Below are 261,747 nucleotides of genomic sequence, written 5' to 3'. Positions count from 1 at the left end.
AGTGGACTAGATTGGTAGAGCTAGAAGCATTTTTGCACACTACTTAATTAAATTATGAATTATGAGAGATAATATTCTGTTGGATTTCTTTCTGTTGAGTATTATAGTATAGATATATAAGATATATAGTTTGACGTCTATTATTTCCGCAATAAAAAGGTTCGCCATCAACTCTCTCAGGCACTTTAACAATCTCCCGTGCTGTATCTCGGCGGTCAATCATCCAGAAAATTATACGTGAGTTGGCCATTTAAAATCAATTAACACAACAATTTGGGTGAACACACCCCTAACACGAGAAATGGTAGTTATGCTGCAACGGTTATCAAGTGACTGGCTCACACACACACACACACACAAACACTACTGAGATGTAGAATAAACTTGTAGATTGCAATCTGAAGATGAAAGTGTGGCACTCGCTTAGGGCTGGGATGATAATGGAGCTGTAATTATGTGTCAATTATAAATGTATTAATCAAGTAGGGAACACCATCCAGAGAAGACACTAAAGATGGGGAAAGGAGAGCTGGCAGTGAGACATTGGACGCTTATCTAGTGGAAATCACTCATGGGGAGGCATTCCTCCGAATCCTGAGATTCACTTTAAGCGAGGCTTCGAGGCTGGCTTATCTGCTGAAAATCACTCAACATCTACCGAATTAATTGACGATCCTGCCACTTTGTCTTCCTTGTCCGCATATCAAGTGGCTGTCGCCGCAGATTCAGCGCTTTCGAATGCCAGGCAAGGCTTCCCAGATGCTTCTTCATAGATAACTGATCGGAGTCGGAGTCAGGGCACAGACAGAGGCAGAGGCCATGACCATGGCCATCCCAACCAGGTGGGCTTCCAATCGATGCCAAATCAGGAAGCCAACGCGCCAAGACAACAACGGAAATCACTCGGGAGACTCGTCAGAGGAGACTCGCAAGAGGAGACTCGCAAGAGGAGACTCGATCAGATCATTATGCAAGGCCTGCCCAGAAGAATCCCACTCCGGTCCGGTCTTCTGGCACTTGTTGTTGGTGTCTTCTCTCACTGGATACGTAATCGCGCACAGAGTCTGCTGTCTGCTGTCTGCTGTAGACCGTTTTAATTGCTGCAAATTAAACTATCATTAAAATATGTAGAAAATCTGAGGAAAGCTCTCCCCCTGCTGCCCCAGCTGAACATGCGAGTACCAGCAGCAACAGCAACATCAGCAGCAATATCAATTTCATATTACACATTACATCACAGCCCAGCGAGCTCGACATGGAAAAGAGTGAAAAACTATATAGGAAAATGGAAAATGGCAAATTGATTAAAAGCCATTAACATGTTCTTTATCACTCAACACACATGGCCGACTGGGAGACTGGCCGAGTGAGGAGATGGTGGCAGAAGGGTGCTGTGCTGGCAGAAGTGGTGTTCCCGCTCTTCCTCTGGAGTGGCTCTGAGTGGGATTGGGTGTAGGCTGAAGTTGGTGCAGAGCTGCCGACTCCAGAGCTGGACAGCCATGGTTAAATGGCAGCCATGGGCTGAAGGAGGAGTCGTTCAGTGGGGTGCTCAAATTTTATGGGCATGCGTTGATGGATGGTTTCAATGAGCAGGATGTTGACATTCAGAAGGGGGCCCAGAAGGGGATTCATAAGGGGAGCACTCCTCATACGAGATTTAAACAAATATATCTTTAATTTTCTAGGTCCCATTGGCTATTCAAGGTGATCCACTTTTCTATATGCTTGCACAAATAATCGAGAATTCCCCTTAGGGCCAGCTGCTGTCAGCTCTCTTCTCGCATCCCAATCTAATCCAATTTCATCGGCCACCGATAGCCAAATGCTATTCCTCATCCGGAAAACTTTACCGAACTCCAGCAAAGTTCACCGCAAACTCCCCACTGCACCCACCCTTGGTGGCGCCCCTCAACAGCCACCACCTATTCTCTGTATTCTCTGTTCTCTATATTATGCGATTCATCAATTTTATTGTTTCCCCTTTCTCTGATTCGATCCGTGTGCGTACAGCTATTGTTGGTTTTTGTGCCATAAAACTATTGCAATTCCAATTTAGCAATTTCCATTTGGAACCGCAACTAATTTCAACTTTATTATTTGAATTCGAATCGGGCAATGGCCAAATAGCCAGTGGCCAGTGGCCAGTGGCCAATGTCCAATGTCCAGTGGCTAGTGGCCAGTGACCAGGAGAGGGAGTCAAAGGCGATAAATCACTCATACGGCAAGTGTGCCGGGCCAGAGGAGAAAACTGATTGGAGTTGGGCTTAGCGAAGGGGAAATGTCTCCAAGTGATGTAGAAATGTTCATGGTTCGTTGCTTGTGAGAGGGTTTGGGTCCTGTCCTGTCCTGTCCTGGCCTGGCTTTCTCTTTCTTCCCTGCCTTTTGGCCAATTTCCCGGTTATTTACGCAGTTGACATGTGCAACACGTGCGCCGACAAATCATCGAAGGAGTGTATGGAGTGTGGTGGGGTGATGGTGATGGTGATGGCATTAACCCCTTGCCGGTAAGACAATTTAACACCTGAGCGAGAGCAAAGCTGAAATAATTTATTGAAACATTTAGCCTGCCACACACTTGGCCACTCTGCTTTGATTTCCTCGAGCCACACGGCCACCCCACATCCACCCATTAGCCCTCTCGCATACCCCCAACAATTTCATGCCCAAGCGAGCAGAAGAGCCTCCCCGTCTGCAGGGGCTGGGGGTCAATAGCCGACAGATATTCCCCATTTTCCCCTGCCAAAAGGGAAACTCAAACTCCACTACGAGTGCTCGTGTCTCTCCTGATTTGATTCTGCTTTTCGTCTTTTCCCTGCCTTAACACTTGACTGGGCTTAAATGGTGGTGCTGCTTTTGTCGCTTGTACTACACTCACTTAGGGCCAATTATGGTTAATGTCTCAATTAAGCGGCAGTTATGAAAATTATTGACTTGCGCACATCGCCAACCTGAGCCTCAGCCTCGGCCTCGGCCTCGCCAGTTTCCACCTTTTTGCAGTTGCAACTTTTCATTGCTTTTGTTGCACCTATTCTCTGCGGCAATTGCAGCTAATGGGGTAAGTGCAAGTCTCCCAGCTTCACCTGATTAGATGATGTTGCCTCTGGGCGCTGTCGTGCTGCTCAGCCACAGTTGACGGTCACTGGCGGCTCCATGGACTTTGGCTCTTTGGTCTTAGCTGAGGTTGAATGCACCCAAGTCGAGCTAACAGACGGATTGAACGAAACACAAAAGTTGGGCTAATTCCCGGCTTGCATGCCTTCCATATGATGGAAATATATTGTCCCTGTATACATAAGTCTTGCTCCCCAATGATCCTGCAGTGGAAGGTACTCTCTTGAATATGTACTGTACTCTACCTATTAGGTAATTATCACACACATACAGATACCTACCTTTGAGGGTTTCATGCATTCTTCGCCTTGCATTTAATTATTTCGATCTCCTTACCAAACAATTTCTAATTACAAAACAATTTTCTACTTTCTTTAAATTCTTCAATCTATTCCATCTCTTTCTCACCCCACTGCTCCCCAGCGAAACAACTTTATTTAACTGGCACTCAGCTCGTGTAAGCGCATTGTACAGATGTTCTTTTTGGGAAACTCACGAGATCCAGCTGGTAACTTTCGTAGCGAAATTCACATAAGTTGTACAATTTACAGGTTTTTTTTGCTACATCATGAGGTGTATGTAGATAGTGTAGCTACCAATCTGTAACCCCTCACTCCAGCTCTCTCGGTGATCTATTCAAGTTTCATAACATGTGTCAAAGTCAAAGCGAGAGGCAGTTAAATGGTAATGGTTCAAGTCCCCTCCACTCTTCTCCTCTGCTGAGGTAATAAGATATGCTCAGCGAGCTCCTCTCCTGCTCCCTGCTCTCCTGCTCTCTGATTAAGATTGGGATGCCTGCAGTGCAGGCCCCAGCTACCGTTGGGGCCGCGCTGGTGCTGTGACGGGGCTGTGTCTGGGGTCTGGGGTCTGGTTCTTATTCTTTTTCTTCCACTGAAAAATTTGCCTTAAATTTATTTTTTTTTTATTCGTTTTTTGGCTGGCTCATTCATGCTGCCAGGCTGTCTCAAAGCTCCGTTATAGCCAGGCTCTGTCCAGAAACCAGTTGGCCCATTCCCCGTCCCGCGTCCAGTCCCAGAGTGTCCAACTCTCCCAGTTGGCAGCTTAAGGTGAGCACTGCATAGTCGGGGGGATTACTTAATTATGAAGTAACTTGGACCATCTGCGGGATGGGAGGGGAGTTGTAAGCGACACTAGAAACGAGAAGGAAGGCTCCTTCTGCTTGAACTTCCTCTTTATCCTCGTGTTGCCAGTTAAACTTTATCATTTGCAATTTTTGCAGGCTCCTTCTCTCATATTTTTTTGTCAGGGTGCAACTTTTGCTTTGCAGCGGGGAGATGTGCAATCTGAGTATAGTTTTTTTTATAAGAGTAAGAAAAGCGTGGCATGTTTTTCCTAACAAGTGAAATGGTATGGAATCATCTAATAAGTTCAGCTATTATATAAATATGAAGATAGCTTAATTTCCGAATGAGTTATTACCCACAGATTAGTCCTTGGATTGTTCCTATCTCTATCTATAGATTCGACTGGGATCTGGATAAATAAATATCTTTTTAAGCTCCACACGATCTATCTGTTTCTGAAATAATAATAATATTAATTAAACTTAAATGAAACATAATTTTTATAGATGTTTTGTTAGAGCATTCGAAATGCATCCATTCCAATTACTTGCTCTTTCTCCTCCCCGTTATTTTTTGTGTGTTTTTAGCCGTCTGCATTTGTTTTAAGCTTATCAGCTAGTACAAGTCTGAAGCACCAAAAATTGCTGTAAGCTTCGCAAAAAATATGACATTGACAGACACTTAAAGCTGCTTAGTGGCGTTTGCAGATAGCTGGCAAAAAAGTTGGTCCTTTGCATAATTTTTCCGCCGCCACCCGCCACTCACCACTCGGCTCCCTGGCCATCTATCTATGTCTCTGGTGCAGAATTTTTAACTTTTCCTTTGTGGATTATTTGCATAGAATGCTTAAAGCCTCGCGTAAGCTGCTTCTCAGCTGCTGACAGTGGCAGGGACTTCCATTTTGCTTTAATTAGATAATTTGCCAGGGTCCACACCTGAGGCACCCGCCCAGCGCGCATTTGCATTGCTAAGCACTCGCAAACATTTCATTATACAGCTTAGCGAAATATCCAATGCAGCCCAAGGACAAAATGAATAAAAAGTGCTAGCCCTGCCATGCAATAAAAAAACGAAACAGAAAACCTAAAAAAGGGAAAGAGGGAACGAAAAAGGCTAAGAAGAGAAAGCATAAAGCAGGAGCCACTTGACGCAATTTAAGCTAGGTTATGATTTATTTATGATTTGTGAACTGATTCAAGACCTTAGAATTTGACTTAATGCTGCTTAAATTAAATGTAAAATGTAACAATTCAGAGAGCTAAAAATCAAAAGTATTATTATACCATCTAAAAATACTCCAACTACATTTACCAACTACATACATATCTGTTCTTTGAAATTAAAAAAATTACATAAATCCAAAAAAATAAAAAAAATCTTCATTAATTTCTGCCATACACGACTCCGGCGAAGAGACCTCCCCACCCAGCAATAATACTTAGCTAGGGACGTACTCTAAGTAATTAAGTGTAATTAATTAAGTAAATATATAAGGTGAAGAGTTGCATACTTGTCGTCAGTCTCTAATAGGGAAGATTCGATAAATAAAATCCTGTAGTACTACAAAAAAAAAAAGATTTCTGCAAAATCTGTGTTAGTGTTTTGAATGAACCTTTTTATACAGTCAGTATTTCTTTCCGTTTTCCAATCCTCTCTTGAAGGTTCTTTTCACACAATCCCATTAACGTTTTCATTTGTTTCCTGTCCATCCTCCTGAGGCGCTTGCCTTGAAAAATTATAACGCAAAGTATTTTCAATTTAGAAAATAAGCAGAAAATGGCATGCCATGCATTTGTGCTGCGCATTTTCTTCAGCTCCTTCGCCGCTTAACTGCTTTTCCCCCAGTGACCATTTGATTTGGCCCCTCTTCTGGTACGCGCCATTTTTTGCGCCACTTGCATCGCTTCAGTCTTACTGTCTTTCCAGATATTTTGCTGTGCTTTCAGCATTCTGTGCACTGGGCTCTGTGTTCTGTATTTTTTATTTAAGTTGGCCTTAAAACAATTTTATGACACCATAAGTACAAAACAAATAAATTCCCTGGTCACTGCCGCGGACCGCACGCTTTTTCCTCTAATGCGCACTGCATTCATCATGCGACCCGTTGGCCCGTTGCGGCCCTGCCCATTCCTCGCGCTCCTTGGTTAGCCGTGGGGAGCGCCCGAAACAAAAGAAAGAATATGATAAATAAATGCAACCCGAACTGGGGAAAAGGGAGAATATTTCGCTACAATGCGAAGGATTCAAGGCAGCATGCAACAGCAACAGCAACAGCTGCCCCCGCTGTTATCTCTGTCTCTCCTGCTACCAGTAAAAGCAGAAAAAAGCCGTTAAACAAAGGGAAAAACGATGCTGAAGATGGAATGCCCTCAAGACTGCAGAGCATTGTGAACAGAAAAGAACAGAGGCAATTATTTCAAGGAAAACTTCTTATCCAAAGGAAATGAATTAATAGCAGAGCAAAGAAATAAAAGATGATTCCTAGATCGGCTTCTCATTAAAGATCGACGGTGTTCTACTTACTCCAATACAGTTGCCACACGAGCCCCAATCTAACGTGAAAGGGATCTCACTAGCTTCTGCACAAGTTTCAAAAATGGTTACAAATTACCAACTTTACTGTAAAGTGGACTTCATGGACCTTCCTGCAAATGCCATAACAAACCGATCCGTAATACCCCAAGCCAAGGACTCGGAGGCAGGAAAAAGCGCAGCTCGGGACTTCATAGCGCCGCAGCGTGGCAAATAAGTGTGTGCGCTTTTGGGTTGATTTATACGGTCTGCCCCGAACCCACTGAGTAAACACACCCCGAACGAGCCGAGGGATATACGGAGGGATATACTCGTGTGCACATATATCGTCCTGCATCTGTAGCGTGCACTCGCTCAGTTGCAGATTTTGGTCGCTGTTCTGCGGTGGCCTGCCTCATCCCAGTGGATGGACGGACAGTGGGTGGGAAAAACTTTTATTATTACAACGCTCTGCGAAAATGCGTCCAACGATTACAGTCCCCCCTGTCTGGGCTTCTTCTTCTGTTTTCATTTTCGTTTTCCTTTTTGGTTTTTAATAAAACACGCAGCAATAAAATTCCAGCTGTGTTTACGTGATTGGAAAACGATTTTCCATAGCGGCGAGCATGAAAAATTGTTTGGCTTCAGCTATCCAAAAATCAAAAAAAAACCCAGCGAAAAGGGAAGAATTCTCTTTTATTTTCTTTGCAAAATGGTGTGAAAAATGCAGCAGAAATGTATAAAACGTTTTCATATTTTTATTGCGCAGATTAAAAAGATATTTCGTCTGGCCGGAGAGGTAATTGTCAGCAAGGTCGTGCCCAGCCCTCCCCCGATCCATGCATTTTTAATGACCTTGTAAATTTTATGGGCGCGTCGAGAGGGGAGTCAATAAATTTTCATTACCTTAATTCATGTTTTATGCACGCCGAAGTTGAAGTCGCAGTCGAAGTCGAAGTAGCTTTGAGCTGCAGCCCTCAATCTACAGTTTTCCCCTACATTCATATGTATATATGTATATATATCTATGTATATAATATGTATGTATGCTGTGCTGGTCAGTCGCCTTGGCTCTCGACATGGAACTGCTGCCGCTTCACATGTTAAATCCCAGAATTTATGATGCTGTGGTCAATTTGGAGCATATGGCTGCCGTTTCTATGGGTTCCCGTTCCCGTCCCCTCCTCTCTGGCTCCTTTTCTTCTAGCTTGTTGTCGTAAATTGGTTTTCTCGGAAAAAAGGGTTCCCTTTTGGGGTTATATTTGAGGGATTTTTATGGATAAAGTTGCTGATGAGTGGCGAGCGTGGGATGGGGCTTGTGAGGTTGGAACAACAGCTGGGTGCCAAAATATTGAATTCAAATCAAATTTACAATCTTAAATAAACATTTCCAATGCCAACCGCAGTATGGAGAACTTTCAGCGACTAAAGAAGTCTTTTTTAGCTGGCGTCCTATGAAACCTATCCAGAATGTATTAAAAATTCTATTATTTAAAAACACTTACATATTCCGAGCATCATATGTCAGCTTCCGAACAAAATTTATGACATGAGAGAGGGTTAAGCCTAAGAGCTCTCCTTTCCCCAGGATGTGTGTGTGTGTGCGAGTGCCATTTATCATGTTTAATGCCTTTGAGTGATTATGGGGAAGCTGCTCGTACCTGGAAATGCTCCACTAATATTTTAGCATCAGTCTCAAGCTGTGGGCTATAACTTTGTCTAGATGAATTATTTATATACGGCCAGGAATGCTCGCACTCGCATTCACAGGGGCGGAGGTAAAACCAAATGAATTGCAAATTTAAAGTGCTGACAAAAAACAGCAACTACTCACTCGTACCCGTACCTGCACCCGTACCCGCACCAGTATCCGTTCCCGTGCTCGCATTAAAGTGAAATGTGATCTAAGCTGTCAGACGAATGTAACTGTATCGGAAACTGTGGCTCCGTAGATGTACCTCTGGACAGGCTGCCAAAGAGCTTTGTGCTTATTGAATTATCCGATTTGTGCATCAATTGGCAGTCTTCTCGTGATGCGCAAGAAGATTGAGACCAGCAACTGGAAGTGCAACTGCAAAGGCAAATGCAAATGCAATCGAATGATTTAACTAAGAACTTACCTGACGCCGCCCAAAGTTTGTGGGGCAACTTGGGCCGTGTCTCCCAAATCAATCGATAAATGAAATGTAATCCCCGTGCAGATACCTCGTCGAGGCGCTGCAGTTGCATTCGTGTTTTGTATACGTTTAATGCACCCTCGCCCCTCTGCCGCTACTCGTACGGATGCACCCCCGATTGCTGAAAACTTTGCGCCATCCATTCTAAGGGAGAAAATATTGCCTTACGGCAAAAGTTTGCTTACATGAAAAAAAACACACGGATGTGCACCCGTACAAGGGATTGAAGACTGTGCCATTGCCCTGTAAAGGAAGTTGGAAGCGAGGTAATGATAAAATCAAAACGAAAATAGACTAAAGACTAAATAGACTAAGACAAATGCTCAAAGGAATAGCGTTTCTTTTTTTCATAATTATTGGGAGTAATGGGAATGACAGCAATATAATTCGATAATATAACTAAATCTATAATTAAGCAGAGGAAATCACCCTAAAATCATATGGATAGCCGTACCAATTCAATCCCCTAAGCATATTCCTCCCAAAAAGAGCCTCCATAATACTTCCCCCCGTTCCCTTTCTCCATTTGAAAGGCCAGAGAAATACATAGGAAAATGGCAGTGGGAAAAAGAGAAATACAAATCGAGTAGAGTAAAAATGTTTAGGTAGCAAATGCGGCACGTGACAACTGCAACTGTGAAAGTTTTCCTCCTACCTGCCGCCTCCTGATCCCTCGGCGTCCATCGCATCGCTTATACGACGTGTGGCACATTGGCAACTGCCATCTGGAACCCCAGCCACACTCTACTTTCCCTGCCAAGGCCCTTCTTAGCCTTCTCCTGGCTGTTGTCTATCGAGCAATATGTTTTATTTTTATCGCAAATTGGTTGAGTTGCGGGCTGAAAGGGAGGGGGGAGCAGCCCAGGGAGAAAGTCTCCTTTTTTATGTGCATTTAGTGTGTATTTTTTGGGAACTGCGGCTGAGTTCTCTGACAAAGTAGTCAGGCCTAAAAAGCGTCAAATGCCCAACTTGAGGCGATGTCTTTTATTTAGCTCGAGGCCATTGACACGCACGGTGTAAAAAGAATTTGTCACTTGGGTGGTTGGGTCGTTCGGTTTGTTGGGGGTGGAAGTATTCCTTAGAGAAACGCATGGGGCGTTTGCACACTTAAAGTAGATTACCAGAGGGGTGTCTGTATATTTAGGCAGAAGTTTCAGATAGTTTAAGTCTCGTATATATTGACATTTGAGTGTAGCTTTAAGAAATTTATTTATAAGGTTAAGTTAAGTTAAGATCGATCTTCAGTGTTTTCTTCAGGTTTATAACTCTTCACTTTTTATTTATTAAATCCATTAATCCTTTCAATTTTATTTTAAGCACATTGACTTAACCCATAATGATTTAACTTCATAAATACTTAGCCGGTGGATAAGTGACATTAAATCCCTTTTCAGCAGACTCTTTGTGATGCATTTGTGTAGTTAAAGGTTTCAATGGAAGCCCAGAGACTTTAAAAGATTTTTTGCTTGAACTACATACAAAATTCATAAGTATATCCCTGCATACATATCTTCAGCATTTCCCTGTGCAGCCTCGTTCCCCGTTCCCTATCCATTTCTTTCCTTATTTCATTATTTGCCATAAGCAATTGTGCTCGAGGCATTCGAATCCTTGGCTAAACATTCCTTAACTTCTCATCTAACCTGGCTAGGTCCTGGCACACGCACACTCAGATGCGGGGATACGGAGATACAGAGATGCAGAGATACAGCCTCAATAGCCTCATTTCAAACTGCCAGCTTCTGGATGTAACTACTCTCGGGCCCCCTCTGAGAGCCGCTCACGTCCCATTGAAGGAAATCCTTGAGGGGGGGGCGAGATGTCAGTGCTAGTTATAGCCATTTCTCCGCTGGAATTGGTAGAGGAATCGCAATCACAATCGGAGTCATAGCCATAGTGGAGACCTAGCCATATATAGTACATACCTACAATATTATATGTATGGGGAATTTTTCCAATTTTGCTGATGGCATTTTAGGTGACGCGGAGAGGAGCCTTTCTCTGGTGTATTGTAAGGAGCAGTCATCTCTTTAGCCCTGCTCCTTTTTTTACAACTTGTGTCCTGGTGTCCTTGCTCTGATAGGCATCAGACAGCAGCAGCCAGAGGAGCGGGGTAAATATTGATGGCACATTAAATTGGGCCACCAGAACATGACAGCCTCGGAGTCTATCAATGCAACATGGCAGCAGACACGCTGCCAGCTGCCGGCTGCCGGCTGCCAATGGCTCAATATGGAATGGGCTTTTTATTGTCCTTGAAGGAGCCGAGCCGGCGGGTGAAGTGTCAAGTAGTAGCAGTAGCAGTATCAGACCGTATCCCTCTCAAAATCGTTGGGGAAAACTCAATTTTCTGGCTCATAAATATTTGTTTACGCTCGAGCTTTGATTCAGTCTTGTTTTCTTTGCACTACCCCCATCAAAATTTGTTTACGAATTTCTCGTTTTTACTCCTGGAACATCCTGCATCCCATACACCGGTATGTATGGCTGACTCCTTTTTACATGTGGATATTTTCTCTTTTTACGTTTGTGTTTATTGATTTATAATGTTTGCAAAATATAAAAATATTATCCGCATAAAAATATGCATACACTCGTATATGTGTGTATATTGCCCCCCACCCAACCCCCGCAGCGATATTTGTTCTTCCCGTGAGATGGAATTGAATTCGTTTGATTGATGGGTAGCGTATTAACATATGCACTCGTACACCGTTATTCCATTTTATTCATGCTGTTTCGCTGCTTTGCTTATTATTAAATATTGTTGTTTATTTATATTTGTGTTTTTTGCATTAATTTCCTTGGATTTGGTTTCTGTTTTTCTGTTTTTCTTCTTTACTGTTTTTATTGCGACAAGTCAATTTGGCGCATGGGGAATATTCGAGTACAATTAAATGTACAATAATTCATTTCCAATGACTGATTTATGGCTGATTAATAGGCGAGTGGTTTCCGCTGGCTTACCTTTAATGATGGGAAATTATCAATTGTCAAATGGCTATCAATTCAGATTATAGATGCTTTACAATGACCTCAAACTGAAGAGATTTATTTGCGGGACATTGGATTACATTTAATTTTGCACTGTTTGGACATTTTTTAATGTTTTTCTCCTTTTGATTATCAAAAATGATTTGTTGACTTTGCTTTAATTTAATTAATTATTTACGTGTGGTTGGTTAGCTTCCACATCTCCACTATGGTAAAGTATTACCACTCCCGTAAAGGGAACAGTGCCAGCTTGTTCTTTAGAACTGCTCGGTGTACAAATAAATTTGTGCCAGAGTTAAGCCGATTTGTTGCATTTGTTGCTTACAGTTGGCCATTTATCATTGAATTCTTTGCAGCCCCTGCCTGTTGTCTGGCACTTGTAACTAACCATTTGCTCGGAAAAGGAAAACTTAGTCCCTCTGTCATCAGAGTTTTCCCCATTCCCCATTCCCCATTTCCTCCATCTTCGACGTGGCCAATTAATGCTCACTTTTGGACAAATTTCCCAGTAGTTCGGCCGCAATTTCCTTACACTTTAACAGCCCTTCCCCAGCCTGTGGCAAACAACTAATTTGAGGGTTGAGGGGAATTTGCATTGTTTACTTTGAATGTGGCTAAGAGTGGTGCGTCGGCTAGAGGGGGGGGACGGGGAAGCCGCAGTGCAAAGCAGTCCCCAACCGGATTAAAATTTCTTTACTGTGTTTTTGTTTTTCAGCTTCATTTTGGTTTTGTTTTTGGTTTGCTATATTTTTTTTGCTGGCTCTTGGATGCTGGCTGAAAAACTGAAAATCCCCAAACAAGCCAAAATCATTAGCAACAAAATTGCACCCCCTTCTGTGGCACCTCCCCTGACTCGCCCATGCAGACTTAACATTTTAATTTAATTTGCGCACAACACAAAAAACGGGAATACATTTTTTCAGCTCTGTCTCTGTTGACATTCGTTTGTTGTTTTTGGTGGTTTCCCTGGAGATTTGGGGGCGGCGAGGAGGACACATCTCTGGTTTTGCATATTCCGTTGGTATCTCCGCCATACTACCGTACATACTCTCTCTCTCTCTATGTTTGAGCTCCCTTTTATAAATATACGCTGGAAACGGGTGTGCGTCTATAATCCAATTTATTTGCTAGTTCCGACTGTACGAGTTCCTATCCGGGAACGAATTTGCAGGAAAATACCTTTTTAAATATATAAATAAACAAACCACCTGCAAGGGTATAACAAGTTTCGAGCTCGAAACTTACCTGGCTTCTTGTTTTGTGGATTCTTTGTTGGCTTGCATGTCTCGTCCTGTGGCAAATCCTTTTTCGCCTGTTGTCACAATCAGGAACCAGATGGGGTAGGAGGGGATGGCAGAGAGAGGCATCGCTAAAAGAGAGTGGGGGGGAGAGAGAGACAAAAAATTGCGCCGTTCTTGTTCGCTTTTAATGTGCATTTGACATGCAAATTTATTTAATTTTCTGCTCCAAATGTTACGGCTTCCTACCCGCCTGTCATCCTCCCACCTTCAGCCATAATTTCCCTGTTGCGCTTTTAATTACGCAACAAATTCCTAGATACCCCTCACTCCCTCCTTGGCTCTTAAAGCTCACACGCGATGGAGCTTTAAGCCAAAATCAATAGAATTTCGAAGCGCCTGCTCCATCAAAAGGCAGCATGGAAAATGCTGCACCATCCCCTCTTAATGTTACACCCCCGCCCACTCCGCTGTTCACCCTCCCGATTATGTTTCGGTATTTTCCTCATGTGAAAAAACTTTCCAGCGGATGCGGAAGTGTGCGGATCGTCAGCGTCAGCGTCGGCGGCGGCAGTTCTACCATCGTCACTTTAACTCACCTCAGCCCCTACCTCTGCATCTACCTCCACCTGCTTCGACTTCCTGCATCCATGCCCGCTCCACTCGGCAAAAGTTACCAGACGCCAATGCCAGACGGGGAAACAAACCCAAAAGCGCGTCTCATTTTGCAGGGCAACCCCAGCCATATTTGAGCTTGTTATGATTATGCCCTATCTTGGGCACGGGACTCAGGCCGGTCCTGTGGGAATACCCAAAGGACTTGTCCAACCCCACGAGAGAAGAGGAAACCAAACCAAACCAAACCAGTTGTGTCTGGGTCTTTGCTGCTAAAACATAATATAACAGAGTTTCGGGTACCCGAAATAGATGTGTAGATAGGGTTGCAGCTATCTACCTAGGAGTATGTGGGTCTAGTAGGTAAGACAAGTTTAATTATGAAATAAATGACATGATGTGCTTAATTCAATCTAACAATCCACGTTTACAGTATGGAAATAATTGTACCATTTTTGCTCTGCTCCCTAAATTAGGTAAATTAATTCGTCTCCGAGGAGAGCATTCCCTCGCCTGCTTTGTGGCTGTGTGGCGCCCCGTTTGTGTTTACACTCTTCATGTGGCTGGCTGCTTCCGTTTAGGTAGGCACACACGCCCACCCCGGGCTTGAAGAGGTAGAGGCAGAGGCAGCGGCCCAGGTCTCTTACCACATTCCTCGAGTCGCCGTTTGATGTTTGGGGGCACGTGGCAGCGTGGCGTATGAGCAGCGCAACCCTTAGCCAAGGTCCAACCCTTTGCTGGACTCCGACTCCTACCACACGTTTCGGCCATCAGGTGGCGTTAATTTTAGAGTCAGCACACGTTCTGACCCTCGCCCAAAAGTTGGCTAAGTCGGCTTCATTTCTGGGTGTTCTCTTTTCCTTTTCTTTTTTTTTTTGTTGTTTGACTTTGCCGTTGCCTTTTTCTGTTTCTGTTTTTGTTGCTAGTTTGTGTTTTGGTCTGCCATTTTTCCAGACGATATGTTACCGCCGCCGCCGCCATATTTAATTTGTAGCAAGTTGGCTGGGTGGCTGGGTGGCTGGTTGGCTGGGTGCCTGGGCCTGATAAGCCTGAAATGAGGGAATAGCTGGCGGCCAGGCTTCCGCTTCCGTTTCTATTTTCGGGCTGGTAACAGCTGTGGAGTCTGCCCCTTTCGGAGGTGGCAAATGCATCACAACGGAAAATCTCTGGACCATAAATTAGTTGTGTGGCAAATTCTCAACCGAGGGCCATAAAAAAGAAAGCCGGGCAGATTCTGTTTACGAGGCAAAATAGTTTAATATAATTGAAGTGGCTCCAGCTCGGCCACAGGCCCTTCCCAGGTTCGGGGCTGGGGTCGGCTTTGGGCTCAGGTTCAGGCTCAGATTTTGTTTTGGGATCAGCTTGGGTCAGTTGTGTTAATTGGCTGAGGGACTGCTAATCAAATTTTGTTGAGTAGGGTGGGTCCTTAGCCGCCTCTGGAGAGGGTGTGCGATTAGTTAATGCAGAGAAAGAGGCAATGGAAACCCCCTAACCCAAGTAACAGCAACACTTGTCCTATGACTGATGACCTATGAAAGCCTCTTCAAACCCTTAAACTATTACAGGAAAATTCCTTTCACACTGTTTTCGATTAAAACCCCCAAACCCAACCGAAACCCAACCGAAACCCAACACCAGAACTCTGTAACGTCCAATTAACCGGCATGTCGGCAACTCCGCACAACTCCCAGTCCCCAGCTCCATCCACCAGCCCCAACGCCTGCTCCATTTGCCACTCCACTCCATTCTGCCTGTTGGCCAACTACAACCCGTCGACGCTTCCTCTCGTCTCGTCTTACTGCATGTAAATCAAATGCAGTTCAAAGTTGAAAATGGGCCGAACAACAAGCGAAAAATCTTTGAGGCCCCGCAGCCAAAGTTGATCAAATCTTCACCCATGGATACATTGCCACTTCCCCTGGTGCCGCAACCACCCCAAACACCCGCCTCCTCTCGCCACAGACAAGCCAGGAAGAGTCGTAAGCCAAATCGCATAAATAACGCCCTGGGGCCTAGGCCAAAGCCTCGTCCCTCTCCCCGGCCGTGGTCCGCTACCCGCTGCCCGTTGGAGCAGGAGAGGAAGAGAGAGAGAGCGAGGCACGCGTAGGTGGGCACCGCACACACATTTCCTCTACTCTTTCTGCCCCCTTCCACCTCACGCCACGCCACGCCCACGCGAGGGCACATTTATCACGCATACGCAGCGTATGCTGGTTAGCCAGGGGCACCGGTGCCCCCGCTCCGAGGGCCTATTGCATTGCCAGCGCCCAGGCGAATTGCAAATTTCCGTAGCCCCAAAAGTGAGTGCCGACCACCGAACGCAGTCAAGGGGCAGCCTTAACCAAATATCGTATAACCGCACGAAACTACAGTATTTCTGACCCTGTGCCGCAGTGGGGGCGGATTCAGGGGCGGGGAATGCAATTAATTATGCGAGTGCCTCTTAAAGTACAGAAGGGGCAGGAGTCATAAAGATGCAGCAGCGAGATTGAAAGAACTTTAGGGCTATGAGGAGAGTCCGCTTTTACGACTAGTTGAGCTGAGAAAACCAAATGTGGCAGGCTTCAGGCTTCGGGGATGGGATCCGTAAGGCTTAATAGCTTAAAAGGTGATTTTATTGGGATGAAGATGAAACTACTTCCACAGAACTCTGTTTCGTGTGGCTCTAGTCCGATAATGGGCATATCTAAGAGCAGCTCAAAATGGGTTCAATGCATGAGATATCCTTAATTATTCGACTGTATCACACTGCACCACATTAAATTGTTGCTATTAAATTATTATTACCGCCGTATTGGCTAGCATCTTAAATGGTGAAAAAATTATACATTTTTCACGCATGGCATTGATTGGCTCACTTTATCAGTAATTCACCTGGGGGGAATGACCCGTGGATGTTACAAATATTTAAAAATCCCATGGCCATCCGTATTTCCCGCTTTCCCACTCTCACCCTCTTCTATCCCATTCCTCCCACCGCCCTCAGAAATGCAACGTCATGCAACAGTTTGAGGGGAATGGAACGCAAATGGGAGAGACTTAATGAGATTCCGTTTCGCCCTTTGATTGATTGCACCAAAACGATGCGATGCTGACCAGTTCCAGGTCCAGGTCCAGGTCCATTCCATCCTCCACCCATCGCCAAGTCCTCTCTGCTCTTCGAACACCACCCCCAGCCGCAGGACTTTGGCAATTTTTCAAAAAATTTAATTGAGCTTTTTGCCGTTGGCTGTTTTTGAGTAAATAAATGTTTTATTTATGAGAAATGTCTGGATGGGCCTATAGCCAATAGGGCGGTGGTTGGGGAGCTCTGCTTGGGGCATTTCTGATTGCACAAATGGCAACAAATGATCTGTAAAAATCTCCAACCAAACCCAACCAAAAATTGTAAACTTTTAATCAAGAGATACACTTGAGGGGCTTTTTCCCCAATCCCCAAATAGCCGGCAGCCACCCACCCTCTGGAAGAGCTTTTACATCTAATTAGAGGGAAGTAGTATACTTGGTTAGTGGCTTTTCGAGAGTGAGAGGAGGGAGGGAAGAGCGGCGACCCTGCTAAAAGTTGACATTTTACTTTGGTTTCTCTGTGGGTGGACCCTGGACGAAAGTTTTGCCTGCCACGTGACCTTTTCGTGGGTTAAGAGAGGGGTGTGTTGGGGGTCAACTAATGTGACTTGAGACGCTCGTCCAGACAGGGAAGCGGCAGCTCATCTTGGGGGAGGGAGTGCGAGTTGGTGGGTCAGACGCAAAGTAAAGTAAATACTTGTATTTTTCTATGTAAGTAACTGAAAACCCTTTTTATGGCTTAGGGCCAAGTCCCTTTTGCATTAGGACTCCCACACATGTGCGTCCTTAAGGGGGTTTTGAGCGGGGCCTGTTTATTTTTTGGCTTTGGCTTTGGCTTTCGCTCTCCATGCGAGACACGAGACATGACTGAACTTGTGCGGATTGATTTGTTTATCCCATGTATTTTGTAAGCTACAAATGATTGGGGTTCTTTTGTTGGGAAGCAGTCGGAACTCTTTTGTGCACTAATCAGACTAATTGAAGAGGGAATCAGAAGGGAAATCAGAAGGGAAAACCCTTTTAAAGTCTAGAAGATCCCTTCTAATATGCGTTGAATAACTTGAACACAGTTCTTATGTTCGCCGCTTCCCTAACCGTAAATTAGCCACATTAACCATGCCGAATGCGACACAACCTACGAAAATCTCTTCCATGGTGCGTATGCTTTATTTGCTGCTTCGCTTTAACAGTTCTTAACTGCATTTAGAGCATGTTCTGAAACCCCTTCATTAACTATCATTATACTATGTACTCACATATATAATTATTCTTAATATAAACTACCTCCAAAAAGGGAAGTGGCAGAGCGGGCGACGAGGAATTTTCAATTTTACTTTCGCTTATCTCAAGCAGTTCATCTGAGTCTTCATTCCGTCGCTCAGAGTATTTTTTCTCAAAGCAATTCCATTTTAATTACATTAAATTACATATTCCAAAAACAGACGCGCGAAGAGAAGAGAACAGCAGCAAAAACACTTTCTAACAAGGGAAGAGTGGCAGAGAGGCGAAACGGTGACGGAGAGAGCGAAACGTCAAAGTTCGTTCACTTGTAAACAGCAAAACAGAGGGACAGAAGGTAAGCTTCGAGAGCCGAGGCTTTAGATACCCTCGAAGTGACAGTATTTAAAAATTATTAACTTAGAACTGCATACATACCTCTTGTATGAAGTATCGGATTTTGATGGTTATGTTTACTCGGCTTTCGATTCGTGTAAAACTTTTATACCCTTACTTTCGTAGGGTACAACAAACAGCAACGGAAACCGTCGTCAACGAGCAACAACAATGAAGCCAAAGCAAAAGGCAGAGAGAAGAAGTAAAAGACAGAGACTGCGACTGCGACAGCGACAGCGACGGAGACGGAGATTGAGACAGAGAGGAAAGAGCCTTTTTATGCGGCGCAACTTTGGCGCTTTTTATTAAACAAGCCGACGAAGTGTGGAGCGGGGGGCCTGGTGGAGAAGATGCTACGGGGGAATTGGGGGAGCAGCATAAGGTGAAGGAGCATAGAACGAACATTGCCGGCTAAACCGGTAACACTTGTTTATCAGCGGCAGCCAACCCACACGACCGACAAAAGAGAGTGAGTGAGTGAGAGAGAGAGAGAGCAAAAACCCGTATGTCAGTGGATTGAGCATGGAAATATGTTTAGCAATGAATGAGAGAGAGGGAGAGACATGCAGAGGATGATGATCGGTCAAAAGGGTTTCTTCTTTCGCATTGCAGGTGACAAAGACAAAAGACAGAGAGTGAGTGAGAGAGAGAGGGGAATAGGGAAAGACTCCCCTCTAATGTCATCATTATTGTCAATATAACAAGTTTATTGACTGCCATCTCCCCCGGCCCCATACACCATACACCCCTTGGGGTCATTAGAGAAATGCTTGGCATCGGCGACGTTGGTTCTCCTTCTTCGCGACCACACTCTCCGCGCTGCTAAGCTTAGATTAAACGCAAGTTAATGACTTAATTAAGTGCATGGCAAAAAAACAAACAAATGAGAGCCGAAAGAAGAGATGGAGCAGATAGATAAAGATAAATGATAGATATTGTCGCAGCAAATTGTGGATATTAACGCGTGCAAATATGCTCCGGCAGAAGAGAGTAGGAGATTAATGGGTGTGGGAGGGGGGGACGAGAGCAGGGCTAATATGTTTTAACGGTACCAGTGCAAGAAGAAATTAGCTGCATAGTGGAGAGGGAGAGGGCAATAAGAAACGTAACGGCATCGACTAATAGATAAAGGTTGAACGACATTTCCCTAGGAAGAACGGAAACATACATATGTACATATGTAACCTCCAACCTCTGAGAATCTCCACCAAGCCCAATTATAGCTTAATTTAAATTCAAATTAATTCCTTCAGCCCACATTTAACCATTTGTTGATACTTCTTCAGCCTAATCAACAGGAGGGAGAGAGAGCGAAAGCAGCATCAACATGAAGAGAAAGATGAAGAGAGCTACCAAACAAACGTCTCTCTGACTAATGCACTGAGAGCGGTTCAAATTCAAGGTCGCTGTTAAATATAGCCAATGTTATGTTCCAAGTGGAAGTCTTACGGCTGAATAACAGAGCGCAGGCATATTCAGCACATCATTTAACGAAAGAGAGGCTCTGTTGCAATGCTAACAGGTTGAGAGCTAGCACTGTTGACGACCAACTGAAGAGAGCAGGTTAAGAGAGCCCGACCGGTTTTGAGAAGACTAACGCTCAAAAAAGTGACGCAAATATGAACATAAGGCTCTCATTTTCACCCATCCAAAGTATATTGAGTATTGGGGGTGGATTTTAGCTCGCACGCGTTGTATTTTCTGAGCCGTTTTGCCTCTTGTCCATACCCCATAGTTTATCTTACCTTGCCCTCTGACAAATTTCGCGGGCCAGTCGAATTCAAACGTTCAAGTTTTCCACTACTCTTTCCGAGGGCATGTTGTGCTTTTCCGTGTTTTTCCGTGTCCAAGTCGCGCGCGCTTTTTGACGTAAAGTGCTCGAGAAATTCCGGATTCGCGGCGCGTCGCGTCCCCTAGGAGGGAATCAAGTGATACGAGAAACAAATATTAAAATCAAATATTTACAGCAAGTAAAGAAAGACGGGAAAATAAATTTAAAATTAAGGGAAATATTTGTCGCGGGCAAATGATGGAAGAGTGCTAAGTGTTTATATCCCAGATAAATATTACCCCTCCTCACTACAACGGTTAACGGTGAATGTGTGCGAGTGTCGCGAGTGTCAATATGTGCGAGATCTGAAGATAAGATAAAGGCAGATAAAGGAGAAAGAGAATAACGAAAGGAGAAAGAATTAACCCCAGAAAGTAATTGCAACCGCGAGAAACCCCAAAATGTGGCCACAACTCCTCCTCTTAGTGCTCCCCACAATCATCCAAGGCGTCCAGCGGTACGATCAGACCCCCCTGGACGCCAGTCCCTACTACCGCAGTGGCGGCGGCCTGATGGGCCCCGATCTGGGCGGCACCTCCGCCACCTCCTTGGACGGCTTCCCGCACCACAACCGCTGCGAGGCGATCACCATTTCGATCTGCAAGAATATACCCTACAACATGACCATTATGCCCAATCTGATCGGGCACACCAAGCAGGAGGAGGCCGGCCTGGAGGTGCACCAGTTCGCGCCGCTCGTCAAGATCGGCTGCAGCGACGACCTGCAGCTCTTCCTCTGCTCCCTGTACGTGCCCGTCTGCACCATCCTGGAGCGCCCCATCCCGCCCTGCCGTTCCCTCTGCGAGTCCGCGCGCGTCTGCGAGAAGCTGATGAAGACCTACAACTTCAACTGGCCGGAGAACCTCGAGTGCTCCAAGTTCCCCGTCCACGGGGGCGAGGACTTGTGCGTCGCCGAGAACACCACCTCCTCCACCCCGGCGCCCACCAGGAGCGCCCCCAAGGTGACCACCAGGAAGCACCAGCTGGGAGTCGAGATTCCCCATCGCAATATTGGATTCGTCTGCCCCGTCCAGCTGAAGACGCCGCTGGGCATGGGCTACGAGCTGAAAGTCGGTGGAAAGGTGCGTTTGCTCAAAGATCATTTCTATACTAATTAAATACAAATTGAATTGGGAGAGTGTGAGTGTGAGTTCACAGGAAAAATCATTGTCAAGAGTCAATTTTATATACTCGTATTGGTACGAGCATTTTGCATTTTTTTAAATAAATGTAGAAACTTTTCATTTTCATTCAGTGCCCATTTTATTTCTGCCTGTTGCTGCCATTGAAACAACTCGAAATAAAATTGTGAATGTCCGACGGGATTCTGAAATGTCTTAAGCCAAGGGAAAAGCCTTCTCGTCTGCCTTCAGTTCTGTACTACATAGTTTTTTCCACTAATTAAAGTCCCAACTGATATCCAAGGCATGTGCATTATTCCTGGAAGTTGATCGGTTACAGATATCGCCTCATCATATAGGTCAAATGTGTTGGTTCTTTTATGTCTTCATCTGGGGTCTGGAGCAATTTGCTTGCGCTACGAACGAGCAGGTCGGTGGAGAGCAGAATGCATATCCTGTTGCGTTGAGCAGTAAACAATTTCCAACCACCACCAGGAAAAGCAGCAGGAGGTCCTGCCAACACAGAGACAGGGGACAGGCAACGAGAGATATAGAGAGAGAGAGAGAAAGAGAAATAAGTATGGTATTGAGGAGCCCGCATTCCAATTCCTACCTGCCCGTACCGTACATCATCGAAGAGGAGCATTAACCAACGTCAGGTAGATCGCTTCGCTTCTTTGGCTTCCCTCGAGGAAAGGTAAACCAGTTTTCATCTCAGTTTTCATCTTTTTTCTTGCGGGAGAGAGGCCGAGAGAGAAAAGAATAATTCTGTAATTTGTAATGCCTGGTTATGTAACCCACAAAAAACAAAACCGAAAAAAAAACAGAAACCTAACAAGAAGTGGAGAATATTTAATAACCTGAACTGCACGATGGGGTCAGGCATGTTGCATTTTCACGTTCTTTAATTAATTTTCCAGCCATTTTCGGCTGATCGTCTTTGGGCGACTTTCCACAGTTCATTCCATCCAGCAGCGAGCATTTTCGAGTTGAGTTTGTGTGAGTAATGATTAAATGTTTTTCCAATGTTTTTCTTTGGGATTTTCTCTGCTTTTCCTTGGCTATTATTAGCCTTCAGTCCTTCCCGTTTCCCGCTTGCCGCTCTTTCTGTTGGCTGGCATGTGTAAAGCGCATTAAATACTTTGAGGCAGGATAATTCACACTTCGCTCCGAGTCTGGTATCTGGTATATGGTATCTGGCGGATACATGTGTATCTCTTAGCTACTTTAGCTATGCGATTCTGTTGCTTTTTTCTCCATCTCAGTCTTGAATGGTCTCGTTTTTCTTTTATTCTGCTCAGTGTGTGTCATCAGCAGCACTCTGCTCTCCATCCAGCCCCTCTCCATCTCCATCCTTGTCAGCATCTTTGGTTTATTCAGGGACTACTCGTCGTAGTCCCTGTCTGACTGCCTTTCGAGGGAGCTGCGTGCGAAATTTAGCAGCTTGTTTTCCTCGCCCCGCCTCGCTTTCGATTGCATTTGGATTGCCCCCATATCATGATTGTCTGGGTCTCTCTGCGTCTGTGTCTGTGCCTGTCTCTGCTAATGATAATGGCACGGCGTGAGAGCGTGAATTAATGCTTATTGGATAGATAATGATCCCGAAATACGGGAGAGTGTTTTCATATTAGATTCGAGATTTCTGCTTCCCTGCCAACCTGCCAGCCTGCCAGCCTGTCACATTTCCATTCTCATCTATGGATAATATTGTGAAGAAGTTGCGTGTATTTTTGCTTTGTAAGTTTTCCCTGTCGAGTCTGCAGAAACACACTCGTAACTAAACAAAAACAAGCTAATTCACTTCCTCGAATCATTAGCCATAACCCTTCAAGCTCCTGCCGGAACCAACAGATTAGGCCGGGCCCAATGCCCGATGCCCGATTGATGGCTACATGTGTAGACAACTGGGAAAGAGCCAGACACCAGCCACCAGACACCAACCCCATGAACCACCAACCACCCGTTCGAAAGCCCAACCTCATCGTGATCCGTGGCAGCCAAAAATAAATTAATCACAGAGCGCGAAAGGACACCAGCTAGGGGGAGGCGTGCAGACGCGTGAGGAGGGATTGTGTTCGGCTGTTTGGTAAATCGTAAAACCATTAAAAGCCTCATTTGGGACGCTTTTGACGCATTTAGAGGGCGATAGAGGACAGCTGCCCCTTTTAGGGATTAGTTGTAGGCCCCCCAAATTGATTCATTTGAGAGCGAGAGCACGAGAAGATCCCCGGCTTCCACTCTTAATTGTGAACCGATTCTGTAATTGATTGCGCCTCCCTGCCAAACAGATTTCCCATGCCCTTGGAGCAGCAAAAGGATTGGGGTTTTCTGCCTTTTAGGCATCTTTGGGACTTTGCCTATGATTATTTCGGCAAAGAACACTGCAAACATTTCCAACTAATTCAATTCAGCATTTCCCTTCAGGCCTTCTGGCTCTCCCACTCGCTTTCCGAGGGGTTGGGTAATTGATTTCCGAAATTACATATTTTGTATGCGGCATTTTTGGTTGTTTGTGCAAATTTCAATGAGTGACTGCTTAATTTAGTCAAAAAGGTTGATTCTGGTAATGGTGATGTAGGGGGAGCTAGGGATTAGACCAAGTTGAATAGAGTTAATATTTAATAGATTCGGATCGGGTGCTTGATTCGTTTGTTTTGTAGCCAAAAGCTATTGGCTGCTATTGGGATAATTTCAATGGTTTAAATCATTAAAATGGCGCCTAAATCAGTGCTTATTTTTCGGATTATAATTAGAAAGTGTCTGCAAAGCATTCAAATTAAAGGAATCAATGCGAATCCACGCTTTATGTAGCCCTGACAGATGCTTGAGTTAACATTTTATCTGTCTTGAGCACAAAAGATACATTTATCACTGTCCGTGGGTGCTTCCATGAAGTAATCCCTGAACTACTGGACTTTCAGTCACTGCTCCTCGACATCCACATCATCATCATCAGGACTCATTCGCAGCAACGGTTCACGAGCAAAGCCCGGGGATAATCTCTCTGGCTAACGTTCTCCTGTCCTGCCTGTGAAATGTATCTCATGGAGTGGCCTTTAATATCCGTTATCGAAACTATATGGTGGTGTGCTGTGCTGCATTAAAACCATAATCCACTTTATATTTTACGCTCGAACTGTTCAATTTATAACCAATAAATGTTAAGCCGATGTCGATTATTTATTTATTTTTACACACGGCTCGGATCTTATGCTCCCCGCCGGAGAGCACGAGAACAGCATCGAAAGCGTTTTCAACTCAATTAATTCTCCGGCCAGCGAGAACTGGGAAAAAATCCAGCACACTTCCGGCTACTTAAGCACAGAGACAAACAAAGACAGGGCCCACTCTTCCCCCAAGTGAAAGTGCCCCACCCCCCTGTAAATCCATAAAAGTGACCAGAGAATGGGAAAGCAATTTTTCCTATACGTGCTGGCCGCTCTCTCTGGCTCTGGCTCTGAGCGATAAGAGCGCTTTGTCCTACATGGAAGGGAGTGTCCTGCCGGACAACAAACCTTGTAGCTGACAAGCGATGACCATTTTGCGGGGTTGCGGAGGAGAGTGTAAGTTTGCAAGCAAAGTGTAGAAGGACAGCCACAGCCATCAGATTTCAGGGAGTACTATGAAGATTATGGATAAATTAGGACTAAATTGTGTCGTGTAGGGAAGGTGTCTGCTACACTTGCCCTCAAGTATATGTCCGCTCGATTATCCAGATACTGCTGCAGCTAAAAATTTTACTTAAATGGGGACTGAGAAACTCACAATATTTACGTAGATAAATAGAGAGAGAAATACGATTTCTGAAATATCTCTTTGCTGTTGTTCGCCTTGGACCCACACAGCAAAATCTGTTGATGGATAGATTGGTAAACCCCAAAACAAAACCCCTTCCCCTTATGCGGCCGCCCACAGTAAATGTTCATGCTCCATCGCTTCGGAGCCGAACAGGAACTGGAATTGGAATGGAAATGAAAATGGAAATGAAAATGGATTTGAAATTGGAATTGTTAACGAAATGAAATGCTAATGCCTGGCTTTGACTTTTGCCTGACAGTTTGGGCAGTTAAGTATGCCTAAATATTTAATTACTGGCAACCATTTAATGGCAGTGCTGTGCAGTCCACTCCCGTCCAGTCCACATGGCAATTTACAAATTTACAATTTTTGGCTTAATAACTCTGGCTAACCGCACCCCCAAACACAACGCAAAAAACATTCTGAAAATTCACAATTCGGTTGACACCTTTTATGCATTTCAGTCTGCTCTCATTGTGAATTTACTAAACGGCATGTTGCCTGTTTCCAGTTGCCTGTTGCCTGGCACTGTTGGCCTGCCATTTGCGGGGTGTTAAATCCATTTAACAAAATGTAACAAGTTTTTTCCTTTGGGCTCAGTTTACACTGGCATCAAAAGTGTTGAGGTTGATGGATCTGTACAAAGAGGTTTTGTCTGGTTTGTTAGCAAAAAGTGTGTCAAACGAATACGAGAAATTCTCGGAATTTTCAGCAGGAATAATCATCACTTTATTACAGATACAGACATGTACGGGGGCCCGCCCCTCCCCTCTTGCATGCACCACCAACTGTCGGATTGTATTTCTCCCATGCCTCTGTTTCCCTGACTTGAAGTTGGTTTAGATAAATTTCAATATATTGAATTAAACTGCTATAAATGATATATCCATAATATAAGATTTACAACTGGGCTGTAATGCTACCAGAATAATATACGAAATATCCTTAGAATATTTACTTTGGGTTATTTTTGGTGCCAGTGCCTTGGGGAAAAAGCTTTTGCTGTCCAAATGTTGGCCCACAACCTTTTCAAGATGTTTCCTGCAGAGTAATTCCCGCTTTTGTTGTGCAAACTGGAGCATAAAACTAAGCACACATACATATGTACATACAGATATATGTATGTATGTATGTATGTATGTATTTCCTTTTAATCAGAAAACTAACACCCCTTGCCGAGCCACTTGCCGCAGCAGTACTCAAAGCCCATCTGCTCTATGCAGATGTTCGTTGTTTTTGTTAGGCTCATGCCACAGAATTCTTTCAATGAAGTGGCTTTCATTTGCACCCACGTGCCCCACTTTGCACTCTACACTTGCCACACTCACAGCCCATGCAATATTTGACACAATTAAAAACAAAAGCAAAAGCAAACCAAGACCAAACAAATGTCAACCTCAGACAGAAGCAGGATTCTTCTCGGGGGTAAAAACCCAATCTCAGACAGAGGAATCCTCTTTTTCCCTCCTCGGGATTCGGCCTGCTCTGCTCTCTTTTTGGTTGTTTGCTGTCTGTTTTGCTGTTTTGCATTGTTCTGTGAAGCGCTGCGCCATTTTGCGATGGCAAAAGGCATCTTACAGATACTTGAGATACACTCGGATACATTATGCAGGCCATCCTTTGAGGCACCTTCTCCACTCCACTCCACTCCACTCCACTCCACTCCCCAGCCTATCCATCCTTTCATTCATATGTAAGCCAGAGAGTAAGTCGGTCTGATGAATTTATAATGCCCATTGTCTGCCAGTGCCCAGACAATGGCAAACAAAAGCAATACTCTCCATTCACTCTCCACACTGCACCCCCATCTCCCCATAACTTCTCCTTCGCCATTCTACACTCCACCCTGGCCAAATAAACAAAATATTTGGGTCTCCAAGATGGTCGCCTGACTGACACACTAAGTGGGTTCAGTTCGGCTCGGTTCGGCGGATTATGGGGCAATAAACTACGATATTTTATATGAACATAACTGAAATCCTTGGGGCCACAAATTGTTGCAGTGCCCGCGCCTGTGCCTGTGCCTGCGCCTGTGCCTGTGCCACTTGGGTCAGTTAACACCTCGCCGTCGCGGATGGCCAAGACTTAATTAAATAATTCTGCCGATGTGCGAAGAAGTTGACTTTGGTCGGCCACGCAGGCGCAGGCGCAAAGTCCACAAATGGCAGGCTGGAAACAAGTTTCGCAATGTGGCTCCGCTTGGGGACAAACAGAAAACCAAAAAGGCAAATCATAAATTGTGTGCTCCTCCACCTGGGAGGGAGGGGCCAAGGAGAGTCCGGCTCGTCTGCGTGTGTGGGTTCGGATCTGGTTTATATGCCAGTATAAAAATAGTGGAAGAAATTAAAGGTTTATGGAGCATCCCATTCGGTTGGCCAATTGATAATAAGCCAGAAGAGCTATGGCGAAATCAAAATGAGATTCATTAGGGATCAGTTGGCATCCAGGCCATAAAGATAATGTCCCGCCGTAAGCCTTTCAGAAATTGGTGGAATAATTATATTTGCAGCAATGTGGCACTAAAACGAAGGCAGGAAATGCCCAATCAAGAAAATTGCAATTAAAATTAAGAGCTGTGCTGGCTGTGCCTATGGAGGGACTTTCTGTAAGCGAATTCTAATGAGAATCATTTGTATTTGTATTTGTATAGATTACAGATTCCATAGAATTAAACATTTAGCACTATAATATAAAATATTACAGGATCTGTTCTGCTCTACAGGTTTTCTGAACATCCAATGCTCGTAGCATCGGGAATTCTTTGCTTGCCACATTCCAATATGAAATATCGCCGCAGCCTAATAGAGAAAGTTCTGTGCAGTCAGGCATGCAGGAAGAAAGAATCTCATCCGAGCAAAAAATCATTCAATTAACGTTGGCACCGCCGCCGCCCCCTCCCCCGCCACGGCCACAGCCACAGCCACCGCCTCCAACTCGCATGCAAGCCCCAGGCCTCCACGCACGGGTTGCCTTGTGAAGGGGGGCGAGGAGGGGTTAGAGAGATACGTAAACAGCCATTAGTTGGATATAATTTAGCGCTTTAGTTATGGCCATAATGCAGCTACTTAAACGCAACTCCGAACAGCAGGGAAGCAGTGCGGCAGGGGGGTGGGTGCGAGGCAGCGGAGCTGGCGGATGCTTTACTCAAAAATGCTGACAGTGGCTATTAATTAAAGTGCAGGCACACACCACCATAACCACCACAGGCGAGAGAGAGAGAGAGAGGCGCTCTGTGAGTGGAGTGATGTGGAGTGGAGTGGAGCGTAGTATTGTGGGGGGATCCAGATGAGCAGAAGACCAGACTCCAAATGGATAACGATCGGAGTCACGATGGGGGAGAGGAGAATAGTTGTATGCAGTCCATAACAAGACGTTTGTAATCATCTTCAATCATAACACAGACAGACAGAGAGACAGACATACAGACACATTCAGGCACGCACACAGCACGAAAGAGTTACGAGTGTCTCTGTATCTGTATCTGCATCTGTGTGTGTGTGTGTGTGTGTGTGTGTGTGTGTGTGTGCATCTCTCTAATGAACCAACTTAAAATTGTCATAACTGTAAATCATCTCAGACTCATGGAGGGAACGGGCGCATATGTGGAGCAATCTATCGTATGTGTCCGCAGACGTGGGCAGGGGCAGTCCCATAAACAATTGGGGGGAATCGGATCGGAAATAGGTGGAACTTTGTATACCCTTCAGCGACTTTGGATGCAGAGTTCTCCGTTGCCTCCAAGGTTTTCATAGAGCCCAAGCAACAAACGTCTTCCCATTGCTAACATGCCCCAAGGCAAAAACATCTTCAGACTCTGAAGATAAGCAAATCGTTGATAAAGTCAAATTCAAAGCCAGAAATATTCAAGATGGATCGCTCTGACGATGACGATGATGCTGCATGATGGCCTGGCATTGGACTGGACTGACAGAAGGCCACAGAAATCTGTGGGCAGTTGTGGCCCGTTGGGCCATCCGTGGGTCAGCCTCATTGCGGGCTTTGACGTGGCCGAATGCTCGGATCAATCATGTGACAACATTCGGCGGCTACAATTTGATTGTCGCGTTAATTAGAATGAAGCAATCCCAGTGGGAAAGGACCATGGCTGATGGACCATTATCCCGATTGGGTCCCTCTCGGGCCGTGCCATGACGAGTCCCAATTACGGACATGATTTGTGATTTGTCTGGATTTATGTTAACTGCAAAGTCAAATTGCGTTTGGCGGATAATGTCCCCCATCTCAGCGGAGCTGCTCCCCAAATCACATTTTCCTTTCTGACAAGTGGAAATTGTTTTCCCTGTTTTCGTGTGTGCCTGCCCTGCCACTGTTGCTATCGAGATTTGCGTGACGCGTCACAAAACTTCGATTGTTCCCCCCATGCAGGAGCAGGGAAGGGCAGGGCAGCTCTCTTTTGATTTATGTCGGGAGCTATAAAAACTAGTTCCACATTTGGAAGCATGGCCTGGGGGCCCCATCGGGGCAGGGGAGAGTCTCTCTACTCACATTACAGTGAGAAATTTGATGTAATTTGGCGCATGTTTTTGGCTAAACGCTTCTTATCAGGCAAATTGGATGATTGGATGGATGGCTGTGAGAGCCCCCAGCCCCAACCCCAACCCCAGCCCCAGTCCCCAGTCCTAGTCCGAAGAGAGCTTTGCATGTTGATGAATTTTTGGCGTGTTCGTCCCCCAAATCGTGACCAAATTGTGTTAAGTTTATGTTGCTTTCGCACAGGGCGCAAAACTCTGTTTCCGTGTGCATGTTTCAGCTGGCCTGGATGGGGGGATGGGGGCTAAAGGACACACAGACACGGCACAGACAAGATCCAATGACAGAGTGGGTGAACAAGTCAAATGTTTTGTGCCACGAAATATGCAAAAGGTTATTTATGGGCCGAACGAAACTTTCCCCGCTTGATGTGGGTCAAATTAGCTGGAACAAGTCAAAGTCAAATGTTTGGCTTAGTTTGGGAAATCTATTTTGGGAAACGAATCGCATGTGTAGCTCGAGAAAGAACTACTAAAGCCACAAAGCACTAGAAACAATTAGATCGATTTTCTACAGTGATGTACGGATGTGAGGAATTACCTTGGAAAGCGAACCACTATTACCAGTATAATATTACAGGTTCACAGATCAATTGAAGGCGCCCCACTGTACCCAGTACCTGTCCACTCCCTGCCATGGGCATTCTTTATCCATATCCTCAGGTTCTGCATGCAATTAAAAACGAAGAACGGGCCCAACTTTAATTGAATAACACAAACCACATGAGATGGTCACAGAAATTGTCGTAAAATTTGTACGGCCCCTTCGGGCCTATGATGGGAGGTGAGAGATGTCGATAGATGGGAGAGAGAGTTATCGTGCAGCGGAGGGACTCTGTCTGTCCACCTGTCCATGCGGCCATCCATGTCCCCCTGACACGTGACTCAAAGTAAAGTTTAATTTAATTAAAATTTCTGCATTCACTTCGAGGGGCAAAGGCGATGGGCAGGGGACGGAGATGGCGACGTAGACGGAGACTGCAGATCATCTTCGGCACGCATGTCGGACAAGGCAAACACAATCAGAGCACCTGCACCTGCAGACACCAATGCAGATGCAGATGGCGATGCCGAGGCCGATGCCGAGGCCGGGGCTTGGGGGCTGAGATTGAGGTTGCTGGTTGAGACTCTCTGGGGGAAGCTTTTGCGCTGCGCTGCGCGCTGCGTTGCGTTGGAATAAAAGTAAAACTAGTCCACACTTGGACGTGGTCTATAAGAGAAGAATCTATAAAGAATCTGTAGTTTATTTTGTCTACACCAAGCCAGTAAACAGCTGAAAGATATATTTATATACCATCTCCTGGAACCCGATTTGGGAGACAGCAGTCTCAATATACCCCAGCTACGAGTGCCATACCCTCTGGAAAATCCTTCAGTATTCTAGGGGCCAGCTCCCAGTCCATCTTCGCACTCTTTCTCCCTTGCAGGTGAGCAAACAATCGAGCAGATTCTCGTTTTTCTTTGCCCTCATCCGCTCGAGTGTGTGCTGCCACATTCTGGACACACATATGCACATATATATACTTTTGTGGTCAGTGGGCCCCTGTGCAGATCTGAGCTGTCAATGCATCAAGTGAAAATTGCTGGCCATGTCAGGGAGCCGAAGTCCCTATATGGCAGGCTGGCATAACGCCTATGGCCATCGAACTATTACCAGAGCATTATTTTAATGCCGAGCCGCCGCACCAAACGGAGCCGTTAATAGCCCCCGACTCTGGGCTATGTGCTGTGCTGTGCTCTGCTGTGCCACTTTTTGTGGCAAAGATTTACAATTAAAGTTGGCGATTAAATTGTTGCGATAGCCTTGCTTTGATTTGCAATATGCGTTGCATTGATTATATTATTTATAGAGTGAAAGACCCAGCCCCAGTTCGAGTGCCAGTCCTCTTATCGATGGATATCTTGAGTCCATCGGCCGGTCGATCCGATCCGATGACCACATTTATCTAAGGCATTGGCTTGTAAGTGTAACTCTTAGCCAGCGAGTGCTTCGAGTGCGTAATTTATGGCCATTTCTGCGACTATGACTTTATCTTGAAAGGAAATTTGTTCGGCACAGGGGCCATAGAGGCGATAAAACGATAAACGATAAATGTTTCTTTCGGCTCTCTGGCGTTTACGGTGTTGGCGTGTCAGAAATGGGCGGGCGCGGACTGGGCGTAGTCTCAAAATGGCCACCAAATCAATTTGCCATGGCTAATACGGGTTAAATGCCATGATTTTGGCTTGTACAACTTCAACCGTTACTTAGCGCATTTATGTGCCGTTATAATGGCAAAACGGTACAAAATATGGTCGCTACCCGAATCAAATTGGAGGTAAATTAAATTCAAATTGCCGCTCTAATGCTTCTGAATGATTCGAAGTTGTCTGCCCTTTTTTACGTGGTTCTGCACTCCTTTTGGGAGTTTTATTGCTTATACCAATAAAGGGGCTGTACTAAAATTGAAATGAATTCTACAACTTAATAAAGAAAACATTTTCGACTACTATATCATATCCACAGGATCGATCGTTTAAGAATAGTTCACTTAGTTCACTTAGTTGGACAGCATTTCTTTAGTCAATAGATGGAACTACTATATCGCATCAGTAGTCTCCATTGATCCGAGCGTTTAGGATCTTGTCTAAATCAGTTCCCATGATAATATATATATATATGGATATGAATATATATGGAAAATATGGTAAATTTGTTTGACCATCATAAATCCTTTATTTTTTATTTCTTGATTTTTCCTTGGTTTATTTTCACAGCTAATGAATGAAACTGAACTTTATTGTGATTAAGGATTCTTTTTTTTTTGGTACATGTTTTACTCAGATCGTAATCTATATACCCATAGAAATACGTCCATAGCCCCAAACCATTACATTTGCCCCAAGAGTCGTTTTCAATAAAACTTCCACATTAATATAAGAAATATTTGATCTGTTTAAATTGAATATTTTCATATTTAAATTATATGTATACATATGTATATTTCCCAGCAAGATTTAAATTCGATTTCAAAACAGTTCTATTTAAATCAAAGTGAATTAAATTTAATTTCACTATGTTAATATTTAAAAATTGAATATTTAATTTAAATTTTGCTCTGCTATTTTTCTCTCAGTGTATCTAATTTATAAAAAGCGAAGAGGTAAAAATGGTGCATGGATTATTTCACTGATGAAAGTATTGCTTGGAAAATGATTTTTAATAACTTTTAAAAATTCTTGTCCCTTAGATAAAATTTTAATTTCAATTTGGATGCTTTATGTGCAGTTTGTGTACATGTTATAGTTGTAGAACAGATATAGATGGGCAGAGACTCTGTTCGTTACTGTTTATCTCATTGGGTAAATTTAAAAGGAAACCGTTTGGGGAAAGCTTGTCAACAATTAACCTTTCAGTGCATTAAATTCGTATTTAAAGCTACACTTTTGCCTCTCCGGCAACGAGAAGAGAAGACTTGGCACCCAGATTATGTACACTTAAGCACTCACTTGGGACGACGCTAGTCCACTCCCCTGTTGGCCACTTCCTCGGCGAAGAGAGGCAGTAGCTACACGAGCAGTCCCACCGAAAAACCAACCCCATCATTTATAACTGTCATCAGTTTTTGTGGCCCCAAACACACAGCACAACAAAATACGGTAACGGGGAGCAGCAACAACTAATGTTTAAGCCATCAGCAGCGGAGTGGCTGAGAGGAGGAGAAGGAGGGCCGGCTGGCCTCTGAGGCAATTGCCACTCGACTGCCACTTGGGCACTTTTACGCGGTCCGATCCCCTCGCTCCTTCCACTCCTTCCCCTGATGCCACTGCCACTGCCACGCTAGACAAACAAATTATGGCTACTGTCAATAGACGTGCATTTTGAAGCCAGACAACAGGAAAACAAGTCAAACAAGAAAGAGACAGGGCTAAGAGATGCACCCACAGTGGCGGCAGTTGGACGTTTGACTGATGCCACAGCATGAGGCAAGCAGAACTGCAAGAAACGAATTTAGCTGCAGTTTTTCTTGGCCATTTTCCTCTCTCGCTCTCGCCGTCGGGCAGTTGAAGCCGAAGCCGAAGCCAAAGCTAAAGCCAAGAAAGCAACAGGCAACAGACAACAGACAACAGCAGCCCCCAATCCCGATCCGATCCCCAGCCAATCCGCACCAAAACCTGCAGCTAATCACAGTCTGCCACATGTTGAACGCCTCGCCAATTGCAAATTCTAAGCCAACTAAATAATTGAACCTAAAAAAAACGTTGAAATTTTTTGTTTTCAATTTATTTAAAATTTTGTTGCTGGTTTTTGTTTGTTTTTACAGACAATTTTTTGCTGTTGCTTCGTTTCGTGCCCCAGGACTTTTGTGCGAGATATTCAGGCCAGGCCAGGCCAGGCCAACGAGTTTGTCAGGAATTCAGTTTCCATATCCTGCAGCAGTTTTTGTGCTTTTCTAAATTATTTCTGCTCTGCTTTTGTAGTTTTCCTTTTGTTCGGCTGGAAAATATTTTCTGATTGTTTAAGTTTAGTTCGGAAAGCTGTTGAAAGCGAATTTCCATGGACTTTGCACTACACCATGGGGGGATATTGAGAAAGTTTTGCAGAAAAATAATGAATAATCATTTGATGTGTTCGAAGTTCAGCTTAGAATGGCTGAGGCTGAGGGATGATTGATTAAGTAAAAGTCTAAAAAAACAGTCTTTAAATATCCCAAAGATAGCGAAAATATTGAACCAAAACATTAAATCTATAAAACATAAGCGATGCCTTCCTTCCTTCTTCCCATCTATCTTCCTTCCTCATACCTTCCACACATACTTTACGCCCCTCGCCAGCTCATTTTCCGTAACTTAAATATACAGTTTCAGTGGCTTTCCTTCAGCATAACTGCAATTTGCATTTGAAAAATGACCAGAGAATGGAGTCAGCGCTGAGTTAAGTGGAAATCGCAGTCTGCCACTTGAAGCGTATCCCCGAAAATGAAGGGCGCCAGGGCCTAGAGCCCAGAGCCCAGGGGCATCCTCTGTGGCACTGGTCCGTCTCCGTGCCGCTCGGCTCCATTCCGTGGCATAATTAAAAACGTGCTAAGCGTTTTAACGATGCCTGGACACTGTCGGACAGCTGCGATGATGATGACGATGATGATGATTCCTCTGGCTCCTGCCCTTCTCCGACCACTATTCTCTCTCTCTCGTTTGACTCTCGACACTCGACACTCGGCACTCGGACTCTTGGCCATGGCCCATGCTCAACGCCAACGATGATATGCCAGTTTCAAGAGCTTCATACACACGATGAGACCAGCAGAGCAGCAGGCCAGCGGAGAATAGAATAAACTTCAATCTTGGTCTGCCGTCTGCCGTATGCCTTTCCCTTCTTTTTTATTGTTGTTTATTTATTTAGCATTCTTCGCTTTTTTCCATTCAATGATTTGAAAACTGAATTTCCAGTCTCAGATTTGTTCCTTCTGCATTTATATTTCTTTCTGCTGTGGAGTGCTTATGCCACCGTCGCCGGCGAAGGGAGGAAGACACTAAGGGAAGTGCTCTAATGAGATGAGACTCGGACTTGGACTCGGCACTCGGCAGTCGGCACTTGGACTCGGTACCCGGGACTCGGGGAGTGGTCATGGAGCTCCTCTGTGTGCTCTAATGCGGCCCCAAGGCAGTGGCTTCCCTCTTGGTGCATTGCATGGCTTTTATTTTTTTTAATTACGAAAATTGGATTTTTATGTACCACAGAGGTGGGGCAGCCAGAGACACTTGACATGCATGGTGGCGATGAGTGGCCCTGGCTCTGGATGGGGTCCAAATGAGAGTGCGAAGATCCATAGATTGGAGGCAACAGTAGCCGGAGACTGTGACGGGGCTGGCGCTGGAGCTCGAGCTGGATGCTGTCCCCATTCGAGTTTTTATCTCCGCTGTGTGTCTTAATTGAGTTGGTGGTGAGTGGTACAGTCACCGCTCACCGCTCACCCCTCTGGGTAATAAAATTAGGTTAAAGCGGTTGTAAATAGGTAAGAAACAGAAAAAGAACAGATGCCGGCTAACCGACTCGGACTCGGACTCTGCTCTCTGCCTCCCATTCCGAATCCAATCCAACGAGAATTTGTATCTCTGCCCGCATGCATGTGCAACATTGCACCGAATGGCTGCTTCCCCCGACAGGTGGCAGTGGGCTAAGGATTGGGGTTTGAGTGAAAGCCTCAGAAGTCGAGGCCTGCAATTGGAGTACTTCACCGCAATTGCCGTTGGTCAGCTGATTGGGGTAGTGAGGTTCTGTGGCGAAATGCTAATCATGGTAATAGGATGGGGGATTACAGGAGCCGGACGAGGATGGGGATAGGTGAGTGCGTAAAGCCTGCCTATAAGGAAAGGAAAAATATATCTACATATCAGATTTGATCCAAGAAATGTTTAAAGATCCATTCAAGATCAGATAACAAGATGAAAAGAATATTCTCTGTATATTCCAAAATCAACTTCAAAGCTCATCCGGGTCAATCGGTCTCCTCTTAACCCTTCTTCCAAGGTCACCCGAATGCAAATGCAAATGCGAGTGGGAATCGAATGCTTCCCTGTTTGGAAACTCGAAACTTTGCCTGCTGGGCTGCTTCCTGTTTGGAAGTGTGGAAGTGTGGAAGGGCCAGACACTTGCCAATTGTTGCACTCTGTTGCCCCGATCCACTCCTCGCTGCCTGCACTCTGTACGCTGTTCTCTGCCTTCTCCACCAGAAGGTAACAGACACCCCACCCTTGGTGGCTCGGTAGTTTATTTACCACACATCATATCGTGTTTCCCAGCCAGCAAGCTCGCCCTCGACCACAATGTGTGCCATGGTGATACAGCCAATACCTGCAACACTCTCTGGGCCCTCGGAGAGCTGCTGCGGAGTTGTCACCTCGTTCGGGCTTGGCACGCAACTCCCTGGAGATGCAGCAACCTCCCTCTGTGGATGGATGGATGGATGGATATGGATGCCTCAGATCCATCTTCATAATGAAACGTGTCAATTTACATGAAAATGATTTTCCCCTCTCCCTCTCTCCCACTGTCTCTCTGTCTAACGCAAAGGCAAAGTGGCAACGTGTTCTTAAGCAACCCATTAGAGGCTTATTCCTCGGCTCTTTTCCTCTTTCCCACCTCACCAGCACACCAGCAGACCATCTCTCTACTTCCATCTCACTCGTCGCTTAAGTGTTTTTTATGGCACGCTCAAACTTTTTATGGGTGCCTGCATCCTGCCACAGAGACACACACAGAGGAGGACAGAGAGATACAGAGGGAGGGTAGGACAGAGAGAGCTCTCCTCTTGTTTATTATTTAAAGCAAATTATCAAAATGCGTTTGCATATCGTAAAAAAAGGATTTTTTATGTTGTACATCATTAAGCATAATAATCTTGCCACCGGTGGAAGATGCAAGATGGAAGCTGAAAGCTGGAAGTCGGATGGGAACCCGAGCCCCAGGAGAGCGAGATTCACATTTTATGGCCACTAATTTTTAAGCTGATTAAAAGCCATCAAAATGAAATCCGGAATTCTGCTTACTTTTTTATTTTTTGAGTGATTGTATCCCTTGCCAAAGGTGCACAGAATACTGATGCGACCAGAGCTCTGGAGATGCATCATAAAGTGTTCAAGTCTTGAGTCAATCTCCATTCGATGGCTGGGAGAAAACTTTCACGAGTATTCAAATATTTAATGCAGGATTCATGAATCAGGAACATTTTAAGATCGAATAGTAGATGTCCAGGACTAGCTTTAAGCTTCCTCAATAAATATCTGTACGAATTAAAACTAAGTCTAACAATCTTCCTTCTTTCTCTTCCAGGTACGTTGCCCATTCGAGTCCTCCCAACTTTGAGAATCTCCCATTCCTAAATCCTTTCATTCTGTCCGAGGATGAGTGTGAGTAACCAAAACCCGTTCTAAACCTCCAGAAGGAGGACTCTCTCCTGCATGCCCCGAGCCTCGAGCATTAAAACTGTCAAAACTTTTGCCCGAGGCCAATTGGGAAATAAGTTTCGCCGATGTTGCGGGGGCGGTGGAGTGGGGTCCCAAAAGGGTCAACCATAAATACTCAATTATTTGGAGGGGCGGCTGGTGTGGCTCTCTCCGGATTAAAGTCCTAATAAACGAGTTTCCCGGACTCCTACCTGTAAGTCCTCTCAGCTTAGTGTTCTTCCGTCTCCATTATCTGAAAGAGCCAGGCCCACACCCACAAACATTATTAATATTCTTATTATTTGGCAATTACCAAAATACAAAAAAAATTCTTAAGCTGGCAGAACTTCGGCGGCCTCAAATGCCAGGGGTCTCAGATCTGTTGGGGACAATCGTCTTCGCTTGAACAACCTTCCAACAAACATTTTTCTGATTCTTTGCCGAGACTTTCGTTTCGTTTCATTTCGTTTCCTTTTTTGGTCCTACGCATTGTTGCAGGTGCGGCGGAATTCTAGTTTCAAAAATGTTTTGCAGAATACGCAAAACAGAACAAAAATAAAAATAGTCAACTTTTCTCTTCTCATTTTGCCCGGGTTCTTTTTTCGGGCGACGGCTTAATTTGCTTTTCATGGAATGAAATATCCACAAAACAAACAGCATTCCATTTTTTGCTCTTTCTGTGTTTTGTTTTGCGAGCCATTGACTTTTATATCCAGATACGGAACAGAACAGAACGGAACGGAACGGAACATGGCAGAGCCCGAACCTCATCGACTCTCACACGGAGCCGAACTGAAGCTCCACTCACTCTGCTCACCCCCGCTCTCTGACTGTTCTGTTTGTCGTACTTTTGGCTGGCACTGTTCACGCTCAAGTGAAGCGATGTTGTTTTTAGCTATTGCCTATAAATTTTCCTGTGGTCGTCGCTCTACGGGGAATGAATGGGGGATTTCGGGCTGAGTTAGTGTTCGGTTTGTGGGAGGGCGGGGGATGGAGTGGGATGGAGACTAGAACGAACGGGTTGGGGTAGATCGGTATTTTGGTATTTTTGGTGCCATTTTTGGGCTAACCATCCAGGCATCCGTTCAACCATTCATCCATTCTTCGCCTCCTTTTTGTAGGTGCGTTGGGGAGCGCATTTTTGCATGCCCCACACCCCCATCTCCCGCTGGCTGCCGCCAAGCCTCTGTGTTGACAAATGGCCTAAAGTTTTCGGCCACGGGTCGGTCGTATCTATGCTGAAATGGCTTTAATTTGAGGCCATTCGGAGGTGACTTCGGATAGCGATTAGCAGGCGCAGAGGACTGTACGGGAGAGTGATGCTCTAGACTCTAGAGTCTAGAGGGAAAGGTTGTTGCTCCCATGCACCATCAGGTCGGGACGTGCCGCGTTGAGCTCCATTCAATCACAATCAATTCGAATGCCAAATACGAATGATGCACAATATTTTCAGCGAATTTCCAATTGTGTTAAAATACTTTTCAGTTATCGGACATTAAAGCTTTGCCCAAGAGGGCCTCCCAGCTCCATTCCCCGCTCCTCTATCGGCACTCTGTCTTATTGAAAAGCAAAAACCTTTAAGCCGCGCACACAGATGACTGATGACTGATAAATGGGGCCTGAAAGCAGCGCTCACAAATAATTCAATGCCAAATGCTGAATCACTTCCCATCCCCAGCCACAGCCACAGCCCTAGCCAGAGGGCCAGAGCCACGGGGCCACGGATAGGGCTGGACAGAGCGCCTCCTGTGCCGTCCTGGCCTGTCCTCTACTGATCCCTCGACCAGAACAGCACAACAGCAGGTTGGGCCTTCATTATCAGATAGTTTTCCATGGGAGCAAAGCATTTTCCAGCAATTGAATATCCAGCCATGCCGGACAAAGCATTTGAATGTCGGTCGGTCTTCCCTCTTTTACGCTCTTTTGCGCTCTTTTATTTCCCTTTTCCCTCTTGTTGTTGTTGTTGTTGTTGTTGTGATGCGAAAATTAATGAGACTGACAGGCTTTTGACGCAATTTGATGCCCCGCAGTTTCTGTTTCTGTTCTTTTTTTTTTTGCATGTATTTTTTTTTGTATAAATATTGAAATCATTTATCAGCAGCAGCCACAAAAGAAAGACCGACGATGGGCAGGCAGTGCGGTGGGGTGCGGTGCGGTGTGGGTCACTGAGGAATGCGCGAAATCAATGAGCGATTGTGTTTCGTGTTTTTTTTCAGTCTTTTTTTTTGGCTGGATCCGAGTAAAAACAGCTCCTCTTGGCTCCGAACCTTGCACCGCATGAGCGATAGCAAAAAAACCTTCCCAGAAAAAAAACAAAAAATAATCCGTTAAAAATTGGAGGCTTTATCTTATGCAAAAGTTCCATTGGCAGCCCATTCAAATTCGCTGATGATGTTGGTTCCACTCTGTTTGTTGATCTGCTGATCTGTTGTCGTAGATCAAATCCAGGGAGGTTCCATTTCCCAGAATTCTCAAGTGTCTGTCTATACCTATATCTTCATGCGAGTATTGTAGAAGCCATTTTGGGATGCTGAATCAAAGCTGAAGGTAAATACTATCGATAGTGTTTTCTTTTCTTTTCGTATACTATAAGCTGACATCGAGTACTTTTTCCTGTACGATTCAAATTGGAAAATTCCAATCAATATGCATGGAAACATTTTTGGGGTCCGTTGCGTCTGTCGTCTGAATCACTGAACGTCCTTTCCTCTGTGAGTCGGTAGTGTCTGTTCGCTTTTTGGAAATCGGTACATCGAATCATTCGGCTGCAATATGTGCTCTGAAAATGCAGCAAACCAACCAGAAAAGGAGGAACATAAATGGGCTCCTAATTGTAGTCATGCATTAATTAGTACCGAAGTCCGCATGTGCAACAATTCGGCCTGTTCTGGCCATGCGGACGATGGATGAACCCGCATGGATAATTAGTGTAACCTCACTTGAAATTTGCACTGGCAGAGGGATCCGGCAGATCCCGGCCCTCTTGATCCAGAGAATGTTGTTGGGCTTTTGGCCTGTTGGGCTGTCATCATCGTGGGTACACGGCCGAAATAAATACGAAATCTTTTGTATACGAGTATTTGCCGGAGTTTCGAAGCGGAGCTTGTGTTTGCTGAATGCTGAAACATTTATCGCTGTCGTGGCCCCACAGAGGAGGACGCGGCGGAGGACAATGCGGATGCGGACATGGCAAATGGCCTGGCAGGAGACGAGTCCGATGAGTCCGATGAGCCTGTCGCTGAGCAGCTAAAAACTTGCAGAGGGCCAGCCAGCAGTCGGTTTTGTTTAGACTGCAAACTGTGAGATAAATTGTGGTGTATCTGTATCTGAGCATGGCATCTGCAGCAAATGCAGGCCCACTACCACTACCAGTACCAGTACCAGTCGCAGTCTCTGTACCCAACCATCCCTGTCTCCCTCTGTCCATGGTTGATTACAAAGCGTTGGCCAGTGTACCGAGAAATGGAAATGGAAATGCAGTCGGGGGAATCGCGAACAGTCGCTCTATCCCCAGTCCTCGACCTCCTCCTCCTCCTTCTGCTGCTGCTGCTGCTGCTGCTGCTGCTCCCCATCTAAACGTCATCGTTTAAAGTGTTAAAATAAAAGCAAAAGATTCTCATCCGACTCTACTCCGGCACTGGACTGGACCCCATGTTCATCTGCGGGGTTTGGTTTTGTGTGAAAAATTATGGCAGCTGACTGTGAAAAATTGTTGCAAATAGTTTTCAGTGAATGTTTTTTATTTCTCCTCCATTTGTTTTTGTTTTTGCTGGCCGCCGCACCGTCGATATGCACTCGCTCCGCTCAGAGCTCCACTGGAGTGGAGGCTTTTAGTTAATGCGCACTCGACTTGGCCCAACCAACGTCAAGTGGTTTCGGTTTATCGGCAATGGAATGAGGATGGAGATGGCTATAGGTATGGCAATGGGCAGGGGCAGGGGCAGGGGTTAGGAGGAAAGATTATGCAGCAGAAGCACCATCGATGGGATCGATGTCAGTGGCTTTGGATGGTGGAAATGTGGATGATGTGCACAAGTGCTTCTCATGTGCTGCTCGCTGTGTTGCTGTGTTGCTGTGCTGTAAGCATTTCAAGTGTCAGAGGGGTTCGATGTTGCGCCAACTCTGACATTTGCCAGCATCAGGGAATACTCGCGCAATTTTTGCAATTTGTACGTGATATGATAACTGAAACTTATCTATCCCATCCCATCCCATACCCAAAATGGCGCCCAAGAGGGGAGCCAAAGCACATTGATTGATTGTTTTTTGCCAATCAACAATCACAGAGCAATACCAAATAAGAGATAAACGCATCGAAATTGAATAGATTCAAGCGAAATGGCAAAAAGGGGGAAGAGAAGATTGTACCAGTCCATAAGGATCCACCATTACCAATTGAGAGCTGAACCAGTGAAGATTCCCCAAACTAAAAGACACAGCTTTAGCACTGCTTTAGCACTGCTTAAACACTGCTTACACACTGCTGTATCAATGGTAGCAATTCCACCAAATTGCTCACCATTCAGCGCCACTTTGAGCAACGACAACTCTTCGATTCTCTCTCCCTTTTCCAATGAATCAAAGCAAGTGATGATTTAGGCATCGATCCTCCTCCTCCCCCTCCTCCACTGGAGACATCAATCACCGCCTGCCTGGTCTTTCATTGGCGCACATTTCGTTGATGCGTAATTTGATGCGTTATTATTCAAATAATATATAATTTCCAGCATTATATCTATCGCCCGGCTGACAGCCAGACCTGAGCTTTTGTTCACTTTTCCTTCTGGCTGGCTGGCTGGCTGGCTGCCACTCAGTCCCCATGGTACATGGTACATGGTCCCTGCCACCTGCCACCTGCCATAACTTCTTGTTCTTGTAATTATTATGGTACAGTGTCCAGGAGCGAGGGAAACCGGCTTGGCTGTTGGTTTGTTGGTTGCTTTTGCGTCGGCTATCGGCTGAACGCCTTCGTCTAACTGTACGTAAGCGCAGCAGGCAGGCAGCAGCAGCAGGCAGGCAGCAGCGGCAGCCTCATCCCGATCCCGATACCAATGCCGATCCCGATCTGTGGCATCCCGAACATCTCCGATGTACGTACTCGATGTATCTACTGGAAGAGTTGCAGGCGCACACTTTTTGCCGTTAGCCGCGTGGTCTTGTGGTCTTGCGGCGTATCTGTATCTCGAATGTTGCATGCCACAGACGCCATCGCTGTTGGAATCGCCGCCGCCACCGCCGCCGCTGCCGTCGTCTTCAAATCGTAACAGTAACAGACTTTATGCAAATTGTTGTAATATTTTGTGTGCTGTTCTGTTGCTTCTTCCTACTCTCTTTCTCTTTCCATGATTTCGTTCTTATTGCGTGTAGTGTATCCATTGGACAGGGGGCAGTGGCAGGGGCAGGGGCAGTGCCAGTCGGTGCTGGTTAGGAGAAGGATAGGACGGGAAGGGGATGGCACATCAAATGGACCGTTGCTTGTTACGGTCCGCATAGGCGACACTCCATGAAACGGAATTACCGTTTTGGTAGTTTGATTCTGACAAAGCTCGTTGGGCATTTATTTGGCTTTATTATGCGACTTTTGGGTGGGACTGCGACTCCGACTGCGACTGCGACTCCTCTCTCCAGTCAAGTCATCTTTGATATATGGTTAATGGTCGCAGTTAAGCCGGGGATTTGTCACAGATGGAACTCTATTACGGGGCAGCGGATGACTGGTTAACCATAACCAAAGAATAGGAAATCACCAATGAAACCCATTCACCTTCTCGCTTGACACCTTCTGAGACGAAAGCCCGTCTGTCCTTGGCTATCGGTTCGCAACGGCTATAAAGAGTCTGTCCCAAATGGTAGGGTATAGAATTTGAACAGGTTGAACTTCCTTAGCGGTCACAGAAGCTCCCAGCCCGAATTAGATGCCGTCGAACACTTTGAATAAATAATCACAAAACTCTCGTATTCTTCGCAATTTCATGGACAAATTGTCTGAAATCCTCCATGGACATGACATAAGTAATGGCAGCCCTCCCCTGTAGGCAGACACGCCTACTTTAACACAGTTCCCCTACACCCCACAGTCCCCCCCCTAAAGTGCTCGCACCCAGGAAAAACACTCGATGGGATATACATTTCAGTTACAGTGAACGGAGAGTGGAGAGCGGAGAGCGGAGAGAGCCACCGCAAAATTGTGGCCACGCAAACACGTTCCTCTCTATTAAATTTCATAAATTTATTAAATTATGCCCCACCAAAGCCAGAAAAACGAAGACAAGAGAGAATCCCCAATGAAGTCGCTTAAATATAGAAAATAACACAGGGGCAGGCGGAGACGATGACGAAGTGGAGGAGGAGGAGAACAAGTTGGAAAACTGGGACCAAGAGAACTCCAACTAGAGGGAAAAAAATGCCACCAACTGAGAGACGAGTGCAATTGGGTGGAGATACAAAGAGGCATCACAACATGGGGCAAAATGTTTAGGAGGGCGATGGTGAAGGCGGTGGAGAGGAGGAAAGACGGTAGACGGGTATCTGAACTGGGCCCCCTTTTTGCCCTATCCTATCGCCTAGACCGTGCTCATTAGCCGTTGTCAGGCAGGAGACACGCCAGACAGCCTACTAAAAATTAATATGTCAAATTATGCAGCATTCAGGGGAGCATTAAGAGAGACTGAAGCGTGTCCAGGCAACATGCAAAGACGTTCCACCGCGACCCCAGAACTCTTTTGCCCCGCCACACGTCCCTGCTGCAATTAGAAAGAAGCGACTGAGGCTCCTGCCAAAATGTCAAACCGAAAATTTGCTGCGTTTGCTGCTGATGCTGCTGATGCTGCTGCTGTCTCCATGTCAGTGTCACAAGAGAAAGAGTGGGAAGGGAAGAACGAGGAGCGAGGAAGAGCGAGAAAAGTGGTCCAGGTACAGGTTCGGTTGAAAAGTGGAAATTGGGAAATGGGAAATGCGAAGTGGGATATGGGAAGTGCACCTGCTTGTTCCACTTGACATGTTTCTGTGGCAGCATCTGAGAATGTTGTTGATACTGTAAAAATAATTGCCATAAGTCAAGTAATTCTTTAAAGTATTTGAATTCTCCCCGGGAACGGGGGAAAGCATCTTGGGGCAACGTGTCCCAAGATGTTGTCCAGCGAATTATTTAATTTGCATCCGAGCTAATGCCTCCTGATGCCGAATGATGTTGTGGCTGAGTATCCGTTACGCCCCCGCCCCCGCCCTCCTGCTCCCATGTACACGAGTAGGTTAGCATGTTTAACGTGTCTCCGAGGCCGTCAGTTGGTCAATGAGTGTTAGCGTCACGTTGGCGTCCGTCCCCCTGCTTTACTCCACTTGGGAGTACGTGCCATGCATGACCGATAAATATTTGTTATACTGGGGTATTATGTGTACATATGTATGTGTGTGTGTATATAGTGAGATATCTCTATATATTTATGCGCAGAAGTTTTTCTGGGAGATGCCGAAGCGAAGCGAAGCTCGGGCTTAAGTTGGTTTTAAGTTGTAAGCATTTAGTTGACATTAACTGGGATTTGGCGCCCCGAGGGGAAGGAACTTGACTAGGATTGTTAATCGGAGATGATTTCACGGGGGAGCGGGGAGACGCATCAAATGTGTGTCAGCATTCCAGAAATATCCATGAGGGAATATAAAGAATTTTACAAGAAATTCAGATGTTAGAGAATATAACCAGAATGGTTTATATTTGTATTCAGATAATATAATATAATATATATTTTATATGCTACAATTGGTCTGTTTAATTTTAGTTTGTATTGAAGTGTTCTCTTTCTCTTCCCTTTTTCCTTTGATAATATTAAATGCCATAAATTTGAATATTTAAATGAGAAATAATGAAGGGAAGAGGAGAGCCCTAATTCATATGCACAGCCACAACCCTTTTGCTAGCCTCAATTTTCAATGACTAATTACCAGGCTTCAAAGAGTGGAAGAGGGAACAGAGAGGGAACCACCTGTGGTCCTTTATAAATACAATATTCATACGAGCGACGACCCACGGAAAAAAAATTCCCCCAGCTTAACACCTTGCATGTATAATGTATAATGTATAATGGGTTATTGGTCGGTGCTCTCCCGCTGCCATCACTCCGCCCCCAGACCCAACAATGACCCGACAACAATTCGCATAGCTTCGGGGCGCGGACCTTGTGCGCTGTGTCACCTTTCGAGGCTGAATGGAACGGAGAGCCAAATATAAGAGTAAAAATATAAAACAGATGCTCATTATAAATATCCATTAAAATTACATGGGCTGCAATCAAGGGGTGGACCTGGACCTGGACTTGGACAGGGTAGCCAGAGGGTTAAGGCGGATGCGCAGAGTCTTCCCTTCTCTCCCTTCTCTCCTTTCTATCCTTCTTTTGGTCTCTTTTTGTGCCCTCGCTGGAGGCATAATTTGCATGTAGTCAAGTGTAGACCTTAACAGCATTTTTTTTTTCTGTTTCTTGTTGGCTCTGAAAGGGTTAAACGCGCAGACCCAGCCCCAGCCCCAGCATGGACATGGGCAAAAAGGAAATCGCGCTAAAAGTTGTTGGGCCTCGGGTTCCCAGTCCCCCTCCTCTTTTGCTCCTCTTCCTTTTGAACCTCGTCCCCCATTCCACTGCCCAAAACCCAACCAACATATGGACGGGTCGACATTTTATGGCCCCGGGATCAGTTTCGTTTTTGGCAGACCGCAAAAAATGCTCACAAAAAAATAAAGGGAATACGAGGAGGAGGAGGAATACGAGGAGAAATCCTCCAATATCGAATCAGAATCCTTAAAACCCTTTTTTGTCTGCCCTTGGTTGGCTTTTAATAAAGTGTCGACATGTGTAATTTGCGGGGGGCCTTTGTATGTACAAGGAAGAGGCTGGGGTGGCTAGGGGCGGCTAGGGAGGCTGGGGAGGCCGGTGACCCCGGCCAATAATATTAATAAATTATGGGCAGGAATTTTGAGCATTGTGCTGCGGTCAGCAAGGAAATGTGTGAAAAGTGCTTTTTGGCTCTTTGACTCCTTTTTATTATTATTATTTTGTGTGTGTCCATTTGAACGTCTGACCCGCCTTGGGGCCCGAACAACACTTCCTGGTATTCTGCTCCCTCTCTTTCGTCGCATCCTTATTGAATTCAAATTGTTGTTTTTTTTTCTGTGTCTGTCTGTCTGTCTGGGGTTTTTCTTCTTCTGCTTTGTTTGTGTTGCAAGAGGAGCGCAAGCAGAGGAATAACAGCAAAGAGAGAAGAGAGAAACAACAACAACAGTTGGCAGCTTGTCCTTTGGGCCTTTCAATCGGCCGGCTATGCCTGTTCCTTCCTGCTTAAATCAACCCTTAGGACAATCGAATTCTCTCTCTCTCTCTCTATCTCTATGGCTGTGTCTGTGTGGTGCTGTCTGTTGCTCTGTCTATTTTGACTTTAACAACGTCAGCAACACCCCCAAAAATACACACAAACATGCAACTGAACGAGTACGGGGCGGGGGAGTCATCATTAACGCTGTCCGAGGGTTGTCTGAGCAGTCAATAGACAGAGGAGAGGGAGGAATGTGGGGGATTGGCCTGAAACTGAAGGCTAAAATTGAAGTGTCTTCGAATAAGGTTTTTGGCTCTCGGCGGACAGTGGAATACGCGCAGCATATACCATATGTAGATGCTGTGTCAGCGGAGAGGAGCGAAGGGCAAGATTACTCTGAACACTGTCTTCATAGAGGAAGCTGGGTCCAAGTCCAGGTACCAGGTCCAGTACCTTATTTTGTAAAGATTCTCTCCAATTCGCCCCACTGTATCCCACAGGATGACTGGCTCTTCCGTTGCTTTAACGTTTCGGCTCTTAATAATTTTCAGCATCTCCACCATCATCATCAACACGCCCCCAACTCAAGCATGGAATGGAGGGCCGGCCAGCTGGAAGAGTTCTCTTCCCCTTTGCCTCTCTACCTACCCCTGCACCACTCTTGCCCTTTGGCCTTTCATAACTCGCGCTGGGCATAAAATGTATCTGCAATAAATTAAAAACTCCTTAAATGTTGGCATAACTTCGTTTCGGTCTCCTCTCCTCTCCACGCCACTATCTCTCCCCCCTCTGGTTCTACGGCTCCACCCACTTCCCTTCGGCCCATTGTCAATGTCTGCCATCTTTTTTGTTGCATTATATTTGTGGCCTCCAGCCAAAAATACAAAAACTGAAACATTATTTTTTTTATGTGTTGTTTTGTTCTTGTAGAATCGCGCCCCTTTGGTCTGGGCCGGGGGGAGTGGATCCAGAGTGTAGAAAGATGAGGGGCGGGGGAGGGGAGGGCTTCCAGGGCATTTTAGTCGGCTGTCCGGCCTTTGTTGCTGCTCCTGGTCGGATGCTCACGCGGCCGGCATGAAAACTTATGTCGGCGGCCTTTGGGCGCAATTATTTATACATGCCTCATAAAAATCGCAAGACAATGGGACCCCAGACTGGGACTCGAGTGCCAGACCCTAGACCCCGAGCCAGACCAGATCAGGCCGAAAAGGGACGGCACCAAGCCACTCGGAGTCCAACTCCTCCAACTCCGACTTGGGCCTAACAATGCAGTCTCTGGACTCCTTTTGTTGTGCTCAATGTTGCAACTAGTTGTTGCTGTTGGGGCATTCTCTTGTAAGCAGTGGTGAGTGGCTGAGGTGGAGTGGGTGAGGGGCAGGAGTCCACTGCAATTACCCATAGAAGAGGCCAGGCCAGGCCGTCTGTTTGATTTTGTTTGGTAATAAAGATAGATCGATGGAGCAGTGGAACAGGAAGCGATCGCTTGATCGGCAACTGCGATAGCATCCGTCAATGGAATCGAGCATGATGAATATGATGATATGGCTGAGATTTCCATTTAGCAACAGTAATTTCATTATTTTTTTTTCGGGGTAGGAGGCAGAAGGTAGAAGCTATTCAAATAAATAAAGTACTTGGAAGGAAAACTCCACTAGTGAGAGAAACAGGTTTACCGAGATGTGTTTAGGTGTTTAAAAGAAAGTACTAAATAAGATATTTTATATAGAAATTTGTTGAGTTTTCAGAGGAACTCTTGCAGTACGTTGTCCGCTGAGAGACTTTAATTTCGTTTAGTTGAAAATGTCTTTTTGATAACGAAATAATATCCCTTAAAGCTTCTTGGATTCACCCAATTGTCTCTTCAGCTTCCTTATCCGCCTCATTCTCTTCCTCCGGCCCCCACCAATCCCTCAAAATGAGTTCATTAAAATTTAAATTTTCAACGCTGACTTGGCTGCAGGAAGCTTAAGCCTGAAGGATAATTTCAGATAAATGTGGCTACTTCTCCATGGACTACGCAAAAAAAGAACTGCGGGCAATTTAGAGGAGTATCCAGCCCCAGTCCCAGCCCCGGTCCCCACCCCTCTTCGGGCGTCGCTTTCTTCGCCAGCTTTGTGTTATTGTTGCGGATCTGTTGCTTTATGCGTCTCAAATATGCGTAAATATTGTTCCCCCAGCGTTCAGCTGGTGCCGTCTCTTTCCGACCGCCCTTGCTTAGCATTAGCATTGGCTCCTGCCATCCCTTTGGCTCTCTCTCCCTCGGAGGAAGAAACGCAATTTGCGCCGCTAACCTAACGATGATTGCCAAAAACGATGAGCGGGATAGCCGTGGGGGGAGGAGGATTTTAAATTTTTAATGGGAATGTGAAATAAGGCCCAGTACCCAGACAGGGACGAGGGCGAGGACGAGGACGAGGACGAGTACGACAGACAGGGGCAGACAACACTTTTGGTGGAGTTTGCTCTTTGACAGAGAGACTGACGACGGCTTCTGTTGCTCTGTTTCCTCTCAGTCTCAGCCGGATGGTTGGTTCGGTCTGTGGCAGTGGCAGTGGCAGTGGGTAGAGGGAGGGGGAGGACCTGCAGTCACTGTCAGTCTGAGTCGGAACGACTCTTCCCCGCTCTCCGACAGCCAGCCACGAAATTGTGATACCTAGCAGATAAAGTTAATGAATATTTGTACCTGATGAAGAAACTTTTAAATGTCAAATACTTTTTTCGGTTCAGATTTGATACCTTTTTGGGCGTCTTTATCTATATTTATCTATTTTGCAGATAAACAATTCCAATCCATGCTGCAGGGTATCCCAAGCTTCGACTACTTCTTCATTGGCCTCTCTTCCTCTTTCCAATTGTTTTCGATTGCCAGCCGCCAGCCTGCCAGCCAGCCTGCCTGCCTGCCTGCCTGCCTGTGTGTGCGTGCGTGTCGTGCTATCTAAAATTCAAATCTCCTGCGGTTTACAATGCGCCAGAACAGAACTCCACTCATCTCGGCCTCTCTCGCGCTCTCTCTCTCGCTCTCTCTCCGCTCTCTCTCTCGCTCTCTCTCGCTCTCTCTCTCACTTCCACAGAACGAGGCTTGGGGCGTCTGTCTGCCAGTTTCGTTGTTTTTCGTCCGTTTGCATTGTTGCCACACTTCGTACCCAGCAATGCAATTTTGTGGGGGTTGATTTCTCCTTCAGTTTTTGGAGTTCAAGGTTGAGTCGGGTCGGTGCCGTCCCTGTTTCGGGCAAATCTCATTAAACTGCAGTTATTGTGATGAGATTTACCCCGAGGGTTGCAGAAGTATTCCCTGTTGACATTTCTGTGTGTTGATTCCACCCTGAAGCTGGAAAATGTATTTTAATAATTTTCAAAATCTTTGTTAATATTTCGTTACTTTTCGAGTAATACTATATTTTTGGCGCTAAGATGATTATACTTGAGGAGTGGAATTAGGCTTGGAATCTGCAGGAAAGAGTAGTTTAATTCAAATTAAAATTATTTGAGAGAAAAGCTCCCTTTCCCGATAAATCTTTTAGCTCAAAATAATGTATTTTTTTTTAAAGAAAAATGGAACAATTGAGGCTTGATAAAGTTGTTTGTAGGTTCTGTAATCCACATATACATTAATGCATGTATGTACATATGTACGTAAATCTTTCCATATAAAAATGAAATATATATGTATCTCTCCATCCGTTAAGCTGTCTGCGTACATATCCTCTGTGCTCATTACATAAGCCCACTCCACGGCACTCATTCATATTCCTTTCCCATAAGTCTCCTCCTTTAATCCCCTTTAATTACAACCCACAATCCCATTTTTCCCACAATTAATTTAAGCCTTATTAATTAATCGCTGCCAGCAAATGAATTTCCCTCTTTGTAGGCTTCCCTTTGCGTCCATAGCAATACATATACTCATTTGTATCTCCTTTATTTCTCTGCAGGATCTCCATGACTGCGGGGCCCCATGCCACGCCATGTTCTTCCCGGAGCGAGAGCGGACCGTTCTCCGCTACTGGGTGGGATCCTGGGCGGCGGTCTGCGTGGCGAGCTGCCTTTTCACAGTAAGTTTTTGAACCAATATTTTCGTTGAAAATCATAAGGAACTGTACGTAGCATAGCCCCTATGCTACCTTGGGCGCCCCTCCATTTCCATCTTTCTGCTACCAGGCAGCCGCCCACCTTTGTTATCCTTCGCTGAGTGCTGCCATATTTTCTTTAAGTAGAGCTGAAAGCAAACATCTTTCCCAGGCGAAACGACTGAATCCTGCTGCTCCTCCACCAAGTCTATTATCAAGGGGGTCGGGGGACAGCGAGGGTCGGAGTGGCAGGAGGAGGTCGTTTGGCACTTTGGCAAATCCCACGCTTTGACATATTACCTGTCAGTGCATATTTTTCAATAAACTTGGCAAAACATATGCACAAGCCACCCCACCCTCGCACATCCCCATCCAGCACCCTGCGGCGCTCTTGGCAAGGAGGATGCTACCTTGATGGCGGAGCAGGAGGAGATGAGCACTCGGGCAGATGGGCAGACGGGGTGGAGCTGTAAGCTGTAAGCCTTGGAATCTGAATGTATCCATAGATGGTAGGACATACATACATATACCAGAGACCAAATGAAATTTTCAAATATTATTAGAATTGCCCTTTGATATTCCGGAATGTCCTGACATGCCTCGATGTGTCTCATTCCTTTGACTCGGTGGAATAAATGAATGCCTCCAGCATGGATGAGCTCTAAACTAATATTGGAAATAGTTCTCGCATTGTAGTACATACTTTACTTGGTGTCAGAAGTCGCTAGAGGAATGCGAATGTGGGAAGGAATATGCTTAAAGCCTTACAGAAGTTTGGGCAAGGGTCAAAAGATTTTTTAGGGATTGAAACTGTGAGGATATTTGAGTACAAACTTGCAATTTCTATAGTGTTTCGCTTCGATTGATAGTGTAGTTACAGTCGAGGGCGAATGGCATAATTCATTGTTAATATTCTAGGGAAAGTTCGATTTTATACGACTTCTTCAGTGTTCTGGCAACTCAATTCCAGTGGCAAACATTTACCATAAAATATCAATTTATTTCGAACAGTTTAAGCAATATTTGAGCTTCCCTCCGTTTCGTTCCGCCTTAGCGTATCCAATAACCATAAATCAATCAATTTCGTTGTCTAATTATCTCGTCTCGTCTCGTTGGAACTATTCATCATGTGAAAGGTCCTGTGAGGACGCTCTCTTCCTTCCTTCCCACTCGATCCCTCTCTCTATTGTCTGTCACTTAGGTTGCGCATATGGAAATCAACTTGTTAGCCAAGGATTTTCCCGTTTCCCCCTCATGCCACAAGCCATGCTAATATTTGTTACCTTTTTTGCGTGTATCCATCGTGATAAAAAAACGGAACATAAGTTGGAATAAAAAATCAATTTAGCTGTGGGGGAAAGACATAATGACAGTCTCTCGAATCAAAAGCAACGAAAAAGGAATCAAAGTGTTGGCCGAACCTGGTGCACTGCTTATAATTCCCAAGCAATCATTCGGAAGGATGATGGTATGAGTGGGGGGTACTCATACTCATAGAGTGGGAGACCCAAAAAAGAACATCTATCAAAGCGAGAGAGGTCCCAGGTCCCACCAGGGCCCAGCTCCCGGGGACTCTGACTGACACACACACGTCATAAAGTTGTGCTACATCCATCAAGCCCTGCAGAGTCTGGGGGTGAGCCACCCCCTGGGGGACAGTGTCACTCACATGGCGACATGTTTTTGCATGCTGTCCCTGGGTTTTTTCTCGCCCTCTTCCGTCCCTTCCTCTGTCCCTCACGGGTCTGTGATACATTTTTGTCATTGCATATAATTTGTCGCCCATTGTCAGCGCCAGATCCTGCCCACGCCATTCGAGGGCGTGGCATATCAGTGCAATCCAGAAGAAGAACAACAACATCAACAACAAATTCTATGCAAATTTCAAAATTGTTTTTCCAAAAAGGGCAAAGAGAGACAGCTAGAGAGCGGGAGAGAGCGGGAGAGAGGTTTTTCATTTGCCTGCTCATTCTACTTACTTTTTACGATTATGATTATGTTCTCTCCGAGTGTTCATTCCCATTTTCATTCTCATTCGTCGTATATTTATTTTTTTCAGGGTGAACGTTTTGCATTTTCCACGCATTCATCAGTCGGAGCTGAGTTCATGCAAATTTTCTTTATGCTTTCCCCTTCCGTTTCCCTTTTACTCGCTGTTATTTAGTCAACTGCAGCATTTTCGCTGATTTGATTATTTTTTTGGTTTATTTTTTTGGATTTACAGATTGATTAAAATTCATAAAAATCATTGCATCTGAAATAATTTCTGGACTGTTTTTATGAGACTGGATCAGAGACTCAAAGACCAGCGGACAAGATTTAATTTGGCGTTTCGTTCACTACTGAGAAATTATATCTTCGGTGTCAGTGCAGAAAGAGTTCCCCGTTCCGTATTCTGTTTACCGCAAATATTCCACCCCAGCTCCCACATGCTACATGTGTGAATGGTTTTCATTTTGCATCCTCCGCCGTTTGCCATTTTCCAGCTTATATTTTCGTATGCTTATAGTTTTGATGCCCCTGCGAATTTCAGTCAATACATCTCAATAAATTCCCCATGAATGTGGTTTTGTTTGTTGTCTGTTTGTTGATTTTAATAAACTTTCTCTCTCGCCACGAGTCTGTATGTGGTAAGAGTGTGTGTGTCTTGTGTGTAGATAAAAACTGCAATGCCACAAAAATATGTCAATGCAAATGGCAATGGTAAAAAATATATGGCACACGAGAGCATTAGAAAATTGCAGTTGAAGCTTATGAGGATATATGTATGTACGTACGGATATGTACATATGTCAGTGTATGTACGCGGTAGATGGAGGAAAAATATACGAGGATGCAGATGATTGTTTGCCTTTCTACTTTGAAATAGTTCACATTTATTTAGATTTAGTTGTGACATTTCTGGGCATTTGCTATTCAATAAATAAACTGCTCAACTAATTGAATGGAACGAGGCGAATGGGAATGGGAATATTTGTTTAGGAATACAAGTTATGGCATTTAAAAGAAAACCTAAAATAATTGATTAACATATCAGAAAAAATATTTGAAACAATAATATGAAAAATATGTAGGAGAAAACATTTGAAAATAAAATGGTAAAAGAGGAAAAATACATATTGAAATTTAGATGAAATGAATGAATAGTTTTTCTACCAAGTGAAAGAATTTTAAAGACAAATATTCACAATTTGGGCTTTAATAAAAGTTGTATCTCCAATTTGAAATGAAAGAATTTTGATGCCTTGATTTGATTAAATTGTTTGTTAGAGCATGGATTTTCTTGAGACAACTTTAAGCCAAGCAGGAAACATCATTCGCCTCCCAGCATTCAACTTATTCCCCAACAAATTTTCCCTGACAGCTCCAACTTTTGCCCAACTTACAGATAGTAACCCGGGGAAAACCTTTGGGGCTTTTCATTTCCACTATCAACTGAAATTATAAGCAAACAAATTTTATTTCAATTTTCGCGAAACTGAAACTAGAACAAATATTTTTGCACCAGAAACTTTTGTCTCAAGTTGAGGGCTCCGAATGTCAGACAGGTAAAAGTGACGGCAAATTTCTGAAGGGAAAACTTACTGTCATGCGGTGATGGGTGAGGATGGGTCTAGAGGGGAGGGTGCAGGTGATAGAGAGGACGTGGGAGTGTGTCACATCAACTGTCAACAATCAACACCTTTTTCATTAAACGCATTAGATGAGATGAGACAATGACTCTGTCTGTCGGGCAGAGTGTGTCTCTCCCTCTCGCTCTCTCTCTCTCTCTCTGACTTGACATTTGTTTTCCAATGAAAAGCGAAAAGAGGAAATGACAATGTGTGTGTGTTTGGGTGGAGGAGGAAAATGGCTTGATAGCTGAAAGGGGAAAACAGGCAAGCCTGAGCGGAGACAGGGACAGGGGCAGGGGCAGGGGCGGAATAGCAAATAAACATGGAGGATGTTCGTTTGTCGTTTCGTTGTTGCTGACTCGGATGACTTTTCCTTAATTACTAAACCTGAGCAGGGGAACTAAAATTGAAAACCAGAAAACTAAAAGTAATACTCGTACTGAGAGCGCGACACGTGGAACTGAATGTTCAGTGAGGCAAATATTTCCAAAGGTAAAGGTGCAGATGTTAGTTGAAAGCTAAATAGAAGGAATCCTTTTGGGGATCCACAGGCTTTAAATGTTGATAAATGGCCCAGTCTAGATATCCATTTAAATATTAATAATATCTAACTATCCAACCGTACAGATGGGTTATGTCTATAATTTAATATAAATATAATATCCCAAGCCGAATAATTATTTCTCCCTATCGAACCCAATTAACGCTCTCTTTTTGTGATGTGTGATTTTAGGTTTCAACATTTGATTTTATGTGTTTTTTTTTGTCGTGTGCTCCCAAAACGATTAATAATTATAATTATTAAATGGGCTATCTGCCTCGCAATTTTTAATCATTGAAATGAATATTCCATAAACGTCGAAACTGTCAGAGACAGCGAGCAGAAAACCTCAAACAGTTACCACAAATTTATGCCGCATTCGCTGCCCAACCTGACTGAAATGTTTATGTTAATAGTTAGTTGTTATAATAGACGATCCGCTCCACCCTCCAGACCTACTAAAAACAATAAAAACTATCTCATTGCTGTTATTTCCCTATGCAAATTTATGCAATTTTTGTTCAAAGTATTTTTTTGTCAGTTGAGTTAAATCTAATTTATGCAAAATTCAAAAACTGCCAACCAACCGCTGGCAAAGCTCTCCAAGCTCTTCTGTGGCTTTTAGTTTTCAACACTCCAACAGTAGGTGGGAGAGGGGAGCTGCGGCTGGCGGGAGGTGGGAGGTCTGTGGGTGTAACCATTTTAGTTTTTGGGCTGATTTTAATGACCCAAGCCAAGGAAATTTATGAGCGCTAAAATTGAAATTATATTTGTTTTTTTTTCCCTGTTGACCGTGAAAGGCGCGGTGTGAGTTAAATAATTTATTTCGAGGCGAAAGAAGCCTAAACGAAGGCGGTGGAAATGTGGAAAGTGGCTACGAAAGAGGTTAATTTTTTGTGGGTGGAATTACGTTGGAATGGCAACAGCCAGGGGTCTAAGCGATCGGATTTGATTGGTTTGGTTGGTGCTTAAAGTTATATATGAGAAGTTTGTACAGCGAATAAACATAATTTGCAACAGTGAAACATAAATAAAAATAAAATCGAGGCTCCTGCTCATAGGGGTCCTGAGAGTTGACACTTCTTTACAGCCTTAAAGCAATTTAAGTCTGAGCACACGCAGCAAAGACAAATGGCGGAGGTTCTCTCTAGATGTTTTTTTCTTTTTCCCCCCATTCCCTGGGCCACTCCTTTGCTTCTACATTCATTATCATTCCCGCCCCACTAAGCCAGGCCAAGGCGGTCCTTTGTCTACGAGCAGACCCTCACAACCCCGAAAGTCCCGAAACTGAAAGCGGCACAAACAAGCCCCAGCAAAGTCATTTCATTTGATCATTATTCTACTCGAACAAAACTATCAGCTAGAAACAGTTGGGTTTTTGGGGTGATATGGATGGAGCTCAGCATACGCACTCGCATGTGTGTGTGTGTGTATCTGAGTGTGCGTGTGTGTTTGTGTTGTTAGCCTTGCATTAATGCGGCGAGTATTATTGTTACCACGACTAGACCTTTGAATTATTCATAGATGCAGAAACGCACTCCTCAGACTGCGACTCTCCATCGCCCTCTCGTTCCCTGTCTCCCACAGAACCGAAAATTTATTCATTTGGAAATCGTTTTTCTCCTCTGAAATTATAGTTCTCTTAGCCAGCTTACATCTAATTTCCACCTACGCATGGTGCTCTTTCCCCTTCCCTCTCAGCCCATGCCACTCTCATCATTTACATATATGTACGCAGTACATATATACACATGTATGTACATATATGCTAAGTGTGCGGTTATTTGTAGAGGATCGGAAGGGGCTGGGCTGGGTTGGGCTGGGGATAGGGTGCCAGTGAGTCACTTCACTTTGTAACTCGTTTTGTCGACAGACAGAGAAAAGCTGAGCAATTGAATTGAATTGTTTATTTATGCCATGCTGCAAATACAAGCAACCAACGGGGAGTTCCTGCAGCATCTACCCATCCCTGCCTCTTGCTGTCTAGCAATTTGTTGTGCCACGCATGAGAGGCGTGTGGAAGAGGGGTTTTGTAGGTGTGACCAGCTACAAATGAAACGAAATAAGCTGAAAATGTTTCGAAAACATTTGGAAGCAGCAGCAGCAGAGACACAAGCGAAGACTTGTCTCCCAAACGCCCCGGAAACGCCCACAAATTATGCGTCAGTGGGCGGGCATAGAGAGAGAGAGAGAAGAGACATCTGTGGGTGAAGTTTCCTCAAGTCGGGGAAAAATATTCGGAGACTTTTGTTTGTGCCACACCCACACACGAAATTCGAGAGGAAATTCGCAAGGCAGAAGAGTTTCACTGGAAGATGGAAATGTAGAAAAGGGTTTCCGAGAAACCTTTGGTTTGGCATCGGATGTACCAAAGAGATCATGCGAAATGAGACAAAACAAATTAAAGCAGTTTTTGTTGCCATCATCATCATTGCCTCAGGTACACCTCAGACCCATTCCAGCTAAGGACATTTTTGGCCATATTCATTAAGGCCAACCCCGAACGAGAGGGAAGCGAAACCTTGCGAAACAAATGGGACCCCTCTTGAGAGTAAATGCCACAACAATCACAATCAGCTAATGTGTAGTGCCTAATGACCAGCAGGCAGTGGTCCAGGGACAAGGCCCCCACCCAGAGCCTAATGCGATTTTAAGAGAATCCCAAAGAAGCTCGGCTTAATTAAGGCAAACACACAATAATTAAATCCAAATTCATATTTAATATGTTGCATTCTTTTCCTCCTTCCAGGTGCTCACCTTCCTGATCGACTCGTCCCGCTTTCGCTACCCCGAGCGGGCCATCGTCTTCCTGGCAGTCTGCTATCTGGTCGTCGGCTGCGCCTACGTGGCCGGTCTGGGAGCGGGCGACTCCGTGTCGTGCCGCGAACCATTTCCGCCGCCAGTCAAGCTCGGCCGTCTGCAGATGATGTCCACCATAACACAGGTAAAAGGCGACAAGACCCATTTGATATACCCCCGCAGAGGACTTGCACGCACGGATTTTATTCATTATTAATCATTATTGAGATATGTATTCATACATACATATGTATGTCCGTATATCGTACGCAACCTATTGGAATATTCACAATTAAGATTCCACTGTCGATTCTCGTTAAACCTCCAAAGAGAGGTATACATCAATAGTCAGACAGTTCCTCATGTGTTCACATTTTTGTTTTCCAATATATTAATATCGATCTTTATTCTATGCATAAGGAAACCTTTTGTATGAACAACTATCATTATCTACCGATATAATCCAACGAAACTTCAATAAATGATATTCCATAAAAATCTTGAATATTCTGAGCAAGATCGAATCGTGTAATATTCGGACCTCCATGACAAGTCTGCTTCTGTTTCTGTCGTTTCCTATTTTTTATTGACCAACTTCTCTGTTTGCCTTTGGTTTGTTGCAGGGCCATCGTCAGACGACCGCCTGCACCGTATTATTCATGGCATTGTATTTCTGCTGCATGGCCGCCTTCGCGTGGTGGTCGTGCCTCGCGTTCGCCTGGTTCCTGGCCGCCGGCCTCAAATGGGGCCACGAAGCAATTGAAAATAAATCGCATTTATTCCATTTGGTTGCTTGGGCGGTGCCCGCCCTGCAGACCATCTCTGTCCTGGCCCTGGCCAAAGTTGAAGGTAAGTCCACCCACAAAAAATATTATTATTGATTTACTAACACAGCGACCTTGAACCTGTGGGGCATCCATCCATTATACACATAAATCTCTATCGGTAACACACTCTCAGCCCAAAAAGCCCTCAACCATTTCGTCAGCCTGGAGGCAATTTCATCGTGTAAGGCGAAACCGTCATTAGACATCATTTGTGGCATTAACTGTATCTGTATCTATTTCTCGTGGCTGAGGTTCAGCCTACCATCTCGGACCGGACGAGGGAGAAAACTTGAAGAAAACCCTAAAAAATAAGCGATGAAACAGGCCGAACGGTGGGCTTTGTGGGCAAGCAACGCGACATAAATGTAAATTGTATTTGAAAAAATTTGTCGAGTGATTTCGGAGTGATTTTGTATATGGAATATAACTATTGAACTTTGTATATTATTTTTGGTCATAATTCCGAGCGATCTAAATATTATTAGACTACACTTTTCTGTGTCTTTTGAAATTTCATAGGAATCGAAAACATCCACAAATATCCAAAAATCTTCAAAAAACTTTTACGAAACTTTAAATTTTGCCGAAAGAACTGCTAATCACCAACCCGTTTTAATTTGTAAGCTAATGGAAAAGAATATTAAAAGACCATTCAGTTGATGAAATAATTTGCCTGTTGGCAGCAGTGCCTGTCCCACTGTACAGTGCACAGTGCGTGTGCCGTCCGTTTCATAGTCATTTTGTGGTTCATTTGAAAATGTGGCCTCAGCATGGGTTGGGTTATTTGGGTCTGCCTGGATACGGAGATACTTTCGGGAGGAGCTGAGGCGAGCTGGGTTTACGTCCGCGATTTCTAAACAATTTAATGACCTACGTGGTCGAAAGCAGACACGAAATAAATCTTGCCGGCCACCAAAAATGCCAGGCTAAAATGGTCACGTTAAAGTGCCGTAAAAATTTGTGGACTTTAGATGAGTTGGAGTTCAGGTTCGGTTCGTTCTTGGGTGGAGTCAAAGAACAAGACCCAAACTAATTCGCCCAACGCGCTCTCTCTAAGCCTCTCTCCTTGCCAACACGAGGCCCAGAAGAGCCAGAAGAGAACTAGAGGCTTTTTGGCCATTCTTTTGGCTCATTTCACATTTTCGGGCTTAATTAGATTGCGGCTTAATGACTCAATTGTGTTTGGCATAATGGAGCTTTCGAAATTCGGGGCCAAAACTCCTAAAGCCAATTCCTTGTGGGGTGCTCACCCCATCCCCACTCCCACGCTTCTCTTGCTCCCCGTCTTGCTCTGTCTTTCCCCCATTCCCGACAATTTCCAATATGACCAGACGGCAGTAATTAAATACAGCAGCACATGATTATGGCTTGTTAGGCAAATCGAATGAAAGTCATAGACAATTGGGATGTGGATGTGGGTTGCGGAAGGCAGGGGGTGGCCACTTATATAGCCCAACATTAGCTGGGCCTCCTTAATGGACAGTTAGGTAATTTACGGGTGGAGAAACAGGGAAGGGAAGGAGTGAGAGTTCGAGTGCGAGGTTTGGTTTGTGCTTAACACTGGATTATTGCTGCATTTGGGGGCCAATCTTCGGGGAAATTATCTGGCTTAGGCAAAGCTTTGGGAAATGTGGATTTCGTATGATAAGTCAATCAATGTGAACGGGAAATCCCATCAGAGAATTTGATGGATTAAATCGAGGATTCAGCCACGAAATGTCCGAACTAGGGGGAGCGCCTCTATAAATGGATAGTTTAAGGGAAGACTAAAGACTAAAGTTATAAAGAGTGTGGTGAGTGGTTTACATTTTCCAATACATTAATAACGAATTGTCAGTCTGCAGCTCCAGTCACATTTGTTCGCTTATGAGATATTTATGCATATAAATATAATAAATATAAATATATTTTATTCTCCCTCTTCCCTTGGATCCTGCGGACCGTTCACCTCTCTTTTTCCGTCACTTTGAGACGCAATTTCCATATCGGAATTCCCTTCTCTCCGCCTAATTGCTTTGCGATGCAAAATTTTTCAATTGCTTAACAAATATAATCAAAAATGTTCACTCTGGCAACAGGCAGACCCAGCCAGCGACCCGCTAATGCATGCAAAATGCCAAAAGCCATAAAAAGCATATTTCCAGCCATCGCATCTTATATAAAAACATTAACATCCCAGAGTCAAAGGCAAAGACGATTTATGGGGAAAATCTACCGAAAAAAATGACGACTTAATGCACTGCAAAAGACTAACGAACGGGAGAGGGGATCTGGGTGCTTGGGGGTTTGGGGGTCTGGCTGGCACTCCTTGTGATGGTTCGCCGCGAAAACGGTAAATGGAAAGGAGTCCGGGGTCGGGCCCGGGCCCGATGAGGAACGGCTACGTGGCAGCCCATTCAGGAACCATTCAGCGACAATTAATGTTAAATTTAAAAATACATTATTTTAATGTGTCGTCGGTGCGAGAGGGAGATGGCAGCAGAGACAGTTGTTGCTGCCTTGGGCATTGGCGATGATGGAGGAAGGGAAGAGCAGCAACAACAGAGCTTTAGGCAAACAGAGACAGGGACAGAGACAGAGGCTTCAGGCTGGAAGCTTTTGCCGTCGGCTACGTGCATTGAATTTGTAATTTGCTCACGTTCGTTGCAAACATTGAATAATGCTCACAGATATACCCTGCCCTACCTTCGCATCTCGCCCCGGCGCCCGACACTTCTAGAAAAGTAAATAACTGTACGAGCAGAGTGGGGTAGAGAGCGAGCGAGAGAGTACCGAAAGGGAAGCTAACAATTTGTATTGACTGCAAAACGCGTTGGCAGCTCATTTGATGGATTTCCCTTTTAAGAGAGTGGTGAGTGAGCAGAAGAGGGGGTGGGGTGCCAAGGCCTATGAATCACCTGCATAAATGTCCAGCTGAGGACATTTTCTCCATTCTGACACTTGCTCTGTGTGTGGCATACTAAACGAACTCAATTGGTTAACCGTTTGATTCCGAACAAACATACACACACACACACACACACGTACATAAGCACTTCCTTAGGGAGAAGTCCAGCCAGACGCAACAATTTCCTTTACTTGTCTACAATTTATTACGATTTCTTTTTTGCTGCTGCTCAACAATTATTTTACATTTATAAGAGGAAGAAGAAATATGCAAATTAACGGAGACAGAAACAGAAAGGCGACGAAGGCAGAAGGCAGAGCAAAGGAAAATTAGCAATTTGTTGCGCCTTAGCAAAATTATATGCCTTGGCAGGCAGTCAAAGAGAGAGTTCTCTTCTTTATTTGTCAAGTTATTAAAGAGCAAGCCGAAAGAGGGAGTGGGAGGGCTGCTATGAAATTAGCATAATTTATCCAGGGCGGAGCAGAGCAAAGCAGTGGAGGACAACTAACAGCCAAAAGAAGAGCGAGAGCAATTGAGAGCAACGCATCTTATTGAATGGCATAAAAATACTTACCGTATGAATGATTTATGAAATGCAATGCTTGGGGACAGGAAGCAGAGAGTGGCAGTAGAGTCTGCTGAAAGCTTTTGGTCAGCCAAAAGGGGAAGTCCGCTTAAAATGTTATGCAAGTGCCGGAGGAAACTCGGTTCAAGGATCGCATCACACAAACCTCCACTCTGGGATGCTCTTGGAATTGGCTCTCTTGAGCTCTTTCTCTCTCGCTATAGCTGCATAATCAAATAATGCGCTTTGCCATTGCCATGGCAAACTTTTGACAAACATACCCCACCAACACACATACACACATACACACAAAGCAAAGCAAAACGAAACGAAATGAAATGAAAGAGAGTTAGAATGATGATGATGAGCAGAAGAGAGAGCGCAGAGCCAGTTCGGGGAATGGCAATCGCATGCGAGTCACATACAGCGACTGACTATGCGACAGTTGGACAGAAGTCTTCTCTGCTTCTCTGCAAGGAATTCATAAGCAAGCCGTGGATAACGGATGAGTCGACAGGAGCAACACCCTGCACTTTAGGCATCTCCTGCACATAGATCTTATTCTTAGCCAATAAGTGATTGCAAGTGATATACTGCAAATCCATGCTGCAACTGAACATCCATTTTGTATGTATTAATTGCGCATTTCTTTGAACTTTTAATGCGCCGCACATAACCGCTGGTGGCGGAGTGAATATACCCCTCCAACTGATTGAATGTTCAATCCTTAAGAAGAAGCCACAATGCAGTTGGACAAGCTATCAGCAGCAGCAGCAGCAGCAGCAGCAACAACATAGCAGCACGAACAATGTGCGTTGAATGGCATGTGGCAAAAGTTATGGAGACTTTGGCGCGTAAAACCGGTAGCTAAAATGGCTGCCAATGACGTTGGAACAGGGGAATATGGTTGGGGGAAACAACAGCAAAAAGCGTGAAACGTGTGCGTGAGCAGCAGCAGCAGGGGCAGTGGCAGGGGCAGCAGTGGCAGAAACAGCGAGGCGACAACAGCAGCAACTGATACGCAGTTTGAGATACCGCGACGTTGTTGCTACATTGGGGCTACATGACTACAAGCTGCTATTCACTTGGCGCTGCCTGTTGGCATGGCTAGTCCGGAATGAGTGCGACTGTCGAGTGCGAGTGTCAAGAGGGGAGTCAATGAAAAAATATGTAGCTTTTTACAGTCGCATCTTTGATTTCGTTTACCACTTGAGAGCACATCCTCGGATACCCTGTAGCGAAACGTGTACTCGTCTAACGTACATACAAAATACAAAATAAAATTAGTTCCATCTGCCCAGTAGGGTATTTTCATGGCGACTCTCAGCCCATGCCACGCACCAAGACAGCCTCCAGTTCGCTTACAAGTATGTGTACTCGTGTACGCGCTTCATTTGTGGGGCTTCTGTTGTGATGTTGTTTTGCTCGCAGATTATTTGTTTGATTTCATTTTGATATTTTGTTTATATCCCAGCCCTGATCCGCTGTCGAGTCATCTCTGACGGCGGCTGGGGCACTACGTGCTCCATTTGCCTAATGTCGTTTTTATGAGTTTTTACTCCCCTCGTCGCCGTAATTTGATTGTCATGACTGAGGCTTCTCTTTTATGGATTTTTCTATTAGATACTCGTAATTGTTCGGCAAGTCTTTGCCGGACTTAACCTATGATAAAACATAAATTCGCTGATATTTAGCGTAACCCTTGATTACCTGCCGGCTAGAGTGGTCGGTCTAAATTAATATCCATAATTATGTAGAACTTGTAACGGCTTGGGATCATTATAACTCCATAAAGCTTTTGTCGGCTCTGGTGGTGGCCCGTTCCCACTAATTTGTGGCAATTAAATTCATTAATTCAAATTAATATGATTCGAAAAACATTAAAATTAGGCAAAATATGCGCCGGCTCCAAGAAAAAGCTCTGAAGAAAAAAGACTGCGTTCCGCTTCTGACATGCCCAAGGGCGAAAAGAAAGAGAACTGTAAAAGAACAAGAACAAGAAAAAAAATGTAGGGCCAATGACCAGAAGAGGGAACAATGGAACGGAGAAACTGTGCAAAGTGAGGCGGCTAAGTGTGAAGAGAGCCATGTTAATGATGCGGGATCCGAACTGTCCAGAGTCCACACTAATGAACAGCGTCGTGGCGGAGGTTGAGTGACATCTGGGAAAGCTTACGCTGGCGAGTGTCCTTGGGAGACTTACGACCTCATGGGACACAACATATGCTGGGTGAAATAAAGCATTCGAGATTCTTGAGCTACTGATTGATAGTCTTCGAGCAAAGACCTTCCAATGGGCTACTTCGAAACTGTACTAAATATTAGCCCAATTATCCATTTCCATTATCGTAGCTTATAGTTCAAAGTCCCATTTGAACGTATTAAAGTTCGATTGGGTTGTTTATAATCCAACCGAACTCCCACTTCGTTCCAATGAATCTCAAAGTAAACCCCAAGAAAGAAACAAGAATTTGTTGAGATTTCATCGATCTGTTACAGTTAGGGAAAAAGTAGGCTTATGTCGAAAAAAAGTGATTCCCCTCTGGCAAATTGATTCCAGGCCTACAACCGCTCCGTTCCTCCTCGTGTCCCAGCCAGCAGCCAGCCTCCCCTTGGCGGCATCCTGCTGTTCTGTTTATTTCTAATATCCTGCCATCGTTTTTCGGGGCGACAATAAACACGCCCCCACATGAAAATTCGGTTCGAAAATTGTCTTTTGCGGCGGCCATAAAGCGCAGCCGACACGGCGATGTCATTAAAATCTCTTTTCGACAGAAAGTTTCCTCGCCGCCATATCGATGGGATATCCTCGGGTGCCAGAGGCAATTCAAACGCTTCCTGCGGCGCTTCTCAACACCTTTGACCTGCTCACCAGCCACCACCCGCCAGGAAAAGCCTCTCCCCCGCCCCCTCGACAACCTCATTGAGAGGCATTCGAAAAGGCTTTTCCACGAAATTTCTCCCTTTTGTCTAATTTGATAAGCGAGAGAAAAAAATCCTTCGGCGTGTAAATTGCTTTTCGGGATCTTCTGCTTATTCTTTAGAAATACATTTAGCGTGGCATGGGTTAAAGCGCTCAAATCGCTGTCGGAGATTTCCTTCCTCCTGCCGCTTTGATTTCACTCGATTTCCATTGTGCCGGGGAAAAACTTTTCTTAATTACGCTCGGTCATAATTTTTTTCAGGATTTCATTTTACTTATTTTTTTGTTTGCTTTTGTTTTTGGTTCCTCTCCTTGTCGAGTGCAGAGAGAACTTTCGCTTAACCCCACTGTGGCTCGCAAAATTTATTGGCACAACTTCAAAAAAGTTTCACAGTTTTTTGCGTTTTCGTATTCGTTTTTTTCTTTTGTTTTTTGCTTTCGTTTCCAGCCAACACCTTTAGCATGTTTTTGGCAGCCTTGGCAGGCAAATAAAAAATGTGCAGGAGTGGCCTCTCCCTCCTCCTTTGCATGACGCGTTGAATAGTTTGCAGTTTTTTGTTTGTTCATGTGCCAGGTGCCAGGTAATGGGTTAATTACCGCTACGCCTGGGCCACCAAGGGATAATTAAGTGGCATGAAATTTCAGCGAAAATCCAAGCTCAAATAGATTATAAAAAGAAAACTTGTTGGCGAAATGAACAAATTGAAAATGGGTCAGCCAAGGAAAGTGTTATGTTGCGTGCACCTGAAAGGTAGGCCAAAGATTTCCATCAAAAGCAATTGTGATTTGGGTTCGGGCTTGGGGATGGATGAGCTTTGGGGTGGGGTCGGGTCTTGGTTAGAGATAGGACCCCAATAGCTTGATGTGCGATTAGTTTCTTGGGTAGATTACTTTGTTTTTAGGTTCAAAGTAGAGTCGCTTATGCGGCTATGCGATAAGTATTAAATGCTGGAACTGATGTAGGATCAGCCTTCAAAGAGGGTTTAAACTTTAAGGGATAATCTGGCTTGAAAATATGTCTTTGATGTAGCCGTTCAGGCTTTGTGCTGTGGAAAAAGGATGAGAAAAGCTTAGCTAACAGGTTTTGTTAAAGATGGTAAGGGAACTGTTCAAATCGTAAGTTAATTATGATTGAAGGAATTCGATTTCTGGATGGATTCGGTATTCTTTGAAGATTTAAGATATTGGATTTATTTACTGCACAAGTGTCTCTCCCCTGGATGTTGTGTTTGACTTGAGGGTGACTTTCGATCGGTCAATTTATCCGGCAAATGGACTTTTCTCCCCCAAATTTCAATTACTTGGCCCGACAATAACTCAATCAAAGATGCGTGCCCAGAGATGATTTAAGCTCACACATGAGGAGATTTCCCCTCCTCAAAAATCATGAAATATTCGAGGGTAATATCATCCCTTAAAAGTCTTGTGGCTGCCCCTGCTCGCCCCCAGAGCTGAATATTTATTTTATAAAGCTTACAAATTTTTGCAAACATTTTTTGGGCAGACCCCAAGAATGCATTAGATCTGTTCGAATGGTAGGAAGGGAAAGAAAACGGAAGGAAGAGCATAAAACCCAAGCACAAAGGAACTAACAAGCGATTCCCTCCTCGTCTCTTTCGTCTCCGTCGGCGTCGTCTTTGTCCCGGCAAACTCTTTTAAGTGATTTCAACCCGGAAATGCCCATAAATCGATTCTGGTGCGGGTGGTTATGTGCACGGGGAGGGAGGGTTGGGGGGGACTCTCTAAGAGTTCCCCTTGTCGGATGCATCAGACGACGTCGTGGCTTTATGGGCTAAATGAATGAATTGAAATGGGTGTGTGTATGCGGTTGTATCGACTTGTGGCCCACTTGTCTGCACCCTGTACAATGTACATGGGTGTATCTTCCACCCGCCTCTTTTGTAGCCGCTACAATGCAAATAAAAGTTCATTACAAGCTCAGGGCAAGGCGCTTAAAAAAGCTCTGACTGAGGCTTTTGTTGTATGCTCTTGTCTGTGTGTGTCCGTCCGTCCGTCTTTCTCTCTGTCCCACATTGTATTGTGTATTCTGGGGCTCTTCCTCTTTTATGGTCAATGTCCCCTTTCTCTGCTTAGGATTGCGGGGGTACAGCGGGGGTACAGCGGGCGACTCCTTACCGGAAATGCCACATCCGTGTACGAGTCCATAAAGTCAATAAAAGCGAGAGAGAGAGAGTGAGAAAAACATGGTGAAAAATGTGAAAAAGCAAAGGAAATTTCAACAGCCAAAAGGGAAATAAATTAACAATAAGCAATGATTTTTCAACTGCTTTTTCATCACATTCATGATATGATATGGGATGGCGTGGGATGGGGTGATATGGGATCTAGGATATCCGGCAGGGAATCTACAAATACTACAACACAAAATTAGCCCTAAAGTCTGTTTCAATTTATGGGAATTTTATCAGTGGCAAGTGTTGATACAGTGAAGCACCGAATTAATTGAAAATGTCACAACTTCGGGGCAATTATCGTAAATTATACACACGCTCCACATCGGAGGAGGGTTGGGGCAGGGTCGGGGGACCCAGGAGCAAAATATTATTATTATTTTTATTACGTGTGTAGGCAAAACAAAAATCAGGAAATTGCAACCCCCGAAATCCGAGAAACCCATACCATCTCGAGGGTGGGTTATGAATAATGAAATGTCAACAAATGCTGATGGGATGGATTGGGGACTAGGACTGGAGTTACTCCAGGACTCCAGTACTCCTTCGCATGGCTAGGCCATGTCCATGCCTGTGGCTTTGTTTCTGCAGGGGTTGTGTACTGGCTCAAGTCTTTGAAGTTGACTTGCGGAAATTGAAAACTTAATTGGCACAGCCGTCATATGGTGTGTCCTATGGCTGTACATATGGTGCAGCGGAGAAAATATATTTGAGGACTGGGAAAGAGAGAGCTCAACTGAGCATGAATTAACTTTAAAACTCAAGCAATTCTACAAGCAAGTAATGCCGCAGCTAAGTCTTGGATTAATGGATGTTTTAAGAACTCGCAAAATGTTTATCCATCAGTAGAAATCTCCTTGCACCATTAAGATAACTTCATAAAATGACATACAAATAGTTCTAAAAAACTCCCGATTTCGACTAATAAAATATATTCAACAAAAATCCATTAAAACGGCCGTAACCCACAATCCGTTCACTATCCCATTTGGGGGCCCCCGCTGGTTGTGTTTACACTTTCAATACAAATTCCACTTTCCACTTTCGGTTGGCCAGGCTTATAGGTGGAACTCCTCTTCCCCGTTCTTCCCCCACAATTATGGCCTTTAACCCTTTGTCAACATCTCGAGTTTATTTGAGCTTTACGAGAATATTGTATGTGCACATGCTGAGTCTGATTTTTGGCCGAGTCCAGAAATGCCTCCGAGCAGTGTCCCTGCCCCTGCCCCTGTCCCTGTCCCAGTCACAGTCCCAGTCTCTGTCCACGTACTTCCCTCACGTTCCTCGTCACATAATAATTTTATATGCTTTTTGGCTGCTGCATTTTTGCATAGTCAGACCCTGAATCCTCGATGGGGATGGAGCGAGCGGTTAAGCTGGAGCTGGAGCTGGAAAGGGAACGCTGAGCGAAGCTACGACAAAAGCAGAAAATGCTCAAAAAAACGTTGAAATTATTATGGTCTGTTGCATTTTTTATGGTTTCTTTTTATATATATGAACACACATATAAGGGAATGTGCATACATATATTTGCTTGTCTGGGTTCGCCTCGTCGTTGGAGCGGGGGAAAATGCATAGAAAATTTGCGATTTACTGAATCTGGTTGGCTCTGATTTTCTGTGGGTTTATGTGTTGTTTTGCTTGCTCATGAGTCAGACAGTGATATCTTTGAGGGAGAGATACATTTTTCGGCTGCCAGATGAATATAGCCAAAGGGAAAACATATTTCAGGAAGCGGAGGAATTTCCATAAAGTAAGAAAAAGGATGATATAACTCTAATGAAATGGGGGGGAGGATTACTAACTGTTTCTAAATGGCAATAGTCTATAAAGATAATTTTAAGAGCTCTTCAAAGATTCTTTTCATTGCTCCTCATGCTTTTCTCTCTCAAATCACAACTCTCTGCCCGAATTATCCAGTTGCAAACTCCACTCCCCCTTGCCTTGCCTTCTGTGTGCTCTGCGGCAATCCATGCAATTTCCACGTTTTTCTCTGCAGAGGTAATAAAATGTATTATCAAACTTTTTGCAGAATTTCTTTCAAACGCAAGTACATAAAATCAAATTTATGTATTACCTGCACTCCGACCGTGGCACCGCCACTCCTCCCGGTACCATTCAGAGCCACCGCACCGCCACCCCGCCGATGTTTCGTGCTCTGCTCGCACTTTAAATAAGCATTAAATTGATACAGCAGCAAAGTTTTTCCTCCTCTCTTTTGTCTCCATCTCCGTCTCCATTTCTGTTTCTATCTCTGTCTCTGTCTCTGACAACCCCCCAAGAAACGCTCCAGCCAGACACATTCTAATCGCTTTATAACTTCTAACGCAGTTTATCAGAGCCCTACCGCAGCTCACCCCCGCATGAGCCATGCCCACCACCACACAACATTAAAAAGGCTCAAAGGCAAAACTTATTGTCACGCACTAAAGTCGCTTTCGCATGAGAGAAGGCAGACAGAGAGAGAGAGAGAGAGTGAGAGAAAGGGAGCTACTGAGCGAACCTCAAGCGAACCATCAAACCAATCTCCATATAAAGCTGGGAGACTCCTTCCGTAGCCATCCCCATCTCTCTGCAGCTGTCTCCCTCTTGGGTTTTGTTTGGGGTCTCTAGTGTGTTCTGGCTTTCTTTTCCTCTTTTTTCTGGTTCTCCTTTTCGCACTTTATTTCCATACCCTTACTGACAGAAGGAAGCATAGGTACTCGTACCTTTGTGTATTGCATTGGCATTGATTGGCAGATCATTCGAAAAGGGTATATAAAAGTCGGTGCTTCTACGCTTTTATTTATCCTGTCTGGTAAACACGGCGGAAATTCATTTCGGCAGCATCTTTCTTCAGCAGCAGCAGCCTTCTTCCCTTTCTCTCTCCCTTTGACTCACGGATGTACATATGTACATATGTATGTGCTTCGCAGTCCAAAAAATAAATGGCAGAGGAATGTTATGTGTATTCTAAACATCCGTTTGTTTTCAATAAATTTGATTACTTGTATTTTTCTTTCTCAATGGAAATATGGAAAGTACCCCCAGAAGTAGAGTGGGAGTATTACTCATGGATTTGAACAATAATAAAACACTTTTTATGATCCAATTGGACTGTTCGAGTGATAGAGTACAGTGAATCCCCACTGAGTCACCTGTAACACACCTCTCCCGATAAGATACAGCAATCGAAGTAATCTTATCTGAACATATGGAACAAAACAAGCGATATACTCATCTGCTGTATATAAGCGGGCATTCGTCAAGCAGAAAGCACAGTTCGCATTCAATAACCACGGAGAGGAGGTCTTACGGACACGTAACACATAAAGAAAGGAATTTATTACTTGAACCAAGGGATCTAACCACAAAATGCCGCCACCACATCACGAGGATCGAGGCTTGTTCGGAATCTCCTTGGGGCTGCACCTGGGCGGACATGGACACCACCACCACCACCACGGACCACCGCCACACCACTTCGATCATCATCACCACCACCACGGACCACCGCCACACCACTTCGATCATCATCACCACCACCACGGACCACCGCCACATCACTACGATCATCACCACCACCACGGACCACCGCCACATCACTTCGATCATCATCATCACGGACACCATGGACACCATGGACCTCCAGCGCATCATCATCATCATCACTGCTAGAGGAGTGATAAAAGGACGCAGCAGTGATCCGATACATTGCTGGACAAGTGAGGGAAACACTCATGCAGATGATTCATGATTGACTATAGGTCATAATACAAGCAGATTTCTTGTGATGCCTTCTCTATTCCGGCGGAGTGACAAGTGACTGCCTATTTATTTATATTTACGAATTTAATTTGTACGGAATTATAAAACAAAATATTAAAGGAAACAATTAAGAACCAACATTTCTAAACATCTTTCATTGTAAAATGTAAAAAAAAACGAGAAGGAACGTGTGAGTCGTTTCTGGGGACACGACTCTACTTATACCCGTACTCAGTCAGTATATACATACACTTTTGAGCTTATGATTTTTTAGAATTTTAGAAAAAAAAAAATTTTACATTTTACATTTTTTTGCTACATATGTATCTACATCTACATATAAAAGTCTATTATACATCTAACATGTAGATTGTACATGTTCCATTCATATTCTACATCTCCACCGCTAGGGGTTGCCGCGCACTGAACGCGGCAGAGGGGCGAGAAGGAAAATGAGTTGTGTTGTCGTGGGCGGGGGGGCACGGGGCAACAGAATTAATTTCTCATTCTGGCTATAATTATGTCCGACTGATTCAGATTCGGCAGTCTGGTAGATATGGTCATCTCTACGATACTGCGTTTAGTTTTATCGTATCTTTAAAAGTGCCTGCCACAGATTTTCGTCCTTTGTGGGGGGGAAGGAGGCGGGGCGTTTGAATACACTGTAGCAGGTGATCACATGGCTGGAAACCAAATTTGGTTGCCCTAGCCTTTAGCTCTGAGATCAGGCGCTCATCGGACAGCAGACAGACGACGGACAGACGGACAGACAGACATGGCTATATCGACTCGGCTATGATGCTGATCAGAATATTATACTTTATGGGGTCGGAAACGTTTCCTTCTCTGCGTTACACACATCCACTTTTACCACAAATCTAATATACCCCTTAACTCTTTTTTGAGTACGGGTATAACAATACGAAAAGTTGTATAACTACAAAAATAGTAATTAATAGGCGGTAATAAATGGGAGTGCGCCTACCACCACACTTAAATATTTCCTATATAATTACCCTCATCGATATCTTGTAAAAGTGTACATAAAGACAAGCAAAAGTAGTTTCGTTACCTTTGCAAAGTTGGTTCCAATCGATCAAGACAAAAAAAGAATATCTTATCTTATCATCGAATTCTTGACACGTCAAAGTAAAATAAAAGAAATCACCCTAATCGAATTCTTAGACTTGTCAGAATCTATATTTTGCAGCTCCGAGACGTAACTAAGCCGCTTACTAAGCCCAACAATATTTTTAAAGAATTCTCAATTAATAAAATTGGAAAAATAAGAGGCTTATATAGAACCCGAGATCCGTAAGCAGACCCAGGCCCACCCACCACCAACCAGACGGCAGCGACGACAATTCAATTTGCTAAGCCTACAGCCGATAAATACAAATGAAATTAAATATAATTTCCGTTGGGGTCAGACAAAATGTTTGCCAATTACAAAACTATTTCAAAGTGTTTTTTCTCTGGTTGTCACAAAACGCTAATTAGACAGCAGCTACCATATAGAGTGGGTTTCTCCCGGTATATATTTATGGTATACGAGTCTGTGTGTTTTTGTCTGTGGGTTATGGCCTGTCATAAAATGCAAAATGCTGCCTCTGGCGTGGGTCGAGTGGGTATCGACACCTGGAAAATATTGGTAATTAAAATTTGCCAGTTGTTGGTCCCAAACCGAAAAACCAACCAAAAAAACTGGCTTCCATTTCTGCCTGTCTAATAATGTTGTAAAACATGTTGCCATTAAGTAAAGCGACAGACACCAAAACGCCCCAAAGCCAGGCGGCGGGAAGAGAGCTGAAACACTCGTAAATATAGAAAATATGTGGCGCCTGGACTAAGGGATACCATATAAAAGATTCACATAATTGAATATGTTTTGCATTACATTGACATGTCCATCATATGTCCAATATATCCAATACCGATGCAGATTTAGTCCCCAAGTCAGTGAGAATCTGCAAAACCAATAGATCCCTTCTCTGATCAAAGGGTATTTGCATACTGCTATCGCCGCTGCTCCGCTGACAAGTCGCGCTAATGGAATTGGTAGCACGGACAGGCACTGGCACTGGCACTCTCTTTGAGTCCAGTCCCAAACTGTCAATTAAATATGAAAATTATTTTTGGTCTGCCTATCACAGATATATTTCGATAGATATTTTTTGACAATTTCATGGGACAGGCCTGTCCCGCCAATTGACGGGCATGAGCCACCGACGATCCCCTAACCCACCGAATCTAATAGAGCTGATGACAATTAACGTCTCAATTCATAAATGTCGTGGCTGGAAAACCATTTCTCAGAGCAAGTCGGCTGCTTTTAATTAAAAACTTAAATTATGTTTTTGGCCCGACTTGATCCATGCTCGCAGCCACAAATGGAACTGCCTGCCAGCCTGCCAGCCTCCACTTCAACTTCAACTTGCGGCTGAGCTCTTCGTATATCTTAATTGTTATTTGTATTTAATTATATGGCAAGTCAGGCACAACATCGGCCGTATATAGAGACAGAGAGAGAGAGAGGAGAGTTGTGCCCCCAGTTTACCTGAAAAGTTGCAGAAGAAACAAGTGGAAAAAGTAAAGTCAAAGTTGCTTTGGCTTTTTTCGTAATTAAAATGTTTACTTTACATAGATGGCCCAGTGCTGGCTCCCCGTGGGATCTGCTAAGCGACGGGGGTGAAAGGGGAGAGATGGGTGCACTCCCGATAGGTAGGGTGGAAGACAATGCCATGGGAAGAGATGCCGAGGTGGCAGGGCATCCATCAGATACAGTCTCTGATTATGCAACAGCATGAAAACGCCAACAATAAAAGTGAAAAATTGTTGAGTCACTGCAGAGTCTCTCTCGGCAGTCACGCTATAATTTCCCCACGAGTTCCCCACTCCTGTAGGAAATCAGTCCATTGTACTTGTGATATTGTGTGAGTAGTAGAAGAACTTCTAACTCATTTCTTGTATTTATTCCCAATGGAAAGTGCTTCATAGAAGACAAACTAGTTTGCAGTTCCATTCTTTTTATACTCCAATCTTCAATCAATAAAGAAAACTAAACCAAATGTATTTACCCAACTAATTTCATACTCTTTGCTATCTTCCAGGTATGTTATCCAGTCCGAGACAATTAAGCAGAATTATGCGTAGAGTAAGTAATGGAATGTTCATGCACAGATCATCAATCAGGTCTGATTAGTCGGATGTGAGTTTACTCCACTGGGACACAGGGCAATGAAAAACAAGATACTCGCACAGACCGCAATCAAATCGGGAGAATAAACCCATTAGCTGCGTAATCATCTGTGGGGGGCACCAATCGCAAGCCCATTCACATAACAATCAAAGCCAGTTTCTGGAATTCGCTCAGCATTTGAGCAACTCGTACGATTACATCGAATAATATAATAAACCCATGAAAAATCAAAAATACGATAAGTACGGGCGGGACGCCCCCAATACGCGAGGACAGAGTGGCGGGCTGTCCTCCACATGGGGCAATAAAAATTCCACAAAAGTTCTCATTAAATAAACATACCCAGAGGAGAGACAAAGGCTAAGACTGGGGCTCAGGCTCAGGCTCTGCTCAGCTCGGCTCAGCGCACAGGCCAAGACCATATCAAATACGCATTCCGAAAACTAGCCCCAAACTAAAGCCGCGTAATGTCGCTTGTTAGTACTAATGATGGGCCAGCCAGCCTGCCGGCCGGCCTGACTCCTTGCCTGCACACCACTCCATTCTGCTCTATCCAAACGCAAAAATAAATTTGTACATCTGCGATAGAAGCCGCGATATGAGAGCCCGGGTCCACGGCCATGACCACGCCATGGCCAAGGAGGAAGAAGCGTTGCCTGCTTGTCATAAATTGCCATGGAGCGCCAACAAGATTCCCTTGACTAGGAGCGTTCTACGCGGAGCTAGGGATGGGAGCGTCTGCGTGAGTGGATCGTGCAGGACAGACGATCAATGCGATAGTTAATAAACGATGTCTAAACGAGCCACTAATTCAGGCTGTTCCAATTATCGATAGCTTCCACCACAATGGTTTGGTTTACACAAGAGCCGATTGATCCCTTACCAATTATTGACCGACGATACCCATTTTTAATGTGTGCGCCGTTAATGGCTCAAAGCTCAAAGAATCATACCCATTATCAGACACCCCATCCAGCCCAGCCTTGGCCATCTCTAGTCTTTCCACAGAGACCCCCAGCCCAGGCGATCCCAGAACCGCACCAACCACAGACTTGGGGGCATTGGGTCCCCACAGTCGCGTCCAGGCTGTAAAAATTAATAGCCAACATAATAAGCGGCATTTTATGACAAGCGTGCACCTCAACACACACACACACACACACACACACACACACACACACACACACACACACACACCCGCAGAGAGCACCAAACCACACCGCCACGCCACGCCCCTCGCTGGGAGATGGTCGAACTCCTATTGGGCTTTCGGGCATCCATTTCTCATAGCATCACACGGCAGAAGTCATTAGGTGAGGGATCAGTTGGCCACGCTCCATCCTCGCAGTCACTTTGAAAATTACGCAAATTGAAAGTTACATCGTTATGAACCCCGCCAAATGGGGAGGACTTCAGCTACAGCCACAGCTACAGCTCCGGCCTCAGACCCCGTCTCACGGACAGTCACCTCCAACTCTGGTCCAAGCATGGAGCCTGGGTCTTGGACAAGTTATGAGCTTCATATTGGCGCTACGAGATTTCGCTTTATGATAATTACACGCAGCGTTTCGGATTTGTTTTTGTGTACGGGACGAGTGTTTGGGTCTTTGGAAAATTGAAAAACTTTTCCTCCAAGTGTCTGTGTGTGTGTCTATGTGTGGGTAATATATTGTCGATTATGCAAGAGAGCTTGTGGAGTTGATATAGGAAGTTTTTTTTATATAAACAAGCTAATGGATACTGCGGCCATTAAGTGGTTGAGCGGAGAGAGCCGCTGACGAGGCTGAAAGGCAAGGAATTTAGTACTAGTGTTTTAGGAGTTGTTAAGTTCAGGCGAACCAAAACTGGTTAAGGTTCAATCGGGATCCTGAAATGATCGAAAGAACATCTGAACTGAACCCTTGGGAATCGGGCAACCGAAATGCATGACTCTGCCTGAAACCATAAACAGAAACCTGCTTTAGGTTTCGAGCTCCATCCTATCCCTATAGACGACCCACTCGGATCGTAAAACCATAAAAGTTAAAAGAACTCAGCGCCCGAAATCGTTAGCGTAACTTTTATGCCCCACTTCTGACCGAACAAAACAAAATAGAAACAAAAACTGGACACAAAGTTGCCGTTTTGAATCGAATTCTAAATTTAATTTTATAGAGATTTTTATTTACAATCACAGTGATTGAGTGATAACTTCGTATGGTAATGACCCAAACACAAAACGTTGGCCGAATACAACTCGGCAAATTGATGATGCTAATTAGCTTCGAATGGAAAAGAAACCCATTGAGGAACACCATCTGGCAGCCAAGCAAATAAATTCCCTTGATAAATCTTTCAACGAACACGAAGACCAGAGACCGAAGACGAATCACCAGAAATGGCATTTGTCAACGTCTTTATTCTGCCTCAGCGAACACTTTTGGGTACATAAAATGCAAATTAGCTACAAAATGGGTTCTCTTCCCCTTCCCCTTCTCCTACTTCCAATACACATTTTCTTATTTCCCTCAAAATGCATTTTCTTGCATTTTCATTTGCATTTTATTTTATTTTTGATATTTTTTTTCTTTTGGTCTGTGGCCTGCATTTTTATTACTTGTCAAAATACAATAAAATTTATGGCAAGTTGGCAATATTTTTAACGCCAAATGCAGAGCATTTGCTGGCGAGGGGGCCACAAACTGCAGAGGGAGGTCGAAAAAAATTCAAAGAAATCTCCCCATAAATCATCCAAGTGGAGTCTGGCCAAAAAGACAAAAGAAAATCTGCCACAAAAATAAGAAAAAAGTGGAAAAATACATTAAAACGCAAATGTGGCGCATAAAAGTCGTAAAAATGAAATTAGCCAATGGAGGCAGCGGTTTCGATGAGGGCAATGCAAGGGGTCTCCAGGGGAAGTACGTACACACATACATGCACAAAAAATCGAAAAAAAAATGTGTTATACATTTATTAATGGGAATTAATAACATATTCATACATTTGCGAAAAGTTCTGAGTGACTTTAGCCATACTTCAATTTCCTGATAAGTCATTTCTATATTTAAAAGCTCAGACAGAGGCCTCAGCATGCGACTATGAATATCTTTATACAGTGCTAATGATTATCCACTCTTGAACGCTAATAAAAACAATCGTTAGGTTTAGGTATCTTGGCGGAATGTTCAGAGAATTCCAAACAAATTTTAATTAATTCTCATATTAAGGGGAAAAGCATTTCTCTCACATGCATACATGCCTGTAAATTATAGGAAATGGCAAATCCCCAAGCCATTATTCAGAGATCCTGGCTCATTTCCCTGGGAGATTCGATCCAGATAATTAATGCCTAAACACTTTTCTTTTTGTTCGCTGCTGTTCATGTTTTTCGCATATTTCTCAAGAGGTTCAAAGACACCTCTACACGGCCTCCTCCCCACGATTTGCTTCCCACTGAGCTCCGCTAATAATGTGAAAAACGAGAAAATGAAAGGCACTTTTCTCTAATGAATTTCCACGTGTCTTAAGCTCTCTCTCTTTCCCACCCCATTCCTGGCGATGCCGTTCTGTTTGTGGTACGTGCCTGTGTGAAAAGCGCATTTAAATGCGGTTGAGGCAAATTAGTTAATAAATCACACGTGGAAAATTGATGAGTTGCCACTTTCCTCTTTCAGTTAAGTGCGTGAATAAGATAACTGGGAGGCTGTTTGGCTGTTTGGCTGTGTGGCTGAGCTGCTGAGCGGCGGAGCATTTCATTTGATTGTCTTCCATTTGTTTGGAAAATTATTTCCCTCTTTATGTGTTTGCTGCGCGAGCAAGAGGAAATCTCAAGGGACTCCTCCGCCCACAGTCTGTCTATAATTAAGCGTATTTGCTCAATTGAATACCAAAATTTGCTTTATGATTTTCATCACGAACCAAACAATTGAGAGACTGAAACTGAGGCAGCCAGGAAATCCATCGTGGCGAGCCTGTAAAGTTCACGAGCCGAAACCCTAGTAGTAAGTGCCTTCGAAGCCTCCGAAAACGAGACCCAAATGAACCCATTGTGGGAGCAGTGTTCCCAATATCCCATTGTCATGTTTCCCAAATCGCTCCAACAGTCAACAAACTACAACAAGAACAGCTACAACCTGGAATACAGCAAATACAACAAATACAACACTTTGCATGTGTAGCCAAAGCTCAACAAACAAGCAAAAAATAAAAAAAAAGAATAAGATACAAACACACACACATCGTACCCATTCGGAGAGCACCACCAGCAGCAGCAACAAGAACAACTAACGAACAAACAACCTAAAAAAAAAAAGAGTGTAACAGAAGAAAACAAAACAAACCATACCATACCAAACAAAACAAGTAGAACTTGTCCAGGCCTAAGCACAAGGGCGTAGATCGAAAGGGGTACTTCCCTTTCGGTAAGAAAAGAATGGATAATATAGCGATTATTTACTACCAGTTCCAGTTAAGTAGATCTGTAGAGTGACTTTTCAGTAATCAGTAAATACTCGCATGAATGCCAAGAGAAAACGAGATTTATTAGCTCCCTCGGACATTGCTCGTTGACCAACATCAGAAATTAAACAGAGATGCGTGGAAGGCTTTCACTGTAGCTCTCCGCAAACAAGAATCTTTTTGTCAGAGCTTGCTGTATCCTTACAGTTAAACCATTTTGATCGCTATCCGATGAATAGTGATCAAAGATCAGTGATCGTTTTGTAACTCGATTATCATTTGACATACTCCTCCGCCGCCTCTGCCTACTTCTTGCTCAGGCAACAAAAAATTTTTCCCTTGGGATTTTATTATATGTATGTACTTGCAAGTATATATGTATCTATGTGTGCATATAGAATACAAGAAAGACTCCAACTTTGGGCACCTCCAGCCATTTAAATGGCTTTTCTTTGGCTATATTTGCCCGGTTCGGTCTCGCTTGGGGCTGTTTTATTTGTTCTGTGCTCTTTTCTGGCCGAGCTGGGCTGAGGCTCAGCTCAGCTCAGCTCTGGTCGGGCTGATGTCTAAAGTCAAGATCACAAACGTGATTTGTTGTTGCGCCTGCTTGGGGTTTTTGCTCATTTTGGCAAATGTTCCAAAGACTGTGGAAGATCGTGATCTTTAAACTGAGCAACTCCGTTGTAGTCTTTGTTTTGTTTTCTTTTATATTTTTTCCACCTATTTTCGGTGCTGTTGCTGACTCGATCAGTCGTCACTTTGTAGTGGAGTGAGGAGTGAGGAGGGAGGAGAAGATTTCCTTTGACTAAAACTTTGTGGTTTCTTGTGGTTTGTTTGTTGGTTTGTTGGTTTGTTGTTTGGTGTTACCCGATTTATGTTTGTTCATTTATTTTGACAAAGCCTTTGGCTGTGGCTCGTTTCGAACCGAACAGCAATTGTGTGGGTGTCCCTATGGTTGTCTCTTTCCAGCACTCGCTCGAATCGTTTGTGCGGCGCCGCCCCGCTAAAGATTTGTGTGTTTATGCTGCGAGAGACCAGATAGAGACCCGACCGCCGACCAGCGACCCCGCCAGCCCCGTGCCATAGCACACTCTGATTGATGTGGGGCACATTAATCAAGCCATTGAAGCGGCCGTCTGTTTGATGTTGTTGATGTTGTTGTTGTTGTTGCAGATCTGATCAAGCGATCTTGTACCACTCATAACGATCCCCTCCCGACCCTCACTGTTGTACTGTCTGTTTGTCTATCTGCTCGCTCCCTCGCTATACTCAGCAATGGACTTTAATCGAAGCGATCGCCCAGCCAAGTGAATTTGGTTTCGTTTACCGATCGCACGCTCTGCCTCTCTTGCTCGTCTCAGTCTCTCCTGACGATCGCTTTATAGGTCTTTGTTATTTGGCCAAGTTAATGGGCAATTTGTTTTCAATTAATTGGCTTGTTGTGTTAACTGCTTACTGATTACACATACATGGCTCTGGGGCTTCCGTGGATCGTCTGTGCATATCTGAATCTGAATCTGTATCAGAGGATCGTTTCGGTCGTTTTCGTTTTCGTTTTCACTTGCACTCTTTCCCTGCTGCTGATCATAAATTCTGCTTGAATGAGACGCAAGCGTTGCTGTCCATTAGAAAGATCAAAGGGAGCTGCGCTACGGTGGAGTTTTTGGGGGAACAGAAGAGTGGAGAGGGATCACATGACCTTTGGCAACGATTACGAAATGTGGCAAAGCATCCCCAAAGGGTGGGTGTGTTGCTAATCAACGAGGAGTTGACTAATTCAAATACTTAGTTTTCTTTGACATATAAAAAGCATCCAAAAAACTGCATAGCGTTCCCACTGTATCTACCTAAAACCCAGACGCGATGACACAACATTCATCCATCCATCCATCCCACTATATGCTGTCTCTCCATTCCCCACAGACCATGCAAAATACGTTTAATGCCTCATTTTCAAATGAGAGCAAAAATCTTTTGCTGTGTCTGTGTCTGCGGGGGAACGGGGGAGGCCCTTTTAGGAAATGCCGCCACCGCGTCGTCTGATTTCTGTTTTTCTGAGAATTAGCTTGGAGGCAAATGAGGAAATGCCGGGCTACAGAACTCATCCATAGAACTCAACCATTCGAAATGGAAATGATCGCCGACAGCTCTGGATTTGGTGGTTCGCTGAAGAAGATGAATGGCAGATGGTCGTCTATGATGGGTCTTTGAAGTTGAAGTTGAAGTGGAAGTGTTTTGTGTTCATTAGCTCATTGCCACTAATTTGTTTCGGTGCTGTTTGGGGCATATCTACACATACAGCTCGAAGAAATCTTAATTATGTCCATCGCACTGGGAGGAAACATCGTTTGGGGCAGAGTCTTTTGAAGTTGCTGACTGATGTAGATTAAAAGGGGATAGATCTTGTTGTTAAGACAAGAGGCAGGCATACGATGCACTCCAAAGAACTCGGACTCCGACTATAGCTATTAGATGTGTTATGGGTATGCACGTAGTCGTATTCTCCTCTGTTCCCAATTCATTCACCTACATTTCCCAATCGCAACTTAACCTTTTGACCACATTTTGCCCGCTCTTAGGCTGGGCCCATAGATAATATCATATTTCCATGCCGAAGCCCCACACACACACTTGCCCACCTGTGGGCTCGCAGGCATCTTAGAAATTTACTTCTACCTGGCCCCACCTAGGCCCGAGCCGCACCGCCCAGCCCCGCCCTGCCCGTAACTGGAGGAAGGTGGCTAAGTAACTCATACAGTTAACCACTTTAAGGTGTCCGCTTACATGTTCTTTTTCATTCTTTCTACTCGGCATTCTGCTCTGTAAGTGCTCTCCCCGCCCTGGCTGTGTCCCCCCCCTCTCGATGCCTTTGGGCTGGGAAAGTGTGAAGAGACATAAGAAAGGCCGCGCGCCAGAGCAAAATCTCAACATAAAAGCGAACTTTCTGCACTATAAAAAAGCACAGCAACAACAAAACTTTTTTTTACATGACATGACACAATTTGCAGGCACTGTCGCCGCTCTCCCAGCCACTGCCGCTGCTGCTGCCGCTGCTGCTGCCGCTGCTGCTGCCGCTGCTGCTGCTGTTGTTGGTTTGCCACTTCGACATGTTTGTCTGTGGCTTGGCTGAGGTTCACTTCAGGTAGACCAAAAGCCCTCGCCAAAGTACTGGCTAAACGGAGCAGCAGCAGCTTGGCAGTGCTGATTTGAGGGACGTGTTCTACCAGAGGGAAATCTGGTACATCCGAACATTATTATAGCGAACATTTTTCGATTGCGCGACCATTCACAGGCAGCACTGCGAGTGTTGCTCCTCGTTTGCATCAATGTCTCGTTTATCCAGTACTCAAATATGTACATATGTATGTCTGCTGCTGCTCTCGAGTCTGTGCTGCTGTGTTGATTCTTCTGTTGCTCCTCCACTTACTCTTTGCTGCATCTTCTCTGCTGCTTGCCGACCTGTGCTGCTGCTCCACTCCTACCGTTTTGACTGCTTCGCCCCTCGGCCTTACTGCTTTGTTGGATCTGCGGCTCCTCCGCTGCCACCCCCTAACACCCCCGCCTAACCAACAACATCTATGGGGGTCGCTTTGTTTATCGCGTGTGAGCATTTTTTTTGCGCATTTAGTGGCCGAAAACTTTTCAGCACACATAAAATTGTTTAAGTTTTCGGCATAAACAAGAGGAGCAATGGTAGAGGAGCGGCAGCGGGCGGCTGAGGAAGTTGCATTCCAAATTGTTGTTTATATTGTGCACACGTGTGTGCGAGTCATATATTTTGCCTTTCAATTTGAGAACATTTTTACTCTCTGAGAGAATTCTGTGTCTTAATTTTGAATTTGGCGAACCAGATAAATGATGTTCAGAAGATTTTCGAATTTTGTTTGAAATTATAGGGAACATAAATCATGGGAAAATATATTTTTAGAAATGTTTATTCGATCCTTAAATTGAGGGAGGAAACTCAACCTAAGAGAATTTACAAAAATAAAATATTTAGATATTTTTTTATCAATATTAAAAAATATATATATTAAGTATACGCGATATAGACTTTGATTAGCATTTTAATTTAAAGGAATGAACATTTTTAAATTGAATTATTCACTCCAAAAAAGAGCAAACAGAAGTAAATCGAAATCGAACAAATATGCTGTGTTGTACTTTATGCGGTAAATAAGTTGCTGCATTGTGCGGTAAATGAATGAATGTTTATTAATAAATTATGCACGAAAATGGAACAATACTGTGGTGAAAAGAAGGCGCAAAAGAATGTGGAAAGGGGACAGTGGACAGGGGAGGAGCTGAATGAATTCGATTGCCTGTTAATTAACATATCGGCAGAGTTCAATTAATTGGCAATCAATCATTTTTAATGAAACAGCAACAACAGCGACGACGACGACGACGGCGACAGTTGTTAGAGAAGAGACTGAAGACCACGAAGAATCGGGCGACACTATCGGCTTGCTGCGATCTTGAACTCGGCGGAAGAGTTGGAAAATGGCAAAACAGCAAACGGAAAAAAGAAAATGGCCAATGGCCGATGGCAAATGGCGAAACGTGCCACAGAGGAAGAGCGCCAGGAGATGCGATGAAGAAATAATGCTGCAATTCTATTGGGGGGGCAGCAACGAAACGTGCCACACGATTGACAAGCGGTTTGGCCTGGGTCCCGGTACTCTGAGCTCCAGCTTCCCTCCAGCCGGGTCCCTCTACCCCGCTTTGACTGCCCCAGGCAGTTTTCCGTGAGTGGCGAGGCAGAGTCGCCTGCAGCTGCATCCAGCCAGACCTGGGCTGTCAGAGAGGCCGGGGCTTGTGGCAATGTTGCCATCCAGCCAGCCATTGGCGGCGGAGGTGGAGGAGCGGCGGGCCGACCAGCGAGTTGCGGGTGCCACTGCATTTGGCATTACCCCGTCCAGCCAGGGATGCCTCTGGAAACTGCGACTTTTGCAGTAAAAAGTGATTGGTGGGGCAGGGCAGCGGAACTTGTGGGAAACTTGTAAAGTTTCGGATGGGAAGCACTGGGAAAACGAAGAAGTTGTTTAGAGTGAGTGGCAACAGGGATTGTACGCAGATATTTTTGTGAAGGCTGATCAGAAGAGAGCTCGAAAAAGAACAATAAATATGCGAAATTATCACAACTTTTCAGTCACTGCGTAAGTCGCTGTTCCCACCCAGTAGCGACAGTCACAGTTGCCCCAGAGGAACAGCCAAGTGCAACTGTAATCTTGCACACCTCCTGGTACAAGCTATTACGCTTCTCATTTGGCTAAGGAAGCCGGACCCGCGCGCTTCTCGAACATATTTCAAACAAATTTATTTGCGCCTACAATTTACAAGAGACTTCTTCCTTGCAACAACAAGGGGAGAAAGAGAACAGCGACAGGAGCATGCACCACTTCAGACAACACGGTTCTCTGTGTTCTCTCTGGCAGCTATGTTCCGACCATGAGATACCCCCTGAATAACATTTCTTCGAGGTGCACAACAGGTGCGAACCAGTGCGAGCATAGAGGTGGAAATACTTGCAAAACTTCTTGTGACTTATTAAATTCAGCCCGAAATTTAATATGGAATCCTTTTTAGCTGTTGCATGCAGCTCCTCCAATACAACATATTCTTGAAGCCTTTCTGTTGCTATGGGGTATCGAAACTAACGGCGAAGCATAATTAAAATGTTACAGCAGCAGCAGCAGGCAAATGAGGAAGCTGCTGCAGGAGGAGGAGGATGGATGGATGGTTTAAAAAGATTCGAGTGGGGAGGGGAGCAGAACATGTTGCAATAGAACTCAGCATTCAACTTACTGGACAAGTCGCGCATGCGCCTGACGCAAATTAATTTTCCACATTTTTTCCCAGCTGCTTGCTCCTCCTCTCCTTCGTTAACATGCCTCGAAAATTATGCTAATCAACTCTGCCGGGAAGAGGGATAGAACCGGGAACAGGGAACAGGGAATCAACTTAATTTAGTTCCATTTTTTGCCTCACGAGTTTTTGACGAAATGAAAATCTGTTCCGTGCTGCCTCTGCATTTGCCTCTGCCTTTGTTGCAAGCAACAAAGTTGCTTAGCAACAATCTCGCTCGGCCCCATTGGCTCCATGGGCTCCGTTGCTACCTCTGCTGGCAATCAGCCGCAGCTTGTTAAACTTTTGCTCTCTCTTAAAATTGGCCATGTGTGAAATGAAATGCACGACTGCAGCAGGGCGCAAGAAGAGGAGGAGTGGAGGGACGACACTTGTACGAAGGTAGCGGAAGGTTGTGCAGAGCAGCGAGCAGGGGGGGGTAAGCAAGACAGTTTTGAGGGCACGCACGCGCTTTCAAGCAAGTGTGCGTTTGCGTCTGCCTTTGGTGTGTGCTTGTGCGTGTGTGCGGGTGTGTGGGAAATTTGTTGATTAAACTTTTGCAGGAACTTTTTAATTGCCTCGGTGTAGTCGTTGTTGCTGTCGCAGCCGCAGCCGCTGCCGCAGTCACCCTCCTCTGCATTCGGCAGTGAACAGTACGAGTAATATGCAAAGCGAGAGAGAGAGTGGGAGCAGTAGAGTTATGCACAGAGGGAGAGCAGAGGAAAGTTCACTCAGAGGCTTACATGGCTTTTGGTGGGCCATCGTCTTTCGTTCTTAAGTGCTTGTGGAAGTGTATCTGGGTGGATTCACCCCGATCCTGTTTATAAAGAGCATTCAAAGCTATAAATTCGCTCTTAATAAATGCTCCATTAAGAAAGACGAACAAAGACCATAAATGTGGAGAAAACAATTCTTTTTGATTAAAAAACTAAAATAAAAGTAAAGAAAAGCATTTCATTCTGAATTTGAAATGGAATTCAACATCCAATTACCATTTGCCGTCAGCTCTAAGCCACTTTTGACCAATTCCTGTCAGCTGTAAGCTGTATTTGAACTTTCAGCCAAGTGTGCCGGCCGAAAATGCCACTCAAATAAAGTTTAATATTTAATAATCCGCTCCAGCGCCCAGAGGATACGTACTCGTATCATCTGGCCCCGCTTCGCCTCCCCTGTTATGTCGGACGATTTAGTTGTAGCCCCTAGTAATGATCTATGGCGCCTTTAGTCAAGATTTATGCCCTCAACCTCGACGATTGGTATAATATGCAAAGGGAAGAAGCAGCTGCCGAAGAATAAGCCGGAGGAACGGAGTGGGGAGTGGGGCCCGGGAGCAGCCTCCAAGAAGCCATAAAGCCAAAGAAGCAGAAACTTGTATGCAGAAGTCGAGCGTCTTTTTGTTGTACAATAAAAGTAAATAAAAGAGCGGGAGGGAGAGCTAGAGGTAGGCAGAGCAGGAGGAGGCATAAAATTGTATAAATTTATGAGGGGACCCAGTTTGGTAGCCCTCTAACTGCCTTCCGATGTTTGTTTCTGGTTTTGGTTTCGGATTTGGCTTGGGGTTGGGCTGGGGTTTTTTTTTAGAATTTAATTGGACATTATATCGCATATTCTTATATAGGCAAAATCAATGCCTGACCATATATCAAAAAGCGAAACCAACGAGACGTACGGGTGAGAGGCAGCTGGAAGAGAGGCGGAGGCATAGTGGGAAGAGGAGGACATCGAACGGTAATGGCCGAAAAAGCTTTACCATTGTCTGGGCCAGTTTCAGCTGCTTCTTCGATTGTTGCTCTTGGTGTTATTTATGGCTGCACAGGATGGCTCCGCACCCCAAGCCCTCCTCCTGCCTTCGTTCGCAATGTGTGAATGAAAGATTCCATCTTTCCCTGGGAACGCCAACATCTGGGAATGGAATGGGATGTCGCGCCTAAGTGCCACCGGCTTCCTGAGCGCTCTCTCTCTCTGTCTAATCACGTTTCATTCTGTCTGCTCCCCGACTTTTCCCCACAATAGATTTCCCCGCCGACAACTCATTCAAATGTAATAATCGGATAAAGTTCCCCGACTTCTTTGCCATATCTTCATCTGTCCAGTGGGGCCAAAAAGCTGTCGCATCCAAAGAGCTTTATCTGTCCTCTATTGTGCTGAGGCTCTGATGCAAGTCGGATGCCACGCCCACTCACAGTCCCGCAGAGGCCACCAGCCCACGGTCGCCTCGACTGGCGCCAGCTTTTAAATCGGCTTAAATTATGAGGCTCAGAGCGAAGAAGAATGAGCAAAAATTGTCTTTCCATTATTATCATTAAGATGTTTGCTTTAGGGACAGGGCGGGCACTGGCCCCGGCACAGGGAGAGGCTCAAATTTGCCTAAGACGTTGACAAAGTTTCCATGTGGCTGATTTTATTGCTCAAGCTGAGAAAATATATTAAGACAACATCCGAAAGTGTTTCATTATTATGTTACGATTTCGATTTTTGGGATGTGATTTAAATGTAAAAGTTTGCAAAATTATACAACAAATTGCTGCCCTTTAGGGAGCCATTAAATCTATAAGCCTATCCCTCCCTCTGACACTTTTATCGTATTTATATTAAAACTCCTGGTAAACTACATTCCCAAATTAGAAACTCCCCATCGTGTCTCACTTCCCAAATACATATTTGGAATACCTGATATCCCAACTCAATTTCGCTCCTCTGCAGTCATATGTTTATCTGGGACAGACCAGACCCTCGACAATAATGCCTGGCACTAGAGGGGAATTATGCCGGACCCTAATTAAAGTTGACATGGGATATATTTTTGTCCGCCTCCATTATTATTCCCGCACCATTCCCGCAACGCAACTGAGCTTTGTCCCCAGCTGGAAATATGAAATGAAAAAATGGAATAAAAATCTGTTAGATTAGTGCGTTAACAAGGGGTCATCGGATGGGACCCTTCGGGTCCGAGTGTACGGACACGTCTACCCTTGTCTTTATTCGCAGATTATCAGGCCATTTAATGGAGATATTTAATTTCAAGAATATTCCTTCTGGCCACGGGAATGTGGCAAACTTTAACCCCAAGAACATATTTTTCTGCTTCGCTTTTTTCGGTTGTAATTAATTTTTACTGTCAAATTACGGCAGCACTCTGACAGGATGACAAGTGAAACTTTATACACATAATTAAATAATTTCCTTCTTATTTTTTGTCACTTTTTGCCACTTCTCTCCGTGTGGAAATAAAAGTTGAGCACCCGAGTCTGGGACGGGTATGGGGATAGGGATGGGGATGGGGACGTGGACGTGGACCCCATCTCCACCTGGCGCGCAACTTTACTTGCATAATTTACAATTCTTTTATGTCACGCTGCTGCTGCTCTTTTGGCCTCTCATAAATTAAGATGAATCATGAAATAATAAAAAGTGAAAATGCGTAAACTAATTAAAATGGTTGGGGTATAGGACAGGCGCGGGGTCCGGACACAATGACATCGAATTAAAAGTGTTTAATGAAGGGAAAACCTGCACAGACAGCAGCATGACTGTACCAACAGGAGGGCAGGAAAGAGCTCGAGGAATTCATGAAGATAAAATAAGGTTTAACAGAGAGTTTCTCTAGATTTGTCCCACACTAGGCATAGTACATGTATGTTCAGATCGGATTTCAGTGTACATACAACAGTCCAGTCCCTATTAACGATATTTCATTGTGTGGTTTAATTGAAATATAGCAGCCGGAGCGATGAACCGCCTACCACCACTGCTCCGGAGTGTGTGGTGGAGAGACACGATTGAAAGGGAAAATTTGTTGCGGCAACGCGAGAGCATTGTAATCTGCAGAACAAAGGACACATAAATCTCCCCGTCCGGGGAATTCTCCGTATTCTTTTCATTTTGGTTTTGGTCATTTAAATTGCCCCCGACTTGCGGGGAACTTTGGCTTCAACTATGCCGCCTGCTTGTTCCTTGTTGCGCCTTGTTAACCCACGAAGAGCCAAAGCAAATACCAGCCAAAAATACACAAACAGCAACAGCAACAGCAACAACAACAACAACTAAAAGCAGCAAGAAACGAACAAAAAGCGAACTGAAATTCAAGCGAAAAGAGTGAGGAATCGCATTTTGAGCATTTTGCATACAAGTCTCGTACGGTTCTTGGCGCTGTTCTACGAGCCAGCGAGCGAGTGCCAGTAGCTGGCAGCTACTGCTGCTGTTCCCAGTGCTGCTGCTGCTGCTGCTGTTGCACACTCCACTTAAAAAATCGTTAAGCATAAGAAACAATAAAAACAAATACCTATAAACACTTAAAATGGCACAGGTAGAGGTAAACCCCCACCCCCTCGACCCCGCCAGCTGAGTACCGAGTACCGAGTACCGAGTACAGAGTTCCGAGCCTGAGTACATCAGGCAGTAAATGCCTGTTGCCGAGTCAGGTTAGCCAAGCTTTTCCGAGTTGGCCGACTCTGCGGCCTTTTTGGCCAGTTGTAAATGTCAAGCAAATTTGGTTGGCTGCATTTCTCGTTTGTGTTCTGCAGCTCTGCACTCCTCTCCACTCCACTCCACTCCTGTCCATGCCCCCCTCTGGCCAAACTCCCCTCCAGTGGCTTTCGTGTCGATGTTGTGACGACCATGGAATTGTCGGTGGGTCTTCGCCATGTCAAAGAATGAGTTATGGGAACATACTTGAATTGAAGTTGGTAAGCAACTAAATGGAAATCGAATAGAAACTGAAACGGGACACTGGCTCTGCATGCTCCAGAATATTGTAAGCCTCACAGATACAACTAATTATTTACGAGAGTAGCCTTCCACCTCTAACCCACATTCGCCCGCCTCTTGTCGTTCCAGGTATGTTAATTCCCTCCATCATCCGTCACTGATTGACCCCTGCCCCAGCGGAGGGAGTTGAACGACCCCCCCAGAGACTCTGCCGAATGTGGAGCGTTGGAGCGTTGATTTATGGCACAACTCTGGCTAATTTGCCATAATTAGATACGATAAACGCGGGCACAGAGGGCACTTAATATTTATGTGTGCTCGTATTTAGTGGTTAAATTGCCATTTCATTGGCCACGACGAACATCGATATGCACTCGAGCTTCTTGGCCGGCACTCACTTGACATCACATCACACAACACAAACATCGAACCGCAAATGAAGGCAATTAAGCGCCTGCACTTGAGCCCCAGCCATAATGGGACTCGACTCTGGCCGGAATTATGAATTAGTTTAAAATGCAATCTGGACAAGGGTCGGGTGTAGTCGGGGAGCGAGCTGGTTAGCCAGTGGCAGTGGCAGTGGCCTCCCTATAATTAGGCCATAAATACGCTTTACTGTGGTTCTGGGCCACAACAGCCGCTGGCCCTCCGACTATTACTATATAAATTTAATTATAGATATTTCAAGTCCTCTCGGGATACACCTTTTATAAATGGAACCGGTTTTAGTTTGGCTAGGACTGGGACTGGGACTTGGACTCCATCAGCCTCATCTTCCTGAGCAGCCTCAATCTCAGCTCGAGTCTCAATTCCATTTCCAGTCTGGTCTGTGGTCTTTGGTCTCTGGTCTCGTCTTCCTCGGTTGGTGGCATGTGAAGTACGGCGCTAGGAAATGGTAACCAGGGCTGGCTGCCCAGTCCACGCACCCAACGAGAGCCCGTCCTGTGGCTGTTCCCTGGCCTCTCCCCTGCGTCGTATCGTTGCCCACTACCCACTTCAGTTGGTATTCTAACACACTTGAGACTGGTTTCTCAAAAAGCCACTCGAGCTGCCCGTCAAGTGTCTCTGTGTGGCTGGGTTTTTGTGGCTCGGCTGTCAATAGACATCTTGCCATGACTTGTGTAAAATACATACTATATACACATCCATCCATCCATCCATCCATCCAAAAAAAAGAAAACTCCGCATATATAGATATGGAAATATATACATGCACATATTGTAGTTGTGTGCACACACTTGAAGAAATCATAATTATTGCCAGTCAAGTTTTGAGTGGCCCCAAACAAACGCAGACGCAGACGCAGACTGGTTCATAAATTTACATACAAGATAAAATTGTGCCTAAAATATGGCCTCTCTCTCTCCCCTCTCCATCTATCTCCGTATGGGAGTTGCATACGGACATCTATAACGATCCGAAACGATCGTGAAACGATCTCTGTCCACCATTAGTCATATTGGAATGGCCTGGACATGGGGACACACTCCCGTAACTTGTCCGATGGCGATCGCTTACCGAATTCGAATGTTATTTATTGGCAGATGTCAGGGGTTTATATTTTGGACACTCTTTTACCATAATGTTAGATTGGAATTAGAATGGCAAGAAGATGTGGGGTAGAGTCAGATAAAAGAAGAGCTTCGCTGCAGTTGTGGGGGCTACGATTCAATTGGGCCACGATAAGTGGAATCTAATGCTTAAAATTACAATGGAAATGGGCAAGTTATTCATACAACTTTATCAATAGGCCATTAATGGCCCACTCGGAGCTGTCCAATGCAAAATAAATCATATTTTTTGCTGCTGGTGCTGTGTGTGTTTTTGAAAGTGCGTTTCGCATTACCAGAGAAACTGAAGCCCAAATCGAAACTCACTCGCACACACATGGCGCAGTATGTGGCGCGGTGGAGACCAATTAAGCGACTACCCACCTAGCCCCTAGACTAACCAAGACCAAGTCCCAGCCCAGCCCAGCCCAGCCCAGCTCAGCACAGCCCCGCATCGGAGTCGGACTCCGATGGCGACTGCAGCTGTAAATCAACTTTGCAGCTTTGCAGACAGGGGGAGACAGGGTGCGACATGCGTGGCAAGAAAGCCAAGTGAAACATGCATAAATTAACATCAATACGGCAGCGTCACACAATGCCCCACTAAATTCAACTTATGAATACCATTTTTATTCGATACCCTTCGAGAGGGTAATCCACATTTCACAGCATCCGTCTCACGATCTGGCACAGGTGCCACACAGATACAGATCCTCCAGATCTGATCTTAAGAGATGAACCATTAAATTTTTATTCAATTTCAACGATCATAGAGGCAACGATCGCTCCTCCAGGGTATTCTCAGCTTCGATCTCACAGCCCTGCCTTTCCTTCCTGCCAGTTGCCACTCGGCATAAATCATTTTTAATGGGCCCTTGATTTCTTCTCGCTTTCCCGAGTGCATGCTGAACACGTAAATGCCTGCGTAGGGCCCGAGACTGGTGCAAGGATTCGGATCTGGTTCACTCACCAAACTGGAACGGGAAGTCGTCTGTCGTCTGTCCTCTGTCCTCTGTCGGATACATTTGGCTTGTAGCTGCTGATTTGCAAATTTAGATACGATTTCCATGCCGAGAGCGAAATCTGTGTGTGTGACATCGTTTTTCTTTTTGGCAAAGTGCTGTGCCCCACCAATATGTTTTGGCAACACTTGCATAACAGCAACAACAACAACGGGACTACGACAACTACAACTACAACTACTACGACACTTGTAGCCGGTGCGTGCGTGCCCCAGACTGTGGCGGAGCCTGTGTCTGAGTACCGTTAAATGCAACGTTTAGATCCAAATGCCGTGATAACAAATTGTTGTACAACGCACTGCGAACTATGCTCAGAAATCCCATCCCCTCATTTTCCCATCCCATTTTCTTTGTGTGGTGTGAAAAATTGGCCAATCCCAGGCTTCGCTTCCCCTGGCTCCTTGGCCCATTTGTCTCTCCTCTTCTCTCTGTTCTGCTCAGCCATCTATCTACAGAACTTTGTCCAGAATTCGTATCTGCATCTGCATCCGCATCTGCATCTGTATCTGCAGTTGTCTATCAGCTGTCTCTCGCAGTCTCCTCTTTTCGGGTCTCGAGCCTTGCCATATCATTTTTACCCCCGCCCCCCTCCACGTTTTGAGCGACATTTTGACGCGGCCATTTCAAGTGCAATTCGGTGTTGGGCTCCCTCCGAGTTTCTGAGCTGTCGTTCGGTTCTGGCTCCGGCTCTGGCTTTGGCTTCTGACGTGGCCGAGTGATTGGAAGTGGTCCGGGAGCTGTAACTGTTACTGTTACTGTTGTGCGCTTACTTTGGCCACTGAAGGCCTGTCAGCCTGTCAAAGGTATCGCAGCTGACCGCGGCAGTGTAACGCTGATCCCTGATCGCTGACTAGCAGTAACTGGCAGTGCAGTCGCTGAAAGGCTAACTCTGCTCTTATAGTTACTAGATCATTCTGATCAGTTGTATGTATCTATATCCCAGTTGGTTCGTGCCTCAGATCGAACTATATATAAAGCAACACAAAACACTTGACTTTACTTATTATACCTTTAATATTTGTGCTGTGTGCTGGGTAACTAGGGCACACATCTGCATTACCCCTTACTGCCGCTAAAAATTAAATTTAAAATAATTTTCAATTAATGATACCTGTGGCTCCTTCTTTGACCCGCATCGTTAATGGACTCACAAGTGTCCCAGAACTCTGCCACTTGGTCAACATCTTAGGTTCTCAGCCACCTGCCCCCTTGCCACATTGCCCCCTTGTTCCCCTGGGATGACACCAAACGCCCCTTCGCTTTCGAGTAACTCGCTCAACTTGCTGCTCTTTGTGCTGGAAGCTTCCGCAGCGCTTCATTAATTTTGCAGGCACATTAACAGTTTCATTCTTGCTTTTGTCAGAATTTACAGAAGAGCAAAGCCCCCAGAAGTTGCTCCCCCTGCGACGCTCCATTCTCCACCATTCGCCCCTCCTGCCGCGCCCCTCAGGGACTGGCCTGAACATCAATCTGGCCAAAACTAATCATTTTTAATAACCAATAATTTATTTTTAATCAAATTTTAATGAAAACTTTGCCGCCCCCAGAAGCGAGGGGAACGCAAAAAAAGTTCAACAAAAGTTGGACTTGGGGAATGGAACGGGAATGGAACGGGGATGGGGATGGAGATGGCTAAGGATATGAGGCTGGTGGGCCGTACATTTGGGCCAAAAGACTTTGTAGGCCTTGTCATGCATAAAAATTAGAGTAGAACAGAAGCAGCCGGAGGAGGAGCCTGCGGAGGCTGAGGCGTGGCAGAGATTGAGCCGAAGATTTATTATGGCCGAGATTGAGGGAATGGGAGAAGCGAGATGCGAGATGCGAGGCGGCGATAGCCTCGGAGGAAGGTCGTGCAGAAATCAAACAACCCACCCGACAACGCCATCCACATCGGTATAGACGTGGACCTGGACTGGAGCTAGGACTGGGACTTGGCAACGACATCCACATCCACATCGACTGCGACTGCGACGCCTCAATCGCTCGGCCCCTTGCCTTAATTAATTTCCTTTGCCGCCGTTCGGCTGCCAGTCTGTCTCCTTCCCCCAGTTCCTCAGTGCCGCATCGCTCTGGACCAAAGGGTTACACAGCTCATTATTTTTACCGGCTCCTCGGCGTCCGCATCTCCATCACTATTCGCAGGCCCAGCTCCATCTTCCCCGTCATCTCATCGTGCCATTCGCTCCATTCTGCTGCTCGGCCAGCGACACTTGCAATTGGATTGGGCCAGGGCCAGGGCCAGGGACTGTGCTGTGGTGTGCTGTGGTGTGCTGTGCTGGGAGTGGGGCTTTGATTGCCGACAGCACACCGCCGAGAGCTGGACACTGCAGCCGCAAAACAGTGGGCGCTGTCCAGTGTGGAACTGTGGCAGTGTCAGTGGCAGTGGCAGTGGCAGGGGCTTAGCCAAGATTTCCCATAGGATGGCTCAGCTATTTCTTGTGAAAGTACGATATAAATATTTTTATTAGCATTTCTTACACTAAAACAAAAGCCCCAATTTGTTGGTGTTTATATATATATTATTGGTGATTTATTAGCCATGTCCATGAGGGTATTAAAACATTCGGTCCTCGAAGCAAGCCACCCATCCTGCTTATAGACTCCTTCCTCTCAAGCCAACTCGTACTTAACGAAACCCCTCTTGGCCTTGACACTCACCACTTCCACTTCCACTCACTGCCACAGCAAGCAGGCTCTGCTCTGGCAGGCACTTTTACCCATGTTTGGTCATTCTTTTTGCGCCTCTTCTCGGTCGACGCTCGGGATTTGCCATTTAGTTGCTTGTTCAGGCCTTTTTCTGTCGTCGTGGCATCTCAAAAATGTCGCCGGTTAACTTGCTTTCAGTTCGCTTTTGTCTCGCTTTTCCTTGGCTTTGGCTTTGGCTTTGGCTTTGCCTTGGACTTTGATTGTCCTCGGTTCGGAGTGGGAGCTTGGAGCTTGCAGCTTGTTGGGACTGCAGCCGCCGCCCACTTGCCACTGGCCAGAAGATGAAAAGGAAGAAGCAGACGATGATGATGACAATTATTGCCACTGCAGAGGCTTCCTTGTGGCCATCGAGTCTCCAGCTATTGTTATCAAGCCGTGTCTGGGATGTAGGATGGGATGGGGATGTCTCTCCATCCTTTAGTCAGAAGTGTCGTCTGGCTGGGGCACTTTTTCTGTACTCTCAGTGGAGCCCAGAGAGGGGGAGAGGCAGCCGCAGACTAGCCGCCACTTATAACTATTATTTTAAGCAACGTGCAGCGATGAGCCAACAATTATTTTTCCTCTGTTTTTCGCTGGCAGAGACTGGCCCCACGCCAGTTCGCGTTCCATTTCGTTTGCTCTCTCTCTCTCTCTCTGGACAAACGTGACAAGCAATTAATTAAAAAATTAAAGACTGATGCAGAGGGAGGGGCTCGGCCGCCACAGAAAGAAAGCTAAGCGATCAAGTGGTCCGTTTCCGTTCCATCAAAGCACAGCAGTGGATGTCACCGTCAGGCCACAAAAAGTCCTCCTCCTGTGTGTGCGGGCAAGATAATAATTTGCCAGTGAGGCACATGGGAAAAGGCCGAAACATGGTCGGGTTTGGGCCTGTTATTGGCTAGGCCATTAGGCCACAGCCATATACGTGGGGAGCATGGCATCGATAGTACCAGGGGGCTGGTGGCTGGTGACTGGTGGCTGGGGGACACATGACAGCTGTTTGAAGATGATAGACAACATTTCAAGTGGACATTGTCGTTGTCGTCTGTAACTAATTTTGTGGAAAGATAAAACAAACAAGCAGCTGCTATTCCCCGTTAATATTTCATGAACTTTGGCTGGGAACAGAGAGGCAGCGAGGCAGTGAGGCAGTGAGGCAGCGTGGCAGAGAAGGACAGGGAGAAAGAGGGAGAGCCATTTCAATGGAAGTCACTGAATTATGAGCAAAGGCAGCTCATTACAAGCAACTAAGTGAGCCAGGCATATGCTAAATTGTGGCTAAAAAGAAGTGGTAACAACAGAGGGAGCATCAGCAGAGACAAAGCCATAGCGAGGCCTTGGCCAGACCAAGACTCCCAGCCAACTTCCAATGAAATGAAACGAAACGAGACAAAACTGGCAAAATGCGAACAAGCTGAAGGGGGTAGTGTAGTGGGGTTGGTGGTGGGGGTGAGGCTCCCCAGCACGGGTGTAGCAAACAGCCATTATGGATGCATGCAGCAACAGCAAACAACTTCGGCTACAACAACCATCCAGCGACAAGCAACAACGAACCGACGTTGACAACATGGCTCAAATGTCAGGCAATGGTCAACGGCTGTTCACTGAGTTATACTGCTCTCCCTTCACCACCCCCTGCATCCACAGCATCCACAGCATCTATTGTTGCTGATGGTTTTTGTTTTTTTGCTTGAGCTGCTGTTGCCATATGTGTGTCTCCCTCTCTTCGCCGACTCTGATGGGAATGTTTAGTCAGAGGCTGCCGATTTTACATGTGTGCTCTGTCCGGAGATCGGACCGAGACCGAGGCCGAACCGGGTACGGGTACGAGTATGGGTACGGGTGTGGGTCCTGCTCCCAGCTTCCGCCTGACAAACGTAACACAACATTTTTCGGTGAGTTCGAGTCATTGATGAGGGGGCGGCCTCGAAGGCAGAGATGTCTCTTCTCTCTTTCTCTGTGTGTGTGCAGAGTCAGGTAGGGTCATAACTTGTCCCATAGAAGGGCATTAAGACATGCGAACATAACGCAGGAGGAGGAGAAAGCGGAAGAGGTAGTCCAACAAATTTGCATGCAAGGCGAATGCAGGGACAGAGTCGGACAGACGTCAGCTAGTTGGAGACTCAAGTGGCATCTGCACTGGACGCTGATGTGCGATGTATAACAGTGTGTATAACAGCACAGCATGGGAAAATATCTGTTGCCTGGGTGGCCGAACAGGACAGTAGCTACCGGTCTTGGCCTGCCCAAGACCTGCCAATGACAGTTGATTTAAAACAGTGTTTCAGAAATACCACTCACCAGATTACTACAGAAAAACAGCAAATACTCGAATTTAAGTTTGGGTTTCGCACAAGAAAAAATGTAATAAACGATTAATGAGCTCTTGAAAAACTTTCGCCCCAGTAGGGATACTCGTAGCGTAAACGGTTGTTGCCACAGCAGACATTCACAGGTTGGAAGTGATAACTTTGGCAAAATACAAAATGCAATTCGTGGCCATTGTAGCCACTTGCGTTCCACCTTCCCCTGACAGCACTAAGTCCTCATATTTATGTCTTTAAAGCTCAGATCCCCTCTGCTGCCTGCCACTCTTCTGACCAGGTTACTGGCAAGTTGGCTTTGTGTCTTGGAATTTTTATGCCTAATGCATGCAGAGGGCTGACTCCCACCACGCCGACTAAGGCCTGTTTATTAGCAGTTTTCCACCCACTCCTTTTCCCTGAGAGCGCCCACACATGGCTCCGGATTTTGCACAGCGGCTTGCAATATTTCTTGAGTATTTTCATGTTATTTTTCTTTCTTTCCTTGGATTGTCATAATTTTTGTTTATTTTCCTTGCCACCCGCCGTCTGTTTGTTGAGAAAATAAAGCCAACTGAAGGGCGCATAGGTGGGGGGTGTGGGGCTGGGGCTGGGCTTATACATATGCGATATTTCTTTTGCCTAAGCACAGCTGTTTCTTCTTTCTGGGACAGTTCTCGTACGATTTGCTCATCCCATCCCATGCCATCCCGAACAATGGCTGACAATTTCTGTTTGCCGAGGGGAAAAGCAAAGTTTTGAAAACTGTTTACTCGGTCAACATTTTAGAGAAATTTTGTATTTATCCAGCTTTTTAAGCCACCTCCCCCGGCCCGCATGCCGATGTCCAAGGGGGAAAGTGGAACGCACACAAATTGATTAAACTGTCGAGTGACTTTATGGTTGAAGGACAGACAGCGTTGACATTTCGATTATTAATCATTTGCCTATCGGGGAACATATGGAGTGAGAGGGGGAAAACAGAGACATCGTATCACTCGATGCGGGTCGTGGAGCTGGCTTTTGGCTGGAGATAAATTGCATAATCAAGTTGGTTCCCCCACACCACCCAAAGACCCAGCCAGCCAGCACCAGCATCAGCATCAGAACAACCAATCATCTCATCATAATTGAGTGTCTTCCCCCCCTCCGACACAACTAAATTCTTGCCATTTGTGGCTGCTTTCCACCATTTCCCCTCTACCGACTCCCCACGCCACTTATTAACTTTTACGCAAATGAGCCAAAAACTTTTGTGTCAAAACTATCGACAGAATGGGGCAGAGATAGCACCTGTTGGAAATGTTTGATAGTAATGGCAGGGGCGGTGTGGGGAGGGTTGTGTAGGGGCCTGCTGGCGAGGCAGGGGATCCAATTTACTCAGTTAGTTTTACAGCTTTGAACTTTTGTGTCTGGCAATTGTGTTAAGTGCGTTTTGATAGCCGCCCATGGAGAGGTCGAATGAAATGAATTCAGTTCTTTGCACAAGGGTTAAAGTTACAGTTGCAGTGTCAAGAGGCAACGGGAGTTTCCCCCGTAAGCGGGGGATGCACGAGTGACTTTGTGAAATAACTTTGGGGTCCTTTCAGCCGGGAAGTTTGTTAAATAATTTCCATTTATATTCTTGTATGTTCCTTTAATCTGTAAATGGATTATTATTTCAGGACTTGTATTTAGGATTGCGTTCCAGGGTTATATTTTTATAGGGATAGTATTTCTTGCTGTTCATGTGCTTCCTCCATTCTCCACTCTCTGCAGCAGTAACAGCGAAATACTCGCTCTCTTCCAACTCTGCGAACTTCTACGAAAGGCTAACATTTTCTCGAAACGCTTTGTCCCTTTTCCACTCTACATTGCCCCGCTTCAGCACCCACCCGCGCCCGCGCCCCTAGACAAAGCAAAACAGCAAGCACTTCAGATGTTAATTACACGTTACAGGAACAACTCAAAATAGGGTGAAGGCGAGAAGGAAATCCTCAGCCGTTTGAAGGGCTCCACAGAGAGGTGCAGATGGGAAGATAAAGGGCAAGGGAGGTCTCCTCTTGCCGGGAATGAGGCGGTGGGGGGCTAGCTCCTCTTAAGCCGAGCTCCTCTTGAACTAATGAGCTGACTACTTATAATCGTCTTCTCCTTCTTTTTGTTCCCCATTTCTGTTGTCCATTTTTGCCGAGTGCTACCCTCTACTACATAGTATAATGAGAGACAGCGGGGTCCATGTGCAACAGAAACGGAAAACCCCAAAAAAGATGCCCAAAGAGCAAAGAAAAGGAATACATACCCAAAAACAACAACAACACAATTTCTGGGTGAAACTTTTGCTCCGAGGCGTCCGTTTACACAAGTTTACACTAGACAAAAGCAGCTTAGTTTGCGGAGGGGCAGGGGCTGATCAGAGGGGATCGCCTCTCCACAAGAACTTGGTTTACCTTTTGTGAAAGTTCCAGTATGGGTGTGCACTGTACACTGTACATGTGTGTGTGTGTGTGTTTCGGTTTCTCGTTAGTTGCACATTTTGCATTTTGCTGCCTTTTTTGGCGAGGCTTCTGTTGTTGTGCCTTTCTCCATACTGCTCTGCTCTCCCACCCGCGCTCCCGTCCCCACCACAATCGCCTTGCCATTGTCTTGACGGCAGCGCCCTCTGGGGGGTGTTGGAGTCATCAATATTGCTTATTTGCAGTAGTTCTTTTTGCAACAGTTTTTTTGTCGCTGCGTGTCGTAGGAAGCTTTTTGTTGGTTCTCTATTCCTTTGAGCGGTCGTACTCTGTACTCGAGATAGCTTCCCAGGTATTTCAAATATCGAATCAGTGCCGTTCCTACCTCATATTCAACGCACCTTGCTCACTTTCAATTCTTTCATCCCTTCCTCTCCCCTTGCATATTATGGCTTACTCTCCGTTATTTCCTTCAATGCTGGTGACTCTTCTTCGGCTGCTCTCTCCCCCCTCCCCGAATGCATTCACGCAGAGGCGTGGGATGGGAGGAAGCCCCTCCCTCTGCCTCTCCGCACAAATTGCGTTCTGCTGTTGTTGTAGCGGTTTTTGTGTCTGTCGGTCGGTCGGTCCGTCGGTCGGTTCTTCTTCTTGAAGGTTCCCTTCTCTGCCTTTTGCTTTTGTTCCTTTTGTGCGTTGATTTATGTGCGCTGGCATGTGTGTGTGTGTGTGTGTGCGTGCGAGTAGCTGTGGCTGTGGCTGTGGGAGTGGGAGGCAGGCCATGAATTGCAGTTGTCTCTCTTCGCCGTTGTTGTTTCTCCCCCCAGCAGGAGCCATTGAGTGCACCGCTCCACCGCTCTCTCGCCCTCGCCAGCGCCCTCGCCCTCGCCATCTCTCTTGTTGCGCATACAAATTGGTTTTAGTTATTAATGGTGTGTATAATTAAGCGGGGTGCCTTTTGTTGCCAACTTTGTCTGCAGTTTGTTAGAATGTTTCTTAATAATTTGTGGGCGCATAGCTCAAGACAGGGACAGTGGGAAAGGGGGAGCAACGGAATGGGAGCGGGTAAGCCAAACTTGTAAATGGGAAATGAAGTGGCAAAGTCTCCTTCCGTATAATTGAAATTGGAAGCATCGGAGTGAAAGAGATGCAAGTTTTGTATGGGCAATCCAATTCACAAAAGAGGAGAGTATTTATTACTTTCTTTGTGCGACTTCTAACTGTGATAAAAAAGAAACGACTGTGTAGGTTGGAGGGGCTCAAGGCACAAGAGCCAAATAAAAATCGAATTAAAGAGATGAGCCAGGGCCCTGGCTACATGCTGCTATAAGTGATTAAATCAGTCGAATACATATCTATGAAGATCCAATATTTACTGAACCGCAGCTATTGTCTGCTTCATTAGAGAAATCCTTTGCTTTGCAGGACGCGTCGCTGCACTTGGCCAATATGGCAAACCACAGAAGGGAATTTCCCTCCGCTGACCCTTTCAATTAAAAAAGTGCCAAACACAGGAGGAGAGAGCATAGAAAGGGGGAGAATGGGGGAGAGCAAACAATGGGAAACCCCGAAGCTTGTTTGTTTGTCTATCAATCAGACTTTCGGCCTTCCGGCTTAACAAATTTCTCTCTTGCAATTGAAACCCGAAACGAAACCCTTCTTTCGGTTTTGGGGGGGAAAAACTCAGCGGGAAAATCTCATTACAAATGCAGGATCCACAAAAAATTGGAAGAACCCAAAAAGGGTGGAGGAAGGAAGTGGGGAACAAATTGGCTGTGTGGGTTTTGACCTTTCTTCGATGTTTGCTTTCATTTGAATTTATTTCTGTTTTTGTGTGTTTCACATCCGACGCCTTCATAAACTTTGATTTCCCTGTCTGTCTACCCTCTTGCCCCTGTTCCCCTACCGCTCCCCCCTCGGACACTAAATGGTAAACAAATGTGGCCCAAAGAACTTTTAATTGAATGTACGCCAGACTTTGGCCTCGCTTCTGATAAAATATTAATAAATTTTGTATAGAGCGAAACTTTGAGAGGCCTACCAGAGAGAGAGAGAGAGAGTGGGCAGAGAGTGTAAGAGAGAGAGCGAGAGAGAGAGAGACGAAAGTAAACTTGAACTTTTCTAATTTATTTTCCATATGCGTCTCTTGCCAGTGTTAATACATATTATATAATACTTGATATTTTTCTTTGAGCTGCGCTTTTCCCGTACTTCAAGCATTTTCGGCGCCTTTTGTTCTCAGTCCTGGCCTTGCCTTTCCTGGCCTGGCCCCATCTCTGGTTGTGGCGGCAAATGTAAGCAAAACTCTTGGGGGAAAACTCCGGGAAAAGTTTCGCAGCCAGCACACACTGCTCGGCGAAAGGGGGGTTAGATGGATGGTGAGCCGGACCTGGAGCGGGAGCGGGAGCGGGAGCGGAAGCGGGCTCTGCTTACCTAGATGAGTTCCTCGTGGGTCTCGACACCGCTGGTGTTGACTGCTGTGGCTGAAAGAAAGCTCCAAGCAGCGAAGCTGTGGGCGGACTCCGGGGGAACGTTCTCTTCTCTTGGGAATCGGTTCCGTTGCATATTTCTTGGGGCTTCTTGGGGTTGCATGAAGTGATAAACAGATTAGGATTAGAGCGAGGATAGGTACCGAAGGAATGGGAAGATTTTCATGCCCTTCCCGTTTCCCGCTTAAGTTCAAGTTGAATCTTATAGCATCCTATTTCTCTTGCCCCAAATCATCGTATACGGTTACGGATATTCCATTACAAAGTACATGTCCCCGTAGCACATATTCCCCGAACCAGACTCCTTTCCATCATCCAAACCATCCTCATTACGAGTAACAATCCACAACCATTTGCAAGGATTCTCCTAAGATTCATCCCATTTACCATTTTCAGCACACACTCCGCAAAGGAACCTTAACCGTTTCTGCCCGTTTGGCTACCTCGGTGGGGAAAGCCCGAGCCCCAAAACAATTTCATTAAATGGAATTTCCCCTAATGAACATTTCTCTGCTGCCTTTTGGCTCTGCCTGATTTTTTATGCGTGGTCGTGTCGCTGGATAATTGAGCTTAAGCTCAGCAGCAGCAGCGGCAGCAGCAGCAGCAGCAGCAGAAGAGGCAGAAACAGCACGCGACCAGCGGCACGGGTTAAGGGTTAAGGATGTGGAAAAAGGGTTTTATGGGTCGTCCGCAGAAACCGCACGCGAACGTGGGCCGAGAAGGAGCAGTAGGAAAACGAGAGAAGAGATTTATTCCGTGCTCTGTCTTGGACGGGGAATGTGAAGCTAAAAAATTAAAGCGGATCTCTTGCGGCGGGAGCATTAAATGGATATTTTGCAATTATTCGAGGCAACAGTCACAGAATCCCAGGAAGCATCTCCTTGTCCCCCAAGAGTACAAGAGGAAGATTTGTTTGGGATATCTCAGATGTATCTGGCAGCGGATGGAAAGGGGGCCATTTCCATTAATTCCGCCCTTCTGGTACTTCCTACCTTCTTCAAATTGGACACTCCCCCGCGGAGGAGGGCAAAAAAATAGCCCATATCCCTATAATGATTTATGTCGAGTGGTCTCATCCCTGGGGAGAGCTGGAATCCATTCGCTTACTTATGGATCACACATCTTGAGCTTAACCGAAGGTTAGCCCACGAGCACGTTCCACTTCCAATTCCATTTCCATTTCCTCCCCGTCCTCCCCGTCTTCACCGTCCTACCAAGAATCCAAAAGTACCTGAACCCAAAGCAATTTCATAAATTTTAATCCTTTTTTATTGCTCAGCTAGGAGAGCGGTGGAAAAGGTGAGAGGGATAATGGAAAGTGAAATATACAAAACTCATTTCCGGGGCACGTTGCGGTGAGTGCCGTCTGGCAGAAGAGACACCAGCTGCTGGAGAGGGCTGGGGAGGGAATGAAAAGCTGTGCTTAACCTCTCAGCCAACAACAAGGACACGGCAACGCGACAGGAACTAACATGAAACTAACTGCATGACCACGACAACAATTGCACAGGCACGGGCACGGGCAAAGCAGAAGGCGGGTTGGAGTAAGAGGGGGATGGTGCTGCTGGTCTGCTCTCTCTCCCCTGGTGCTGCTCACTAATTACTTTGCCACCTTTAGCATATTACGAGAATGGGCCGACAGAGGGCGCCGCACTTAATGTCAAGCATATGCTCCCCCCGGCGGACCATGGCTGTGGTTATCTATGTCTAAGCCAGCTCTGCCTCTGCCTCCCCCCATGGCATCGCTCTTTCCGTTTGAATATGTCGAAAAGAGAGAGGAGAACAGAAATGAAAGCGACATGTGATATGTGTGAGTGTGGCGTTGAAAAGAGCGCTGTCACAGGGGATGGAGGAAGTGAGATCTCCTCGTCTCCTGTCGGCCACAATTTATGCACGTCTCAGCTGGCTTTTTGGCATTGCCCCCCGCATTCAGATGAGCCAAGGGGTAAAGGTAAAGGTAGCCGCTCTGTGCGTGCAGACGAGCCAGAGGGGAGACTCCCAAAAGAGACTCTTCTCCAGAGTGCAATTTGATGAATTTCAAAAGCAAGGACAAGTAAGCCACAGGAGAGAGCACACAAAATTGAATTCGTAAGCCGAACCTAAGCCGACTGCGCCCGCAATTATAGGGTACCCTCCCCCTCCAGCCCATAACATCTTGAACAAAACATGTTCATTCAACAATCAACAGCATTCCAGGTGTTGCATGCAACACAAACTAGCACACAGCTAAGCTTCACACCTCGCACTTGCCCACCACTTGGAACTTTCGACATCCACCCCCATCCACTGGAGTGTGGGGCCTCCTTCCCCTGCCCCGACATGCAAATTGAAATTGTTTGCCTTGTCGGGGAGTGTGTGAACTGGATTGAACCTTGGCAGTGCCGCCAGCTGTTGTTGCTCCTAACAGTCGTGGCTGTTGCTGTTGCTGTTGACACGTAATATAAATTCTCAACAAATTTTGGGGACAACCCTCCAACTTTGACTCTCTTTTTGTTTGATTTTCTAATATTTGCCTCTTCTATTAATGAAAACACACAAAATGCGCTGAAAACTAAAACGACCCCTCCCCTCTCCTCACCGCACCAGTGACCCAACTACACAAGTCAACTCTGCGGCCGCCTCATGAACTTTTACTAAATAAAATGTCCCACAAAATGCCATTTAATTGTTGCCAAAAAAATATGTGTATATGTATATTCGCATGTACATACATACATATGTGTGTATATAGTGGTTGTTATTTTGTATATTTTTTCAGTGTAGCCACAGGAGCCGTGGCTCCCGGTCCAGGGGTGTAGGCATGCGGGGCGTTAGCTAATGACACTTGTCGCGTGTGCAGGTTTCATGTTGTTGGGGTAGCCTGCATTTTGCGTTTTGTGTGTTTGTCTCCTACTCTCTTCCCTACTCTTCCCATCCGCTCCTCCCCGCTGCACATTTCCATATTTAATTGCACATCTTGATAAGAGTCCTATGCCCCTTGTCCACTCTCCCTTCCTTCCTTCTACAGCACTCTGCTGTTGACATTTTCAATGCGAAATTATGCGACACGGCAGCTCTGGTTTTTTTTTATTCGCTTTTTGTTGTTGTTGCTTTGTGCTCTGTTATTCATTAGCCTCTGTTGCTGTTGACCTCAATTTTTATTGCCTGCCACGTTTTTAATGTCGCGTGTCGCAGTTTTCTTCGTTTTCCCTGCCTCCATGCCCCATTTCGGTGGCTCCCCTCTGCCGTCGCTTGCAGCTGTGCAACAGGTTGTTGAACCTGGGACTTGCCAAAGGTTTGTTCCCCGCTTAAAAGTGGGCAAAGAACATAATTGAGATATGTATTTAAATGTGCGGAAAGTGTAGACTGGCAACGCGAACATTAATGGAATTTACGTGACCCGGGAGGGGGAGGAGCAGTGCACAAAAACAAGCGGATTCTGCAGAATTAATTTCTCAATTTTCCTTTGATTTTTTCTGTAGTGTTCTCTCTGTATATTCTCAAATAGTGAAACCTACAAATTGCATGATAGGCACAATCCAACCTCCTCCTTTGCCGCCTGCAGCTAATCCCCTCTCTACCCGCCTGCCCACGGGCAGTCTTTACCAATGGAAACTTTATGGCTCTGTTGTCAAAATGTTTAACTAACACTTGAGAAGCGTTGCTCATAAAATGATAGAAAAAGAAACGCATTAAGAGCGCAAATAAACTTTTATTGGGATAGAATTCTCGTTACTACTCGTAAAACAGACGGCCCCCCCGCCGGTAGCCGACCACCTCTCCCTGGCACAAGGCTCCTCTCCATCATGGATGGATGGATGGATGGATGGGTCAACGGACACATTGAACAAATAGCAGATGAACGCTCATACCTATGGGGCAGGAGTAGTGCAGGGAGAGGAGAGGGGAGCCAGCTGCTCGACAATTGTTTTATAACTATTTTAGCGATTAAGCGAAAAGTGCAGAAGAAGTTCAATAGTAGATAATAAAAATACCCTATAGAACCTCCATTCGTGACCCTTTACTCAAGGCTCTGCTGCTACAAGGGGTATCAATATACCTTGAGACGGCAACAAAGCCTGGATGAGTATTCGCTTTCCATCAAATGTTGCAAGCTCAGTGGGCAGCCCAGCACACCCCTCCAGCGTTCGCGGAGTAGCGGGTAGCATAAAAGGAAAATTGCTTAATTTATGTGTCATTTATCTAAATGGAGCAACCGAGCAAGAGCAGAGCGGAGCAGGGCAGAGCAAACGAAACAGACAGACGAACCCAATGACTGTCTCACTCTACTATATATGTATGTATATATATTCTTTTTATAAAGCTCGCGATAAGCGACCAGCGACTGACAGGCAGGATGGCAATGGTGCGAAGAGTGCAGAGTGGAGTGGTGCTGGGGCTGGGGCTGGGGGGAGTTGGAACTTTTGTGCCAGTGTTGTCGTGGTGCCAGAGTAATTAAAAATCTTCAGACATGTTGTTGTTGCTGGCGACAAATAATCGTCGTCGGCAGCTGAGCCGAAAGAGAGAGTGAGAGAGAGAGAGAGAGAGAGACACAAAGCGAGAGGGCAAAAGCGAAGAGTAGCGCAGGGCAGAGAACATGGAGCAGAGCAGGAGGAGGAGGAGGAGGAGGAACATGCGATTAAAATTTTAAATGACAGTTGACAGTTTCATCATCAGCATGTGTACAAGAAATTTACATACATACATATGTACATAGATATGGAGGGAGATAGCCGCAGGAGGGGTCCGCTGGACAGGGGGAAATGCTGTGCAACATGAACAGGAACTGCAGAGCAGGTGAAATGTCATATGGGATTGAGTTTAGAGCAGACTGAAAAGCTGTGCTGTGGCTGTGGCTGGGTCTGGGCTCGATAGGGACAGGAATAGGGCAGACGGGAGGCAGAGTGTGCCAACAGGCTGCTATCGACTCCAGCAATTGAAGGGAATGGAATGCGTAAAAGTGTCACAGCCACAGCCAGTCGCAACAAAGAGAGACCACTCTCCTTGGAGAGTTCATTACCTTATCCACACCCCTGGCCACTGCTCGCCGCTTGGCTAAGCACAAAGCTCAGGCTTTGTTGTGCCGGTAAGCTCCGTCTGAGGCGGATACACATCCACACGCCGCAAGTATTTGCCCAGCAGATTAACACCTCGAGGAGTGGACAACGAGCAGCATCAAGAAACACCAATCGCCCTGTCTCTCTCTTCGCTGCCGTGGAGCCAGACTCATAATCAAATGCAATGTGGCATTGGCTAAAAATGGAATTCTGCTGTCTGCACTTCATCAGAGACCCAGGGAGAGGGCTGGGGAGCTGGAATCTGAAGCTGGAAGGCTGCAGCAGGACTGTCTGTCTGACTGACTGACTGACTGACAGACAGATGAAAAAGTCAGCTCGCTCTCTCTGTGCCTCTGTTGCGGCAGGAACCCGTTTGCCCGCTCAGTGCAACATGCATTCCTCATGCCACACGAAACAATTGACATGCATTGTTGGTGTTTCAGTTGCTCCTCTTCTTGCTGAGAGGCTGAAGCTGCTGAAGATTCTCAGTCTCCGCCGCTCCGTGGCAGCCACAGCCACAGAATTGTCACAGCAACTTCCCCCTCCCTTCGCCGCACTGGCCCTCTCGGTCTCGGTTTGCCATTTTCCAAAATGAAGTTCAAATAAATGGGCAGAAAAAAGAAACTGGTTCCCACTGGCTTCAGTAAGGACACGAATAGAACTGGTTCTCCCCGGCCCGGCCCGGCCCGGCCGGCTCCGATCTGCTCTGCATTTATCAATTCCCGATCGGGCTCTGTCCCAGGCCGGTTTCCCCCAGCCCTGTATTTCATTTCATTGGATTTCATTTCAGTTGGATTCCCTTTCGTATTCCCATTCTAAAGCTCCGATATAAATTAAGATCCGTATCGGAAGGGAAACTTGAAATGGAACTGGGACTGGGACTGGGACTGGCCCTTGGAGGGCACAGAAACACAGGTCGGCAGAACGAAGCCAGCGGCAGGTGGCATTTCATATCGGAGTCGGATGCACAGTCCAAATCATATTCGGAGGGAGCTGTTTGGCTATGCGAATTTGATTTATGTATATTCGATCTTCTCTGGGCAACATCTTTCACCGGTTCGGTTCGGTTCACCGCCGTCTCCGATATCGGTTGGTGGGGTCTTTGCATCGGGCAAGTGGCGGACTGCCCGCTGCTATTTATTGTATGCGTTTATCTGCATTTTCCCGGCTCTCAACTTGCTTAATTTGCGGCGCATCCTCCTCGTCTATCCACGCTTTCCCGCCTCTCCACCCCTTCCATCCTATGCCGAACAGTCACTGTGCTTTGTCAGCGTGACATGACTTTTATGGTATAAAGTTATATTTCAGGCTGCCTGCCCACAGACACACTACTACTCGTAGACAACTTCAAAGGCATGCGATTTGTGAGGCGCCATCTGGCGTCGGGAATGCACATTCAATGGCCATAAATGTCAGCCTCGGACGGGCCAAGGATTTACGTAACAGGCGGGCCTATAAACCCAGGACTATAGTGCTTCTCCTGAGGTCAACTTGCGCCATGCCATCTGTTGAGCCGAATCGCTTGGAAACTTCTATAAAAATGCACAATCAATCAATCTAAAAGAACCCAAACAAAATATGATGTGAAGCGCATTAATTGAAAGTATTTACAACTCAACGAGCCATGACTAATTCGTGTGGTGTGTGGCAACAGCCTGGAAAACGCGACAAGTTTCCCAGGGAAAAAAAACCCAAATTAACATGTCACGTAAGGAGGAAAAAAGGCAACAAGAAGCGCCAACGAGGGGCTAATCGATAATTTACGAGCGGAAATATGGCACACCGAACCAATGATGGATTCGGCGGGGCTGAATGGCTGTGGGGGAGCTCTTGGGGCGGGGCAGGACGGGTGTGAGGCAAGGGATATTGTAACATGTTTATAAATAACGCTAATGAGGCTGGGGGCCGTCTGAAGGGAGAGGCTATCCCGCTTGTGAATTGTTTAAACAAGCGGCGAAGCGGCGGACTGGCTTTGAACTACGCTCGGAGGGGTGGGGAAACATGGAATGGGGGTGGGGAGCTGTGTAAATATTTACCCCGAAAGAGGTACATAAAATGGTTATCTCACCTTGCACCTCTGTCGAAAGTTTCATTGGGGAAACTGTTGACACTAAATATCAGCTACCATCGAATGGTAAAATTATTAGCTGAAAAGTTCATTGGGGATTGGGGATTGGGGATTGGAGATGATACTTTTAGTTTCCAGCTGATTTAATTTACTTACTTTACTTTAATCCGTTTTATTCTTCCCTTTCAGGCGACATTCTCTCGGGCGTTTGCTTCGTCGGCCAGTTGGACACCCACTCGCTGGGCGCCTTCCTCATTCTGCCCCTGTGCATATACCTCTCGATCGGGGCGCTCTTCCTCTTGGCCGGCTTCATTTCGCTATTCCGCATACGGACCGTGATGAAGACGGACGGCAAGAGAACGGACAAGCTGGAGCGGCTGATGCTGAGGATCGGCTTCTTTTCGGGGCTCTTCATCCTGCCCGCCGTGGGCCTGCTGGGCTGCCTGTTCTACGAGTACTACAACTTCGACGAGTGGATGATACAGTGGCACCGTGACATATGCAAGCCCTTCTCCATACCCTGTCCGGCTGTGAGGGCTCCGGGCACGCCCGAGGCCCGGCCCATTTTCCAGATCTTCATGGTGAAGTATCTGTGCTCGATGCTAGTCGGAGTCACCTCCAGCGTGTGGCTGTACTCCAGCAAGACCATGGTGAGCTGGCGCAACTTCGTGGAGCGGCTGCAGGGCAAGGAGCCGCGGACGCGGGCCCAGGCGTATGTCTAGTATGAGACGGGCGCAGCGGGCACCGGAGCCGGACCCAATGGCACGGCGGCGGCGGACCCCGAGGCGGCTAACGAGAGTTACTTAGTTTTTAGCACGTAAATCCCATTCCCCGATGCATGATCCCCCATCACCCAACCCACAACAGTAACCACAAATGCAGTCGTAGTTCGTAGTACTCTACTCGTAGCTTGTACAAAGTTCATCTCCCCCCACTCTGATCATGGAAATCAAAAGGTGACCCTAGGGCCCAGGGCCCAGGGCCGAGGGCCTTGGCTATTGTTTGAATCGTCTTAGTTGATACGAAAGCAAGCTTGTTGAACCAAAACTATTCATTAAGTTGAGACTCTAGCTGTAAGTCGAGTTGCATTTTGCATTTTGCATTTTGTATTTTGTTCTAGTTAGGCTGTCATCGCTTCTTCATCTTTGGACGCATCCGAATTCACGCATGGGGATTAGGTTAGATTTTGATTTTGAAAGCTTTAAATGTGCCCTACCATTAGAGAACATATATGTATACATAGGTACTATATATATAGAGTAGGAAATATGTAAGTTGTGACGATAATGATATGAATGTTAGGAATTAGAGTGGAGGTGAGCAGCGACTGGTCCCGGGCTTGCTGGCCCCGTCGCCTGCTCGCGTCCCTGGAAGTGCTTCGTCTATGTATAAAGGGAAACCATACGCAGTTTAAATGTATTATGTAGTTGCAATAGATGTCCTCCATGTGCTAAACCTAATGCAAATACGAATATTCTAATGATAATGATAAATGTAACTCTAACTCTAATTGTAACTGTAACGTAACTCTACTCTAACTGTAATTGTATATTTGTTGGGCTAATTAATTCTATGTGCGTAACGGAATACTTGTAATTCAATTTTTTAAATGACGTTGTAGTCATAGCACTTAAGCGAACAAACAAAGCGAAAACACGCGAAAATTTGTTGCCACTTTATGGAAATTTTTGCTCCGCCCCACCCCCAGGACGCACCACTAACTAAATAAGAGTTGAAACTGCCATTTAAATATTTGTAGACGAGGGAGACCCAGAGAGGCAGCAAAAGAAAAAGCCAACTCTGGTATCGGCCAACTGTTGATTCGCATTTGTTTTCAGCGCATTTAATTGAGTCCTCGATTTGATTTGAGTTGGATTGGTTATGTTGCGAGCATAAAAGTCCAAGCCAAGCCAAGCCAAGCCAGATTTGTGTAGCATTTAAGCACGCCGATGGAGCGCATATTAATTATAGCAATTATCGTTAGTCGGTGCAACATAGCAAACGAACAATTACAAGTGTATAAATATAAATATAAACGTAAAGCATCCCTGGAAGCATCATAGCAAACACAAACACAAACAGCAAATGCAAAAATAAAACTTTATTTTATTGTTAAAGACTGAAAAATGGACAGAGTGTTTGCATTTCCAGTGGGTTCGGGGAAGGAGCAAGACTCCAATCAGGTAAGAGAAATCACAATTTTGATATCCCTTCATCCAGCTCCTCTGTGATACTCTACCAAATACATAGTAGGTATCAGTACCATCTGGTGTAGCTGTCAGCTGAGGATCTATATGAGTCCTCTATATCGGTCTTGCTCAGAACGAGGTATAAGTAATCCACATGCAGCTTCGATCGTGGGATTCGTAGTGCCGCACCTCACCACTTTCAGGACTCTTCCGGCCTTCCAAATTAAACAAATGATACCTTTTTAGAAAGCCTGGAATGTATTTCCACGCAGCTGTATACATGTAGATGTAAAATCACATTAATTTTCAAGCAGTATAACAAAATGCAAGCCAACAGTAAAGATGCAGGAACCACTGCTAGAAACATTTAATGCTCCCAAGACTTCACCATGGAAAATTGGGAATATATGGCAGAACTCGTCTCTGGGCTCAGCACCAGCGGAGACATCTCTCTCTCTGCGTGCTGTGATAAGTACAATTTATGATGGTAAAACGCTGAAGCTGCAGGAAAGCGACACTGCCAAAATGGTCCTGGGATTATTCGATTCCTGCTGGCTGCAGTAAACAAATCATTGCATTTCGTAGTTCAGAACAAACGTACATGTATTTATTTCGATTTTGAGTATTGATTGTCCGTGTTGCGTATTACTTAAGATCCAGAACCCACTTTGACGGCCTGAAATAACAATAATCGGTGTTAAACTTTTCCTATTTATACCTATATTTATTATAGATTTTTTACCCATGTTCGATAATGAATCAGGTCGACTTCCTAAACTGTGGATGCAGCTATCGCAGCGTTGCTTAAATAAAATAGAGACTGAGAGAAAACGGTGAAGGACAGGATCGAGACTGAGGGCGAGCTCTGCTTTACTTACTCCTCGTAGATGATGCTCCTCATTTCCTCTGGGAGAAGGTTGTGAACTCCGGCTGGGTGCAGAGCGTGAACGTTGTGAGAACGGTTCTCTGCTCAAAGGGCTGCGCGATGTAGCACTCAGCCCAATCGCGAACACGGAGTATGTCCTGGACCAGGCCTTCCATAACGCCAAACACCACATTTGTGTCTGCCTTGCAACTGAACCAGCCGTTGACGCCGCCCTCTCGGCATCGTTTCTGGAACCGTCCACTGAATGGGATGTTCTGCTGGATATTGTGTAGCAGAAACTCGGTCTGAGCCAGGTGATTGCCATGTCCCACCCAGAACTCTGGACTCTCGTTCTCTTCCTCCACATCCAGGGTCTTTGAGGTCCCAGCGCCCGCACTCATCGTAAGATAAGCAAAACTAAAATTAAATAATATTGAAATTCGAATTCTCTCTCTGGAATGGTTGAACCTATGTTGAAGGCCTTTCCAAAGCCTACTCTTCGTCTCAAATTTATACTCGGTAACCGAGAACAATTTATACTGTTTAAAGCCGAGAATACTCTGATGGGATTTTATTGTTACAATTTCCCTTAAATGTTTAGTTTTACCATTTTAGTACTTCAAATTAGCAAGAAAGATATTCCATGTTAAGAGCACTTTTTTCTCTGTTGGGCGGCTGACCACTTAACAGATGTGAGCTCTGTTAAGTTTCGATCATTTATTTTAACTACTTCTCCCATTGGGCACCTATTGCTGAAGTGTGCTTGGATCATTTATGTTCTGCACCTAAGCATTTACAATCAGTCGGCAATCCAACACATATAAACTGCCCAGACACTGCCCATATCAGCACGAGGTCCCACTTCCCTCCTACCACCCACACCTTGTGCAGTAACATCTAAAGTTTTCCCATTAGAGGCAACTATACATTCGGACAGACACACTATGGCCACAGAAGCAGCTCGAAATTCAATCATAACTTGCCAACACCCGCATCCAACACCCAGCGGCCTCCTGCACCTCCCACTTGAAACACATGGCCGTAAGCCTTGAAATTTACGAGTGGAAACGAGAAATCCACGCCCATATAATTTTGATTACACTTGTTTTCTAAATACTCCCGGCTCCCGGCTCTGCTGAGAATGGAGGAACCACAAAAAGAAACCCCAGTAAAAAGGAAAACTCAACGCAAACAAAAACAAAACCATTTGAAGCACATGTGCATGTGTGCGGTGAAAAGGCCGAAATAGAATCCGCAGCGAGACTGTACTTACTCGCATGTGCGGGGGAGTGGGAGCGGAAGTGGGAGAGGTGGGGAAGAGGACTTCAGTCAGTCGCTAAGCTCCTTGGCAACAAATTGCAGTTAAAAACAGGCAGGGGCGTGGGCGGTGGCGGTGGCGAGGGAAAATCACTCTGCCACCTATCCGCCTCCGCTCTGGGCCAGAGCCCACGCAGAGGGACATGTATTAAAGGATATGAAGGATATGGCGATGTTTTACAAAACACGTGTGCGATTTAACAACTACAACAGCCACAGAAAAGTTTTCAGCAACAAAAGGCACGGACGGGAGAACTGCACGAAAATGGAATCCAATGTTCGCTTGGCGGTGGGTTTTGTTGCGTTTTTATGTGACCACCATAAAAAAGTTATTAATGTTAGTGTGCGAGTGTGTGCGACTGTGTGTGGGTGTAGAAGGTGGGGGAGGGGGAAGTGGATAGAGAGCTAGGGAAAGCCAGTTGCACACGGCCGCAAAATGGCGCGGGCGTGTTCAGGCGTTAATGTGGCAAAAAATGTTCGGAAGCACGAGAGGTTCGCAGGCTACCAGACCCCGACTGGCCGCATACTCTAACCGAATATACGAGTAGATCAAAATCGTGTTTATAGCTACAACGCTTCCAATATCTTCTCTGGAGTCTAGTTTGCGTTTTCTTGAAGTTTTAGTTGGGCAACGTCCCTTTTCCACACCTTTCCTGTGTTTACGATTCTCTCTTTTTTCTAGAAATTACACTCTTCTATTGCCAATGGAATATTATTATAAAACTTCAGCAACTACACCTCTCACATTCAGTATTCACCCAATCAAGCTTATATATGTAACTACGATGTACCTTCCCTCCTTCCAGGGCATCCAATCTTCGACACGCCCCTTACAATTTTCATTCAACTTCATCCAACTTTTATTTGCAGTGCAGTTTTGTTGGTGCCGAATGCGGGCGTGAAAATCATAAAGCAAAACATATGAGTGGATGGGAAGTTACTAAAAAGAACTATAAAGAACAGGAGCCAGCCAGGAGGAAATGGGGAAAACATAATCGCCCCCAAAAAGGACATCGAGGAATGTCGAAATGGGATACATTTGTGCGGTTGCACGTCCCCCCACTACACGGATACGGATACGGATACGGACAGGGATCCAGGAACTCAGTCAGTGCAGCTGACACTGTTGGAGAACTTCTGTTCTGCTCCGCAGAGGATAATCCCAGTGAGCTATGAGTCTAACAGTTTGACTTTCCCTGTAGTTTTCTGTGAGTCTCACACTATACGAGCACAATACACAGGATGATTCCCAAGCTGTGGCTATTGGTTGCCCCTGTGGCCGTGGCCCTGGCCAATGCATATGTCTATTGGGAGCAGCTGATTCTGCTGGACCCCGTGGTACTTCTTGCCAATCTGCAGGATGGAATTCTGGACACCTTTGCCGAGGTCTGGAGTAACCTGAAGACGGCTCTGGAGTTGGGCAGGGGCTGATGGAGGAAAGGCTCAATGGAAATTGACCAGAGGAATCCGACTGCTTGATGCTTTCCTGGACGTTGTTCTTCGCTATTATTTTTATATTTTTTCGGTGTCCAATCCTCGCAAATATCACTTGGAAAAGCAGCCAAAACGGAGTTTCGCTTAATTAATTGCCGAATTTGTCGCGACAAAAATCGACTGCAAAAAGAAATCTCTGGCTGGGGGAGGCAGCAGCCTTTAATTGCAATTTTCAATTAGGAAACTGCACAAGTGGGGCCAACAAAAAATACTGCAATCCTCTGTGTAGTTTACTTAATTAATGTTTGTCGTGGAGTGCTTAGGGGGCTGGCTCCCAAGTGACAACGAAAGGAGTCCAAAAAAGCATAAAACAGAACTCTGTGGGCTGGGGAAGAAGTCGAAACCTTAAATGGGTTGTTTAGTGCATGTCTTACTTTCATCGTGATTTAAAAACAATTTAAAGTCGAACTCAATACTTCTATTTCTGTATCTGTTGTTAGAAATCTCGACAGCTGCGCTAAACTAGCAATGAAATATCATTGCCGCAATGACGGGAATACCCTTGGCCTGGGGGACTTCCCTTGTTCGCGCCCCCCTCCGCATACGTCAGCCCTGGAGCCAGCACTCATCTTGCATGGAACCATGCCAAAGGCTGCAAAGTCCACCGCAAACAAAGGAAAGTTAATTGCCAGGCCAAATATGGAGTCAGCATCCCCACTCGACCACTGCCTCATCGCACCACCCCACTCAAGTCTCACATAGAACAGCATTTCGATTCAGATGGAGAGAGAGAGAGTGTTGGTTCAATATTTGCTTTAGATAAGGCGGAAAAGGCAGCCGCATCAGGACTGGCAGGAGGAGCTGCTAATTTTTCGCTGGGAAAAGTCAATTAAATCTTTCAGCCAGAGAGGGTTGGAAAACTTTTCGGCGCCCAAATGAATAAATGATGGAGCATGAATGTCAATCAAAGTTAAGCGCTGCAAAATGCAGACAAACAATCGGAACGGATTGGCGTGGGATGAGAGCGGGGGAGAGCGGGAGCGGAAGTCGAATCGAACCGAAACAAAGATGAGTCATGTCAGAGGAAGTCAACTTCCATTAGCTGTCGGCGGGGGGCGGCATAAAATTTCCCTCGCCACGCCCACAAATTGATAAAGTTTCTCTTTCGGTGGAGCAGGGGTGCCGTGCCGTGCCGGTGCCGGGGCCCTGCCCTGCCCTGCCCTCCAGCTAATCCAACAATGCCTAATGACAGTTGTCGAAAAGTTTTACCCTAAAATCGATTTTAATGGCATCGCAAATAATCGAATCGAGTTGTTTATCGGAATGAATAGTTGTTCTCTGTGGAAGGGTGTGGGACTGAGATTGGGTGACTAAGAGAGGGAGTCGGAGTCGGAGTGGGAGTGCGACCCGAAAAGTTGTCAAATTTTATAGTTATCGAGGATGGAAACGAATTTGCAAACATTTCAGTGCATTGCAAACCTTTTGGGCACCAACTTTTATGTGGCTTATTGATAAAGTTTCCCGACTCGCTCTCTACCGCTTGCCCTCTTCTTTCTCGTTCTCGCTTTCGGTCATAAATCAGTTCTGGACTCGTGCTGAGTGAGCTACGGAAAGGTGAGGCTTCAATGAGACATAAACCATGCAGCAGGTGGCCTTCCCCGCTGTCTTCTATTCCCCCCATCGCTCTTGGCTGGCTTCTCTGCCTCTCTGCTTCTTTGAGTAATTAAAGCAATTGCCCCAAAAGAGCCACAAAAGCCGAACACAGCAGGTGGCCTCTGGAGCCGGGCCTCTGTGGGTGGCTGTGGATGCGGGCTTAATCAGATTTATGCTGCGGTTTCCCGGCATCCGCACGGGCTTTGCTTAATTGTCATAATTTCTTTTTAGCGCGCCCAATAAGCTCACAAAATGTGTCCAAATGATGTGCCAAGCTGGTAGTTTCACCGAGTGCTAAAGAGGAAGGAAAGTTTGGTAAGTGAAGAGGAAATTATAAGTTGTGCTTGGATATAAAATGGGACACCCATTTGAATCTCATGGCTTCCATTATGGGAAAGCAAACAATTCCCTGAATAGAAGTATTAAAATAATGAGAAATTAATGGTACACGCACGTATTATTATGTATCTATGGCATACATGTAGGTTATGGAGGACCGAGAGAGACACGAAGCGGCCGTAGTTTCGTCGCGTCGTCTGTATAGGCAGCCTTCGGCTCTGAGAGAGCCGAGAGCAAAGAAGGAGATCAGTCGAAGTCGAGAGTCAGAGACAGTCAGTCGTAATTCAGCCACGCATCGTACGAAAATCACACACATAAGTTAAGAACATAACTGTACCACAAATTGTACTTGGAGCTAAGAAATATATATAATAAGTTCAACATCCATACTTATAAATAAATTGCCATTAAGCAAGCAAATTATCTACATACATAGAACTCCAGAACTCCAACTAGGCTGCTTCATAATATTCATTGTTTAGGAACTGATAACACTCAGAATTAATACACCCCGCATAGTTATTATTCTTTGAAATTCTTCTTAAAATAAGCTTCAAACTTCTCCCCACTGTGAGCAGTCTTCGAGTGGCTCCGACCAAACGCTGCCTGCCATCGCCCACCTACGCAATTCAAGTCCGCTTGCACGTCCACTGCTGTGCCCATCAGCTCCTCAGGCTCCCGGGACTTAATGAAAACCCATTGAGTGGTTGAGTGGTTGAGTGGAGTGGCGAATGATCTCATGGAGAACTGCGCGCTGTCAGAGGTCGGGCGAATCAAGTTCCATCGGCCGAGCAACAATAGCGACTCATTAATGATCTTGCGAGTATTTTCTACATTGCGGAACTATTCGGGACGAGCGCAAATAAGTAATAAAAGGGGGCGGGGCGGATGGGAAAGAAGAATCAAAATAATTTTGTTCGGTACAGGAAAGAGGGGGGGTGGGTCTGGGTAAAGGTCGTGAGCATAAATTTCAAAATTGTTTCTTGGCCCCTCAGCGAACGACATTGATGATGTACGTCAAGGGGAAGGGGCAGGAGGAGGCAGAGGCAGAGGCAGTGGCAGAGGAGAGCGGTGGACCGGCCTCATATGCCACAGGGCAACTTATGGCGCAAACTTTACCAGGAAAGGTGGAGATCGGAGTGCCACAGAGAAAAGGAGCGGACAGGGAATGGAATGGGGATGAGGACCGGGCCTAACGCCAAGTCTGAGACCTGGAGCCCCTTGTACTCCACTCTCCGCAGTTCCCTTAGCCATTCTTGATGGTCGATGCTGTGCGGGTGATAAGTAACATGAATCACGTTTTATTTTGCCTTCGGACTTTAACGATTCAGTACGTCTGGGCTCGAGGAGGGGCAGACTGGGGTACAGGAGGTGGCACTCGACTCCAGACCTCAATGGCTGACTGACTCTGACTCTGGCTCGACTTGGACTTGCAGTTGGAGCTGGAGTCGTTGTGGTAGTCGGAGTTGGCGTTGTAGTCTACGGCTGAAAGGTCAGAGCGCTGGTTGTTTCCTGCCATTTTTATTTGCCTTTTGTGTATGAGAACAACCTGGTTCTATTCTGCTTATGACTCTTCCTCCTCTGTCTCTGTCTCCGTCTCCGTCTCCGCCTTTGGTTTATTTTGTATGGCGCTGGCAGGGATTTTCGTCGGCGTCGTCGTCGTCGTCGTCGTCGTCGTCGTCGTCGTCGTGTTTGCCGCTTCTTTCCATTCGCCTCGGAACGTGAGAATTTAATATTTCTTTTCATTAGCCACGGTCGAGCTTTGGGTCGTCTCGTTCCTCCCTCCTCCATGGGAGGGGGCAGCACCAAAGGGGAGTGCGGCGTGCAGGGAGGGCGGCTCTGGCGACACTTACAAATTTCATGGCTCCATTTTGAGCAGGTCAACAGCAACAGCACATAAATTTTGTCAAAACGGGGCCAAATTCGTTGTGGAAAATCAGGGGAGAGGAGTGGAAAGGGCCCATGGGAGGAGGTGTCGCTGGATGGAAAGGCCAAGAGATTGGAGGTGGTAGGAGGAGTGGGGCTGCAGATTGATCCTCTCTATGGGGACTTGCCTGCACTGGGTGTTTCTTGAGAGTGAAAGAATGAGGAGGTAGAACATTCCCTCTGTGCGTTATTCGCCTACTCTCATGAGTAATTTCCATGGTCCAATCCAAATGTCACCGTCCATATGCCAAGCCAAGGCTCCCGTTTCTCCCTACCACCCTCCCACTGGGATGAAAACACACACACACACACCCAGAGCCCAAGCCGAAGTAAAGCCCTTGTCAAAACTTTCGGTACTGGAAAACAGAAGTTAAGCCCCACCATTTGCCAGTCACGTTCGTCTTGATAACTTGTCGCCAGCTGGAAATCTTTGGAGCGTGCGAGACATTGTCGCCAAATCCGCAGCCAAGTGTTGCAGCCAACAGGCAACATTGTTGCACTCTCGGTCTCAGTCGCAGTCTCAGGCAGAGGCAAAGACAGAGGCAGAGGCACTGTGGCAACCATCAGGCATCAAACGCAGCTTAGGCGCGATGAGCCATGCCGACGACATCCTTCCCTGCCACCGCTGCTTCCCTCCGTTTTACCGCTACCTTCCACCCTCCCTTACTCTACCCCTTTGCGTGTGTGTGTGTGCTGTGTGTCGCCCCGCTTTTGGCCACATTTTGGCCGCCGTTTCCGCGGCTTCGCAGCTCTGCATCTTTGGTTGGCGGAGAAGGAGTGGAATCTGTGAGAGCTGGACGCAAAGAGGGATCACCTTTAGCAGAGTTCCCTCCCCATTGAGCACAACGAAATAGTGATTCATACTTAAGTACTTAAATATTTAAGGCATACAACGAAATGTACAATTTCACCGCATAAGACACCTGTATGGGGGGAGCGAAGGGAGTGCATGCCTCACTCCGTGGGTCACTGCATCGACTGTCCCCCAGCTGTGGTAGCAATACTCGCATTCAGTCTGAGCTTCAGAGAGTCAGAGATCTCTGGGATGGCTGCTAATGCAGCACTCATGCCCGGACGCTTCTTGGCTGATATTCGTGTCCCGCCAGCATTTAGCATAGCATCATCGTCATGGCCAGTCCCCCCTCCACCAATCCATCCATCCTTCGCTTCCATGACGCGGCAACTGCTTTTGGCGCAACTAATTTTTCTCCAGTGTTTTCCCGGTCTTGTCCGTGGCTCTTTTCGGTTGCAGCTATTGCATTATGCATCTTATGCATCCGCCATCCGCCATCCGCCAGGGCTGAGTCGAGTCGAGTCGAGTCTCGACTCGTCGAGGAGCGTGTAGCCCTCCATTGTTCCCAGGCGCTGAGCAATGTTAACGCTTGCAACATCTATTTTGCATGGCAATCCTCGCCCCCTCGATGCCGCACCGCACTGCTCCCCGCGCCCAGTCGGTGTACGTAATGCCAATTTGGTGCACTCCACTTGCTCCTCTCGGATAGCTCGCAGGCGTTGGCTTCTTGGTTGCCTTGGCTTTTGGTTTTGCTTTTGGTTTTGGCGTTGGCTTTGGCGTTGGCTTTGGCGTTGCCTTTGCTGTGCAGATGCCTCTTGTGGCTCTGTCTCCGCTCTGGCTGCGCAACTTTCGACAAGCAGAGTTAACTTCATAGTTTTTGTGCCCCAAGCCAAATTGAGTGATTATCAGTTTGGCCCACCTGGAGGAGGCAGCGAGCGGGACTTCCACTGCAAACTGCGTGCGGGTAAAGTCTTCTTGGCCACGCTTTAATTATGAACTAGCATGAACTCTTGCTTGTCTTGGTTCTTGGTTCTTGGTTGTGTTCAGTTTTTGACAAACTTTGCATATTAATTGAATTTGTTCCAGTCTCGTCCGCACCGGACGAAAGAACAATAGATGGCGTCGGGTCTAGGGTCAACAGTCAGTCACCTGTGAGAAGTTAATTTCCAGATCGAATGGACTCCCAAGAAAGAAAGAAAGAAAGACAGACAGAAGAAAGAACTCTCCCCCGGGTTTCATGTGCAAAGTTATGGAATTATTGCCAGATGATTGCTTGAAAGTTGCTCCAAGCCGAAACCCGAACAAAAGCCAGCTGCAAACTGCTCTCTGTGGTAAGATATCTTATACCAATTACCCGATTGCAGGAACGACAACATCATCAGGCCAGGAGTGTCGTCCCAACATCATGCATCTGTCCAGCTCATAGCCACAGAACTCCTGCATAAAACACAACTCGATGAGTGGCCATGGCTAACCCCAAACTAAAATACGGAGTCCAGTCCGTGCTTGAATGACTGCACATTCCGAGCACGGCACTGCGCACGAGAAGTGCATGAGCACAAATTAAAACCATAAAATATTTGCAATCACAACAGGACTGCCACCGGGCAAAGGGCAAACAACTAAATGGAAAAGCCGAAGGGAAATACTCGTAAACTCCCCCACCGCAAAATCAAGCAAAGTGCATTTTGCATTAAAGAAATTAAAGTCTTTGGGGAGGAGTTGTAGCTGGACTCCGCAGTACAGCTCGGCATGGCTTTTGCCATGCTGGTGGTACACTAGACTTTACTTTACCAGGAGCTCAGACCAAACCTAAGAAGTGATCCAAAAAAACTAAAGCAAGCAAACATCTCAATTTACACGGGGTCCGGATCCGCATATTTATGTTTTATTATGAGGGACAAGCCACAGAAATCTGTGCTGTCGGCTGCATGACCAGCACGAAACCACTCCGTTTTAATTATAGCATCTCATTTTTTCTAATGGCATGTGACAGGTGTAGAAATGCAGCCCTTTGTTCGAGTTTTGACTTTGGGAATTGGGAATATTTTTAGAATTTGTTCCACGGAGCTCCGCAAGTCACAAGCCCCGAGCGTCAGTGTAAGATTCAGAGGAATGCCCATCTCTACTTAGGGCATTCCTGTCGATCCTCCTGTCCTCCTGGCCAATGCCGAAGCAAGCCACTTAACAACTGCTGCCCCAAGCATTCGGCTTAAGTATGGCAGGGAAAGAGGATGGGCAGGGAGGGGCAGGAGCAGGAGCAGGAGCAGCGTGGAGCCATATTTATGTGTACATAGCTCGAGGGCGGATTGCAGCTGAATGGGTTCTTCAGCCTTTATCCTTTTCCTGAGCATTTTGTCAATTCCACATGCAAGACGTTTTCATTGCCAACTGCGGACTCGAATTACTCCTACGGGGCGAATATCCCGAGCACGGTACGTGCCCAAGTCCTCGACCAGGATATGCAGGGATAGACGGATTCCAAATGCATACGGAATGCCGCAGTGGAGATAAAAGAGGGGGGCGGGAGCACACAACACAAAAACAAACATTGTGCATCCTGCAGGGCTGCAGGGCGATGGGGCCTCGTGACTCACGGAGCCCTTCCGAAACGACAATTCACGCTTTCATCTCTCGGCTGCGAGGGTATGGGCATCCTGTTATCCGACATGCGCCTCACATGAAAAGTCGAGCAAGTCATCAGAATTCATAGTCTGTCTTTTTTGTATATCTTTCTCTCCCCGACTCCTTCTGCTGCTGCTCTTGCTGCTGCTCCTGCTGCTGCTTTATCCCCTCTATCTTGCCCCCTGCTGGCTGCAGTTGCAAGTTGCAGCGTCAAATGCAAAATGTGATTTAATGCCCTTTGGTGTGGCATGCTAATGAGGCCAGGAAAGTTTCTTTCTGCCAGCGCTGCAACTTTTCCTGGCACGTGCCTGCCCCAAGTCCAAGTCCAAGTCGGAGTCGGAGTCGGAGTCGGAGCTGCAACCGACTCAGGGACGGGTCACCCTGTTGACTAAAAATTGTGCCTAGCTGCGTGTGTGACGGGAATACGGCACGGCAAGGCAAGGCACGGCACGGGGCTACGACTGCACATTCGGAATTACATGCTAAATAGTTTCCCCTTCGAGTTGAGTTATGAACCCACCAGTCGTGCTAATTGTGTGGCCAGGCCTGCTCAACCGAAGACCAAGACCAGCCCGGCACTGCACGTGACTGCATGTGGATGGGCTCTCAAGGAACTATCCTGCAGTGCCCAAAAACGAGTGTGTCGTGTGTGTGACTTCGTTGGGGGACTCAAGTTAGGTGTACAATTTATGGCATACGGGAACGTGGCCCCAGGGCCAGGGGGTTCTAGTTTTTACTCGTCTCTGAGCTCTCTCCTCTTCCTCGTATTGCTGAAGAACGATGGAAAACTCTCTGCTGCCTTGACCTGATTAGCAGAGAGTATTTCCGCCCATGATCAATAATGAATTCGTTTGCAAGTGGGTTCCGCAACAATGAAAGTGATGACTGGACATGCTCCAACCCGCTGCCTGGCTATCTCCGCCTTAGCCACTTAATCCCGCACATTTTACAACTTCCCCAACTTTCCGCTCTCCCCGCGGACCAAACTTTTCATTTAATTGCTCTTGCAGACAGGGAAAACTGTTGGAAAAACTGCCGCTTATCGTTTGATTTTCATTGCAGTCGCTCGCAACTTGACTGAGAACTTTTAGTGCAGCAAAAAAAAAAAACAATGAGCGCCAATGGTGGCAGCAATGGGGGATTGCCACAGAGAGAGAAAGAGAGAGAGATCTCAATCTCCAAACTGAAATCCTTTCTTCACTCACTCCCCCTCACCGCTACGGACCACAATTAAGCGCAGGCCAAGTGCAGCTCATTAGAAGGAAGCGCACGAGGAGTGGGTGGAGTGGGTGGAGTGGCTGGAAGAGGAAAAGAGAAAAGCTCACCACTTGAGGGATTCTTTGAAACTTTCCCGCGAACACCCACACTCGCTCGCGTCCACGCCCATTCACTCAGCTTCCGCCTGCCCCAGGGGCGGATAGCAGTCTGCGTTTGTCCGTCCGTCTTCATTTGCTGACGCCCTGTCAAAGCTGCCTGTTACGATGACAAACATTGTCAACGCCCCTGGCCAACGTCATCATCAATGTCAGTGGTGGATCCCCGTCCCAGTACTCCTTTGGGAGGCATGGCAAGCCCCAGCCCCAGCCCCAGCCCCAGCCCCTAGCCCCCGTTAGGCATCACTCAACTTGTGCTGGAAGTTTTCTTTTCTGGTCTTTGTTTGGTGTGTTTCCCCCACTCTCGGCTCCTCTCCGCGGGGAACTGGCCCATCAATTTCCATAAGTTGTCGTAAAAGCAGAGTGTTACCATATCTCGTGCTATATCTATATTGGGTTTGACGGCCATTAGGGCCACCGGGCGACAGTTTTAATGGCGTTTGATTTAAATTTTATGCGCGTTTGTCATTAAATATTACGGCATTGGCATTGTTGTTGGGTCCCAGCTGGTGGCAAATGCCCGTAAATACTCGTAAGCGTAACCAGGCGAAGAACTGTCGGGAGAGGAGCAGTGCGAGTCAGTGACAGTGCAACCGAAGTCCCCTCCCAGATATGCAGGGAGTGAGTTATGAGTTATGGGCCACAGAGTTATCCCTTCCCCTCACTACTTTCATGCACATTTACAGTTTGAATAATTGAGCAAACTGGCCAGAGTTCTCAGCAATTACAGTTTGAGCTTCATTTAGGTCTCACAGCTGGCAGATACAAACAGTTACACTCGCACTCCATACTCCATCGTTATCACGTTTCCTCCTTCCTCTGGCCTGCCCACACTGCATCCTCTTTCGTTCTGAAACAGTATCGGAACAGTATCCCTTCCCTTCGCGCACTTCTCACCCGTGCCATTCCTCTCAAAAATTATGCATTTAATATGTTCGCATTGCAAATTATAATATGCAAATGAATGTTTCCCATATTTAGGCTGCTCCACTCGCTCCCAGGCCTTTGCCTTCCGCCACCCGCAGCATTCATATGAAAGGCACGTAATCGAAATGAGCGCTAACAATTCCAGCCGTTCAATTACGGTAATGGTCGAACGGGAGCGGGAGCAGCGGCGGGAGCGCTTTAATGCCAATGTTAACTAATTACTCAATATACATAAGTGCACGTGCACTCAGTATGTGTGTGCTAGGTGTGTGTGTGGGTGTGCATTCCCCGTGCATACGTCCAGCTTTACTATTCTGGAGCGCAACAGATCAATAGAGAGAGAGAGAGAGAGCAACAAATGCTCCCAGCTGAACCCGAAACTCTCTCGTTGCTGATCTGCAATCTGAGAAGAGTGATTCAAAGAAAGGGATTCATTGCCTTGCCCCATCTTTTGAGCCTGAGTGGAGGCATTCATTCCGCATTCAGAGCTCAAATTTAAATATGTCACCGAACCAAGCCACACCACACCACACCAACCGCCCCTCTACTGCCGCTATGTCAATTTTCAAGTGACAATTTCGCACACATTCTCGTACGAAAAAACCAAAGCTGCTTTACTCACCATTCACCTACCACACCCAGCCCCCCCTCGAGCAAATGCTATGCAATTTGGTCCTTTGATATGCGAGGCAGCCATACAAAGAGAGAGTGTGGCGTGTATTGGACGAAGGGGTGGGCGGAGGGAGGATGGAGTGGCATGGCACCAGGAATGACAGCAGTCGCACATTTTTTTTTCACTTCGATGTGCTCCAAATATCTTTAGAATAGTCTCCACGGCACTCAAATGAATGTCGTCGTAAGTAGTCTCCTGTCACAGGACTCGATGGCAGAGATGGGCAAACAACTCGGTGATTTGCGGAATGCAGTGACACCGCAGCTGAAGGAACAATTTGTGAACTTAATAATCAGCTTACCGGTTTTATTCACATCATTTCACTTGTGAAATTTGATGGGAAATGCTGCTTAAGTGTGTGGAGCTCTATAGCATATATTTAAAATAATAATCCAATCCGACTTAAATATCTACCAGGAAATCCATCAGGAAATGTTGCTTTCAGCAGAAGTGATTTGATCGTAATCAAATTCATTCTGTTTTATTGTGACTAACTCAATCCACCAGTTAGTCCATCCCTTTCCCCAGGCACTTTCCATCTTTCGAATGGCAATGATGATGCGACTGTACGTTGGCGATGGGGACGGGGACGGCGATGGCGGTGACGATGATGAACCGTTGGCGTGACATGCGTTGATCGAAAGTCATCCCAGCTCTTCCCTTTCACAATTTTCAATTTCGCCTGACATATAAATAACTTTGAATTTGAAAAGAAGTATTCACAGCAGCTGTATAGGGCGAATGAGGAGGGGACTATGACTTAAGGATAGCGAGGGGAATGAGCGGAACGAGGGGTAGCTGGGTAAACATACTATACAAGTATACAAGTTGTGTAATGTGCCTTATGTACTCGTAAATTCGTTTGCTGTTGGAAGCATCCATTGGAAGAAGTTCTCTCCAGTGATTGGCATTGGCAAAGGAGGGCATCGGGGCTAGTTGAGTTTATTTTGATTGATTTTTGTTTGCCATTTGGTGTGTGGTGGCATTGATGGGCGAAAGTATTTGCCAGCTGGCTTAGCACCCATAGACGGGCCATAATGGAGTTAAGCTGGACGGGGAGTCGAATTAAACAGAGCTTCATATGTGGCTGACAGCTTATGAATGAAAACGATGTTATATCTCTCAATGATTGACTGACTCTCTCTTTTGTATTTACTTCGGCTAGCGATATTTCAAATCTCTTTAAGAATCGTCTCCTCCAGAGTGCATAATGGAAATGGTTAGGGAATTATAATTTCTTTAGCTTTCTCATCTTTAAGTGGTCTGCGGTCCTCCATTTCCATCTCCATCTCCATTTCGTTATTACGTGCGTGTAGTGTTTCCTGTCACACACCAGCTAAATCGTTCGTTCAAAGCGTTTATCAAAATGGCAACATGGAAATCTGCGGCACCAGTCCTTCACACGCCCTTTTCCCCGCCGTCCCATCCATCTCTATCGGCTGTCATTAAATTATGCATTTGTGCAATCACTTCCTAAAATATTCAAAGGATGGGGAGCAGCAGGGGAAGCAGGGGAAGCAGGACATTCTGCACGTCCCATGCCGCATTGCAATGTGGCAAGTTTACGAAAATTCTCCGACTCCTCCCCCTGAACAGGGAAAGTTTGCCTGGGAGATGGGGTTGCGCTTGATTTGCGCTCACTCTGCCCACTCCTCTGCCCCGTGCTCCCCCGGTGTCCCCGTTGTTAGCGCTCACATGCCGGATGTTGATAAAGTGCCTGGCAAGGCAGAGGAATTCCGCGGCCTGTCGAGCGTCTCCTGTTCCGTTCTGCTTCGTTCTGTTCTGTTCCGTTGCATGCTCGGCTCGACTCGGCGCTGTCGTGTCTTCATTAAAATATTACTCACATGCAGCCAAAGACGGAAATGCATTAAGGTAGCAGCTCCCTGCCACCGCTCTCTGCCTCAGTTCAGTTTGCATCCTATCACAATCACAAACACACAACACACACGTCATACATACATACATATATACCGGCATATATCATCGCTATCTGAAAATCTAATTCGAATGCAGCCAAGCAGAATCCGTCGCTGTTATCAGCTCAGTTTTATACTGTACATTTTATGGAGTGGAACAGGGTATAGTAGCCACGAGAGACAGCATGTTTTAAAGTAGGGTGTGATTAAAATTAGTCGAGTTCCAGATCTGAGAAGTATTGCAGATTTTAGTTTTCTATAATGTCTGTTATTGTTCGAATCTTTGATCATTATCTATAAACTCTCTCTCTCTATTCTCTATTTATCTCTTTCTGCTGGCCAGCGCTCCCCGGTCTTTTGCCACTGATGGCTGGCCATAAATCACGCATACGCCACGTTGCACCCGGGCTGCAAGCGTTGACAGTTCATTAAACTGCGATCATTGGAAACTCGCGCATTCGAATGGTGCTAAACTATTTTTATGCGCTTTTCATTCGGACTTGCTAAATTATTGCCGCATGCGGAGACTGCGAGAGATGCGATAACGTTAATTATGCCACATAAATCAGAGGATAAGCGGGGAACGGGGAAACAAAGCAAATCAAATTTAAACCCGAAATAATTAATTATAGCTGGTGTTCGAAGCAGTTTCGTTTGGCTGAAAATGGTTCGTTGTGAGAGAATTTTCCAAGGAATTATGTGAAATTTATTGAATAATTTTCCAGAGAATTACATATTTGTTATTCACTTCGCTTCCCAATTAATTTGATTGATGAATGTTTCGGGGACAGGTGACAATTGAGAGTTGACTGGCTCAGGGAGGCTTACGGGCCTCGTGTCCGGCATTCGCCTGGGCTTCGGGTCGTATGAGCAATCTAATTGGTTTCTCAATGCTGGCTGCACCGTCGGAGGATGCGGTGGGGCACGGAATGCATTCTCTGATTGCGTACAAATATGTTCAATAGTATTGTGCAATTATTTCACTTAAAGTAATGAAACATGCACGAGACAAAGCTGCTTCCATGGGGCTTCCATATTTTTCCCTCTCTTGGTGACTACGCAAAACTCAATTATGCATGCAATTTCCATTTGTCTGCGGCCTGAGCTGCACTAAACAACATGAAATGGTTTGAAATAAATGAAAACACCCAAATGTACCGATGGGTAACACAAATTTAGTTAAATCGGAAAGGAATACTTGCAACACAGCAGGAATTTCTTTTGTATTTGAGTTTCTATCGAAAACTCGAATGCTCGCTTGCTTTTGCTGCTCAGTGTTGCACTCATAGGACGAATGTGAAAAATACAAGCATAAAGAAAGTCAGGACCCCAGGCCAACGGGGGAGTCTATAAATTTGATGCCACAGCAGACCCCGAAAAGACACACACACACACACACACACTCACACAGATTGCTACTATTGTTTATACTGCTGCTGCTGCAACTGATTTTGTTGTTGCCTTTGTTGCATTTGTTGTCATTTGTCTGAATGCGTGTTGTTGCGTAAGCGAGCCACTTCTGTTTATTATACATTATTATGCTCGTACATACATACATATATACATATGTATGTGTGTACATATATTATGCACACATGCACAGAAGCGTTTAAGCAGACAGTGCGTCCCGTTGCTGTAAGGTAGCATCCAGTAAATTGAATGAATAAATTTATATCGAATTCAGTATGTTATTGAATCTCATATCGAATGGCAACGATAATTGAATTGAATTGTCGCCTCTTATCGGATTAAGTAGCATTAAGACCCAAGTAATTTATCGTACAATTTCTATGCAAATCCTTTGAGTGCCGCAGGGCTCATACACTTTCGATACGCACCGTAATGTTATACATGTTTGGAATTTGGATAAATGTACTATGTTGGAAGCACTTGCCAATTGTTAACCAGTGCGTATGAGTGATATTTAATTATTATGACCCCAAAAACCACTTGGCAAAACGGACAACAGCCATAAAATGGCTTGGAATTCTTGAGGCGGTTAATGAAGGCAGAAGGAGAGAATAGATTGAGCTCACCAATTAAACAGTGTCAGTGAGAAACTTTGACAAAAGATGGTCAGAAGTTATTTCATAGTATTGTAAGGTCGATTAAACGATCAAAAAAAAAAGATAGAAAGGAAGCCCCTCTCAGATAAGTCGCTGAGTGCCCCCATTCGAGTTTGTTAATTTAAAAGCTCTCCAATGGGAACTAATTGCCAGGAAACTGGAAAAGTTTCGCCCTGCTGGAAAATGCAATGAGTGAGTCGGGGATGGCTCCCAATAATGCGCTTATCATGTGAATAATTCCAAAAGCCCGAAGGTCCCAGAAATCAATAAATTCCATTCATCTGCTCATCTCTGCATCTCCTCGTACCGACTCCTCATCGGCATTCAGCCGTTGCATTGTTCTCAGCCTTGGCTTTTGCTTATGTTTATTAGTAGTGTCCAAAGAGGCCTCGGTCTCGGTCTCGTCCTCGGCCACAGCCTCCCCTCCCACTAATTGGCCAGCGAAATTGGCTTACATATCCCCGGATGACCCTTTGAGCCCGCCCTGTGTGCTCGACATTTCAGGCTGATTTGCATTTGCACTCCTGGATTGAGATTTATGCGGGACTTAGGGCTGAAGCTTGATGTCAGATTGGAGGTTTACTTAGGGTCCCTGATGTTCGGCACCTTGTTAACACGACTGGGGCAGAGGAGGGGCAAAGCGTTTTGAGTTTGGTGGAGGACAGAGTTAATTACTTGAGAGGTTCACAAGTTTAGTTTGACGGAACTGAATTTAGAGAAAGTAGAGTAAAGAATTTGGTTTACTGGGTTGCTAGGAATCTTCGTGGATTGTTCAGCAAACAATGTATATTCGATTGGCCATGGAAAGAGTTCCCCAACAATCCTTCGCAGTGTTTCGCCCTTCCACAATAGCCAACCAGCACTGCCAGCCTTTAAGCTGAGGCCTTTCCACACCACCTCTGGGACCAAAAGTAAGATTCTTTCCTGCAGATCAGGAATTTATCAATTTAAACGGTTTCTTTGGCTGAGCGCTGGAAAATCTCCAACCGCATTACAAAGCCATTTGAGGGCTTGGCGTGGCGCTTAATCAACGTGGTCCCGGCAAAGGGACATTCTAGCTGGCTGTCTGTCTGCCTGTCTGTCCCTTCAAGCGGGATGCAATCCGTAACCCAATCCCAGAGGCGCAGTTTAGCCAGCGAGTTTCCGTTTTGAGCGCCGTAATAAATTTCAAGCCCGGGACTTGACTTCAACGGGGTGGATGGGATGGCAGGGTTGCAGTGGCCCATCCAGGGAAACCAATGCTTCATCTTCTTTTTCCACCGCCTCAGCTTCTTGTGCTCCTTCTCGTAGGTCTTCTTCTTTTTGGTTGCAGTCGCTTTGTTACGCTTGATTTACGCTAACAAGACATGAACGAATGGACACAGAGACAGATGTACAGGGAGTGGTCTGGGCGCAGTGAGTGGTCTGGTCTGGGAAGAGACGAGTAGAGAATACACCCGGAGACATTTTAAATGTGGCGCAAGGAGCGATTACAGGTTGCCACCGTCCGATGGATGCACTGAACCCACACACAGCCGCAAAAACCACAAATGAGGTGGGGCAGGGTCTGCGGCGGGGATCCTCCCAGATTGCAGCCACTGCGGTGGATGGTGGGACGGAGCACGGCGGACGGCGGACGGAGCGAGGTGTAAGCGTTGCCAATTCATGCGAAAAGTTGGCGCACTTTCCCATTTCCGACCAAAGAATAAGGAAAGAGAGAGAAAGACGTGCCTCCCATAGAGATAGATATATATAAAGAGAATGAGAGCGAGAGATAAAATGAATATAGAAAATATAGAGTGGGGGAAAGAGGTAGTATCGGTAAAGAAAGAAATTTCAGGAAATTACAGGAAAATGAAATAAATGAAGATGGATACGCAATTTGAATAGCATTGAATTGGTTCAGTGTGGTTGACAGACAGCCGATGGAACGCCAGAGACAGCAAGACAGCGAGTCAGAACAGCAAGATTGGATTGAAGAGAGACAGAGATAGTGAGGGAGAGAAAGGAAGAGTAGCATACTTAATGACAGAGACAGAAACTTTTATCAAGTTTTCAACTCTAATTGAGGGAGAATAAAAGCGACAAGAGAGCTAACAGAGGTTGAGTTAAGGTGGCACCGCTAGTGGCAATTTCGGTTTGGTCTGCGGCAACTTTTATCGGGCCCTATCGCTTTTCTTTCAGCTGCTTTTGAGATACTTTAAAAACATGTCCGACAAAGGAATTGCTAAAACCAGGAAATACCATTGGCGCTTGGGTATTGGGGGGTCGGCAAAGTTCCGACTATCACATTAATGAGCTCCGCTCCTGTCGGTCGCCCCTACCGATAGCAATCAGCTTTATTAGCCCTCATGCTATCGAATTGATCCTACCGCCAAATTTGTTTCAATTTTTTCTCGAAAAGGATTTTATGCTGGCGGAATTTTCATCTCGACGCGATGCAAATAACAAAACCAAAATAGGAAGTTCGTTCAAATTTCATGGAATATTTTGTGCAATTTTAATAAACTACTTTAGGGCTGCCACCGCCGCCGGAACCAGCATCCACATTGGGTATTTCCCACTGCAATATGACTAATTGTGTAAACAGGAGCTACCAATATTTTGCAAATAATTAGCAAACATTTTTGCGCCATGTTGGCGAGTGGCCAGCAGGCCAGCCCCATCCACTCCACCCTGCAGACCCTCGCTGTCCGTATTTGCTCCCATGCGAACCGCAATATCCTGGCAACGGCAATAAAGTTTCCCTTTTCTCCCTCTCCCTCCCTCTCCATTCCTCTCTCTCTGTCTCACGCTGTCAGTAGCTGTCTGTCTCTGTCCGGGGGTCTGATATATAATTTTAATACTTTTTAATTGCATTTATTCCCAGAGCATCTCTACGGAAGGGCACGGCAGCGGGTTCCGATTTTCGGCCATCATATTGCAGCGTTAATTTAATTAAGTGCTTATTAGCTGTCCCCCCACCCACGAAACCCAACTCAGATTCACATTTCTGTTTTGGGGAAAAGAGTTGTGCCGGAATTAGATTATCGGATTGTTTACAGCTGAGCTGGTCTATATACATTATCTATCCTTCTGCAGTGTATACGAGCATAAATGATTATCCACATATGCACCCACCTCACAGGCCGGGGATCCTCTTCAGCCCCTCCCCGTTTTTCACTGAAGTGAACTCTTTCGTGGTAATTCAATTAGCGCAATTATGACTTCATTGGGTTTCAAATTAATAATTTTACAAATACTATTCGTAATGTAATAAAAAGCAGATTGAATCAGTTGGCATGCCATAACGTATATCTAAAACAGATTTATTAAATTTATGAGTGATATTTTGGGCTCACTCTGGAACGCGTATACTCATCTTTGATTAATTTTTGCAATGCCTGTATTACAGGGTGAGGTACTTCTGAGATTGCTAACATACTGATTGGACAAATAAGATAAATGGGCTCTATTCACTCAGCTCCCCAGGGACAGCTAACATGCTGTTCTACCACAAAACAAAATCAAAATTCCTTATTCAAGCCGCAAGGATATATTTACATATCTCACCATTTATTATTTGGAACATTTCATGTAACATTTTGGAACAGATTTATTGAGATCAGATCCCCAACCAGAAATGGGCTATTTGCATTTTAATTCCAGTTTATGTTGGTTGATTTTATAATTTGTGTGGCAAATTGTTGTTCGAAACTTTCAACTCTCCTCGGCCAGGAGTTTCCTTCTTTGGCCTGGAACGCATTTCTTCAGCCACATTCATTAACACTTTTGAAGGAGGGCACCGAGGGGATCTGTAAATACTTTAAATATATTATATCACCTACCCTGCCCTCTGCTCTCACCACTCCTCAGCAATTTACGCAACAATTTCGTTTCTCCTCCAACAATTATTTACCAACAAGTACGAGCAGAGTAGGAAACGTAAAGCAGATGGAGAACGAGGAAGAGAAGGAAGAGGAGAAAGAAGAGTAACCGCACACTTGTTTGTTTATCATTTAACATAGTCTGACCCTCCCTGACCCCCGCCTCTTGTCACGCTCTTTTATCTCCGTCCATGGCAAAACTTTTGCTCTCCCAGCTTGCAAAAGTTACTCTCTCTCTCCTGTAGTAAAAGTACTGCTAATCGCTTTGCAAGTGCAAACAGACAAAAAGCTAACTGCTGCCAAACTCATTTGCATTTATTTGCTGTCCATCTCTGGCTCATTCCGTCCCCTTTCCCTCAGTCTGACCATCTATCCCACTGACCCGTCCCATCCCCTCCCGTCGCCCTGCTGCACCTAATTGCCCCGTGCCTGTTCCTAATTGTTTTTGTTTTTAGTTGTGCCATGGAGCTTAGCAACACTTTATGCCATACTTTTGCAACACTCATTTTTTTTATTCATTTTTGGTAAACTTTTGTGGACGAGAGAGCAGAGCAGAAACAGGATAGAGAGGCCTGCAACTAATTTCCGCTTTTTGTCAACTCGTTATTCACACACTCGCTGAGAATGGAAATGGAATAAACAAATGAAATGGCAATAATAAAGAACAGCAGCAACAACCATGACAGCAACAGAACACATTTTTGTTTTTGCTTTTCTCTGGGAAAAAAAACAACGCAGAGGGAGGGAAATGACAAAAGAAATGCGTACAAATTACCCCAAAACGCAATGGACAGAAACAGCGAATACAACAAGAAAAGAGCAAGCCAGAGCGACGAGTGAAAAAATTCCGTGCTGCTGCTGACAATAACAACAATCGCGGAAGGCCGAACCTTCGGATACCCTTTCAGAGCGATGGACTAAAACAGGACAGAAATTGATACAATACGACAATTTGTCTTACCCAGGAAAAAAGATATGCAAAATACGTTAAACTTGGTTCAGTTTTGTTTGACTGATGGCTTCTGATCGATCGTCCTTAGTGTAACATCTGCATGATTAAAAGTAAATATCACTGTAACTAACAGATTAGATTTCACGGAAAGGGTATTAGACAACAGAAACAACAAGTGGGAGAGTGAGAGCAGGAGCAACAAGAACAGGAAGACAAAAAATATGGACACTGACACTTTACGAAGATTTATGCGTTTTAGTTGAGTCCAGTGCCAGTGCCAGTGCCAGTTCCAGTCCACGTTCCGCCTTCCCTGTTCCGAGTTCCGTTTTCCGAGTTGCGAATTCTTTTCCGAAGCAAATGTGAGCAACATTTTTACATCTGCTCTCACCCGTCTTTCAATCTCCCTGTCTTGGGAGTGGATTGCCGGGTTAAAGTTGAGAGCTTCCAACAAATTGCCATTTAAATTTGCATTAGTCCTGCGACAGAGCACACAGTGAGTGCCAGCAGTTGGACAACCGTAAGGGAAGTACATACATTCCGCAAGCGTTTATACAGATTTCATGTTTGGGCCTGTCATGCTGTGACAAGCAGTATACGCATAGTGGCTTCTGAAATTTAAGTAGCTGAAATGAAATAACACTGGCACAAAACTTCGATATCAACTTTGAAAATATCATCGAGACTCTTTCAAACAGATTAATTTACTAATAATCTACTAATATGGGTGGAACTTTTAAGACTGCACACATTCATTAAGGATAAACTAATAACTCGATCAATTGCCTTTGAAAGTGTGGACTCACATCGATGCATAGTACAAATGTTAAATCATCTTGATCTTATTTATCAGAAAATTATCATTACTTAGGAATGATTCTGAACTGGTTGTGGATGTGGATGTGGATTCGGAATTCCGAATTTTAGGTCACGGAAAAAGGAGTCCCGAAATTGTCATGCTAGCTATAGTGAACACAAGATACAGTTGCTCAGCTCGCAGTTCTGCTCATATTTAAGTAAATATTTATTTACATGCATAGTACATAGTAAATACATTTATAGTACATTGCACATACTAGAAATAATATTGATTTAAATGGGCCAACATTAAAAATAACATTATGCAATGAGCGACAAAACTTTCTCAACAATTATTTTAAAACTAAAATTACTTTCAGTTTTGCGCTTCAATTCTGTTAACAATTTGAATGAAAATAATTTACAATAATTAGTTAAGCAAACAATACACATAAAAGTTTATTTAACTAAAATAAAGTTAGTTTTTAGTTGGCAGTCGGTGTATGCAAACAATTAGCGCACACTGTCGGCAGCTAGGGCCTCTCTCAACACACTGTCTGGGCCAAAATGCATCACATAGCAAACAAATTGAACAAAAATATTTACAAAGTGGCGGTAGCCGCAAAAAGTTTACACAGAAAAATCAACATCGCTCTCATATTCAAAATCATATTTTGAATATTTTATATTGAATTTAGGGCCAGAACAGTGGCGGCAAAAAGCAAGATATTACATTTTTATTTGATGCATTTATCATCAGTTTTCGGTAAATTATTTTCATAGGCCAAAACCATATTTTATTCGTTTACAAGGGGAGGCAGCGCATGCAGAAAATTTAAATGTTTACCTGTCCCTGTCCCTGCCCAGGCCCCCACCACTCCACACCTGTTAGGCACGTGTCAGAAACTTTGGCCAGCACAGCCGCACAGCACTCCCCCACCCATTGGTCCTTTAAAGCTGGAAAACGGGGGGAACCCCATATTTGACGCCAGTTAAGCATGAAAATGCCATTTAACAATGGCCGGCTCCAAATAAATAAATATAAAAAAGATGGAGCGGGAGAGGATGCAAAAACAAAGGCGAACAAAAAACAAACGAACGATAAAATGTGTTGGAAAATGCTTAAAAAACAATGGAGGGGCACCGTTACAACAATAAGCGATGGATGCCTGCGCCCGATAGCGCACAGCGAGCGAAAAAAAGCAAAGAGCAAAAACAAAAAGGCAACCAAAAAACAATAACAATAAAAATGTCAAAAAAGCAACGAAGCTTAAATCAAATTAATGTGAGCGACCCAATAGGCCCGTTCTGAGGTTGTTCTTACGTACGTACTCGTTTTTGCATTTGGCATCAGGTTCCAGCATTGATGTTCCCCAAATCGAATTCTTGTGAATTATTACGAAGTGGGTGCCTCCAATTAGCGACTGGTACTCATGCCTAAATGTGAATTTTACTATTTACTGTTTTCATAGGTTGACAATCTGTATTTATCAGTTGACTCAGATTTGGATGGCATTAGGCTATATCATTCTTCTGAAAGTTTGATCTCTTCCGCTCACCATGGAAACTGCATGCCAAAGCTTTCCCGGAACATCCCCGGCGCGTAATCTTTCGGAATCTTGCCCTTTGCCCTTAATTTATTAATGCATTCAGCGCCCATAAATTACAATTGAACATGAGTTTTAAAATGCACCGAGTACTTATGGGTAATGTTGGCATATAAATCGTTTATAAAGCGATGTTGTCTCCTTAGGGGGGAAAATTGATTATTGGCTGACACTTCAGGATTCGGGAACTGGAACATTTTAAAATGGAAATCGTTTGTTAATCACAATTTTCGATTGAAATTAATTGAAAGCATGGGAATATTCGAGTATTTTCCATATTATAAATTGTTTCGCTTGGCAAGCTTAATGATGTTCGAGCATTTGGTTAATTGATTTCCCGCTGTCCTCCTCAACGGAAATGTATGGGTTTTTCCATCTCCACCCCATCCCACACTTGTTCACCGGTTTCAATACGACACATAAACTAACTGGAAAATACAATAAATCGTCTGACCTGAAACGATCCCGGGCGAAACAAATGGCTTTAATTATGCTCAGCCATTTGTTGCACGACAGACAGAATCTCGCTGCTCCCCTCTGGTTGCCAGGTGCATTGACCAGGCGACAATGATAATAAATTCCTTCAGCCTCTGGCAACACCCACCCTTGAGGTCTCCGAGGTGCGATCCCAGCCTTAATAAAATGCAAGTGCACAAATATTTTCATCCAGGCGGGACAACAACTCCTTCACAGCACCACCTCCCCGGCCACGAGTGTCCTGTAAACTATTTACAGAAGAGGAATTTTCATTTTGCCAAAAGGAATTTGCAAAAACAAAAGGCAGTGGGAAGTGGGAAGTGAGAGTCTGAAAGCGGTGGGGTGCGAGAGAGAGAGAATTACTCGTGTGGGGGAGTTTCAGAGCTTGACAAAGTGTGACCAAGTGTCATAAATAACTTGGTTAAACAGCTGCAGCTACAGTCTTCGGGAAAAGTATGTGTCATTAAGTGAGAAAGTTACAAGGGCCAAGCATGAAACTGGAATACAGGGAAGAAAGTCATCTAAAGATTCAACTGTGACGGAAGGGAGTGGAGATTAAAGAAAAAAAACATACGTACATACATACATACGTGTGTGAAGTCCCTTATTAAAGGTTTGTACAGAATATATGTACATATGTATATCGATAACAGTAAAATACGGTAAAGAGTACGGCAGTCAGTTTTCAGCGGGCCACATTCTGACACGTTCAACTAAGCAGAGGCAAATTAAATTTAAATAAACTTACAGGAATTTTACGAACAAAAAATCACTGTACACATTCTATATTTATAGGAGTATATCTACAGTTTATTTCTCTTACAGATAATTCGATAAACAAAACAAAAACTGCTAAAAAAGTTTTACTGCTGTTTAAAATTAATCTCCTAGTGGAAGCCCACTATAGGCCACCTTCTAATACATAGTAGTGATACATATTCTCCATTCCGTTATCACCTTTGCTTACCTCTCTCCACCCTCTTGTCCCGCACAGAACTCACCTTCGTGAAGAAAGCTTTACAACAATGCAAAGGAAAAAAATCATATATGTATAAATTACGCCACAATATATATAAATAAAAGGGGAAAACAAATTTAGAGCCTTTCGTCTGTATATCCGCCATAAACAGGAAGCCAAAAGGAGCTGCCAACTCGATTTTTTATGGCCAGAAATGCAAATCCCCGCAAATGACTAAACTGGCAAGAGAGGCCACTGAGCGCTACCGTTCCCACGCCGCCAGTCCTGGCGCTGGTGTAAATTTTGCACACCTTTCACGCCGCGTCTAATAAAATATTTATTACTGGAAAAAAAGACTGCAGCCGAAAATGCCAGCAGAAAAGATGAAACAAAAATACCAAGGCCAACCGAGCCATGCGGAAAGAGAAGAGTGCGGCTGGGGGGTTGATGATGCTCACCGTGCTTGGGAGGAGGGCGGAGGCACGACATCACGTACTGCGGCAATCGCTTGCTAATGCGGCAAAATGTCAAAGTTGCAAATGCGGCAGTGGCAGCCACCAGCCGTATCCTCCCCCAAGACCTCTGCCCACAACTTTATGAAATCGTTAGCTAATTAAATGTATTTTTTTCGAAAAGATAATAAAACAAAATAGAAGATGATCGTCCGCAGGTCACGAGCAAAAAGTGAAAAATGTTGCGAAAACTGACTCGAGTGAATCTGACGTACTTACCATATTTTTCCTTTCAGACCTATACATACATACGAATGTATGTATCTGTACATGCATTTATTGGCTTTTATTAAAAAAGAGTGAAAGCAAAATAAAGATGATTTCTGCGCTTGATATTTAAATTAATTGGCGGTCTGCGAGAGTTTTGGACATCGGACAAGTGCCACAGGTAAAGATCGCTGCTGATGTTGCACTTATTTGATCAGAAGCAATGACTCTGTGTGCTTGGAGCAGAAAAACTGGGAAACTGTCAGAAACTCACACCAAGTGAAAGGATTCATGAATGCAGTGAAAGCTGACACATTGGTTGGGGTCACATTGGTTGACATTTTGTCCGCCTATGCCTAGGAGAACTTTCACTGTGATTGCAGGCAAAGAATCCAATTTAAGTGGGGAAAAATAAGTTTAAAATTAAATACAATTCACTAATCTAATCCATAGATTTAACTATACGGCTATTTTTCATCCGCTTGAGTACTTTAGTCTGTTTTGCCCATTTTTGGTCACTTCAAACTCAAAGAACTGTCAAACTTTGGAACGACTTTCCTTACCCTCCAGAAGTTGGCATCTTTATCGTTCTCTTCTGAGACCCCTCCGCACGTTTCTGGCTTCACCTGCGGCGCATTAATTCCTGATTTGCTTACCTCCAAACGGTATATGTGGCGCCATCTGTGGGTGGGCGGCTGAACTGGGCGTTCGAGTGGCTCTGACGGGTTTTGTAGGCGTCTCGCTCGCGCACAAAAGTTTCTGAACGCTATCTCTGTCTCTGCTGCTACTCTTTCTTCAGTTTCTTCAGTCTGCGCGGAGTGGGGAGGGGCTGGTGGCTATGTTGTCATCGCGTGTTCGGTGAACATTCTTGAAGTGTTTGCTGTTGTTGCTTGTTGCTTGTTGATGTTGCACTTTCCGCTTGTTTATCTTATTGAGGAGGCCAAAACGTCGACAAGGAAGTCATTAGCCAGAGGTTAGCCAAAGAACTGACCCCCCTTTTCCATGTGGCTGGAAAAACCCCGTGGAAAGATCGCCAATAAAGCCCCCTTCCTCTGCACTTTTGCACTTTATATTGTGGATATAGTAGAAATATTTTAACAGGGGATATATGTATAAATACGTATGTATATACTCGCAGTCAAGCTTATGTCCGGCTGAAAGCAATAGTTTCTCCGAAGAGAAAAGATTAAAGTTCATAGGCGAAGTTTTTTCCGTAGTTGGCTGAGAGGGGAAGAGCAGTGCACCGAAAAGCAGGGAATAGTATTGAAGAGAACGCAGCAGAGCGGAGCGGAAGGAAGCGAAATGAAATTTCATCAGCGCTCTCACTCTCACTCCTGCGCTCCTTCGCTCCTTCGCTCTGCAAAGAGCGAAGTGATATGCTTAAGCAGCAACAATTCGCTGCGAGTGAATGAAAGGCTGAGTTGCTGCCGACTAAGGCGACGGCGACGGCGTCGGCGAAGGGCAGCTGCGAAACAAATGAAAATGCAAAAGTGGGAAAAGTTAAAAGTTTTGTAATAAGTGCAGCCGAAGACAGTTCCGGAGAGGGGGAAGGGGCAGGGGTGGCAGGAGTGCTGCGACAGCTGGCCGCAACGCAATGGAATAAACTTTGCCACAAAGTAAATGAAAAGAAGGGCGAGTAGCAGTGCTGCTGTTGAAGGGAGCGAGCATGCTGATCCAAGAACGGAGAACACTCTAATCCCATCAGCCAAACAATATAAAAGAGCGAGCATGATCTGTTTAAAGCAGGAGTATTAGCCTCGGGCAATGGCTCCACAGATGCTTCAACCGAATGATCAGCTAATGATGGTAGAACCTGATGAGTACACATGTTTGTAGGACTACTCCGTTCGATGGGTTATTTCGCGGCCACAAGGATTTGGGCCTGGGAGCACGCTGATTAATTTGGACCATTTCGGGGGGTTAATCAAACGCTCCTTGGTCGGACGTGTCCCTTGGAATATTCAGAGGTTATATCCCATCGCTGGCACCCCCACACACACACTAGAACACCTCACTTTAATCAAGCACCAATTGTTGAAACGGCATCGTTATCGCAGCACCGCGGAGCCTTCTGCACTTCCATGGTCCCACCTGGTTCCGACCCGTGCTCTTCAATGCGCCGGCCTGCCCACAATAGTTAACAGCATTGTTACACTTTTAAACGGTATTTTTACGTTTGAATATGCGGCAAAGGTAAAAGCAAAACGGCAAAATGGCAAAACCAAAAAACCAAAAACCGAAAACCGAAACTAGAACCCAGACGATGTCGCGACTCTACTTGACTGTGGGGCTCCTCTCCCTCTCATGGCCGGTCCGGGACCAATGCGGTTCATTAGCGGCTCCAAATGCGATTTTCTCCCTCCTCTCAGCTGCGGCCTATCCACAGGGGCCAGTAGAGTGGGTCTGGCCTGAACCTGGACCTGGACCTGGACCTGAAACTAGAACACATGAGCACGTAATTTAGTAGCCGCTTTGGCGCTTTTGTGTGAAAATCACATCGACAACGGCAGCAACAACTGCTGCAGCTCCGCCAACACACAATTCCCGTCGAATCCCGGGCTCCGTCCCACCTCGTTGTTTATGGCCATGTGCCGCATTGGGATCACATTCGGGCCACTTTGTGTGGGTCCGGTTTGTGCCGTTAATTCCTTTTTATAAATAGCAAGCGATACAATACAACAATGCTGCACGCTCCATGCTCCCCCCTCCGCTGTATACAGCAAGGCAGCAAAAACTAATTTTATTTGTTACTCGCCGAGGTTAGTCCAGGGCCAAAGCTAATCAGTTTTTTCTTGGCCAACATGCAAAGCCTGAACTTGGACTCGGCCCCGCCTGGAGGCGGACTAGGAAGCTGTCCGCTTCAGGGATAGTAAAGCTCGAGTTGAGGCTGATGTATAAATGGTTATGGGGAAGCCATAGATTCCAAAAGGAAGGAGAGCATAGGAAGAGGCTAATAGCTTCTAATCGCATTGATCATACTTAACAAAGACAACGGGCCTCCTCCTATCCGCAACAGAAGAGCGTACTACGCATATACCTCTCACCCTCTCACCATATTGCTGCAGAATGTTGTCTGTCCGCTCGGAAATTCCTGTTAAATCAAACCTATCGCCGCTATCAGGCCACTCGAAGCATCGAATATCCCTGATAAAGAATGAAAACAAACTGCGTTCAGTGCTGCTCGAGTTGATTAATGGCAATCATAAAAACTTAGGAACACAAATACACACAACCAGAGAGATATCTATTTTTCGGTTTTAAACAGAGTCTGATGTCAATTCGTGGAGCTACTTCTGGAGAAGCTTGGCCAGGAGTTCGGCAAGGGTGGCCTTGGGGTTGAAGTCAGCATCGCTGGCCACGGAGATGTCGGGGATCAAATCTGCATCAGCCTGGGGCTCCACAGGCTCGGCTCCAGAAACCTTGGCGAGTTTGGGAAGAGCCTTCAGTCCATCGATGGCCTTCTTGGGGGTGTCATCGGCATCGCTGGCCACGGAGATGTCGGGAATCAAATCTGCATCAGCCTGAGGCTCCACAGGCTCGGCTCCAGAAACCTTGGCGAGTTTGGGAAGAGCCTTCAGTCCATCGATGGCCTTCTTGGGGGTGTCATCGGCATCGCTGGCCACGGAGATGTCGGGAATCAAATCTGCATCAGCCTGAGGCTCCACAGGCTCGGCTCCAGAAACCTTGGCGAGTTTGGGAAGAGCCTTCAGTCCATCGATGGCCTTCTTGGGGGTGTCATCGGCATCGCTGGCCACGGAGATGTCGGGAATCAAATCTGCATCAGCCTGGGGCTCCACAGGCTCGGCTCCAGAAACCTTGGGTTTGGGAAGAGCCTCAGTCGGGGTGCACGGCTTCAATCAAACTGCATCAGCCTGCGGCCCGGACCGGGAGCGCGGGAGGGGCGGAAGCCGGACGGCCGGCCAGAACCGGGCCAGCCACGAGGCCTTGGGGTGTCATCGGCATCGGAGGCCACGGAGATGTCGGGAATCAAGTCTGCATCAGCCTGAGGCTCCACAGGCTCGGCTCCAGAAACCTTGGCGAGTTTGGGAAGAGCCTTCAGTCCGGGGATGTTTTTCTTGGGAGTGTTATCGGCATCGGAGGCCACAGAAATGTCGGGAATTAAATCGGCATCGGCACTGCCAACTGCTCCCACCAACTTGGCAATAGGGGCCGTCTTCAGACCATAGTAACTCCGCTTCGGTGTGGTGTCAGCATCGGTGAGCATGGAGATGTCGGGCAGGAAAGCGGCATCAGCCTGGACGGAGATATCCGGAATCAGATCAGCATTATCCCGGGCCAAGTTCTGCACTACGGCCTGAACCTGCTCGACAATGGCTTAAAGGGATTTGAAGTTGAGAACGTGGGAAGAGTCTTTGAGATCAGATCTCGTCCCCTTACCTTTCAGATCAGATGGGGAGGGCATATGGTTTATCTCATATTCGAAGGTCCTGGGCTGGGGCACGACGCCGCCGCTGACCAGCGGGAGGATGAGCAGAGCGCAGATAGCAAAGTATTTCATGGTGGGTGTCTTGGGTGGGACTGAGCCACGCAGCCACTTGAGGCGAGCCTTTATAGCGGCCTTATCGGGGTGGGACTCTTCTAATTTACAACCACTGGACGCAGACCTCTCCAGATTAGATTCCACTCTGCGGCCAGCGGCCAGCGGAAAGCGCAGAGCCCACAGGCGAGCGACTAGATTGCTCCAAGCCCTATAAATCGTGGCCGGTGGTTCACCTGAATCGAGTAGCGTCAATCGAATCTAACGTGACCGACGAAATGGCATGATTGCCATTCGTTGAGAGTCCTCTCTTCGTTTGACGAGTCAGTGTTTTGGCCGTCGTATCTTATCACATTTCTCATTGATCAGAGAGGTTACAACAGCTGATCAAAGCTGATATTAAAGATACTACCACACTGATTCAACAGAAAGTTAGTGTGGCTGCGCATAGTCTGGCGAGTGATACGAATACAGCGAGTGAATGCAACGAGTTTCATGGGCCCATCAAAACATTTCCCTTCCACAAAGGTCGCAGAGGTGTAATCCTCATTTTATTGCCCTTCCTACCTGCGCCAGCTGTTGCCGCCTCTTGCCTTGAGCACTCCATCGCTCACATCGTGCAAATCCACCCTTTAATCCCACTTCCCGCACACACTTGAAAACGCATCTGTTTGGTTGGTGTTTTCTGTTTCTGTTTACAACTTTTATTTCAAATAATTTACGGGAAGATGTATTCGATTTATTCGACGCTTCAACCAAAATCTGTCTGTGAAACATCAATAAGAAGAAGAATATATATGTATATATATATATATAAAGTTTATGGAAAGAATCAAAATCAATCGTTTAATTTATTTAACCGTTGTACGAGTGTCAAGTATTTGAATTGAAGATTAGATTACATTTATGAAATCCTCGAAACTATTAACATTTTTGGCTATCCGATATTTTATCTTATATTCCAAGGGCAAAAAAAATCATATGTTTTTCATGGTGTCGTAGTGTTCTTACTTTCTAGATTGTTGGGGATTATATATGTGTTAATCTGTTGTATCTCAAAGATGCGTCAAGGTCTATTCGAATTCTGACTCGCTTACATGCCCAATATGTCGTCGGCATCTTCCTCCATTGAGTCCTGCGGCTCGCGCTTGAGTCCCATGCCGCCGCCCAGCACCGAGAAGTCATCGGCTGCAATGGTGGCAGCGGTCTCCGTATACTCCTTCGCTTGATGGGCTCGACGCTCCTCCTGCTCTTGCGGATCAGCCAGCACATCCGCCATGGCAATCCTCTGACCAGGGACGCTTTTCTTGGCGTTGGCCACCACCAGGCTCCGCTTCAGGGGAGAGCTGGACCCTCCTGACAAGGATGCCGGCTTGGGCTGCACGAAGTCGTTGAAGGCGTTTCCCTGGACGCTGGTGATCTGCGGGGTGCGCTGCGGTGCCGAGGCCCCGCCGGGCGGCGAGGGCTGCTTCTGGCTGCCGGGCACGCTGCCTGCCGACTTCTTCAGCAGCATACTGTTGGCGTGTGGGGCAGCGGCAGCTCCCGATCCGGGGCCAGCTGTGGCGCTCCCCGAGTAGCGGGGCCGCTGATTGGGCGGGACATTGCCCGGGGCGGGGGCCCCCATCAGGCGACGCTTGAGCATTTGTGCTTCCATGGGACTGAGATTCTGCTGGGGACTGAGCGAAGTCACGTTCGTGGTGCCGGATGGCGGGCCCAAGGTCATGATGGGTCCGCCGCTGCCACAGACGGAGAATCTACGCGGCATTTCGCGCACCTTGATGAGGGGTCCGCTCTTAGCGGGCACCACCTGGGGCTGGTTCGGCCCGAAGAAGGTGTTCATCGTGGAGGTGCCCTGTGGGCGTATGGCGGCTACGGCTGTGCCTCTCCTGGGACTGGCCGGAGGAGCCGGAGCAGCACGGCTGATGCTGGTTCCGGAGCAGTTGCTGTCGACGCTGTTCTTGCGCAGCTCCTCCGCGGGGACACTAACTCCGATTCCGACTCCGACGCCGGCGCCCGGCGGCTTGCCGTTCGTATGCACGATACGGTAGATCTTCTTCTCTTCCGGGGACGCGACCAGGCTCATCCCGTTGCTCTGCTTGTAGACGCGCTGGATGAGGTGGCGCGATTGCCCGACTGCGACAGCAGGTGGGGCTGCGGCTCGAACTACTGGGCGCAGCGTGTCCGGGACGACGGGCAGAGGGGGCGGCTTAGTGATGGCGCCCGAGTGTTTGGCGGCACTAACCAGACTCACTAGCTCCCGCACCAGGCGCATCTCACGATCCGAGATGTGCTCAAAGCCAGATGGAGTGTTGATGTTGAAGTGCTGCTGCTCCCCAGCGGCTGGGAAGTCAGTTGCGTCGTCAAAGGTCTCCATTAGGGACTGGAACACCTTCTTTTTGAAGTGCAGCTTCTGGCGGGGATTCATTTCCGCCATCTGCGGGCGCACCATCTCCAGGAAGTGCTCATCAGAGAAGATGTCCAGGCTCTCTGTCTGCATTCCTCGCTCGGTTCTGGACCTTAGTGTCATGAAAGACGGAACATTGGTGGTTCCGCCTCCAGCTCCAGCTATTGTCAGCAATGGACTGGCACTCACCGGGCCGCTGCTTGAGACTGCGCTCGTTGAGGGAGCCAGCAGGGTGGTCACCGTCACTGAGCTTGGCAGCGAGCTGGTGAGGAGTAGGGCATTGTTGCTGATGCAGCTGCTCGCTGCGGATGAGGGTGTCGAGACAGGGGTGGCCTTGGGGGGGGCTTGGAATGGGAGTGAGACTGAAACTGGGATTGAGATGGGGGGTGGAGCTTTGGCTGAGCCTGAGCTTTGACTGATTGGCGTAGGACTCGAGACTGGGATATTCATGTTGGCGGGCTTGTTCACCTGCCGCTTCGTTAGCGTCGAAGCGGTTGCGAAGGTGCTGCTGCGACGCGAAATGATCCTGCCTGGCTGGGACTGTGTCTGTGTCTGTGGCTGGGACTGTGGCTGTGACTGTGACGATGCCGGAGTTGGAGCCGGAGCTTTCGGACGTGGAAAGATATCGTCTCGGGTGAGGGCAAACGCTTTGGCGAGTCCCTTATTCACTACATCGATATTCTGCGACCGAGCCTGATTCCTGTTGGACATATACTTCGGCACGGGGGTCAATTTCACTGGGGATGTGGAGCTACGAGCGGCAGCCACACCCATGGACTTATGGCGCTGCTGTCGGGTCAGCCGCTGTTCGGTGGCGGCCTTCTTCACTGGGAGCTGCTTGACTCCGCCCACTCCTGTGGCGCGGACGGTGCGACGTGGACGACGACCGCTGAGGCTGTCGCTGCCAGTGCCGCCCGACTCGTCGGCGCTGTCATCCATCCCTTCCTCGAGCGGATCCCTGGAGCCAGAGGCGTACAAGTTCTTCTTGCGAATGATCAAACGGTTGTCCTCGCCGGTCTGCTTGATGAAGAACGTCGGCTTTCCGGTGTCCTGAGCAGTGGAGACTGGACTTGTGGGTGGGGCTTCCTCGTCCTCCGAATTGAGCTCGTCGTCCTCCTCGTCCCAGCTGAAGTCGATGGGCTCCTTCTTCTTTTTGCCTTTCTCCCTCTCCGCGGATTTACGCTCTTCTATGTTGTCGAAGTCAGGCGACTTGTTCTTAGTTTCCTGCAATGCCGCCCCTTGCTTCTTGGCCGGCTTCTTTTCGTCAACTGGCATTGCCTGCAGCTTGGCGTCCCCTTTTAAGGGCTGCAAGGTCTTACTGTCCGCGTTCTCGCCGGTGATTTCGCGCTCACTCTCGTTATCTTCGTCCTCGTCAACGATATCCTCGCTGACGTTCACGTGTTGCCTGAGGAAACTCAGATCTTTCGCGTATTGGAACGGTAAGCGCCTAGTACCTGCGCGACGCCGCTGGGCGTCAACGTTCATCCAGCGAGCGTAATCGTTGCGCAAAACCCGCCACCGTCGCTTGCACTTCTCCGCTGCAACATGTTAGGGAGAGAAAGAGATGGGGAGATACATAGATATAAATTTTGTGAAAGTTTTATTATATTCGCATGTTTGTATGAGAGGTATAAAGAGCGAGACGGTGGCCATAAAGTGAGTGCTGTGGCAGGTAAGCACCCAGAAGCAGATGGCTAAGCAGGACCTCAGCATTCCCTGATTGGGGTAGTAAATATTGGCAATCCCAGTGCAGATTCCTCGCCAAACACCCACCTAATAACCGCAATCCGCGATCCCCTATTGAACCGTAAATAAACCTTAATGCGTGTTTAAATCCCTAACCTCCCAACAAACCAAATATAGTTAGCACATATCAACCGATGATAGCCTTGAAATATGTACGTGCCCTAACCTCAACCCTAGTCTTCGGGGATCAATAAGGAACAACAATTTCAATAAGTCAACAAGAGAGAACACTACAGCCAAGTTTAAAATACTTTCAAGCCTACTAAAACCTTTTAGCGATACGTTTAATAGGCATCAGATATTATTCAACATTTTCTGACCGACGTAGCCTCATTTGCGAGTAACATTGTTTAGTTGTTTTCTAATGGGGAAAACTATGTTTATGTGAGCTTTTCTTCCATCGATCCTGTTCGTATATACTATATTATATCATATTCCTATAATATTCGACCAAAAGCAAAGCAAAGCTTTGGAAGTCAAAAACAAAACAAATCATCTAATCAATCAATCATCGGATGTGCTCTTTGGCAGGAGATACGAGAGGATGAGCTCTGAATATCTAATTAGACGCAAACTACTTTTAACAGAAAAATGGCAAGCCTAGGATAGAAAATAGGTTCAAACCGTAATTGCCTGGGAGAAAAACAGTTCAATGCGGGATTTTTTAGACGAAAAGAAGGTACTTTTTTAATATGATGGAATACTGGAAAAACTAAATATGTTAGAGAACCTAATGGTATGTGCGAGATGCTTCATTCTAAACCAGGGGTAGGCACGGTCCAATATATGTATTGTACTTAGGAAAAGGCGCTGCTGCTGTAGTGACGCTCACGTACACGTGTATTACACGTGTACACGTGTATTCTTCTAAAAGTTAAAACTAATAATAACAACAGTACAATATTCAATAAAAATAAATTTTTATAGTTATTGTATTTATTAACACTTTCTCTAGCTAACAACATTAATGAACAAATTCACAAACTTAATAGAACTAACCCATAAGAAAGTATATCACACCCTAAAAAATAGGAAATTTCTGACCAGAAATTTATAAAATTGTTTATTACTAAAAAAATAAATCTAATTAAAAATAATAATATTTGTATTACAAATTTTTAAATTGTATTACAGTGGTTGGGCCCAATACAATGATCTATTTTGCCTGCGGTATACTCACACAATCGAACCGCAGAACAGTTGATTGTGTGGCACCCACGTTTCTAAACCTTAAAAAATTTCAGACTTATTAAAAAATCACAAATTCTATCTTTTAAAATTGTTTTCCAGCATCCAGTGGACAGAATTCAAAGAAAGAAAATAGTTTAGAAGTTATTTTTTTTGTTGAATGCTATGTAAGTTCTAAAGCTGCCAATAGCGTTCCATCCCGAGTTGCACTTCAACTGCACAATGTCCACCTAATGTGCGAAAATATGTTCAAACCGGCAACCATTATGAAATTTATACAAATGTAGGATTACATTCTGCTATTATTAGAATAATCTAATGCAAACCTAATCCAAATCATCCATCTTACAACGTTTGGTTGTGTTGACAACAACAATGTATGTTTGGTCAAATTCAAAAGTCAACTCAACACTTATACATCAATTAAAGCTGGCGGTCAAAATGTGTCACTTTAATATTGTAATTTTGAATGCCTACATATTGCCGGAAAACCGAGCGTTCCACGGAAGGCCAGAAAATATTCATTCGGATAATGGCTGATTTGGTTTTGGCAATGAAAAAGATTTTACTGAAAACGACGTGCGAAGAGGTGATTTTTTACGAGAAAAAAATATCGTGGCATCGCTGGTTTATTGGGCAGCATTGAGTTGTGCAAAATGTTTGTAAAAGTTCGCCTATGTTTGGGCCTTGCATAAATATTGATCGGCAATATTCCAATATTATTGCTGACACTATCCTTGAATACAGAAAATTATCCGAGCATGTGAATCAGCGCTGCCAGTTTCGACTATAAAATGCAAAAACCGCATGTGTTGAACACATTCTGAAGCCCACACAGACAGACACACACCCATGCAGACGCAGGTGCCGCTACTGGCGTCAGACTGGACCAGTCGCCAGAATGAACAAATCTGATGCAGAGGCGAGGAACAGTGAGAACTGTGCATAATTCGTACAGTACCGACGCACCCGCCTCTCCAGGATTACCAATTTGGAATTAGTTCGATCTCTACAAAAATAAAAGCACTCGCACACAGTACATATTCAAAATCAGCATTTTAAGCACAAATACATGTGCATATATTGCATGGCTATGGCTACAAGTTAACTGGAAAGATCCCCTTGGATAATTAACAAAACTTACGTGAATTCTGTGAGCACTAGTTATTTAATGTTACAAATGCAAGTAAACTATTAAGCACAGGAAATATTTGGCTTTTTTAAATAATTTGTAAAACTTGGATCCCGACGAGTCGTCAAAAAAATGAAAACCTATTGGACGGTGGTGATGGACACCTTTCGATAGCCAGATTACCAGTCGAAACAATATATCGATACTACCAGTGAAACAGCGTTGCATGTGCAAAACAATTCTACTCAAAAAGGGGCTCTAGAAATGAAATGCTCCAATATTATTTTTTAAATGTATTTTAGACAAAGGATACTTAAATATTAAATTACATAGTTAACTCTGCAAACAAATAAAATAAACAGTCAAATTGAGCAAGGCAATTTAAAAGATTTCCCATATATATTTTCAAAGCTCATTCGATTTTAGAGGCTCGTTGGAATGCATCTGTCTGCCATTGTTTATTTTTGAGCTAATCATTGCCACAAACATTCGTAACATTCAAATGCTCGGGCTGCGATTAATCGATGGCAGCCGCGAGTGTTTACCATCACCAACAACAAAACAAACAGCGAGCGAGCTGCCAACTCGTTGCCCGCCACCGTTTCCCAGCACTGGCGCCCGATAGCCGATTAACGATAGGCATGCGCATTCGAGCGCTTTGCAACACTCACCCGACTCTCCTGTCTCCGAGGCCACCATGTCCCAACAATTCTCGCTGGGCAGCCTCTTCCTGTAACTATCGTTGCCCCGATCATATAGAGGCGCCTGCTTCTCCACCGCCCGCAACAGCTTAACATTCGATTCGATATTTGACATCGCACTCATAGGCAAACACGACACTTTTCTAGCCTTATTTAATGCGAAAAACGAACGAAAAATACTGGGCCAAACACAACAACACGCGCAGCAGCTATTTGTAAAACGGAGACTGAAAACAAGAGCGAGCTCACTCACACACACACATACCCAACTACTGGCGTCGTTGTGAGAGAGAGAGAGCAACGACGGCGAGGGTTGAACAATCGCCCGGCCAGGGCTACCGAAGAATGTGAGTGCGCACTTATTAATTAATCTAAATAATACGCCTTTGAGGTTGCCTTAATGGCTGCTCTAGTCGAACGGCTAAAACTAATAAATTCTATATATTCGCAGCCCAATTGTCCATTCACTGTCATTACCCACGGGTCATTAATTGTTTGTTTGAAAAGTGATCGAACTGCATATTGCCAGCCCAAATTTATTCACATTAATTTTGTGCCTGGCAGTGCTGTGGGTGACTCGGCTCTCTCTTTCTGCGCAGCTGTTCTCGCCGTGTCACTGTGTGTGTGTGAGTTTCAGTGGTGTCGTCGGGCAGGCGCTCTCCGAGAGGGTTGAATCGCTTGGAATAATCTGGACCCCGTTTTCATCCGGTAAGAGCGGACGCCGTCCATGTTTTCGAGTTGGTTTGTTTTGGCATTTTCTGTGTTTTTTGGTGCCGGCTCATTGTTGCTTCCGAGCATTTTTGGAAATCTAGTGGGCCTTCAGCTTTAAGGTACGTTTTGTATTGTACGATTGGAAGTCAATGATATTTTCATTCCGCATTACGTTACAGCAGAAAGTAAAAGAAGGAAATTAAGTTGGCGTCAAGCTGCAGCAGCAATACCACCAACTAAATTTGTTGCTGTCCCCCTGCAGAGGTAGCGCGACAAACAGCTGGTGTGGACAGGCGACAAGAGTGTCGAAAACGATTTCGCCATTCCAGTGGGCTTGTATTCTTTGATTTTCAGTAAAATGAACACTCGGGCCAGTTTTCGGCCCAACGGTATGTGAGATAGCTCCTACGTTCGGTATAATATTTACTTATTTTCTTTAACATGATACAGATGGGCTCGAAATCCGTAAGGCCAGCCAAAGAAAAACTCCGACGCCTGAGATAAAGGAAAAGAACGTGAAAATATGCCGTTTGATTGCCAAACATCCTTGTCTCTTTGATCGTTCTAATGAAGGGTACCATATAAAGTCGCACATAAAGAGTGCCTGGAGAGATATATCCCATAAGATGCACGATTCGAGTAAGTTTTCATCTGCCCGAATTTGATTCTTTATAATTATAATTATTCTCTGTCCGAATAGTCAATAGCTGCAAGGAGCGTTGGCGGAATATACGTTCAAGTTACGCCCGATCCATAAAAGATGGTTTTAATCACACACGGACGTATTATTTGAGCTCAGAGCTCTCCTTCCTTAGGTCGCACATCACACCGGGCGTTCCCAGACCTCCGCAAGGCCGACGCTCACGCGCCAATAATACGGTGCACGGCCGTCGCAACGTCAACGACAGCAGCGAGAAAATGTTTGGCACGGAGCATGCGCAAGAGAAGTTGGAGCCCGACGTCGAGTTGGGCGAAGAGCCCGACGACGAGCCGGGCGACGAGGACACGGAAAATGATGCCAGCAATGGAAACGACTACAAGTACGAGAACGATGCTGTAGCGGTGCCATGGCCAGCCATCAATTCCGACGATGCCTTCCTGCATGGTATCCGTCCCGAGATGGAACAGATGACCTTCCGTCAGAAGCTTTACTTCAAGCGTCGTGTGTACGCCCTGCTCGGTGAGATATTTGATACTCCAGAGGGCGTCTCCTTCTCCAACCAGCATTTGGCTGCCCGTTCCGATGCCAACGGAGCCATGTCGACTTCATCGGCACCATCCGTGCAGCCTTCTGGTGCGACCAAGAAAGCCAAGACAAATAAAGGATAATGATAATCCTCAAAAGCCATAACCTAATAATAATAACACTGAAAGAGTTCAAATAAATACAATTGCATGTATTAATGTATATGTATTTGGATTGGGCTAGAGATTGGGATCTGAATCGAAAAAAGATAAATTTTGATTTCAGTATATATCGTATGTTTATTTTTAGCAAATACTTTTGTATACATAAACATGGGTTTTGTTTTGCTTTTGTTTAAATACATAATATAATAATTATTAGAAATAGTATACATATATAACGTTCCCGTATAATTTATGGCATAAAATATAATTGTTTTTTTTTTGTCGGTTTTGTTATTTTTTGTGTTGCTTGTGGATTGGATTAATGTAATATTGTATATAAGGAAATAGCGCTGCTACAAAGTTTGCTTCTTAGTCCCCTCGTGTCACGATTTTTATGTTTAAATACGTAAATTAGTTTCGATTAGTTATATATGTATATGTACAATCATCGATATTATCAGCGTATATATAGGGCGGTGGTTAATGCAGCCGCATTGAAATTGAACGAGTTTAAACAATTGCACTTTAAATTAAGAATATATATATGTATGCATGTGTATGCGTGTGTACGTATGTATATGCAATTAAGCATACGCTTAAAAGTTCTTTTAAATGCAAAACAAATCGGTCGGAGGTGCACTACATTGATTGGCAAGACCCTAATGGTTAGACCATCCACCAGGATTAGGGTGTCGTATCGTATCCAAACTACTATCAACTTAGAACTAACAAAAATTGTGGCGCATTCTTCTCCTTCTCCTTCCACTTCTCCTTTTCGTTTGTGTCCATCTCAGGCAAAGCTGATCTTGACCGGCCCCAGAGGCAGTTGCTTCATGTAGTTCCAGGCATCGACGCGCGTCATCCGCGCCGTTGAGGCACCATTGATGCTCAGGATCTCGTCTCCGTTGCGCACCTGGTTGGTCTTCTGGGCAGCACCGCCTGTACAAGAAGAACAGAGAGGGAGAGAGAGTGGAAAGTGTTAGAAAGTATGGTTCCAGACGATATAACATCCAGCTATCCAGAAATGACAATGGATGACGCACCCATGAACACCTTCTTGACAATGAGCGGTCGATTTCCCAGCGGCGAATCGAAGCCTCCTTCAATAGAAAAGCCCAGTCCACAGCTATCCTTGACAATCTCCACGCACCGAGCTCCAGCTCCACTTGCCGCCACATCCTCTGCTAAAGTAAGAAGAAAGCTTCGATTAGAATCCACCTCCAAGAGTGTGTGACCATTAGTATTTGTTTTTCCTCACCCTGTGCCCGTATCTCTGCTGCAATGGCGTTCCGTGCCTCGGCCGCCCGCTCCAGCAGCTCGCTGGTGCTCAGCTTAGCAGCGTCTCCGCGGGAGAGCTGACGTCGTGCACGAATGCCAGCGATGGTGGCCTCGGCGTCATCATCATGCAGACTGGCCGGCTGCTGGGGACTGCTGGACCCGGTGCTGGGGCTGGGCGTCGTACCCACTGGCGAGTCGCCGCCTCCAGACTCCGCCTCATTGGACACGATGTCCAGGTCCAAGTCCAGAGATCGGGAGGCCTTGTGGTAGTTGCGCTTTCGCTCGTACTCCAGATCCGTCGGCTTCTCGTTGAGGGAGCTCAGCGAGCCCAGCGAGGAGCGTTTCTTGTTCAGAGCCTTCACAATCAGCGACTCGGAGCGGGTGACGACCAGCACCACCTCCGGACGGGGTGTCTGAGGAGAAAACAATTGGTGAGCTTCTGAATTATCTGAATTATCCGGCTATGGACTCACCTTGAGCACGCTGATCGATTCCCGATGCGTCAGGCCCCGCATGCTCATCCCATTTACGGCCAGGATGCGGTCTCCCTTCTTCAGGCGTCCATCCTTGGCCGCTGGCGTGTTGCTCAGGATCTTGTGTATCTGTGTGCAGGAGGGAGAGGGAAAAAGGCCCATTACTACTCGCTACTCCTGATCCTCTGCTAAAGACGCCACTACTCACCGTTATCTCCTTAGCCTCGTAGTCGGAGCCACCGGCCAGGGTGATGCCAATGCTGCTCTCCGGGTTATCTCTTTGCAGGACAATGATGAAGGCCTCGGGGCTCTTCAGCGGCGGATCGGCCTCCTCCACAATCTGCTGCACGTCCTGGGCCGTGATCAGGCTCTGGTTGCTGCCCAGCGAGGAGAAGCTGCCGAACTCCGTCGCCGTCTCCTGGGTGGTGCTGACGTTCTGTGTGGTGGAGCTCACGCCGGAGGAGCTCGAGGCCAGCGAGTCGAGCGAGGAGAAGCGTTCGTGGTGTGGCTTCGCTGCGGCCACCGCTGGGTGCAGTGGCGTGTGCATCTTGTGGAGTGTCGGGGCCTGGACCGCGGCTGCCGCTGCACTCCTCTCGAACTTTTCGCGCAGTTCGGCTGTGGTCTGCGACTTGGGCGCCTCCCGCTTCGGCTCATAGGCCCGCTGCAGGGACAAGGGCGCGGAGACGGGCTTTGCCTGAACCTGCACCGGCATCTGGAGCGACTTCGGCTTGGCCTGCTGGCTGGGATCGGCCTTGAAGCTGGCCTTGCGCTCCTCGTCGATGAACATGGCACTGATCTTCGCCGGCGTGTCCGAGCGCCGGCTGCTGTCGTCCGTGTCCGAGGTCAGCTCCACGTAGGCGGCCACGTTGATCAGCTTGTCCACCACCAGCTGTTTGCCCAGCTGCTGCTGCTGGAGCTGCATCTGGTGCATCTGCTGCTTGTAGCTGGAGACGGGCTTCATGCGGCGCCCGGCCAGGGTGCAGACCTCGCCATCGGTGCTGTCGTTGTCCTCCTCCTGGCCGCGGTTCTTCGCGTTCCGGCACTTGGCCGAGGCCAGGATGCTCTTCCTGTTTGAGAGGGCCACTGGGTCGCCGCTGCCGCTACCGTTCACCTGGCTCTTGAGCACCCGCCGGGTCAGATCGAGAGCCGGTGTGCTGCCCAGGGAGCTGCAGCTGGCCTGGGAGCCCGCCGAGGAGCCCGACGTCAGGGTGGAGGTGTTGGAGCTGGCTATCGAAGTGTTTGTCTCCGAGCTGAGGGTTCGGGTGAGGGCAAACTTCTCGGGGGGCGTCGCCACCCGGGCCGTGCTGGAGAACACCGAGTCCGTGTCGCTCTCCTGGTCGGGCGGGGGCAGCGCCGGAGGCGGTGCCATCAGCCTGCAGATGGGATGGACAGTGGCAGTGATGCTGGTGGGGGTGGGTGTCAGAGGGGCACACAGGGAGGTGCGCGGCGGCTTGGCCGGCGGCTGGGACAGCTGCTGCTCCAGCGGACGCCGCTGGACAGTGGAGAAGATGCTGCGGTAGGCGCTGCTGCCTATGCTGTTTATGGCGAGGCCTCCATTGGTGCGGGAGCGGGTCTCGCCCAGGCCGCTGTCGGTGCTGTCCTCCCCGCTGGCCGCCTTCACCTGGCTCTTGATCTCTGGGAGGTCGAGGATGGGCTCCAGCAGCTGCGGCCTCTCCGGGATGACTAGGCCCCTCAACTTGGACAAGCTGCGGCGGCGCTGCTCCAGGATGTTGGTGATGGCCGCCTTCCGGTTGGCCGCCTCGCCCTCGCCGGAGAAGCTTATCCTGCGCTCCACCGCCGCGGCGGAGGCCGAGTAGGAGCCGCCGTGCGTCCTGCGCGGCAGCGAGGCGTAATTGGAGGCGTAACTGTAGCTGGGATTGGGGCTGGGACTGGGATTGGGCGTGTGCAGCGAGTACATGGAGTCGGCCACGTGCAGCTGGGGCAGCTGCTTGGCCAGCTGGTACTGGCGCTGCACGTCGTTCAGGTTCTCCACGCTCATTGCGCGCGTCTTCAGGGAGGGCGCCGGAGTGGAGGAGCAGGTGTCCAGCAGGTTCTCGCTGCTCCTGTTCAGCGGCTTCCGCGAGAAGGTGGAGACAGCGGCCGGCATGGTCATGGTCATGGTCGGGGTTGCTGCCGGAATCGCGTCCAGCTCGTTGTTGGAGGAGAACATGGCGATCTTGTCGCGCACGGACTTCTCCGACTTCTCGTCCTTGCGCCAGTCACTGGGCTTTCGCGGGGCGCTCGCACTAAGAGAGCGCTGGTAGTCCCGTCCCAGGCTGGGCGGCGTCTTCGTCTCTGTGGCGTCTCTGGAGCGGGCATCCTCCACGTTTATTACCAGATCCTGGCGGTACACCTTCCTGGGCACTGTCGGCGGTGGCCCCGTTTTTGGCAGCGGCGGTGCTCCGGTCGCCTCCTCCTGGCTGCTGCTGCCGTTGTTGTTGTTGTTGTTGTTGTTATGCTCGAAGGAGAGCTCTGCCTTGGCCTTGAGCAGCGCAGGGTGTGTGTGTGGGTGTGGGTGCATGTGTGATGGATGCATGATCAGAGGTTCGCTGAAGTTCGGGGGGAACTCATGGCCGTCGGGCGGCAGGCGGGAGTAGGTGGGCGGCGAGGCGTAGCTCAGGTACTCCTGCCCCACCAGCTGCTTTGTTGTCGCCTGCAGTTGGTGCGTGGCTGTCGTTGTGGTTGTGCTGTGTGTGGCTGTGGCTGTTACTGTTGCTGAGGCGCTGCTCAGCAGCTCCATTTTGTTGGCGCCCTTCGTTATAGTTCCAGTTCCGGTTCCTACTGCGCCTGCTCCTGCACCTGCACCTGCTTCTGCTTCTGCTGGCGTCTTCTTCTTCTGATTGATGATCGTTGTCGTTGGGATGTTGCTGCTGCTGCTGCTGCTGCTGATGTTGTTGTGGCTGTTAAGGGTACCAAGATCTGCAAGGGATTGGTAGAGCGGGAAAAAGGTTTTGGTTAGCAACACAAAAACATACACAAGGATCAACAAATGATGTGGATGGATGGTAGCAGCATTTGGGATTGGATTAGGAATTGCTATGATGGGTCAAGCGATAACCAAGGAAGGTGACTGAGGAGCGACATGAATGTTAGATTGCTTTGGGAGGGCGGGGGGTTACATTCGCTACATTTCAGAGATAATATGAGTTGGAGTAGTATGCTGTGGGATAAGTGAAAGAGAAGAAACGACATGAAAGTGAGTAATATTTATAATCTTCTCCAAAATGCCATTTCCATTGGCCGAAAATATCATTTGGGTAATGCGTCAATTAGTTTTCGGGAGAGAGATCTCTTACAAAACGCAAATAACTATCCATCCCAGCGTGCGGGGGAAACTTTCGCTCCACCAAACCTCCCAAATAGTTGTCATTATGCGCTAACACCGGAACAAAAGCGAATCTTGTGGATACCACTCGTAGTCGTATCTCATCTCTCTGCCACACGGAGCAATTAAAAACCTCAGCAGCAGCAACAGCAACAGCTAAGGCAACGGCAACGGCAACAATAGCAATGACGGGCAAGAGGGAAAAATTTGTTACATTTTGTGGTTGACAGAAGCGTTTCATTTCGTTTCGTTTCGTTTCGAAAGAGAAGGTCCGCAGATTTGGCCAAAATACAAAACAAATTACATTATTGGCCAAAACAAAAAGGTTTCTTTCCCAACAAGCGAAAGTAGCGAAAGAACCACCCGGCCAGACGCCCTCAAGCGGAGAGTTGACAAAAACCTCTGGTCAAGGCATGCGAGTTTTAGCATTAGCATTATTCTCCCTTTCTTCGGTTTCTTTCATTTTCTTTTGGTTTCTTGCGGTCTCTGTTGGTCTCTGCTGGTCTCTTTTGGGGTCAATTCTTGGGGGAGTTTCGTTTGCCAATTTCTATATAAATTATTTATGATTATAAATTTCGCAAAACGTTTCCAGTGTCAGGCACTAAATGTGAAATCCATGGCTTGACTCCATGGATCTCCAATTGAACTCTTCCAAAAATTAGTTCCCCAGTTTGGGAGGTCGGACACCACCCACTCCCAGAAGAGTTCCTCTTTGGACATGTAACAATTTGCATAATTAATTAAGCAAAAGTCCAAAAAAACAAAAACCAAAACGACTAAAAACAAGACTAAATTTCATTAAGCCGAAAAACCGCTGCGTGGATTTTTTCCCTCTCGTTCAGCAAAAACACACAAAATGTTAATGAACTTTTGCAAATGTAAACGACGCAAAAAACGCTCAAGGGGAGGGAGAGGAGAAGAGTGGGGCACAGAGTAAAGAAGAATTGTTTCATGAAATGAAACGCTGCAAAAAACCATGTTTGCATGTGCCGAAAGGTAGCAAAGCAAAAAGAGAGGTAAGTGTTGTGATGGCAGAAAGCAAGCCGAAGAAGTGCGTGAAAAATTGCGAAATGTAAAGTCAAGGGCCTAAGAAAAAACTTTGACCTTACTGAAGAGAGGAAGAGGCGGAGCTGAGCGGCAGAAGGTTATAGAATTCGTCATGAAATTTCCTACAAACATACATATGCACATGTATGTACATATGTACATAAGTAACCGATGAGAGACCCTTAAAAATGTGTGTACAAATGGGGATCCACAATTTCTTCATATCTCCACGGACATCCAGACCGCTCGACTTCACCATATACAGAAAATATCTATTAAATCATCGAAATATTTGCTCAATGAGCCACCCCATCAGTGGACACGTATTCGACTGCGAGTGCTACCAGTACATACATACATATATCCCTCCCTTCCTCCGACTTAGTCAGCTTTCGGCCACTAGACTACGTCACCGTCGATCGATCGATGACGTCTGCCGTGCCCACCATTTATTACTCATATTTCTCACCATTTTTGGCCCCCCTCCCCACAATACAATATATGGGATCGAGCTAAACAGAAACTCCATAATAATTGTAATTATTTATCGGACAAATCTTTCTGTTCCCCAGGGTCTAATTAATCAAATTAGGCAAGAAATTTCAGTCTCTCGCAACTTTGTGGAAGAGTGTTGGGTGTCTGGCGATCAATCTTCGAGTGGCAAGTGTAACATGAGGAGGATCCGTGGCATTTATGAATATTTGAGTTTGAATAATCCAAAACTAGTTGGTTATCGGATGTACTACGAGTACTCTTTGCGGCGGAGGTTAAAGATCGGCATATTCTCGTAATTTAATGCTTAATTTGTTATTTATTTTTTCAATTCCCCAGATCTTTCACATTAGCAACCTGCTGGGAGATGATCTCTGGCCGGGTCAGCCCGCTCCAGAGTCTGAGAGAGATTCGAATTAATTGTAATTTTCAGGGGGTCTTCGACTTCGCAGGGGGCTGTGTGCTGTGTGAAAGGTTGTTGATACGGTACTTCAATAATGAGTGTTGCCAATTTTAGGTCGGACCACAAGAGATTTCGTAATGATTTCATCGCTGAAACTGTATCGACTTTTCACTTATTCTATGGAATATCTGAATCTATCTGAATCATCCACATCTTGTGATGAACATCAGTCGCGACTGAATGCGGTTTCCCTCTTATCGAATGACACACGATTTCCTCGCCTTCCTCATTAAATTTGCACTTTATGATGTTAATTCACTTAAAAATAAACAAATTTAGCAATTTCCATTCACTCAATAAACTTTTGGCGTCGTAAAATCAGCTGTTCGTTAGTGCTGCAACAAATCATCGATGAGACATCGATGTACATATCGATTCGGAGTACTTTTATGAAATTACTATTCCGGTTATCGAAAGTCGCGAAAAATTGCCAAATTGCCAGCAAAGAGTTGAGAAAAGCGCAGCATGTTTGTGTAATTCACCTTTATTTGCTCTCATCAGATCAACCTATGTAAGTATGCTTTTCCGATTCACAATCAATCGAATCCCTAAGCTGGAAAACACTCTTGAAAGAAGCATCAATCAAGTTGGCAATACCATTCAATACCATTTAATACTAGCTACTTGATTGTTTAAGTACAGCTTCAGTCTCCTCTGCTCCAAGCGTTCCCTTCAGTTGTTCCAAGCATTTCCGCGACACAAAACAGAACCAGAGCCATGACAAAGTGTCGTCTTTAATTGGAAGTGAAACCAAAGCTTCAGAAGAAGACTCGGAAGCAGACAAAGAATCAGAAGCCGCCTTCAGAGCACATTAATACTCGTACACTAAATAGCCCTCCAATGTCAAGTTCTTTGGAAAAAGAAAGAGCCCGTGTCCGAGTCTCAGCGCATAACTGCAGTTTTGCCCGACTAATAACTTCCGCTATGCGCCGAAGCTCCCAGAGCGCCACCTACAGCTCAGTTGATAATTATAAATGGGGCTCTTTTCCTGTTGCATCGGAAGGTTCCCACAGCAACAGGCCACAGCCTCTCAGACCAGACCCGATGAAAATCCTGTAACAAATTGCTCGCATTTAGCGAACAAAGTGCTGGCTTCTCTCCTCTCTCTCTCGCTCTCTCTCTGGTCGTCCTCTTTGGTGGGAAAAATCTGTGAAAACGATGTGGCGCGCTCCCTTCTCTGTCGCTAGTCCAGAGAAGCTGTTGCTCGGCGTGCCTAAATAATTGAAATTAATATTTTCTGTTGAATTTGTATGCTTTTCAACAATTTCTTTAAAATGAGAACATTTCATCGGGCTGCCTTTTTTTCACACTCCACTCTGCCATCGCGTCTCGTCGGTGTTCTCTTTGACGTTGGAAAGGGAAGGAAGAGGAAGGTTAAGGCCGGAGACTGAAGCTGCAAGAGGAGAGAAATATGCGTAGATTGGTCGGTATCCCGCACACTTTTTTCTACTTGGGCAGCCAGCAGCAGCCCCATTCTGCGGTACCTTCTCCGCGGTTGGTTTCGTGGATGCTTCCAATCCACAGCAATTTTTCCCAAGTGCAAGGGGGGAGCGCGAGCGGGAGCAGAAGCCAGTGGGGAAGGAGAGACCAGAGAGACCCAACTAGCGAGCCTCGCATATTTCTTTTTAATTATTTTATTAAAGTCTCTTCTCGTATTGTAAATAATGTGCAATTATTTAAAGTGTTTTCGATGCTGAAATGATGGATAGACGGATGGGTTGGTGGTCTGCCTGGAGGGGGTCTATAAGGGGTGCTGGTTGGTACTCCCTGTCAATTTTGTTTTTCAATACCACATAATAATGATGTTATTGGTCACACAGCCAGGCAAGGACAGACAGAGCGGAGAGAAAGTGCGACAAAATTAAACTAAAGTTTAAGTTCACCTTGAATGGTCTCCTCTTTTTCCCTCTCTCACTCTTTCTTATCCACCGTCTTGTCACAGCTGGCTCCCAGATCCATTCAAATTGCTTTGTCATAAGACAGGGATAGAAGTGGAGATGCAAGAAGGAAGAAGGCAAAGCGGAATGCAGGGACAACAGCTGCTCGTTCAGGTTGTGTGCTAGAGCGGGAAGGACAGACATCAACAACTAAGCAGCAGCGAACATACGGTTTATATGCGTAGAATGGATAACAGCAAGCAGGATCAGAGAGTAGTCGAATGGCCAGGCACCCAGTACTTGCAATCATATGTGGTATCCGTCGCCTCCTTGCACATTTATGCAACTTTGTGCTGGTTATGGGGCACATAAAGAGAGAAGTGCGCAAGCTATTTCTTTATTAAATAAAGAGTAGCAACAACACATCGGTTGGCACGCGGATGGGTGGGGGGGACAAGCTGGCAGAAACCGCACTGTGCTGCTGCTTCTGCTTCTGCCTCTGCTTATTCCTTCTCCTTCTCTTCTCTTTATTTCACATCTCTCCCTTTTCGCACCTTGCTGCCGTTTTGCATTTAATGTGTCATGCTACGATGCATAGCCTCCCCCTTCCCCTCCACCACTCCATCACCATCTGCTGCTGCTGTTGCATATGTTGCAGTTGTTGCATCTTCTGTTGCTGCTGTCGTTATGTGGCAAGCGCCAAGTGTTGCCAGCAATAAGCAGCACTGAAGGCAGAAGAGCTGGAAAAACTGCTCTTATGCATATCATATGGCCAGAGCAGGAAAATGTGCTGCCAAGAAAAATGTGCGCTTAAATTGCACCTGAGAGCGTGAGGAAGAGAGGCTCAAGGTGGTATAGCGAGACAGAGAGAGAGAGAGAGAGAGATGCAGTGTGTGCCGTTGCATAAATATCGAGCTAAAGTGCCACAGAGCCAGGCCTCCAGTGGTGGGGGGTGGGTAGCATTCACTGTCTGAGGTCGGATCGCAGCTGCCACACACGTTGCACACACACACACAGCCAAGCCGCCGGGGACTGCTTTCGAGGAGTTTGCGGCAAACTTGACTTAAACGCATTTTTTGTTGTTTCTTCATTACGCGAAGAGGTGCGTGAGAGGGGATTGGGCAGGGTTGAGTGGGAGGGAACCAGAAAGGGGCTACGGCTACGCAGTATATTCGAAACTCGGCAATACTTGAGATAAGTAGAGAAGTACATGGAATAATCCGGACGGAATGGAGTAATTATGTTCTTCCTGATTTCATGAAAATCTAATCCATCTGTTTATAACAGTTACTTTTGATCTATTTTCATCCAAGGAACAGTGCAGTGCTGTACTAGAATAAAATAGATTTCCAATCCTGAATTGGAACCTGGTATCTTCTCATGGAGTCCGAATCACAAATATGATGCAACAGATTTAAATACATCCGGAACCTAACGATTCCAGGAAACTCACTAAACTTTTTCCCAGCGCTTCCCCCACGAAAAGCTTCATTGGGCCATTTCTCTGGAAATATACCATCGGCAATCTTAAAAAAAGCCACAAAAAATGCATTCCCCCATAAATTAATTCCACACTTTTATGCGTATAAACAAATAAATCTTTTTGCAGTTAAAAGGTAATCTAAAAAAACACAGGAACAAAAAAACAAATTAAAATAATACCAAGAAATTACGGAAGCAACAAATTGGCTTCAGCAAAGATTTTGGTTTCTGTTTCTGGGCTTTAATTTTTTAAGTGTGACATTTGTGGAGCCCCAAACTGCTCTTTGGTGCTGTGATGGTTACCTAACATCGGATCGGACTAAAGCTTCAGTTGGTTTTGTTTTTTATGATGGAGATGATGAGTGGGTACTTTTAATAACTCCCAACTGGCATGGCATCATCCACTCGAACAGAACAGAGCAGAGCCTACAAATGCTTTGAATACGAGAGCATGTCAAGAACCGTAGCAGAACGGAGCGGAATCGACGCATTGCGTCGCGTCGCATCGCGTCTCGTCTTGTCGGCAAGGAGAACTTTGATCTTGACGATCCGAGTTTTACTCGTAATTTGTGTGTTTTGGCATTTCAGATATGCTGGAAATGCAATCGGAACAATTAAATGTTTTGCAAAAGCAAAGGAATGGCCAGCATGGGTTAATTACTTATGCCCCAGTCGCAGTCGCAGTCGCAGTCGCTGTCGCAGTCGGGACAGAACGCTGTGGAGGGAGGGGTGGGCTAAGAGAAAGGCACGCTCCGGTGCACATTTTAAGTGGCCGCAGAAGAAGTGGAAGATGAAAAGGTTCAAAACTATTAAAAGTGTTTCTGTTTCTTGTTCTGTTCTCTCCCCCAAAGTGCACTCGATTGTGGCTTGAACTGCCACCTGTCGGAGGTCTGGGCTCTCTGGGGTGTGATCTTTATCGAGGGGCAGAGCAGAGCAGAGCCAGAGCCTCGCGTCACCTGAAGCTCGTCTGGCAGTTCTGAGGATTTCCATTCGAGTGAGTTTTGGATACGCTGGATGCGAACATTTTCCAAAAGCGAACCCAAAGACGAGACTCATCCATTGTGATGCGAGTGCGATTGTTTTCTTATCAATTAAAGCGTGACCTTTGTTGTGGTTTTATCTTTATCGGTTTTATCGCCAGGGAATTAGTTCGGCCAGACTTTGAAGACCCAAGCGCTTCTCCCAAACGTTTTCTCTGCCCTGTGTGGCTGTGCGACTGAGCTGCCTTTATGGTCTAATTAGTTGGAGAAATCTTGCAACTGCTTCTTCTGTGGGATTCAACCTCGAGTGCGGGGTTCATTTCTGGGACGATGACAGCGAGCGCTGCTGGCCAATAAATTGAACGCTATCTCTGGGGCAGATAATGGTTATGACTCTATAACAATATCAATTAGGTAATCGGGGGAGAAATATCTATGAGCTTCTCTTTCTGACTTTGGGACCGAGGCAACAACCAGCCAGCCACCTCAAACTGAGTCAGAAATTGCTTTTGGCTTCTCGAACAATAAATATTATCAAGTACAATTGAGTGTACAGCAGTTGTTCCTCTTTTATTGGTATCCCAGTCCCATCCCTCGCACGCAGCTGTCGACAGGTGTCCGAAATATTTATGTACCTTTCGATTTATTCAAGTGTCAGCTGCTGACACTCCGATGGCTTTGAATTCGTATCTTTTCTTGTGATTGTAATTGTAACAAAGAAGGCAAAGTGTTCATTATCAAGAGCGGGAAGTAAGCTCTGCCAGAGCTCGTAAATGTACCTGATGGATACAGAGAGTGTCACTCAGAGACGGCACAAGTGTTAAGGTCGTATTGGAGGTCTTGCCCCCACCCCAGAAAATATGATAACAAGAGCAAAATTACACAAAAACCAAACAGATTGCCAATAAATCCGGAAATAACTATTCTAGATCCTATCTACCCTGATAGTCCTCAATCCGTCCTTCGATTCGCATTAAAATATACCACCGTTTGGCCCAAATATTTGCACATCAGGTACATACAATACGAGTATCCATACATAGTACATATATGAAAGTATATCATGTCCAGACCTTTGAAGTGATACCGATACCGTTACGGTTAGCTCTTTAAAAATGCCAAGCACAAAATGCCCCAGAAAAATAAATGCAAAAGTTGTATAAGAAGAGCCAAAGACAAAAAAAACAAAAAAAAAACGTAAAGAAAACCTTATAAAACCATCTCAATCGGATCGTTTTTTTGGTATTTGGGTTTGGTATTTCCTTTTCCTCTCGCTCTCTCGCTTATCCACTCTCTTTCCCCCTTTTGTCAACGAAATTCTCTTTAATGCGAATTTTGCAATTTTCGTTGACATTTGCAAATTCTTGTCACAAAATGTAAAAAAATAAAACAAAACTGAAATCCAAAAAGTGTTGTTTTAAGCGAATTTCAACTATTTGACGCGGCCTCTTTTTGGGTTTGCTTCAATTTGGATTTTATTGCCGGACTGCTGGGGTTGCATATAAAGAAGGGGCGAGCCCCCAGCCCCGTCCCTGTCCATGTACCTGTCACTACCACTGTCCACTTTTGTTTGGGCCAAAAAGTGAATGAAAGCTGGCAGCAGACACGCAGCCAAGTGGGTAAGCGAGTCAAGTGTTTATGGTGCATTTTATATTCGCGCATATACTGCATTTGACACAGCAAATCGCATCAAATATTTATGATAATTCTCCACTCCGCTCCGCTCCGCCCTTCCATTCCCTTTCCATGTCCCACTCGAGTAAGCGAAGTCCATTCGAATTCGAATTCGAATGAAAGTAGTTCAATTTGCTGTCAAAATGTGTGTTTGTCCATGGCATACAAATTGTCCGTTGAAGAACTTTTACTCGGCGCAGATGGAAATGTGTCACAAATGAGGGGAAAAAGAAAAGGTGAAAAACGGGGGTGGGAGAGGGATAGGGAAAGGGAAGAGGGGCCAAATGATCACTATAGAATGACATGGCGAATTGCCGGCCTCTCTTGGAGGTGTCTGGCCAAGTGAGAAAGGTTGAGGTTGTGTTCGTCATCATCACAGAGAAAATTGGAGTAAAAGCAAGTTAGTTGCCCGTTGAGAAATAGGGGGAAATTTCCGACAAAGACAAATTAAATATACGGAAATGAAGGGGTAATTTTAGCTGAAGAATCATAGGCGAACTCCAGTAATAATATTCTCATGTGTGAGTTGTATTAGTTACCAAATCACTCAACAATAGAAAGAACCATCGCTTTAAAGGATACTCGGGGTTATTTATTTATGTTCTACCTATCGTTTTATACTCTTCTTGCGTCTTCCTTGACTGTGTGTTTCCACTTGCATCCACTTGCATTGTACATTCGCGATGATCTCGTAATTTACTGCCAGAAAGCTCTCCTTTCTCAACAGCTTATCTCTCACTTTACTTGCCTTTCTCTCTAGATGTTGATCCGCTTTGAGCACTTTCGTTTTTGCATCAACTCCAAAGACATGCTACGCGTGTGTTTAAGAATTTTTGTGAAAATATTTAAACAGTTTGCTTTCTGTTTGCCCTCTTCTGGGATTACGAGTACTATTTTATTTTATCTTTGTTTATGGGCCATGGCAATATGTACATACATATGTATGTGTTTGCCCCGCGTCTTGGGCTGGCATTTAACGGTGATCAATTTTGCAACTGTCGGAGGGGTGGCGGGGTTTGTTATGTTAATTTGTTGTATTATGTGTGTGTTTCAAAGAAATTTCACTTTTGCTAAACCAGCAATCATAAACAGCAGCAATTTGCATTGCAGAAACAAAAAGACGACGAGAAATGCCTGCAATTAATTGTTGCGCTCGAATGCGCGCTCAAAAGTGAAACGGAAATGCCCGAAAAATGAAAATCAGAAACACAAAATACACAAAATACACGAAAATTAACTGTTAACAGTTTGCAAATTGCAATTAATTCAACGTTCGATTTCGATTTGAGCGTTACGTTGCATTAATTATGACGAAACGTGAATGAACTTTCTGCGGCCACAGCAACAGTTATAATTTCACACACACAACACATGCTCGCGCACAGAACGAAACTCACTTCACGGTCACACACTGCGCTCAGAGTCGGCAGATGGATGCAGTGCAGCGTGGGAGCGGGAGCGGGAGCGGGAGAGCAACACAAAGTCAAGTTTACAATGAGCGCCACAATGCGCTCTGCGATCTGCTCCCGAAAAACCGTTGTGAACGCGACGAGCTTCGAAATTGAATTGAACGCGAGGGCTAGCTTGAGACGTCTGCGCAGCGAAGCACAGCACAGCACAGAGCCGAAGCGGCCCGATCCGATCGCTCGGCCTACACCTCGCAAGTTACCTGACGAGCAGCTGATCAACCGGCAGAGACGGCCACTGCGACTGCGACGCTGACAGGGGGCTTAACCGTAGCAGTGGCAGCGCTGCTTGCAATTCTCTTGCTGCTCTTCTTGCTCGTCGTAGTTGTGAGAGGCTTTTTGATTGTCTGGGCGTCGGGCGAGGCGATGATTATCAGCAGTTCAACTTCATTATGAGCAGCATGTGTCCCTCAGAGTCCCCCTCACCCCTTGTGATCGCATTTACGAACTGATGACAAATTTTCGATAAGAATTTTTTGGAAAATCTCATTTAATTAATTTAAATGGGGAAATGGGGGAAGAGAGAAGAGATGGTAAGCCGATATGCCAGCGAAGAATTGGGAGAGAGCTGGAGCGCCAGTGAACTTCGTACTTTGTTACAATTGATGACTGCCAGGCGGCGTTTCAAAGTGTTATTTATGGGCGGACAAATGTCGAAACAATCAGAAAAATATTTGCATTTGCGCCCCTTTGGCGTATTTAAATGAATTTACGACTTAAATATATATTATGAATTCTTTGTTCCCCCTCTTATTTATGTAACGAACGATTCACTCAATTGTTTTGTTTTTTTCTGAAAATGGGTGGGCTAGAAAATCGGGGGGAACAATGACCTTGCACAGAATAAGATGGCGGTATACGTTTTGTGGAAAGTGTCCCTAAAAATGCTATATCGCACGTTGACCTTGAGACGAATGCGACAGGCCAAGCCATTCCCCAATACATACGCACATATGTATGTATTCCCCGGATGGTCTCACGTAACTGAAGGGAAACCCAATCGATTAGCAGCGGAAACCAATCCACGATCTATAATGTGTTCATCTTATTCTTTCGCTTTCAAATGACTAATCCCAGATATTCGGGCAGCTATCAGCCCCATTACCATTGCCACTTCCATTTCCCTTGCTATTTATAAAAGATATTTCTCCTCCCTTCCATTTTTCTCCCCATTTTATTGCCCAAATCAAGCCAGAAAATTGCCAACCGTTTGTAATTTTAATCCAAGTTCGTGTGGCTTTTATTCCTATTCTCAGCCTGTCTCTCACGTTGTCTATGAAATTCTAGATATTGTTCAAAGTGGCCGACCCAACGGACTTTAAGTGCCAAAAAAGCAACAAAATGGAAATAAAAAAACTCTCCAATTGCTTTTGCTTTTGGAGGTGTTTCATGTTGTTTTGGACACGCTCCACGGTCTCTTTTTCGTTGTGGTAATTTTTTTTAATTTGATGATTAATCGATAACCGACGCGTCGGGGGCCATTGTACCGCCCGACCACCGATTGCCGACCGCCGACCGCCGGGCACAAACACTGAGAAACAACAATCAAAAAGATCCACAAAAACCTCAAACTCGTGGTGATTGCATGTGATTAGAATTTTTAATAAGCCCTCTCCCAAGTCTCCATCTTCGAGAGAGCCTCTCAAGCCTGGTCTGCCCATACAAAATTCTCGGATAAAGATCTCTTACTTGATGGAGATGACGATCATGATGCTGTTGCCTGGTTGGGGGCCAATTTTCACCCGCTATAGGAAGCAGAAAAACCGAAAGTGCAGCAAACTTTCACTTGGGCTTGAATTCCTAGAGAATATTGCATAACAGCAACAGCCCATTGAGTGATTCACGACCTTTGTGGAATCGGAATCATCAAGAAGACGGAAAACTTTCTTTATTTCCCACCATGAGAAACTCTTCCCCAGAGAACCATTCCATTTCCATTTTCATTCCAATTGTCATTTATCATTTGAAATATTTTTTCTGTATGTTTTTCATTTTCATTTGATTTTGTGATTGACGCTCTGTTTCCCCCTCACCCGATCCCTGGAATAGAAACCGAGTGCGGTCCATCAGTAAGCGGCTTCCTCTCTTTCCCCGGTTTGAGAGCCACTTTGGCTAATGAAACAAATGTGTGAAAATACAAAACAGCTGCACAAAGTATTTCCCATACTAGCATTAGACCTTGGGCCCATTTTTGTTCGTGAACATTTCGCACAATACGCCCGCCCGCCCAATAAAGAGGCGGAAGTCGATGGCGGAGGAGACACTCGAACATTCATTCAATCAACTACAAATCTGGCGCCAGAGCAGCGCCTGGCAAAACAAATCAATCAAATATCGGCAAATGGTAAACATTGCAAAATGTGTCGCATGCCCATGCCCTGTCCTGTCCCTCTTGCTACCCTCCGCTCACCCGGATTCCCAACGAATCGCGAATGATATGCAAAACTTTTGTCGGCACAAAAATCATTTGACATGCGATATTATGCGGGGAAGCACCCACTCCCGTTGAACCCGTGAACATTTGCTTAGAGCAGTAAAACATTCGCCGGAACTTCTGTCTAAGTGTATTAGCAAAGTTTTCAGTCCAGATTAAGTTGATTACAGCAGCCCCACAGACGGTAGCCCATCGAAACTCTGGCGATAATGGAGCAATACTTGCCAAACTAATTGGACAACTTCCCTAAATGGGATTTTACAAGAGGGTTTACAAGAGAAACTTAATCGAATGGCGACTGCAGCTATCTATTCCGTCGTTGCATTTCCCCCCATTAACGAGGCTGCATCGAATATGATTTCATTTGCACCTTGATTTCTGCTCAGGCGGCGATCAAAGTCACCGGGTAAAGTGGGGCAGGAGAGTGGATCGAATGGTAGCACAATGACCACATTAACCCCCAAAGCCCCGCACTAACAACGCTGCACTTGACAGTTGCTGGCGAATTTATTGTTTTGATATTTAAATAAAGCAAACCCAAATAAGGAATCCAATCCCCAACGTGGACAATCACTTGCCCGAAAAGAAATAGAAATATATTTGCTCATTAAGAGCGGAGACCGTCTGGGGTGGGAGCAATGCGTTGAGGAGCTGGCTCTTTATAGCCTAGATTCGAGGCATTAGATTTCCATTTCCATAGCCCCCAATAAACATAAACAATCCATTCGATGGGTCTATAAACATCAATTGAAAAGTACTATAAACTTTAATTTCATAGACGAGGTTTTCGCAAAGTTTACGAGGATCTCAGAACCCAAAGAGAGACATTAAACCCATAGAAATATTAATAAATTTTGCACACAAAAGCCAGCATAAATTTCAATCAGTTGGATCGCCTTTTAAAATATTGTATCATTAAAAATAATAAAATTCAATTTTTTCTGCGTTTGCGGCCCAAAAGGCCCGAAGGGGGTGCAATAAAAACAAACAAAACAATAACAGCATAAACAATAAACATAAATTAGCGAGGAAATATTCGCAGTACTCCAGCAGAGGGTGCTGGTGCTCTCGACTGGGTCGGAGGTTGGCAGGAACGGAACGAGCCAAGTTCTGTAAGTCGAGGAAACTTTACCGAATGCACTTTTATCAGAGGGTTGTGCATTATTCTAGCATATTTTCTAATGATTTGAAGAGTATATTTAGCTTCGGTTGGTCTGTGCTTCCCCCGCTTAATTTGACCTTTACAGTGAAGCCTGGCAACAGAAGTTGACCAAGTTCACATGGCTGTGATTCTGGCTTGGAGATCATGTATTAGAAAGTAAACAAAACTGGATTTAGGCTATGGGCGAGGGCGTAGCCGTGGCTAGGACACACCTAAAAGACAACACATTTGCCAGAAGGGGAGGGGCAGTGCCGTGGCTGGGCCCTCAGTCTTGGGCTGGGTTTCGTTGGGACCTTTTTGGCAATTCTTTTTGGCCAACAAGTGGCATTTGTTGTTGCCTGTTGCTTGTTTTTGATTGTTTTTTTCTTTCTCGTTTTGTTTTTAATTAATTTGACTTGTCTTTTGGGGGAATTTTTTTGACTGCTCCCCCCTGCAGCAGTCTATCCTTATAGCCATTTTCTTTAATTAGTCGGAACATGTTTCTTTCGATTCGGTTTTGATGCATTTGACATTTTGGCGGTGCAGAGATTGGATTGGGTTTCATTTCGATTGGAATTGACGCAGTTTGGGTACGGCTGAGACTTCAATATCATGTGAAACGTTAATTGTGGGTGTACTATATATACCACAAAAGAAACCTTCTTATGTCTTCCATATGCTCGATTATTAGAGCTTTTTCCATTCCCATTCATGTTCATAAAGAACTCTTTCCCTTCCCTTCCATCCATTAAATGTGTGTAAATATTGTACCGCAAATTCCCTCACGCATTTGTAATAAGTGCAAATGAAAATCAAATATTTATTAATCAAAAGCATTAACAACAACAATCAGCAGACATTTTATTGAAAAACTCCATAAAACTGTTAATAAAATTCCCATAATTTTAACCGCAAAATTACATCGATTTGATTCATTAAATAATCAGGCATACAAAAATCAGACAAAAAACTGCCATATTGGGATTAAATTAAACAGCATCCATAGATATGAAACAATTCTTTCATACATATATGTAGGTATATAAGATTTATATCGGGTGCCGCTCTATGATTAAACAATTGAAAAGAAAAGATAAATGTTTAATTTAACTTATGAATTTGGCTGAATTGGGGCTTCGGTTTGGTCTATCAATGAACGAGATTTACCGAGAATTTCATTCTAGTTGAGTTTCAATTATCTAAATTAAAAAATTCCTTGGCCATGTTTCTCTCACTCCATTTATTTTATATTATTTTGCACTTTTTGCTGTTCGCCGCTGTTTGCCTATTTGTTACACTCCAAACACACATTTCACGCCAGTTGATTGCTTTTGCTGGCAAGGTCGCCGACGATGCACAGATACAGCTGCAGATACTGCGAGCAAGTACGCACACGCCGAGACACAGACACTCGCACTCTGGGAGCTCTGTTGCCAAATTAGCTTGTAAGTCGCCGGTGGAACATGTTCCGATACTCCTCTGGAATTTTATCAATGAATCGCTATCGCTATTGTTATCGTTCACCAGTTCAGTTGGCTCTTGGGCGGCCTTGAGGGGTACTGGATTTGTCATCAGTATCAGTCTTTGTGATGAAATGTGATTGACATTGAGTCAGGGTTAATGTCAGAGTGCGAACTAAATTGGCTATGGATAAAGTTCCTCAAGTGAATGATGTTGAGTGTAACTTTTTAAACTCTTACCATTGGCATATTGGCGCAGTTTCCCGCAAGGTTACCCCAAGATGTGCTTCAACTTTGTGGCTATGGTTGCTTCATCGATTGATGACCAGCCCACCGCCAGCAATTCGATTGGATACATTTCATATTTACTTGTCACTCAAGTCGGATCGTGATTAAAGGTGCGAAAGGGTGACGTTTTTCCTGAATGATACGAGTACTGGGAGCAACAAAAACAGTGAAGTGAATTTGCATTTAAATCAAAACCGAACTGAACCCTACCGAACCGCAGCGGGGCCCCACACAGCGCCTGGCCAGGGCAGGGATCCCGGGGTCTCAGCCTTTGGGCATCAACAATTTGGAGGCTCATAAATTATATTTTTGCCTAATTTCTAAGCGCCAACAGACGGGGGTAGTGGGTACATAAAATTTAGCATAAAAACTGCATAATTCACTGAAATGTCAGCTTTTGAGGCTGTGTGGATCCTGTTAAGGTGGTAAAAACGGTTGGAGCCACAACGACTGCGACTGCGACTCCGACGGTGGCGGCGGCGGCGGCGGCGGAGGCGACAGCCGCAAGAAACTGTTAGTAGCCCTCAACCCGAAGTCTCTCCATGTCATTCAAGTGGGTGAGTGGGAGGGGTTGTGGTGTGCGGAGTGCGGGTCGCGGAGTTGTGGATGCTAATGCAGAAACATTTTCACCGAAGCTCTGGCGGCGGGTCACGATTTATCATCATTTGACAAAAAGGGAACAAAAAGAGGCAGACAGACAGCAGAGAAAAAGAAGGAGCCAATGGGAGAGTGATATAGAGATCGGGAGTAAGCTGGTGGGGGCAGGAGATTGGTGAGGAGGGGGGGACACTCTAGCGGTAAACGGTATTTTCGGCTTGCAATTTTGCTGCCTTCCTATTTCTCTTTTCTCTTAGCTCTGTTTTGTTTTTCAGTGAGCTACTCTCGGGGCGGTCTTTCAAAGGGAACTGCGAACGGTGACTGGAGGGACACGGGACACCCCTCTCGTGTAGCCACCGACACTTGACGTGTCATTGGAACATTTTATTAGACTTGACAATGAACTTTTGAACTGGCCGGGGGTGGGTTGGGGTAGGAGTTGCAGTTGCAGTTGGAGTTGGGGTTGGGGTTGGGGTAGGGTCAAAGCGAAACATTTACATGGCGGGTGGCTCGAGCAAAAAGAAAAGGTGGCATAAAAGGGAAAACTCCGCAGTCAAGTCAAGACCCGACTTTCACATTGCATTTTCAGGTAAGAACGGGAAAGGTACGCTCTTTGGTTGGAGTGGAGTTGGATCTCCATGGAAAAAACACTATACTAATATTTATTTTATTACTCGATTCGTACAATGGAAATAAGATTATAAGTTGATGAATATTTGTGCCAGGTATAGCAATAACTTGTGTCAACATATCGAACATTCCAAATACATATGCACGATGTATGTATGTATTTGCATATATAGTATTTCCACTCACAAATCACGGGTTGGGTAAATTAATTCAAAAGGCGCCCCATTCTCCATCGCTTTTTATGATTCAGTAGCCCCCCCAATCCAATCAGGTAGCCATAAAGACACCCACTAACAAGTAAAAACAAAAGCACAGAAAAAACTGTCGATCACCCACGTTCCACGGTACACAGTACAGTGAGAACCCGAACAAGGGCCGTTTTGGACCATTTATCAGAGATACGTTTACATTTCTATTTCAACGGTTTTTTAAATGTTAGTCTGGATATTGTCGGCTGTTGCTGTTGCTGCTGCTGCTGCTGCTGCGATTCCTCCTACAATTTATTGAGGGCAAAAAACATTTCTCAATGTTCGATGTTCGCTGTTCGTTGTACGTTGTTGGAATGGGTTTTTGGCCTTTTCTTTGACTTGGAATCGAAATAAATCTTATCAAATTAAGTCGAGACAACAGCAGCAACAACAACAACAAAAGCCAAGAAATCGTAGGCGTGAGCGCTAGTCGCACCAAATCGAACAGAGATAGATAGATGGATACGAGTAGATACACAAAGAGAGAGAGAGTGAGAGGGAGAGAGAGAGGTGAAGAGTGGGCGTTCATCTGAGGGCTTGTCGAGGTTTGTCTGGGTCTGTTTTTTCCTTGGCTTGAGTCTCATTTTGTGATTGGGCAATCGACTTGACCAACTTAAATGTGTGTTCCCCAGAAACGGATAAAAATTGGGCAAATTAATTAAGCCATTTCAACAATTTTGCTTTGCACACAAAATTGCTGGCACATTAAATTGTTTAAATTTAATTTTCGTCTTTTCGTTGACGGAACCGAACACAGTACTCTGCGCTGTTCAGGAAGAAGGTCTCCAAATACTTTTCCCGTGTCTGTGCCTGAGCCTGTACTGTGGCTTATCTAACATTTTGATTCACGTTTTGTCATTATGGAAAATAAATACACTACAAATATTCGATCAGGAAGCGAAAAAAGGGCCAACAAGTCCAGCAACTGGTCTCATCTCCAATTACAGTGGTCCACATACATAAACATACATGTATATGTATGTACATATGTACACATACCAGTGGGGACAAAATATGTGAAGAAATGACAAGTGGCAAGAGGCAGAGAGACAGAGAGGCAGAGAAAAGAAAAAGTTTTGCCTCGAGGCTGGCAAAATATTTGACGCTCGACGAAGAGTGAACAGCAACAAAAGCAGCGACAGCTGATCGATCAAATTTCGTCTGCGGGGCAATCAATGAGAGATCATACGTACCCCATGAAAAGCCGCAGTTAATGGGTTAAGAGTTTTTTTGGTCAAATTTGTGACACACTTTATTGACACAAATATTTGCCCCACTGTCTGGGGGGGAATTTCTCTGCTACTCAACGAGCATGTGTTGGTAGCTGTTAACCTGCCCCTGTAGCAGAATTCCGCGAGGGGGCTCTTCGTTGCCTGCCTGCTATGGCCCACCCTTCCACCCTTTCGCCGTGCAGTACATTGTTCTCATGGGAAGTGCAGGACAGTGTAAATCGAATGTCACAGTAGCAGATCATTTTCAGGAAAAGTTACATTGAAAACCTGATTGGTGGCATGCAAAGACACAGAGATAAGTATGTATATCATGCTGCAATGGTCTGCCATAAACCCATCGATAACTTTCTCGAAAAACCGACAAAACAATTGCAGCCAATTAATTTGTCATAAGCCAAAAGCGGTCGAAATCGTTTCTTTCTTCACAATTATGTTGTTGAGGCCAGACTCAGATATTAGCCAAGTGATAACTATGCAAGCGGGCAGCCCCATTGTGCCCCCTCTCGAGCATGCACCCACAATGATTAGACTGCAGACAAACCAATGTCCAACAATTATAAATAACAACAGAAATTATAATGCAAAGCCTTCAAATCGAATCGAATCGAAAAGAAAACGAATCGAAACGAAGCAAAAGAAAGAAATGCAACTATTGTAGGGGCCTTCCTTCCCGAATCACAGTCAAGCTCCGAATACGAATACGAGTCCGAGTCCGACTCAAAGTCCGACTCGAAGAGCAAATTGCATAATTATTGCTACAAATGAAGCTGAGAAAGTGGTACCGCTTGAATCGTGATAAAGCGATAATTTTCCCCCCCAAAAAGTCAACGAAAATGCATTTCACTTTTCTCCAGGTTAGCAAACAAAACAAAACCAAAGCTGGCAGCACACTGTATTATTATGAAATCCAAAGCAACAATTCACCCACGCCGAAACGAGCGATAAATTCAAAGAGCACAAAAAACAGACCGAGGCTGCATTTGCAAAAATATCCGTTAAGCTATTTTTTTGTCTTCTGTGTTTGCTGCGGATTGCATTGATTTGTCCAGGGTTTCAAGTCCGAGTTCAAAGTTTACGGTTTGACGAGCTCCACACACAGCATCCCAGCCCCGCAAACAGAGGATGATGTCTCCCCGAATGCAATTCACTCTAAATCATTTTGTTTTACATATCGTGAAGTCTTCTTCCCTGTGTGCTTCATTGTATCACGTACTTCCCTAGCCTAGCTGAAGTCACTTTAGTTTTATCCAAAGGTTTGTCCATGTGAAGGCTACCATAGGAACGATACCTCCGTCATGCGATGATAAGTCAATAAGAGAAAATGAGCATACACTGGCTAGTATTAGTATTGGTCTGAAAGGGTATCTAGCTTTCGACTCTCTGCTGTTCTTTGTTTATGACTCTTTCGAGCAGTGCAGTGCAGTGTGCAGTGCAGAAGGAAACAAAAGAGGAGAGTGATATAAACACCCGTTTTGTGGCTACTCATCCTCATAAATGGTCTTTTCATTTTCATCTCAAATAAGCCCAATCACTGTGGGCGTAGGGAGGGGAGCTTGACGGAAGCTTGTTTGCACTTTTGACAAGCATTGGGGCAGTAACACGTACAGCACCGCGGGACTAGGCAAAGCATATGGAACGCCGCCTTCCAGCCTTCCAGCCTGCCAGCTGCAAAGGAAGTTCGTAGAGCAAAGAGTTTTACATGAACGTAACAGCTTACTCAACAGCCTCTACCAGCAGAACTGCCCACACACGCCAAATGAATATGGAATATGGAATGGACGAAGTGATGGAGCATCCTAGTGAGTGGACTGGAGCCCATCACAGAGCAGCAGCTGCCTGTCAGCAGCCAATTGGTTAGGTTTTATATTAATTGGTTGTTGTAAAAGACTGTTGCAGGAATTTATGCTATTAAATTCGCCCAGGCAACGAGCAGTAATTTTATTTTGGCTACTGTTTCAGTGCCTCCAGTGCTCGGGGGCTCGGGGGCTCGGGGGCTCGGGAAGAGGCGAGGAAGCAACAGAAGCAGCCTCTCATATAAAGCGTGTTAATCCAGCCCAACGGCTATGAGGCAACCTAGTTAACGGGAGTCGACGTCGTCCGCCCTCTTTGGCTGCCTTTGGCGGGGATTAAGTTTTATTATTTTCAGCTTAATTATTTTACAAGCAGAAATTGAAGAGCGGAAAAAACTGTATAAGCCGTTTGTTTTTTTGTTTTTGTTTTTGCTTTCCCAACTGTTGACAGCTGCACTTTTATCTGGAAAATTGGACAGACACATCAAAGCCGAAGAGTGGGGAGACGGGGAATTAATAGAAAATATTTTGCTTGAAGCCAAGGGAAGGGCCGAACGAAGGCGCTGAGCTTTGCTAAGGGAGCAGTGGGCGGGAGGGAGGCAGGGAGCTGGAGTGGCCGAGAGTGGGAGAGAGGATCGCAGAGAACTAAAAATAGACTGAGACTGAGGCGACGGACGGGACGGGACTGTGTGTGAGTGTTTGGGTGTGTGTGTGTGTGTGCAGGTTCCTTGGAAAAATGCTGCCTAGGACAAGTTGCGAGAAATCCCTGCACTGTGTGGGAGGAGTGGGGGCTAGAGCAGGGCCGGGCCAAGGCATTCGATCCCATGCATCATAGACAGATGCTGTTAAATTGATAGCGTGATCGCTGTTGTTCTTGCGTGCCTTTTATTTTCGCTATTTGGGTCTCGTCTTTGCTTTTGAGGAGCGAATTGAAGTCGCGAGAGAAGTACAAATACAAACACTAGTAAAATAAATTAAAGGTGCGGCTCTCTGTCTCTCTCTCTCTCTCTCTCTCTATCATTATCTGGTGAGGACACTGCGCCCTTGGAAGGGCGCTTAAAATTATAACTTACCCCTATAACGGTAAATTCTAAGCATTTTGAACGGAAATTCTTAATTACCTGAAAATAAATATAAAAAATAAATGAGGATAAGTTTTAAAATTTTTTTTTATATATAATATAAATGGTATAAAGAGATAAACAATATTTACATTAAATATTAGCAACATATGTATGTACATACATACATACATACATATGTATGTAAATTAATTTTTTTTCTGCCTTTGTTCGACAGCTCCCATCACTAGATTTTTCATGCCCCACCCAATCGAAGTTCATGCCTGTCGAAACTATCGGAATGTTGCCCACTCATACTCATAGACACAATCTATAGGAAAACGTCACTTGGCCCCTTGGGTCTCGTTGGGCTGGCTCTGGTTGCCCCCTTGATAAGGTCTAGGTCGAAGAGTCTGCGGGCGCCCACTTCGATGCAGAAACGAAGGAGAGCAGAGCAGCCGCAAGAAGTGCAATTGAGATCAGGAACAGGGCTGCCAGCGCGATAAGAGCAAATTCCATTTATTGGGCTCCGATCCCCCTCTTTCCAACTCATCGTTTCTGCTGTTTTTCTTTGTGCCAGTATTTGCTGATTAGCCAGCAGATTGGGTCGGAGTAGTACGGCCGTTGGGTGCGGCTGCAGTACACGGATTGTAATTGCAAGAAATTCCAATTCCAATAAAAAACTATTTTTAATTTATTTTATTTTATTAATATCTCATCCAACACTTGAACCACTCCACGCATACCACACACACACACACACACACACACACACACAGCATGCGTTGCATAAGTCTCGACGCCTCGAACCAAATCGAAATCAATCAAAATGAAGAGCTTCAGCTCCAGCTCAAGCTCAGTCCCCAGCTCATCTTTTGATCGGCAAAGCTTTAATTATTGACAATTTATCAATCTAACGGCAAATGTTATACAATTGAAGGCCCTTCAGTAACTTTCTCTGCCTCTCTTTCTTTTTGCACACATTTTTCCTTTCTGCCGCGTTTCTGTTGGTTTTTTGGCGAATTGTCTACAATTTATTTTAATATCTTTTAGATAAATAAATAATGCGGGCCACTGCCAAAAAACGCCAGCAATCGTATTAAAATGGCATTTCGCATTTGTCTGTAATTAATTACTTAACATTAGCAACGGCGCCGGTCGAGATTGGCTTTTTCTTTTTTCCTCTGCGGACTGTGGGGGATGCTGAAGGGGCGTTTCCCCATGGAGTGTCTTTGCATGTGAAAAGTTCATAAAAACTGTAATAAATAAAAGCACCTCTTAAAGCGCTTCTTCATCCCCTTGTGGTGTGGCAACTCCACAGAAATAATGTGAAGCTGAATTCGACTTCACTGAAAGATATCATAAATGGTACAGCGATGGCCAGTGCAGGTTATTTCAAAGAAGTTCCCTTTGGATTCTCTCCAAATACTTTTATTTGAATTTATGTAAGTGTACTCCCTCATTTGTATATATGTATGTACATAAGTACATATATGTATATAGTCGGTTGAGTATCAATAGAAATAGTTATGAGTTATGATGAGTCTAGGAAGAAGCAACATTTCCAATCCACTCTCACAGTGCCTCTGATTTCCATTCAGCTGAGTCTCGATCATTTATTTAATCAATTTAATCTTCATTATCCACAGATGAAGTCTTAATTTCCGATGCTTAAGCTATAATCTCTCTGCGGCACTCGTATATGATCTTAAACCATGCCCTGGAGTTCCTCCCCTCAGAGTTATCGATACAATCAAGGCGAAACATTATCCACCTATCGTATCCAGCCAGGTCGCATCGGGATGGGGATCAGGATCGAGGCTAATTCAGTTCAAAATGCCGCTCAGCAATATTTGATCATAATATTTTATGATATTGATCCCCTGCCGCGTTACGATCGCCTAAGATCATTTCCCCCTCCCATTCCTTCTTTTCTTCTCCAAGTTCTTCCTACTCCTCCTCCTCCCCCTTCTCCGATTCCGCTTCATCGTCCCTCCCCGCTTTCCTGATTCGTTGTGCATGTGAAAATTATATGCATTATTAGATATTATTTCAGGCGATCGAGAAATGCTGGCCCCACAAACAAAAAAGTTGCCACAAGGAACAAGATTTCTGCTGCTTCCACCTCTGCCTCTTCATATGAATGCGAGGGGGGGCAGGGGCACTGTTGCATTCATCTCAGACTAACGGTAGGTTGCAACAAAAGACAGAAGAAGACAAAACAAACATGTGTAAGCCTCTGCTAAGCAGCCTGGCGATCTGTTTGCCTGTTGATGCCGTACACTCCACCTTTGGAAGGGGTCCACGTCCACTTCCCTGCAGTGCCCCTCCTCCAGCCAATCTCCTTTAAAGTTGTTTAGCCAGATTTTGAACCTGTCGTCATGACTTGGCCAAAGTCAAGTTAGAAGAGCCCGCAATACCAACAGAAATAGCAACAGCAACAGCCACAGCCACAGCCGCAGCCACAGCCAGAAACACGTGATTTAGTTCCTGTCGCTGCTGCGGGAAACTCGTTGTCCCCACACACACACACACAGAGACTCAGACACACCAGAACACCCATCTCCCCGTAGATCCACCCCCTTTGGATCCATCCATGCTCCACTGGATTGTTTCTTATGCATATACGAGTGAGTACGAGTACATACATACACATGTACATATACATAGGTGTGTATGCATGTATGTTAGCATTTCTCTCGCTGGTCAAAGCTACACTGAGAGAAATTGCACCTACACATCGCCTATATTCCTGTTATTCCGTAGGACTTCTGAATCTCTTTGTGAAGCTTTGGTACAGACGATCATAAAATTGTCCAATAACCTCAGGGCGAGTGGTTTTAAATATGGGGAGCTCCGTTTCGTTCCCACTGGCACTTCTCAGTGTGGTGATGTACCGGCCTGCCTCCTCGCCTTTTGGCCATGGACTAGCGTGCCTTATCTTTGGCTTAAATAAATTTAACGCTCGTGTATTTCTTTTCAACGCTTCCCCCAGTCAAAGACCACATCTTCGCAGTCCTCCCTGTCCCTCTCCGAGCTCTCCCTCCATTGGCTGTGCACTCGGCGACGACACACTGCCCAAATGTCCTCAGTTGCCACACATATTGTGGGGCCATTGGTGCATCTGCATCTGCAGCTTCATCTGAGCACCGCCCTCTCCTGTCAACCCCCACAGCCCCCACTGCAGTGGACCCTGTTTGGCATTTGTTTGCATCTTGTTTCGGTTTTGCTTTTTCTGAATTTATTGCCGCATTAATAAAATTTACAGCTAATAAAATATGCATTGGGGTCCTCTCACCCACAACTCTAGTACCAACGCTCCACTCCGCTCCACCTACCCTGAGGAGGGGCTTGGGAAAGTTGGTTAAACTTTGCTTCACTTTTACCTATTCCAAATTTGTTATTGGCTTTTTGAGTTTTATTCGACTTCCGTTTTGTTTATTTTTATTCATCTCAAGACCTCTCAGTCGTCTCAATAAATTCATTATTCGTCAAGTAGTTGACTTTGGCACTTGAGACAATTTTCAGCTTTTATTGGAGATTTCTATATTCAACCTTTAAATATTTTTGGGCATTAAAAAAGGAACTTGAATATGGGAATATTTGTGCGCAGAATGCAATCGTCAGGATCAGGCCTAAAAGGAACCTTCCTATTACATTATTCCCACTAATAATCATGACAACCCCACAAATATGGCATCTTCCTTCGCTCCCTCTCTTCTGCATCGTCGTTATCCATCCAACCATTAATGTATCTGTATGTGTGTACAATGTACATCCTTACATCAGCAAACAGAACACAAACTCAGGCAACTTTGTGTTCAGCACTGAACGATCCCCCTCCCCAACCCCTCTTCGTATTCAATCATTTGGCAACTTTCTATAAATCTTTGCTGCGTTGCCTCTGCCGCTCATCTTCACTCATCTCTGAGCCCGCTTCTTCGTCTGTCGTTCCCTCCACTTCTTCCCCTGCTTGAATAGAAATTGCGCAATATTACTTAAGAGCAACAGCAACACGGCAACGCGGCATCGCGGCAACAATGCAATTGATTTTCTCTTTAAAATGAGAAGCTCGAACCAACAATTACAACGGTACTTGACGAATCCGATGGCAGGTAATGGGAGGAGGCGATGGCAGAAAGAGATTCCTCGGCTCCGAGGCGATGCAAACAAAATGCTTAACAAAGGTCACAACATTGACATTGAACAAGAGACGATGGCTGGCAAGAGGCGTGAATGAGTGAAGGAGTAAAGGAGATGGAGTACATGCAGGGGCGGGCAAAGAGTAGGGTGATGCAATGCCTGGGGGCTTGGGGGCTTGGGGGTAAAGTAAAGAGAACCTTTTTCCAGTTAACTTTCCGTTAAATGCTGTTTAATATGCAATTACGAGGGCAAAGATCTTTTCATATTTGACAAACGCTCTACGATGCGCTCCTCCCCCACAATACCCCTCAATAGCACGCACACATAAGCGCACACACACACACACACACGTTGTCTCCTTCTTCGTTCTGCTGTACCGTTGGCCAGTCAATCAAAAGGTGAAAGAGAGCGAGTGAGAGCGGTAGAAGGGGGTGGGTGGAAACGTTTAAAATTAAATTATACGATGACAAACGAAAAGAATTTTACCCGATGTGTCAAAAGTTCACAAGAACTGAAGGAGAAGGAGATGAAGAAGAAGAGGAAAGAAGCTTTTCTTTGCTTTCTTCCAATAAGAGAGGTTCTTCTCTCTTGCTCTCTCTCTCTCTCCTTCCTTGTCTCACCACAAATCAATCATTCGCTGTCAGAGCTCTTCTTCTTTGCGTCACACATAATTATGTTGTAATTGATATTTTTCTTTGGAGAACCCAACAACCCCCCACCCAGGAATCCCCATATCTATCTATTTTTCTCTCTCTCTCTCTCTTTCTCTATTTTTTGGAAGGCGTCGCTAGTTTTCAAAAGAAATCAAAATTTGTAACGCCTTTTGATGGGCGCGTTTTTGGTTTTGCCGCCTTTTGTAAGCTTCATGAGGGATGGAGTGTGGTTGGCTTAGGGGTGTGGGGTATGGGGTATGCACTTAGTTTGCATAGAGAATTCTTTTCTTGGTATTCTTCTGTCCAAATACCGTTAAGTGATTGTCAGAGGAGCGCGGTGACTACTTTGGAAATGAGGTTCTCCTCAATTCTTGTCAAATCTGTGATGGAAGAATCGATTCTGATGGAAGCACACACCGTTAGAGCTACACAAACATACATACATATGTATGAAAAGATTTACATGCGTACATGAAAATAAATACAAAAATGATCTACGACTATGTGAAACCTTTTTTTAACTGCTAAAAAAAAGATATTAAGCACTTGTAATAAAGAGAAAAAAGGTCTACGATAATTGCCTAAAATCTCAATCTAATTTTTACAAAAAACCAATACCAGTGCCAAAGATTTACAGGGGATATCCTTAAAGTGCTAATATTAGAGCATAGTACAAAATTTGGATATCCGACGTAGATGTACCCGCTTCCCCAGGCATGTCCAAATCTTGTGCCCGCAATCGGTTAAATCCGCCGCATCATTTCCATCCGGCTTGGCTGACTAGAAAACCATCTGAGCGAAGTTACACAACATTCTATTCCCAAAACAGAATCAAACAATTTCCAGCCAAGTTTGTCACATCACAAGGGATAGAGAGAGCGAGAGAGAGAGAGAGAGGGAGAGATACGAAAACATTCATCATTTCCTGCTTACGATTCTAGCAACAAATGAATGCTGAAGGGAAACCTCAATCAACATTTTTGGGGAACTTTGGGAAGCGAAGCTCGAATCAAATGGGTTTCAGTTTTCCCTTTTTTGTTTTTGGTAAACACTTTTCCCGTCATTCGCACGACCTTTCAACTTATGACTTTCCCAGTTGGCAGCTGCGGCGATCGGTGCAGTCCGGGCAGCGAAGGTCGTGACTGACTCCCACAAAAATAAAACGAACAGAAATCCATTTTAATGATCTATCATTTCCAAATGATGTCCATTCCGAGGTGTTAAAGATGCTCCAAAGAGCTGGCCGATTCTTGGGGGGAAACTTTCACTTTCGGAAATTATATTCACGAGGGGAGGAGACTACCAACGCTTAATGGAAGTGATGAATAAACCTTTTAGCTGGACTGTACTTTTGACGGGACTGTACATACAGCACAGAAAAATTTTGCTGATCCTGCTTTAAGTACATTTAAGTATTTTCTATCTGATTAATATTTGATTTACGAGGTGCCATAATCCATCGCAATATCTGCTTGTATCCCTCAAAAGCCATTCCACACCTATCTGGTTATAGTTTTAACAGTTTGAAGCAGCAAATGGCAAAAGTAACATGCAATTCCAAGGCTGATCAAACTTGACTTGAGGCAACCTACACCGAAAATAATTCCAAAAATAATCAATAAGAAAAATTAACTTAAACTTTGGAGCTGTCATATGTGGCTAGATGTCATTAGCCCATGGTTGCCGTTGCCGTTGCCTATGCAGTTGCTGTTGCCAGATAGCTAGCTGTCTGCCACTGACAGTTGCAAATTGTCAGCTGATGGCGTCCAGCTTGTATCAAAGCTAATTACAAAGCTAACATTTTGACATTTCGCTTTGGCAAGCTTTTGACAGTGCTGTGGAACGGGGAATGGATTGGAAGTAGCACTTCCAGTGTGCACTGGAACGGCCGGGAATGGGGAACCAGGCCTGTGGCAGAGTCGCTGGGGGCTGGAGACTGGAGACTAGATATGGATTGGGACCCTTTTATGGGTTGATTGAACCGACTGGAGATCTGGTTATCGAGTGTATATGGATTGTTCTCGCTGCTTGTTTATTTTCCCAGCTACTGGTTCCACCTCCTGCCCTTACTCCACACCCCCCTCTGAGTGTTGACAGTTTTTCTTGTTTTTGTAATTTTCCATAATGAATGCATTATGCATTTTCCTTCGTTCCTTCGTTCCTCGTTCCTCGTTGCTTTCTTCCACTTTTGTTTGTCATGCTGTTAGAACCGAATCGAGTTCGGTTCGACCTGTTGCATTATGTGCTCGGTCATGTTTGGGGTGTAGCCCGGACAACAAATTGAGTCTAATGATGGATAATGCCGACCACTGACCACTGAGCCTGCATCCTCCAAGGGGTTACAAAATAATACAAAACAAAACAGAATATTTTTTGTTGCACTTCAACTATTGGAAACAATTTCGAAGATGTTCTTTGCTTGTGTTGTGGTCATTGGAATGGTCATTGATTTGACAAGGGCATCAAGTAAAAATGTCAACAATCGGAATGGGAATCGTTAGAGTCTGAGGCGGGAAGAGTGCATTTGCAATTGTTTTACTTCTTCAAACTATTATCCATTCCATTCTCGCCAGCTCTCATCTGTACTCTTATATTATTATAAACGGTTACATAACACCTTTTCAATATAGTTTTCTCGTTTATTTCAGTATCCCCCCTCTATTAGGATTCTATCGTGTAGTTTAATTTTTCCATAATTTCGGGATTTATTATTTTCGTACATTTTTTAAATTCCGCTTTTGTCCCTTCGAGTCATTCGAGTATATCTTTGAAACATTCCCTTTCTTCCACAATCACTTCCATTTCCATTTCCTATTCCATTTCCTTTATTTCCACTTCCAATTGAGTCCCCTCTGCTCGAATATCTCTATCTCTTATTCACAGAACAAATCGCAGACTCTGATTCCCGATTCGTTCTGCCGACTCCGAATACGACTCTAATCAAAAACAATTAAAAACAATTAAAACGAATGCAAACAAGAAAACAAACAGTATGACTGTACTGTCTGTCGCTATCCAGACTCTCTTCCTCCTATTCCTCTTCCTATTCCTATTCCTATGCCACCGTAGCCGTCAAATCCATGCCGCGCCTCGTTTGACATTTCAATTATGTCAGTCAGTGAGTCAATTGTGCAAAGTGCATGTGGCCGATGGAGAGGCGATGCAATGCAATGGAGTTTTTGCAATTACAAATTCTAAACAGGCACCGCACCATGGCACCCTCTACCCCTTCCCATACCCACTCCTCTTTCACCCCACCCACAGAATGTGAATGACCAGTTGTGGAAGCGCCAGACCAAAAAGGTAATCAAGGCGTCACCATGGCGAATTCCGGAGTGGTTTAATCTGCGGGTAAGTGGATAGATGTGGAGCCAGATTCCAGATACCGACTGCTGCATATTCCACACATTTAGACCTTAATGTTCAGTAATTATGAAGAGTAAAGTTTCACAGAGAGGCAGAAGAGCACGAACTATCGCTTCTGGTCTTTCAAATTCGTTGCGGCTTGAAACTTGACTGAAGGTCGCGGATCTTCACATTATCGAAGCCAGACAGGTGGACTGGACTGTGGACTGTCTGGTTGGAGCCTAGCAGGCTTTTTCTTTTCTTGTGGTTTCTGCAATTTTGTTGTTTCTTTTTTCTGTATTCCTTTTTTTTATATTTTTCGATTGTGGAGTTGCCACACATAAATAATTCCATACGTCACTTCTTTGACAGGAACACACAGGGAGTGGGAAAGAGAGGGGAGACGGAGATAGAGAGAGAACTCTGGCGTGAATTCTCTGACAGCTGCCCACAAGTGGGAGAAGGAGGCTGATTTGGGGTACAGTTTGGCTTTTTGCATAAATGCATAAAAATTGTTTGCCATTGTTTGCCATGGCAGTTGCCTCTCTGGGCTCTTTTTGCGATCGGATTCCGCTGGAGATGTCAAAATATTGAGTTGTCTGTTTTTTGGGGCGTTATTTCTATAGAACGGTTTGGCCAGTATTTACTTTTTGGTTGGGGACATATTTTAAAGTGCAGACAGGATATTTCTTTGCGATTGAAAAATGTGGACAGGCTGGAGACATGTCCAGTGGGAACCATTTTCAGTGAAAAACGCAGAAAAATAAGACATTTTATCGTGCATGAAATCTGGAACTGTATCGAAATATTGAATATCGAGGTATTTATTTAATTTATTCCTTGATGCGAATATTTATAACACGATAAGAACTCTGAACTTTGTTCGTCTGGAAAATGGATACAAGTTAAAATCCCAATTAAATTTATAAATTAAAATATTCCCAGACTTAATGTGTGTATGTAGCCCCACTTCAAGAGCATCACTTAATCAACCCCAACACATTTCTCTTATTCTGTCTCAATCAACGAGTATTCCCAATCAAAACACCACTTTAAAGCCCATATTAAGCAGCGTTCAATCATCCTTAAGACAATCATCATGCACAATCTGCGGGGTAAATCTCGCCCAGAACATGCCAGACCGTGTGTTCCGTGTTCCGTATCCAATTGTGTGCACTGTACACATTCCATCTATCGGTATTTGTACTTCTCACAACATTTCTCGAGTCCCAGCGAGCACAAAGGAGGAGAAGAATGAGTGTGTGGTGTGGTGCGGTGCGGTGTTGGGTGTGTAGCGAGGGGAAGAGAGTGCATCTGAATCAGCAATCTGTAATGCAATCTCGGTCGCGTTTACCTACTTCACTCTTTCTCTCTCTCTCTCTCTCTCTCTTTCACCACTCGGCTGTCTGGGAGTGTGAGTCAGAGAGAGAGAGAGGGGATAGGAAGTGCAAGTGAAACAAAAACTCTAACGCCTGGACTCTGGACCGGGATGAGACCGAAACCGAGACAGGGACCTCTCCACAATTGGAGAGTCAACAGAGTTTCAACTCTCAACTATATGCAAATATTTACGGGCTTCGACAGTTCCAAAGTCAAACCAAAATTTGATCAAATTCTGTCTGTCTGTCTGTCCTCTTGTCTCTCTCTGAGTTTGTTTGCCCGATTGACAATAACTACAGAGTAAAAGGCGCCGACACCGACACAGACACCGACACTGAGGCCGTGTTTCCTTGTCCCTTTCTTTCATGAGCTCTAATTTTTAGACAATTGCCTTTCCCATCCGCCTCCCCCAAATCTTTCGGAATCGGTCGGTCACATCTATGCGTACGCGTATGTGCTTTCATATCCGTTTTTATAACCCATTTCCCCTTTGCACTTTTGTCGGTCTGCTCGTACCACTTCAATGACATTTTAATTGCTTTATTGCTGCGTTTTTGTTACTATCGTACTCGTATTTTTCTGTGCCGTGGGCCGCTCTTCTCCCATTCCATCCCTTGTCGTGTGCCATGGCCTTACGCTTACGCTTACGTTACGTCACTTGCGTAATTGCAGTTATTTTGTGTCTTTCTTCTGCTTCCTCTTCTCTCACCTAACCCAAAACGAGGTCAACGTGGTTGTGGGGCATTTTGGGGCATTGTGGGACGGACCCTTTCCCGTACCCGTACCCGTTCCCGTTCCAGTTTCAGTTGTTGTTAGCTTCAAATTATCGGCCAACTTTTGTCGCGCGGCTGTCACCTATAAATCAGATAATTGTGCCCCACTACGCAATCTGCGGGGACTATGGGACGCCCACGAAAAATCGCAGATGCTTATGCATAATGCAGCAAATATTTACATATGTTTGGTGTTCAAAAACTAAAATCAACTTACGCCAAAATATGAGTGCGAGAGAGTGTGGTGTGTGGTGTGTGTTTTCTCATCAAATTTCCATTTCATCTGCGGAATCTAGAGCACTTTGCCAAAGCGGAGTTCGTAAATTCCTCTTCTAGTATTTGTTCCTATTGTGCGAGTGGAGTGCGCATTCCATAAATATTTCGCAAGTAAAAGAAAATTCTCACAGAAACACACGCGAAAGCGGAGCAGGCGGAAAACGTGAAAGGGAAAAGCGCCGGCAACGTCCGATCACGCGGGAGTGCAGCAACGGAATGAGATGGCAGTGCGGAGCAGCCACAAAGATCGCAGCGAGCGATCTGCAAAGTGCAGGCAGCGGGCAGGTAAGCAAGCGCAGAGAGAACGACGCGACCGCCAGAGAGTGTCAAATCCGGTTAGCCGGCTTGGGAGAGAGACGGAGCACGAGCTATGGATCCATCAACATGCTGAGAGGTTGCATTTCGGAGCCTTACTCAAACCAAATGAGGTATGGTACATGCAACTTTTATTCTCCACGATAACATATATGTATGTAACTATGGCAATAATCTACCAAAGCACAGAAGGTCATCTTGATCGGAGTATCAGGAATCTGTCCTCAGTTTCTCTGTAGCGTGGCTTGATCTGCGAATGCATCCTAAAAGTATGCACTCGAAAGGGGGAAAGCCAGGTGTTCAAAGAGAGAATCGACAGGTGACCGCTCGCAACAAATTCTATTCAATCTAATAGATATGATAATATAATATCCTTATCATAAAATACGGAGCTATACTTTGCTGATGTCTCAAACCCCCTAGTCCAGATCGTCCAAGTTCCGGGTAAGAAGTACATACATAAATCAAAAACTGCAGCAAACATTCCAATGTATTTTTTCCGCACTTCACTTCGTATTTCTTCTGATTTTCTTTTTTTTGCATTTCCCACAGTCAGAACCAGGCTAATAATCACAAAAATATGAACAATCTTAAAAATGCCTCGCGTCTGTCTCTGCTAATGAGAGCACTTCTCCCCTATAGCCACAGAACCCCCAGATCTCCCGCTGACACTCTCAGCGGAAGCCTGAGAAGATTTTGAATTGTTTCATAAAATGCAGAAAAGCGACTGTAATTGTGTCAGACAGAGCAGGGAGGGGACGGTGGAGGAGACCCCCAGATGAACACATTTCGTAGAGGAACTGGAAGATGGAGTTCGAATCAGAGTTGCAGTTGGAGTCGGAGTCAGGTTATATGCAAATGTCTGGCAGAAAGGATCTTGGTAATGTAATTTATGCTTGGCTTATTGGCAGCTCCGTCTCCGTCTGTCTTCAGCTTCTTCATCTCTGATTTGCATAAATTTCATATGCAACATGTGGCCGAAAGAGTGGGCGAAGTCGAAGCTTCTCTCTAAAAGGAAATACTCAAAAATAGACATCACAAACAGAAAGATTGAGAGGGATGCGAGATGGAGGTGGAGGTGGAGGTGGATATAAACTTATGGCAGAGAAATTGTGACCCAGTTCAAGGAGAATACATCTACAATATACTCGTACTCGTACTCGTACTCGTGTATACACATATTTTTTGGCAACATCGATTATGATCAAAAAGCAGGCATCGATCGATCGCTGGTCGAAGCAGGTCACAATTGAAAGTAAAACGCAACAGGATGAAGGAGGGAAGGAGATGCTGGCCAAGAGACGAGTGGAGAGGAGCAGAGCCGACCAGACAACATTCTGACCCAATTTCGCTTTTTTTTAACGGGGTGCCAAAGGCCCCTACCTCTACCTCTCCCTCCCCACCCCTCTTCGGTGGGGACGGGGACTCCTCTCCACTTCTCCACTTCCACTCGTTCTCCTCCATTTCATTCAAGCGATCGCATTGCGTTTGAAGGCGATCCATCTTTATTATGATTACTCTCTGGCGATTTTCACGCTCAATTAATGTTTATGACAAGTGATTGTGTCGCGGCGATAACTCACTGAGAAACGACAGAGCTGGAGCCAGAAGAGCCAAAGATATGTACGAGCATCTGTACGGCGATAGAGAGAGAGAGAGAAACCTTTGGACTCTTGCCGGGGCCAGAACAAGATCCCCAGCGATCTTTTGATCGTTCGGGGATCGCTTAAATCACGCTCGAATTCATTTGAATGGCAATCTTGCTGCTAGAAAGTTGGTCATTTTTTGCGTAGATTTTTTTATTTGAATTTATGTTCATCGGCGATATTTGACATGTGAAAATCAAAGCTTGATTGATGCCCACAACCCAGTGCAGTCGCAGAGATACTCTCCTCCTATCTCCTCCTCTTCTCTTGCGCTGTCTTGCTCAGACATAGACATTGAAACTGCAATTCACAGTCGGCATTTGGGGGAATTTTTGCTTGTCGAGTGTGGGACTCAAGGCGGAAATCAGCTTAACGCGTGCGGGAAATTAAACTAGATTCCATCACGATGGAGAAGACGATGGAGGAGCTGCAGGAGGATAAGCAACAGTTGGTTGTAATAAGTAAATTGATCGAGGTGGATGGTGGCATGGGCATAGAGGAGAAAGAGAAAGGGAGGAAAGTGAAGAGATATCTGAGTGAGAGAACTCAGTCATGGAGCCAGGAAACGCTCCAGACCTTAGCTTACAAATTTCCCCATTAGCCCTGCCCTTGTGTGTGTGTGTGTGTGCCTTAACCCATTTAGCATCATTTTGGCATAATTATTGTAATCAAGCGTAATCAAATTAAAGAGCAAGTAATACACAACATAACGAGCCGAAAAGAGAAACAATAGTCTGGCACTTTTTTGGGGTAAAGTACATTTTGAAGTAAGCTCCGAATTGGCTCTCCTTGCCCCCCTCCTGGGCATACAATTTATTTGCATTTAACCTGCTTTCACTTGGCCAGGCGGTGTCATGGCCACGGCAACTGCTGCACACAGCGGACAGGAGGCGGACACCCGGACAAGCCAAAACACTTCTACTTTGGCTCTGGCCTTAGATCCGACACTCTCCGTGTGGGTGGGTGGCAGGCGAAACCAACAAAAATCCACATCACATGGATGTATGAACATACAAGCGTCTGTAAGTGTGTGTATACCATAGGTATACATACATATATGCATATATGGACATATGAGTGCTGTTCCATTGCGTTTCCCTTTTAATCTCTCAATTCAAATTCAAACTATCGTCTGGCGGCTGCGGTTGTGGTGGCGGTTCGGCTGTGGCTACAGCACTTTTTTTGTTTGGCCAACTCTTGATGTCCGTTTTATTCCTCACTTCCCCCAGTTACACTCTTTCCCCAGATTATTGAGTGGTGCTAAAAGCGAACACTCTGAAATTTTAAATTGGTTTACCTTCAAAAAAGTAAATTGCCAGGTTGGAATTGGTAATCGAAGTTGTAAGACAAATTGGGAATGGAGATTGAAACAGGCAACAGGGAAGCGTCAAATTTACTGAATTGAATCTAAGTGCTTACGCGTTAGCAAAAATTCCACTGGAAATCCCGCGAAATTTCCACAAAACTTTAGAATGTCCTGACTTATTTGGCCAAACCATAAAACCCTCAAACACTCTCGAGTGTAACAAATTGCGATTGATATCGCCATAAATGAAGAGCAGGTGAATAGCAGCCAGTGCCTCCGCTTCCCCCACATTCTACCTGCTACAGTTCCTGTTGCTCTTCCTCTTCCTCTTGGGCCCCCCATAGAGCATGCCACACCAACAGGGTGGTAAAAACACTTAAACTGCGTCGCGACGTGCTAATGAGTTTGTCGCAGGAAAAGGACAGGGAGTGCGCATGAGAGTGCACGAGGATGGATGGATAGATGGGATGGGATGGGATGGAATGGGTGAGAGAATGAGGGACTGAATGAATGTGAAAGTGTTTGAAGATTTATGATATGAGCCAACACCCTGGCAGCAGGCGCAATTAGCTCACGGGTAAAAAGTGAAATGTTCTCAACGAAGCGCGGACAAGTACGAGGTAGGTAAGGAACAACAGGAACAACAGAAACAACAGAAACAACGAAACTGCAACAGGCCTCATGATAAATGGCCTGGCAGAAGGGAAAGGAAGAGGAGACTGCAAAAATAAGAATGCCACCAGAGCGTGTGGGCTGCAGATACCCTTTCCTCCAAGATACGATAATTTGTGCAGAAGTAAATTAAAGAACGTCCCAAGGATTAGTATACAAGCAAAGCTAAATGGAGTATCAGGAATTTATGAAATCTATTTAATTAATTTTGGAACATTAGCTGTATTTCGAATATAAAGTTAGTTTAATACTCTCTGGAAAGGGTACAAAGTTCAAGAGAGGGGTAGGCGGAGTGAAAAAATGTACATGATGAAAATAAAACACTTTAACGCTTTGGCTTCATAAATCACATGGCGAGGAGGGCCCAGGCAACTGCAACAGAAACAGCAACAGCAACAAGAGCCAGTGGAACATGATGTTCACTTGAGTGGAAGGGACGGTGGTGCAAAGGAGAGAGCGGAAGAGAAGAGAGCCCAGCCGGAGACACTTGACTGTCACAACAGCAGCGGCCAAAATATGAGTAACGACTAAATAATAATGTTTGCCGAAAGAAGGGGCTCTCTTCTGCTCCACATATATCACAAGCGAAATGAGAGTGGGATGGAAAAGGGAGGGAGTGCCGGGAGGGAGAGAGAGAGCTCCTCTGGTTGGTTCTCTGCAGCTGCAGGAAACGGGGTCAGGAAGTCCGTCAAGTGTTCCGAGAGGCTTGTTTGCAGTTGCTCCGTGCTCTCTCTCTTCGCTGCCCAAGCCCAAATGGCTCAATGAACCGTAATTTGAGGCGGCCTGCGTCTCTGCCTCTGTCCATGTATATCGTCTTGTCCCGAGGTGTCTGCCCGATTGCATGCAAAAAGGAAACGCAAGCAACAATAGCAGGCGCAGCAGCACTTTTAATTCATTGAGCAAAGGGGAGGATCCTACAGGCAGAGCAGAAGCGACAGCGGCAGGAAATGTTCTGTGGGTGCGTCTGTAATTTAAGCCTCTCTCTCTTACGTAGGTGTAGGTGTGTGTGCATGGTGTGTGAATACAGGGTGAAGCATTGCCGGAGAGTCCGCTAAGTTTCAGTTCCGTTCTGTACACTGCCTCACCTTATTTCAATAAACTTTAACTTTGGGTGTCTTGCTTCTATTCGTTTTATGGCATCAAGTGGCGGGTTGGATTGCCATAGATTCACCAGTTGGCCTGATGGGAACGACGCTTACCAGATAAAGTTTCCCAGCTGCGAGATCGCCTCACCGAATGAGGGATATCGGCTCAGAGATAGAAACCAAATTGGTGCTTAAAAGGGTCAAGAATTTGAAGGTTATATATTTGGGACCAAGGATGTGCCTAACAGAATGGTTGCAATTAATACAGATTTCGAATAAATAGATTTTCCATTTTGAAAATATTATTCTATTATTTTGGATATAATGTAAATAAATTCAAAATTGGTCAATTGAATGTGTTAAAATTATCATTGGACCATAAACTTTGAATGCTGTCATTTAATTTTTCATTAAAATTATAATTTTCAGCTTTTCAATCCCATCAACATATTCATGGCTACTCCTGGGAGTACCTGGGAGCAGATTAATGTACATATTTAAATACATTTAGGCCAATTCAATGTACCCCACTACGCTTTGAGTATCGGCCTGAAAAGTGCAGAAAAATAACCGGTAAAACAGTTTTGTGTGTGTGGGAAAACCATTGGGGAAACTGCGACGACCGACGACTGTCCATTCCTCAGCGCTGTCGAAATGGAAAACACAATTAGATGACCTAATAAATATGCACACGTGACGCGAAACCCAGACGGATGGACAGCGAGAAACGACCGAAACGAGGTAAAAACACACATTTTTTGGTAGTGCAAAAATTTAACTGGAAATTACCTTGACTCTTAGGCTCTGAGGCTCTGTGGCTGTGGGTGTCGTGACTGTGACTCTGGGATGAAATGGTATCGCATAGGCTGGAACAGGGATTTGCAAACAGCCCTGACTCTCTCGGCGAGGGTCCTCCGCTTTTGTTAGAGCCCGCTCATTGTTTTGGTTGCCTTTTATTGGTGCAGAGCGTGACTGCGACTGAGGAGGCCATCAAATGGTTTTGGTCATGGGAAAGTGTCACCGAGCTAAATGGAAATGCTGACGAGGCTATGTCCAAGAATTGTTTCAGAGAAGTACAAGATGTGGCCAAAATGGAAGGGTTAAGGTATGGCACTGGGGACTAATCCTGATGGCATTGGGATTAAACAATCGACGCTTTAGAGAGCGAATAGAGACCACCTAAGCGATCTACTCGTATCTCTCTTCTACGTTCCACACGAATTCCACTCACGCTTGCACTAATGCGCGTTTCTCACTCTCTCTAATTGGCCCACTTAAGGAAACAGCGACGGAAAGAGAAACATTTTCGCTGTCGAAAGTCAGCGGGATATATCTTTCTTTTACGAGTGTGGGAGTGGGGATGGGGGTGGGGAATGGTGACTAGCGGCAGGGGATAGGCGGATGGATGGTTGGATGGTATGTAAAGTAAAAGTTCAATTTCGTTTCAATAATTCTGCTTGTAGAATAATTACCCCAGACAGCCAGCAGAGCAACAACAAGACACCCACATGACCGCAATTTAATTAGAAAAAACAACGATTAATGGGCCACAAATGCACTTTTCGAAAGGAAGAGTGCAGCAACCAGCACTCCTCGAAAGAGCGATATCGAAAGAGGGGGGTTGAGAGAGAGAGAGAGAAGGAGAGAGAGAGGCAGATGAGCGAAGAGAAATGCCAAAACCACATGCGGTTCGGCAATAACAGTAAAAAAGTGTAACATATATTTATCAACGGAAAAGCGACAGACAGCAACACAGAAAGCTCACAAGGAAGTCCAAATCGAAGAGAGCGGAGAGAGGGGAGCGGGCCGGGGGGAATGTGGGTCACAGCCACAGTCTGGCCTCTGTCCAAACAAAGAGCAGACCAGACCCCAAACGAAACGAAACGAAACGAAACCAAACTCTCAACACGCTTCACATTTTCGATGATGATAAATGAGGCAGATGAACGCCAACGATAAAAGAGGCACCGCGCTTTAACAGCGAGGGGGAGAGGGGTGGGGAACGGAGCGGAGCCAAGGAGAACAGCAAAAAGAGCAGCAACATGACAAGGAGCCTAAATCTCTTGCTCAGGACAGCTTGGAGATTGTACAATGGGCCTAAATGCGAGTTTAAATGGCAGCTGATAAGCATTGAATGGGCTGATCAGCCAGCCAGCCAGCAGCTTCAACTTTCAATTGCCGGAGTGCGATTGACAAGTAATGAAAGGAGGGAACTCCTTTTCTCTGTAATTTCTCTTCTTTCTAGACGCAGTGGGGACAGTTATTCAACTCAAAAACTAAAGGGGGCCCTATATAGGGGCTTATCATATGTATAAGGAAAGTCCTAGGATGCTTAAGAAGTGCTTCCTTGGACCTTGGATATTATAATTCTCACAAGTATCTGTCATTAATTTCCCAAACTAAGCCTCAACTTCTCTGGCCACCCTCGCACCAGCCAACATTTTATCATGAACTTATAAAAAATCCCCAGCTATAAATTGCCCAAGCCAAGCGCAAAACTTCAACAGAAGGAAGCGCCAGAAAAAACAGCAAGAACAACAGAATGTTGGGAAAAAGAATTTAGAGCAGATTGCTTATCACAACAGTCGAAAAAGAGCGTAAAAACGCCGAAAAAAAAGAAGGATAGGCTCGCAAACCGAAGCTGTGGATACCCTTGCTGCTTCTGGCCTTGGCATATTCCATGCTGTGCCCAGCTAAGGTAATTTTTCTCTGAAGAATCAGAATGCCGTAGTTTGCCAGGGTATAGAAACCACAGAATGAGCCTAGTTTGAGAAGCTTTGGCCTCCAGTTGGCCCCGCCGATTGTGTCAGAGCGATAACGAGCGGAACTCCAGCCACTGCTGCCGCCTCCCCTCCACCCTTTTGGCGTGTGAAAGCGCAAATTATGAACAAAAAGAGTGGGAGAGGCAGCGGCAGAGAATTGACTAGAAACTGTAATTTATAGACTAACCCAGGCAGACAAATGTCCCCTTTGCTCTTTCCTCCTTCTCGCTATCTGTTCTCCCCTCCGCACTTTTCGTTTTCACTTCCCAACATTTTGTGTGTGTTGCTCTTGTTGCCTGTTTTCCTCGTGATAAATTTGCGTGGTTTATCCTGCGGCTAACGGCAAATTATGGTTCTTAAATTCAGTGGGCCAAATATTTGCGCCCCTCCGCTCCGCTCCGCTCCGAGCAGATCTGTGCGGTTCCGTTTATGGCAGGAGTAATGTTTGGCAAACACGAAAAATGGAAATGGCCATAAAATCGGTTAAGCCATTTTACTTGCAGGATTTAACGGATATAAATTGCACAAACAATTGCCCTGCGCTTAGCCAGTTGAACACAACAATGTGTTACATATAATTATATGGTTTCATGCTGTCCGCTGATTACTCCGTAATGCAGGGCGACAGAAACGCACAAGGAGAAGGTGAAGTGAAATTTATACTACTTGAAGTCTTTAATTCCCAAAGAAAGGAGAATTTTTAACAGCATATAAATCCCCTTAGTGCCCAATGACAATCGCCCTCTTCCCATATGGAGGGAGCGTGTTGGTTGCCCTTTCCAAAAAAATCCTTTCCCCTAATTGTTTCCATTTTGATGTGCCCATGGCATGGGTACGAGTATAATCGCAACTCCGAATCTCACTGCGAAATGATGCTGCACAAATTGAACTGTGAACAACGGCAGCCACGCCCCCAGCGTGGCCACCCGCCCACTTGACACAGCTCAATTCGGAATGGGCCATTAAGAAACAGCCAGCAACAACTATAGTTGCGCCCACCAGAGATTAAGAGACAGAGGGACAGAGAGGGGAGGACAGAGCAGAGCGGAGCGAAGCGGAGAGAATATCAAACATGGTCTAATATTTATTTATCACAGTTTGTGACTGGCTTTTCCACGAAACTGAAAAAGGCCACAGTCGCAAAGTCCTTGTTGGAAACCTTTCACTTGGCTCCTCCACTTCCCCAAAAGCACACACTCGAACACTATTTATTTGTGTGTGCACTGGTATTTGTATTGAAAGCAACGTGTTTATAACTTAATAATGGCTCAATAAAATACTAAAACCAAAGACAGCCAACAAAAAGCTTTCCTTTCCTGCTGCAGGCTCTGCCGAAGCTCTGCCGATGAGCCAGCATAGCCTCCTCTTCTCCGCTTCTCTCCCCGCCAGCACAGTAGTCAACGTGTGTCTCTCACCCCCAGCACCTCCCCGTGCCACTACTTGCTGATAGACTTTTACTCCGACATTCGAAGAGGGTATTATGATGACTCGCGAACATTTGCAACGCCAGGAAATAGCCCCACTCGGCCCAAAAGTATGTGTTTATAGTACAAGAGAGAGTTAGTTTTGCATTTACTAACATATCGGGCATTTTTTTTCGAGAATAACTATGGCCAAGGACTATTCCTTGGAAAGAAATATATAAATACGGTGCACCTTGAAATTATTTAGGTATTTATTTGAGATATTGAAATGAGCAGAATTTAAATTTAAGTGTTTATTAATTTGTCAAAAGTAGGAAACCCCAGAAATTTTGTTTTTTGTAAAAGGTTGATTTTGGTTAATATTTGGCACCTCAAGATAGTCCTTTGTACAGAGAAAAGTTGGGTGGCAACACATGGAAAAATATGTAAATGTATATGTAATCAAACGAAAATATGCGATCGAAGACGGTAGAACATCAAATCAATAAAGTTGCATTAGAAACTTTAGACGAGTTCGGACTAAGAGTGACTGCACACAGTATCCAAAGCGCCGACTACCAAGTGCAGCCATTCTTTTTGGTTTTTATTTCGGGCTTAAGCGTGAGCGCTCTCCGATGGCGAATGGGGGAGGGGAAGCGAGAGGAGTATGTGGGCTGGCCACGGTTTAGAAAGGCTAATGGGGCGTTTAGCCTCCTGTGGTTGTTGTCCCTGTCTTTCGGCTGGCAAGTTAATCAAATGAATTATTATTACAATAAATAAGCATACTTTGACTGGAGGGGGCAGAGGTGCTGCTGCTTCAAATTGAAGTGTTGCCCAAAATGATATCGAAATCAAATCAGCTGCAAATCATTTGTAATTGAGAAAGTTTACGAGTATTCAGAAGAGTTCATCCAAATTGCTGGGAACTGTATTGTAAATAAACAAGAAAACATGGGCAAATAAACCCATACATGTACACATTAATTGCATTGGTTTATGTATATTTTAGCTGAGCATTTTTATAGCACTGCAAAGGATGATCGAATCAGGTCGATTTTGATACTTTCTCTCGCGTTTATTATAGCTCTAAACCTGACGAACTTACATAATTACGGGAGTGTAACTGCTGATCATGCTGATCGGAAATATATATGACAGTGTGAATGTACTCGTACTTTAAGGGGACCTATGCATTGTCTTTATTCGAAGTTGTCTAATTTATTTCCCAGCTATTCTCAATTTACCATTTTTCATCCTTCCGCCACATCCTTCGTCGCTTTGGTACATACTGTCCCAGTCCTCTCTCAGGACGTAATCTTTGACTTTCTAATGCAGTGGGTATGGCACATCATTATATGCTGAGAGTGGGAGTGGGAGTGGAGAGAGGGAGTGGCAGTAGCAGCAGCAGGAGCCGAAGTGGAAGTGGGAGTGGGAGTGGGTGGCAGGTACCCGTCCCCTAGCCAAAGGAGGCTTCCTGCTTCCCACAGATGGATTTATTGCTATTTGCCTTCGGCAGTCGACTACTGTCCATAATTTTTCAACAAATCGTCGCTCAGCTGTCACACTAATCTTTTCTCTCTGAAGGAGAATTTGCATATGGACCAAAAAGGGGTTGGTTGGGGTTGGGTTTTTGGGCTGAGGTTTCGGATTCGGGTTTGTGATGGGTGGGGCTGGGGCTGGGGCTGGCTCTCGTGGCGGTCAGTGAAGCGCAGCTGAAAATCCATATAAAAATGAAAATGGAAGAAAAAAAAAAAATCAAAACACACCCAAGCCAACGATTGTGGGAAATTGTGGCTCAAAGAAGGGAAGTCGTACACACTCGTACATACGTATATGATACAGCAAGTTTCAGAACCATAAGACAAATGGTATTCATGCACTTTGTCATCGATTAATGTTATTGGAGTCTTGAGGCGCCTTTCAGTAGCGAAACGCACTGCCAATCGGCTTGGGTGCTCGTGTGAGTGCAATTGCTTATTAACAAGTTTCAAAATTGTCTTAGCCACATTTGGCTAGGGCCATTTGCTGGCTCTAGGCTAGGTCTCTCCATTTGTTCAGACGTCTGTGTGGGCCGTCACGCCCACCAATCTCAAACAGCCACTGCAATTTGACAGCCACAAACTACCAACTGGCAGCAGTGGGAAAGTGGAACTGCCACTGCTGGCGCTGCTGGGGCTGCTGAAGCTGCTGGGACCGCCACCAAAAACGGGGCCCACTCCGGAGCTCTGCTCTCCTCCACATGTGATTCAAATGTCAGTTTTTATGTCGATTCTAATTGTTTTATGGAGGTTACTAGGTGAGGTCCAGGCCGAACACGAAAGCAATTAATCCCGCTAATTACCGAAGCAAACAGCAACCAAACACACTCGTTCATACATACATATGTACATATAGTATATATGCATATTCATATATGTACATCCAATGGAAGAGACACCTCGGGCTCCCAGGTCCAAGTCCACCCCCATGGAGGAGGTCCGACAGTAAACCTTTCTGCACGGAAAGGTTAATGGTTGAAGATAAATATAAATCTCGCAGGCGCCATCTACGGGTGGGAATTGGCATTAGCGGACAAAATATGATTTATGTGAAAATGGCCAAGAAAACTGTTGATTGATTGCCAGTTATTTACGATCTTTGGATGCTTTGGATGCTGGATTTTATGATTCTTTTCGAAGGTGATTTCTAATGGTTCTTATTGGAAATGCTTCTTGGACATTTGTTTGTGAGAACGTGGCGCCAGAGGCGCACCAGCTATGATTCGATTTGCTATAGTTTAAGTGAAGCTTTCAAAAGATATTCTTCACGGTGCTTGAGAGTTCAGGATAAATTGAAAACATTACCCAACTGAAGTTCCAAACTCCAGCTCCGAAAATGTTCGTTACTCGTATTGTGGAGATCAACATCAACCGTCTGGTACATACCTGAAATGAAAAGACAAAAACCAAAATGAGTGAGTGTGTAATGTCTCTTATATAACGCGAAAAATGAAGAAAAATGTAAATTAATCTGGGTGCTTCTTCCTGACCTTTGATGAGGGATAATTGCAAATCAAACAACGCAAATAAAAGTGCGAAAGGGGCAGTAGCGCAGCAGCGATCCACAGAGCACATGGGAATGAGTGGAGAAATCCAAGTGCGGAAGACAACAAGCCAGAAAGTTTAAATAAATCGAGAGCAATGCAAACAAAGAAGAAGAAGGGGCCATATGCAGGTGCCGAAGCTGATTTGAATAGGTATATTAATAGTCGGATCCAAATGCCGAAAGATCTCTTCCTTTTCTCTGGAAATGCTTCAATATCTGTGGCATAGCCACAGCGTATTACCCTCCTCTGTAAGGGTATGCACACAGTTAGCCCGCACTCAGGCTGGCAAATGGAATGTGTGAGAGGAGCTGTGGCTGCGCCTCAGGGTTAGCCGAATTGCGCATGGCTAAGAGCCGAAATATGCGGGTCAATAAAACAGCAGGCAACGCCAGAGAAAGAGAAGCAAACATTATGCAACCGTCTCCTCGGCTGCTTCTCTGTGTTGGCCTCCAATCCAGACTTTTGCGTGGAATATGGCGGGGGCTCCAGAGGCAAAAGGGGAGGCTGGCCAAAGCTGCTCATTAATTTCATAAACGCAAAAAAGAAATGCAACAATGAAACCGAAACCTATACTTACAAATAGTTGCCTTCCCCTCGCTGCCCTTTCGGCATCCCCATCTGCCCCATGGACGCAAAACCCTCTCCCACTCTACATCACCCTCACCCATCACCCATCACGGATCTCTCCCCTCTATCCACATAGACAAAAGGCATTTGGCACTCCTCTGCCAGAGAGTGGGTTGCAGGAGGGAGCGGGCAGGCAGCCTTGGCAGCGTGTGTGATGATGATTATGGCCTAATGGTGGATGGATAGCCTGGTGGCATGCCTGGCAAGAGCAGCACCAACACCAACACCAACATCGACATCGACAGCAAAAGACAGCAGCAGCTACCTAAGAAAAGACTAAGAGCAGCTCAAGTCGTTGGAGCTGGCTGCGGTTTTGCCGCGTTTGAAGCAGCGTGTGATGGCAAATAATTTTTGCTCTCTGGCTGATTAGGGGGGAATGCCTAGGCAGCAGATGGATAGGATGGTATGGGATGGGATGGGATGGGATGGTATGGGATGATGATGGGTAGGAGAGGACTCACTCTGAGTGAGGGAGAGAGCGTGGAAGAAACAGGATTTGTACTCTTTTTCGTGTTATTGTTAATTTCTTGACATAAGTTAATCGATTATGATAATAATAAATCGGATATGAAAGCTACAAAAGCAGGATTGATTTTGTCAGTTCTATTTAAGACGGCCAAACTTTTTCAGATACACATCGAAAGGATTACTGATTAACCCGATCCAAGGAATCAATGGCCATCATCGGAATTGGAAACCTAAATTTTCCTGAATGAAAAGATGAAACGATGACACACGGTCGTCACTGTGGGACCAAAGATAAGAAAGCTGCTGCCGAAGTTGGCCCTACTGTAATCCACCATATGATCCGTCCGATACTTTAATGGCTTGACTAAAGCTTCCTCTGCAGGTTCAACCTTTTCGGCATCGAATTCTGGATAATTCCGAAGATAAGGGAAGAGGAGAACCTTGAGAAAAGTATCCCTATTCGTTTAATTCTTAAATTCTTCCAGTACCCCGCAGTCAGACTTTAAAATCTTTACAATTTCCAAAAGTCTTATGTTTTATTTTCTATATCATTTATTATAGGGTTATTATAGGAAACTATTATAAACCATTTAAGGGTAAAAAGTAGTGCCGGAATAACCTGCGGGACTGCAAATACTCGTTCCGGAATCACTCCAGCTATACTATTCATAAACTCAATTGCCCCACCTACATATGCCTCTGTTCTGTTGAATTTGATCGCTATATTTTGTATACCTTACAGTATACCTCCACCCTCTCCACATATATGATGTATTTGAACATACCTCAGCCCGATTCGATCGAAATCTGACTACTATGTAAATATATCACACGGCTGAAATAGGAACGTTCTCCGAGTCTCGGCCCCTGAAGGTGGCCTCCATTCTAGTGTTGGTAGTGGGCGTTCTCTTTTGTCCAGTCTAGATCTACTCTACACCGTCTCTCTTGGAGCTTGCGACGCTGAAAAATTGTCGGGCATATCGGTTTTAATGTCGGTTCTATTCTTTTGTCCATGTGTAACAAATGGGCTGCAGTGGACTAAGGCAAGACCAGAGAGAATATCGGGGAAACAAATCACGCCCAATCATTCACACACACACACACACCAATTTAGTCTGTGTGTGTGTGTGTGTGTGTGTGTAGCTGCACTCAAGGTCGTTTCATTACTCAGCGGCGTCCTTGGATAATTACACACACGCCAAGAGACCCCAAGACCGCGTCTTGGAGACGCGTCGCTGTCCAGGCCTCCGACCACTGCGCAACAATAATAACCCAAGAGATCGGTCTCGGTCTGCCTCTCTCTCTCTCTCTCTCAAGAAGGAGTGAGGGCGGGGCTGTTGGCGAGGGGGCTTAAGCTCTTCCGCGGAGCTTCGTTTTTCAATTTTAGTCATCATAAAAAATCGCCAAGCCAAGCCAACAGAGCAGGCAGACAGACAGAGAGGGAGAGAGAGACAGAGTCGCAGTCACCGTCACCGTCACCGTCGTCGCTATCGTTTGTCGCCGTCGCTGGAGCCGTCTCAGCTTGCAGTCCGGTCCCTCCTGCTCCTACCCGTACATGTATTTCGTTCTCTTCTGCTCCCTGTCTCTCTCTCTCTCTCTCTTTTGCATTTTCTGCAACATTACTTCCTTTTAGGCCTGTAATCGCTTGCTGACTCAACCCAACGTTTGCCTGCCAAGGTGTGTTTATGCAAGGTGAGGCATTCCCCCAGGTAAGGCACAAGGCACAATGCAGCCTCTGTGAGAGCGCTCTCTGAGAACGGCTCACCCTGAGTTAACGCGCTTTGGCTTGCGCGATGATCGTGCGAAAGTCCGTCCGCTGTCGAGACCCCTCTCCGTGCCAGTCAGCACACCCCCTAAGCAACCGGCTTCAGCCGAGTTTAGAACAGAATACGCTACACGTTCGCTTCGTGCCGAGAGAGGAAAGAGCTTTTCTAGTTTGGAATGGCAATGTGGCCCCGTGGTGGACCGGGGGTTCAATGCACCGACTACTTTTTCACTCTGCTTCCAGGCAGCAGGCGGCAGGCAGCATCGCAGCGCGGGGCATGCAGCAGCGTCGTCGGCCAGCCATGCATTTTTCTAGCCTCTGGCATTTTGTGCAGTTTTTTCTGCTGCTGCTTGTACTTATTCCTCTCCCCCCTTCTTCTGAATTTGTATTTGCTTTTTTCTCAATGCCCTATCATGGGTGGAGGTTCGGGTATGTGGGTTCCGATGGGCGGTAGGTGTGCCAGGGTATTGGCTGTGGACGATAGATGAGTGGAACGAAATCTGAAACCCAGCCGTTTCAACTAAATATTTAGCAACTCTGATCGATCCGTAATCCACCGTTCCCGTTCCCCAAACGATCTTCCGTTTCCAGCCATTCCGAATTCCGAATTTTCGAAGTTTCCATCACAAATGGCGTAGAGCATTACGGCAGAATACGGCAGCTGTGGTCACCGCTCTGGCCACTGGCCTCGCCACTGCCTCCTCCTCTTCCGCCACTACCTCCGCCTGCGCCATTGTTAGCGAAACAATAAAATGTGGGTGGGTTGAACTTGGACCTCGCCCGTCTACCCATCTCCCTCCCTCGCACTCATCGGTCGGGTGCCCCACAATTATGGGCACATGGCTATGGCTCTCCTCTAGACGAATTACTTTCAGAACAAAACTTGAAATCCCACAGAAGAACTGGCTGGCCGAGAAGTGTAGGAAGGAAGGAAGGTGGAGGGGGGGGGGGGGGAGAGAACCGAATGCTGCAACGACAGCACAAGAGTATAAAGCAGACAAAGAAGAAGTCCATGTTGCGGCTGGACTCTTGCTGGAGGAGCATTACTCAAGCGGAGTAAACGCCAATGGGCAGCTGCTTTGAGTAGTTCTCTCCACTCTACTCCTCTGTCGCTCTTTTTTTTTGGGAAGAAGGAGCAGAAGGCGTGTGTGAGGTAAGAGGGAGAACAAGCAAGAGCGAGAGCGGGAGCGGGAACGGGAGCAGCAGAAAAAACGGCAGTTTTGTGTCGCCGGAAGCAAACAGCTAAAAGAAAAAATAGCATTCGTTAGAGGTAAGGAAGAACCATCTGGATGGGGTTTTGGAGGGACAAGAAGCAACGTCAGAAAGAAAGAAAGAATCAAAGAGAGGACGGTACTAGGAGGGAACGAGTCGGAGGGTGGCAGTCGTAGTGCAGTGGAGGCAGGGAGAGGTTGGTGCCCGGGAAAACCCCAAGCAAAATGCATTTATTTATAGCACATTCGACCACTCTAATGACTTCCTTTTGTTCTCTGTGTAAACAAAGAAATCATTTCTGTATTTATTTCCCCGAAAGCCATAAAAAGAAAGGAAGAAACACTTGGAAATGGAATGGGTGTATGGGGACAGGTGTATGCCAAGGATCTTGGCGCCAGAGTGGGTCAAGGATCGCTGAATGGTGAAAGATTATGAAAGTCTGAAGTTGGATAAGTTATCAAACAAACATATGTACATATGTGTGTATGTACCTTTGGAGATTACAAAATCAAAACAAAATCGTATTTTGATCTGTGGAAGCGCTGCAATTACTTAGAAATTCACCTGTTCCCTTACCAAAAACCCCTTTCAACTGCCCATTCCATCCAATCCTTGCTAAAAGGCACTTAGACGTTCCTTCCATGCTGTGCAGAGCCTTTCCGTTTGGCATCATTATGCCCCTTTAATTATACCTTTCTGCCAGAACAACAATTTCCAAATAAATCACTCAATCAAAATAGAATAACGAATTCCAGGCACAACACATGGGGGGACAGTTTCCCACAAATCGCTCAAAGCGAGTGCTGTTCAGCAGGGGGAAGCGGGTAGAAGCGGGAAGACCAGACCACATAAATACATCAAATGTCAAAAAGTGAGCTTGGCCCGCAGCACAGACCAAAAGACTACGGCGACGACGATTCCCACTCGCAGGAAGGTCTTGGAGGCTGGCCACATTAAATAGCAAATAATAAATTAATATGCCGTAAGTTAATAATTACAAGCTGGGTCTGCGCTCGCCGAGATTCTCCCTGGCTACCGAACCGCATCTTCAGCTTCTTCTCCAACTGCGTTTATCTGCAGCATCTGTTTGCCCATCTCTGGTCTGGTCTGGTCTGGTCCAGTCTGGCGCCCCCAAGGAATCTCATTAAATGAGACTCGAGCATGTCGTGAAAATGTTTGTGCGATTTGTTTCTAGGGAACTTGCGAGCAGTCTCACTGCGATGGCTCTGGGGGAAGCTCGGTTCGTTGCGTTCGCAGAGCTTGCTGGGGGGCTTGTCCAGATAATTTGGCTAGACTTGGTCCTACGAACTCTTAACGGAATTAATCAACTCCTCGAATATCCAAGCTTAAGCAAACCTTTGATACTAAAATTAAATTTGTGTGTCTTAAGTTAGAATCCATTCTTTAGTATCTTTACAGCTCGAGGCCAAAGGAATAGAACCAAGAAACATTTCCGAATACTGCGATGGGATTATGTGAAGGTGAGCCAACCATTCTAGTGGGAGAAATGTGTATATTCATCCCATATTCATAAAGATTAATATTTGGGAGAGTGCTTCTGCTCTCTTTTTCGTACCCTTCTTTGGACCATGGTTGCGTTCTGATTTGTTATTACATTATCTATTGATGATATGGCAGGGAGAGCTCAAAAGTTCCACCTTCGGGATGTTCCTCAACTTCAGTAAATCCACGACGAACTTACTTTAAGGCGTTGGCCTATCACAGTATCCAGTTGAAGTTTACCTTAAGCTTTCCAAATTATGTTTACCGAAACTAGAATCTTAACCAACACTGGAAGTGGAAAAAGTGATCCTGACCGGTGTCGATTAGAACACTTGATTCTATCGTCCACTTGCTACCCCGAAACATAAAACTCAATTAGAGTGCAATTCCAATCTTAAAGAACTCTTAAGGAAATGGAAGTGATAGAGCCATCAACAAATCAGGCACTTGCAGTGACTTAATAACATCAGGAATCATGAGAAATCAACCCTGGGGATGGGGAGCGCACGGCATTCCGTGCATTAATGACTTAATGCGAAGAGAACTGTAAAATCTCCACCTCATGCAACATTTGTGAACCCACATAAAAAGAACAGAAGGAAGAGGCAAACCGACTAGACGGGCTATAGAAAAGTAATTCGACCTACGAATATCCCGTAAAATCATCTCATTGGAATTAAACAAATGCGAATGGTCCCGAAAATCTTCTACTCTTGAATCGCTGTTAAGCTATCGATGAAACTAGCGATATATATTGAATTTATATCACAAACCACAATACCAACATTTTTTATTTGAAAAAGTCTTAATCAGCTTCCCGTTCCCTATAAGCAAAGAATGCTGTCATGTTTTTTTCTATTTATCCTGTGTTTCAAACTTAAGAACTCAGTTTATTTTATGCTCTTAATATTTGTTGTTTTTGAAAAGATTTTTTGTATGATTAAGAATACTTGAGTCATTCTGATTAATTCCTCCAACTACTCAATTAACTAATGTAAGTAATTAATTCTGCGGGGTTGGCAGGCCGTGTGGAAAAACGATTAACAAATTGGTGCGCCTCGACACCAAAGAAATAATTGAATTGAATTTATGTATGTGGTATACACCTAAATTTAATTTGGAATAGGATCTGTGCATGGGGTTGCAAGTTGCAACCTCTTCCTTCTGCCTAGTATAATCAGGTGCTGCGAGTGCTGCGAGGTATCAAAACAGGCAATAAAAATCTTGATCTAGATCAGGAAGGAAATCAAGAGTCGTTATAATTGATTAACTGCAACAGCCCAGCCGGGTGAGTGCAGCGACGAAGACGATGAAGTAGGAGTATAAGTAGGAGGAGAAGAAGAAGAAGAAGAGAGGGAAGCAAAAAGGAGTCGAGCCGAGCCGAGCCGAACCATAAAATGCAGATGAAGAAGAAACCGAAACAGGAAGACTTTTTAGACAAGAAGCAGAGGCGAGATATTGGGCAGTCACGCATGCGTCCACCGAAAGCTCACCTCTCTCTCTCTCTCTTGTTCTCTCTTTGCTCTACTCTCTCGTTCTCTCATTCATTCTCATTCTCTCTCTCTGTCAGTTGGCTATTTCGGGACGCGCACAGCATTGCATTGCATTGCCAGAAAGGGAAAACAACCGTTGGGTGGAGCGGAGCGGAGTGGAGAGCAGCAGCATCGTTAGAGTATTACGGTAAAAGCGTTCCTGCGCTGTTCCTGTCCCGCTCTGGCGTTACTGATTAGACTGGCATTGCCCGATACTTAGCTAGTTGGTCTGCAGAGGTCATAAAAAGAGAGGGGGAGTGGAGGGGAGAGCCTAGACTGACTGATGCGTGCATGTTGGCCATAAAAGAGCTCCCAACCAGCAAAATAAGAGGAGACGCAGACGCAGAAGCAGAAGCAGAAGAAGAATCGAATCGAGCCGTGGAAATAATTTAGCTGACACAACGTCCAGTGTTCACTGTCCAGCCCGTGTCCAGTCAAGTGTCCGACTCGAGTCGTTGTCGTCTTAAGGAAATGCATTAAATGAGACGACCAGACTCTGGCTCCATGAAAGACACGTAGAGGGTCCCGGAGCTGGACCTGGAGCTGCGATGGAGTGGAGTGGAGTGGAGTGGAGTGGGATAGGGAGATTGTGGGATAGAAGGAGTTGCGAGGGTACGGTTTGTACAAGTTTGTAATTTTACAGTTAGAATCGTCGGTAGCCAATGTGGAGAGTTAATTCAGTTGGGGAGTAAGAGTGAGACAGACCGACAGACCTGGCGAGACGACGTCTTCGACTACTGCACAAAACCAAGCAAAGAGTCAAAGAGTGAGAATGGAAGTGGAAATACCCTGGCGGAGGGATGGTTAGCGATTTTATATCGATTTTTTGTATCCCTCGTACTCAGATAGTACAAGTTCTATAACTTCCCCATAAATTCCTTCTTCACTATTTTCAAGATCTCAAATTAAATAATGAATGAGAGCTCTAGCTCTCTCTTCCTCTCTCCCATAGTGAGCAATAATTTCATTAAGTTTAAAGTTCAATGATGAATAGTTAAATTTATTATTATTAATTAATTAATTAATTAATTAATTTATCAAACAACTTTCCATATATGTTATCCTGAACTTAAAACGATTATAAACACAGAATACTTGCAATTAGTAAATGAGTAAATAGTAAATTAATACTTGTAATAAAACCCCATTTAAGTGTACTTTACTGTGCTTGAATACTTGAAACATAGCTATATTGGGAGCCAAAGATTCGATGGACTTCTTACTTGATTTGAATCCTAATTAGGACGGATTTAGAAAGGCAGATAAATATTATAGGACCATCAGAGTGTCCCCCTGCGCGCATCTATGTGGGAATGTATGCCAATCTATGCCCATATTTTTTATAGATTTCCATAATAAATCTTTTCAGTGAATTGGCCAAGACCTGGCAGGAATGGACCACAGATGGCGAGGAGAGGGAGGCTGAAGGAACCTTAAAATCTGTTCATGACCTTCTTTGGAGAGCGATGTAGAGTGAAGTGCGGAAAGTTCTGCCAATGGGAGAGACGGAGAGAAAGAATGAGAAAGAGAGGGAAGCTCTGCGCACGACTTTGAACTTGGCTTGGATTTTGTTTTGGTTTGGTTTTTGCCTTAGCTTTGGCTTTTCTTTGGATGAGGACAAATTGTGCCCAGCATTTGGCATGCAAAACGCGATCTTGACTGACTGACTCGAGTCTGGTCGACTCGACTCTCTAAATCTTCAAATTATGTGCTGGTCGAATCGTGCATCGCCCTCTCTCCCAGACGAAAATCTCTAAGATTTTCATTCAATTTGTTGCGCAGGGGCTGGGGGGTGGGGTTCCTCCGCTGCTGTCCCTTTTTATGGCTGTCCAACCGAACGAAATAGAAAGAAGATGATCTCCTCCAGCTGGATGGAAAGGCCTTTCTAGGTCGACTAATCCAGCGATTAGTGGCTAGAAATAATCTCCTCTCTCTCTTCTGTTTATAATCAAAAGTAAAATGATTGCCATTTCGTGTTTTGGGTTTCGTTTTATTTATTTATTTTTGTTTATTTTTTAGGTATTGTCTTTCTTTCTAGGAAGATGACCCAGTTGCTGGATTTTTCATTTCTCAGCTTGCGGTGAAGAAAGTAAGGGATTGGATCTGGCTGAAGGCAGAAGGTAGAATGCAGAAGGAGATTCCCTGAGCAATTGGCCAAGGGCTTGTGGTTGAAACGGAGCAGAATGTAGCGACTCGAATTGAGGCTCCAAATATGGCTGTAACTTTCTTTGAAATTAAAAAACTACCATATAATTATAAATCTTAATGAAATGATCTTGCAAAATATAATCTAATATAATATACTCATTGTAATTACGATTATTGGCTTTGTTATGAGGCTTCAGGAGACCGCTCAGGAGAAGTTTGATCTTCAACGTCGCAGACTGAGAATTAATACTTTGAAATTGGCATTTTTGGAACAAACGCCTCGAATAAATTTCATTTTATTTATTTCATTCTACTTTTTTCATCTCGGTTCGAGAAATAAGTATCCCATCCCACACGAGTAGACCATATCTTCGTCCCTTACGTATCACCACACCACACAATCTTTAATGGACAAAATACGAAAATATTTTAAGCCAAGAGATCTATTTTCAAAGTTGTCTTTTAGGGATGGAGGACCAACGTGACGTATGGAAGAAAAACAATTGATTAAATATTTCTGTATACGCCAGTCCAGTCCCAAGCAAAACCAAAACTTGCGTCTTTGATCGAGCATTAATATGTTTGTATATGTATGAATATTTATGTAGGTATGTATATACTTTTTATATGTACCTTGCTTGGCTATCAAAGCAACGCGTCTCTGCAATCGATACATGTTGGATTTGATTTGTAAAAACTATTTGGAAAACTTCACTTAGTTGAAGGAGAAACTTCACTTATCTAAACAGTTCATTGTTTAAGATTTAACTTTTCCTTTATCGATTTGCTTGAAGATATTTTTAGCCACTTGTTTAAACACTCGCGAAAGAAAAAAATTCCCCTGAAATTCGGAAAAATAGTGTTTTTCTCTGCTCGTGTGTTCTGCGCTTAGTTAGAGTCCGAAGTCGAATTCCGCTGAAATCGAGTTTCGAACGCCGCTGGAACCGCTGGATCCGCTTGAGCCGCTTTAACCGCTGGAGATGACGTGCAAAATTGAACTGAACTGAAAATTGAACTTCCTGCTGCTTGCAAAAAATGTAAAAAAGAGCAGTGGAAGAAGCAGAGGCAGAATGGCTAAAAATGTTATATCTCGAGATCGAAGAGGCGAGCCCCGCGTAGGAGTCTGCTCCAAGCTCCAAGAACGGAACGGAACGGATCGGAGCAACTGCAACTTGTTTGGTCTCTTGCTCTCTCCATCTCTCTCTCTCTCCCTGTCTGTCTTTCCATCTCTCAACAAGAGCAAAATAATCAAGTTGAGAGAAGAGAACGTTTTGCAGAAAACTAAACAGAAATATACTAACTTCGAGGGTCGAGTCTTTAAATACCCTTGGCATCTCAAGAGACAACTCCCTATATTTTATATATGCATATGTTACTGCATGTTGAGATATTTGATACAAAAAAGAAAATACATCTTTAATATTTTCATCAATTTATAAGGGCGGAATCCTACGCGAAGTGGAATCTCTATGGACTGCCAAAACTAGAATACCCCCTCGGTACAACTTGTATCCAAATAGCCAACATCTTCAACAAGGCATAAGGTAAACAAAACTTGCGAAAAGCAGGAAGGTGGGGGAAGAGAACGAGGGATGCAACAAGTCGATGGAATAGTCGGAAAGAGGAGATGTTGCAGCAGGAGGGAAGGTCGGGGACAAAGAAGAACTCGTTTCCATTGTCCATGGTTGGAGTTGGAGCATTACAATGTGTTGTACGGGGCTTAAGAGAACACACAAAGAGAGAGAGAGAAGAGAGCCACAGCAATCAATGTTGTCTGAGGTTCGAAGCGAACTTGTTGGAAGGCGTCGAGCTGCAACTGGTTCGAATGATACCGTTTGACACTGAACTTGAGTTTGGAACTGTCTTTGATATTAAGTTGCGGATTGCAAGATCGTTGCTAAGGGGAATCTTACATTTGTACATAAAGCTTACAATAAATATAAGCAAATATTCATTACATAATTTTATTATCCACTCAAGAGTTATTTAATTAAACTCCTTTGAACAACGATACATACATTGCCATTCCTTTGCCATAAGACTATCCTCAGACCACCAGCTCCTTAAGCCATGACTAAGTACGATCCATAAAGCGCTCCATAAACAAAATGCTCAAAGATCAACCTCCTCCCGACCTCACCCCAAGAGACAACAACTACTGTTTGAGTACCATGCGATGTGTGATCGCCCACATTTTAACGAGCTTCTCTCGGAACGTTGAGATGACAATTTCATCCAATTATAAGGAAGGGGGAAGCTATGGAAGACTGTAAAAGTTGACACATAAAACGAGATAAGAGGCGATTTTGGATTGCACTCGAAATCAATAATCAGATCGTTGTCGTTGCGTGTAAACGTGCCATAAAAAGCCATCAAAATTAGCCCACGGCCCAGCCATGCCCTTACCCCAAGGGTCGTAAAATAAACCTAACCGATCCGATCCGATCCGATCCGATACGATCCTCGAGGCAAATGTGCCATAAGCAATAAACCGAGATTTGATGGTTACATTAACCAATAAAAATTGATAGAGAACATTTCCCAGTTTTAATGCCCTCCGAATGGGGCAACAAAGTTGAGGCCAGACCTTTGCTCAACTCAGAGACGTGAAGACGTGTAGACGTGAATTGAGCCTGACTTGACAACTCAACCAAAACCAAAACAAAAACAAAAATCCCAAACAGAGTGCCAAAAAACATGAGAATAAAGATATGCTGAATACTGTAAAGCGTGAGAACATATTTATAGGTAAATTGAGATCTTATCGGGAGGGTTGTAAATCTTCTCTAGCCCAAGAGCACGGATGCCAAGACACAGGTTTGGCATGTAAATTTCTGTTCTTCTGTTCTGATGTGTTCAGTTCTCCTCCTCCTGCTTCTGGCTACCAAAATATTTTGTCAGTAAGGCATAAATAAATTGCTTCCACTGCAAACTTTGACCTAATTTGGTCTTTGACTAGGGATACCTATGTATGTATTACTCGTATTCGTACACAGATCTGCAGAGTCAGTGTCAGTCAGCCACGAGTTGGTATTGTTGTGTGTTGTGTTATTTGGGGTATCAGAGGAGGGGGCCCCGCTCAGTGTTGAAGTTTGTTGAACTTGATTAGGTCTTCTGGTAGGGGCGTTCCCTGTCTGGTGTTTTACATTTGTTGGGATAGGAGAAGTGAATTAGCTTTGTTTTGGACTTGGATCTTTGGCATATGAAAGATATGAAAATATGAAATATTTTCGTGGTTTTATTACTCACAATTGCAAGTATTATTTATCGCATTTCTTCATCGTTTAATCTGAAGCGATTCTTCATTACATAACACTCCACACACACAGACTCGTATGTATGTATGTATGTAGCTTTAACAATTTGCTTGCTGCCTTGTGCCACTTAACTTCGAGTGGAGAGACAGAGACCAACACAATATATATTGCTCTCAGGTATCCCCCCTGCTCTATCAAGTCCTCCTCGACTTTACCGCCTCCTCCACTCAATGGTCATAGAAAAACATTTCACGAATTTTTTGTAGCCAAAAAATAAAAAATTAACAAAACCCAAAACCCAAAACCCATAACCAAACAAAAGAAAGCTCGCACGGGCCGCAGACAAAACTTTTGTGTGAGCGATCCCCGATCCCGATCCCCATCTGCAGAGTACGGACTACAGACTACAGAGTAGAGTACAAAATCTACTTATTTTCGCATACAAAAATCATTAAATGCGATCATTGAACTGCGATTTCGGCCACGAAATATACCCCCGAAAAACATGGAGAGCTCAGGAGTCACGCAGAAAGCTTTAGGCAACATCATCGCTTAAAAATAAAAATTATGCCGAGAGACAGAACCGATTAGCCCCCAAATCAATAAAAGAAAATTAATCAAAACAAAAAAACTGAGAAAAAACTTTTCTTAAATTTGTCACACAATTAAAATAAATTATTTAAGATTCCCCAAATCATTAATTTCAATTTGCAAGCCACCAAAAAATTAACTACAAATTTGAGGGGCGGAGAGGAATTTCAATTGGCATTTAATTGCGTTGAGAAGTTGAAGAGAGAATTCATTGGCGACAGCCGCCATCCAATCGATACAGTTTCGATTCCATCCCAGTCCAATTCCCATTCCCCTTCCCCCTCTCCCTCTCCCACTTCGCTTCCAATTTCAATTTCGATTTCGTTTTGGTATGCCTAAAGCATTCTGACCTTCAGCACTCATTGAGATTTCGTTCACTTTACTTTATTCACTCATTTATACCGATATTTATTATGATTATTATTGAATTTCCACTTTGGGTTGCTCTTTTTTTGGCTTGGTTGTCGTTTGGCGGAATTCTAGGCCTAAGGAGTTCAATGGTTTAATGAGTGTTGATATATTATTGAAAGACTTAGATAGCTGGGATTAATGGGGGGAATTTTTCAAGAGTAATATTGTTTAAAGGATTCTAGGCGTTCATCTCTTGGTTAAACACATGCATTCATATGTATGTATGTATAAGGTAAGAATCGTTCAAGCCAACCCTGTGGACTGACTTATTCTTCCACCAATTCTTTTGATCTCAACATGCTTAATCTGGCTCTGTTACCTCAGCTGTCGATTCTACTGGCTTCCTGACTCTTATCAGCTTATATTTTGTACTCGCGTCAACTTTTTGTTCAGTCATTAGTTCCAATCGATCGTTCTCATCGTCTGCCTCGCTTATTATTATGGGCAATGATCGTGTCCAAATGAAATCTATTTTTCGTAGTCCGACCATCGACAAAAACAACATTTTCTTCTCCGACTCATTCATGGCTAATTTGGCATTGGCCAGAAGAAGGGAAGGCAATGAAGGCCCGCTAATGCGATTACATTACAGGTCGTACCCCAGCCTCTTCCCAGAAAGCTAACTCAGACAAAGAGCCGCTTAATGCCGGGCCCAACTAATAATAAAAGTGAAAAAAATCATACGCGGCGGAGACAAGTCGCTGACCACAAATAAATAATATGAGTATTATTTACCCAGTGCTGTCCAGATTGCCTTTAAGAAATTTCTTAAGTCAATGAACGTTGCGTAATTTCAATTAGGGGCTTTGTGAGGGGGCGACGGCGAGGATTCTCTCTCGGAAATGACGAGAATGAAATTGCATTTAATATTTCGAGTCGAATGTAATTAGGGCTGTGCGAAGTGAGCAGAAAGCGAACTAAAACGGACTAATGACAGTGGAGGTCATCAGACTTGCCCAGCATGTTTCGTACATACATATGTACGTCCATATATAGGCACAACAAAAGCAGACCTTATACAATATGTGCTAAGAGATATTCTCGACTCACCTAGCAGGGAAAGAAAAGCAAGTCAAGGGTATTAGAGAGTGCTAAATACATATAAGCAACGTTAAGGGGAAACATTAATAAAGTTCCAAGTCTCAGAACTGAGTATAAGAAGATATTCTTACACAAATCAAGTTTGGATCAATGAACTTCTTAGCCCATTATCATTATTGAGACTGATCGAAAGGCCTTAGTTCCACTGATAGTCTGTCCTTTATCCCGTATCGTATCCTTTGAAGTCGAAGGCCTCGCAAAAACCACATTCTTTCCATTCGCACTCTTTCACTTTCGGTTTTCATTTCCTTTGTCCGCCATGCGTCACAAGTCACAATCGATTAGGTCAGAATACGAAACGCACGTCCATACTCGCAATTGACTGATTTTTCAGCTTCGAATTTTGTGGTTAAACATTTTTAAATATTTGTTGCTGCCATTTCGTGAGCCATCATAATTCGCCGTGACAGCAATGGGCATAACTCTTGTTTCTTGGTTTTGGTTTGTTTTTGGACGGATTTTGTGGAGGCTTATCTCGAAAAACGTAAGAAAAACAACAAAAAGACAAGAGAAATATACAAAAATAATTTATAGTTGAAGATGTAGTTGTCGGCTTATATAAATGTGAAATTAATTGCTTAATTAAGTGGAATGGATCGCGAGAGTTTACACAAAAACGAAGCATAAACGGAATGGGATGGAAATCTCCAGCGCAGTTGGTCGTCTGACAGTTTTATCACATTATTAATTAGAAATAGAGCTAGAGATGGAGATGCAGCTGGGGCTGGGGCAGGGTCCCATGCTGTAGCCATGGCCAGAATGGCCGATACCAGGAATAGGTCGCGGTCTTTATTTGCAAGATTTCTGTTGGGGCTGTGGCTGTAGTTCCTTTGAGATGTGTGTGCGCATCTGTCAGGTTTTCCACGCCCTCGTCTGGTTCTAAACTGTCAACGTGGCCATAATTCATAATAAAGCGGCAGCGGCGCCGTCGATTCTTGTTGCTGTTCTTGTTTCTGTGGTTGCCTACGGTTGCCTTTGCCTACGCTAAAAGTCCACAACGACGCGGCAAATACACAGAGCACAACAGGGCAGCCACAGGGAGCAGGAGCGAGTCACGGGGTACGGGCTACGGGCTACGGGGTCCACTCCACTCAGTCAAGTCAACAAAAGGCATTTTGCGAACCGATTGCAAAAATGGAAAGGAGACTTTCGGTCTAGGGCTAAGCCGAAGAATGAATGCCCTGAGAAAGGGCGCACTTTGAAGGACTCCTTATTCCATGGTGTGTATTGAAAGTTGAATCTTTGGGAGTCTTTAGGAAAATTAAGTAATTGCAACACCAATCCATAATGCCAAGGATGCCAAAAATATCCCCCTGGTGCATTAAGTAGCAGAGCTGTAGGAGTGTTCACCAGCATCGCATCGCTGGCATATAGCCGACTGCAAGCCAAGAGCATTTATCTAGAGTCCACAATATTGGTAGAGTTGGCTGATATTGTTGTCATGGCCATATATAGCTGTATATATCCACAGGTATAGGTGTAGCCGGGCCGTAGCCCGGTTTCTATTTGCTGCCTTTTGTTATCGCCCAACGTCCGCGGCTCGGGGAGAAGCTGCTACAAATTGTTGAATCGTTGACTCAGCCTTGTGCCTCGTGCAAATTGTTCGATGCAGTTTTTCCAAAAACACAAAGCAACAACATTCGCCCCAATGAATAAGAGATTTATGGTGCAGAGCCAATACACAGTTTCCAAAAGCGAAAATAGTTTTTAAATTGCATAAATGTCTAAAAGGCAAGTGAGCAAAACGCTTTAAAATAAATGGCTAGCATCGAAATAAACGTTTAAAATCTGAAACATTTGGTGTAGGCTTGGATAAAACGGATGGAAGTACAATATTTAAAAATTTCTTGCTTAAGAGTCAGCTGGGTACAACTTTCAGTCTCAGTGTCAGTCTCCACATAAGCCCCAATGGAGGAAACTTTCCCTCTTCCCTTATAGCATCTTATTAGAGGAGCTGCCTGCTCCCCATTAGAGATTCGCTCAGGCCAATAATAAATTCAGAATGCTGCAAACACATTTCGCTCTGGCCATGGCCGTATCAATGGCCAACTGTCCGACCGGAGATCCAGCCACGGCCATTGCCATGCCAGCTATGGCAGCGAGAGAAGAAATGCAATTACAAATAATATGCAACTTGGTCGTTTATCTTTATCTTATTTATGAAAACGACAACAAACCGACAAATGCAATTTATGTGTTGGTTGCTGGTCAATGCAAAAGGGCAATGCTGGCGGGGCATGGTGGGCATGTTGGGCATCCAGTGGAAACGAGAAGCATTTGCAGGCAGCTGCCACACGATGGGATGAAGATGGGAATGGGATGGGATGGGATGCGATTGGGATGGGATGGGGATGGGGATGGGACTGGAAGCTCCAGCGTCAAATAATGCTGCATAATGAACAATGAAGAGGAGAGGGGCCGAGGGAGACGAGGCCCAAATGCTGATAGAAGGGGCTATGGGGCAGATGACTATGACTCTCCCCGAAAAAAAAATGGGAAAAAGAAATGAAAAGCGTTGCCCAACTAGGAAGAAGAAGTGGCAACAATTGTCGGGGCATTAGAGATAGATAGAAGGCGAAACGAAAACAAAAATAAATAAATAAAAGAGAATGCCAGGCGATTTGTTGAAAGTGTGGAAGTGCCTGCACAGTGGCATACAGTTACAGTTAGTACATACATAAATCCACCATAAAATAAAGAAGGAAAACTTCGACATTAAAAACTAATCATGCATATACATTTAAGGAGCCAATAGAACAATAGTTTTATTAGTATATCTGGATCTATAGAGAGAGTTAGCGTGTACCACAGTGCCAGTGCCTCACCAAAGACAGTGGCAGGGCCAAAGCCCACAGAGCCCACAGAGCCTGAACCTGAGCCTGAGACCACAGTCCGCAGTCCTTGGTGCATCAGCGAGTGGCATTGAGATTGGGGAATTGGGGATTGTGTTCAGCAATAGAGTGAAAAAGTGTGACTATACTGTGCTTTCCTGCTGAGGGTTGGGCCCCAAAATACACCTGGAAGTAGGAAGTGAAGTGCCTTGCAACACACAGAAATCTGAAGCAAAAAAATGGGAGAAAAATCCCTTTTGGTTAGGATGGGAGCTCAAGCTCTCCTTCATCTCCTCTTGGCCGGAAAGCAAACGGCGTAGAGCACGCAAAAAATCAACAAAAATAAATCGCGCTTTATGGTCGGGCGGAGCAACAGCCGAGAGGAGCTACAGCAAATGGCTGCAACTTGCAACAAATATTGCGTTTAATAAGCGCAGGGCTAGAAACAAAGGGCCATGGCATGGCTGGGCCCCCAACCTGTTGCCAGTTGCAAAGAGGGATCGGACCTGGCTCTGGCTTTTGGTCCAGGTCTGGGCAGGGACTGGGACTGGGACTGCGGCTGGGACTGGGCCTGTGCCTTAGTCGCATCTTCTATTGATAGTCAATGACATTTGGTGTTTGGCTTGTGGCAGCAGCAGCAGCAGCCGGAGCTGCCACAGTTGCGCTGGAGCTGAGAGAGGTGGCCATAAAAAAGAGCCCAAGCTTCTTTGTTGCTGCTTCTGCTTGGGCTGCTGCCGTGACTGCCATTGAAATCCTATAAAAATGTTATCTTAATGGTTTTTATGTTAGCGAAAGCCATTAAAACAACAAAAGCCCCAGTCCCAGTCCTAGTCCCAGGAAGGAGCTCTGCGACGCGACTCTGCCACATGCAACAGGCGGCTGCTGCTGCTACTGCAACAGGCCGCCGCCGCCGCCACTTCTTCTGCTTCTTCCTGCAAATAAAGTAGGATTTTACTCAATTGTACGATTGATCAGCAGACAAGAAAAAAGGGAAAAGAGATGAAAAAGTCAAGGAAGCCAAACGAAAATGTTGGCTGGGGTTGGGCCCATTGGGCTTAGGTTTAACTTAGTGTTCGGGCTTAGCCATAGGTCTAGGTCTAGGTCTAGGTATAGGTACTGGGACAGGTAAGTACGGGGCTTGATGTAGATTACGAGCTGCGAGCTTGAACTATTTGCTTGATCAGTTTCGGGGATAGGCTGTATGGGGAGGAAGCGCACTGTAAATTATTAAATATCGATGCAGGAATGCAATAAATAAAGTGTACTGACTACTGACGCCATATTAGATCAAATTACCTTCATTTAAGGAATAAAATTCATATTGATAATATATGTATTGGTTACTGATCCAACTAATTTCACCAACATTTATAAAACAAAGCCTAAAAATTTCCCAGAGATTTTACAGACAAATAAACGTTTCCCTCTCTCCTCTCCCGTCACTATTTATTTCAGCAGCGAGTAATTATTTTTGCTAAATATTATCCTATCCATCTGTTAATCTATGTATCTAGAACCCTCTCTTGTTTCGAATTAACTTTAATTAAATTTCACTAAGCCTTAAAAAGGCTTCCTTAAAGTGCTTCTGTTCTAAACACAAATCAGCCACACCACAAGAATCCATTCACACGATGTCCCCGCCATGGCCTCTTCGCCCCATCATCAAATTTTCCACTTGAGCACGACAGATGGCCAAAAACGACAAAAAAAACCAAACAACCAACCTACCGCAGTGTCGGGCAAAGCTCAACAGCCAACAAGGGAACATTTTGAGAGCCATTGTCAGCTTAAAGCTCCCCTTCCATCCCCCCTCCTTCTCCCTGACAGCTATCAGTTTACGTTTTTATCAGGCGGATTTTTTCTTTAGTCTTTTGATTATTTAAATAAAAACAAACAGTAAATATTTGCAAAAAGGCTATACGGAAGCTTTATTTTAGCCCGTTTCATATGCAGCGGGTTAAATTTATTAATAAATATTTTAAAAGAATAAAGGCAGAGGGGTGTTGAAGGAGAGGCGCGAGTTTACGAGTAAGCGTGTACTGCCAAGTGAAGTGAAGTGCGACAGCTGCCGGTTTCAAGTGGACTCAGAACAGCATCAACAACCAACGAGAAGAAAAGCTTTGAATAACCTGGACGCCGAGGCGTTAAATACCCTTGCCGATCGCTCATTGCAGTAAATACCTCAATATGTACATACACTGATAGAAAAAAGGCATAGTAAAAAAAACTACACTCATATTTGAATTTAATATGTGATTTTAAATACAAACATAGTCATATTAAATAGAATTCACTTTGATTCAAATGTAAATGCATTAAAAAGGCTTTTTTAATACGGTCATATTTAATTTAAATACAAAACACTTTAAAATAACTATAAAATATTAAATTTGTAGTTTAAAATGTTTCATATTCATATGGAATATTATTATGACTTAATTTGAACATTTTTATTTTGAAATCAAATGGAAAATCTATTTTTTGTAATATTCCATATTAAATGCCATTAAATATTTTTCGTATTTCTTTTAACTTTTTTCATATTATTATATCAAAAATATTAAAATTTCATGGCTTTTTTCTATGGGTGTAGTCAAACTCACATATATGAAATGTGAATGTGTATTTAATGTATGTAATTATCCGCTCTAAATCGTAATGATATTTAATTCCCACTATGTACATATGTTTATTGAAACGCGAATACGTTTGAAATAATATATTTCAAAAATACTTTTTTGTAGGAGAGGCAGTTGGATAGCTTAAAATCTGAGGCATACGAAGCCTACGTAGATAAACGGTTATATCTACAGAAATATATTTATAAACTGCTGAAATCTCTTGCTTCTTTTGCTTGTAGCAAACCTCTAGGAATAGTTAGATTACCCTCTGTAAGGGTATAAAGTGCTCTTTTCTCGTATTTATGTACATATGTGTCTCAGTACTTTGGAAGCCATCCGTCAGCCTGAAGCACAGTCTGAGCAACCTGCCAAGGAAGCCATCTTCGAAATGAACTCAAAATATTTGACAAATAAGAATTAAAAATAAGACCAACCGCAAACAGGAAATAATCAGTGGTGATATGAGCTATGAATGCGTTCCCAAGGTGGGGAAGCGATCTACATATGTATCGGTTCTAGAAAAGTGAAAGCACCATTTACCCCCAAACATAAGCCGACAATCCTTTCCATTATCGGGCATACTGACTGCCATTTCCAAGAAACCCCTCCCCCACTCGTAGAACCGCAACTAATGGCATTTCCTACTAAGTACTTAACCCTAGAAATTATGAGAGGAGAGAGATACAGAGAAAGAGTGGGAAAGGAGGGGTTTGGGTAGAGAAAAACAACTTCATTCAGAAGCATCAAAAGCCATTTAAGATCTTTGACACTTCATTTACAATGGAAATGAGAAGCCGCCGAGCCGCTCTCCCTCCCTCTCCCACACACACACACACACACACCACCCTGCCATTAAGTGCAGTTCGTGCTAAGCTCGGCAAAAGGCAGACACAAAGCCATAAAGAACAACAACAACAACAAAAAATAACAAAAATCGAAAATAAAGTATTTGCGGCTATACTAAAAACCTGAAACTGAAACCCGAGTACTGTTCCCCGTATGCTGGTCGAACCAAAAACAAACAAAAAATGACTGCATAAAAACCTTCGCATAGAGTTCTCAAAAGTGTTGATGAGGGAGCAGAGTGTCTGGTCGAACAATGTCGGGGGTGGGTGTCGGTGTCTGGTCCATGGCGACCAAGTGTCGCACGACCTGGCTCCATTGCCCTCCTCGTGGGTCCCTCACAATTCCTGGAACTGCATTCAAACTAGCAGAACGAAGTTTTTTTTGACTGATTTGCAAAACAAAAAAATATATGCATACATGTGTGTATGTACATGTGTATGTTCCAAAAGCTTCAGCAAAAAAAAAACAAAACAAGAAGTTATAACTTTATATTCGATGTGGATAATATCGGATACATAGGTACATATGTATGTACATACATATGTAAGTACCATTTTGATATTAATTCAACAAATTTCTTAAAATGTTAAAAATTAAAATAAAAAGTACTTCCGTGTGTAGATACTTCCAAAAAGAAATTCGATTGCATTGGCCAACAATCATTGTGGCTAATAATTAACTGACTCTCATTCGATTTATCTATGAATGCAGGGTATTAAAGTGCTATGGCAAAGGCACACCATATAGGGTACTATTCGTCAAAGTCCTCTTTAGTTGACGATTTCTGCGTTTTATTGAAATTTCGATACCCCCACCACCTAACCAAAAGCACCAACAGAAGAAAAAGGTGTTAAGTTCTGGCTCGGTTTAAGGTAGTGGAAGCGAAGGAAGGAAGGAGGGAGAGAGCAAAAACAGTAAGAGAGCAGCTAAGCGCGGCGCTTGCCGCAGATATTTATGAGTGACTGGCGGAATGGCGCGACTGACTGACAAGCTGACTAACTGACTGAATGACAGGGAGACAGTCGGGGGGCACCGTGCTACGTGTGTGGCTTTTTTCGACTCTTTATCTAAGCAGAAAGGGAAACGAAATGTGCATTAAGCAAACCACAGTGGGAACTCGCACAAGTGGAAGCCAGTGTGTGTGACCTTGAACATGGGAAGGGGAACACAGTGAAGTGGACTTGACACAGCAAATGATTGTTCGTTAATTTTTAGGTGCAGTTTTAGAGCATCACAATATGATCACGATTCAAGTTTCATGGCAATCAGCAACCAGTCAGTCGTCTATCGTCGAATATCCACTGTATCCCACAGACACAGACACAGCCAAGATTAGCCTTTCCAGGATCCCTTTTCACACGCGTGACTCATTCAGAAAAGAATACTCTGAAAAACAATCGTCTCACTCACACAGCCACACGCAGGCAGAGAAGGAAACACATTTGGCAGCGGTTCAAGTTCAAAACATCTTTTGGCTTTTGCCCCGGGGGGAGAACGGGGCCCAGGAGCAGTCCTCAAGCCCGGACCACCCAAGGAATATTTGAGCAATTTTTGCTGAATGAAAATTGAATTTGAAGCACATAAATTATGGGTTAGAGCGGAGAGCAGAGGATATTAGTTGGTAGGGTAGACTCTTTTTATGCGGAGAGAGCCCCATCGTGGACCAGGACTGGGTATCATCATTAGATGATGGCATCAGGCAGCAACAGCAGATGACGCCGATAAAGCGGGGGCTACCCACGAATGACCTCGGACAACTCCACTTGGAACGTGGCAGTGCAGTGCAGAAGGGGAGCGGCGGGACAGATGGAGTCTCGGAGATGGCGACTGCAGCTCATCAGGCATTCGTCGCTCGTGTGATCCATCATCGCTAGACCAGACCATAAATATTAATAAAGCCTGTAGGAGACAGACATAGAACAAGCGCCAACTTCCTTTGAAACGGAATTTAGAATTCTAATTAAAGCAAAAGCAACTTTATCTCTGCACCCGATGGGAATGCGAATTAGAGGGTTTTTTTTTATTTGTCTGGTGTCCAGCACGTGCCCTTGGGGAGAGGGTCCATCCTCCTTTGCGAGCATTGATCCCTCGTTTTATCAATTAAGACACAATTAAATGTATTTAAGCGCACTGACTAGATAAAACCAAATAATGCGATAGTAAACAGTTCAATTTACAAGTGCAATGCAGTTAATTCATGTGGAAGGCAGCAGATGATCTTGGCAAGCGAGCAGCGACGCAATTCAAATAAAGGTTTCATCTCCCTCTGAGTTCTTTGTTTTCTTTAAGCTTTTACGCGCACCTTGGCTGGACGGCAGCATTTCTCCGCTTGCTGCCCACACGCTGTTAACATAACAGCAGGTGCAACAACAGAAAAACCCCAATAAGGAGCCTGCTTCTTCTTTCTGTTTGATTGGGGCAAACATAGAAACGAGAACAACAGCAAAGTCAAATAGTAGCAAAGAGCCATCATTGGGAGCACAAAGATATGAGGGATCTGAGAGGCCTAGCAGAGGAACGGAACAGAAGCAGAAGCAGAGGAAGAGGCAGCAGCAACAGAGCAGCAGCAGCAACCAGAGCACAGTAGCCAAAGAGAGCTGTTGCTGTTCTTGTTCTTGTTGTTCTTGTGTTCTTGGCCGTTGTTGCATTTGTATTTTATTTAAACAATTTACAAGAAAGCAACATTCCAGCTGCCTTAAAATGGACAAAAGTTGGCACAAGAGCCAAGACCAGCCAGGAGTCGGACCGAGACGTAGACTTAAACGCAGACAGAGAGAGACGACGGCAATGGCAAATGTTGGCGCGACAGCAACATTTTTCTTGGCACCAACACAGACAATGTACACAAGGGAGTAGGAGATGGAGATGGAGTTGGAGTTGGCGGAGGGCAATGGGGTTGGGGGAAGGGGGAGCTTGACTAAGACAATAAACGCGTTTATTGACTCTTGGGGGACGGCAACAACCACTGCGGCCTTAACATTCAAACAGCGTTTAACAGTAAAACAGAGTTTAGCAGCAGCGGAAAATGTTAATTGGGTGTAATGTTAATTGCATTCCGGTATGTACAGCGACTGGGTGCTAAAAAATGGCAAACAGAAGAGGCGATCATCGCAGCGCAGTGTGAACAAAACTGTAAGTGGGGAGAGCAGAGAGTCAAACTTACACATATATATAGTAAACTGCTTGCTGGGTCGACCGCAGTCTCAATCAAACTGTTGCAGAGATTTTCGTTTCCTTTTTCCACCTGCAATATTCATCCGATCGCAAGGTTTTGAGGGGCAGATTGTATTGTATCCCTCCTCCAAGTTGACACCATTGCCACACCGTCGTTGATTTTGTAAGTTATCTGTTTGATTTTACAAAGTAAAATATATTTTCATGCAAGCCAAGCGCCCCTCAACAAACAACAAACAACAAATAAATATTACTATCGGGATATTTTGGTTTCTACTTCCTTATTCTCTCCAGGCAGAAGACACGCAATGAAGACAACATCTTGAAAAGGGTCAAACATCAAGCAGTTCAGGATGGAGAATTGGAGGAAGAGCAGGAGGAAGGTTACGACTTAAGGGATTCCGACTGCAAAAGGTTGCCCTCATCTTTCCCTTCCTTCCTTTAATTTTTTTTTGATCTGTTGATAGCAAGACAACACAAAGGGATAAATAGGGGAAGAAAAGGGACAGAGTGATGGAAGGGGGATTGGTTGGGTCTTTATAGCTTTATACAAAACGAAACGAAATCAAATGAAATGAGAGATTTGCAGCACGCGAGAATTATGAGCTGAGACTTTGAGATGCACGTTCAAAGAAAAGAGCAAGGCAAAAAAATCTACATTCGTATTGGTAAAAATTATTGGCGGGATTTGTGTGGGGCTTTATAAAAATGGTTCCAATGAACAGAGGGCCATATTAGTATAAATAGGAGCAAACAAGATTAGAAATATTTTTATATTATCAAATACAATCGCTGTATTCGCGGATGTAAATTATGGGTATTTTTAATAGTGAAAATCTCCCTCTATGCAGAACGAAATGCCGGCAACTTTTTGGGGAATATTTTTGATGACTCGATGATGGATTATGATGATTCCCAAATGCATTGTATCCACCCTCCACAGGCTTAGGAAATTCTCTCTTGGCTCAAGGAGTTCCTCTCGAACCACAACTTCCCTCAGTCTGACATCCCCATCAGGCATTTCTGTCAGCGCCGCAGCAGCAGAACTATTTAATGTCACTTTGGCACTTCCTTAAATGTCGAAAGAGCCGCCTCCCCTCCCCTCCCATCACTCTCCATCCTTGACCGTTGTCTGCGTCTGCGCGCCTGCCAGTGGCCAGAGAAATATTTTAGTTCCTTTGGCTCCGCTCCGCTCCGCGTCAACTGCTTTTTTGTGAGCTAAGAATTTCTAATTAGTGGCGCCATATTGTTGTAGTAGCCAATGCACTGGAACCCCTCCCCCTTCCCATACCCATACCCATCCCGCCCTGCAATCACAGGCTCTCTTCAAACTGTTGGTCGTTGCTGTTCCTAGTGCCTAGTGCTGGCTGCAAAAGGCAGCGTCGGGGAAGACTTGTTTGTTGCCTTAATTCGACGCAAATAATTTAGAAGAGGAGCGAGATACAGCGAGCGCTGCACTCCTTTCACTGCCTCTCCTTCCTTGTTCTTCCTCTTCTTCTACTGCCTGCTAATTACGTTAGCCAATCGACGCTACACTCCACACCGCCCCTCTCCCTTGCCTTCTACCGATTGCTTCTGCTTGGTTGTGCTGCTTTGCTGAAAATCAGTTATTTTGGTGTTAATTACATGGCAGTTTGCAGTTGCGTGGATTTTACGGTTATGCGTGTGCAAGACAATGGCTGTCAAACGGTGCAGTTGTACGAGAACTGGCTGAGCCACAAAACTGCGCAAGGTTGAAGAACTTCGACTGCTTAGATCGCTGTTTCGGAAAAGTCCCATATTATAGGACACGCCTTGGTAATATCCACTTAGCAAGAGAAGAGAGTGAGTGAGTGGAGTCCTTGCAGGGCTAACATCAGAGGAAGGTCTGCCCGATCGCCATACGCAGATCTAGTCTAGTACATAATATTGTGTATATATTTGTACGAATAGTCCAATAAAAACTACAATGTTTCTATGAAATCGCCGTATAGCTCAGCGATTTCAGCCAGCAAGAAAAACAATTGCCATTATTCATGTGCTCTTCCCGATTTCCCCCCAGTGATCCCACAGAGACAATGGCTTTTTTAGTGGCTGCCATGAGGAAGGCTTCCTTTTGGGTTCTGTGTTCTGGGTTCTGGTCACATGCTTATGAGCATTTAATTAAATGCAAGAACAACAGAGAGAGAGGTGGAGAAGAAGCGCTGAAGAAGACCAAAACTGCATACTTAATGCATAGAAGAAGAGCCAGCAGCAGAGGAACAGAACCCAAAGGCAGCTGCTGGCCTCGCTTTGGGAGCCTGCCCCTGAGACGAGAGCGAGTCCCAAAAGTTGCTAATTAAAAAGGCAAACAGCAATCGGTAAGCGGCAGCAGTAGCAGCAGCAGTAGCAGTATCAGCAGCAACAAATGCAACAGGAAGCAACATCAAGATGCGGCACGAACGAAAATGTTGTTAACCTTTCCAGGCAGTGGCAGCAGCAGCAGCAACAGCAACAAAGAACAACTCACAAGTCGATATCGCGACTACGGAATACCCATTAGTCATTGTTATTCGTTGTCCGCGAAGTAATCTCACAAAGAAAGATAATGGTCTGATTAAAAATCTGATTAATTGTTGGAGAAGTCATTTTGGAAACAGTTCTGTAGTATTCATCCGATTGTGATGTTTTTTTTATTAAATTGGTACTACTTGCATATACATATAGTCTCGGGTACATTGGTGTTTAAGTAGACAAAGGGACAGACAAGACATAAACCTTTTAAGGATACAAATTCATATGATAAGTTTATAGCTGCGTATTCCTGATAACGAAAATAGCATGCCCTCGAGCTGGACGAGTACAGAGTACAGCAAGGAGAGTTGTTGGTTGTCTTTGACAAGCCAAGGAGCAAAATGCTATCACCAGGGACCTAAAAAGCAACAACAAGCTGCAGGCTGCAAGCGAAGCAGATGCAACCGCCTAACGATCAATAGAACAAAAAACAGAAGCGAAGCAGTTGCAGTTGCAACATTTTCGTGCAGTTGACATTCGTGCCAAGGTGGGCAACAGAAACAACAACAACAACGGCAACGACAACGGCAACAGGGGCCAAACTCCTTAAAGCAGTCGGCAAACTGTTGCAAGTTCTTAGAACGCGCCACATGCTGCGCGACACGTCCGTTCTTTCGTCGTCGTCATCGTCGTCGTCGTCGTCATCGCGTCCGTCCCTTCAGCGTCTATTGAACTTGAATTTTAAGTGCCTCTGCTTTCTACTCGCCACTCGGTGCGGCTGCTGGAACGGATGAGAGATGCTAGATACTGGATACTGGAAGCGGGCTAGGGAGAAATGGGTAGGAATATTGGATATATCGAGGGAATATTGGGATCTATCAATTAAATGAACATTATTTGCTGCAGAATTGCCTACAAACAAAAATGTACTGTAAAATGTTATCCTCAACAGCACTCCGGTAAGTTCCTACTGTTCCTGTTTGTGTTCAATATGTTTTGAAAACCCTTCTCGGTAGAATATGGCCATGCAGGCAGGTCAATAAAAAAGAATGCGATTGTTAGTTCATTTAAATTAAATCAGAGCTTTAAATTGTTTCCATTCTTCTAGTCGCTATGTAAAATTTTTAAATAACAAAACACCTGAGACATAAATTTATAGCTTTTGCTCAAAAGAAAAAAAACAAAAAATATGTTCTCCATCAAGTTGTACGAAAATTGGATTTGCACGCGCACAACTTTCCAATAAGCAATAAAATTAAATTTGATGATAAAAGTTGATGTCAAACAAAAAAAAAATAAAATAAAATAAAATAAAACTGAGTGCTACTACAAAGGGAAAACGGGAAGAGGAAATACAGGAAAAGAAAAAGGGCAGGAATCAATTCAGAGCCAGACAATTGCAGCAGAAAATTGCATATGCTGATGCGGATAACCTGTGACAGAAAGACCTGGGCACGAAGGGCCAATTTGAATGCTAACTGCACAGAAACAGGGCCAAAGGCTCTGAGCCATTGGTGGGAGAGGTAACGGAAAACTGGCCAGCAAAGAGCAGGAAATTCAGCAGAAGAAAAAAGCTAAGCAGGAAAATTGAAAAAATGACTACGAAATGGGAAAAACGCCCCAACTCAAATGGTTCAAAGGACAATCTTTCGAAAAGCTACCGGAATACATGGCAGGAGGTAGCAGTCAGGAAACAAACATTTCTCCCCAAATGGATATTAATTTTTTTTTTATCAACTTTGCTATGCAGTTTTTATGCAACATTTTTATATGGATTACATACATTTCAGCGAGCGAATAGCAGGGGGAAAAAGGGAAGTAGCATAAGGACCCCACTCAAAGTAGTTCAACATTAAGTACTAACATTTTTCCCATTTTTTCTGTCTCTATCTCTTCCTTTTGATATCTTTTTCTGCCCACCCATGTAGTTACTACCACTATTCCTTTTTTTCAGTCTCCCTTAGCTCCTCGTTCGTTCTTTTTTTGCTGTATTTAAAGCAAATTAAACAAAATTGCGCGCAATAAAACTTAATGGCTAATTAAATGGGATGGGCTGGACTGGGCTGGGCTGGGCTGGCTGGTTGAGTTCGAGTTCGAGTCGGGTCCACAGCACATCCTCGTGGAGGGAGGATAACGAGGTTCTCTCCTCTCGCTCTACGAAGAGGAGGAAGATGTGCATCCGTGGGAGCAGCAGCTGCTTGCAACCGTTCTATGGGAGACCTTTTTGCATAATTTACAAGTAGCAAATGTTGAGCTAGAAACTTACTCGTATTCCACTTTTTTCTCACGTTTTTTGCCGCTTGTGTTTTACAATATTGGCCATTTGCTCTAATGAAATTACCCCGTTATGGCTTTATACATGTGCAAACAAAACAAAAAGATCGAAACCAAGAGGAGGAAGTACTCATTTCCCCCTGGAGCTCGACCCAAGGATATACATAAGTGAGAATATATAAGTTTGAATATACCCAATATCTTGGGATTCTACACATGTACATAGCAACTCATGTATGTACATATGTGCATGTGCATAATTCGTTTTGGGGGACGACTCTCAGTGTTGTTGTTTTATTAATTTAAGTTTTTGTGAAATTCTATTATCAAAAGAAAAACAAATAATATTGAAACTGCTTTCATTCGCGAAGGTGGATGGCGTGTCAGTGGGTAATTATTGATTTTTACTCAGTGCTGAATAAAAACTATGCAATATCGCTAAAGTGTTTTGCTTTTCATTGGTTTTTTTTAGGAGAAATTAAATTACCACCAAAAAAATTATTTTTTTTGTTTTTTAATTTACCTTTGATTTTCCATTGATTGCAAATGATTGATTTAATGTGTGTGCATTTTCTTACCTGAAAGAAAAAAGGGTCTGTTTAATAATTTGTTTCTAAAAATATATATTAAATTTAAGATAAATTATAAATCTACAATTACTCGTATGTATATTTTATTATATAATATATTACATTATTATTAGTATATTACAAGTATGAAAATTATGAAAATTAATTAAGCACCAACGGATCTTTAAACCTATTTAATTTGCTTTTTATTCAACGTTGTTCGTCGTCGCTACTTCGTCCTTTCCTTCTTTTGGCTACGCACTCATTAGATCTCGATCCAAGACTGTCTACTTAACATTCTCGACAAAGCTTGAGCATAGTTCTCTCGACCCATTCACTGCCTTTTTCTGGTTTTGTTTAATTTTTATAATTTTAATTAGCTTGATGTAGGGACCCTAGCGGTTATCTTTTGTGCTGCCTGCCTTACGCCCAATTTCTTAGCTGCTGTCCCTGTCCCTGTCAGTCCTGTTCTGTTCCTAACCCAAGCTCTGTTTGTATCTGCTTCCTGGCCAGGCCGGCTCCCTTTTCCTATCTGTGGTAGTCTTCTTGGCAGCCCGCTCAGATAAGCGCGTTAAATTTCCAAATGGACAGCAAAGTGTCGGGCCCCGAGAGCAGCTCTGTAATCTGCATAAAGAGGAGGAGAAAGAGAGGAAACCCGAAGAAACCTCATGGGTAATTAGTGCATTTTAAACGTCTTTCGGTATTTGGCCGCAGCAGCAGGCAGACAGAATTGTGGTGCAAATTTTCCAGGCTATTTTAAGAGTTATGGGCATAGATAAATGGATTAGTCGAGGCCCCAGCCCCAGCCCCAGCTCCAGCTCCAGCTTTGGTTAGCGGCAGGGAAAGGGTGAGCTCACAACAAACTTGCAAAGGGAGAGAAATATGGCCTCCAAAGATCCACAGAAATATCCGAGGTACCCGGCTCCCGGCACCCGGCACCCGGTACCCGTTCCGTTTCGTAGTTTTGTAAAGCGCAAAACGTAGTTCAAGTCACAGATCTGACTGGTAAACGCAGTCAAACGTGCGATAAATTCAAAGACCAAAGACCCAAGACCAAGACCCAAAGAAATGGAAATAAAAGGAACAAATGTTAATTGGTTTGTGTCAATCTTCGGCTCGGTCTAACCCTTCACCAGCCCCTGGCCACCACTTGCCGCCCTGCCCCTTGAGAAATTCATTTTAATGTCTGGCCAGATGAAGTTGTTCAGTTGCCAGCTGAAGCCTGGCGGTTTTTCCTCCTCCTCCCCCTCCTCCAGGCCATACTCGATTTTTGCAATTTTCATTTCAATTTCTGTGGCGTGGAGCCGCTGAAAGCGAAATGATGTTCGGCCCATGGTCTATTAGAGACCAACTCCGAACTCCAACTGAGCCACGTCCCACCTGCTCTCTCATTCTCCAGTCCCCAGATCCCAGATGATTCTCCCAGCCTGCAGTTTTGTGGTTCTGATTAGTTTGTTCTTCTGCAGATACTCGGACGGAAGTGCGCGTGGCGAGACCATTTTGAGTGGCAATTTCCTCAGAGATGGAAAAATGTCCGGGCTGGGTCATTTAAAGTGCATCTCTGTCTGACTTTGACATCTGCCTGGGGCTTACGAGTGCCTCCAAGCGGAAAAGTGCGAGGGAAAAGAGTTCGATTTGATTCGAGAGTGCAGGAAATGAGCTTAGCGCTGGGTAGGAGATCATCGCCGTGTGAAGCGTGATGAAACCTGAGGTGGGGCAGCCTGAGGGAGCGGCTACCACCTGTCTGAGCGGTTCAGGGATTAAGCTTCGGACCCGTGTGATGCAGTAATTAATCTTCCGAATACTGACCTACGTACGCCACCCTTTCACCCAAGCATCCAAAGACAGTTCTCTAAGTAAGCACTCTCCATGCCCTCCTCACATTCGTCATCTTCCACCGTAAATTATCCAAGAGAAGAATCTTACAAACACTCGCAATTTGTCATGCAAGAAGAAACACTTCCCGTTCCCGTTCCCATCCCCTCCCCCTCCCCCTCCCATTCATCACATTCACTCTACACGAACTGTCTCCATGTTCTACCTGCATTTGAAAAATGATCAAAAAGCGAAAATGCCGAAAAGTCCACACACCGAAAACGAAACTGAACCCAGCCCGGTCGGGGCTCAGTGCCGTCTCGGGCCAAGTCAAATAGGCAATGGAGGAGCCAAGAGAACAGAGCGAGCTCTGTGGCTCTCTGGACGGGCACATTCGCATTGCCATTTTCGGGTCGCAAATCCCTTCAACTTTTGTTTGATGTCCCTTAACTGTGTCCCCATCCCATCCCCCATCCCCACACATCCGAACCCATCCCAAGCGAACCCATTCGGTTCCTCCCATCAGCGTCAGGGGATGCGGGCCTGGCCATGCCAGGCCAGGCCAGGCCAGGCCAGGCAGAGATGGCAACTGGCAACTGGCAAACGGCGGTCTCCTTTAACCGCTCGCTCGACTCCACTCGACTCGCTTCAACTTGTTCCAAATGTCCGAAAATGTCCAAAGTGTCTGTTCAAATGTCCAGGGCGCAACTTTTATGGCCAGGCGGCAAAGTTGATTGCCCTCTTTGCAAAAGGGAACAAAAACCGAAATCCGAGTTGATTTGAGTTGCACTCTGTGACAGAAAGTTGCGCTGATGGCGATGATGGTGATGATGCTGTTGATGGTGTTGATGCTGATGGTGATGCTGATGATGGTGATGGGTATGCTGATGGTTGTGAGCATGGGACATGAGTAATTAACACCCACGTGCTGGTGGAGAGTGGATAGTCGATAGTGGGGGAGCAGCAGCAGCAGCAGCCACTTGACGCTAAGCCCGCCAGAAGCACAAGTGGGTGTAGGAGGTGTTAAAAGGCCTCACAGCCTCCAGTCCATGGCTCATCTCTCTCGCCCTCAGGCATTTACATGCTACAATGTTGCCTCGGGTCTGACTGAGGCGATCTTGTTTGATTAACCCTAGAGATGGGAGAATAATTAGAAAGATGGTCAGGGGATTATTCGAAGTTTGGGAATCTCTTTAGAATACTTTTCTGAGAAGGATTTTAGCGCCGAGCCAATATCGATAATTCGATAGTTCCTGGATATTTTGCTCACAGACTTCCATCTCGAACTCGAACGTCAAGTGCCTCGAAAACCGAAAGGAGCTCCGTGTACCCTCTGCCTGCCTTCTGCCTTGGCCAGCCCAGCTCATTCCCCATCAAGTGTGTGGTCTCTGGGATGCACTGCAGTGCGACAGTCGCTGATACGCACACTTCACATTGAATTTCCATTTGTAGTTGCCCAGCTCACAGTCTACAGGCCACAGTCCACAGTCGCCAGTCGCCAGTCCCCAGTCCACCGTCCAAAGTGGCCAAGCTTCTTGGAGTTGGAGCTGGAGCTGGAACTGTAGCTCTGACTGGGGTCCGTTCCTGGCTTCGGTGCTGGCTTGCTCCATTGATTTCCATCGATTTTCTAGACACTTTGATTGTTTTATTGTTGCATTAAGTGCTCGGTGGTTGGGATTGAGGCAGCCCAAGAGGCAGAGTCCCTGCCTTTGCCTCTGCCTCTGCCTTCTGGCCATTGGCGACCAACCACAAAAATGCAATTGACACTTTGGTGTGAAGTGCTTAGCTTAGCTCGTTGCGTTCCTTATGGCTGCGGGTTGCGTTCCTTCTGCTTCTGCTTTTGCTTCTAGGTCTGCTTTGCCCGCCTGCCTGAACGGGTGAATGCCTGAATGCCTGATTTCTGTTTAATAGATACATTTGCATCTGGAAGATGCGTCTTGGTTCTAGTCATGGGTTGGGGTACTTCATGGCTTGCTTCGTGGGCTTCGTATTTTTCCAGCTGGTTGCCGTTGCCGTTGCCGATGCCTGCCTCTGCTTGAGTGGAAAATTGTTTTCGGTTAATTCCTGGTTACTCAAGGAGCCAGGGCGGAGGGAAGATGTCTGGCATGTCTGTGGTGGGCTCCTCTGGCATGCTGTGGGTAGTGGGTAGTGGTCAGTGGATTGATAGTTTCTGCTGCTGCTCAATCGATTAGCGGGGTTGGGTTGGGCTTTGTTCCGCAGCAGTGTTGAATGATGGGTGCGGTACTCGGGGTTTTTCAGGAATTGCCAGTCAGAGAACAGAGAAACGGGACTGCCAGTACTTTCAATTGAGTTGAATTCATATCTAAAGGTTTTCTTATTGGAAGTCAGAAGAGATTATATGGATAGGGTTCTACCAGAATAGATATAAATACAGGATATACAGGATACAGGACACAATTTCCTTTCACTTTTGTCAGGTAGTTGCTTTAAAGCGTGCTCCAATATCGAGTGCGCCAACTTAACCCACTTAAGTACCCAACTCAACCCAATGCAGAGAGGAGCCAGATACCTCCCGCCGCCAGTTTGCACACACACATGGGAGGGGGCAAGCCACTCATGCAAAATGCTGTCCATGACAACAGCGGCATCAGGAACAGCACCGTCAGCAGCGATGACAATGCCTGGCGGCGGAGGATGCAGTGGGAGTTGGGCCGATGTTAACCACTTTGAACGCCCCTTCCCTCCCCTCCCCACCCCTTCCCAGGCCACCCCCAAAAGCCCAGCCTCGGAAGCCCATGCAGTGACTTTTGCTCCACATCGAATCGGTGCTGTTGTATAAACACACTCCCGGCTATAACTGTCACTGTCAATAGGTTGGGCGCCCCTCTCCCGCTCCCTCCCCCTCGCCAGCATCTCCCTGGGTGTGCTATCCTCCCGATGATTGCCAACGGAGGCTGTGACTGGAACAACATCCAATAGCGACTGAGCGATGGAGCGATGGAGCGATGGAGCGAGTACGAGTATATCGTTTGCAATCGAAACCATCGATGCAAAAAGCCTCTCGGCATTCCCGACCAGGCCCAGGCTCAGGCCCAGGCACAGTTATGACAGAGAGTCGTCCGGCTGGTCGGGGTCCGGGCTCTGTGTCCAGCGTTGCATGCTTCGCTGTCCTTTTGAACACTGCGGTTTAGCCCGATTTTCTGTTTGCATAAAGACCCGTGGAGGCCCTGGCGCAGGGCTGGGCTGGTCTGGTCTGGTCTGGTTCTGGCACACATGCGTTGGATAATTGCCACAAGATTTGCCTCGGCGAGACATGAATAATTTCGCACGCAAATTATTTTCAATATGAGCGCCCAGGACCCAGGATCCCGAATCAGTCGGCAGACCACAGAACCGAATTCCAGCTTGCCTTGTGGTGGAGCATCGCCAGGGCGTTGAATGCTATAGGCGGAATCGCGGGTAATGGGCTGAGGAGGGAGACTGTGCCGCTGAATTTGATTGTTTTGCGGTCGGAGATGCAAGGGCTGCGGTCTCTGCAGGTGACAAAGGTCAAGATGATTGCACAAAAAAAATGATTCACATTCAATGCTAACAGCCACATAATAATAATAATAATAATTGAATATTGAGATTTATATAAAAGGATTTATAGGAGGATAAGTAAGACAGGCAAAAGAGATGGAAACTCTTTGGCCACATAGCCATATTAATTGGATGAATTGAAAAAGATTGTCAAGCGGCAAAGTAATATTAAGTACGGATTAGGGATGAGCTACTCCTTACGGCGCGCACACACTCACATTGTTTGCCATGCGTTTGTGTGCGTAGTCAGCAGGAAAAACGGAACATTGTATTGGGTCAGCCACTGTAATGGACGTTTTCACATACCCATTAGGTAGGGCCGAGCCGAGCCCTGCTTTAAAAGCTTACGCAGATGGCACTAGAACAAAGACATTCGGGAAAAAGACCACAAGGAGTGGTGTGGGGGAAGGTGTTAAGGGTACGACCTAACTGACGGATAGATCAATGATGGAAGAGATGGAACCCCTCTTAAACATTTTCAATCCATTGACAGGCACTGGGACCTCCGGACTGCCTTTTCACACACCACACACCACAAAAAATGCAGCCCACACCTGAGTTCCCCTTTTGGGTTAAGCCTTTTGCCACATGTTGCAGCATTGCTCGGCACATTAACACCTTTCCACCGCTAAGAGATCTCCCCCCCCACCAATCTCTTTTTCTCCCAGTCTCTCTGGCAATCTTCTCGCAACTGAAATTAACAAAATTTTACGCATCGAAAATTTTTAGCGCTTCTCATTTTTTGTCAACGTGGGTAGACGGCAGGGCAAGATGGGCGCGGAAAGGGGTGGGAGGTGGGATGTGGTCTGGGATGTGGGTATGGCGGAGGAGACGAAGTTGCGCCTGTTAGCCGCAGACGAGGCGCGGACAGCAGGCGAAAGCGAAAAAGCGCAAACCAAGCTGAAAATTGCTTAATCCTGCTGACAAGACAGACTAGCACTGAAAGTGGGTAGGGAGCAAAGGAAGGGTGGAGTGGAGTGCTATGAGGCCCGGAAAGCGAGGGGGGCACTGGAGCAGACGATGCGCCGCCGCGACCAGAGATGTGTTTGAGCAGAGCCGCCTGCTCGCCTGCCAGCCTGGGTTCGGGCATCCTGACAGAGGAAAAGGGCCTGAAAGAGGAAGGTGGGCCGAGAGGGAGCTAGGGGGAGACCTGCCGACTGCACGGGCACAGGGTAGACCTGCTGACAGAGGGCGTTACAGCGAATAATTATGCATACAAGACGAACAGTAGAGCAGGAGAAGGAGCAGGAGCAGGAGGATGGCCGTGGGAAGATGGGGGATGGAGGATGGTGGAAGGAGGATGGAGGATGAAGACAAGAAAGAAGTCCGCCTCGCCTCACTTTCGGGGTAATAAAGCAATGCATCACTCGAATGCAGTCGGAGGTCCCCCTGCTACTCCATCCCCTCCCCTCCCCTCCCCTCCCGATCCTGAGGTCCCGTCCAGCCTAGTCGAGTCCAGGCCAGTCTGGGGACTCGTGTAGAAAATGTTGACGCATCGTAACTTTTGTTATTTGTGGCCTTGAGCATCAAACGCTGTAATTGAGTTTCGTGTTTTATGATTATAGTTTGCTAGCTTTATTAGCCAGGATCCCCAGCCAAGGCTCTCCACCACGAAGAAGGCTTCGAATAGAAATGTTTTTCGCCTTGGTACTGGGCTGAAGAGTTCGCTCCGATCGTATAATTAGAATGTTGAGGCAATGGCTCTCAAAAGCCTTTAACACTCCACTGTGTAATTGAATAGTTTATGAGCCTGAGCCTGAGCCTGAACCAGAGCCTGAACCAGAGCCTGAGCCTGAGCCTGGAAGGAGCCTCATAGTGCAGGCTGTAAATCATTCGGGGGGCTATGTGTGGGGGGTAGGGCTGGGGAGGGCCTCAAGGGTTTATTATTGCTTGGGCATTAATGGCCGGGTTATGGGTCCGCCCGAAGGGGACATCGCATGGCTACGGTGTCCTAAGAGCAGGTCCATTGATTATTTATTTTGTACTTCAAGTAGAACTGGCGAAGACTCGGTTCCTATGCTAAAATAAAAGCTTACAGCCTATGTACATATATACCTACCAGTAGTAAAGATTTACATTAATGCTATATGTGTTTTCAGGACTTATTCTTCAGCCACAACTACATGTAGCATTTGTAGCAGATTGCAGAATCACAATATTAGGAACGGAGAAAACAATTACCCGTGGCTGTCACTTTAAAATTGAAGTGGATGCCAATAGGAGCCCAGGGAATGGAGTGAACTACGCCTTCCTTTTCCAACAAATATGCGACACTCCAACATATCGAATGTGTAAGAGTTCATAATATACACCTTCCCATTTCCTGCAGCCTGCAGCCTGCCCCACTCAATCCTCAATCCAAATTTGATTAGTTCTCAGAAGTAAGTCAAGCCCAAGACTTTGACCCACAGTACAGCTAATTATAACATTTTCGTTCCATGACCAATTCACGCAAACTCAGCAAAGCGACGTCATGACTTCGTTGCCATTGTTTTTATCGGTTCGCGAAATCGGTGGGCTCCGTGGAAAATCTCATGAACGGGCACACATCATAAATGTCAGGCTGGCGAGAATTATGACACACACACACACACACACACACACACACACAAGTCTGAAGGAGCAGGCGAAGGTGAACGGGGGGAGTCCAGGGGGAGGAGGTGCTTTCTGTTTGCCTTATGAAGTCGTACAGGCGATGGAGGGTCGCCTCATATCTGAACTCAAGATTTCGTGGTCCGTGACCATTTGGAAATGTGATAATTGCAGGCAGCCAGGCTGGATAGCAAGCTGGCAGCCCGGCAGCCCGGCAGCATGGTAGCCTGGCAGCCTGGAAGGCGAGCGAGCAGGCAGGAGCTGTAATGAGGCATAGCCAAGAGGTTGGCTGGGGTTCGCTGGGTTTTCCGACTCAAAAGTGCAGCTGGGCTTGGCTCCTGTGAGTTCTATTTCTGCCCCCGACTCCAGCGCCAATTTCAGCGCCAATTCAAACTGCAGCTCCACCTCCAACGACTTCTTTCTCCTCTTTATCTCCGCCACTGTCTCGGCTACTGTTGCCCATTTCGCATTTAATGTGACAATGTCACTTTGTGTGTGCCTCTTTGCTATCCGACTGTTAATTTCCAAGGCCCGAGTCTGAGTCTGAGTCTGAGTCTGAGTCAGGGCAAGTTCACACTCTTAATTGGATTTGAAAGTGCAGCAGGAGACATCAGTAGGAGCGGAGAAGACGAGTTGACACCTTCTCTGTGGGGCTACACCCTTCTTTCCCTCTGGCTCTCCACACGGAAACTGATTAGATTCGGTTCCTGTGAATGGGGTTATCCAAGCAACTCCATGTTGGGGCTTTCAAGAAATGTTTCCCCCACGTCTACGATGGCAAATGGCCTTAGCTTGGGAATGGAGATCGGAGCTAGAGAGGATATTTGGACCGTTGGATCCGTCCAGCACAATCAACGAAGTCATCCCTTTCCGTATCAGTTATTTGTTTGCCAATAACCTCAGACAAACAATTGTTAATTTTGGGCAAACCACAAAAGGGAAATTCCGCTAATTGAATTCCCATTGATTGGATGTGACTGCTATTAAATGGTGGTTAACTCGACAGTTGACTGGGAGTCAAAGGGCTTCAAAGGTGTTGCAAGGGGATGGCTATCTTGCTCTATAAATATGCAAACAAATAATAAAAGCTGCCAGCTGTCAGCCGACAAAGTCTCACAAGTCCCAGAAGACGAGTGACTGCATGAATGGATTGATTGAGTGGAGGAGGCTGGGACAGAAATGCCGTTTACTCTGTTGATGTACGAGCCACAGCCAGATATGTGTACGTCTGGCTCTGGATATATTTCCTTATGCCACTTACTTTATCATTTTATCGTTTCATTTCTGGCAGCCTGACGAGTAGGTAAGTGAGCGAGTGGGAGAAACGTTGGAAATGCATCGGGTATTGGGTCAACATTGAGTTGCACTTTGAAGGCAAAGTGAGGCGAAGAGAGGAGCCCAGTTGGGACGACAGCAAAGGGGAAAAGATACTCGTAAATCGCTTTCAAGAGCGTCAACAAATCGAATGAGTGAACAGCCACTGAAAACAGAAGTTTGCATTTTATTCCCCCACTCTTTCCATTGTTCAAGCGGCAACAAAACAATTGAGAAAGCCGCAAAACCTCACAGCAACAAAATTAGTTACAAAATCTAATCAAAAGACCCCCAGGCGCCAATGACAACAGCAACAAACAGAACAACATGTAATTACATGGGGAAAACTACGAAACAGAAACAACAAATCGACCGAGCCAACCAGCACCGAAAATCGAAATTGAAAATTAATTTCAAATTAATTTCAAATTCACCAAAAGCGATAAATTTTGCGCAACCCCCGTGACACACACAGGCACACACACACGCCGAAGTGGAGCCATACGTCTGTGTGTGGAGTAGGTTGGGGGTCCCGCTTTCCCGGCTGCTCGACCTGTAAATGTCGAAAAAGCTTGTAATCAAATAAACAGACAAGGCTGTCGATGGAAAATTGCCCTGCTCAGAGTCAGGCGGAGCAGTGGGACAGCGGGGAGTGGGGTGCTTAAGATATGCGAAGATTGATACACCCTCAGATATAGCGTAAAGAATGAAAAGCTTACATAAAATCTCAGCCAGTAAGTGCACTGAAACCTAAACACATTAACTATTGAATAAATTAAACTCTTCCTAAATTATATTCCAAATTTATCTGCGCTGTTCAATTGAGTGCAAGGAAAAATCAAGAGTATAGACAGAGTAATAATACACGATTTATGCATTATACAGGCAATTAGGAACGTAATTTGAAATTAAATGTTCCCTTTAAACAATAACCAAAAGTACTTACGAGTTAGTTAACCCCTACACAGACAGAGTCACAGCCACAGCCACAGTCAGAGACAGAGACAGAGACGGAGACGGAGAGTGTCACCACTACAACTTGCCATTTCCATGAATTTTCATTAGCCGAAAACCGTTGAGAGACCCACTGAGCCGAATTTGGGCTGGGAAGGGACCGACCCCCCAAAAGCAATTATGCCAGAGAGTGCGAGCAGGAACAGCAGCGGAGAGCTGCAGCTGAGGTGCATGTCAGTCAGTCAGTCAGTCAGTCGGGCCCAGACAAAAAGCCAATCCAATTCCAGAGTGTTGAGTGCAGTCCATTGAAAGCTGTGTGGGAGATTGGCCTGACATCAGTTCCATGAATAGCATGGATAGCTGGGCTGTATATTGCGGAGCTCTCCGGATTAGTTGTATATTTCGTGGCAAGTCAATTATTTACAATCTGTGATAAGCTTGCGGCCTGGCTTTTGGCATTCCAGTCGCCATATGTTCATCATAAACGTACAAAAACTGCTGACAGATATGGAAGAGCCCATCGAACGCTCCGACCCGGCCTTATCAATGCAGTTGTCTGGGTGTTATTAATGGAAACCCACCCCTCAACACACGGCCTGGCTCGTAATTATGAAACTCGGCGTGGCGTAAAAAGAGAATTTGTTTTTATGACGATCAACGGAATTCCAGAAAAATCATTCAAGGTAGAAATAATAAACACATTCACACAAAAAAAACCCTGCATACTCGTATTTGTGTGCAGCTTTAATTGCAAATTTGCGCGGCCACATAAGCAACGACAGAAACAAAATATATATATTTTTTATGTACTCGTATGTGTGGGGAGAGATCCGAATATTCCCGAAAATGTCCATGGCAAAATTGCTTATTTGTTAAGTTTTATCAGGCGGCAAGTGAAAACAACACTAAAAGCAATGTAGCTGTGCGCTGAATGGGCTTTGAAAACAAATCCCCGACTGGGATACAATGGGAACTCTGGGGATACATTTGGTGGATGCATTTGACAAAACTTTACATTTTATACTCGTATATGTTTATATTTTAATTATCTCTAAGCCTTGGGACCATCAAAAGATAGACTGACTTACAAAACCCATCGGTTCCATAAGAACTATCGCATACATTGTGCAGAGCAGTCCCACTGTTCCCGGCCATATGCAAATGTGATGTGGATTGTCCGGCAGAATTTCATTATTATTTCACACCAAGAACAGAGGATTGGAACCCACAGAACAACGAATCGAATCCCATTGCCACCCACCAAACGCATTTTGGTATGTAAATATTTTGGCGCGTGCCCGGAGCAAGGACCCCGTCACCATGGTTGGGGAACCTGGGACTGGCGCCAATATTTGCCAGTTTTTTGTTTAATTAAAACATTTTCTGCAATATTTTACTACATATACATGCGCTGTGCTCAGCCAATGGAAAGGGGAAACGAAATGCAAATTTTCACTGCCCAGGTAGCGCACAAATCCAATCCACATGAAATATTTAAGCCAAACAATTATGCCAGAACACTGGCAGGCCATAGATGCAATAAAATATTGTAATTCTTATTGTTGGTGTTATTAACTTTCAGATTTTCAATTGGTTTGGGTGTTTTCGTGGTCAACAATTCAAAATTAAACTAAAAGAAATTCATTTAATTTCCCATAATTTCCGAGTGCTGCAAATCTTTTTTGTTTTAGTTTTTCCTTCCTCTGTTTGTTTAGTTTATGATCTTCTAATTACATGCAGTCCATGCATTTTGTTGCTTTCACTATATAGGACGATGTTTTGTATTTCAAAGCCTCTATAATATCTGAAATTTAAGCTGAAAGAAGGACAGATCGACTGTGGAATGGAAGTGTTTTTGTGCTAATTATTTAATTTAATTTCAAAAGATGCCACAATCAATCATCAAACTGATATTGCCTCGGATCTACTAAAACAAACCCGTTATTGAACAAATTGAAAGATAAACTTAATTTACGTTGTATAATCCCAGCCATTAAGACAATACCACGCAGCAAACCCCATACTGTTCCCTAACACATTACAGGGTCGGTGTCGGTCCCATTAAAACCCTAAGCAAAAATAAAAAGCCAAAACCAACCAAACAAAACTCTGCCATAAAGTCCATTAGTGGCCGTTTTGCATACGCAATGGCCGAGAGAGTGGGCCGGAGGGCCCAGAGGCAGCTAAAATTGCGGTCAATGTGACAAGTTGGCAGGGTCCAGGTCCAGAGTTGCCAGAGTCGCCGGGTGACCAACGCTGAGAGGGAAAATGAGATGGTGAGGCTGTAAAACTCATTTGGTGGCTGATAATTGCGTGCGTCGCCGGCTTAGAGGGGGAGGATAGACGAGCGGCTGTCAAAAAACCAACTAAGTAAACGGGGGTATCTGACCACAACAGGGCGGTGGAGTGGTGGAGCTGCCTAGGGGGGGAGGCAGTCGTAGATATCATGAGATGCAAGTTTGCGTTTGGGCAAGTGCAAAGCAAACTGTGTGGCATAAAGTGTTGGATAACATAACTTTAACGAAAAGGGGAAAATCTCTGACTGATGCAATCAGACTCAAATGAAACGGCAAAGCTTAAACAAATATGGGCATGTATTATTGGTTAAGCAGCAAATTTAACCAGAATTAATCCATTTACGATGTCTATCTATGGAATCTATCTATTTATATTGGGGAGACTATGTCTTATTTTTTTTTTTTTAACTTCAATACCAAGTGAAACCCATTGAAAGATCTAACATAACGTCGAACTGCATCACTCACCTGATTCGTGTTCTCTATTGAGCGACAACGTTGACATATCCTCAGCGGGACTTATTTCCGCCAGTCCAGGCACTGGTTCGTCATCCTCATCCTCATCATCATCCCCATCCTCATCGTCGGTTCGATGGCTGTTGTCGATGCGACTGTCAGTGGCAGGGCTGCCATTGCCATTGCCATTGCCATTGATTACCTCGATGACACTCTGGACCGAATCCATCGATGACGTGGCAGATACCAAAATTGGTGTTGTTATCGGGGTGGCCGTGGCCGTGGCCACCGACGACGCTGATGAGGATGTCGACGAGGGCCCGCTGAGCAGGCCATTTGACTCCTTTGGCTGTTCTCCTTCTCCCTGCTGCAGTCGCCCCTCGTCGGGCAGTTGATGGCTCTCGAAATGCAGGTCATCCAGCAGCAGCTCGGGACTTGGGTCAATGGTGGAGGTCTGGGTTTGAACAGCGGGCGCCACATTCGGTAAATCGACACTGGCCAGGGTGATAATTGGTTGACTCTCGCCCTGCTGCTGCTCCACACCCAAAATGATGCGCTCTAATGGCTTTGGGGGCGTCGCATCCTGACTGCTGCGTCGCTGGCTGGGCGTGGGCTTTGGCTTGGGTCCAGAGCCACTCCCAGTGGCACTTGCCGTTCCTGTTCCTGGCAGCTCACTGCGCTTGCTGGGAACTGGTGGAGGCGCGCTCTTGGGCTTAATCAGAGTTGGCGACAGCTTCGGCTTGTTTGTGGGCACGGGAGGCTTCGGCTTAGGCTTGGGCAGGGGAGTGGGAGTGGGAGTGGGGGTTGAAGTGGGATTGGTCCTGTCCTGTTGCTTAGGTGTTTCGATGATGTGCTTGTGTAGGAGATAGCCAAGGTCATCTTCGAGGGCAGGTGAGATGACTTTTTCTTCTTTGTTCAAGTCCTTCTTGATCAGTTGGATTTCTCCATCCATGGCCTGGATTCCGTCCTCTATAACTTTCACTTTTGACTCTTCTCCGTTGAAGGATTCCCTCACAGGATTTCCTTGTTCTTCCTTCCCATTAACTTCGTCCTGTTCCATGACTTTAGCTACCTCCTCTTCTGAAATTTCGACACCTGCATCTGCATCCTGACTCTCGACCTGTTCAAAGGCACTCAGGTCGAAGCCCTCCTGGTCATCAACCTGCTCCAGGTTGTAGAGCTTCTCCGCCTCCTTCTTGACCTTCTGATAGCTCTCGATTAGCTTCTGGGCCTCCTCTTCGAGGCGTCGCTCCTCCTCCGTTTTCTTGAGCAGCTTGGCCCCTTTCTTGCCTGCCGCTTCCTTGCTCTGCTCCAACTTCTTGGTCACCTGCTTCTCGCCATCCTTGGTCACCGTCAGAGTCTCACTGAGCTCCCGCTCCAAAGTGACCTTCTCCTCCGAGGGGCTGGCGATGACAGCTCCCCCGCTGAGGGTCTGCTGGCCCTCGAGGTAGGACTCCTGTTCGGTCTGCTCGCATTCGGTGTAGGTGGACATGCCTCCGTTCTCGGACAGCTGCAGCTGCTTGCCACATTCGGATAAGGTCAGGGTACCCCTCTCGATACTCTGTTTATCCTGTGGATCTTCCAGGCGCTCCCTCAGACGCGTCTCCGCCGAGACGGTGGCAGTCAACGGCTGCAGCTGCAGCTGCTCGTCTCCGTCTCCGAGCTCGAGCAGGTTGTCGTTGCTGCTGATCTTCTTGAAGCGGGCACTGCTCGACTTGGATCCGGCGCTGGTCACCAGCTGCTCCTCCCCGGTCAAGGCATCCTTTGTACGCAGTTCGCTGAGGGTCTGCTCCTCGCTTAGGACTCTCCGTTCCTCGTGGATGGTTGTGGTCGCTGTCGCCAGGGGTGGGGCTGTGCCATCCTCTCTCTCCTCATAGGACTGCAGCTTGAATGCAATCTCTGGAGTAAGGTTGGAGATGCTGGAGGAGATGCTGCTGCTGCTGCTGCTGCTGCTGCTGTCTTGGTGGTAGTCACCCGGGTCGTTGTGGTCCTTTGGGTCTTCACGGTGCTGCTCTCCTGAACGGAGCTACTTTCCTGGGTGGAGCTGCTCTCCTCCTGGAAGGACTTGCTGCTCGTTTCCTCGTGATTCGTTGTGGTTTGAATGGACGCACTGAGACTCTCCTCGACAGGGCTCTCTGCCAGGGCGATCTTATCATGTGCGTCATGGTCAGTAATCTTATCGACATTCAGACTCAGCTGGGTCAGTCCACCATCGTTAGCCTCCATGTTGGACGTCGCTGCTTGCAATTTTCTCAGCTCCTCCGGGTTGACAATGGTTCTGTGGGGCAGCAGAGAAAGAGAAGAACTTCGATCAGTCAACAAATTGAGTAATCATAATTATGGGGTTCTGCTTATCGGCATTCTGACATGCTAATTGACTCTGTTTCGCACCTGTTCGGGCAACAACGAGCGGAAATTGAATAGCAGTTGGGACAGGTTCTGTCGCCGATCGAACCTTTGCCTAACGTTTCCAAAATAACACTGACATTTCTCCATACCCGCGAGTATTTGCCACTCCGGAGCCCCTTATCGGACGGCTAGCGGCTGGCGCTGGTGCTGGGGCCTTTATCAGTGTGTTAGTAAACACACCGGCATTTTGTCTAATCAGCTATTGCTTTTTGTTTCTCTTTCTGTTTATTTCTTATTTTCGTGGGTGCTTCCTCTCCACCCTTTCCCCCTGCAGTGTGTCACACACTCGCATACTGCCAATATGAGTATCGTTTTTTGCAACAATCATTTGCTGAAGATTTGTCAACGGAAAGCCCCTCTCCATCGGCTCGTCTGGTAACCAAGGAACCAAGGAAGCGGATCTCTACTAACCGCTAACCCCTAACCAGGGATCACGAGTACTTCCTTCTCTTCATTGAAAGCTACTGTATAAAGTTACCCAGCTCACTTTACCTATCATTGGCACTTACCCATTTGTCAGCGACTGCGGCTCCAGAGATGAGAACTCCTCCTCGACCTCACCAATGGTGGGCAGCATATTCGAGTGCCAGAACATATTGAAGTAGGCCTCCGATGGTCCCGGACCATTGATTAGTTCGGGGGGTCCCAGCTTTTCGCCATCCTCACAGATGTACTCTCTCTCCGCGGCATCGGCATCGGCATCGACATCGTCGTCATCCTCATCTTCGCCGCTGGAGCTGGAGTAGCAAGTGGTGCTCTGATTGTCGTCGACGATCTTCATGCACTTGCCAACGACCAGGGGCGGGGGAGATTCTCTGGAGAGATCGGCTGCCTCGGCCGCGACGGCCGCCAGGAGGGCCGTAATATCACGTTGGTTTTCTGGGGAGGTCTCCAACTTCTCCTGTTTGTGCACCAGATCAAAGAGACTCGGCAGTTTGTCCTCATCCTGAGTCTTGCTCTCGTAGGTCTGGATCTTGAAGCGAATCTCGCAGTTGTTGGTGGGGGAAGGTGTGCCCACTGGTGTTGTCCTGGGCGTGGTTGGCGGTGTGCCTGTGCCGCCTTGTTTGAAGGTCTGCATGCTCAGCGTTGGCTGCTGCTGTGGCGGGGTCGTGGGCAGCATCTGCAGCTTTGGTATCTGTGTCTTCTGGAGGGACTGAACCCGCTCTGGCGGCTTGGGTTTGGGTCCCTTGGGCGAGCGTCCATTGCTGCCGCTGCTGCAATTGGAACTTATGCTCTCCAAGGAGTTCGCGTTCGAGTGGGAGCTTGTCTTGGCGCTGCCATTGAGCAGTACGGGAATGAGGGTCCGTTCGGGTGTCCTGGTGGAAGCCTCTGCGGAGAAGGCTCTCTGGAGAGGCGGTCGCCCTGGAGTCAGGACGGGGCTGGACTCCTTCGACTTGCTGCGGTACAGGTTCAGCTTGAGATCAGTCTCGGATTTCTGCTTTTGCAGCAGTCGGGGAATGCTGGAGCTCGTGGCTGGCGTGGAGGGAGATGAGGTGTGCTTTGACATGTGGGGGGACCTTTGCGTCGGTGTCGTGACTACGGGAATGCGGGACTTGAGCTGCTGCGGCGACTGTTGTTTGAGCGGTGGCATCTGCAGCTTGATCTCCCCCTCGGTTTTAGCTCGCGAAAACTTGGCCTTCGGTATTTTGGTAGAGCTCGGGTGCATCTCCCTGACCTCAATGCTGGGTGTCCTAGGGGATTCCAACTGGGGAAGACCTCTACTCTCATTTGTCGGGGTCGTAGGTGACTCTGCGGCGGGCACCCTAGGCGGAGCCACTTCAATGGGCAGCTTACTGGGCGCTGGCATCTTGCGGGGCATGGGTATAATGGATCTCTTCTTCGGCTCCACTGTGGCCAACTGGACCCGCGGCTTGGGTGTGGGCGTGCCCTCCGGACTCTTGAGCTCAACATTCTCATACACGTTCACCTTCTCCGTCTTGAACTCCACATTTTCATAGTTATTGCCGGGTATGAGCAGCGTCGGGTGTCCGTGTCCCAGGGGCTGCTCCAGGTGAAACTCCTCCTCCAGGAGGGTAAACGGCTTCAGAACCTTGGCCAGGTCATGGCCATTGAGACTGCTGGCGACGTCCGTGTCCGAGGAGTAGTTGGACCCCATCGAGAACTTGTCAATGACTGTGGATATGGTGCTGGCCGTGTCGTCCGACTCGGAGCCCGCCTTCATGGACTCGGCGAAGAGGTTTATGTAGTACTCGGCATCTGGCGGCGGGGTTAGCGGTTTCTCTATCACCAACTGAACCTGACTGGGTTGGGCGGGCGGCTCTCGGGAGTTCTGGCGCTTCACCAGCTTCCTCGGCGGCACCGGCGGCGGTGGCGGGGGCTGGGCATTCAGTATGATGGAGAGCTGTTCCAGCTGCTGTTGCTCCTCCTCGCTGGGCGGCTTCTGGCCGTGACCGTTCCTCACGATCAGCTTGATCGCCACACTGTCCTTGAGGCAGCGCACACAATCGATCCGCGTCATCTGGCAGACCTCACGTCCATCGATGCTCACGATCTCGTCGCCCTCGCGCAGGTGACCCCAGCTGGTGGCCACCTTGGAGGCGGGACTCTCAGCAGCGCAGGATTGTATGTAGAGTTTCTGGACCAGTTCGGTGTTCCTTGTGCCCCCCTGGAACTTCAGGCCGAAGCCCAAGCGCTCCCCCGGCAGACGGTAGACAGTGACGTCTTCCCCCTCCGTGCTTATCTGCTGGGAGGGGCTCTGCTGCTCCTCCTGCTGCTGCTCTTTCTGCTGCCGCTGCTGGAGCAGCTCCATCTCGTTGATGGTCAGCACTGTGATGAATGAGGAGGCGGAGTGAGGGTCCACGGAGCTTTGCCGCTTGACTAGCGTCTTCAAGTGGCTCGAGTCTTTGGTGAACGATGTGGGATCGTCGACTTCCACAACCGTCACGTAATCATCATCGCTGGTTGCTGTCTTGGCTGTTGTTGTCGAGGCGGCCATGTTGATGTTGTTTGTTGTTGTCGGAAAGCTCGCTCGGCATGTGGCAGATCGTTCGTGCACTGGCTAAGGTTTCGGTCTCCACTAAAGCTTTGACGGTTCTGTAAGAAAGGTAAGGAAAACAATGGGCTTAGTCAAGTAATGAACCAGAATGTAGGAATCATGTAAGTTTCCATTTCCAGGTAGAAAATACGAGACGTACGGAAATTAAATAAATTAATTAATTAATTAAATTAAATAAATAAGTGCAACTACAGTAAAGTGCTTCGCCATATACTGCGCACACTGTATCGGCCAAAATAGTTTTCCTCTTCCATGAAATTATAATTGATTTAAATTGTTCAACAATTGTAAAAATATTAATACTCGTATTTCCCTTTAAATTGTCTCATTTATGTAATTCGGGTACTATACGAGTAGTAACGTGTAATTTTGAAAACTCTTGAAGAGGTCAAAATGAAAATTCATAAGAAATTAAAGACACACTTTTCATCTGGTCTGCTCTCATCTAACTAATGGTCTTTGCTTGGCTTTTCCCTGCCCACATTCGTTTCTTTTTTTTTAACTTTCTGCTCTTCCTCTATCTGCCATGTTCCACTGTCAACAGAGCTGGAAAAATTTGTTATTTATGCACTTTGTAGCGCCAAAAATTCTCCGGCGGCACCTGTCAGTCAACACTTGGAGCAGCGCAAAAACAGTTCGAGGGGAGTCGCAGTCCCTGGCAAGCCAAAGGTTTTGGGGACAGGAATGGAGGAGGAGCTGGAGCAGAGAATTCTGGATGGACAGTGGCGACTGACTGGCAGCCGTTGACGTTGCGCATAGAAGGCAAACAAAATGGTAAAATGAAGGGGGAAATGGAACGGATAGATGAATGCCAGTCAAAGAATGCCATGCCTCGCGATGAGGCCCTCTCCTGAATGGGGCTGACACACTTTGAGCTTTCGAGGAGGATGGACGCATGCTGACCAGAGACAGGGAAAGAGTGAGCCGTAAGTGCTCCCCGTATAATTGAAGTCAAGTGCCGCACTGTGAGCAAATTTTATTCGGCACATTTATGAGCCATGTTTTCATTAAAAAGTATTACAATAATCGAAGCTACGGTTCTAAAGATATTAGCCAAAATATGTCCTGAAGTTTAGGGTACAAAATTACCGACCTATGCGAACTGGACTGGACTATCTGTATAACATTGTAACATTGTACTAATAAATGAGGTATTGAGCGAGAATTTTCTAAGTTATCAAATTCCGGGGTATATATACCGTAAATATACCGTTAGCCAAGATTGGGAAAATTTTCTGGGACTTTTTTTAATGTCTTTAATATGCTTAGAAGACTTTGTGAAATACTTTTATTAAGAATTATATTTCTAATAGGAGATATAATAAAGGAAAAAATGACTATAAAATTAAAAAAAAAAAATCACATCAAGGCTAATTGAATTAAATTACATGTCAACTGGCTAAATAGTTAACTAGTGATAAATGTTAAAAATAATATCGGGACATGCTGGACGTTTTGGCGGGAATGCCCATGTAGCGAATCTCATTCCCTGCTAAACAAACCTCATCCCACTTTGATATTAGCCTACAAAAATTGCGGGCAATTTTCAACAAAAAGGAAGAAAACGCAGAAAAGCAGAAATGGTACTTGACTGCACGGCACAAAAAAAAAATTGCTTGAAGCTCTCCTTCAACCCCTCTTTGGAGCCCTATCCAAACTGTCTGCCACATCGTCTAAAGGTAACAATTTATATAATGAACTGATTTCAAATTTGTGATGTGCCGGCGCCCGCGAGGCGAATGCTGAGGCTGGGGATGCGAATGGAAGTGACTTTAGTCGACTTGTTGGTCTGTTCTCTTTCTTGCTCCCGTCATTGGTAATTACCGGGCACCGGCAAAACAACAGTTATCCCGAGTAAAAATAAAAAAAAAGATAAATAAGGACAGGCGTAGCGAAAAGTCCGAAAAAATAAAAGCGACAGAAAAGGAAAGAATTTAGAGTAATAAATCGAATAGAAAATGCTCTTAAGTCTGGCTGATTTTTGTTCCATAAATAGGTACTTGTACGGTATACATATGTATGTATGCATGTAAATGTATGTCGTATGTTTCATGGTACAGCCTCGAAGATTAAACCAACCAACTCAACTGACAACACACCGAGATACGAGTATGTATGTAAATACTTATCCTGCTCTTCGGATAGCCCAGTTATGTATCTGTTAGGAACTCTAAGACCTTTAGGCCTAAACTCTTTGAAAAATTCCACATACCCCTTGCCGATGAGGGTATACCAAACGTACTGTTGCAGCGGAAAAAAACAGTAAATTGAAACAAGTTTAAGAACTGAACCGACCAGTGCTGGTGCTGTGGTTATTGGTCACCTGTCCTCCGGTATCCACGAAGGAAGAGCTTCATCGAATACTTTTCGATTACTCTCCCTCAAAAAATGCACCCAAACGGGGTGAGGGGGAGCCGAGGAAGGAACCGCAACATGATTTGGCAACTTTTTTGCCTTGCCTGCAACTTGTGGAAAGAAAAACCCGTCGCTAAATCATCTGTTCAGAGGCAGCAGCAACTCCAACCCAATCCTACCATTCCACGAGTAAAACCCACCTGACTGGATGACTTTGTGTGGGAGTCGGGTCTGTGGTGCAAGATTTTTGCGGTGGCTTTGAAAATTGTTTGGAATTTTTTCCGTCGTTTTGCAACACGTTGATTCCTTTATTTTTGCTTGATAAAAAAGAAAGTTGACAAATTGTTAAGTCTTTTCATATTTTCAAATTTTTACTCGTATACATATTACACATTTGAGGTAGCAAGGAAAAGAGCTTGCGGTTGCCGTTTTTTGGTTATTCGTGCAAACGAACAAAATACCAGTGGCTGTGTTAAGTTTTGGCAGAGTTTTTTGATTATTTCTTTACTTTTAGCGCTGCTTTTTGAAAGTTTGTGGAACAAGTTAATCGTTTTTGTGCCTTCAATTTGGTTTGTTGAAGGTGTCAAGGAGCAATTGGGTGGGCAGTTGATCGCACATGGCGGAGCTGGTATGTAACACCACCAACGAGAGAGGAATTGTGGAAATTTTCTATAGAATGGACACTTAATGAGTTAATTAGTTAATGCTAACTATGGTAGTATATAAATGACAAATCAACACACAGACATTTACCTATTTTTCCTCTTTATTTCGGATATCATACTTAAATATTTTCTTTTCCATTCTCTTTCTCTTTCACTTACCTTACCTTTTTGGTAAGTGTTTGCTTCCCGTTTATTTTCCATATGCACTTGAATGCAATTACTTGAGTCACTTCCCCCATATCCCTCCCATTCGATTTCATTAGTAAATTTGAATAAAGAAACTTATTTTGCAAAATATGCTTTAAATGCATTTAATTAAAAACATTTATGCAAATTGCAAACTGTTTACGATTATGGTGGCAACTGAATGTAAGTGCGCAAGGTGCAATACACTCTCCCCCTTTTCCGCTCCTCAAGCGACCCTCCTTCCCATCCAACAGGTAGCAAAGTTTCACACCATTTGCTATTCGCTGACCGCAGCTGCTTCCCCCCGACCGACTCTCTCAAACTTTTTCCCAACCAATAACCCTGCAGAGGGTATTATGAACTTCAGCATGTGTTTGCAACACTGAGAAGGAAGACTTTACGACCCCATTTGGTATTTATAGATATATTATTTGTTAGCATGAAGGGGCGAGTCAACTTAGAGCTCTCTCTCTCTCTAGTCCCTTAGTTTTGGACAGAGTTTTGCACAGAATATAAGTTTTACTTTGCCAAAGAAATGATCAGTCGAAATTGCAGTTAGCTATAGACAGGTCACATAGGAGCGATGGATCTGCAAGCGTATCTGAAGCTTCGAGGTATCTGAAGAGGCGAGAATTCTTTTCGTGATTTCTACCTCTTTCTTGCTCATTATCTCCACTGACGCAAATTATGGGAAACGAGTGTAGCAGTTTTTGCCCTCTCTTTGAAAGAGTCAATGCTTATGCTAATTTCTTATGCCGCGAGCTTCCTTTGTCCCCCTCCCGCCCCCTTGGGAGACCCACCTCATTCGAATGCATTTTAATTGCACTTTTTCCTGCTCCGCCAGAAACTAATAACTGGCAATTTATTAAAATGTTTTGCGGTTTTCCAGCAAAGTGCTTCGATAGCGGGGGAAACGGGAGAAAACTCAGCGCTTAGTACACTTTTGGACATTAGCTTTTTGTTGTAGTTTAATTTCATAAAAAAAGGAGTAGTGGAAGAGCAAAACACTAAAGAGCTGGATTTACTCTTTCGCCATCCGAGCCAAATGCGTTCAGCGAGGCGTGAAAATTTCTCTACACAGAGTCGCTGGCGATTTATGTGAGAATTATGTTAAATTAGCCAGCGAAGCGTGCGCTGCTGCGCCTTTCCGCTCTCCCCTGTACTCTGGCTAACAAATCTGATAAATTTATCAAAGACAAGCCAACAAAATCTGAGAAATTCGAAGGTGAGCAACTTTTTTTGAATCGAGGGTATGTGAACTAGATCTTTTTGGGGGTCTTTTTCCACAAAGTTGAAAGATGAATTGTTAGATTGGGTGGTCTCATTTGAATCTCGAGTAATTTGGTTTTAATCTTCGTTTAAGGGAAAATCTCAAACCGTTCACAGCTGGAGCCGCTGACCTAATTCACATTTGAGTTTACTTTCATCCCCCATCCCCCAATTTTTGGCTTAGTTTTGATTGTAATTGGGGATGCGTCTCAGATATCCGTACCATTATTCGCTTTGTGTACATATTTAATTACCGATTGTGTTATCTTCGAAATTAAAGTCAAAATTCTGTTTCAAATTCAAGTCTAGTATCGAAGCAAACAATTTATTGAATTTTGAAATCCTGTGAAAATAAGGAACCGCCCGGTGCCCAGCGATGAACGAGCCTAAGAAACCATCAATCGAAGCGAGTGAGCCAGAAACAATACCAAGTACGGAGGAAGCCGGCAGCCTCCTTGATACCCTGCAGCTGCACATCTTCCATCTTCTGGAGGACCACGCGGCGCAGCATTACCAGCTCAGTAGGGAAACATCGGAGGCACGTATGATCCTGGCCAGAGTTCGCCTGCAGGAGGGCAACCAGCGAACGGCTGCCGAGGCCCAGCTGCCCCGGTGCCGGCCCTACAAGGCACTTTGTCGACTGGTCGAGGAAGCTAGGCCCTGGGGTACCATCGTCAAGCTGATTCGATTGGCTGTCGAGCCCTGTCGGGGATATCTCCACCCGGTGACGAACATTTTCGGCGCCTTGGTTCCATTGAGCCTGCGAGTGGCGAGTCGAAAATGGGAGCGCTGTGTGGACCAGCTTGTGGACTGTGCCAACACCCAAAGAGAACTGCAGGCTACTATATCTTCCATAAGGCAACTCAGAAGGTCTGTCCATCCGAGGTATCCCCATAAATGAGCCGCTATAGAAGGCGAGGCGCTTTATTTCTAAGTAAAAAGTATTGCCCTGAATGGAAAACAAAAGGGATTTTGTATTAAATAGATTCTTTCCTTCCATATCCTTGTAGGTAACGGAAATACATGCATGCACATGTACCTATGTGGATAAAATCGTCTTCACCACGGTCGAGGCTATAAATAGACCGGTAGATTCATTGCGGTTTTTGTTTAATTTTTATAATTGGATTTTGAAATAATTGATAAATGGCACTTCAAATGGGGTGCGTATAAAATGGGGATGGGGATTTGGATCGGTGAGTTAATGGAGTTGAAATACAGTTTGTAAACATAAAAACTCAATTTTAATTACACTTTGCATCCGAAGAAGTGTTTAATAATGTGGAATCATTTTTTGGATCGTGAACCTTTCCTTCCGTGGGACTCTCTTGATTTGTGATTTGTGCAAAAATGTCCGTTTTGGCCCACAGTTTCTCTACCTCTTTAATTTGTTCGATAACCCTTGCAATGCCGGGCATCAATTATAGTCTAGTTAAAAATAAAATCAAATGCCAGAGCAGCTAGCATTGACGACATTGTCGATTCAGTGGCTAGCCTGTCCCCGACTGCCACTCCCCTTCCCTTCGCTCCACGGCACCAACCCTCTTAGCGGAGTCGTGGCGGCGGCAATTATGCGGCATTTTCTTTGGCCCCTAGCCACAAACGAGTTTCTTTCCGCCGAGATGTCTTTGCTTTGCTGTATTTCTGCGACATACAGCGGCAACTACAACAAAATACCAGAAATAACTTGAAAATCCATTAAACAACTGTCGGGAACGACTGCACTGCCTCCTGCCGCCTGCCGTCCAAAGGGATAAAGATAAAAGTTTTGTCAACTCTTGTTGGAAGGAAAGAAGGAGGCTAGGTTGACAAGTGATAACAATGTGTCAGTCGATAACAAGAGACAACGTCCTTGGCTTCAATTTTCTCTGTCTGCCACAGCTTCAACTTAAACTCCGACGCCAACTCGAACTCCGACTTCGACTTCGATTTATATTGATTTTTGCAAACATTCGTGGATGAAAAAAAGTGAAAGGCCACTCTGAAGGGTATCCATAACCTGTTTCCACAAACATTTCTGCACTTTTTGTTGTACCTCTTTGGCATTAAGAAAGTGAAGCCAGCTGGAAGTTGAGGGAGTTGCGTGGGTCCCACAGTACCCTCAGAAATAAGTCTGAGAATTTGATAGATGTGCATACATATGTATGTACATAAATACATACATACATAGGTATGTATATACATATTTTCGTGGGCAACTGAGGTTGGTTGGTCTTATGTATACGAAACTTATTTGATCGAGTGTCAGTTTTGGAAATGTTTTTAATAGTCCTGTGTTATTTGGATTATTACTGCTTCGAAGCCGCTGCACTTCAATATATAAAACCAGGCCTGTGCTCCTAAATGCGCAAGTAAATATGGTCGATGGACCGCGATTTGTCAAGGATTTACGTGCAGAAACTATTTGGCGGTCGGATATGGTTATTTTGGTTAATTGACTTTCAAAGTATAATTTTTGCTCATACAGAATGTAAACAGGACATGTTTCCTTTTTGAATAAAATGTCAAAATTTGCATATTTATACCCGTACTCAAAAAAGAGTTAAGGTGGTAAAAGTGGATGTGTGTAACGCAGAGAAGGAAACGTTTCCGACCCCATAAAGTATATATATTCTTGATCAGCATCAATAGCCGAGTCGATAGAGCCATGTCTGTCTGTCCGTCTGTCCGTTTGACCGTCCGTCCGTCTCTCCGGCTGTCAGATCTCAGAGACTATAAGAGCTAGGGCAACCAAATTTGGTTTCCAGACTCATGTGATATCACACTGCTAAAAGTGTATTTCAAAATTTCGCCCCGCCCCCTTCCGCCCCCACAAAGAACCAAAATCTGTGGCAGGCACAATTTTAAAGATACGATAAAATAAAAACGCAGTATCGTAGAGACTGCCCATATCTACCATACTGCCGAATCTGAGTCAGATCGGATCATAATTATAGCCAGAATGAAGAAATTAATTATCTGTTAGTTCCCCCGCCTCCTTGAGCCAGCGACACGCTACCTATCTCTTTCTCGCTCGCACACTCGTTCAGTGCGGTTAGTGCGCGAGCAACCCCTAGCGGAGGAGATGTAGAATATAAATGGTACATTTAGAATCTACATGCTAGATGTAGAATATACATTGTAGATGTTGATAACAGATGTAGCTAAAAAATGTAACAAATTTTCTTTTTAGTTATAAAATTCTAAAAAATTAAAAGCTCAATACTGACTGAGTGTACGGGCATAAGTAGAGACTCACACGTTCCTTCTCGTTTTTTTATGAGTTTGAGTCTATGTTTCGTCAAAAGGTGTTTCTTTTGTAGTAATGGGAAGTGGCACGGATTGAAAACCATTTCCGAAACGCGGTCCACCGTGGGTTTGTTTTGTTTTTCCTTTTTTGAGCATAGGCCATCTACCAAGCATTATTAATGTTTGAATACCACTCATATAAATCCATAGCGCATATTTGGATAATTTTCCATACGTTGTCCAAGAAGAGACGCGAACAAAATAAAACAATCTATATATATTCGATATAGTTCGATTGTCACGAATACGTTTATAATTTTCTCCACCTAAAATGTGATTTATTGGTTGCTAAATTAACTAATTAATACAATAGCACGAGTCTCTAGTATTGACGGCGATCCAATCCAAATACCGAGAGACGCGAGTGTAGACACCGGGGGCATCGGGCTTGGCGCAGCCATAGCCGAAGGACACCACTCCAGCCAGACGGAAGATGCGACCGTCCCTGACGATCAGTGGACCACCGCTGTCACCCTGCGAATAGGAGATTCAACCATAGGAGTAGTTCAATACAGATGATTATGATGATGGCCGCGATCGTCCAACCAACCTGACAAGCATCGCGACCTCCATATTGGACATAGCCAGCACAGAGCATAGTTTCCACAATCATGGACCTGTAGGAAGTAAGCCGGCACTGAGCATTGGTGATGATGGGCACGACCACCTCCTGCAGGACACTCGAAGTGGAGCCACCCTCCCCGCTCAGGCCCCATCCCGCCACGATGGCATTCTGGAAGTCAAAGTTCTGCAGCCAGTTGGTGGGCAAGCAGGCCGGCCGTATCATATCCACCAGGGGAATCGGCTGGTCCAGTCGCAGCAGGGCAATGTCATGGACCAGGCTGACAGGATCGTAGCCGGCATGGGCATGGGCAAAGGCCACCGATCGCGTCACTCCCAAGTGGGTCGAGCTCCTATCCAACTGAAGGAGACGCACTGACACGCCCCGCATATCCATGCCATGGACACAGTGAGCCGCAGTCAGGACATAGCGATCATTGATCAAAGTTCCGCCGCAGAAGAGGAGAGTTCCGCGTATGATCTGTGCAATCCACGGGTACTTGTTGGTCCGCACTTGGGTGCCGCCCACAATTCGATTGACGTTAGGCACGCCGCAGGCTAGAAGAGGATTTGTGTTGGTCTAGTGGAAAGAATAGGGGTCTGGGATAGGAACCGGCTGCACCAGGGATTGAAGTTAGACATTTTAGACAAAGTACGAGTGAATACATTTCTCTTTCAGCTTGGAAATCTCGTTAAAATCGGAACACTTCAATGTACTTTCTGCTTTTTATGCACAATATTTTCATAACCGTTTCAGCATTTATCAGGAAGAAAAAGTTGTGCATCGAAGTGTATCCGATAAGCCACATTTAACCGCTTTAAACTTGAAATTACTATCCTTATCCAACCATTGGTATCGATTCGTTCCCCGTTCCCCGGCCCATTCAGCCCAAAGCCTCTGGCTCTACTCACTGCAGCTGGCACAGCGATTGACGCGGAACGCCTTTGCGCCGCCGCCCTCCAGGGGCGAGAAGGGGCCTGAGGTGGTGGAAAACGACGAGGAGGCCGAATCCAACGGAGTCTCACTGGCCCCGCCCAAGACACTCGATAAGATTTGCTGCTTATGGCCCTCAATCAGATCATCAATGAAATCCGATTGCACTCCGGGCGGTAGGCCGGAACCCGGTGTCGCAGTCGAACTGCCATTGACTGGCAGAGGTGGCAGTCGTTCTGGTTTGGGGTAGAAATAACCGCGAGGAGGTGCTCTATAATTATAGACAGCAGAGCTCCAGTTTAAGCAAAATCCCAGACACACAGCGAACAGAAACGTTTGCGGATTGAATTTCATATTTTTTGTTTTGCCTGGATTAGAATCGAATCGAATCGAACCGATCAAACCGAACCGAACGAAACGCGCAACAGAACCGGACTGATGAGAAGAGTTCCCTATTTAACTGTTCTTATAGTCCACTATATCGATCTTCGAGCCGATTTTTATATCCATAAACTCATTAAAAAACTTAATGAAGAACTAAAACTGTCCATCAAATAATTTTATCAGCCAAGCTCCTTTGCATATTCAGAAAAACTTCAACCGATCATGTCTGCACGGACAAGCCCTTAATCATTACTTGACCTAGTTCAAGATTTATAAAAAGAGCCCGAGCTCATTTGTCAATATATCAAGAAAATACTCGTATCATCTTAGCATTCTGCCATCTTCGAAGTGTTCCAATGTTTTGTCTTTATCAGCATTTTATGTTTTTGGATTTGCATTTTGCGCGCGCAGCTTTCTTTTCCCCCGAAAGAGCCTGGTTCTATTAGAGCACTACACTTTCGAAGCGAACATCGCAAAAGCGATTTATAGTTTTGTTCCTGTTCTTTTGTATGTATGACCCATAATTGAGGTTTATTGGCAACACAAATTGGCAATTATGAGGTACTACATCAAAACAGTTACCGACATGAGTTCACATTTCAAGCAACGAAATCTTCGAATTCTAAGCAATTACCAAAACTCATAGAAAGCTGACGCTAGGTGATCTTGGGGTTACCAAAGACAGTCTGTGTGAAATTCATCAATCGAGTATGAAATGAGAGGCAAAGCTTCAACTACCTAGAGAAGTTAATAAATTGGTTCCGTTTCCTTCTCAATATCCAATATCACATCGGATGCTGTCAATAAAAGCGCCCAGGGCGAAACATGTTTTTCCAAATGAAAGTAAATTGACTTCCTCAAATCAAAACCATTAACCAAATGCATCCCACAAAAAATAAATATTCTGAATATGATCGAGAGAAAAAAGAAAGTAAAAAGAACCTTCAATACGTCGAACAAATAAATTGGGTCAAACTAATGAAGATACCGATAAAGATGCGTATAATCGAAAAAGGCCCAGACGCGGGAGAAGACTGGAAATACTTGTAAATGGGATGATGTTTATAATCGGGCCCCTTGTTGGACCAACAGCGCCCAAAGACTCCGAAAATGAAACAAGGTGCACGAAAACCCAGCCCCAGCCCAGACCCCAAGCCCAAGCCCGTCTCTGGCAACGACTCTTACTCTGACCCGAGTGAAAGAGCGCCGAAGTATTTGGGTCACCTCGGTGAGGCGTCAGCTTAGAAGCCGATGAGGAACAGCACAACAAAGTTGAATAGATGATGACACCGAAGCCAGTCTCACACAGACACACTCACGCTCACATTGGCAGAAAGAAAGTCTCTTTAATTTATTTATTTATATGCAAGCCGCTAGAATCAATGAGAAGAAAGTTCTTCCAAACAGCATCCCAAAAGAAACGAGTTTTTCTCTTCATCTGTCTCTCAGCACAGCTCTCAGCTCAGTCTCGGCTCTCTTCTACTCAGAATAAAACCTACACGAAGTTGAGATGGGTGCCTCGTGCCTCTTCAGCAACATCTTCATTGAGAAAGGCTTCGTGACTCAGTGAGTGAAGTATGGGGTATCTTTGGCTAGTCTTGGCTGGCTATTTATGGCCAATAGATCTCGTTGCTGTTGAAGTTGTTGGTCAATGCGTTCCACTTGCATTAAACTGGGTCAGCGCAGAACCCGAGAAGATGCAGCAAAGCAATAAAAGCACTGCAAGACGTTCTAAAGACCTAACCAAAAATAATTTAAAATTCATTTAGTTCGTTTGAAGTCCGTCAGTCAGTCTTCAAAAAGTTGGTTTGGCTGTTGCACGTTTGGCATTCGGTTGTCTTACAAATTTGTGGTCAATTATCGCATTTTTATTATTAACCTGCAGTTGTGGCTGCACTTAGTTAGTTAGCTTAGCTATTTGTTGTCTTATTTTAATGATTGTCACTTTGCAAAACTTTCTCAGACTTTATTAAGTTTCACCGTCACACGGACACGATTTTGCTTATGACTTTTGCGGAATTGGTTTCGGAATGGTTTGCCATCCGAGGATTTTGTGCGCATCGTGCATTGCATTTAATGTACGAGTATGTAATTGTAAGCGAGGATTTGGCAAATGCGAAATATTTTTATGAAATTATGTTTATGATTTTTGGGTGGCACTTTGCTCTTCCAAATACTAAATACTATACCAATATGTAGGTCTCGACTCTTTTACTTTCGGATGCTCATTTTTATCGAATGTTTTCATTTGAAATTTTCTCCCGAAACACACAGCTATACACATACAAACATACATACATACATGGGTATGTAAGTATTTTTTTGGAAGCAAGTTCGCTGCTATAGTCTTTTGTTTTTTCTCGAGGGGCTCAAGGCCCCTGTTTCATTTTCAACCATGACTCAATATAAATCATATAAAATAGTTGGAAAAAAAACTCAAATATCATTGTGGACCACCTTCAACTTCGCTTGACATTTGAAAGTATCCAGGCAACAGCAAAAAATATGCAAAATGAACGAAAACAAGTTTGCCAAAATCCACACAAGTTGCAAAATGATTCTCAATTTTCTTGTTTTCTTGAAATCTTCATTTACTTTATTGAAATAAACAGTAAATAAAACTAATGGAAGCTTAAGTAAAATAAAATACAGATGAAATAAGAAATCAAACTGATAACTGAAAACAGAAAACTGAAAACTGGTTGGGGCTGTTGACATCGTCGGGAGGCTCCATTTACGGGCTACAAAAAGTCGTTACTCGTATTAAACGCCGTCCAACGCCTTCTGTGGATTCTACCAGCCAGGCAACCACCTCCCTTTCCTCCTCCACCCCTCCTGCTGGTGGGTGTTTTGTATGTGGCACGCAATTGTGCGGTGAGGTAATTAATAAGCCTGCAACAACAACATTAAAAGAGCTCCAACTGAAATTGAATGTTGCGCTGTAAGCGAGTGTCGAGTGGCGGCCCGGGCATACTAAGCAGCCATCAATATGCTCAAAGTTGGCGGTCGGCCCGTCCCAACCCGGCTTGGTTACTGACCATACCCAAGACGAGTTTCTGTTAACTGTTATAGGGTTTCAGTGTTTTTGGGCCTTTGCGCAAGTGCAGTAGCTCCAAAACCACTCAATGCAAAAGTCAATGCAAACAAGCTGGAACAGAGCTACTAGTTTTGGGGATACGGTTTCAACGGAGAATGATTGTTTCCAGTTTTTATGGAGAACATTTTCGCTTTAACATATGTAAGTCTGTTTTTATAGCATGAATCTCATGAAATATGTAGTACGTGTGTGTCCTCCTCTTAGTTTTGCCTTTAACTTTTCTATGATCGATAATAAACGGGGCGGTGGTCGTTTCTGGGCACGCACACCCGACCAGTCAGTATATCAGCTTATGATTTTGTATTTTGGTTTACATTTTACATTTTTTGCTACATGCATCTACATATACAGTCTATTCTACACTACAGTAGATGTACGGTTCCATTAGCTAATTTTAGTCTACACCTTAGGGGTTGCTCGCGCCTGAACGGGCGGGGGCGGGCAGTAGCGCGCAGCGCTGGGGGGGCCAACTTTCTCATTATGGCTATTTATTCCGTCTGTTCAGATCGCAACGGGATATGGGCCCTCGCGGGTTTCGTCTTTGGCCGCCACTTCGTTCTTTGGGGGCGGAGGGGGCGGGGCGTTGCAGAGCGGGTATCACATGGCTGCCATGGTTGCCCTGCTTTTATAGCTCTGGTCGGCGCCCAAGACGGCAGACAGACGCGGACAGACGGACAGCGCGGCTCGCCGGCTACTGGGCGTGGGGCGCGTCCCCGCGTTACACACCACCCACACCCTACTTTGTACGGGTTAAAAAACCTCATTAGGTAAAAAAAATATATTAAAATAAATATATTTATATACATATGCATGTACATACATATGTATGTTGCTCGGCAAACATTCCATTCTATTTCTTTCCATTAGGATTACAATTTTG

General features: G+C 45.3%; 9 protein-coding genes and 1 long non-coding RNA gene across 18 annotated transcripts; 4 read left to right on the top strand and 6 right to left on the bottom strand.

Moving 5' to 3' along the window:
- Window positions 1–12,933: 12,933 nt before the first annotated feature.
- Window positions 12,934–20,360, bottom strand: LOC111066740. Of its 4 annotated transcripts, none has more exons than XR_002607091.2 (3): window positions 18,454–18,648; window positions 13,124–13,247; window positions 12,934–13,057 (listed from the first exon to the last, which is right to left on the bottom strand). It is a non-coding gene; the product is annotated as an uncharacterized LOC111066740 (long non-coding RNA). The 4 variants fall into 4 exon arrangements; XR_002607089.2 differs by lacking the exon at window positions 18,454–18,648 and adding an exon at window positions 20,157–20,360 and having other exon boundaries at window positions 12,936–13,027; XR_002607088.2 differs by having other exon boundaries at window positions 12,936–13,027; window positions 18,454–18,642.
- LOC111066737 (frizzled) lies at window positions 20,184–109,882 on the top strand. Its single transcript, XM_022355568.2, has 5 exons — window positions 20,184–21,324; window positions 50,867–50,986; window positions 57,906–58,100; window positions 58,579–58,804; window positions 109,059–109,882. The coding sequence occupies exons 1-5, from the start codon at window positions 20,644–20,646 to the stop codon at window positions 109,589–109,591; spliced, it is 1,755 nt and encodes a 584-aa protein (XP_022211260.2). The 5' UTR covers window positions 20,184–20,643; the 3' UTR covers window positions 109,592–109,882.
- On the top strand, window positions 70,586–71,236 carry LOC111066739 (histidine-rich glycoprotein). Its single transcript, XM_022355571.2, has one exon. The coding sequence runs from the start codon at window positions 70,704–70,706 to the stop codon at window positions 71,004–71,006; it is 303 nt and encodes a 100-aa protein (XP_022211263.2). The 5' UTR covers window positions 70,586–70,703; the 3' UTR covers window positions 71,007–71,236.
- Window positions 109,883–111,596: 1,714 nt separating the features above from the next.
- LOC111066738 lies at window positions 111,597–112,414 on the bottom strand. Of its 2 annotated transcripts, none has more exons than XM_022355569.2 (2): window positions 111,937–112,414; window positions 111,597–111,734 (listed from the first exon to the last, which is right to left on the bottom strand). In XM_022355569.2, exon 1 carries the CDS (start codon window positions 112,322–112,324, stop codon window positions 111,956–111,958), a length of 369 nt encoding a protein of 122 aa, XP_022211261.2. In that variant the 5' UTR covers window positions 112,325–112,414; the 3' UTR covers window positions 111,597–111,734; window positions 111,937–111,955. The 2 variants fall into 2 exon arrangements, with proteins under 2 accessions (XP_022211261.2, XP_041449399.1); XM_041593465.1 differs by lacking the exon at window positions 111,597–111,734 and adding an exon at window positions 111,783–111,879 and having other exon boundaries at window positions 111,918–112,412.
- A 29,074-nt stretch (window positions 112,415–141,488) lies between these two features.
- On the bottom strand, window positions 141,489–142,870 carry LOC111066730. The gene is made up of 3 exons (XM_041593460.1): window positions 142,717–142,870; window positions 142,322–142,653; window positions 141,489–142,103 (listed from the first exon to the last, which is right to left on the bottom strand). Exons 1-3 carry the CDS (start codon window positions 142,835–142,837, stop codon window positions 141,606–141,608), a joined length of 951 nt encoding a protein of 316 aa, XP_041449394.1. The 5' UTR covers window positions 142,838–142,870; the 3' UTR covers window positions 141,489–141,605.
- Window positions 142,871–143,486: 616 nt separating this feature from the next.
- LOC111066726 (flocculation protein FLO11) lies at window positions 143,487–150,231 on the bottom strand. Of its 2 annotated transcripts, none has more exons than XM_022355555.2 (2): window positions 149,958–150,231; window positions 143,487–146,758 (listed from the first exon to the last, which is right to left on the bottom strand). In XM_022355555.2, exons 1-2 carry the CDS (start codon window positions 150,109–150,111, stop codon window positions 143,910–143,912), a joined length of 3,003 nt encoding a protein of 1,000 aa, XP_022211247.2. In that variant the 5' UTR covers window positions 150,112–150,231; the 3' UTR covers window positions 143,487–143,909. The 2 variants fall into 2 exon arrangements, with proteins under 2 accessions (XP_022211247.2, XP_022211248.2); XM_022355556.2 differs by lacking the exon at window positions 149,958–150,231 and adding an exon at window positions 149,299–149,405.
- LOC111066728 lies at window positions 149,978–152,093 on the top strand. 3 transcript variants are annotated; one of them, XM_022355559.2, is made up of 5 exons: window positions 149,978–150,334; window positions 150,439–150,695; window positions 150,961–151,087; window positions 151,149–151,337; window positions 151,399–152,093. In XM_022355559.2, exons 3-5 carry the CDS (start codon window positions 151,057–151,059, stop codon window positions 152,025–152,027), a joined length of 849 nt encoding a protein of 282 aa, XP_022211251.1. In that variant the 5' UTR covers window positions 149,978–150,334; window positions 150,439–150,695; window positions 150,961–151,056; the 3' UTR covers window positions 152,028–152,093. The 3 variants fall into 3 exon arrangements, with proteins under 3 accessions (XP_022211251.1, XP_022211249.1, XP_022211250.1); XM_022355557.2 differs by having other exon boundaries at window positions 150,439–150,817; window positions 150,881–151,087; XM_022355558.2 differs by having other exon boundaries at window positions 150,439–150,817; window positions 150,878–151,087.
- A 108-nt stretch (window positions 152,094–152,201) lies between these two features.
- Window positions 152,202–248,166, bottom strand: LOC111066705 (serine-rich adhesin for platelets). Its single transcript, XM_022355512.2, is given in 8 exon segments — window positions 152,202–152,987; window positions 153,092–153,232; window positions 153,307–153,739; window positions 153,800–153,928; window positions 154,008–156,718; window positions 242,716–244,657; window positions 244,660–244,981; window positions 245,622–248,166. Coding segments are annotated over 8 exon segments (8,274 nt in total). The 5' UTR covers window positions 248,069–248,166; the 3' UTR covers window positions 152,202–152,838.
- A 4,531-nt stretch (window positions 248,167–252,697) lies between these two features.
- Window positions 252,698–253,772, top strand: LOC111066706. 2 transcript variants are annotated; one of them, XM_022355520.2, is made up of 2 exons: window positions 252,698–253,537; window positions 253,614–253,772. In XM_022355520.2, the coding sequence occupies exon 1, from the start codon at window positions 252,980–252,982 to the stop codon at window positions 253,502–253,504; it is 525 nt and encodes a 174-aa protein (XP_022211212.2). In that variant the 5' UTR covers window positions 252,698–252,979; the 3' UTR covers window positions 253,505–253,537; window positions 253,614–253,772. The 2 variants fall into 2 exon arrangements, with proteins under 2 accessions (XP_022211212.2, XP_022211211.2); XM_022355519.2 differs by having other exon boundaries at window positions 252,698–253,544; window positions 253,614–253,771.
- Window positions 253,773–256,188: 2,416 nt separating this feature from the next.
- Window positions 256,189–257,740, bottom strand: LOC111066707 (trypsin-1). The gene is made up of 3 exons (XM_022355522.2): window positions 257,365–257,740; window positions 256,442–257,010; window positions 256,189–256,365 (listed from the first exon to the last, which is right to left on the bottom strand). Exons 1-3 carry the CDS (start codon window positions 257,738–257,740, stop codon window positions 256,189–256,191), a joined length of 1,122 nt encoding a protein of 373 aa, XP_022211214.2.
- Window positions 257,741–261,747: the final 4,007 nt, after the last annotated feature.

The sequence above is a fragment of the Drosophila obscura genome, unplaced genomic scaffold, assembly GCF_018151105.1.
Source record: "Drosophila obscura isolate BZ-5 IFL unplaced genomic scaffold, ASM1815110v1 contig_189, whole genome shotgun sequence".
Classification (NCBI taxonomy): Eukaryota; Metazoa; Arthropoda; class Insecta; order Diptera; family Drosophilidae; genus Drosophila; species Drosophila obscura.
This window is presented reverse-complemented; position numbering and strand designations above follow the sequence as displayed.

Coding starts and splice junctions, on each gene's coding strand:
- LOC111066737 (XM_022355568.2), top strand. CDS start 20,644: ATGTGGCCACAACTCCTCCTCTTAGTGCTCCCCACAATCATCCAAGGC. Junction 21,325..50,866: donor AGCTGAAAGTCGGTGGAAAG/GTGCGTTTGCTC, acceptor ATTTCTCTGCAG/GATCTCCATGACTGCGGGGC. Junction 58,101..58,578: donor TGATGTCCACCATAACACAG/GTAAAAGGCGAC, acceptor GGTTTGTTGCAG/GGCCATCGTCAGACGACCGC.
- LOC111066739 (XM_022355571.2), top strand. CDS start 70,704: ATGCCGCCACCACATCACGAGGATCGAGGCTTGTTCGGAATCTCCTTG.
- LOC111066738 (XM_022355569.2), bottom strand. CDS start 112,324: ATGAGTGCGGGCGCTGGGACCTCAAAGACCCTGGATGTGGAGGAAGAG.
- LOC111066730 (XM_041593460.1), bottom strand. CDS start 142,837: ATGAAATACTTTGCTATCTGCGCTCTGCTCATCCTCCCGCTGGTCAGC. Junction 142,654..142,716: donor CTCCCCATCTGATCTGAAAG/GTAAGGGGACGA, acceptor AATCCCTTTAAG/CCATTGTCGAGCAGGTTCAG. Junction 142,104..142,321: donor CCGAGCCTGTGGAGCCTCAG/GCTGATGCAGAC, acceptor GTGGAGCCCCAG/GCTGATGCAGATTTGATTCC.
- LOC111066726 (XM_022355555.2), bottom strand. CDS start 150,111: ATGAGTGCGATGTCAAATATCGAATCGAATGTTAAGCTGTTGCGGGCG. Junction 146,759..149,957: donor CTCGGAGACAGGAGAGTCGG/GTGAGTGTTGCA, acceptor AACATGTTGCAG/CGGAGAAGTGCAAGCGACGG.
- LOC111066728 (XM_022355559.2), top strand. CDS start 151,057: ATGAACACTCGGGCCAGTTTTCGGCCCAACG. Junction 151,088..151,148: donor GGCCAGTTTTCGGCCCAACG/GTATGTGAGATA, acceptor AACATGATACAG/ATGGGCTCGAAATCCGTAAG. Junction 151,338..151,398: donor CCATAAGATGCACGATTCGA/GTAAGTTTTCAT, acceptor CTGTCCGAATAG/TCAATAGCTGCAAGGAGCGT.
- LOC111066706 (XM_022355520.2), top strand. CDS start 252,980: ATGAACGAGCCTAAGAAACCATCAATCGAAGCGAGTGAGCCAGAAACA.
- LOC111066707 (XM_022355522.2), bottom strand. CDS start 257,740: ATGAAATTCAATCCGCAAACGTTTCTGTTCGCTGTGTGTCTGGGATTT. Junction 257,011..257,364: donor CAATCGCTGTGCCAGCTGCA/GTGAGTAGAGCC, acceptor ATCCTCTTCTAG/CCTGCGGCGTGCCTAACGTC. Junction 256,366..256,441: donor GAGGTCGCGATGCTTGTCAG/GTTGGTTGGACG, acceptor TCCTATTCGCAG/GGTGACAGCGGTGGTCCACT.